This window comes from Bos javanicus, chromosome 20 (assembly GCF_032452875.1).
Source record: "Bos javanicus breed banteng chromosome 20, ARS-OSU_banteng_1.0, whole genome shotgun sequence".
Classification (NCBI taxonomy): Eukaryota; Metazoa; Chordata; class Mammalia; order Artiodactyla; family Bovidae; genus Bos; species Bos javanicus.
The window spans coordinates 28,127,405-28,381,532 of NC_083887.1; the positions used below are offsets into that span (position 1 = coordinate 28,127,405).

Consider the following 254,128-nt stretch of genomic DNA (forward strand, 5'->3'; position numbering starts at 1 on the left):
GGGGCATCTCACAGGCTACTGGTGGAGCCAGATCACCCTTGGTCAGAGGGACCTACCTTTCAGGCCGTCCATGCTATGGACCCCACAGTTACCCCTTTATTTATGGGGACGTGAAACTTCAAGTAAAGACCAGAGGTCACAACGGCAGCCAAGTCCACACATCTGCCATAATGATAATTAAAAGTTTTATTTTGAAAAATCTTTTGTGGAGAGTGGCCCTAACAGCTCATAATTGTAGCTGAAAAAAAGATCTTATAGGCTCATACTTTTTCACATACGGTCACTTCTTCATTTTATAAAAAAGAATTCTTAGATCCAGAGAGGTCAAGTGACTTGTCTAAGAGTACCCAGCTACTCACTGGTGAATCCAAGACTAGAATCTAGGGCTTCTGTTTTTAGTTATGGTTTTGAATAATGGGTCTTGAAAAATTCAGTTTTTTCTGTGAGAAGGTTTGAAAAGCCAGAAATTAATCCAGAATCATTCTTTTTTAAAATGTATTTTTATTGGAGGATAATTGCTTTACAGTATTGTATTGGCTTCTGCTATACCACAACATAAATCAGCCATAAGTATACATATGTCCCCTCCGTCTTGAACTTCCCTCCCATTCCCCCCATCCCACCTCTCTACGTTGTCACAGAGAACTGGGTTAAGCTCCCTGGTTTATACAGCAACTTCCCTTTAGTGATCTGTTTTACATGTGGTAATGTATATGTTTTAATGCTACTCTTTCAGTTTATCCCACCCTCTCCTTCTGGTGGGCTGCCATCTATGGGGTTGCACAGAGTTGGACACGACTGAAGTGCCTTAGCAGCAGCTCCTTCTCCCACTGTGTCCAGTCTGTTCTCTACGTCTTCATTTCTATTCCTGCCCTGCAAATAGGTTCATCAACACCATTTTTCTAAATGGAATCTAGAAAAAATGGTACAGAATCGTTCTTTATTGATATCTTTAATATCCCTCATTCTAATTTCATTGCATGTGGCTGTAAGATCTAATACAAACAAAAAACATTGTCATTTTCAGACTGATTGGTTTGAATCAGTCCTGTAGAAGAGGAGTTAGTTGAATAGAGCAGCAAACAGTAATAGATGGTTGGAAACAATCAACTTGCCTCTGACCTGACCTGACCTTTCTGAGGGTACTCTCAAAAGTCTGTGAGGTCAAATCATGTCATTTTATGTTTCAGTATGACCTTAATGCTGAGATACTTTATCGGAGATACTCAATAAACACACACTGATTGATGGAGGAGGAGAAAATCACTCTGAATAACCCAGTGCTGGAAAATATTTAAATAGAGGAATCCAGCCTGCTCCAAAAGCCAGCTTCCCACGACTACCGGCTGCAAGCTGACAACAGTGGGAGCAAATGCAGAAGGGGTTAACCGTCTCTCCCGATGATCATGGGGCTTGGTGAAGAACCGTGTGAGTAGAGAATGAGGATTCATTATGAGGATGCAAAGCTGGGGCGTCTTCCAAGTTTATTTTGATTCTCTGTAATAGCCTGAGGTGAAGCGGGGTGGTGGCCCTCTGATCATATCATAGGATAGTGTCCAGACATAAAGTTGCTCTCCAAGTTTGCTTGAGAGACAGCATTCATGCACAGGCAAGTTTGAATGGAGCTGGAAGAAGAGGAAGGGTCACTCAAGGGCCACTTCCAAGAGGACAGTTCTGATATACTTCCCGCCCCATGAGAATAGTCAGACCCTAGAAGGGACGGTGACGAGAGGAGGAGTAGAGTAGCAGTGCGCCATTTTCATTGTCTCCTTGTGCTCTGGCTTCATTAGTCAAATCCTAGGTAAGTCAAAGTGCTTTAGACTTAGAGTCATAAAACCTGGGTTTGAAGCCACTGGCCCAGCTTTGACTTTTGGGAAAGGACTTAACTTTTCTGCCCATTGGGTGCTTCATTGGTAAAAGGGGTATAATATCCATCTCAGATGCTAGTTGTAAGGATTACTGAGATAATGGGTAAAGAATGCTTGCTCAGGGAACAGTATAGGAAAACTTAAACATTTATTATCACTGGTTGTCACTGTAACACTTTGAGGATGGGCTCCCCTTGGAGATTAGAAAACTAATGCTCAGAACAACTAGCAAATGCAGTATCTCAGATTCAAACACACGTCTTTCAGACTTCTGCGTCTATGTCTTTAGCTAATATATATTATTGCCTCCTTGACACCTGCTATATTGTTTAATAATCTCCATTCTTCTCCCAAAGGAAGGACATTTAGTCCTCATGATTCTCAGCATTCAACATAGTCTTTCATGGTAAAAAGTAAATCACATTTATGAATTTTGATACATTTTGGAATTCAAAATTTTCCTTCCTACCCCTTCTCTGTTCTTCTCTGTCTCCCTTTCTTTTCTCATCTACTACTTTAATGCACCTGGCTTTTAAACTGTGTCAATATATTTCCACAGAATACAGGGACATCATGGCTCCAGCAAAGAGAGTAGTTCAAAAATATGGAAACATTCTCATACCACGGTAGAGGCGGTGACTTTGCAATTCAAGTCCCATCCACACGTCCAGGTTGGTGCTTTAACTCACACATGCACACACACACACACACACAAAATTGTATCTTGGAAAAGAAGTTTTCTAGTTTTTAGAACAATGAAGATATTTCCTAAACTCTCTGTCTCCTTCAAGATTCTCTTACAGCTAGTCCTAAGCCATCCTATTAATTCCATGTAAGATAACTTTTTATACTATTTCTGATTCACTTTGTTTCTCCAGTGGAAATCTTTTGTTCTGCAGCCTGTGTCTCTACCTTTATTTTTAACTTCCTCTAGCAAGCTAGGATTTATGAGCAGCATAAACTTGCATAGCCTATCAAAGATGTAGGTGTATTTGTGTATTTATCATCCTCTCTCTTCTAATGCTTCTGCCCACCTTTTATTTGTCAGGCCTCAGTGGGGGGACTTCCACCACGGGTAAGAACTTCAGGAAGGTCTCCATTGAAGGGGCTCCTGGAACACTTCAGCAGACACAAATCAGATTTTCAACAACAGCTAAATTACGTCTTTCCAATGTTCAGTCACTGACATATACCAGAGGCAAGTTTATAATAGCTTTTTGGTCCCATACCTCATAGAGGAAAGATTCATTTCAGCACACTATGTCTTTTTTTTTTTTTTAATCCATAGTAAAAAACCTACTGTTTTGAAATCCTGTCTTAAGAAAACTGCCCATTTGTACTTCAGCTTATGAAAGAGATCATTAATAAATGTTGACTTATAATAAAATACATACTGGCAATAAATTTTATGCACAGGAGAAAAACAAAATAAATGAATTAGCTACCACAAAATAATTTTTGTGAATATTTTTCAAGACAGAAGAGAACAAACAGTAAGATATTTACAGCTTCACAGAAATATAAGTTTCCGACTTGGAAACACTGCATCTCATCAAGATGCCTCATTTTACAAGTGAGCAAATGAGGTCCTGAGAAGGTAACAGATATGACCAAAACCACCAAGCCATTGAGTGACACTTCTTATTCAAGTGGACAAGCCCACCCTGGGATGAAAAAGAACCACTGCACTTTATTCTTTGGCTACTATTTTCAAAATGATTGCTCTGGAAATACAGCCCTGCCTCATACTGTTGCAAATTCCCTTACACTAACCAATGCTGGGTGCTAAAGTGGTCATTTTAATGCTATTTACCCAAAGTTCATTGAGTCACTATTCATCTCATGGATGTAAATATTACACTATTATAGTTTGAGATCTCCAGGTGTTGCCTTTAAGTTCATCTATGCCTGTACCATTTCCCTTTTGGTAACTACTGATCTGACCTTCAAAGTCAATTCCAAGTTGCTCACTGTTGCCTCCATTGCTGTCTGTGATAAGGATGGTTCCACTTTAAGTATGCAAATGACTTTCTCCTCTCTGAGTTGCTCTTTGTCATTGAGAACCACTGGAACACAACTTGTTACACCCAGTTTCTGGTATATCTACTTCAGTCTTCAGTTTTTCTGCTTTCTTTTCACAAGGTAGATGATCCTGTGACTGCAGTGATTTATATGATACAGTCCTGTGGACAGACTTCCTGGTCATCCTGGAATTTCAATTCCAGATTTTCAAAAAAGGAAATCAGAATGAACAATCTTGAGTAGAATGTCCACTCCAGGTCCAATCAGCCATGGCTGGGATTATACAGTACAAGTACAGCTACAGGGCATCAGTCTCTAGGGAAAGGGAGTAAATCTGAAAGAAGGGGAAATGCAAGTGGAGTGAACAGATAGCCAGTGGGTCCATTATGGGACCCCCTATCTGAGTCATATACCATGATGCCCATCCTTATTCCTCTCCTCTTTTTCTACACAAATAATTTCCCCCATCTGAGTCAAAGAATGTGAGTGAATGTATGTGTGCTGCCTATTATGCCAAGTTAGCTGACATTCATCAACATTTCTGAATCCCAGGAGTGAGATGAACCTGGGCTCAAGATTATATAGATTAGCATCCTAATATTTAAAATAGTAGCTGAATAATTCACCCAGGAATTCTCATCCAGTATAGTAACTTAGGTATAGGACTAACTTGAACTGTTTAACTTTCTTGCTTGTCAGAAAATATCTAAAGCCACTACAGATTGTATGTTAGGTAATAAAAATTATCATCTAGCCATAGCTTCCACACTCTACAAAATCTACCCTTAGTCTTTGAACCATTCATTTGAGTCACAGCCTCTCCTCATATCCAAATACTTCAAAAATTCAAGTATAATTTTAAACACCAGAGTGTGATTATCTCCAAATTAATTATCCTGTTTGTTTATTGGGAGAACATAATAACTTGTTTTCATAGTGCGAGAGGAGAGGAAATCTTTTATCTCAAAATTGAGACGTCCATAATTACAGCATATTTCACTTTTTTTTTATTTGAGGCAGACGTTTTCCAGTCTACCCAACCTAGAGAATGTGTATGGGGCTCTGTAACTCTGCAACAACAATGTTTTTGCTACGTTTCTGGATTCTGGCTTTCAGTGTGGACTTTGCAGGCCAAGCTGCCTCTCCAAGAGAAGAACAATTTGGAGAGAAATTCATCTCATTTATTGTAAAACATGAAAATGCAATTATGTAATTTGCAATTAAAATGAGGCTTTCAGTCTTTAAATTTAAATTGCTGAATCACTTAGCTTGGTGCTTACATATTGCCTTATATATTTTGTATTTCCTGTGATTATGTCTCCTCTTCCCAGAGATGGCAGAAACCCCGCATTAAACTTTTCAAATCTTCCACAGCTATTTCTGTGGTACCTTATGCAGAGTAACGGCTATTGCCTATTGACTTAAACTGGGCACAAAGCACTTACATTTTAATTGCATTTTTTAGATTAAATTGAATCTTCCAACCGAACACTGAAGACATAAACACAATGCTATTTATCATTCTTTATTTTGCAACAGTCTATTTTGAATGATCTTTATAAAACGCTAAACTTCCAGCTTCCTACTACATTTAAAATATTTTAAGTAAAAAGGAAGACAAAATTATGCCATGCCTCCAAGTAAAAGTTGCAGTCAGCAATCTCAGGTTCTGTCGCCAGCTTCATCTGAACTTATCCTCTCCTCTGAAACCATTTTTCCTAATCGGAACAATCTTCTAAGAGGATAAGTGGAATCTCCTGCTGAGAGATACTGATCAGGATTCTTCTGGTAAATGTTATTAAGGTAAGCACTTGGTAGAGACTGTGTCACTGAAACTCTCATTATCTGCTCAGGGACATTCTCGTCTTGGGTCTTTAATCATCACAGAGCAAACTAGACCAGGCCACAGTCCAAGGTAAGAGTCAGCAGAATGAGGGAAGGGAAGAATGAGTCTTTCCTCTACAGCATCGTTCACATTCTTGGAAAATATTAAGCATGCACCTATCTACTCAACTTCTTCCCATTTTTTTCCTGAGCAGTAGAATGAGAGTTAGAGAGCCCAGTGTTCTTTTGCTAAGCAGAGGTGGAAAAGATGAGAAGGCCATGGCTACACGGTATAGTTTGCACTGAATTCACCCCTGATTCTTGAGTGAATGTCAGCACAAGTAACTGCTCATTATTAGGTCATCCTCCAGCCTAGGTCACTTGACAGAGACCTCTGAAATTTGCTGCCTCTCTTTATCTATTACTAATTTTTTTCCCATGACAGCTATTTCTTTGTCCATTCCTTCTTTATGGAATATTTTTAAAAATATGTTCATAAAGAAATCTCCCCTTCATGCACCAGTAAGCATTCATCTTTTCCACGGCATTTTTGTTAGCTATAAGATTTGAAAGAAATATGGAAATAAACTAAATGTCAATTGACAGGTAGATAAATGGATTTTCTTAAACATGATATTTGTGTACAATGGAAAATTATTTAGTAAAAAAGAACCACCTGAATGAATCTGGAGGAAATTTAGTTCAGTTCAGTTGCTCAGTCGTGTCTAACTCTTTGCGACCCCATGAACGGCAGCACGCCAGGCCTTCCTGTCCATCACCAACTCCCAGAGTCTACCCAAACCCATGTCCATCAAGTCTGTGATGCCATCCAGCCATCTCATCCTCTGTCATCCCCTTCTCCTCCTGCCCTCAATCTTTCCCAGCATCAGGCTTTTCAAATGAGTCAGCTCTTTGCATCAGAAGGCCAGAGTATTGGAGTTTCAGCTACAACATCAGTCCTTCCAGTGAACACTCAGGACTGATCTCCTTTAAGATGGACTGGTTGGATCTCCTTGCAGTCCAAGGGACTCTCAAGAGTCTTCTCCAATACCACAGTTCAAAAGCATCAATTCTTCAGCACTCAGCTTTCTTTATAGTCCAACTCTCACATCCATATATGACCACAGGAAAAACCATAGCCTTGACTAGATGGACCTTTGTTGGCAAAGTAATGTCTCTGCTTTTGAATATGCTATCTAGGTTGGTCATAACTTTCCTTCCAAGGAGTAAGTGTCTTTTAATTTCATGGCTGCAATCACCATCTGCAGTGATTTTGGAGCCCAGAAAAATAAAGTCAGCCATTGTTTCCACTCTTTCCCATCTATTTCCCATAAAGTGATGGGACCGGATGCCATGATCTTTGTTTTCTGAATGTTGAGCTTTAAGTCAACTTTTTCACTCTCCTCTTTCACTTTCATCAAGAGGCTCTTTAGTTCTTCTTCACTTTCTGCCATAAGGGTGGTATCATCTGCATATCTGAGGTTATTGATATTTCCAGCCTGTGCTTCCTCCAGCCCAGCGTTTCTCATGATGTACTCTGCATATAAATTAAATAAGCAGGGTGACAATATGCAGCCTTGACGTACTCCTTTTCCTACTTAGAACCAGTCTGTTGTTCCATGTCCAGTTCTAACTGTTGCTTCCTGACAATTATGCCACATGAAATAAGCCAGACACAGAAAGACGAAGGCTGTATGATCTCACTTACATATAGAATCTAAAAAAAATGAACTCAAGGAAACAGAGAGTAGAATGGTGGTTTCCGGGGGTTGGTGAGGGTGGGAGTGAAGGAAATGGGAAGATGTAGGTCAGATGGTGCAAACTTTCAGATGTAATGTGAATAAGTTTCAGGGATCTAGTGTACAGTAGGTGACTATAGTTAGTAATCCTTGCAATTTGCTAAGAGAGTAGATCTTAGGTGTTCTCATCTCACACACACACACAAAGGTAACTATGTGAGGGGGTGAGTGTGTTAGTTAGCTTGATTTTGTTAATCACTTTACAATGTATATTCATATCAAAGCATCATTTTGTACACCTTAAATATACACGTTTTATTTGTCAATTAGGGTTTACTCTAGAGCTTTCTTGGTAGTTCAAACAGTAAAGGATCCACCCATAATGCAGGATACCAGGGTTTGATCCCTGGGTCAGGAAGATCCTCTGGAGAAGGAAATGGCAATCCAGTCCAGTATTCTTATCTGGAGAGTCCCATAGTCAGAGAAGCCTGGTGGGCTACAGTCCATGGGGTCGCAAAGAGTTGGATGCAACTGAGCAACTAATGCTAACTAATTAACTAGAGCATTTTCCTATAATTAGGGAATAAATATTTACATACTCATAAAATTTTGAGTTAATAAAGATACACACACATGGGCTTTACTAAGACTAAAAAAATGAAATTAATAAAACACATTAATGCATAAAATGCAAATACATGTTCTCTCAAAATCCCTTTTTTATGAAAACATTGCATCTTTGCACTTATTTCCATCATTTTCAGGAAACAAATACAAATTTTTTCCCCTAGGGTGTCAGAACATTTTAAGTAAAGTAGAAAGTCAGAGATAAGATTTATTTTCAAAAAGCAGAAATATTGCTTTGCAACAAGCAGACATCCCAAGAAATCTTGCTGCTGTGTTGTTCATATGAGCAACATTACTGTGCCTTCTATAAAAAGAAAAGCCAGTATAGAACTTTTAGCACAAAAAAATAGTTGCTCAAGAAATCTCTTACATATGGTAATTACTCAAATATTTTCAGAAGTATTAAAATAGCCATGTTCTTAGCAGGAAAAAGAGTGATTCAGGAAAAACAATCTGGAATCTTTATTTGTACTTGCTAAGTCAGGGAATTTAGAATCATTCATGGGAAAGGGGGGGACTCTGCTTCCTTGTTTGTATCTGTAAATTTGTCTTCAGCTTGCATACTGTTGAGTCACTGTAAATTCCATCTACAGGTGAGGCAAGGGCCAAGGGCAAGGAAACCAGCCTTGATGAAATGGCCAGCATAGTAGGACAGATCAAGCAGACCACTTCATATCCAACCCACACCTCTGGTAGAGTGGAAGACAGACACCCTGCCATTCCTTCATGCAGTCACTCATTCTTTGATTCCCAATTATCACTGAGGACCCAACCAGAGACACTGCTGGGTACTAGGTCTACACTGTACCTACAAACACCACCCGCTACCCTAGTAGAGCTTCTAGTTTAGTGAGGCCAGTCAGGCAAAAAAAAAAAAAAAAAAAAATCAATGGACAGCTGTACATAATAACCATAATCAGTTCAGGCCATGAGAAGGATTCTACTTATAAGATTATGGAGAGGGGTTTAACTTAGGATAGTGTGGTCAGAGAACATTTTGTTGAGAAAGTCACAGTTATTACTGAAAACAAAAGGAGTTAGTAGTATTGATGGTGATAGTTGGGAGTGTTCCAGGCAAAGAGAGGCATGAAAGCCTTGGAGAAGAGGTTAGCGTCCAGGAAACTGAAATAAGTCAATGTTCTAGGGCATGAGGTCTGAGGCCCTGATGCAGGGATGAGGGCAGAGAGGCAGAGGAGAGATAAATGATGCAGGGCTTATTTAAGACATGTAAGGAGCTTTGATATATTCTTTTCACAAAGTGAAATGAGAAGTTACTAAAGGTTTTAAGTAAAGGAGAATCATGATCCCACTTTTATTTTCAAAAGAATATTGAGGCTGTTTTGCTGAGAACTGAGAGAAGAGTGAAGACTTCTTCACTCAGAAGATATTGAGAGCTGTTGCCATAATCAAGGTGTATAGGGGAAAGTGGGGAGGTCTGACAAAGGAGTGGCAGTGAGGCCAGAGAGAAATGCATGCACAGGAGCTGTGTATCTAAGGCAGAGACAAGACTCACAGTGACAGAGCCACTGGAGAGGATAAAAGAGAGGAAAGAATAAAGGACGCTGCTTAGGTTTCCGATTTGATGGTGCCCCCATTTTTGCCAAGGTGGGGAGAACTAGGTGAGGAATGAGCTGGAGCTCTTTTTTTTTGAGATGAGATGAAACATCACTAATGCTTTTTTAAAAAATTTATTTTATATTGTGCCAGGAGCCGGCATATTGCATATTGAGTGCATATTGCGTATTGCATATTGAGTGCAGCACTTTTCAGGATCTGGAATAGCTCAACTGGAATTCTATCACTGCTGGGAGCCAGTGAGAAACTCCACCCATGACAAAGGTCATGAGGAAGGAGGCTCGGCGTACGCAAAGGCGGGATCGAGGCTCAGGAGTCCCCCTGGAAATTCTCGAGCATATACCTCCAAAACCAGAGTCTGCCTACTTTCTGCTTTGTGCTTTCACCTACACCTCTGACTTTACGGGGGGCTGTCCCCCACTACCTCTCTCTGAAAAAAAGAGTTAGCTTACAGCTCCAGTTAATAATTCCTGGGTGTGACAGTGTTTCAACCTACAAACTCCCTTGGAAGTCCTCTAGCCTGCCTGAATAGGTTTTTCCGGCCACATGTGATTGTTCAGAGCCTCCCAACTGTGAGAGGCAGGAGATGTTCTAAACTGTCTAAACACAGATTCTTTTGAGTAGTTGAAAGATTGATTAGAAATTGTATTGGTGAAGGGATTTTCACTTGTTGGGCCAATGTTTGCTGCTAAGTTTCCATATCCCTTACCTGCTGTGTCCCTGGCAGTGTATTGATTAATATAATTGGTGTAAGTAGTAGCTTTAATGTTTGTAACCTGGGACCCTTAAGTTAATTCTTTTTCTTGTTATAGCCCACCACATCTTTGCGCTGTAGGAATGCAACTTTATCTAATGCTTTTGGAGGGTGGCTCCTGACCAATCACCTTTAGAGAAAAGTAAGTTTTCTGAAGAAAAGGTCTTAAAATGTTAACAGGCCTCCGGGCCGGAAGATGATGCAAATCACCTAAGCTTTTGCATATGATAAATTTGCAGGAAGAAAGCCTGGCTTGCTGCCTGACTCTACCCCTTCCCCCATTATCCTCTATGCATAACTTAAGGTATAAAAACTACTTTGGAAAATAAAGTGCGGGCCTTGTTCACCGAAACTTGGTCTCACCATGTCGTTCTTTCTCTTATCTTCTGGCTGAATTATTCAGCCTCTTTTCTCCACTGAATTTCTTCACTGAGCTATCCTCATTCTATTAGTCTTTATATCCTTAATTTACATTTAATTAAGCAATTGTTTCCTGATCTTCGCCTACGCCGTCTCTCCTTCGAATACCCTGGATCAGCCGGGGCTGGTCCCCGGCAATATTGAAGAATACTTGACTGACCTTGCTGTGTTGGTTTTAGGTGGACAGCAACATGATTCGGTTATACATGTACACATAGTCATTCTTCTTCAGATTCTTTTCCCGTGTAGGTTCTTGGAGAATATTGAGTAGAGTGCCCTGTGCTATACAGTAGGTCTTTGTTGATTATCTATTTTATAATAGTCTTCTTAAAAACAGAAAAGCCTAATACAACCAAAATTCAAGTAAAAGCCTCTCTCTCCCACGCATTTTCTTTCTTTCACACACAATCACCTGTGAAAAACTATAGATTTAGAATATTTCGAAATCCATGCTTCAGTTGGTAGCAGTACCAAATGCAGCCATAATTCCCAGCACAAAGACTTGTAAACTTTCTCAGTTCCTGGTGCTCTTGGTGTAATTTTTTTTCATGGCAGCTGCAAGACCTGAAGAATCCCCTAATAGTTTTTAAAGTAGTTTAGTTCAAACAAATTAATTAATAAGTATTTTTGTTCCAGCAACTTAGTAGGCGTTTAAATACACACACACATATATACATACAAACATATACACATAAACTGGAAGAAAGATTGTATTGCACCCTTAAATGATCACAATTATATACTAATATGTTGGATGTCCCACAGTGCCTGTGGGACACTGTACTGCTTCTCAAACCTTAGAATCAGATTGGACACTGGCACCTTTATTTTCTCTTTTATATTGATTTCTGCACACTACTTGCTTTTTATCACAGCAGCTTCAGAAAACTCAGCTTCTCGGATATGACATCATTAAAAGGAATGTAGTATGATTTAATGTGGAAACTGTGAATGCCCCTACGTTAATAATTTGCCTGTGTCTGACAGATATTAAACATTGCTGTGTTTTCCTTGAAAATTTAAAATATCCTGCTGTGACCCTGTGAATTCCCTGAGGTACCCCAGGGCTCTCTAGCAAAGAGTGTGGAAAATGTGGCTTTCATGGGTTGCAAGAAATTTTATGTAAACCTTAACCCATGTTCTCAGATCAGGGCAGGCATTAGCACAGTCCAGATCTTTCCACAGATAAAAGTCATGTAAATAAATGCATTATTTATTTACTAATCAATTTGATTATTTACATAATCAATATTCTCAGATTCTGTAAATGAAGGTTTTCAAGACTGACTTACCATGTGTACACTGAAACTTATTAAATAAAAGAAAGTAAACCAGTCTATTTGGACGCTTTCTAAAATATTCCTCTAAAGTGTTTCTAAAATACTTTCTAAATACTTCTCTAAAACACTCCTCTGCTCTCTTAAAGAGAGGCTAACAAATACGAATGAAATTAGTTTAACTCAGTGTTAGCAACAGACACCCTTTCCATCTCTGTCTTGTCTGTCATGGTTTCTGCCTTGAACTCTCTTCCCTTAAGTCACAGGGATAATGCTTATAAACTGCCTGGTATATGACTTCTCCTTGCAATGAGTCTATCTACAAACATATATGATGGCCTGAGAAGGCACGTAGATGGGCTTAATGAAGAGCAGAATAATAAGTTAGCACAAAGGCCGCCACATACAATGGCTGAAATAATAAAGCACTAGCTATAGGTGCAGGGATTTGATTTGGGATAGCTGTCTCAAGTTATCAGAGAGAATCTTAGCTTTTCTCACACTTAGAAGTGTATTCTGAAGATAGATGATCCACTTACGAACTATGGAGAAACAAGGTTTTTCCTTACATTTACAACAGCATGTTAAATCAGCACAGGTGGGGGCCAGTTGTGAAGAACCCACTTGCACCCACACACTGTTGTTGCTCCATTTCGTTGTTTATTAGTTTATGCTCCCAAATTTCATTTGAAGAAAGGGATTCAAGAAGGTCCTACCTCCAAAATGTGAATCACTTCCATAAAATGACATTGGGATGGAATCTTGTCTTCAGTGATATATAATGGATTCAAAAAGCCAAACTAGTGTCAAGAGGCCATGTGGTATGGCTCTGTGCCTGCAAGAAGGCAGCTATTCACAATACATAGCCCATCTCTGGGTCTCCTTCTTTCATGTGTTACGTAGCTGGTGCACATGGAAGAGGTCATTATAACACTGACCATTCCCACGTTGACAGGGCCATCTGGCAGGTTAGGTAACATCATACCTTCATTGGATGCCTAAGAGAGGTTAACTTATAGCAAGAACATAAGCCATATTCTTGGACACACTGTCACAATGAGTTGTCAACATTGTGTTGTAAGATTCACCTGTGATGGTTAATTTTATGGGTCAACTTGGTTAGCTTATGGTACACAGCTATTTGGTCAAATACCAGTTTAGATGTGGCTGCAAAGGTATTTTTGATGAGATTAACATTTAAATCAGTAGGCTTTGAGTAAGGCAGATTACCCTCCATAACATGGATGGTGGTGGTGGTTTAGTCTCTTAAGTCATGACTGACTCTTGTGACCCATGGACTATATAGTCTTCCAGGCTTCTCTGTCCATGGCCTTTCCCAGGTAAGAATACTGGAGTAGGTTGTCATTTCCTTCTCCAGGGGATCTTCCCCACCCAGGATTCAAATCTGAGTCTCCTACTTTGCAGGCAGATTTTTTACCACTGAACCACCAGGGATTCCTGTAACATGGACACTGTTATTCAATCTTGTCCAACTCTTTGAAACCCCATGGACTGCAGCATGCCAGGATTCCTTGTCCCTCACTGTCTCCTAGAGTTTGCTCAGATTCATGCTCACCGAGTGAGCCACCCAACCGTCTCATCCCCTGTCATCCCCTTCTCCTCCTACCTTCAACCTTTCCCAGCATCAGGGTCTTTTCCAAAGAGTCAGCTCTTTGCATCAGGTGGCCAAAATATTGGAGCTTCAGCTTTAGCATCAGTCCTTCTGATGAATATTTAGGGTTGATTTCCTTTAAGACTTGATATCCTTGCTGTCCAAGGGATTCTCAAGGGTCTTCAGCACCACAATTTGAAAGCATCAATTCTTTGGCACTCAGCTTTCCTTATGGTCTAACATCCATATATGACTACTGGAAAAACCATAGCTTTGACTAGATGGACACTTGTCAGCTAAGTGATGTCTCTGCTCTTTAATAAGCTATCTAGATTTTCCACAGCTTTTCTTCCAAGGAGCAAGCATTTTTTAATTTCATGGCTGCAGTGATTTTGGAGCCCAAGAAAATAAAGTTTGTCACTCTTTCCATTGTTTCCCCATCCATTTCCCATGAAGTGATGGGACTGGATGCCATGACCTTCATTTTTTGAATGTTGAGTTTTAAGCCAACTTTTTCACTCTCCTCTTTTACCCTCCTTAAGGGGCTCTTTAGTTCCTCTTTGCTTTCTGCCATTAGAGTGGTATCATCTGCATATCTGAGGTTGTTGGTATTTCTCCCAGAATCTTGATTCTAGCTTGTGATTCAGCCAGCCTGGTATTTTGCATGATGTACTCATATAGAATTTAAATAAGCAGGCTGACAATATACAGACTTGATGTACTCCTTTCCCAATTTTGAACTAGTCCATTATTTCATGTCTGGTTCTAACTGTAACATGGATGGGCCTCATCCAATGAGTTGAAGGTCTTAAGTGCAAACACTGAAGTCTTTGGAAGAGAAAGTAGTTCTGTCTCAGACTGCCTTGGAATGTAATATTGCAACATCACCTCTTTTCTGGGTCACCAGCTGCCAGCCTACCATGACGACTTTGGACTTGCTAACTTCTCACACCCCAATCATATAAGCTAATACTTTAAAATGGATAGATAATAGATACATGGCTGGCAGATAGATAGATAGAGATAGAAGTACATTTCCTCTTGGTTCTATTTCTCTGGAGGGCCCTAACCAATATACCACCCACCTACTGATAGCTACTTCTAATCTAGAGATCCTCTGGTTAAGTGTGGATTTCCCTTTTCAAATATAGAGCAACCACTAGTTTTCCTATATAGCTAGACAACAAGTCTTTAAAACGGGACCTTTAACAGTCCTCCCTTCTGGGTTAATGCCCTTCCAAAATAACAGAATTTATTTAAACAAACAAAGAAAAAAAAATCAGAACAGTAACATTGCATCTGCAGTAGCCAGAGGTGCTCATGGTAAAGAATTCACCTGCCAAAGCAGAAGACGTAGTGATGTGGGTTTGATCCCTGGGAGGGGAAATGGCAACCCACTCCAGTTTTCTTGCCTGGAGAATCCCATGGACAGAGAAGCCTGGTGGGCTATAGTCCATGGGGTTGCAATAAGTTGGACATGACTGAAGCAATTTAGCATGCAAACAGGATACATAAAGATATTAATCCATCCTAAGACAAAAAGAAAAGCGTTTCCAATTTCCAATAATAATGCCTCTCATCACATCTCAGATATGAGAAGGCTAAAGGACATTTTCATGTTTATATGAACAGGAAACTAGACTATGTGAGGACAGGTATGTTCTGTGGCTACCTGAGGAGGATTCTATCAAAAAACAGGTGTTGGGGACAGAACTGTGTTCCCTGAAAATTTATGTATTGAAGTCATAACCCCCATTATTTATGGGTGTGACTGTACTTGGAGATAGGGCCTTTAAAGAAATTATTAATTTAAAAGAAGGACATTAGAATGGTCCCTAATCCCAAATGACTGGTATCCTTATAAGAAGAGGAAATTTGGACACACAGAGAAACATTAAGTGTGCACACACCCAGAGGTGAGCCTATGCATGAACACTATGATAAGGAGCCATCTGCAAACCAAGGAGAGAGGCTTCAAAACCAAAAAACTCCCAACACCTTGAGCTCAGACTTCTAATCTCTAGAACAATAAGAAAACAAATTTCTATTTTTAGGCTACCTGGTCTGCGGTGTTTTGTTATACAGCCCAAGCAAACTAATACAACAGAAAACCAGAAGTCCCATTCAAAACTCTACTTCTATAGAGCAAGAACTTTTTATCTTGCTTTTTTATTTTTCCACAGAGTTATGATGCTTTTCTGACAGAGTCCTGACAGTCTTTCCAGATGGTAGGCTACGGAGTCAGGTAAGCCTGGCCTTTTCATTCTTTGATTACATTTCTTCAGAATGTAATCTGAAGAGCAACATGGAAAGAAGGCAATAATGTCCAGTTCCAAAAAGTTTTGAGGTCACCACAGAAATTTAGTACATGACATGTAGCAGCAGATTGACCAAAGAGAGATGAGGATTATGTGAGTGAATAGAGAAAATAAAAGTAGGAAATTAAGATAAGCATGGAACAGAGAAGCAAAAACTCATCACTATTCTAAATCTAGATGTCTAAAAGCATTTGAAAACCTTGAAGTAATTTTGTTTAGTTTTGTGTCAGACCAGCAGTTGAGGTTATATTTTTTTCTTCCCAAAATATAACCATCAGTTTTGTTATGATCTTCAAACCATGAGAGTAAATGGTTGGGTGAATTCCACTTAATCATGTAAGAATTTGGGCTGAAATTGACTTCAGGCAGAAAAGTTAGAAGCACAAGGAATATGTCAAATTCTCCAGTGACTTATGATAAATTCTTAGAGTGTGAAACTACTCCTCTCTGTGTGTAGATAAGGGCTGTTCAAAGGCATCTGTGCGTTTGAGAAATAAAGTGAATGGAAAATTTCTCTAAGTAGGGCATATTTCTGATGACTAAGATTAGTACATTATGTCTACTCCAAACTAATTCAATAATGGATTGTCCCCAGATAAGCACACAAAAATGGGTCATACGTAACTTAGAGCTGAAATAGCAGGCATAAATTTACTAATTTAGCTCCCTATAGAACTGGTCCGAAGAAACCAAAAAAACTCCCCAAAGACCCCCCAAATAACTGAGTAGGATAGCAGGACTTTGGTTACTTCATCACATTAAGGTCATTAATAATTGCAGGAAATGACTAACCCATTCATACTTTTTGTGAAACATGAAACATTGTAGTATATAAATTGCAGCATGTCGTTTATCTTTCAAATTTTTTTTTCATGATCCAAGTGAAAAGTTGAGTACTCATTACATGAGAGGAAAATCAAGTTAGAGAATGCCATAAATGTATAGAGAGCTATATTGGAAAACACATCTTGAAAGTGACGTAGCTATGATTGATGAGAAAAATCTCTTACGTTTTTCATTGAAGATTTTAAACCTTATGATTTTGTTTAAACAAAAGTGATACTGTTTTTTAAAAATTGTTAGAGAAGTTTGAACAACAATTTCCAAATTCCAGAGAAACTGAATTCAAGCATTAATTTATTTGGAATTGAAATGAGCATATTTTGTCTCCTTCCAAGGAAAACCTAAGACAGTAGGGACATGCATTTCTGTATGTTTTAAGCTATAAATATTTTAAAATACTAGAGCTTTACAAAGTATAGGGCAAACTGTAAGACAGAAGTTAAAAATCACAGCCTCCCTCATGTGAAAATGATAATTATATTTTACTCGAAACTCTTTCCCTCAGAATTAAACAAAAGGGTGGGGTGGGCTAGATTCTTTGAGTGGAAAGTAGACTAGAAGTGAAAACAGAAGTACTCTCTCCTTCCAAGACAATTGTTCTTTCGGGGAAGATTTTGTGTTGTAAATATTCCTAAGGCACTTCCTAGTATCGTTATAGTTAGTTATGAAAAAGAAGCCCATTTTCTGAAATGTGAAACCAAGAATTCAGGTGATGAATCAAAATCCTTGCCTTGAAGCTTAGTCTCTTCTTTTGTACTTTTTTGTTAGTAAACTCACACAGGTTGTTTCACACATCTATGCTTCAATATTTCCCTTGTCAATGTAGAAAGTCTCTTGCCTAAATATTTATTAAGCTGAGGAAAAGAGAATAGGACATATAAGACAGATCTCTTAAAGTAAAAAAAAAACAAAAACTGCTACTTCGTTGAAATAGTTTATTGCTCTGCTTCAGCTATAAAATGTCCTCCACTTTGATAATTTGATTTGGATCTCTCAGTTCTTCTTCTTCTTTTTTTTCCCCCTCTAATCTCAATAACAAGGCAAATGTTCCATAAACTCCAGTGGAGTAAAGAAACTTCTCTGACAGGTTCCTGGATTTTTCTACTCAATCATGTTATATCAGATCAAAGTAAAATAGCTTCTGTGAAGCTAGCAGTCTCATGAAAGACTGTATAACCAAGTGCTGGTTGAAAGGTTGTGTTCATAAGTCAAAGCCACAAGGATCACCAGGAGAACACAGAAAATTCTCTCCACAACCTCTTCACTTGGGATCTGTGCACAGTTTCCATCTCAAATTCATTTGAGATAATCTCCTCAACTCATAAAGTTTAGAATAAAAGTCAAAATTACATTTTTTTTAGTCAAAGTAGACATATTTTCCCATCTGGATCCCCTTTCATCTGTCAAGTTAGGGCTGGAAAGGGCTTTACAAATTATCTAGTCCAGTGGTTTCCAGACTTCTTCATGCAAAAGCTCTTTTATCAAATGAAGTCTTATCCCAAGCTCTGATCTCTAAGATGATTTGGAAGTGACTCTGTCTTTGTTGAGAGAGGGACCTAGAAAGTTTCTCCACCCTGTCTCTCATTCCCACCTGGAACCATCATCCCATCTTCAGAACCATAAAGCTGTGTAGAATGTATTTTGAAAACAACTGATCTCCTGTTTTATTTTACAGACAAGGAACATTAATTTGCTACCCTGGTGAGAAAGAACCCACATCTATTGAACACATCTATTAAACACCTGTGCTGTTTTTATTACACGATCCCTTATAATTTTCTCCCCATTTTATTCTGGTTTCTTATTTCCAACAGTGTAATTGAGTTGGTTGCCTCTGTGGGTCTGGGGACCACAGAGGTCCCTATGCCTGGAGAACCTGGGCAAGGGGAAGGGCTACGGTTTACGGACAAAGTAGTAGAGAGAAATGTCAAGTGTAGCTCATATATATGCTTTAGCCACCCAAAGGTAAATTATAGACAGAGGAGACTAAATTAGGGCAAAAGAAACTCAGAACAGCAATTCTCAAACTTTTGGTTTCACTTCAATGTGTTGAAAGTCATTAAGGACTTCAAAAACCTTTAGTTCATGCGATTAAACATCAAAAAGATGTTTATAATAAATAAAACTGGGAAATTAGATAAATATCGTTTCAAGTAAATAAACACAAACTAGACAAGGAGATAGGACTTACTGCCACCACTCTACCTGCAAAATACAAAAGAAGGTCATTATTACATGAAAGAAAACCAGCAGAAAGATTTCACAGTCTTTGCACAGCTTATTTCCCCGGAACAAGTGAAGTCTCCATGATTCCAATGTATAATTGCTGTGAATAAATACAACATAGTAAGAAATTTATTTTACTTAGGGAGAAACTAAGGTCTTTAAAGGCTTTTGCAATTTGTTGTAGACTGTTATTATTTGGGGGTTTGAGGTAGTTCCACCATAAACATCTTTGCCATAGATGTCTTTGCTGGGATCATTTTCACTGCATAACTACTTGCCATAAGGCAATTTTACTGTAAAAGATAAAATAACTCTTTGATAGTTTGGTTTCCTTTCTCTATTGACACAGTATTCCCATTCTTTTATTTCATATACTGAGTCCTCATAATGATCTCTACGTGTGTGCATGCTCAGCTGCTCAGTCACGTCTGACTCTGCGACCCTGTGGACTTCAGCCCACAAGGCTCCTTTGTCCATGGGATTCTCCAGGCAAGAATTCTAGAGTGGGTTGGCATTTCTTCCTCCAGGGGATCTTCCAGACCCAGGCATCAACTGGTGTCTCCTGAGTCTCCAGCATTGCAGTCAGATTCTTTATGTCTGAGCCATCAAGGAAGCCCTTAATGATCTCTTTGTTTACAAGTAAACATGCCAGTCTTAAAATAGTAGATAACAGCCACATATATCAACTTGATAGGAAACAAGGTGATAAAACTTACTGGAAGTGTGAAATAAGACAGTGTAAAGCCAGTTTAGGGCTTCCCTGGTAGCTCAGCCTCCTGATGCAAAGGTGGTACTTTGGCCACCTGCAGTGAAGAGCTGACTCACTGGAAAAGACCCTGATGCTGGGAAAGATTGAAGGCAGGAGGAGAAGGGGACAACACAGGATGAGATGGTTGGATGGACATGAATTTGAGCAAACTCTGGGAGATGGTGAAGGACAGGAAAGCCTGGTGTGCTGCAGTCCATGGGATTGCAAAGAGTTGGACATGACCAAGAGACTGAACAACAACAACAAAGTCAGATTGCATACCTTACAAGAAAATGATAACATATCGGTTTGCAAATCCTTCAGTTGGATTAAAGGTGCAGAGCTGAACCCACATTTCCTGTATGACTTTGGAACATCCATCAATGGACACATGATAACGTATCAAGAACAAACAGTAGTGTAGAGGCTCTCAAAATACAACCCAAAACTCAGTTACAAATATGCATCCTGGTTTTTGGAAACTGATACCTCTCTTAATGAAGGAAGAACTTTTAGCAACAACAACAAAAAAACTGTGATGCTGAACAAGGAGATGAATTAACAAGCATAGAAAAAGTAGAAAATACTATGAATGAACAAAGAAGACAAGTGCTCAGGAACCAAAAACAAAATAAAATCAATTATTTGCATAGTATTAGCATGAATCAAATGTATTCAAATATTTTGTATTTCACAGTAAAGTATTTTTAACTTTGTTATTCATTTTTCATGTTGCAGTATGTCCTTTTTAATGATGCTCTTTTATTTTTTTTGTTTTATCTTTTACAGCAAAAATATCTACATATTTCAAAAATATCAGATTGAATCATTCTTACGTGCTCCACGCTAGGCATGTTAAATTCCATAGTCATCTTCAGAGTGACTTAAAAATCTATCCAGTGTAGTCTCTCAATGCCAACACTTCTACCACTCTTTCCTTTCAAAAATAAGTTGCATGCTGAGCTGATTCACTTGTCACCATTCTCCTAATGCTTCCTTTGTGTGGTCTCCACAGCCTACTCTCAAAGCTGTACAAAGACATGCCTACACAACAACTCAGGGAGGTCTCTACTGGGGCACAGGGATGAACGACTCGGCCCAGGAATCCTGGACCCATCCCTACACACCCTCCTACCTCCAAACTTCCCTCCCCACACACATACTCACACACACACATCTTAGCCTCACGACATTTTTGTTCATGAAAAAGATGCTTTGCAAAGTCTCTGTTCAGGAGAATAATTGTAATGCATTTTAAAATATGAAATGTAGCCTTATTTTTTTTCTGAACTAATGGCTAAGAAAATGATAAATATAAGGAATGACACTGTATTAGAAATTCAACTCATGCAACCGTAAGTAAGAAAAAAATCAATCTCCTGAAACCATACACATTTTTCAACTTTTCCTTTTCAATGCACTGCAAAGAATACATTTTCAATATATTACAAATAATACCTTGTTAGGGGAAATAAAAAGAGAGTGAGAAGAAAGAAATAAAAGTAGGAGTGGGAGAAGCTGTATAGATAAAAACTTAAAAAAAAAATACAATCATTTCTCTTGCGTCTACCCTCTCTGTAAAACTCAATCAGCCAATAAAAAAGTGAATGCTTTTAAGGTTGATAGAAGGTTATAAGAGAAGTATTGTTAGGAGAAACACACTGATTGAAACTGCCCACCCTGGCGAGGCACCATAGTAACCATTTGCATGAGTTGTTTTATGGCAGGAGACCCTGATAAGGAATACGGAACTAATAACCCACCACCAACCGGAAGAGTTCGGGAAAGGTCGAAAGGAGATACCGTGTGTCCGTCCACGTCCCAGAATCCCTCTCGCCAGCATGCGTCTTGGCTGAGCCATGCGTGCGCCACCAGGAAAGACTGAATTAGAATGATTGGCCAAAGACCACCCGGAAACTAACCCCGTCACCATAAAACCCGAGACTGCGAGCCACGCAGCAGAGCGGTTCTCCTGTGTTCCCTTACCCTACTGCTCTCCACTCGGGGCCCCTTTCCCAATAAAATCTCTTGTTTTGTCAACACATGTGTCTCCTCCGACGATTCATTTCTGAGTGTTAGACAAGAGCCCAGTTTCGGGCCCTGGAAGGGGTCCGCCTTCCTGCAACATTATCTCTATGATTATAATACTTTTGAAGTTTCCAACCACCAATACTTACATCTGCGATTTGAATGTTACTGTGAAAGACACAACATTAACATTTGCGGAATCTGATCGAGATACCAACAGGGAAATAACACAAGTACATGCGAATAGAATATCCCCACCAGAGGAAAGCATCAGGTGAATAGTGACATATACCAGAATACTGCTGGCATTTAGGGCTTAGTGTAATATGGAAAAATAGTGAGGCAAACAGGGGAAAAAAAATAAGTAAATGTGTCCTAGAGAAATGCTAGTCTGGAAAATTTACATTCTCCTTTTCATTTTTCTCAACTAAAAGTACATGGTGGGGTTTGACTGGAAAAATAGGAGGTTCTGTAAATGACCCATTGGGGAACATGGAAGAAAAGACAAGCTATGGCATTAAAATGACCTCAGTGGAGGCTGACACAACAAAGAGGTGAGAATTCACTGTGTTCTGGCATTGGTGCCACTGAGCTCTATCAGAGCCCATGCCCCTTCCTGGTTCATGCCTGCAGCAGTGGGCCCTGAATGGTCTTCCTGGGGAGGTATTTAAGCAACTGAGAAAACATAAGTATAAATACACTTAAACCTGACTGGAGGGCAAAGAATTTGTGTGTTAATTGCAGGCTGAGTCGTTTTTTTAGCCCTGTGGCCTTGGGCAAGTTTGTAAACCTCCTCATTTTATCTGAGATTATAGTCATATACCCAGGAACTCTGAGATAAGGCACAGGAGGTAAGGTCTTTCTTTCTGAGATGCCAGTCTTCTAACTTCCTTTTCTTCTCTAAGGGCTATCTAGTGTTCTCAAGGCATTAATTCAGTTTCATGTTTGTTTGTACACCAATATTCACACAGTTCGGTAGAATTTTATTAGGATCCTTAACCAAAACTTAAGGATACTTGGAAGAAAAACTGTGACAAACCTACACAGTGTATTAAAAAGCAGAGACATCACTTTGCTGACCAAGGTCTGCATAGTCAAAGCTATGGTTTTTCAGTAGCCATGTACAGATGAGAGATTTGGACCTTAAAGAAGGCTGAGCACCAAAGAAGTGATGCTTTAGAACTGTGGTGCTGAAGAAGACTTGAGAGTCCCTTGGTCTGCAAGAAGATCAAACTAATCAGTCCCAAAGAAACAATCCTGTATATTCACTCATTGTTGAAGCTGAAGCTCCAATACTTTTCCCACCTGATGCAAAGAGCTGACTCATTGGAAAAAACGTTGATGTTGAGAAAGATTGGCAAGAGGAGAAGAGGAGACAGATGAAATAGATGGATGGCATCACTGACTCAGTGGATATGAGTTTGAGCAAAGATAGTAGAGGATAAGGAAGGCTGGCATGCTGCAGTTCATGGGGTCACAAAGAGTCAGACACAACTGAACAACAACAACAATCATAACTTATAACAAATAAAAAGATCTGCTTGATAAATATAACACTAAAAAGAGCCCTCATATTTAAGATTCTCTCCCACATTTTCAATGGCTACTAGAAAAGTTTAAGTAGTCTAGTTGTTTTCAGAGAAGATTGATCAATCTCCATGCACAGTCATAGTGACATGACTGGGACCTACCATGGACCTAATTTCTCTTTATTTCCCATTCTGTTTTCTTTTTAGATAGCTTTCCCCTCTTTGGCTCCAGAGGACTTTTCTTTTCTTTACCAAATACTTTTAACAGCATCCAGCCCTTGAGGGCTATGTTTGTGTGTGTTTGGCCCAGCTTCTCTATTTTTTTTATTTTTTGCAGTATTGCTTGTGAAATTTCCATTTATTATTTTGTAACTCTGTTTGTGAATTTCTGTTCTCAGCTTGCAAATAATTCCTGGATTTGGTTTGCCTTTCCTAATATGAGGCATGAAACTCACTTGCCCTGGAGTTGCATACACAGTCATAGATCTGCCTCAATCTGCACCAAAACCCACCCTCTGGAGAGTGGAATGCTTCTGGGGTTTTCTTTCCAGGTAATTCTTGGCAGGGCTGAAGACTCTAGTAGCCCCTAAAGAAATTTTGTTGTCTGGGCTTCCTGAAAAAGGGCCTCCATGAAATCACAACCTTAAGGAAACAGACCTGCTCTGCTGGAACTTTCTGGTTTCATGGGTTTCAAACTTGCCTCTCACAGCTCAGAGACAGGAGCAACAGGGCTACTTTGGGAAGGAGCAGCAGCTCTTTTTATCACATACTCTCATCTATCTGGACATCATTTATAAAATAACACTGACATTTATAAAATGCTGTAAGATTTGAGTTCTTTTTAATCTACCACTGGGTTGTGTAACAATAAAAATACAGGCCGTCATGGAGCAACGTTCAATAAAACAACATTTTATTGCTATAGAACTAGCTTATTGGAGCCTTACTCTAGGAAAGTCTGTAACTCGAGGAAACCAACAACAAATTACAACAAGGAAACTCCTCTTTTTACATAATTTATCTTCCTTAATTAAAATTATATTTTTTAAGCTAGCTCATAAATATGCAAATTACCTAAGATTGAGAAGGTGGGGGAAAGAACTCTTGGAAGCTACTACTACCATCATTTGTGAAAAGTGAAAGTCACTCAGTCGTGTCGAAACCTTTGTGACCCCATGGATTGTAGTGTACCAGGCTCCCCTGTCCATGGGATTCTCCAGGCAAGAATACTGGAGTGGGTAGCCATTCCCTTCTCCAGGGGGTCTTCTTGACCCAGGGATTGAACCTGGAGAAATAGTGTACTATTTCTCATCTTACTTTTCTTTTCACTTAATTTATTCCCATGTTTCTATGAAGTCTTTATAATTACCATTTTTAATAGTAACACAACTGTTTTTTCTCACTTCTGCTTTGTGATTCTGAGTTACCCCAGTTAATATAGAATTATGCGTTCTCTCTGATGTATTAAGCAGAGAAGAATTATTCTTTTATTCAATCTGTGGCATTGCTGATGACTTAGAAGCACAGACCAAAAAAACAAACAAGTAACTATGGAACAATGCAGAGAGCTCTAAAGGATTTATCTTAGCAGTATGCCCATCACCACAGAATCCCTTCCTGGTGTTCAAAGATGGCAACATCATCATTTGAGAGATGATTGCAGAGTCCCCTGGCCTCCAAAACAGTAGCAAAAAAAATGACCCCAGTAGAGCTCTAGAGTGCCTAACAAAGACTAACACTTGTGAGGGAAACGAGGAGTCACAGTGTACACTTGCTTGTTGTTTAAAACTTCACCTAAATTGAATCAAGTTGCTTGAAGTATTAACTTCAATAATAATTTGGTAAAGTTAATTTCTGTTGCTAAGCTTGCCCTGTTGTATTAAATGATAGCAAACCTGGTAAGATGGTTCAACCAATATCCTCTGACAGCCCAGTCAAGGAATTCTTCATGCCCCACATAGGGTTTACAGCATGGCCATTTTCCTGGGCATGACAGTACAGGTGAAGTTCCCTTCCCACCATCCTCAAAATGCAGACAACTTGTCAGGAAGGCCTGATACCAGTAATCCATGGAGTAAGTAAATGATACAGCCATTTTTGAAGCAAGATTTTGTACTAGAATTGAGAATATCTGGAAGCATTTTCAAGTTTTCAACACAATCAAGAATTCCTTTTCTAAAAACACAGTTCAGGATGGGGAGCACATGTATACCTGTGATGGATTCATTTGATATTTGGCAAAACTAATACAATTATGTAAAGTTTAAAAATAAAATTAAAAAAAAAAACAGTTCAAAGAATTTCTTCTCTAAATCTATAGAAAAATATTAAATTTAAAGATTAATATCTAAAATATGACACCAACAAACTAATCAATGAAATAGAAGCAGACTCACAAACATACAGAACAGGCTTGTGATTGCCACTGGGGTGGGGTGAGGATTAAGGATGGCGTGAATGGGAGTTTGAGGCTCGCAGACACAAACTAGTACATATAGAATGAATGAACAAGGTCCTACTGTTTAGCTTCCCTGGTGGCTCAGAGGGTAAAGCGTCTGCCTGCAATGTGAGAGGCCTGGGTTTGATCCCTGGGTCGGGAAGATCCGCTGGAGAAGGAAATGGCAACCCACTCCAGTATTCTTGCCTGGAAAATCCCATGGACAGAGGAGCCTGGTGGGCTACAGTTCATAGGGTCACAAAGAATCCAACATAACTGAGCGAGTTTGCTTTCATTTTCACTGTCTAGCACAGGTAATTAGATTCAATGTCCTTGATAAAATAGTATGGAAAAGAATATCAAAAAGAATATATGTATAACTGAATCAACTTGGCTGTATAGCAGGAATTAACACAACATTGTAAATCAACTATATGTCAGTTAAATATTAATTGGGATGGATAAAAGAGTCAAAAGCAAAATTACAGTCATTTAAAAAATCTAAAAGGAATTATGTACAAATGTTTACTTGATATTTTGATACAGATAGATTGTTCATGTTCTATGTGAGGGAAAAATCATATGGAAAACAATCAATGTGTTTAATTCTATAAATATTAAACTTTTATATCTCAAGATTATAGACAACATTAAAAGCCTGTCAAAAAGCTGGTAAAATATTTGTAACCAAATAACACTGTTAATAATCTTAAACTATAAGTAGGTAATTAAATAAAGATAGCAAGGATAATTCAATAATTGAATATGTAAAAACCATAAACAGAAAATTTATGAAAAAATCTTAACAAAAAATGAGGATCAAGTCAACTTTTATTTTCCAGAAGATGGAGTCAATATATTTTCCCCATTCCTCGACCAAGAACAACTGAAAACCCTAAACATTTTATATAAAGCAAATGTAAGACATCTATAGAAGGTGAACAGAAGAAAGCAGACTCAACAAAGACCTGAGGGATAAAAGGGACAAGACAGCGGTGAGTTATCTGTGGTTCTCTGGGGTGTTTTGGGTTTTTTTCCCTTGTATATTCCAGATTTAGAGCTGAAGAAGCTAGCAACTCAAAAATGTCAACAGATACAGACAAATGGGGCCCCCACAAAAGCTTTCTCTCTCTAGCCAAAGGATCAAAAAAGAGGCAGCCTAGCAAAAAAGAGAAGTATTAGACAATAAAGCTATGACAAACCTAGACAGTGTAATAAAAAGCAGAGACATCTCACCAACAGAGGTCTGTATAGTCAAAGCTCTGGTTTTTCCAGTCATCATATGCAGTTGTGAGAGTTGGACCATAAATAAGGCTGAGTGCCAAAGAATTTATTCCTTTGAATTGTGGTGCTGAAGACTATTGAGAGTCCCTTGGACAGCAAGGATATCAAACCAGTCAATCCTAAAGGAAATCAGCTCTGAATATTTATTGGAAGGACTGCTGCTGAGGCTGAAGCTCTAATACTTTGGCCACCTGATACAAAGAGCCAACTCATTGGAAAATACCCTGATGCTGGGAAAGATTGAAGGCAGGAGGAGAAGGGGACTATAGAGGATGAGATGGCTGGATGGCATCACTGACTCAATGGACATGAGTTTGAGCAGTCTCTGGGAGATGGTGAAAGACAGGAAAGCCTGGTGTGCTGCAGTCCATGGGATTGCAAAGAGTCAGACACAGCTTAGCAACTAAACAACAATAAGACAATAATCATTCTATTCTAAGCATCACAGAAAACACACACACACACAAAACCAAAAAAAAAAAAAAAATCTGGCTCACCCCTGCCCACACCAGCAAAGGCCTAGTCTAGACTTCCATTCCCACCTGGCAGTCATGAAGTGTCCCTTCCATTCCCCAGGTATAGCGTGATGTCAGAGACACCTAGTCGTGAGGACTTTCATCATTGCCAGAGGCGTGAGGACAACCTCTCTATAGTGTTTCAGTAGCAGCCTTGTAAGGTGCAGTTACAAGGTACTCTTACTTTTGTCAGCCAGGGAAGCATCCACAGAGACCCACTGTGGAGCCAGAATGCTCAATCTGCAAGAAGAGGTCCACTTACTCAGGTGTCTATGAAGCTGAGTAGGGAACCTGGACTTCCTACCCCCACCTGGCTGTAATGAAATGACACTCCAACATTTTCATTCCATTCTCAAGAACCTAGGACCTGAGGATGTTTAAGCCATAGCAATATCCTGAGTGATAAAATTGCTTATAACCCCTTTTGCTGACTTAACCTCTTTATGAAGTTTCTTCGTTGTTGGAGTTAAGATGAGACTTGTTGGATAAGCTAAAATAAAGAAGTAATCATTTCAAAAGATGTATATTTTATTATTTAAATTCCCTGTTGGGTATCCTGGTGAGGGAACTGATATATGGTGGCTGGGTAACTAATGAAGAGCCCGTGAGAAAACCCAAAGACAGAGAGGCTGGAAGGATGGAAGAACTCGCTAATGTTGACATAGGGATCATTTGCATTGCAATGTGGTACCTGCCTCAATGCAAGTGGGGAAAATGAGAAAGCGGCTGAGTTTCATGTCTGAGTATAACCATGTAGGACACAGAAACAGTGCATGTTGGGATCCAGGAGGTGAAGGTGACTTGTTTACCTGAGCAGTCCGCAAGTATCTTGAGTCCAGCTTTGGATTTCCACAGGGTGTTTGCCTAGGCATTTAAGCCAATCATATCTAAAGGTCAAAGAATGAGGGTGGGGCCATAGAATCTTTGTACTTCACAGATCCAATTGTTAGGGGAAGCACACTGAATGAAACCACCCACCTTGGCCAGGCACCATAGTATCCATTTGCATGAGCTGTTTTACAGACAGGAGGTCCTGGTAAGGAACACGGAACTAATAAGCCACCACCAACCAGAAGGGTTCGGGAAAGGTCAAAAGGAGACACCACATGTCCGACCACCTTCCAGAATCCTCGCTGGCATCCATCTTGGCTGAACAAGGCATGCACCACCAGGAAGGATGATTGGCTAAAGACAATCTGGAAACTAATTCCATCTGGAAACTAAAACCTGAGACTGTGAGCCATGTGGCAGAGCAGTTCTCCTGGGTTCCCTTACCTTACTGCTCTCCACCTGGGTGCCCTTTCCCAGTAAAATCTCTTGCTTTGTCAGCACATGTGTCTCCTTGGACAATTCATTTCTGAGTGTTAGACAAAAGCCCAGTTTCAAGCCCTGGAAGGGATCCCTCTTCCTGCAACACAATCATCATAATTTGTTTTTATTCTTTGAGATGCACAAGTGAAAAGGCACAGATGTTTATTCCAGCAGTTGGGGCTACAAGAATCAGTATAGTTAAGCAAAGGTTCCAGATTAACATAATGGCAAAACCACTGCTTCCTGATAGTCTGAGGTTTCTTTTCCAACCTCTACATAATTCTAGTCTGTACATGACATTTTGTGTGCGTGGAGTTTTAGGCAATTGGCACATTGCAGCCATCTGGCAGGCGGTGGAGAAGCACACCTCTGACATTATAAGATGATGCATCAGTGGTTAAAAACAAAACAAGAGGTGGTGATGTTTATTGTGATGGAGCTGCACAGACCCTGAGGGGCTCAACCGATCAGTATTCACAAAGGTGTTTTTAGACTGGAGCATTACTGCCACTGAAAATCATTTTTAAACTAGATAAAATATTTTAGCAACAGTTGCTTTTTGCAACAAAAACAAACAACAAAGAAGGTAGAAACTAAGCAATCATTAAATGCTCCCTTTGGTTTTAGAAAGGGTATATCAAGGGTAACAAATTTGTGTGTCTGTTTATATAATTTTCTCTTTTTCAATTTTTCAATGATTCTTCATGATAAAGGCAAATTCCTTAGTCTGCATGTGAGGCTCTTTGTAATTTAGATCTGATCATCTTTTAATTAAACTTCCATAATTCTCAGACAGCAATTTTATGTCCAACCCTTGAAAAACATACAAAATAGGTCCCTAAATACTCATACCTTTCTTTCTTATCTTCTTGTCTTTATTCACGTGGTTTCTGATTCTTGGAAAGCACATTCCTTACTATTGAGCTGAAAATTTCTCCTTTAAAATTCAATTTCCCTAAACTCTCAAACACACCAAGAAATTTTTTCTTTTGTATTCCTGTAGTGCATATCCATTTTATCATCTTTAATGTATATACTATAATATATAATATAAAGTGTATATATACAGTACAATGTGTATTCCCTATGGACTGTAGCCCGCCAGTCTCCTCTGTCTATAGTATCCTCCAGGCAAGAATATTGGAGTGGGTTGCCATGCCCTCCTCCAGGGCATCTTCCCAACCAGAGATAGACTTTGTGTCTCGTAATGTCTCCTGCATTGGCAGGCAGGTTCTTTACCAGTAGCACCACCTGAGAAGCCCATACATAATATATATATATAATATCAGTTCAGTTCAGTCACTAAGTTGTGTCCAACTCTTTGCGACACCATGAATCACAGCACACCAGGCCTCCCTGTCCATCACCATCTCCTGGAGTTCACTCAAACTCATGTCCATAGAGTCGGTGATGCCATCCAGCCATCTCATCCTCTGATGTCCCCTTCTCCTCCTGCCCCCAGTCTCTCCCAGCATCAGAGTCTTTTCCAATGAGTCAACTCTTCGCATGAGGTGGCCAAAGTACTGGAGTTTCAGCTTTAGCATCATTCCTTCCAAAGAACACCCAGGGCTGATCTCCTTCAGAATGGACTGGTTGGATCTCCTTGCAGTCCAAGGGATTCTCAAGAGGCTTCTCTAACACCACAGTTCAAAAGCATCAATTCTTTGGCACTCAGATTTCTTCACAGTCCAACTCTCACATCCATACATGACCATTGGAAAAACCATAGCCTTGACTAAACGGACCTTTGTTGGCAAGGTAATGTCTCTGCTTTTCAATATGCTATCTAGGTTGGTCATAACTTTTATATAATATAATATATAATATAATAAATCTGTAAGTAATGTAACGTATAATATATACATTTTAATGTATATATTATAATAATCCATAATGTATTTATCTTCCCTCATTAATTCATTTATTCTTTTAACAAATATTGAGCAATAAATATGTGTGAGGCTCATTCTATTCACAGCAAATACAGCATTTGTATTAGTCAGGGTCTGGGATAGAAAATGCTTTGAGTATTTACAACAGGGAGTATTTAATGCAGGGTATTAGTTACTCCAGTGATGAAGGAGATTAGAATCCAAACAAGGCCTGAGGAAGCGGTCCAGAGATTAATAATAACAGTTAGCCTGCACTGCAGGAGCCAGTTGGAGCCCTGAAGGAGAAAATTCTGCTGGAGAGGCCACCAGAGAACAAATGGAGGGAGACAGACCCTGTCTTCTCCCTTCTTCTATTCCCCAATCTCTTGTTTTGATTTTCTTTATCCAAGTCCATCTGGAAGGTGGCTATGCAGGAGCATGAGAAATGCAGTCGGTTCAGCTCCTCTTGCAATGCAGAGCAGTGGAAGAGTGCAGAGTGGATCTCAAGGCCAAGATGCCCAGGACTGGCCCAGAGGTAAAAAACAAAAACAAAAACAAAAATAAAAAAACTGCATTTCACTGTCCTCATGAATATATGAGACATTCATTGTATTGAGTTTTTAAAAAAATTTGGGTTTTTCCATAGATGTTATGGAAAAACCCAAATGAACTTTTTGGCCAACCCAATGCTACACCACTGTATTTGTAACTCCTCACGTAGTAACTGCACATATTAGGTGGCCAGTTTACATTTTGAATGCCTTAATTGATGAATGAAAAAATAATTTGGAATAAATCATCTTTATGATCCCATGGTTTCCTCCATAACCGACCAACAACTTCATGAGAAAATACTTTGGGTGGCAGCTTTCTCTCTTAATACCAGATTTACTTCCCACGTGGGAATCTATGATTCCTATTATAGACTGTGTTTTCTCTGGTATTTGCTGTGGACCTCATAAATCTGATACCATTTGAAGGCTTTAGAGTCCTGAGGATTATCAAGATCACTCTATTCCAGGAGATATGAATTGTGAACATTTCTGGGTTTTGTTCCATTTTTAAAAAATCTTTCTTGCAGTAGAGTTGATTAGCAATGTTGTGTTAGTTTCAGGTATATAGCAAAGTGATTCAGTTATACATATACATGTATCTATTCTTTTTCAAATTGTTTCCCCATTTAGATGATTACAGAATATTGAGCAGAGTTCCCAGGGCTACACCTTGTTCTATTGTATCTGCAGGACACAGCCTGTCCTGGGAGCTCTTCTGGCAGATGCCACACTCAACGTTCTGTAAGCAGAGCAGTTAGATTTACTGTTGGCAGCTTGGGCAAGGGAGAGGGCACTGGAACTGACCTCAAGCTCTTCTGGAGCAGACTTTGCCAGGATTCTGCTGAACTTGTTGGCAAAATTCTCAAAGTGTTGTGCAAAGCATTTATATCAGCAGCTGTTCTTCTCACTTCTATAAGGATCCTCTCAATGGTGAAGGTCTTTTCCTGGGCCATTATAAATGCCAACAACATTAGTTCAAAGTGCATAGATTTCGTAAACACTGTATAGGAAGTGATTTAGTTTAGCAAACATTTTGGCATATTGATCCTGTGCTTGGAATTGTGCTGATCAGCGGGTAAGAGAGACAAAATCACAGAGCAGTTAAGCATCTGAGTTAGAGTTGGATGGCCTTGGTTCTGTCAATTCACTGAAATGTGACCTTGGCCAAATTCCTGTGTCTTTCTGCTTCAGTGTTCCAATCGTAAAATGGGCATAATAATGGGATCAACCTCAAATGTTATGGTGAGAACTAAATGAAGTGAGAACAATGCCTTGTATGTAGTATAGGTAAGCATCATCATCACTCATTAATACATACCTGCAGGGCAAGGATTGAGGCATCTTCCCCTTTTTATCCACAAAGTGCCCAGTGAAGAACCTGAGCACAGTAACTACTTAAGTTTTTTAGAGATATTAAAATACAGTGGAATGTCTCAAGTTGCTTACACTATTCCCTCAGTAAATGCCCTAATTTCAGCCCAGATTCATTCAATCAGGGAAAATGTGTACTGTATCTCAGCCTCTAGGATGTCTCTTGTCTTTCTCACTGCCTGTCCATCCTCAGTTTGCATTTTAGGAATACTGGGAGTTCAAAAGGGAGAGTGGAGAAGATAAGAGAATACAGAGATGAGAAGGAGAAATTTAAAGTGGATGGAGAGTGCCAAAGCAAGACACAAATGAAGACCTCTAAAGAGAACAAAATTAACAGGAAACTATACTCTTCTCATGCTTACACACTGTTTCTACTCTCATGGGAGACCTCATGTGAGTCCCCTTGGTTAGTAGAACTCTGTCTCCTCCTTCCTCCAGGCACTCAAATCTAACTATCCTTGCTGGTCCAAGGATGTGTTCCTCCTAAGGCCCACAGGATAATTTTTAACACAAAACATAATTCCCTGAGAAGCTCGAGTAGGTACTGCTTAGAGGCTCTTGCTGTTTTCACTCATTAATTCACTCTGCACCAAGTAACTTGCTCATTAACAAAGGTATATTGAGCATCTACTCTGTAGCAGACCATGGACTCAGATACACAAGACAGATGAATAATTCTAGGGCCTTTGCCTCAGAAGATACAGAGACATCAGTGTAAATTAATAACTACATTAATGAGATAACTCTAAACAAAAGTATATATGGATGCCTTCCTCAAACCCTAACCTTTTCATTCTCTTCTCTTCATGTTCAGTTAACTGGGCAATTCAGTTTGCCTATTCAATAATTTTTTAATTTAGCACTTGCTATATGCTTTTGAACTGTGGTGTTGGAGAAGACTCTTGAGAGTCCCTTGGACTGCAAGGAGATCCAACCAGTCCATTCTAAAGGAGATCAGTCCTGGGTGTTCTTTGGAAGGACTGATGCTAAAGCTGAAACTCCAGTACTTTGGCCACCTCATGCGAAGAGTTGACTCATTGGAAAAGACTCTGATGCTGAGAGGGATTGGGGGCAGGAGGAGAAGGGGATGACAGAGGATGAGATGGCATCACCGACTCGATGGACGTGAGTTTGAGTGAACTCCAGGAGTTGGTGATGGACAGGGAGGCCTGGAGTGCTGCGATTCATGGGGTCACAAAGAGTCGGACACGACTGAGTGACTGAACTGAACTGATATGCTAAACATTTTAGAAATTTGAAGAATAAATAATATTTTTTTTCCTCCCTGGATCTTTACAAAGTATTAGGGAGACAAAAAATAACTTAAGAAGCACCTCTTAACACACTCTGGAAAGAGTTCATGGAGAAGGTGGAGCTTAGCTTGGGCCTGCAGAGAGTGGGTTAGAGTTGACTGGTACCTAAGAGTCAGAGGAAGAGAAACTTCTAAGCAAAGGGAGAAATCTGTGGTCCCCAGGTGAGTAGACAGGCTTGTGATGGGCTGGAGGGACATGAGAAAAAAAATAATGGCTAAATTTGGGGCACTGGAAAGTAGGAATAGGGGACATAAGGCTGAATTGATAGAAGTCAAATTATGCAGGACCTTATATAGAAATTATATAGAAATTCCAGGAAAGAAACAGTTTAATTCATTCAGAGTATCCAGTGTATACTTTGCCCAGGACCCCATTTTGCACTTTCTGAGAAAATAGAGTGCTAATAAATGAATTACAGGTTTTCTTTGGTAAATTGAACACACGAGATAGTTCTGTTGTGAAGAGAAGTTGATATCTTATAGATTGGACTTAATATTTAACTTCTTGCCTTGGCCATCTTTGTCAAATGTCAGTGCCTGCCACTGCCTTTAAACCTTTTCACTTTGATGTCTGTTGTGAGGTCTGTTGGTGGTTACATAGAACATCACGGTTACCTGGATTCCTACACTGTGCTCACGTTGCTGCCTTTTGTCTGCAGGTCCTAAGAGGATGACAGCTTGTCAACCATATCACAACCCCACGGGCCAACCTTTCACCTCTCACCTTCCAGACTGAGGTTTTTGAAAATACATCAACAGGTATGATTTGAAATGTGGTTGTGGAGATGAAATGTGGGTAAAAGTGCAGTTTTAGTCACACTGAGGAAAATGTTTATTTCATTGGATAAATAATATGAAAAACAGCAGATGAATGGAAACATATATTGTTTGACTTGAATAGCTAGACGACCTGAAAGAAATAATACCAGCAGAGCTACAGGAAAAAAAAAAAAAAAAACAGGTAAGTTACCAAACATTTAAACCAAAGTTGAATCTTGTTTATAAATCATAGCATAAGAAATGTGTGGGACAGAGTCAGGATTGATATGAGTCCTTTAGCTAGAGGGCTGAGAAACAATTTTCTCTTCTTCTTCTTCTTGGTCCATGGGGTCTATGGGGTTGCAAAGAGTCAGACAAGACTACGCGACTGAACTGAACTGATTCTTCTTGGTTTCAGAACCAAGATTATGCCCAAGACCTCCTAGCTTTCTTACTTTCCCTGTCATTTTGACCTGGGCTCCTTTCCCCTGTTGGCTGTGCAATGAATGCAAGGTGTTATGCTCACCTCCGCACCACATGTCAATTGAAAACAAAACAAAACACAACACAAGGCTAATCTTCCCAGGCTTTCTGAGGGTTTTCCCAATTGTGTAAAAGGACTTTAGCTTATTAAGAACCCCTTCTCAGCAACCACCCCCTTTTTTTCCCCTACAGAAAAAAAAGTAGTTCCATGAATAGAGTGAAGTAACTTCATCTAATGTGTCAAAGGAGACATCTTGTGTGCTCAGGAATATCCTGGGAATTTCATCCCGAGGTTAAAACAGGAAGTTTATGGCTAAGGAGGAGGGGCGCCAACATGGAAACTGGAGTCTACACAGCTCTAAGGGAAAGAGTCTTCATGGTTTACTCTGCTTTTCATTTTCATACTCTGCATTTCTGTAGCCAGCAGCCACACTCATCCTGCCAAGCCTGGCCAGGCTGTGATGTGAGCCCAGGAAATGCCTGTGGTGCTTTTGGGACCTCCCCTGCTGGTGCCTTCTCCCACCCTCACTCTTTCCCTGGCCACCCCACTGGCTGCCAGTCCCTCAAGTCCCCTCCTATCCTCTGGATGGTGCTGCTGAAATTCTCACTCTACTATTGTGTGTGTGCTTAGTCGCTCAGTCGTGTCCGACTCTTTGTGACCCCAAGGACTGTAGCCCTCCAGGCGCCTCTGTCCATGGGGATTCTCCAGGCAAGAATACTGGAGTGGGTTGCCATGCCCTCCTCCAAGGGATCTTCCCAACTCCGGAATTGAAACCAGGTCTCCTGCATTGTAGGCAGATTCTTTACCATCTGAGCCACCAGGGAAGCCCCTCTATTAGATGTGAGAACCAGATTTTAATAAAAACATATCATGGCAACTGCATTTTCAAAACAAATTAGGAAACAGCAAATAATTAGGATCCCAAGATGAGGTTCAATTATTTTCCTTTTTCCCAGAAGGAATTTCCAGTTTCTATTTGACAACCGTCACCATCTTCTTATAGTGAATTTGCAAAACGAGGTTTAGATATATTATTTTCCCTTAGTTTATAGTTTGGTACCCATGGAGTGGGTTCTGAGTTGCTCAGTTGTGTTCAACTCTTTGTGACTCTGTGGGCTGCAGCCCACCAGGCTCCTCTCTGCCCATGGGATTTTCCAATCAGGAGTACTGTAGTGGGTTGTCATTTCCTCCTGCAGGGGATCTTCCTGACCCAGGGATCAAACCTGTGTCTCAGTGTCCTGTGTTGGCAGGTAGATTCTTTACCACTGAGCTACCTGGGAAGCCCCATGAGTAGAATGGCAGAAATCATTGAAGGAAGTGTCTGCTTTGCCTGCAATATCTGTGCATTATATTTCTTGTTTATTCAAAAATATTTGCTGCTCACTTGCTCAGGGTGGTGGAGGATACCAAAAATAAATATAAACATTTTTTTATTTGGAGGTGGTTCCATTCTAGTGGAAGAAATGAGGTAAGTTTGGTGCTGTTACTTGGAGCAGGATGTGATGGAAACCACAAGAAATGTTCAAGTTAGTGGCTATGAAATTGTACACAAGAAAGAGACTGTATCTGAAGAGAGAGGATTTCCTCTGAGAATTTTAAGAAAGGAGAATTAAGGCCAATTGATCTGACAGTAGGGAAGGGTAGAGTGATTTGGATCAAAGAGAAACAGTGTAATCAAAGATGTAAATTTTGTGATATATAAATAAAGATGGGAACTGTTTGGTTTCTTCATGGAGGGCTGATGCTGTGTGAGGATGTGTGACCTGCAAAGTATTGAGAAACCACAGGATCTCTGAGCAGGGGAGTACCCTGACAAAGATGTTTTCAAGGCCCAGTGAGAGGTTTCTTTCCACGTCACTACATCATGCAACATCCCGGGTTGTAACTCCTTCTATATGCACTCTCTTAAAGACTGTAGATTGTAGACAGCAACCACTTCTTGAAGATGAAAGATGAGCGTCTAGAGACCTGTCACAGAGTCTGATACATACCATGGACTTAAAAAAAAAGTGTTTTGAAGAGATAAATGAAGGTAATAGGGTTGACAAGTACTGTAACAGTGCTGCTGCTGCTGCTAAGTCACTTCAGTCGTGTCCGACTCTGCACGACCCCATAGACGGCAGCCCACCAGGCTCCCCCGTCCCTGGGATTCTCCAGGCAAGAACACTGGAGTGGGTTGCCATTTCCTTCTCCAATGCATGAGAGTGAAAAGTGAAAGTGAAGTCACTCAGTCGTGTCTGACCCTCAGCGACCCTGTGGACTGCAGCCCTCCAGGCTCCTCCGTCCATGGGATTTTCCAGGCAAGAGTACTGGAGTGGGGTGCCATTGCCTTCTCTGACTGTAGCAGTACAGAGGAGTATTTTGGAAGGAAATTTGACAGTTTTTGGAGACTGATTTAATGTAATGGAGAAGAAAGATGGTTTTCAACTGAGTGAGTGAGACTGAAGGTAGTCTTGAACAGAAACAAGGTGGTCAGTGAGCCCTCAGCACTGCTATTCTGATGGGAAATATGAGGGTGCACGCTTCCAAACCCTCATCGGTAGAATTATCCAAGCTGAAATAGCATTCCCAATCCCTGTAAACAGATGTCAATCAGACAACATTATGAAACAAATCAGTATGTTTAAGAAAATTCATGTTGGATTACACATACTTTTTAGAACTTTTGTATACTAAAAAGTGAATCACGCACTTGTGTGATGCTTTTCGAATGTCTCTATGCAGCTTAATATTTTGCCTTATGTTTAATGCATGAACAATCCTTTTCACTTTCAATAAATTAAGGAAACTCCCATAAAAAGGATGGAAAGAAAGTTGTGGATCTCTTATTCATTAAATTATTATACTACATATAACAATAATTATTACACTATCTATGGTAATAAATGATGAGTCTGCCCTGTTACTTCCCTCCAAACAGCCTGTTGGGTAGCAGAAGTGGATAAGGTATGAAAGAAATGGACTGTGATCACCTTCAGTCCAAACTGGTTGAATTCACTCTTTTTCAATAATATTAATTAAAATGTAAATAGTATTTAATTACAAGGTTTTAAAAAAATTAAACACTGAAAGTTTAATAGGTAAAGTTTACGAAATTAAGCACATTAGCAAAGAAAGATTATTGATGATAGTAGGTAGAGTATCATGTTTAGGAATGCAATTTTTATACAAAAAGACCCAGAAGCAGTGGTCACTATGTCAGTTCTCCAAAACTATAAAGTACTGCAGGTCTTTGGAGCAGGGAGACATGGTTTATGGCTGGATGATCCAGAAAGTATTCATGTATTTCAAGGTATATGAGCTTAGCCTTGAATTATGGGTAGATTTGCAATAGGCAGAAATGCAAGAAAAAAGATTCCAAATAATAAATAGCAGAAAGCTATACTAATATGGCTGCTGCATATTAGAACTAGAATATTGACTAGGCTGTAAGCCTACAACTATTAAGAATATGTATCCCAGAAGTTAACCAGGAAACACATAAAGAATAGAAATGTTCCCAATTACACAGCTGCAAAAATTAAGTTAGATGTCACAGGGTATTAAGAATGTGTAATAAAATTCAAGTTTGTTGCAATTTATACCATGTAGGAAAAATGCAATTCCTCTGGAAAGAACTTTACTTCCTCATTGACTTATAATTATAGATATACTTAATTCTATCAATAATTTATTTTTATTGGTAATGAATATTAGTACTTTAGCCTAAAGCATTTCTATTCCTTGTATGCCAAGTAGTTAATGACCTGTAAATGAACTCTTAAATATGCTAAGGAAGCTCATTATTTAAGGTAATTATTTAGCAAAGCAATGATCCTTTGGTTATGCAAATTACTGACATTAAAATTATAACTTTGTAGGTATCCAGTTATATGTTTCATTCTGGCCCACAAAATGACCTTTCAATCCAAGTATTGCTTGCTCCAAAGTTAAGATGAATAATGGGAAGATGAAAATTCATAACTCAAGAGTGACAGAGAATATGTTACCCACATCTCAAATGTGTTAATCGTTCAGTTGTGTCCAACTCTTTGTGACCCCATGGACTGTAGCTCACTAGGCTCCTCTGTGCATGGAATTCTCCAGGCAGGGATGCTAGAGTGGGTAGCCATTTCCTTCTCCAGTGGATCTTCCCAACCCAGGAATCAAACTTGGGTCTTCTGCATTGCAGGCAGATTCTTAACCATCTGAGCCAGCAGGGAAGCCCACATCTAGGGATTTCTCCATTTTCTGCAGGTGATGGAGCTGGAGCCCAGGGTGATGACGATGCTAGCTTTGGTTTGTTATAGTCCCTCTGTTGGGTAGTTGTATACATTTATGAATATCATGTGCCAATTATAAGACATTTTTGGTTTTAGTGTCACTTTATTGGAAGACCACCCTCATCAGACGTGTGTGTGTGTGTGTGCGCCAAGTTGCTTCAGTTGTGTCTGACTCTGTGCAACTCTGTGGACTGTAGCCCGGCAGGCTCCTCTGTCCATGGAATTCTCCAGGCAAGAATACTGGAGTGGGTTGCCATGCCCTTCTCCAGGGCATCTTCCTGACCTAGGGATTGAAGCCGCATCTCATGTCTCCTGCATTGGCAGGCAGGCTCTTTACTGCTAGCACCACCTGGGAAGCCCCGCCTTCATCAGATAGACATTTATAATTTACTTTTTTTGTGTGCCTATTAAGTGACACTTAACCCAGTACTGGAAACAGTTTGTGTACCTATTTTTTTTGACTTTAACATCATGTTGTTTGAAGGCCATTTTCATCAGATAGACATTTATGATTTACTTTTTTGTGTGCCTACTAAGTGCCAAACACTTACTAGGTAGTGGAAATAATCTGTGCCTGGTAGCATAGAGGAAGGGTGACCAGGAGAAAGAAGCAAACAAATCAATATACCTTTTCACTGTATGTTGAGTGAGACAACTGAGTGATGGTCAGACACTCTGGGGATATTTAGAAGAAACATCTGGTCCAGACTGGGAGTACAAGAGGAGGTTTTGAAAGAAGTGAAAACAGATTGAGGGCCAAGGAGTAAGAATTGGAGACAGGGAGTCAGGCTGTCTTAGGCAGAGAGAAAAAGCCTGTAACAGGAGATGAGTAGCTTTGGGCTATCCTCTGGACTGCAAATCACTCAGGGTGGCCGAGTGTAAGTATCCCAGGGATGGTGGTGAACAATGAGGCTGGAGAAGGAAGAGGGAAACAGGGAGCCAGAAGTTTTTATTTCTTTAAATGATAAGGGTTTTTAAATTCAGATTTGCATTTTAGGAAGATCACATTCACTTTAGCATTATGTAAGGGTGTCAAGACAGTTGTGATATTAATATATAAGGTTCTACTGCATAGCACAGAGAACTATATCAATGGTGTGGTATGTGGGAAGACACAAGTGTGTCTGTGTGCTCAGTCGTGTCTGATTCTTTGCAGCCTCATGGACTGTAACCCGCCAGGCTCCTCTGTCCATAGAATTCTCCAGGCAAGAAAACTGGCGTGGTAGCCATTCCCTTCTCCAGAGGATCTTCTCTACCCGAAGATCAAACCCACATATCCTGTGTCTCCTGCACTGGCAGGTGGGTTCTTTACCACTGTGCCACCTGGGAAGCCTACTATACTCAATATCCTGTAATAAACTGTAATGGAAAAAATATGAAAAAGAGTATATATATGTGTAATTGGATGACTTTGATGTATAGCAGAAATTAACACATTATAAGTCAACTATACTTCAATAAATTTAAACATATGTATCTAGTAGCCTATTTAGTAGGGACCAAATGTAGGAGAGTCTGTTGTGCACTGAGTTAACCCTTAGTTAATTCCTGCATCTGGGCACGTGAGATTTGAGGCAGTGTCTCTTTACTAACATACATGTCTAACATTCAGAATATTAACAGTCATAGGCTGTGCTCATATTTGCAAGTTCAATGTCTGTTCCAGGGAGAGGGTCTCAGATTCAGTCAAGGAGAATCACAGGAAGATATTGACATAACTCACATAAAAGTTAACAAAAGAAGCCACAGAAGAGACCAAGAAAATTGAATGCACTCAAGACAATCATAAAGGGGAATTAAAATGATCTGGATATTGATTGGTGGGGACTGAGTGACAGGAGGGAATAGTGGACACCCTGCCTCCTGGTTTGAGTCAACAGGTGGATGGTGTTGATTGATTTTTGGAGAGGAGTACAAGAGGAGAGAATGGTGGGGGTGCGGGGTGGGGATACTGGTGAGAGTTTATCTGAGGTATCCTAGGAGCACCGAGGAAGAAGTGTTTGTCTGGCAGTATTTGATTATATGAATTTGAATTCAGGGGAGAGGCAGGAACAAGAGCTGTTTAGAAGTCATCAGACAACAAGTGGGAGCTGAGTCATTCATGGCGGACAGCGTCCCCCAAGCAGAGTGTGAAGAGTAAGAGGCCACCATCCTGAGTGACGAGTCTTCAGTGTTGCCTATGTTACAATGCATTGAACACACACACACACACACACACACACACACACAACTTAACAATTTGATGGACTTGAGCTCAGTCACTCAGTCTTTGCGACCCCGTGAACTGTAGCCTGCCAGGCTCCTCCGTCCATGAGGCAAGAATACTGAGTGAGTTGCCATTTCCTGGGAAATGATAAGTCACATCATAACAGACAAAACTTAACCAAACTCCTGCCACCAGTCTCTTACAGATCTTAGTGTTTAGCAAGCCTGCTTTGACAGGAGGAGGTGAAGTGTATTTGCAAACATGTCCCTTTATGGTCCCTCCCCTACAGTTCCCCTTCACTTGGCTAAATGTGTGTTTTTAGGCTTTGTGTAGAGCACATTGAGAGGCCATTGTCTTCAGGTAGTCCTCTCTTTCCTGAATACTAAAAAGACTTGGAGAATTTTAAATGATCTCCAATACAAAGTTGAGGGGAAAATTGTCCTCAGTTTATATCAAGTTATCTCTAACATACACATTTAGTTGCTTATTTCCTAATTTATTGCTTTTCCCTAAATCCTCTCCATTTCTTCTACCCATTCTTTTTCTCCGTTCCTTATCTACAAGCTTTTGTACCTGTCAGTATTACTAAAACCGACATTCAATGTTTCTTGCTTTCTGCCTTCTCTGAAATCCTTCTGAATACAGCTGCCAGCATGCTTCCAAATCTCCACTTTCATGAGGTCACAAGGGTTGACAATGATTTTTCCATGGCAGTCAAGTGCAGGTTTCTTTCCTTCCAGATTCTCCAGAATAAAACCACACCACCCAGCCTGTGTTATTGTACTGAACAATTCCTTGACAGAACTCTTCAAAGCAACCAGACTTAACTCTTTACTAACTCTTCCTGGGAATCTGCTATGATTCTTACATTTGCTATCCATTTTGCCAAGTGAGGACCTCAACCGTAATAAACATGATTTATTAGAAAGAGCACAAAGATGAAATTAAGAAACGCTTATCCTAGGTTTGGAGCCTAGGGATCCCTTTGGCAAGGTGTTTAAGTTCTCATCTACACAAGATAAACATATCTGCTAACACATTTTACAGTTATGTTGATGAAAAAATGAGATAAGTGCTTTCTAAACTATCAACAGCTACATAAAGCAAAACTTATCTAACTAAAAATTACTCTTATCTGAAACTCCAGAATACATGATTTTAAAACTATGTATACATATTTGGTATCTTTGAAATTTTCAGCCTTTTTAGATACAAGTTACAAATGACTACTATTTGAAATATTTTTAAAAAGGGACCTGGAAGTTGGGAACGGAGATAGAGGCCAACTATTCAGCGAATTCTCAACACTGGCTTTCAAAAAAAGTGGCCTGTATAACTTTTACTTAGTTAACCCGGAATGCAGAACAACACTCTTGCCAGCAACATTCCTATGAGGAGAAATGTCATTCCCTGTCAGAGAGAATGACAGCTTCAGCAGTCAGTAAGACTGAGCCATGAAGTCAAAAAGATAATCATTAAAAATTTGGTTGAGCAATCCGAAACTAAACACTCAAAAGCAGTTAAGTGCTTTTTGATATACATATTATCTACAACAAAGCAAAAGCAGATATAAAAGCAAATCATTGTAACTTTGTTACAGAAAGATTATGAAAAAGTGGTGAATAAGTAAATGGAAATTAGTAGTACACTACTCATCAACACTAATTTAAGGATTAAGTGTCCTATTAACAAAGGATTAAAGGATCAAAATGCCATTTGGATTGCAGTTTTTATTTCAACAAACCAAAGTATTTAGGAGCTTGTGTAGCTTCACTCAAGTCTTTCATCTGTAAGCCTACTTTATGTCTTATACCCGCTTTCCTTCTATCTTTGTTTTAAAGATTTTGTCCTCAGATAGGAGACAGACTATTAATTGTCCTCATGCCCACAGATCTCCCAAGCCATCTCCTCCATTGTTGCCTGTATTGTTGGTGGTTCCCATTCAGCATCACTGACTTTGGGCTATAAATGAATTATTTCCAAAAGTGTGTTTTCATTTTCCAAATAGATTGAAAGCTCCATGAGGTCAACACAAAATCTAATCCTCTCTGTTCCTTATACTGACCATCAAGGTACAAACTCTTAACAAATATTTCTAGAGTGACTGAAATCAAACCTAAAAAACAGAAATCTGTTATCTATGGTTTCACAGCTATAAAGGTAACATAAGTAAAATATTTATTATGAAAATATAAACTTAGCTCTTCACAAATATTTACTACTAAAGTGTTTAGAGAACAGTATTTATTTATGGACTAATATCTTATTCAGTTAATGAAGTGCATTTTATAAAAAGTGGTGCTTTAACAATCAATTTCCAATTACTAATCAAGTCAGAATGCTTAGAGAAGTTGGGACAGTTCATTTGAGATGCTCCAGTTGATACCATGCCAGTGGGTTTATAAATAGAGCATATATATATATACATATATAATGTACAAAAATGTTTTGTTTGAATTCTGTATTTCTTGATGGAACTTGAAATTAAAATGGTATTCACATGACCAAATTAAATCTACCGCAACTATTAATAGTTGGGGGAATATTGGCAAGAAGAGTGTTTTTTTAATTCGCTCTTATTTTAAAAGTATTTTTAAGTAAAAAGGGCAACATCATTTTTAGAGTTTGTTGAAAACTTCAAATATCTAGTCCCCAGAAGCAAGATTCATCATGAGGAATATCTATGGCCTAACCGAGTTTTCAAAATAGTGCCCACATATACCATACTTGTTGAACAAATTCAGATTTATTGAAAGTAAACATTTACATTGGCTACAATGTTAGAACTATTACAAAGCTGAATAAAAGAGGCTTAAGTAGCAATAGAAAGCAAGTGCAGTAAAAAGTGAATAGAGAAAATATTTGGCCTTAGTGATCTTTTGGCAGTATTTACATTATGTACATATTGTTAAATATTTATAGTAACTCTAAGGCACCAAAGGCTAAATAGCAGGTTGCAATACTATTTTGTGCACAAAAGTCAATAAATTTATTGTAAAGAAGGCTGTAGAGTTAAAGAAACATAGGCATGTCTTAATGTTTACATAAAGGAGTGGCTGTATTTTTTAAAATCTCAAATGATACATTAAATATTGGGCAATTGAAGAAATTATTTTCAGGACATTAAATTATGTTGACTATGTAAATAAGCACTATTTTTTACTGACTTGCTGGTAAATGTATAATGTAATCTATTCTTCAACACAGCTTTTTCACACTCATGGATATGTTTTGTCTAAAAACTATTTGAAATTCCTTTGAACTACAAAAACTTATCCTAATACATCAGAGTGTATACAAAATTCCCAAGAAAAATTTACTGGGTAATAATATACATCAAATTTATAATCTGACAAAAATTTAGCAGGCATTCAATGCTAGAATACTTGAATATTCAGTCTGCCATTCTGGTATAGCAGTTGGGTATTTTAATTCTTTAATTGTTAAGAGTGGGCAATTTTTTGCAGCTTCAGGTAAATGGACATAAAATTGACCCATGTAGAAAACCAGTATTAAAGGGAACTAATTATCTTTAAATTTTGCAGATTGAAACCCCTTCACATAACTCACTGGGTGATAACTATGTTATTCATCATTGGTGACTGAAATATCCATATTACCGTACTGTCAAGAGGTACTTGATAACAAAGATCCAGCATGGTCTTGACTGTTTAATTATTTGATCACTTCTGTTTGTAAAATTTTATTTGATCCTTATACTGGAAACCCAATTGATCTTAACAGACATTCTATCATTCGTCCTGAGGTAGTATTATAATGAAGAATTCAGCAGGACAATAGAATAACATATTTTTAAAATGTGCTTCAAGTGCCACCATGAAATCCATATATTTAGATGGCAGACAGTCTAAAGTTGAATGTCCCCTCATGACATACTAAATCGCTATCTGATGAAGTCATTCAAACTTTAACAAGGATGATGAAGTCTTCCTTAGAATTTTCTAAAACACCATGCCCTAAGGCAAATTATGGTATTACAGTATAAAGTACTGTTAAAATTCTTTCAGTGATAATAAAGACTCATAGACTTACATATTAAAAGTTTCCTTTCTTTTAGCTGAGGGGAGAATAATTGAGAGATTTCTTTTCTAAACTCTTAAATTTTTCAATGAGAAATATCACAGCATTAAAATAGCTTGCCTAAGTTTCTTGTATCACATAGTATTTGAGAATGAATTTAAGGAGGTGATACTCTTACCACCTTCAAATCCAATATTTGACTGAGATTTGTTGAGCAACAAAATAAAAATAATTGTAACAGAATACAATTTAAGGCATCAAAGACCTCACCATAATGTATTTTATAGCACTCGGCTATAAGTATATTATTACTGTTTTTCTCTTCTTGAATGTTTGATCATTTTCTTCTCTTCTTAAATACACTGGACAATGACAGAGGATGAATTATTCATAGTGAAATGTTTACAAAATCAGTAACGCAGGAAAAAAAGTAGAACTAATAAATTAAGGCTCTTCTTCCCCTACTTTAAGAATGAAAATAAATGATTGCTTTTGCTCAGTGAGTTAATATTAAGCAGTAATGGCTACATCAATAATGTAACTATTACAAAGCATCAGTGAACAGACTTCAAGTGATTATAGAAGAACAACACAATATCACATATTTGGAATCATCAAATAAGTCAAAAGATAATTTCTTAAAAGAAGTGACTGAATCAAGGCGTGATAATAATGTTTAAACTTCTAAATTTAAAGGACCTGTTTGGATTTTGAAAGCACGATATTCATCTACTAACAGGTATTGAAATTAGATTCTGTAGAAATAAAGATAAGCATCAGTATACTATAGTATTCCCAACATCAAAAGTCCAATTAAAAGACTGGATTTTAGAATACTGATTTAAATATTTACTTTTAGAATATTGGCTTAAAAAGGCTCTGACAGTTTTTCAAAAAAAATTAAAATCTGTCAGTCTGCCTTGCAAAATCATTCAATTGATTATCATTAGAAGACATTATCATTATCTGTAATAATTTAGTAGGCATTAAAGCTATCAATTACTTCCCTTGCTCTGTTAGCTGAATCTACTTTCATGCTTAAGTTGATAGTAGAAGTTTGTATTATGAAGTTTTATCTCCTCTAAATAGTCTCCCTTGAGTCCTCCAAGCTCCCTTTCCAGTTCAACTTCTAACACTACACTCCTTACTGATCACTCAACTGTTAAATAAACCCTTACTGGATTGGTGGTTTTTAAATTATGCTTGGAGGTACTACAGAGAGTTTTTGGAGGTGCCTCAGTGGTCCTAGTGGCCAAACATATGCGGTTTCAGGATTTCAATTTCCAAATCCTGCTATTACAGCTTTATATTTATGTCATATATATGAATGTTCCACAAAATTATTTTGAAAAAGTAATTTTTTTACTTTTGTTACTTTTTAAAACACAGTAAAGGGACTTGGGAGACTATGGGAGTCATGGCAGAAAGCAGCAAGCAGTCCTCTTGTCCCACGTAAAGTCTTCAAATATCTGGTCACAGAAGACTGAATAAGATACTGTACCTTGGCCCTGCCATACCAATATTATCCTTCAGTCTGGCCTTGAGTTCAGAGGCACAAGTCAAAACAGATCAATATTTTAAGTGGATCCTATCACAATGATGAATATCCCAACCACTTCAAGTCTATTTTTGCAGAAATAAGTGGCATATCAATTATTTACAATATAAGAAAACAAATGATTAAGAAATGCTTCCTAGATGGCAACCTTTAACAATGCGGATGACCTTTGTTCTCACCTTTTATACCAAAGGAAAATAAGCACAGAATTTATAATATTACACTTGCAAATGAGTGTACATTTAAAATTTTTTCTTTTTAAATAGAGTCAGATATGAGCCTTGATTCAGGGTTTGAATGGAGTGGCAGACTTGCTAATTAAACTGCTCTCATGAATGGCCTTATTCCAAAAACATCATGCAGGAAAATAAACACTGTCAATTAAAACTTGTAATGAATAAGAACTCAGGATCCAAAGAAACAGAAACAATTTTGATGAGCACATGACTCGAAAAGAGAATGCTGAGAGCTGGTGTTACTGTTCTCTGTAAACGTATTCATATTCTTTTAATATAAAAGAAATTTCAAAGTTTGTCTTCTTTCTCAACATGAAAAACAAACTAAGCACAGATCTTAAATGAAAAAATATAAAAAGGCTGGTGTGGTATAAATAAATGTAAAAAACATTCCATTGTAGGAAATAAAAATATATATACTGTTTGGTTAAATTCAAGGTCTTTCTTTTAAACATATGATCATTCAAATACAGATTTAGTCCACCAGGGGTGTCTACATACCCCAGATTACAACATTATAACATTATAAAGAGTTTAACTGAAGGGAAAATTCTTTAAACAAATAGAAAATTTGTTTGCAAATATTTTCAGTGAATGAATGGTGATGAATTTGGCTCATATCTTGCTTTATGTCCAGAGAGAATATCATTTTCTTACTGAATATTATTTTCTTTCCATTGAATGAGAACAGAACTGTGGAGCTATGCCATCTTTGTTGTTAAAATACATATATGTGTAGATGCACACATATATGCACAATCAGACATTTGATGCATGAATCTATAGATACGTATATTACATACTTTTAGGCAAAGCACTGCATCTAAAGACCTAATTGTTTTCATATAAGGAAAAATAACAGATTAGGAAACATCCTTCCCCAAAACATTCGAACTTTCATACTGCTAATTATATAGCACATCAGAATGGGCAAACATTATACTTTTTGCAAAGTCTCTTATAGATTTAGACGCCATTATAAAATGCTTTCAATTCTCTTTTGGTACCCTAAGATGTCGGTATATAATATTAAATTTCCAATTAGAGAGTTTAATATAAAAATATCAGCACAAAACTGTTTTTTCAATCTGTTTATTGTGTGAGGAACCCAAACTTCAGTTTAAGTGCTGTGTAATTTTATTACTAGATTCCATAACCCTACAATTGATAAATTATATACCATTTTAGGTATTTAATGATATACTTAGAAATACTAAGAAAAAAATCAGTATTCAAAGGATTAATTTTGTTTATAATAACAATAAATTATTTTATCATCTTCTTCAGTTCAAAATCCAGCTTTGAACCCGAGGAAGGCTTTCAAATCATGTGAATTAAATGGTGGTCCTCTAACCAGTAGCAGTTTGATTACCAATTACTCGAAGGATCTCTTTGTGAATGCCTCCTTCTTGCGTGTTAATATTTGCGTCTCCCACTTGGCCATCTTCATAGCTAAAACACAAAAACATCAAACATTCAAAAAGATGAAACATTCAAGAACATTTTGAGAGCACTTAAGACAGCTTAGAAATGATCTCTGATACCTAAAGTACTGTCCAAAGGAATCAACAGAAGGACAATTCTCAGTTATATTTAATAACATGATCACATTACTAAATGCAGAAAAGGTCACATCACTAAACACATGATTATTCCACATCATGCCCTGATTTGCCCCTTCATTTTAAATTTTAACCCCCCATAAAGCATTGCTTGAATGCAGGAAGCATGCCAGTGTCTTTGGCCCTGTGAACACTTCCCTCAGCAGTTGTTATTTGAAGCCTGCTGAGAAAGAACATACTGACTTCAGTTTTATGTTCCTTGGTTTCTTGACTTCTTTGCTCCATTACTACTTCAATTATTTCTTTATTTTCTGATCAGTAACACTCTCAGAAAAATCACCTTACCTTCCACCATTGCTCCTGCAGGATTCTTGCCTTTTAATTACTATTCGGTTGTAATCAGTGCTGTTTTTTTTTTTTTTTTCCCTTATCACTGGTTGCTGTATTTAGTCCAACTAAATTAAAACCCTATTCTTATTTATGCTGGTACTACACATAAGAAAGCAAGTCTGCCAAGTTTAGCTAAGTAATAGAAGTGAAAATACATTAAAAGACTGCGATTACTAAGTCCTTTAGAAAGAAATAATTACATTTTAGATGATAATTCATTTCCTCAAATAAACTTACTTGGGCAATAAGAATTTCCCAGGAATGAATTTTTAAACTTCCATGATAATATTCAGAGTAGAATAAGTAATGAATTAATTTTACTTCATAAAAACGACTTCAAGACAGAAGCTTTAGAGAGGTGGTAATTACTTCAAAATAGATAACCAGGGGTGTAAGCACAGAGTCTCAGAGATTAATGTGTGCCACTGTCTTTTTCCCACCAAACCTAAAATTCTCCTGAAATGGTACAATACAGAAAAACAAAATAAATGACATATAACAATGAGAAGTTAGGTCTTTATATAATCAACTGCTTAAAAACCCAGTGATAACTGCATTTGTATCAAGTTTAAACTCCTAAGGGGGCTTCCTTGGTAGCTTAGATGGTAAAGAATCTGCCTTTAAAGCAGGAGACCCAGGTTTGAGCCCTGGGTTGGGAAGATCCCCTGAAGGAAATGGCTACTCACTCCAGTATTCTTGCCTGGAGAACCCCGTGGACAGAGGAGCCTGGCAGGCTACAGTCCATGGGGTTGCAAAGAGTCAGACACAACTGAGAGATTAGCACTTTTTTAAAAAAACTCCTAAGAAATGGCCCAAGGTTGCCTACTTGGTTAATTCTTACTGTGCAAATACACACATACACATATGTATACATAAGGCATTCAGTGGTGAAACATTATTGTGAAAAAAGAATAGGATATATGGTACAAAGCCCAGTTGTAAATATTTTCTCAGGAGATCAAACAATATTCTATCATGTCCGACTTTTTACGACCCTATGGACCATAGCCCACTAGGTTCCTCTGTCCATGGGATTCTCCAGGCAAGAATACCGGAGTGGGTTGCCATGCCCTCCCCCAGGGGATCTTCCTGACCCAGTGGTTGAACCTGCAACTCTTTATGTCTCCTGCATTGGTAGGTGGGTTCTTTACCAGTAGTGCCACCTGAGAAGCCTCTGTTACAAACTAGAGAATGTGTAAAGCAAAACACTTTAGAATTATCCAGATCTAATCAGGTGTTTTGAAGCAAACTGTATAGAAATATATCTTATTGGACAAGTAAAATATGTTAGCCTTGTTTTTATATAAATTCTGGCTACTCACTGGATCAAGAGTAGGTTGAGCCATCCATAATTCTGAGCAAGGCTGGGGAAGCAACCTGGCTTGCAGGCTCAGCCCAAAGAAGATAATGGTGCTTTACCAAACCAACTGAGCTAGCTCCTCTAGGATACAGATTATGGAAAACTTTTTAAAGAGATTGACAAAAAGAGTATAAAGCAGACACAAAGAAAACCATATTGCTTTGAGAGAAGTGGGAAGAATGGCAGGTCCTAGAATTGTTTTGTTCTTGATGACTTTCCAATTTCAGGTCCCAGTCCACCGTGTAACTCCAGCCTAAATTTCCTCATAGGAGATTATGTCTATGATACTTTGGGTATAGTCAACACACCTACTGTGTCCCCTGTGCTTTGGACACAATGTTGAGTAAAATATTCTCATCTTTATAGATATCCCAGCAGCAGCCTACATCTCTCTTCTTTTTAATTTAAAGTGGATGTTGATTAAAATTTGTCTGTAATACGTCATAATTTCCATTTTCTCCTTAACCCACTGCAATTATTCTTCAGGTCCTACTGCTAAGTTGCTTCAGTCGTGTCCGACTCTATGCGACCCCATAGACGGCAGCCCACCAGGCTCCCCCGTCCCTGGGATTCTCCAGGCAAGAACACTGGAGTGGGTTGCCATTTCCTTCTCCAATGCATGAAAGTGAAAAGTGAAAGGGAAGTCGCTCAGTCCTGTCCGACTCTTCGCGACCCCATGGACTGCAGCCTACCAGGCTCCTCCGTCCATGGGATTTTCCAGGCAAAAGTACTGGAGTGGGGTGCCATTGCCTTCTCCCTCAGGTCCTACTACTATCCCGAAAAATACTGACAACGGTTGCGCATGGCAACCAGAAGACTATATCCACTATGTCCGCAGCATGGGATACAGTTGATGGCTCTTTTTCGTGAAGCTGTATCATCTCTTCCCTCCTTAGTTGGCCCTTTGATAATTAATTCTCAGTCTCCTTCATTGCATTTTCTTCCCTAACCTCCCATTTCAATGCTGGTTTTATTCACAATTCACTCCTCTGTGTTCTTTCTTTTCACGATATGCAAAGAAAGAACATAGTCTTTAGTCTCTCCCACTGTTGTTACTATCAGCCACTTGCCGATTCCTAAAACTGTATCTCCAATCCTTACATCTTGCCCTAACTATACACTTCCTACAGAAATCACAGAGGTGGTGTATTTAAAACTGAAATTTAATTTATTAATTCAAAACCGACTGCTCTTTTCTATTCTGTCAGTCTTTAAACTTGAAGTACTACCATCTATCAGGAATAACAGGAAAACCAGTTATTCTTGGTTATGCCATGTGCCCAAATCTAATAAATCATCTGGTTATCTCACTTCCAGTTTCCTACTTATTCTCACTTGCAACTTCTCTCAATCTGACACCATCAACTTCATTTAGGCTTTCACTGGTAAACAAATCTAATGGTAAATAATTCGATTGCCAGTGCAGGAGATGCAAGAGACTTGGGTTTGATCCCTGGGTTGGGAAGATCCCCTGGGGTAGGAAATGGCAACCCACTCCAGTATTCTGGGCCTGGTAAGTTCCACGGACAGAGGAGCCCAGTGGGCTACGGTCCATGAGGTCACACAGTAGGACACGACTGAGTGTGCACACACACACACACACACACACACATACACACTATTCGTCTAATGAGTGATTTTCAAATTGCACGTTGTATACAGTTAGCAGGCTCTGAAATTAATTTAGACTGTGCAGGCTAGCATTTTTCAATGAAATTAGAATAGAGAAGGGCAGTAAGTACCAACCAAGATTGTTCTTTCCCTGGTCCCAATGTCAAATACATTTCTTTTTGTAGTGAGAAACGCTGATCTAGACGATTCTACTAAACATGGTAACTAGTTTTTCTAGCTCTACACTTATCCGCACCATCCCTCCTACAAGACTATTCTCTGCCCTGCTAAAGTGATGCAAATGGCCATTGCTTTACTTGTAAAACAAGATCCAACGTCACTGCCATTCACTCTAGAGTCCTTCCTAATCCAAACATAAATTTCCTCTCCAGTCATGCCCCATCTCTCTCCCCTCACTCTATTTTCCATTCAGATGGAAGGGTTCTCTGTACCCAAATACACATTCACTGACACTCAAAAAGCCTTTGACGTTACAGAGAGGAGGTGAGACTCACATTCTTTAAATAAACTATAATAATTTAGAGAAAGAACATAAGGGAGAAAAGAACAGAGAGCAAGAATGAGAAATTGAGCTGAAAGTATCAGGAAAAATGCTTATTTTTCCATTGTCTGTGAAGCCCATAGGAAATACAACAGTTGAGGGCTGAAGGATAAAATTGATCAAAGGCATTTGGGTGTCTGAAACTATGAAGCATATATAATAATAAAGGAAAACCCAACTACCATTTGAGTTAGTCAACCAGCAGGGCTTAGATACTTGAATTACTAGTGGCATTACAGCGTTTACTATAATATAGCATATAGACTATTTTGCAGTTATTATTATTACTAAGTTGTTAATGTAAAACTGTTGTTTTACGTTAAACATGTTGCAGTTTACCTACATCTAGAAAGCAACAAAATTTTAAAAAGAAATAGAGCAAGAATGATATCAACAGGGAAGTGATACACTTGAGTGGGGGTTTCTGAAGAAGGAAATATGAAATTATCTGCAAGAAGACAAAAATTACTTATGTTATTAGTGATATAAAAAGTGTGGAAGTGTTGGTTGCTCAAGTGTGGGCAACTCTTGGTGACGCCATGGACTATACCCAGCCAGGCTCCTCTGTGTGTGGGATTCTCCACGCAAGGATACCGGGATGGGTTGCCATTTCCTTCTCCAGATGATCTTCCTGACCCAGAGATCAAATCTGGGTCTCTCACTGCATTGGCAGGATTCTTTACCACTGGCGCCACTTGGGAAGCTCATAGCAGCTTTGGGACAGTTTTAAGACTGGTACACATACATGTGTTTTCTGATTTCCTAAATCTGGAATCCAGAAATGGTAGTACTGCTTTTCATTAGCTGCAGGGAGGAGAAATTCACTGTGAACTGAATGACATTCAGCACGTCTCCAAAGTTCCTGTAAGAAATCTGATGCTGTAAGTGCATTGTCTACTTCACAGCCCATGTAGAAATCTCTTGATTAAGTTAGAACATTCAGTCTTTTGTCACTGCTTTCATTCAATATGTATTAAGTCTTTCTGCACAAGACATGAGATTCCCAAACACAGACAGAATTTGCATTTTACTAGGGGAGATAATAGAGTTATGCAGTTAACTGGAGGACAAGGCAGCCTGGGTGAACAAAGAAAGGGCAAGCAGAAGTCACAGTAAAGACAGATATCCTGTCTGACTGGGACGCCGGGAAAGGCCCCATGGAAAAGACCACATAGTTACGCCTGGAAAGGTTGATTAAAGGCTGAACTGGTGAGAAGGCCAAGCACTAGTACTGACTGAGCAAAGGCATGGTGAATGGGAACAACAGTTGCAAGTTTTTTCAAGAAATGGCTTGGAAAATAATTTTATTCAATGAGTGGTTTATATGGATAATTGAAGTCAAGTCAGATGGGCACCATGTTGCAGAATGCCAATTTTTTTGTTTTGTTTTGTTAATAACTATTAGCCTTCATGAACAAGGAATAATCAAACTCTCCTTTTGGAAAAATAATGTGGTATAAATTGTATGATCTTATTAACTGTTGTTAACTCTAAGGCGGGACTATGATGGGTGACTGTCTCTCTTTCAACTTGCTTTTGATTTCAGTGTCTGTACATTGAACAGGTACCACTAATGTAATAATGTTTTTTATAATCTGGCAGTATAAAAAAATAGGTTAGGAGCAATGAAGAAAGCAGAAGCATGGAAAATAACTAGCAATCTTCTGGTGTACTGCAGGGAGTTTACGATACACATGGAAACTCGTGAAAAGATGTACTTGGGAACCGATGACTAGCAAGCAAGGAAAAAGAAACTGAAAGCTACAGCTCAGGTTCCAAGTCTCCTTGATGTATGACGTGAGCAGAGATGGAGGAAGTTGTGAAAGCAGATAGGGGATTTAGCAATAACAGGCTCCACTTTGTACGTAATGATCTGAAAATTAGTCGACTTTGGAGGGGAGGGAAATATCCAGCAAGCAGTTATAAAATTGGCATTTCATTCATTCCTACTTATCTGCCAAGCACTATACTGGTGACCTATGTAGTGCCCAGTCTCAAGAGGCATACAGAGTAGTAGTGGAGGAGACAATACATAAAAAGAACAATCCAATCATAGAAACACATCCAAGGTGTTATACAGTAACAAAAAGGAGCAGCACAAAGGCATCAAGAGAAGTTTCTGGGAGGAGGGAAGATATACACTAAGATTTAAACGAGCAGTGGGAATTAGACAGGTAATATTGAAGAGATAGGCAATAGAGAAAAGAATGAAAGAAAGGATCCAAGCTTAATGAAGAAAGGAAAGAAGAACAGCATGGAGTGCAGAAATTCCAGCATACAGGTCAGATTGCACAGCGTAACATTCCAGGTATGAGACAGCGGCCAGTGGAAAATGATGGGCCATGCAGCTGGGCATCTCTTCCTCCTTCAACACAGTGGTGTTGAAAAAAAGAACAAAGCATCAAGGAGTCAGTTGGTTCCCTTTGTAAAGGAGACTGGACTTCATCTTATAAGCAGTAAGCAGCTATCAAAGACTTTTAAGTAGGGGAGTGATGTGGCAGTTTCAATCTTGGAAAGAGATCTGGGTTAGAGACAGAGAAATTGGATTTATTACAGACTGGGGATGAAGCAAAGCTCTCAGATCGTATCAGTTTGATGTCACACAGCTTATGTCACTGAGCCATGACTGAATGTCCTGTTGTCTAACTTCATAAATAAGCTGTCTCCTTGCTATGCTCCCATTCAAACACTGTATTTTTTTTGCAAAATCATGGTGCAATGTATCTCTTATTTCTCAAAATAGCCATTCTACAGTTCTTATTTCATAAACTTCTCTTATAGCTACCTTTTTAAGATATATTTCAAACTCTGACCTAAAATAAAAACCATACATATTCTAAAACATTTTCCTTTTTGTGCCCCCTCGCCTTTTTGTTCATTAAAAATTAACTGAAAAGCAGCTGTGTATCATATATCATACAAGCTGATTCAGGGCATGCAGGGCAGTAAAAAACAACAACAACAACAACAACAATAGGAGTTCTGCCCTTTAAGAGTTAACATATAGCCTCATGAAAGAGTCAGACACAACGAATAAACTGGATTTAAATGGAAGTTCTGCACTGAGCTGTAGGAATACCAGGAAGAGAGGTTAATTTTTATTAGGAGCTTCATGGAAGAGGTGGTATTTGAGCTAGACCTTAAAAAGTAGATTTAGATAGGAATTTCTGAAATTTAGCACAGATATCTGCTTCACCCCAGAACCTGAAAATACCCCACATCTCTTTTCTGCAGATGGTCTGTTTTATTTTGTCCTTTCTGCTCTTAAATTTCTGAACATCTTGAAATGTTTTGAAAACATATACCTTATATTGATATGACAAAGAAAATACAGTAACAGTTCATCTGCAAACCTTCCTGCTCTAAACCAAAGAACCATGCTAGAACCTAACCAAACGCTTAGGTGGAAATATCAGATAGAAAGATACAAAAACTGGCAGTTCTTAAAGTGTCCTTGGTCCTGAGTAGCTGAGGGAGAAGATACACTCCCACCTCTGCAAGTTTTCACGATGGCAGTGACGGGGGTAGGATAGCACGGGGTGCCCATGGCTCTAGATGCACCCAATCGATTGCCTTCTCTTGGATTTTATTATTCATTCCCATTTACGGAAAATATCAATATTTTCTGTAAATATAAAATATATTTGATATTTGATCAAATATATTCCAAAAGACCAAAATATCAAGTTTTCCTCTCCAGCTTTAAAATCCCCATTTAGTGTGAAATAAACATTTTTGTTGTATATGACCAGAGCACAAAGTGGTTTTTACATCCCTTGTTTAAGCCCAAATTCTGGCCCTTTAAAAACAGCTGCCTGCTTTCTATATATTGACATTAATGTCTTTGTGCACATGAGTCTCAAGATTAGTAACAAAATCAAGCTTTAGTTTGATCAGTTCCTAGATACTCAAAACTGGCTGGAATCTGTTCTTAAAATCTGAATTACTACATTTTGCCTGAAGCATATATATTTGGTTAAGTTTATTCATTTTTGGAATTTTCCAACAAAATTTTTTTCAAACTTCTTATTCTTCTGTTTTCCCTATCTGATATTGTCCTTTAAATTTTACTTTAAATTTTTTCTGATGCCCTAATCCCTAAAATTTCCCCTGTTTTCCCCTCATTCTCTGGTATTGTTTACTTTTTGGGAAGAATGTGATTAGAATATCACATAGCTGTTTTATTCTCTCCTTCATTCTGGAAATCAGATTAGCATGGAATTTATTATAATTCACTACTTTATATCCTAGTCATCAGGAACAGTTCCTAACTAGAAATCACACAATGTGTAAAATAAATAAATAAAATAAGAACAGAAATTTAGTTTCTGATTACAGAATATTTGTGAAAACTCATTTTTTCTCAATTTATTTTTTTCCTAGATGCTACCGCTCACTGGGGAGTCACAACACTAGTAGAAGTCTGTGATTATATCTTTTATAAAGAAAGAAACTGATGGTTGTAATTAGAATGTACATTCATTAGTGAATTGATTTTCCTTTTGATGTGTTTTGAATCTTATCAATTTTCCTTAATTAGTCTCTTCTCTCCTGAGGGATGAAGGATGAAATCTCATTTGTGTTTATAACGAAATGAAAATCATTACCTTAATAGAATTTTCCCCATTTGTATTATTTGGAAAATATCTGAGGATACTGAAAGTATTTTCTTCTCTTGTCTTCAGATGGTCTTTCATTTTTTTCTTATGAAATACAGAAATCCTTCTCTCCAGTCAATATCCACATATGTGCCCTACTGATTTAGTTTAGATATAATTTGTGTAAAACTGCAAAGAAATAATACTACTTCTGAGCACTTTCATATCTAAAGTTGTTTATTTATCTCAACAAATTTGAATTTTAGCATTAACACTAAATGGGGCTTCCCAGGTGGCGCTAGTGGTAAAGAACCTGTCTGATAATACAGGAGACAGAGTTCAATCTCTGGGTAGAGAAGATCTCCTGGAGAAGGGAATGGCAACCCACTCCAGTATTCTTGCCTGGAGAATCAAGGACAGAGGAGCCTGGCGGGCTACAGTCAATGGGATCGCAGAGTTGGACACGAATGAAGCAACTTAGCACACACAACACTAAAAGGAATAGATTAACTAATTAGGGACAGGCTAAGAAAAGGACTCTGGAGTTACTATTCCATCAAAGTTTCCAGCTCACACTCACTGAACAACTTTGTGATTGGAGGTGTCTTATAGAAATTCAATCTTCTAACAATGAATAAGAAGCAATATGAGCAAGAAAGATGAAAGGAAAAAAATATTCAATGACTGCCTTTCATGAGAGACCTGTGCTGTGCTATAACTTCATCCGAATTATAAACTTAAAAAGCAGATGCTTTCCTGGGAGCCTCCAGAGCCATGGAACGCCCTTCTCTATGTTGCCTTTTAGCCCAGGAGGCTGACTGTATGGACTTGATCAATAATTTCCCTTGCCCTCTAGTTTCCCGTAGAGTTTGGCCAATGGAGTGTCCCAGCAGGGCGCTGGCAGGAGGGCAACATCAAGGTTTTGCTTGGCTCCACCCCACAAGAGCCCCCTGGACTGCCTACGTCTCTGAATTGACAGCCATGACTCCTTTCATGGAGCCACGATGAACTAGAAATGTCTCTCCTAACAGGTTTTCATAACTGCTTTCTCTTCTTGTCTTTAGGGACTGGAGGATGTATAACAGCTCTGGTGCTACAAGATCCAGGTTATTGTCCTAGACCTATGATTTCCCAATAACCACACTTTTGTAAGTAATCTAATGTGTATATCTACCTAGATACATGTAAGATCTGTATGTATGTATATGTACACTTATATACACATGTATACACACATATGGGGCCTTCCCTGGTGGCTTAATGCTAAAGAACCCCCCTGCCAATGCAGGAGATGTGGGTTTGATCCCTGGGTCAGGAAGATCCCCTGGAGTAGGAAATGGCAACCCACTCCAGTATTCTTGTCTGGAAAATTCCATGGACAGAGGAGCCTGGCGGATGACAGTCCATGGGGTCCCAAAAGAGTCAGACGTGACTTAGGGACTAAACAACAACACAGTACATACATACACAGTGGTTAAAGAGACCGTGTTTTTCTTCAAATCTTCTAAGCTATGGCTTTTAAACATCCATGTTTTTCACAGCTTATTAAAATAAAACAAAAACATTAATTTGATGAGAAAATGCTGTGCTGTGCTGTGCTTAGTTGCTCAGTCGTGTCTGGCTCTCTGCAACACCATCTACTTTAAGCCTTCCCGGCTCCTCTGTCTATGGGGATTCTCCAGGCAAGAATACTGGGGTGCCATGCCCACCTCCAGGGGATCTTCTCAACCCAGAGATCTAACCCAGGTCTCCTGCATTGCAGGCGGATTCCTTACTGTCTGAGCCACTAGGGAAGCCATGATGAGAAAGTTAAAGAAAGTGACGTCGCTCAGTCATGTCCAACTCTTTGCTACCCCATGGACTGTAGCCTACCACGCTCCTCGGTCCATGGGATTTTCCAGGCAAGAGTACTGGAATGGGTTGCCATTTCCTTCTCCAGAGGATCTTCCCGACCCAGGGATTAAACCCAGGTCTTCTGCATTGCAGGCAGACGTTTTACTGTCTGAGCTACCCGGGAAGTCCATGAGAAAATATCTGTTATATTTTGGCAGCTTAAGTGACCAAACAATAATATAGTCACTATTACCTCATTTATGGAGAAGACAGTAACGTAGGATTTTAAGCCTTTACACTTACACAAAAAAGAATCTTGTGCAGACATGATCAGTATTTGGGACGACCCATATCTCTCCATGTTTGTGCAGGTCAGGTGAGGTGATCACTGTAAAGGGAAGAAAAAAATTAAAGAACTATTTTATTCTAAATACTATATCCCTTTTCTTAGAAATCCAAAAGCAAAACTGCATGTACAAATTAACATATGAAAAATGTTTCATCTTATTAAACTATCAAAAAATGTAAATAAAAACAGTGAAATGCCAAGTAGCAATTTTATGTTTGGAACACACTTAGCATAACAACAATAGGAAGGAAATCACTTTGTATTTATGATGGCAAACAGGTCCTGACTTGGGAACTAGGTAGAAGGTAAGCTAGCATCCTCTACAACTACCAAATATTGAAAAACCCAAAAGACAGTTAACAGTGGTTACCAAAACTCCCAACAGAAGAAGAAAAAATGAACTTTTAGCCAAAGTCAGATTTTAAAGCAAGAACAAAGGAAAGTATATGATATTGTAAATCACCTATCAATTTTCTATCCCAAGTTCAGAAAAGAAGAATAATTTCAGTGTAGGAACAAGAAAGACTTCCTGGGTTATCTACTCAGTGCTCAGTTCATCTTTCAGATTTTTCATGGTATTATACATTCAGACACCAACATAAAGAGGAAGGGGTATAGATGAACAATAGAGATGAACAATACTTGATCAGAAAGAGATAATTACTCTTCTGAGATAGCTGCCAAGAATAAAATATAGCACTGTTTGAAACCTTGCCAGTTGTGCTCTTTGTTTTAACCTTTATGATCTCTGTTGTATTTTCCATCTATGCTCTTTGAGATGGTCCTAAGGAAGAAAGCTTTCACTAGTCTATTATGAGCATTTTGTAAACACACTTAAATTCTTAAATACTGGTAAAATTGAGAATAAATGCTATGAGGACTATAAAACTTTCAACTTACCTTCACATAAGGCTATGCATTTTAAGTTACGGCTTTGCAGGAACTGGGATTGCTGTCCTTTCTTCTGTGACTAAATTCCAAAAGAATTTAAAAATTAGAGTAAAAATGGAACAGTCACTCAAGTGAAAAGAATCATCATTAAAAAGTAATCATCACTAAGATAGCACCAGAGTTTTAAAAAATGGCCTTTCTCAACTAGCAGTAATATCCTTGAGTTATCTCTTAATGTCAATCTATATTTGTTACATCACTTAATTTCTGTACATAATCATAATTAAATCACTTTCAAAATAAGTGACCTGAAAATACTTAAAAGTAGCCACAACACAGAATCAGAACTCAAATTTTAGTTTTACTGGAAGTCTAGCATCTCTGTTTAGAGGGAAACAAAGCTGCATTATCTTTTCAAACATTACAATCAATTTTTCTAGATCACCTAACTATTCAAAACCAACCCATTTTTATAACACATTAAGCCACAGAGGTTTCAGAAACATCTCATTTAGAAAATCTGGGGGTTTGTTTTTGTTTTCAGATATTAGCTTAGCTACACGTTTTTTAAAAAAAAATCTAAAGTCACATTATTCATCAGATGGATTTTAATTTGTCCAGAATGCCTGTTTTCTCTGAAATAACAAGGGATTTGTGCTTGCTCTTCTCTATGCCTGGAATGTTCTTTCTTCCAGAGAGCACCATGGCTCATGCACTCATCACTTATTTACTCAACCCAATAAGTTGAGTCAAGGTTCTTTACTCAACTAGAACCTTCTCCGAGTATTCTTTCCCCATCATCCCATTTAACATTCATTCAAGTTCCATCTTCAATCGATAGCATTCAGCATCCTCTATCCCTGATTTTTATCCAGATTTACCACCATCTGATATTTTACTAAAATAAATATTTAATTAATTTATTAAAGTTTTCCTGGATGTGGACCATTTTAAAAGTATTTTTTGAATTTGTTACAATATTACTTCTGCTTTATGTTTTGGTTTTTTAGTCTGTAGGTATGTGGGATCTTAGTTCCCTGACTAGGGACTGAACCCTTAACCCCTGCACTGGAAGGTAAATTCCTAACCACTGGACCATCAGGAAGTCCCATATTTAATTTATTTATATCACTTAGTAGAATGCAGGTTTCAAGAGGATTTGTCTATTGTAGATTATCACTATAGCTCAATGACTAGGAGATGTCCAGCATTTTAGTAGAAGCTCAATAAATATTTGCTGCATACTGATTGAATAAAGGCATCTGGATGATTATATTTTAGGGTGAGTTTTGTTTCTGTATGAGTAATGCCTAAAATAATTTTGCAGATTTAAAAAGCCTGAGTATTTATCAAAATCTTGCTGGCTAAGAACGCTAGAGTTCACCCATCAGAGACAGTCACCCAAGTTGCTACAATACCTGTGATGCGTTGCTGTTTTTACTGCTTGAAGCCGGCTCATCCTTGGCTGACACCTTCTGCTTCTTGTTCATCCCTAAAAACATTAGCAAAGTAATAATTTAGGGACAAAGCTGTATGATGCAGCTCAAAATACAATCCATCTACACTGCCAAGTTCCACTTTAGGCAAAGGCTTGACAGCATCAAGCCACAAAGGCTCCTGAAGACAAAGGGCTCCTGAAGGATCAGCCACTATGCCCTGAGCAAGGAGGGTGGAAAGTCAGTGGGTTTGGAAGTTCTGGTCAAGTTACAAAGTGGAAAGTACAGTTTGTTTTTCTTTGTGTTGAAAAGAAGGATAGGCTCACCTCTTGCATAAAGTTGATATAATCAGAAAATTTTTAAAACTTGATTTTAAAAGGCTTTTAGGACCAAACTTTCATTCTTATCATCTGGTGATAAGAAAATAGATAAGGGGTGGGAAATAGGAATGATTTAAAAAAGATATTAATACTGCCTCTTCATGAGTGGCTGATATATGCTCAATACCTATAGAGTTTACTATTCCTCCTAATAAAGGAAAACCAAGTCCTTTTGTCTAAGATACTCACAAATCTTACCAGACTCTGTTAACTCCATGGCTTTTTTACTGTGAAATATTTCAGACAAAATAGAAATAAAATTCCTATCTGTTTAGAATAGGTAGATGTGTAGCTATACTTAAAAAAAAAATGCTCATCTACTATCCTGAAGTTGAGACTCCTGTTTATTGCTGTTTCAATAAAAGGCTTAATGAAAATGGGTAAAGTCTATCGGCCAAATTGCAAATGGTGTGACATAAGCATTTTCCAAAGTAGACATTCCCCCAAAGATACACAAGTAGGTGGAGTCAAGTTGAGAAACAGGCCTAAGGTTTCAGAGACAGTTCTGAAGGAAGTGAAAGTGTAGTAGTCGCTCAGTCATGTTTGATTCTTTGCAACCCCATGGACTGTCGCCCTCCAGGCTCCTCTGTCCATGGGAATCTCCAGGCAAGAATACTGGAGTGGGTAGCCATTCCCTTCTCCAGGGGATCTTCTCAACCTAGGGATCGAACCCAGGTCTCCTGCAATGCAGGCAGATTCTTTACCGTCTGAGTCACCAGGGAAGCCCTATTTGAGGGAAAGGCAGAGGCTATTATATGCACCTCCTATAGCTACAGCCTTCAAAATCAAGTATGGAGGTACTTGAACTTATGGTAGAGGTTCTTACTTTTTCTTTTCAGATCAAGGACACTTAAAGAATTGGATGAAATCTATGGATCCTCTTTCCAGATAGATGCACATTCACACAGACAAATTTCACATTCATTTGTATCCCCCCTTTCCGTGAACCCATCTAAAGAGTCTGTACACCAGGATATGAAGCAGAAAATCACAGCACTTGTGTTTTTCTTATCTATGCTGAGGTTGCATTTAGTTATTAAACCTGGTTTTATATTACTTTTTTATTGTGTTTGGTTTAGGAAGATTTAGAGTCTGACTTAAGCTGATTTGAATCATCTTCTCCACTGAACTATGTTATTTTCTTTCCTATATTATCTTATTCTTCTGATATTTATTTTCCTAGTGTTATTTGGGCATATTGTATTTTCAAAGATCACTGCAACAATATTTCTCAACAATATGCTTTTCAACTATGTGACTTCGCTGCTCTTTCATCAGGAAATGGAGTCTAATTCCCCAGCCCTTGAATCTGGAGGGCCTTGTGACTGCTCTGACCAGTATCTGTATATGGAGAGTGGCACCATATGACTTTTGACGCTGAGTCATAACAGGCATACATGTCCTCTTAGGACATGTACTCTGGAAAAGGTCAGGATAGAACTCTGAGAAACCAGATGCTGTGGCTGAAAGAGTATGAACTTGGACAAAACAATCAGAGAGGTGAGCCTCGTTAATGCTCCCCTAGTTATTAGACCTCTCTAAGTCACCTTTCCTATAACATGACGATCTTGAAACTTACATACAGGCACCACATGAGCAACATCTCCTGAAGCTGTTTAACGGAATCATGTAACCACACACACACACACACACAAGCACATAAGCAAAACCAACTACATATATGCAGGCATACAGAAGGCCAAACATAAAGCATTTAAAAGTCTAAAGGGAAATGCACTCAACACTGAGACTGTAGGAAAGGAGGAAAATTTTTCATCTGTTATTTTATACCATTCTGTGTAGTTTCAATTTCTTTTTTTTTGGAGGCTAATTACTTTACAATATTGTATTGGTTTTTGCCATACATCAACATGAATCCACCACGTGTGTACATGTGTTCCCCATCCTGAACCCCTCATCCAGCTCCCTCCCCATACAATCCCTCTGGGTCGTCCCAGTGTACTAGCCCTGAGCACCCTGTGTCATGCATCGACCCTGGTCTGGAAATTCGTTTCACATATGATATTATACATGTTTCAATGCTATTCTCCCAAATCATCCCACCCTCGCCCTCTCCCACAGAGTCCAAAAGACTGTTCTATACATCTGTGTCTCTTTTGCTGTCTCACATACAGGGTTATTGTTACCATCTTTTCAAACAAAGAACATAACTACTTTATATTTAAACAATACATTTTTGTTTTTAAAAAAAATCTGATCAAAGTGAAATATTCCAAAGAAATATTGCAAAGAAAAAAACACCCCAAATTTTTACTACCTAAAGATTATAGATGCTAACAATTTGGTAATCATTCTTGCCATATTTTGAATTCATGAGGCTCCTCCTTAGCACATGCTTTCAATTTATTCCAAAATTAAAACAATCTCACCAAAATATTAACAACAAATTGTCAACAAGTAGAATGGTTTTGAGGGTGTCTTTCTAAACCTAAGTTTTCCATATCATTTAAAACTTTTTTATGGGATATATAATAATACAACCCAATTCAATGGACATGAATTTGAACAAACTCCAGGAGACAGTGAAAGACAGGGAAGCCTGGCGTGCTGCAGTCCATGGGGTCGCAAAGAACTGGACATGACTGAGTGACTGAACAGCAACATAATGATCCAAAGGTAAGAAGTTGGCATGCTACAGAATTACATTCAATGATAGTGGATTAATCTGTATATAAACTTTGCAGTTATCTCCATAATACTTTGTACATACTATATTATCAATGTTTCGTGTAGATGGAATAAAAATAGAAATGATTGAAAATTAAAAGTAACATTAAAATTTGTCAATTTTTGAAATTAACAAAACATATATTCCATGTTATACACTAGGGGAAATATTATAAATCTTGGCATGTGAGCTTTGTTTTTATTTCTGACACTTATCAAATGACACTTATCAAATTTAATACAAATACATCAAATAAGCTTTGTTCACTTGATAAAAAGGTTGTATAGCTCAGTTGGTAGAGTCTGCCTGCAATGCAAGAGATCTGGGTTTGATTCCTGGGTTAAAGAGAAGGAAATGGAGAAGGAAATGGCAAGCCACTCTAGTATTCTCGCCTGGAGAATCCCATGGACAAGGAACCTGGCAGGCTACAGTCCCTGGGGTTGCAAGAGTCAGAGACAACTTAGTGACGAAACCACCACCACCACCTGGAATATACAACGGTAAAACCCTAATAAATTTGAGGTTAGAAATGGAATACAAGCTTACCTGAGTAACCAAATGATATGCTTGACATTGGACTAAGATAGATTCCACTTCCATACATTGCACCGTGGAGCTAAAATGGAAAGAGGCAGGAGAGGAAGCTGTCAGTTCATGGTTTTAAATGTTAATATTTCACAAGAGAGGACCATCGTCTCATGCTGGAACACTTAGCTCTTAGAAAATGTTTAAGCCTTTATTCCAAGGTCTATTTGGAATTGAAGAAGAGTACTAATATCTTTGTCCTTAAAGTTAAGAATGCATTGATATATGGAAAATGACAGCCAAGGAAAAAACATCCTTAGAAAAGATTTTCCATCCTATCGATGACAGAGAGTCACTTAGTATAATGTACTGGAATAGTATGTTAATGGCTCTAAAACACTGAAAACAGGCTGAAACATCTATGACAGAAGGTTGATTAGGACTCATCTATTTGTGTATCAATAAAATATCCTATTCAGATTTTCATTATACAACACTGTCACCCCATTTTCCTCCTTCAAATTTTTCAAGTTACAGAGTGCTTTATTAACTGAAACTCTGACTAGTGTACTACTCAGAACAATTAAAATTCTCTAATATTACTTCCATGTTTAAGGCCCTCATACCCTTTTACTGTGCACCAAATATTAATTCAATCAATTTGTATTTATGGACATTTATATTTAATTGTAGGGCTTCCCTGGTGGCTCAGAGGTTAAAGTGTCTGCCAGCAATACGGGAGACCCGGGTTGGATCCTGGGTCGGGAAGATCCCCTGGAGAAGGAAATGGCAACCCACTCCAGGATTCTTGCCTGGAGAATCCCATGGACTCGGAAGCCTGGTGGGCTACAGTCCATGGGGTCACAAATGAGCAACTTCACTCACTCACTCACTGAAAATGAGTGGGGTGGAACGCTGGAGATGAAGGGCATAAAGATGAGGACCACACCCACTATACCCTGCTCATGTGCTGCCCTGGGGCTTGAAAGGCAGATAGCCTATGGCTTTTTGGTGTCCAATCTCCACTTCTCCACTTTGTTTATTCTTAGCCCCACCTTTTCTTCTGTTGAAGTATTCACAGTGAGACAGGGCTCAAGAAATGTGTATTGGATTAGTAGAGAGAATTCTTGTAAGGTTTTACCTTTTTGGGGATCATCTTTTTCTTGTCATTGTTGTTTAGTCGCTAAGTTGTGTCTGACTCTTTGCGACCCAATGGCCTGCAGTGTGCTAGGCTTCCGTGTGCTTCACTACCTCCCAAAGTTTGCTCACACTCATGTCCATTGAGTTGGTGATGCTATCCAACCATCTCATCCGCTGTTTCCCCCTTTTCCTCCTGCCCTCAATCTTTCCCAGTATCAGGTTTTGTTTTCTCTAATTAAGTTTAAAGTGATTTTACTATTTCTCATAGGAAAACTCAATTTTATTTTTCTTTTCATCCCTATGTTGTATATAGATCAATTCTGCTTGACTTGGTGAAAATTATGAATGTCCATTAGAAAGTCAATGTGATTTGTTTAAAGCACATGTGCTTCATCCTTTTGCAAGTAAAAACATAACACCAGGACTGCTTACTGAACTCCCATACTAAAGAACTATGAGATCGCATCAAGCCATTCAGAAAATGTACCTGCAGTCGTGTATTAGAAGCAACAACCAGACCATTCCTCAGGATGGAATGCCAGTTTTCAATGTGTGAGCCACTAAAACACAGGGAAAGAGAAGGAAAAGCAAAATCAGAAGTCAACGACATTTTAATGGGGTCGCAATATAACAAGCCATGGTGCCTTCTCATAGCCCTGAGTTTCCTAGTCAAGCATCATGTAGTGACTGTCCTGTGCTACCAACCAACTACTAAAAGAGGTGCTTTCCTCCCCCCGCATTTATGGAAGACTGGGTAGGGAACTCACACCCCTCAACAGTAAGCCATACTCACTGAAATGCAAAGGTGCTTCCGAAGAGTTTTTTAGCAGCTCTAAAATTGGATTCTTTGGCTGGTGGACTGCTGAGAAGAAGGAACTGATGGGGTGTGTGCATGAACTTCAGTTGCTGCCATTGAAAATAAGGGCACAGTAAAACATATCAAATTTAACATATTATATATTTTCAAACTATAATAATTTATATTAACAGGATCATTCATTTAACAAAACCCCTGCATAAGTGATAAATCACATGGAATTGCTGATATGAAGGATAATTCTTTAGGCTAATGGAAAAGGAATAGGAGACAGACGATCCAAAGTCATTTATATTTAGCTTTGGAATATGCTATGTAATCACATTCAAGCAGATCTGCCTTCCTAATTACATTTCTTTTAGAGACTTTTATTATTGAATTCCCTAAGTATCCACAAACTATTTGACTGGGGAAATATCTGAGTTTGCTAAGCAGAAAAGTTAGTTCAAGATTTTAGAATTGCAAAAATTATCATCATTATGCTTTATTTGCATATATTTGTAAAATCAGAAATTGCCAACACTCAAATTATAGTTTTCCCCTTTGTTCTTAAAAAAAAAAGTAAAATAGACTCTCTTGAATTAGCTTCTTGATACACTGCTTGACACAAATTTCTAACTGCTGCTGTTCCACCTAAGATTATATGTACTTATATAGAAATCTAACATACAGGAATCTCACAGTTGAGAGATTCAGAGATGACAGACCTGAGATTTTAGATACTGCTCCTGGGTAACGACCAGAACTAAAATCAGACTGCATGAGCTTTTTTTTTCTTTTTTAATTTTGTAAGCACATTAGGCCCATAAGTAAGATATCTGGAGTCAGTATCTCCTCTGATATAGAAAAGTGAAGCTGTGCCAACATTAAACTGACAATGATAAAAAGTACGCAATCTCTAGATAATGTTCTTTCTATCACATGTGGAATAACTAAATGATTTCATATTGACTCGGTTACTTAAAAGCTCAGGGCAGCAGCCTGAAATTGAATTTGGTTTCTTGGAAAAACCTGGAACTGGAGCACATATGTCATTTCAAAGAATTAGGCTTAGCCTGAGTTTCCTTCAATTTCCTGGAGAGGCTGCCTAAAAAAATCACAACCAATAAGTAGCCCTCCCATTTCTGTATGTATATGTGAATAAATAACTTACCCTGTTAACTGGCAGTTTCACAATATGTGACCTATTACTTGAAATAACCCTGAAATTAATTGAAATAATCCATCAGTCACAAATATACACCACATATATTTAAAGTTTTTTTCCTCAGTTGGTAAGTGATTAAAACTTATTTTTGCTGTGACATGAATTGAGTAATCATTTTATCTAATTACATCATTCTGCTTCACTTCCTCAAACAATTTAAAGAGCTGATGTAATAAAAAAAAGATAATATTTTAATCTGAGAAAACAAAGAAGTAGCTCTTTAAAACTTAAGATATATAACTTTTAATAACCACAATCTAAGATTAGAACTTGAATCACAATCTGCTTTCTCTGCTCTTTTCTACAGTGTCTAACTAAGCATGAGTTTTCATGGAGATTTTTTTCCTTTCTATAAATATTTGAGCATCTTTGCACTGACACATACAGTGGTTTACATACAAAATGTTATTAACTGTATGTAAGACAATGAAGTTGGAAAAAATCAAAACTTTAGGTATTTGAAAGAACTAATTGCTTTATACTTGTCAGCACAGAAAATCATAACTAAACAAATTGTAAAACATGTTGGTAAATTTCCCTCTGCTTGAAAGACGAGTGACTAACAAGTTCAAGGAAATGATCACAAATAATTAAAAGTGAAAAATCAAGCTGACTTTAGGGTTAAAAAGAAAGACTGGATGTTTGAGATGTTTGTCTTCATTCTGAAAATGACTTTGAGAATTTGAAAGATTAAAAAAGAAACAACTATGCATTGTTTTACTCATCAGATTTTTAATAACAGATTGTGAAAGGTACAAAGATGAAAGACTTGTAAAACCTACTTTTTGTCATGATTTTACTAGAATAAATTTAATATGTTTTGTAAGGTTCTGTGTAAGTGAAAGTTAATTATGATCATGAGTAGCCAGAGTCTTTCTCCTTTCCTGATCTTTACATATTTTTTAAAAAACTTCCTGGTGTTAACATAGAATAAGTACTCATTCAGATCAATCTCGTATAGTCTTCACATTTGTTTTATTGCATGATAATCATGATGAATCCCACAGCCTTTACTTGTCAGTGACTTCAGAGAGACGTACCTAAAACCCTCAAAGATACGTTGAGTAGATACTACTGTTTTCCTTTTGCAGATGAGAAATCAGAGGGCAAATTGCTTGAAGTAAGTGTTGTAGAGCAAGATGAGTGCTCAACCCACTTCTTAACTATTCTTAGTCTAACTCTTCTTCTAGGATCCATGCTGAGCTAATGCTGTGGCCCTCAACAGACTTTCTCTGAAAGAGAATGTCCTCTGTAGTCATCAAAAGAAGAGTTTATCAAATTTATACTCTCTTTGTTATGGGAGCAAATTATACAAAACATACATTTAAGAAAGATTTTCAGTAAGTGTTTGAAACAGTTTGATCACTTAGTTAACTAGAAAATTAAATGAGCCAAAATGGCTTCACCATGTAATATAGTCAATTTTTTTAAATCTATAGAGTCAACCACACAGTATATTCGTGTATTGCATATGACAGCATTTTCTTCCCCTTGTGATGTACAAGTTTTAATTAAAGTGGAAGTCATTAAGGACTCGTGGACTGTAAAATCACCAGTCCTCATAGGATTGAGGAACTGTACCATTGCAGGGCTCCACCCCCCTGCATTCAAGCAGGCAACAGAAAATGCTGCTGTTTTCATTAAGAGGAAAACTAAATTTTATACCATTGCAGTAAGGGATGAGCAAGGGGGTCTTGTTTATCCATCTGCTTCTTGATTTCCAGATATGGTGCCTGGAAAAAAAAGTCATTATGCTCCTTGATTTTTCTTAAATTATTTTACTTTTTTTTTGCAAAAGGAAAATCACCGTTAACAGGTATGTCTAATCCAGTTAAATGTGAAGACTTGTGGTTGTGACATGATAACAACGACCATTACCCTAGTTGCTTCTCCCCAAGATGACATGAACTCTGACTTTCCACACTGCACAAAGGACTTGCCAGAACATTTGGATAAGAGTCTTAAATCAAATTTTAACCTGGCTTCCATGCACTGGGCCAACTCCCTGGACTCCTGCTGAATCTTTGCTCAGGAAAACCCAATGCTGCCAAAACACAAAAGGTACCAACCCACACTGCTAATCATTCAGTAATTCTCTACTTACCTCCTGTGAAATTTTCCAGTTCCCCAAAGTCCCTTATTTTCACTTCTCTGTAGCCCCTTTTTGTTCCCTCTTTGTTTTCACCTTAGAAACCTTGGTCACCTTGTTTTCCTCAGAGGTGACCTCAGCTCACACTGCTAATCTCTCTCCTCTACTGCAGTACTTGATGAAATCTGTCTTGCCACCTTTAGAAGTGTATGGTCTCTCTTTGACATTTTTAACTTTTAACTGACATTAAAACAAAACTTGTAATAGCTATAATCGTGCTCATATCTGAAGGTACTGACACTGGGTAGATCATTCCATGAAAAATCTGGACAAGATTTACATAAGAAGACAACTCCTTCTTTTAAAAGTATTGATGGAATTCACCCAGACAATTAACCTTTTCATAGAATGAAAGGCAGTCTGTTTGTGGCAATTTAGGTCTCATCTATAGGGCAGTACATTCTAGAAAATAGGACAGTATAATGTTATGTTTATTTGGAGAGGTTTAAAGCATCTGATGCAATAAACCCTAACAGCGTCCTTATGACATGTATGCTGAAGGAGGATGCAGCATTACTCTTTACCATCTCAGCAGAGAAGATACTGAGGCATCAAGCAATCAAGCAACTTGCCCAAGGTCACAAGCCACGTCACTGATGAGGAAATTATACCAGGTGGGCCGCCAACCTCCCAAGCTGACACTCAGTCATCTCCATTGCCTCCTATTAAAATAGCTTACACATGACCCAGAATAAAGGAGGCAATTCTTGGCACAGAGCTGATCCCAGAGACAGAGTTTGCAGCTATTCTTAAAACCAAGAATGATTTGGATCTATGGTACAGTACAAATACTCTATACCAAAGTCTTTGGTGACTAAAAGTGTATAATCATGGGTAAGGTACAGCAGTAGGTTCTTTCTTCCCCCTCAGTGGAAATGCTTTGATTGTTTTCTTTACCTTATACAAATAATACATATTTGTTTGAAAAGGAATTCAGATAATGTAGAAAGGGCATAGAAAAATAGCTAGAAAGAATGATGGCTTTTAAGCAAATAATATAACTTGTGAATTAAAATATCTCTTATTTACCATTGTCTGACACCTACTATTTGTTGAATGAATGAATATTTGACTTCATAAATAAGTATCACAAGAATTAAGAATCAAATTTGGGAATACAAAAATGTACTTTGTCAGCACATCTGCAAATGGAGTAGATGTTACGGTGGGGGGAGGGGAGCGTGGCACAGAAGCTCTGTGGACCCCAAGACTGGAGAAATCACTATTCCCTCCCCAGAGAAAGGCAATGACTGAGAGTAACACTTATTATAAACCTGCAAGGGCCTCTAGGGCAATGCAAGCCTTGAAAGCACCATATGCAAACTGAACCCACTGTGCGTGTTGCTGTCAATTATAGGTTATTAATTTCTACTTATAATGATGAGCCCTAAACCTTTCTCCAAGTCTTTGGCAGCAGAAAGGCCTCAATAATTCAATAAGATGTGCTTTTCCAAGTGTTGGACTATAGCCCAGTGACATATTAGACTTTCATAATAAACCCAGATCCTTGCTCATCAAACTCTTCCACCAAAGCCTCCCTAATGGTCAAAAATATAAGCTCTCAAGGAGTCTGGTGTCTTTCAGAGTTGTTTTGAGATTTTGTATAAATATTCTAAAATATTTATGTGCAATTTATATTTGGCGGAATATTTGTTTTTATTTTAACATTAAAATGATGCTTTGAAATTACTACCATTAATTAACACTGACAGTCTAGGAAGATAGTACCAGATTTAACTTTTGCCTTAAGATATTCCAACAAATTCTCATCTGAGTTTGAGAGCAGAGAGTTAGGATTATATTTATGCAATTACCCTCCAAAGTCACAGTGGTAGCATGCCAAAACACTGATGTGATTTCATTAAAACATCCTAGTACAAAACAATTTTAAATTTTTTATGATTTTAATTATACTCTCACACACAAAAAAAGTCTTCATTTTACTGCATGGTCAGTACTCTCAGATATTTTAAAAATATCATTTCACTCAAGCAAAACTGAACTGTATATAAGACCACAAGATGATATACTTACTTGTGTCATTTCTCTAATAGAAGTTATGCTATCCAATGCTTTCATTACTCGATCATAGTTCTTCTTCTGTTTGAAGGGGGAAAAACAGTATTCACTACAAGCCTTTGCAAGTCTGCACATCACTAGACAAACATATTATTTCTGTACCTGAATTTTCCATCAGGGTCAATTTGAAAGCAATGAGTGTGTGGTGTACATAAAAGGGAAGACTTTAATAAGATGGCTCAAGGATATAGCATGTATAATTGAGTCAGAGGGAAGGAAAAAGAAAACAATGCCAGTTTTAGTATAAGTATCAGTACATAAAACCATGTTCAGCTTACAGGGGAAAAACTCTAAGTACAAAAAAGCTATTAGGCTCCTGATTTTTGTTTTCACTACTAAAAAGTTAAGCCATGATGACTAAAGTAAGCACAGAATCCTTCTGAAACACGAAAATCCACTTTAAATCTTATAATTTCATCTTGCTTTTATTTTCTTTTGATTAGAAGGTTGTTACCAAAAGAGTATTACTAGTAAATGTGTAAATGACACCATATGCTCAATAGATAATTCATTTGTAAGAATATTGTAAATATGAAAGAAGGAAAGTTTTTCCTAGGAAACTTTATACAGTCATTGTTTCCATAAAATGATTTCAAGATGAGTAATAATAGAAACTGAAGCAATTTTGTCTCTCATGCAACTTGAAAATTGTGTTATTTCAGAAGAATTCTGCCTAACCTCCATGAATATTTACGAAATTGGTGTCTCAAGAAATGACAGCTGATCAACAATAGTAATTAAACTTTTAGTAACCTTCAGATAACTGGGGAGGGAGAGGGGGAAGGCAAGAGAGGGTGAAATAAAAATACGGAAGAAAAGGGAAAATTTGTCCCCTTACCCATGATTCTTAAAATGAGACTACATATGTTATAATCTCAAAAAAAATATGTGATGAAATTAAAAGTCATATTGACCATTATAAACCAATTGATTATAGCTATTTACCTACCTTCTGTGCAGTTGGAATGAGTAAAGATCAGCATGTGAGTCTGATCTTAAATGGGTCTAGTTTCGTGACAGTAAAGTTAGGAAAGTGATTTTAAAGGAGAAAAGGAGAGAAGTAACAGGGTACATGAAAAACAAGGTGGAAGTAAATCAAATTTGTAGAAAAGAATCATATTTGCTAAACAGATATAGAGTTCACGACAGGTTGTAGATTTGATGAGATGGTAATTTAGCTAAGAAAGAAGAAAGCTAGTGAGACTGAAGTCTCCGTTATTGTTACAGGAAACGGGTGCTGTGCAGGATTACTTACCCTGGGGTTGAAGGCCAGCATCTGAGGATCGTTAGGATCTACCACAGAAGGATATGGCTCGAAAATGACAACTTTTCTAGGAGATTCCAATGCAGACCTACACATGGATACTAGTAGATCTACCACCTTGAAATACATACATAAGATAGTTACTACCCTTCAGGTTTTATCAAGAGTTTTGCCATTGTTTCTCCCTCTCATGGTAATTAATTGGAAAGACTCAAGATAGCTATTAATCTCTGAAGTCTTTAATTTGTGGCCTTAGACTAAGTTTGACCAAGCTTGACTATTAAAGTAATTAATACGCGTTGCTTCCAACTATCACATTTTACTATCTCTGTCTCTAGTATGTCTTTGTCATGACTACATACAACGTGCTACAGTGCTGCAGGCTCCACGGCAAGTCAGTGCACGAGACAGGCCTGTGCTCGTGTGGAATTCACATTTCAAGGAGGAAGTGTGTTGAATGAAACAGTTCAACAAATATATGCTTACAGACAGTTCCTGGCAGTGTTAGACGCTATAAAAAATAAAGCAGGCTTTCGAGACCAAGGCAGTAGAGGGGACTGTTTCAGAGTGGCTAGGAAATGTGGTGATGTTTCTACAGAGACATGAACGAAGTGGGAGAGGAAGACGTGTGACTGTCTAGGAAGAAACCATTCTGGGTGAAGGAAACTACAGAGAATGAGTCTGACCTACTCAAGAAAAATAAATATCCTGACATCATCTCACTTCTTCCTACTCTACTCTGACAAAGGCCATTAAAGACCGTTGGCTTGTTAAATAAGATGATTTTATTCCTATGTTCTTCTATGATTCTTCTGCACAATTTTCTAAGAGGCAGTACTATGTAGCAGTTAAGAGCATGGCTCCCTTCCCTGGTTCCCCAAACAATATGCTCTAGCAACCCAATCAAGAAAACCAATACTAAGTAGAGAGAGCTCATCAGAACACATGTATCTACAGTGTGATGACAAGAGACCTCATAAGGAAGCAGCTGACTTAATCTATATAAGGAAAGATAGCACCAGAAAGTTTTGAAACAGGCATTTAAACAATGCACAGTAAGAGCAGGACAATTTTTGATTCTTAAAATGTGGTTCATGAGGAGGCATTGTGACCTAATGACAGTAGGGCTCACTCTGATGTGTGTATACTCACAAAACACATCCACCCAATTACAGCATCCATCCACAATTTCCAGTGACTGAAAACAATCAGCAACACTCAAGCACAGAGTATAGGATCTATAAATAACAGCCCCCAAAGTACACAGACATAGATACCCCTAGGACTTATTCAGAAAATGGTACAACTAAAACAGCTAATATGTCTCTACCACATTATTCCATTTATCTGTGTATGAGCACACAACCTGGATTCTAAGCAACAGGTATAATCATAAAGACATAATACACAAGTCCAAGTTTGATGCATGAAACAGGACACTCAAAGCCGGTGCACTGGGACGACCCTGAAGGATGGGATGGGAGGGAGTGGAGAGGAGGGTTTAGGATGGGGGACACATGCACACCCATGGCTGAGTCATGTCAATGTATGGCAAAAACCACTACAATGCTGCAAAGTAATTAGCCTCCAATTAAAATTAATAAATTAATCCATTTTAAAAAACAATAAAGATATAATAAAACCCTCCTTTTTGTTTTCCTCTCCCATACCCACACCCCTTCTACCCCAGAAAGATGCACCTTAACCCAGATACAAACTGTATTCAGCATGATCTGGCCTGTTAGTAAAGTAAAACCCAAGCAAGAATTCCTAAGAAAGACTCATCAGTAAGATAAAAGAGCCTTTTTGAAATTTTTGGAGTCAAGAATTGGTACAATTTTATAAATGTCTTAAAAAATTACATGGCATAGCATGCATTTGAAGCTTTGTAAAAATACATGCCCTTTATGTATGTGGTCAAATAATCTTTGACAAGGGTGCCAAGCAAGACCACTCAATGGGGAGAAGAAAGTCTTTTCTACAAATGATAATGAAAAAGCTGCATATACACATGCAGGAGAATGAAGCTGGGCCTTTATTTTACACCACATGCAAAAATTAACTAAAGTAGAATAAAAATCTAAACATAAAACCTTAAACTAAAATTTCTATAAGAAAACTCTATGACAGGGGAAAAGCTTCATGACATTGGATCTGACAATAATTTTGTAGATATAAAACCAAAGACGTGGGCAACAAAAACAAAAATTGACAGTACAACTATACCAAACTTAACTTTTATCATCAAAGGATAAAATCGAGAGAGTGAAAAAAGCAACATGGGATGGGAGAAAATATTTGCAAATAATTTATCTGATAAGTGGTCAATATCCAAAGTACATAAAGGACTCCTATAACTCACCAACAAAAGATTATATACCTTCATTTTAAAATGGGCAAAAGAACTAAACAGACATTTCTTTTAAGAAGATATACACATGGCCAAAAAGTGTATGAAACATACTCAACATCATTAGTCATCAGTCAGTCAGTCAGTTCAGTCGCTCAGTTGTGTCTGACTCTCTGCGACCCTATGAATCGCAGCACACCAGGCCTCCCTGTCCATCACCAACTCCCGGAGCTCACTCAGACTCACGTCCATTGAGTCATCAGAGGAATGTAAATCAAAACCACAATGAGATACCACCTCACAACCATCAGGATGACTATTATCAAAAATCAGAAAATACCAAGTGTTGGTGAGCATATGGAGAAATCGGTCCCTTTGTGCAGGGTTGATGGGATTGTAAAATGGTGCAACCACTACAGAAAACAGTCTGGAGGTTCCTCTAAAAAGTTAAAAATAGAAATTCCATAAGGGTCCTGCTGGAAGTGACTATCCCACTTCTGGGTACATATTCAAAAGAATTAAAGTGAAAACACCTTTAAGATATGTTTGTACACCCCTGTACAGCAGCATTATACACAATAGACAAGAGATGAAAGCAACCAAAATATCCATTGATGGATGAATGGATAAACAAAATGCTACAGACACATGTAATGGAATATTATTAAGCCTAAAGAAGGAAAAGTCAGTCACCTCTTACAAAATGGATGAACCTTGAGGACATTACGCTAAGCGAATAAGCCAGTCACAGAAAGTCAGATACTACTGACTATAATCATGAAGCATCTAAAGTAATCAGATTCACAGAAACAGAAAAAAAAGTGGTTACCAGGGATGTGGGTAGGGGAAAAATGGGAGTGTCTGAACAGGTATAGAGTTTCAGTTCTGCAAGATGAAAATGTTACAGAAATCTGTTTCATAACAATGTGAATATTCAGTAGTGTTAAATATAACACTACTGAACTGTGCATTTAAAACTGATTAGTGTGGTAAATTTATGTTATGTCTTTTTTACAACAATAAAAAAGGCAAAAAATGGATACAATAATAACCTGATAAATGTTCCCCTTTCAATCAAATATTTTAATTAAATACCTTGAGCCAAAAGCTTCAAATCAAAACTACCCAAATCACTGCATTGTTTTGCCAATAATTTCAAAGTAAATTATAATGAAAATAAGAGATATAGGGGTAGAGAATTTAACTAATAGAATATTTTTGTTAATATACATCCTAAACTAACTTCAAAGTAACAGTGCAACTACTCTGGCAAAATCCTGTGCTGTCCACCAAAGTTTCATACATTGCTTCCAAGGTATAATAGGGCTGCTGCTTGGAAGCAACTGCTCTGCAAGCAATATTTCTACCCTTTTTGTCTACATCAGACCATATGACTGATCTTAACCCATGGACAGTAAGCAGAAAGGGGCTGAGCTGATGGACAGACAGTGCTCCTTTCCTCTCTTCCCCTCTACTATACACCTCATGTTGAAAACAGCAGACCCACATGGTGGACAGAATCCATTTCCTTCAACGATCAGAGCTACCCAACAAACATTCTAACCAGACAGTTGTGTGAGTTAGAACTAAAAGTATACCATATTAATAGTTTATCTATTACAGTAGTCAGATTTGGAACATTGGCACAAAGAAAGGTTTATACTATAGTTTTTGAATTTGTATTCTATTTGCAGATGATAACTTTTCCATGGAATAAAATGATGTGTTTTTTTTGGAGAAGAGGTGAATTTAAAATTGTAGACCACTGGCTTTCAAGCATTTCAATAGTAATTCTTTTTTTGTTTTTAAAGAAAATTGTATGGAAGAGCCCCAGTACATAAAAGAAATAAAATAAAATGGAGCTGCCTTCTAGTTAAAGCAGTATTTGGAGGCCTGGAATCCCAGCTGTTGACACACTCTCTTCCCAGACCAGTCTCCTGCAGATCCCTCTAAAGAATGTTCATGTAACCTCCAGAGCTCCTCAGAGCCCCATGAAAAATTCAAGAGTCAGCTGATGAAACAAGACCACAGAGATACAGTGCTATTTAGAAAAAGAATCCATTTACACGTAATCTTTAAGATTACAGCCAGAATACTGGGGTATATCTTTGCTGCTGCTAAGTCGCTTCAGTCGTGTCTGACTCTGTGCGACCCCATAGACAGCAGCCCATCAGGCTCCCCTGTCCCTGGGATTCTCCAGGCAAGAACACTGGAGTGGGTTGCCATTTCCTTCTCCAGGGGTATATCTTTAAAGAGGTTAAAAGAATATTCTGCATTGGCATTCAAGTAGAATCACTAAATTCTCTCTCTTTTTTTTTTTTTTTTGGATATTGATTTTTAGAGCTAAATCATTAAATTGATCTAAGTGAAAACTTGGGTTTTGTTACTATTGTTACATAATCCAAACATAATTTCACTTTAAGATCCATTATTTTTAGACATGTATCTATAATTAGAGGGGGAAAAAGCACCTATTATTCTATCAACTTAGCCTACTGTTAAGAGGTTAATTTTCCTTCTAATCAATTGTGCCTTATTTCTACTTTACTTTCTTCTCTGCTTAAACTGTATGAAAGACAATTTACATCCAGTAAAATGCTTAAATGTTAACCATACTACTCAAATAATTATACATATATACATATACATACACACATACATATATACCCATGAGAAAATACATGTATTTGTGTACACATATTCATATACACCTGTGTAAAGTTTATTTTTACATAGCTATACATAGCATAAATTAAAGTATCTTTTCTTTTTTGCACAATATTAGTTTCCAAGGGATGAGAAAACCTTTTACATTAAAAAAAGAAAAGACTCACCACAGTCAGATACATTTGAGAAATCCTCTAAGTAAAGGCTAGTCATTTTCTTCAGTTTTAGAGATTCTTAGAACTTTCAGTATGCAAATTTGCACACACTGGATGCAAAGGTTAATATTAAGCTGGATTTTTAAAGTTTATTTTAGTCATGGAATCATTTTTTCCATATCACAACTGGTCAATGTTCTACTGTTTGCATCATTTTCATTTGTAACTCATTACATCACAAATACTACCCTTAAAATTTCATCAAGTGTTTGCATCTCATTTTAGCTCATCAGTGAAATAATTAGGTTAAGGGAGTGTAAGTCCATGAGGCCTGGGCTGTCTGTGTTAACTGCTTTATCTTAGTCTAGTGTACCACCTGTTACACAGCAGGCATTTGATATTTACTGCAATGATGACCATATGTCTCTTGTATGACCATTCTTCCCACCCATCTTTGTGAGTTTTTAAAAATTCTCTTACATTTAGTTTCCTTTGATTTTTAGTGAAGGTAAATATTTTCTCATGTTTCTTTACTAACTACAGGTTCATATTTGTGAATTGTGCATTCATTTCCTGTATTAATTTGTAATGATATTCATGTTTTTCCTCTCTATTTTTATGAGCTTCCATGTAATTAAGTTAGTAGCAAAATACACTTTTTCATAGTTAGCTCTTAGTGCTCACTATATTTTTCAAGTAAAAGATGTAAAATATGTATGGACTCAGATCTCTTGTTTTTTCTTTATGATTTCTTATATGTGCATAAATGCATGAACCGGATGCCCTACATAAGTGGTACATGCTTAATTTGACTCTTCTCCAGTTGAAATATAATACTTTTAAACACTTGTAAAGTAATACTTAAACTTTTAAAGTCTAAGTCTTTTGGAATTTGATTTTACACACAAGTGTAAAGACCTAAAAGTGTTTCTTCCCCCCATTGCTGCAAGTCAGTTGTTTCCATCACACTAAACCATTTTTATTTTATGACATGATGTGATACCTCCTTTAATATATAAAAAATGTATTTAAAACTTGAACAATTATGGGGATTACCAGACTTTCTAGTCAGTACTTTCCTTGCCAGTACTGTATTTTGTTAGAATACTACAGGATTACATAATATGGCTTTGTGTTTGGTTGGTCTAGCCTCCCTTAATTAACATTCACTATTTTTTGATTTTTGGAATTTTTCTCATCTATTAGTATTTCAGTCATGTTCAATAAATGAACAAATACTAATTGAAATTTTAATGAATTACATGATGTAATACATTTTGGCATCTTTACAATTGTTTTTTTTTTCCTTTCCAGAAACATGGGATGCTGCTCTACTTCCAAGTTTTTTCTTTGTTTTTATATTTTTCTTCCTACGTTATAAACACTGCTATTGTAAAACTGAATGCTCTCTTTTTATTACATGTTCTGCCCATTACCTTTTCACCTAAGTTTTAAAAATAAATTGGCTTCCATTTTATGGCACTGTAACTTTACAAATAAATTTTACATAATGCAAGTGCAAGGGCTTTGGTAGCTCAGTTTCACCATATAAAAAAGAAATGCAATTATTTTTCAAACAATTAAAGTTGGTTTAACTTCTCTTGCCAACTGCAAAATGACAAAACACATTAGATAAAGTTGGCAAACTGCAGTGTCTATCTAAAAATATCAAATGCCGGTTTGCTTTTTCAATGTATCAAGAAACTACCAAAAATTTGCCCAAAAGAAGGGCAGAATAAATAATGTTTTCAAATCAAAATATAAAATAATTAGTATCATGTGTTAGTACCTGAGCTCCAGTTGCGATTTCATCAGCAGCTTCATTCATTACTCCCAGGGTTTGAAAAGCAAATACACACAGCTCTCGTTCACACACCGTAGGCTACAAAAGAAAGGGGAATCAATTCAACAATTTTTTACCATCTTTCAATTCCTAAATTAAATGTATGATATTCTTTATAATAAATAGAAAATGCAAAGTTTTAGAATATTATTAATAAAAAGGAAGAGGGGCTTCCTGGTGGCTCAGTTGTAAAGAATTGGTCTGCCAATGCAGGAGACACAGGTTCTATTTGTGATCCACGAGGACCCCACATGCTGCAGCGCAACTAAGCCCGAGGAGCCACAACTACTGAGCCTGTGCTCCAGAGCCGGGGAGCTGCACCTACTGAAGCCCACCCACCCAGAGCCCATGCTCCACAAGAGAAGCCACCGCAATGGGAAGCCCACACAAGACAACTAGAGTACAGCCTCCACTCGCCACAACTAGAGAGAAGTCTGTGCAGCAACAAAGACCTAGCACACCCCAAAATAAACGAACAAACAAACATTTTTAAAAAGGAAGAAATACTATATAAATATTATTTACACTAGTCTTGGTATGGAAGCAACCTAAGTGCCCATTTATAGATGAATGGATAAAGGAGACGTGGTATATATAAATAAAATGGAATACCACTTAGTCATCAAAAAAGAATAAAATATGGCCATTTGCAGGAACATTACACTCACTGAAATAAATCAGAGAAAGACAAATACTGTATGACTTCACTTATATGTATCTAAAAAAACAAACAAATGAGGAAGAATAACAAAAATATAAGCAGAGTCATAGACACAGAGAACAAACAGGTGGTTGCCAGGAGGGGAGGAGGTGGTAGGATGAGAGAAAACAGATGAGGGAGATTTAGAGGTACAAACTTCCATTTATCAAATGCATGAGTCACAGGGATGAAATGCACAGTGCGGAGAAGACAGTCAATAATAATGTAGCATCTTTTTATGGTGTCAGATAGTAACTAGAGTTACTGTGGTGATCATTTTGTAATATACAGAAATATAAAATCACTACATTGTGCACCAGGAACTATCAAAGTGTTCTATGTAGGTCAATTATACTTCAAAAACAAATAAATTCATAGAAAAAGAGAACAGATTTGTGGTTACCAGAAGTGGAAGGGTAGAGGGAGAGGAAATTGGATGGAGGTGGTCTAAAGGTAGAAACTTCCAAGTACAAGATAAATAACTACTAGGGACATAATGTACAACATAATTAATATAATTAACACTGGTGCATGTTACATATCAGTTCAGTTCAGTTCAGTCACTCAGTTGTGTCCGATTCTTTGCCACCCCATGCACTGCAGCACACCAGGCTTCCCTGTGCATCACTAACTCCCAGAGCTTCCTCAAACTTACGTCCATCGAGTTGGTGATGCCATCCAACCATCTTATCCTTTGTCATTCCCTTCTCCTCCTGCCAGGATCAGGGTCTTTACAAATGAGTAAGTTCTTCGCATCAGGTGGCCAAAGTATTGGAGTTCCAACTTCAGCATCAGTCCTTCCAATGAATATTCAGGACTGATTTCCTTTAGGATGGACTGGTTGGATGTCCTTGCAGTCCAAGGGACTCTCAAGAGTCTTCTCCAACACCACAGTTCAAAAGCATCAATTCTCTGGCGCTCAGCTTTCTTTAGAGTCCAACTCTCACATCCATACTGACCACTGGAAAAACCATAGCTTTGAGTAGATGGACCTTTGTTGACAAAGTAATGTCTCTGTTTTTTAATATGCTGTCTAGGTTCATCATAGCTTTTCTTCCAAGGACCAAGTGTCTTTTAATTTCATGGCTGCAGTCACTATATGAAGTGATTTTGGAGCCCCCCAAAATAAAGTCTTTCACTGTTTCCATTATTTCCCCATCTATTTGCCATGAAGTGATGGGAATGGATGCCATGATCTTAGTTTTCTGAAGGTTGAGTTTTAAGCGAACGTTTTCACTCTCCTCTTTCACTTTCATCAAGAGGCTCTTTAGTTCTTTGCTTTCTGCCATAAGGGTGGTGTCATCTGCATATCTGAGGTTATTGATATTTCTCCTGGCAATCTTGATTCTAGCTTGTGCTTCATCCAGCCCGACAATTCACATGATGTACTCTGCATATAAATTAAACAAGCAGGGTGACAATATACAGCCTTGACATACTCCTTTCCCAATTTAGAACCAGTTTTGTTCCATGTTCAGTTCTAAGTGTTGCTTCTTGACCTGCATACAGATTTCTCAGAAGGCAGGTAAGGGGATCTGGTATTCCCAGCTCTTTAAGAATTTTCCAGTTTGTTGTGAACCACACAGTCAAAGACTTCGATGTAATCAATAAAGCAGAAGTAGATCTTTTTCTGGAACTCTCTTGCTTTTTTGATGATCCAATGGATGTTGGCAAATTGATTGATCTCTGGTTCCTTTGCCTTTTCTAAATCCAGCTTTTATGTTACATATAAAAGAGACTAAAATCCTAAGAGTTCTCATCACAAGGAAAAATTGCTTTTCTCTTTTTTATTTTGTATTAATATGAGATGATGGATATTCTAAATTTAGTGTGATAATAATTTCATGAGGCACGTAAGACAAATCATTATGCTGTATACCTTAAAGTTATACAGTGCTGTATGTCACTTATATCTCAATAAAACTGGAGAGGGGATGTAAAGAACTATCACTTTATTTTAAAAAATTGAATTTCTAAATATAAGTAACAATTAGTAAATAGCCATTTTACTGATATAGTCAAAAATATGATTAAAAATTCAATTCAGTTAGTTTTAGGTACTTGCACTCAGAATGATTTAGCAATATGTGAAAATATCCTTTGGATCTATCCCAGGTGGCTCAGTGGTAAAGAATTCACCTGCCAAACAGAAGATGCAGGTTCAAGCCCTGGATCAGGAAGATCCCCTGGAGGAGGGCATGGCAACCCACTCCAGTATTTTTGCCTGGAGAATCCTATGGACAGAGGAGTCTGGGAGGCTGCAGTCCATGCAGTCGCAGAGTCAGACATGACTGAGCATGCATACACAAAATATATTCTGTAAGTGGAAAGTCCATCTTGCTTGCATAATACACATTTGCACAGAAGATGCATTTAAATTAATACACATTTGCACAGAAGATGCATTTGAAAGCAGATACCTAAGCTGGTGATATACTAAAAAATGAGATTCAATCCCAAAGCTGTGTAAAACAAATCTACAAAGGAGAATTCCATTTCTTCCTAGGTAATTTTCTCCAGAAGAAATAAGCATGACTCTGCTTACTTGCTACCTAACTCTTGAAAGACTGGTTTGTTTTGTTGCAAAGATTTTGACTTCAATAACCTCCTGAAGTCAACAGCACTGAAATATACACTCTGCAATTGCTTTGGAAGAGCTCTCATCTTTCAAATCTAATACAGTGTCATCTGTTTGATTTATCTCATCTCCCGAGTTACATCGCATTAGGTAGCTGATGAAGCCTAACACGATGCAGCCTGTGGTGCCCGGCACAGCAGAGAGACGTATTTGTTAGTGCCACTGCTCCCATGCTCACTGACTTCAGAGGATAACTTCGTCCACTGCTTAACTAGTGGGGAAGGACAGCCCCATACTAAGCACCCTTTATGCTGAGAATGGACCCACGTGGTGGCTTTGTAGACAAAAAGCCAATCACACAAAGATTTCTGGTGTTCTTTGGAAGGAATGATGCTAAAGCTGAAACTCTAGTACTTTGGCCACCTCATGCGAAGAGCTGACTCATTGGAAAAGACTGATGCTGGGAGGGATTGGGGGCAGGAGGAAAGGGGACGACAGAGAATGAGATGGCTGGATGGCATCACTGACTCGATGGATGTGAGTCTGAGTGAACTCCGGGAGTTGGTGATAGACAAGGAGGCCTGGTGTGCTGCGATTCATGGGGTCGCAAAGAGTTGGACATGACTGAGCGACTGAACTGAACTGAACTGAAAGAAAATTTTCCCCCAAATAAGTTGATGTATTTTCTTTGTCAGTCTTAAAAAGACAGTTTCTATTTCAGAAACATCAGGAAAAACTACCTATGGCAGGGAATTAATTGGACAAAGTTCTTCTTCCAGACTCAAGCATACACTGCTGTATGCACTTGGATAAACTTAGAGCAGACTGTTCAATTTCTACTACTTTTACTTTAGCATTTAACTTAATCTTGTCCTATTTTTTCGTGTGTATCTATGTGCATGTACGGCTGCCCCTCAATTTGTCCCACTGACATTGGGTTGTTTCTTTTGTTCACTTTCTGGGAGCATGGTATGTTCTGAAATAATAAGAGCAACCATTTTATTGCACACTTACTATAGCGTCAAACACTATATTGGTGTTTGAGTATAATGAAACTGTAAACAAAAAAGAATCCAGGGGAAGGTAAGCATTGGAAATCATTAAGGGGCCACAGGAATTAATTCATATTCCAGATACCCAAAGTTCACTGAGGAAGTAAACAGAGACACAGAAGGTACTTTGTTTTTAATAATACTGTTGCCAAATAACCATAAGGTTTTTTATGACCAAAAATCCATCAATCCTAAAGCTGAATATCAAGATAAGGCTCATTTAATATATACGAGCAATGATCATTTTTAAAATGCTTTATTTGAACCCTGGAAAATTTTTTTTAGTTTCTTTTAAATTAAAAAGAATTTATTGGAGTATAACTGATTTATAATGTAAATTTCAGGTATACAATAAATGAATCAGTTATACATTTACATATATTTTAGATTATTTTTGCATATAGGCCATTAAGAGTACTCAGTAGAGCTCCCTGTGCTATACAGCAGGTTCTTATTAGTTTTCTATTTTATATATACTCTTGTGTTAATCCCAATTTCTCAATTTATCCCTCCCCCTATTTGCCCTAAGTAACTTTGTCTTCTACATGCACAACTCTACTTTTGCTTTATAAATAAGTGCATTTATAACCTTTTAAAAAAGATTCCACATATAAGCGATATCATATGATATTTGTCTTCCTATGTCTGACTTTTTGAACCTTGGATAGTTAATTATATTTATTTTGTGATCATCCTAATATATATATGTATGTATGTATATTCACACACATATTCAGGGAATAAAGTAGAAACTAATTTTTGGCATTAAATTGTTGCCTTATTAAACAGTATAGAGGAAAATGAAACAAATACTCTGCTAAACTAGACTGGAACATAATTATTTGAAATTTGAATATTCTATCCGCATACTTTGTCCCCAGTCCTAGGAATTCATGGGCCACCCTGACTTCATCTCAAATGTTTTTTTACCAATTTTGCCCAGACCTCCTAGTCTTTATCTTGAGTAACAAACAAGCAACAGTTCAGTCTTTTCTGAATGGTTTTTCCTGCATTGCTGATTCATCCTCCTCCCAGACCTATTTCCATTCCAACCTCTAAATCTCCAAATCACATGGATTTATCAATTGACCCATTATTTTAAATTATAAACGTACAATCTTAATGATAAAGCTGGGTCCATCTAGTCAAGGCTATGGTTTTTCCAGTGGTCATGTATGGATGTGAGAGTTGGACTGTGAAGAAGGCTGAGCACCGAAGAATTGATGCTTTTGAACTGTGGTGTTGGAGAAGACTCTTGAGAGTCCCTTGGACTCCAAGGAGATCCAAGCAATCCATTCTAAAGGAGATCAGTCCTGGGTGTTCTTTGGAAGGAATGATGCTAAAGCTGAAACTCCAGTACTTTGGCCACCTCATGCAAAAAGTTGACACATTGGAAAAGACTCTGATGCTGGGAGGGATTGGGGGCAGGAGGAGAAGGGGACGACAGAGGATGAGATGGCTGGATGGCATCACTGACTCGATGGACATGAGTCTGAGTGAATTCCGGGAGTTGGTGATGGACAGGGAGGCCTGGCGTGCTGTAATTCATGGGGTCGCAAAGAGTCGGATGCAACTGAGCAACTGAACTGAACTGAACTGATGGCTTCATATTTTTATAAATATTCCTTTTCTTGTCCTGCATTTTTTTCATTGAAAAATGGCCTTTCTTCCCATACTCAAATCTGCAAGGCTGATTTCTAAGAATATCCTATTACTGCAACTGTTTGAAGAAGGAAATCAGATACAATAGAAAACTTTGTGGAGGGGGGCAAGAAATGGTATTACCATTCTGAAAAATCTGAAGTAGAACTATACATTATATTCTTATAAAGATAATTTTATCTTTGTTTTTAAAATAGTAATGATAGAGGTAATAATATTGCTATTAATTTATGTACCATAGTAGGGGCTCCCAGGTGGCTCAGTGGTAAAGAATCCACCTGCCAATGCAGGAGACACATTCAATTACTGGGTCAGGAAGATCCCCTGGAGAAAGAAATGGCAAATCCCATGGATAGAGGAGCCTAGTGGGCTACAGTCCATGGGGTCACAGAAAGAGTTAAACACGACTTAGAGACTAACCACCACCACCAGCACACTAAATAAACGCCAGTGAATTTTAAAATAACAATGTTACATCTATCAATCATTTTACTAGAACAGTCAATAGAGTATTCAAGATATAAATAAGCTTAATTTTCAGATAATTATTTGCCAATCTAGTTTTTGTAGATAACTTTATCCACATTTTATATGAGAGGAGTTCAAAATGTCAACACAAGATGGCGTACTAAAAGAAAGTTCTCAAATCACAAGTAATCAAGACTAGATGGCTCACAGAAAGGATGTCCTATTCCAGGAAAGCAAGTGATTCATTCCTCCTTAATAAAATATACAGTTATATTGCAATTAGCATTCTCCCACCTTGAGCATACTGCCAGCCAGTGCCCTGCTCCCAAGAAAATCTGCTATCACTATATTATTTGCATAGAAAACTCCAGTCTCAATTCAAAATAAAACATACCCATGGAATAGCTACTGCTGGATAAGCAAAACTGTATGTTTTATTAAACATGACTTAATAAAGTATACATGCCTAGATATCACCCGAAATGTACATTATTTACTAATTCAAGTTTACAAGAAATCTATTAGCTTCAATTTATAAAATACTACTTATTCTTAATATTATACTATTATATTGCCTTCAAACAATTAGTCCCTATAACTTAAACTGTAAAACCACGGCAAGTCCCTCTTGCCATTACACATAATATACATACTATATCTGCAATATAACATTCACTCTGCACCATTAAAAACATGGGGAACTTTATATGTCCCTAAATTAAGATTTATTTTAGAAATTTTTAAGCTAAAATGAATACATTTTTAATTTTACTTCAATCAAAACAATTTAAATGTGAGCAGTAAAAACATGACTCAAAAAATGATTTTAAGCCCTAAAGAATATTTTAGAACCTAACTGCATTTTAGAAGTCTTGTGTTTTCAATGAATTTAGATTACTTCCTACTGAAAACAGAAATAACACAACTCAGAATCCAGCTATGTATTTATATATAGCACAGTGTAGGTGAGTGGTTTTCAAACCCTTTTTGCTGTGATCATTTTTTTCAAACAAAATATTTCATGTAAGCCCAATATATAAAACAGATGAACATGGATGTTGTTCCAGCTGGAGCTTATGTGCACAGTTCAGTTTTCCTAGCTATAAAACAGACATAAAATCAGATCCAGTTCACCAGGTTGATAAAGGACCAAGAGAGAAGAATCGAGTGAGATAAAGATTATAAAATCTCCTTGAGGTATAGAGAGCTGTTGAAATATTAACACTATTAGGTAAGCTCGATAATGTGCCAAAGTTGCTCAGTTGTGTCCAACTCTTTGTGACCCTATAGACTGTAGCCTTCTAGGCTCCTCTGTCCATGGGCATTCTCCAAGCAAGAATACTGGAGGACTGGAGTGGGTTGCCATGCCCTCCTCCAGGGATCTTCCTGACTCAGAGATTGAACTCACGTCCCTCACATCTCCTGCTTGGCAGGCAGTTCTTTGCCACTAGAGCCAGCTGGGAAACCCTGTCTCTTCTACTTATGTTAACTCAATATTATCAAAATTCTTAATTTGTTTCTAAAGCATTTCTTGCTAAAATAGAAATGAGCAATGTAAATACAACTTCATAATTAAAAAAAAAAAAACTAGTGTTGAAAACACATGAGAATAATTAAGAATATCAACTAGAAACACAAAATCTGCTGCTGCTGCTAAGTCGCTTCAGTTGTGTCTGACTCTGTGCAACCCCATAGGCCTCAGCCCACTAGGCTCCTCTGTCCCTGGGATTCTCCAGGCAAGAACACTGGAGTGGGTTGCCATTTCCTTCTCCAATGCATGAAAGTAAAAAGTGAAAGTGAAGTCGCTCAGTCATGCCCGACTCTTAATATCCCCATGGACTGCAGCCTACCAGGCTCCTCCATCCATGGGATTTTCCAGGCAAGAGTACTGGAGTGGGGTGCCATTGCCTTCTCCGACACAAAACCTACAAGCCCTTAATTTTTTGTATTTCCAGTTTTATAGTCAGTATTTTGGGTTCTTGTCAATGGTTTGGAAGAAAGACACATTTGGAGCAAGGCAAGATTTACTGTCAATTAGGAAAGACAGGAATCCCACAGAGATCAAGATAGATCCATAATGAAATAGGATCAGGCCTGGTTAGGCCTCAATATACATGCTGATCCCTACTGTCTCAAAAAACTAAAGCTGTTGTTTGATTATTAAAACCAATTTCTGCTCAATTTGGATGTAAAAATATTTATGTTTTAACTAAAAGTTTTTTGGCGAAATTATTTAGTTTGACCTGTTATGTCAAAACTTGCAACATTAATTTCTGCAAAATGGATTTGGGGGGAGAAAATTGGCTATGCTTTTTCATTCATTCCCTAAATATTAAGGTATGAAGGTCAGACATAAACATAAGAAGACCTACCTGTTTTCCTCTTAGGTAAAATGGGACATATCTAGGTTTACCCACATACTCAGTTTCTCAAGATTGGTCTTGGGAGTACCTTAAGCTATGACCAAACTATGAGTATTGTTAACTTTACTAACTCTTAAGGTTCTTTGTAACAAGAATCTTAGTTACAAACATTTGTCTAAGGTCCACAGCAAAACTGGGTACAAAAATGATTAGATTCATGGGTTTCTTTGACTTGACTTTAGTGGGATGGAGCATTATTCTCAAGAGGTGACAGGAGAATCTCAGGCCTGATAACACAAAGCAAGTAATGTGGCACATTTCCACAGGGCAGGAGAAGAAAACAAGATCATAATTCTTTTATCACATGCTAATGTGGGAAACAAGAAAGTCTGTTAACCCAGGACACAGGGAACACACACCCAGTGTCACTGACAAAGTTCCAACTTCGTCGGGACACTAAGCCACGCAACCACGTGAGTGGTTTTCTCCAATAGGATTCAGCAGCTCACATACAGGGCTCAGAGAAGACAAACACCTGCATTGATCCAAGAATGGGGCTTAAGGTGAGTATAACAAAAAGACAAGGGCACTAGGAATTTACAGGCTGATAAAAACAGTGGTGATTCTGGCAGTAAATCCTCCTTTTCCTCTTTTGCAAACACACTTGATGAAGTCCAAAATCAACATTCTAAAGCATCACCAAAACAGTCTACTGTATTAACACTCTAGTTGATTCCAAAATCAACTAGGGATTTGGTTTTGGTTTGGTTTTCTGATGGGATTGCAGACCATACTGCCAAACTGAAATTCTGGGACTCTGAACAACCCACCTGATAATGTGAGTTTTATGCAAATTTAAAGTATCACATGTCAGAACCCACCTGAGAGTGATATTTATAACCTTTGTAAACAAAAGAGAAAATCAGAGCCTTGTGGTATTTCTAAATAAGTAGTTTAGTTCCTCATGTTGCAAAAGTGTGACAAGCTTGCCTAGACCTCTGAGGAAAGTGACAGAACAGGAAATTAGTGACTAAAATTTTAGGACATTTGGGAAATAGGAGTAAATGGAGACTTATGTCATTTAAAAAACAATCAGGCTTGAAGAAAAGAGAAAAAAGTGAGAAACAATTTGAATTTTGACAGAGAAATCTAACAAATGTAACAAATGTGAGGCAGAAAATCTATGGAAACAATTCTATCTAACCATTTAATCACCCATGGGGCTATAACGTCTCTTTTTTATAGCTTGGGGATTTACTGCAGTTTTTAATGTGTTACATGGGCTGAGAATAAGTGACCAATGAGTCCATTTATTGATTACTATCCATAGGAAATTACATTTATAAAAATTGTTATATATTATTGAAATGAATCACTATACATTATTCAAATTATAGCAAAATACATTGCAATGGAAATATAAGAAATAAAAAATGAATATGCCTGATTTAAGTGAAATATCTGTTTAATACAACAAGGAGGTATTCTGTTTACTTTTCTTCCTTTGAATATGAGATGTTTCTCTATTTTCATTTCCTGATCTGATTTCATGTGTTACTTATCTTACTATTTAAGAAAGTAAGGTTTCTGATTTCCTTAGATATCAGCCTGAATTACAGCAACATAAAACCTCTTGATAAACTATATTTATTTAAAAATGTTGTCTTCACTTTTATGAAAACATTTCCCTTTCTAGAAATAGACAGCATACTTAACTGGTGCAGAAAGACAGAGATAAAGTAAAAGAGAACTTGGAGGAAGGCACAGAGAATACTAATATCAACCACGATCTTTCTATCACCTATTATTGGAATGAACTGCCAGTAAGTAAACTGAGAAGAGCAAACTCCCAACACCAAGTGTAGTCAATTTCCAGGACGTGAAAGTAGTCAGTTCAAGTATGTAAGTCAAGAGTAGCATTATGATTGAGAACCATGGCCTTGGTGCCATTCTGCCAGGATTCAAATCCTGTCCCTATCAATTACTAGCATTGTGACATTAAAAAAAATTACTGTTTTCCTCCTCTATAAAGCAGGCGTAGTAATACCCATCCTCAGAAGGTTATTATAAGGATTAAATAAGATAAGCCATGCAGTGAAAGTTGCTCAGTCATGTCTGACTCTTTGCAACCCCATGGTCTGTACAGTACATGGAATTCTCCAGGCCAGAACACTGCAGTGGGTAGCCTTTCCCTTCTCCAGGGGATCTTCCCAACCCAGGGATGGAACCCAGGTCTCCTGCATTGCAAGCAGATTCTTTACCAGCTGAGCCACAAGGGAAGCCCAGCTTCCAGGGAAGATCCATGTAAGGCACTTCAAAAATACGATTACAAAAAAAAACACCAAAAAGCTTATGCTATTAATAACATGACTATTATATTCTTCAATGAAAATATTATTGCCATGGATTAAGAAATAAATCAAGGTCCACAGATGCACAATGACAAACAAAAGAAAGATGAGCCTTCTTAGTGGGATAAATGAACATGATAAAATGATTCTTTCTCCTTTCAGCATAACTATACATTTCTGTGTATCGAATAAAAATAACAATCTTGTACAAATCTTTACTAAAATAAATGCTGAGTCAGTTAATTTGGTTTCAGAATAGCAATATATCTCTTTGAGAGGAATAACTGTTAAAAATAGCATATGAGGGGCAAGAAAAACTTTTTTTATATGTTTTCCAAAAACAATAAAATGAAACAAATGTATCATAAAACCTGACAGATAACTGTGCTCATTAATGGCTGTATATACGTTTTTATAACATAAATCTTGAAAGGCAAAAGTGTTCTAATAAAACTACCTGTTTCCAGGCTTTATAATTTATCTTTTCAAACACATAGGATAAATTTCTCTTAAAAAGTGCAACAGACTCTAGCATAGTGCCTTATACGCATAAAGCATTTAATAAATGTTGGTGGTGCAGTTTTGAAATTGGACACAATCAGGTTCAAAGTTCAGCTTCCAGTCACACAGCTGGGGAGGATACTAAAGAAACTGCCTACCCTCTTTGAATCTTAATCTCCTTGGTTGCACCATGGGCATAAAAATACCTAAACCACAGAGTTCTGTGAAAATCAAACAAGGAAGTAATATGCAAAATACCTCGGGCTTCCCAGGTGGCTCAGTGGTAAACAATCTGCCTGCCAACGCAGGAGACGCAGGTTCAACCCCTGGGTCAAGAAGATCCCCTGGAAAAGGGAATGGCAACCCACTCCAGGATTCTTGCCTGGTCAATCCCATGGATAAGGGAGTCTGGTAGGCTACAGTCCTGGAGAAGGCGATGGCATTCCACTCCAGTACTCTTGCCTGGAAAATCCCATGGACGGAGGAGCCTGGTAGGCTGCGGTCCACGGGGTCGCGAAGAGTCGGACACGACTGAGCGACTTCCCTTTCACTTTTCACTTTCATGCATTGGAGAAGGAAATGGCAACCCACTCCAGTGTTCTTGCCTGGAGAATGCCCGGGACGGGGAGGGCCTCGTGGGCTGCCGTCTCTGGGGTCGCACAGAGTCAGACACGACTGAAGCGACTTAGCAGCAGCAGCAGGCTACAGTCCATGGGGTCGGAAAGAGTTGGACGTGACTAAGCGACTGAGCATGCACTCAAGCATGCAAAATATCTACCCAGAGTATCTGGCACATGGTGCGTAAATCATCTGCAAATAGATATCATTTTAGTATTTCCTGTCTAATCTGGATACCTTCTATTATTTCTTTCTTCTTAATTGCCTGGCTAGAACCTCTAGTAAAATGTTGATTAGAAGAGGCACAAAATTCACACTTCAGATTAGAAAACTCACACTTCTTGATTCCAAACTTCCTACAAAGCTACAGTAATTCAGATAGTATAGTACAAGTATAAGAACTGACATACAATCAGTGAACAAAATCAAGAGTCCAAACTCACACATCTATGGTTAAATCATTTTCCACATGGGAGACAATATCATTTAATGAGGCCAGAATAGTCTTTTCAACAAATGGTGCACAGACAACTAGATATCCACATGCAAGAGTAGGAATCTGAACCTCACTTCATACCATAAACAACAATTAACTCAATGTCTTACATGTAAGATACAAACTATAAAACTCTTAGATGTAAGATACAAACTATAAAACTCTTAGAAGGAAATATAGGCATACATCTTTGTTACCTTGGATTAGGCAATACCTCAATTGATAAATTTGGATTCTACTAACATTAAAAGTTTTGTTTGTCACAGGACACCATCAAGAAAAAGAAAACCCACAAAACAGGAGAAAATACCTGCAAATTATATCTCTGATAATGATCTACAATTCAGAATATATAAAGAACTCTTGAGGTGAAGTGAAAGTTGTTCAGTAGTATCTGACTCTGAGCAATTCCATTAACTGATGAATGGATAAACAGAAGTCACATAGCTGTATAATGGAGTATTATTCCACCATTAAAGGAATAAATTATGAGACACACTATATAGAACCTCAAAAACATTTTACTACAAAGTGAAAAAAATGGCCACATAACATATAATTTAATGTCCATTCGTATGAAATTTCTAAAATAGGCAAATTCATAGAGACAGAAAATATATTAGTAGTTGCCAGAGGATGAGGGGAAGGGAAGATTGGGAGTTATTACTAACATTTATGGGGGTTCTTTTTTGGGGTAATAGAATTATAGAAAGTAGTATTCTGGAATTATAGAAAGTAGTCATAATTGCACAAAATTGAGAATATAAGTAAAAAAAAAAACATTGAATTGTACACATTAAAACAATGAATTGTTTATTTATACAAATTTTATCTCAATAAAAAAACTGCAAAAAATTTTTAATTGGATAATTATCCCCCAAAATACCATTTACACATTGATTCTTATTTCCATACTTCCTTAATAATGCCACAAATGTGTGAGTAGACATTTAAAAAAAAATCTTTATTTCTGATTCTACTATATATACCTCTTCTAATTGGAATAAGGACTACTCATTTCCCTCTATGTTAAATATCTTACTCTTTTTCTTCTGTTGTTTTTTTTTTCCAAACTGCATGGCTGGTGGGGCCTTAGTTCCTCGACCAGGGATTGAACCCAGGCCCGTTGCAATAAAAGCATGGAGTCCTAACCACTGAACTGCGAGGGAATACCTCCTACATTAAGTATTGTAGATTGAGTGGTTTTGAAAAAAAAAAACAGTGTTTACAAGTTTACATATATATACATATCAATATGGATGGACACAGAGATATATAAAGACAAACCAACAGCAAGATGATAGGCGCATGTAAGAAATACAGTTAAGAAATATTTTCCTAAATTGAAATTGCTTGTTATCTTTCACAGAGTCCTTCAGAAATAGTGATACATTTGTCAAAACTATACTGTAAATGCAATTATTTACTTGTTTATATCTTAACCTTCTTCATTTCTGTTCTAAACCAACATTCCACCAGTGAGAACTTACCCTAAGCATGGGGCCATTCTGAAACACATGTGGTTCATCACAAACCACACAGTACTCATTCAACACAGGGATCCGCTGTTCAGCAAACTCAATTGTCTGAATAAGACAATAAAGAGAAAGAATTAAGTCAAGTTCAAGAAGGATTTGAAAACCCACTAAAGGCTAAACTATTTCAGGGGCTTGGTTCATACCTGCACTAGGAAGCCACGGTCTCGTATTGGAATGCATTTGGCACCATTTGGCTATAAGAAGCAAAGTAAAAAGAAAATGTTTTTTAATTAGGAAAAATATATAAATTATAGTGTTTTACTTTTGCAAGAATGAATGCAGATGTGATTTTCTAAGGTTACCTGTAAGTGAATCAAATCACTGATTATGACACTAAGATTTTAGAATTTATTATAATGCTCTTTCCACCATTATTATTGCAATCTTTGTTTAAACTAAATGAATTGCATTCTTAATTTCTGATCTTCTAGTAAAAATGACTGGCATCTCTAAATGATCACAAAAACTTGCTGTCTCTGTCCCTGATCACTGAACGTTCCCACTTCCTCATTTAGACTATTCAATCTCATTTTACAACTAGATAGAATTATTCCTTCAAGGATGTGTGAAAGAGGTACAATTCCTCCAAGCTACTGAAAGGGGTAGAATATTAAACTACCATATTATGCTCAACATAATACGGTAGGACGTATTATGGGAGGGCACGAAGACATTTTCTTTCACAGAATATCTGAAATTATCTTTCTTGAATGAAACTAACTATGGGGTTCTTTCTACTATGTAACTCTGACAAAATTAATTTTCTGTATGTCTTTGATAGTTTTGAGAAGATATGGGCTTTTAGGGATGTCCACCTAAAACTATCAACATAGCCAAATATATTTTCTTCACACAAAATTTCACGGTATAGTTTACAACGTAATTTCAGAAATATATCTATACAAGGGCACCACAAACACACACACACACACCAATTTACTAAAAGCAAAGAAAACTTTTGGTCAGTTATTTTATGTAATTATAAATAAGATAGGTCTGCTTCTTTATCTGAAGCTGGCTATAATGCTAATCACTCTAGAGGCAAACTTTGTGTAAATCTGATTCCCAGTAAATACCACCCAAAGTACTTAAGTTTTAAAACAATCTCCCGCCAGCCCCATCTTCACCACAAAACAGCTTCAGGATAAAGCAATTTCAGTTTTATAAAGCAGACACTGAGAGCAGCTTGAAGTAACGCTCTGGGATACAGCGGTTAACTCTTACTTCACTCTACAAGTTCACAGGCAAAGCGCTCTACTTATGCACGACAGCAAGGACACCACTCTGAATCTTTAGACAAACTCCGACTTCCACGACTTATGTGAGTAAACTAGAGATTAGATAAACCTGCTTAATTAAACATTAAAAATGCTATGCTTGCTTTGTGAATTCAATGGACTTCTATTTTTAGGAGCATTCATTCCCATGACAGGAATCTGGACTAGACCTCACATCCACAGGAACGTTTATTTTTCCAGAATCAAAATGAACATTCCAGTACTAGCTACAAATGTCTGGTATGCAAAGGAATATTCAAAAGAAAAAAAAATAGTAAATCTTCAAAACCCAAAACAAAACCGTGCGTCTTTGACCAGACCTTTGCAACACAAACACACTCACAAAACCCTCTCCTGCCCCTTGGCTAACATCTAAGAACTCAAGATGAAAATATGTACGCACAGCAGGCTGGGAAGATGAAGATGACGATGGTGTTAAGATACCAATGAGCCCTGAGGTAAGAGAGAGCCTCCTGCCCTCTGTGTTGGGTTCCTTGAAAAGCTCCGTTTTGGATGACTTGGGGGCACTGGAGTAAGACTTGCTGAGCAACTTGTGATTCTTGAGTCCGTATAATTCTTCCATTCTGAGGTTACTGGAGTAAGACCTGCTTAACAGTTTGTGAGGCTTCAGGCTGGCATTGTGCTCACAGCGCGGGTCTCCGGAACAAGAGCGGGTCAAGAGTTTGTGCGACTTGAGAGCAAGGCAGTCCTCCTGCTTGACGGCTGCAGAGCAGGGACGGTTCAAGAGTTTGTGCGACTTAATGGTTGTCACTGCCTGCTCAGCCCGGGGGTCGCTGGACAGCGAGCGACCGAAGGTCCTGTGTGGCTTCGGGGCGCACACGTCCTCCGTCTTGACGGTGCTGGAACAAGTCCTCCGCAGTAGCTTGTGCGTCTTGGAGATCCCGTCCTGCTCCGATTTCAGTTTAGATTTGCTTTTTCCACAACCAGGGGGAGGATAACTTGGCGACCTTCGAAATCGAACAGTTAAACAGTTAACAGGGCAAATCGTGAGTGTAGCAGACCGTGGAGAACACCTGTTGGGCTCCATCAACTCAACTCTGCTACAAATACCATCTCTTTTAAACCCAGCCTAGCCAGTGAAAACTGAAACCAGAAGTATGTACCGAAAGATCACAGGGACTGAATTCTATGTTACCTGGAAAGCAAAACAAAGGATTGATTGTCCAGTTTTTTTTGTTTTTTTCTTCCCCTCCTACCTATTCTAGAGGCCTATAAAGCTGTGGTCCCTAACCTTTTCGTATCAGGAACAGTTTCGTGGAAGAAACTTTTTTCATGGACCTGGGAGTGTGGGGGTTTCAGGATGGTTCAAGTGAGTTACATTTTTTGTGCAGTTTATTTCTATTTTGTGGCAATCTCAGGATATTCCACCTTGACTTTAAGGTTAAGGATTGAAAACCCTCTGAGAATCTTAATGTCACCAATGATCTGACAGGAGCTCAGGTGGTTATGCTAGTGACGGGGAATGACTGTAAATACATATGAAGCTTCACTTACTAGCCTGCAGCTCAGGGACCATTTGAGGACCCCTGCTATACAAAGGACTAATTTTGGTAGGGAAACTCTATGGAATTAGAAACCAAAAGAAATGTAATTTTAGTAAATTTAACCAATGTAAAAAACACAAACTCAAAACACAGAAATGAGTAGCTATGCTTTTTGATTTGTTCTTTAAAGTCATAAAGAAAATAAACAGATGCCGAGAGTGTAGAAGGAACGCGCTGAACTAAATAACCATGGACGGTGCTGCATTTCAGTAAGACGAGGGGAAGATGTCTATTACCCACCTGCGCAAGGTTGAAAATAAATGCAGGGGAGACTTGACTTTCTTCTCTGACAGCTTCTTATTGTGCAGGCAATTGGATTTTTCTTTGCTCTGCTTCCACTGTTGTGTAACAAATGTCTGCATGATTCTGTCAAACCAAAGATAAGTGTGTTGTCACAGTTCCCAGGTAATTTACTATCAGATTTCTGTATAGATTATGGAGAGAATGCATTTATCAAAGGAAAATAAATGCATGGTGATTACAGAGAATTTAATTTTGAACCATACAAGATGATTTCATGTGTAGGAAAACATCCTATAGAAAATTTCTAGTGATTTTACTGTGTTGCAATTAATAATTAATTACTGTGACATAATTAAAAATACAAGTGATTAAATAATTGTTAAAAGGTAAAAGAATAAGGATATAAAGAGATTTATAAGGACACTCTCTAGGATCAACACCTTTAGCTTTGGTGGCAAAAGAAAAGTCTGAAATATTTTGTTGGTGCCAGCCACATAGGTTTAAAAATGATTTTTGTTAGTAATTATGATGAAGATACAAATAAACTTTTTCTTTTTACTTGATTTGTTTATGTCGTTTTCTTCCTGAAAAGGAAACCAAAATGAAACTACAAAATTCTAAGCAAAAATAAGCTGTGCAAAACTAACTTTATGGAGAATAAGCAGATCAGCAAATTTTATGTTCAGCACAGCCCCATTCACTTGAAAATATGCTGTATTTTTTTTTCTTTTAATGATGAGCCTCTAAGAATTTTCAGTTCCTATCATAAGGCAGGAATTTGGTAACTTCTGACCTCAATATTTTCTAAATCAAGACCATGTCATCGCTGTTTTGCAGTAAAAAATTCTAGAATGTCAACTGCGGATTTAAGACGTGGCCTTATTTTCTGAGATGGGTCCCAGGCTGTGACAGTTTCTCTGGATCCCACCTCTCCAGTGGCCCTGGAGGAGGGTTCCTTAGCTGATATTGAAGTAGAGAAGAAATTTTACAATAAACATTGTGTGCAAGAGATTAAACATTTTCATTTTCTTTTCAAAGTCAATTCAGCACTGCCTGCTTTTCCTGCTGTTTTCAGTTATTTCTAACACAGATTGCTTTTGGACCAGGAAATGGTACCAGGATCTACCACTGACAATAGGCCAGGGTGTAAAGGAGGAACTTTATTTACAAATCTTTTTTCCTCCTTCTACACATTTCATAAGTAAGGTAAGGACGTGAAATTTGTCCAGGTTTAGCTGGATGGTAAGTGGCAGAGCTGTAATACCTATGTAATCCGATACAGATGAATCTATGTTAACATGTTATTCAAAAGGGGCAGGTGTGCCTCTTAATACTAGGCTGATTATTCATTTACCAAATTAACACAGATTGCCAGAAACTACATCACTCAGACTTACTACCCCAACTTTGTAAATTCAGAGGAAATATGGAATTATGGGGGGGGGGTGTTTATAGCTATAGAGGTAGTGAGGAAGAAGGGGGTAAAACTGCAGTCACAATCAATGATGCATGACTTCAAATTTGCAGTATATCCCTCCCAGAGATCAGAACAGAAAACCAAGGTTTTATTTCCCACTTAATTTTTGAAGATATTTTTCTCCTAAGATTTTAGCAAAATTTAAATGCAATAGAACAGCAGGGTCATCGTTTTCCCCTTTTCTTAACCTGAAGTCCCCAGTGACACCACCCTTGGTACCAGGCAGAATTGAATTCTTTTCCTCCTATGAAAAATTGCCATTCCTGTGTACCATTCCCTAAGAAATCTAACACGTGCTTCTCTGATTCTCAACAGACTAACCAGAACAAAACACAAGTCAAAGAGCTAAAATTGTTCTCACTTTCATATAACATTAGCATTCTAAAGTGTGACTTCAACATCTTAAACTAGTAATTCTTAAATTTGGACACCCAAATCCCTACCTATTCTTGGATTTGAAAGGAAGGAGTTAACTATCTCTGTAAGTAATTCAATATGGTGTTTCATTTCAATGGTAATTTGAAATATACAATGTGAGTACATTTAGTATAATGGACACTCCCTTAAAATAGATATTTCAGTGCTCATACTGGTGTTTGAGTTACTGGCACTAAGAAGAGCTATTACAACTGCCATTGGCTGATGATAAAAAGAAGGGAAGAGACTTCAGGGTAAATTATACATTCACATCAAGTGAAGACCAGATGATGTCACAGTCAGCTATTCGAACAAAGATTCCAGGGTAGTTCAGATAGAGAAATGGGAGTATACATGGGCAATGTGATGATTTTCTACATGCTGATTTCAAAAGAAATGTGCACCACTGTAACCAGTACTGCGTTCAAACTGTGGTGGTGAAACAGCTGGAGCGAAATGACATCATCCATCAAGTTAAATTCCTGTATTAATTTGAAATGTGAGTTTTTATTGCAATTTACACATCAGTTATAAATTGAATTTTGGTTTATAAATTTGAACGCAACATATGAATAATTTATACCATGCTTTATTTGTTATGTACTTAAGGCAATGCTGGAGATTCACAATGTACTTTTCCTTTTAAAAACAGCTTAAGCTTGATTAATGCCAATTGAACATAAAGTCATACAGAGTTTAAGAATATTTCCATAGTCTGTGATATGCTTAGCCTTTGACTAATAGATACCCTATTCAAGACTGATCACTATATTACATCTGTTTGGAGTTAGTATTTTTTCCTTCAGGCTCTTTTAATGACTTCACGTTTTCCCCAATATGTATTCAATGCTGAAAATATATTCCAAGCTTTATGAAGGCAAGGAGTATCTGGGACTGTATGAGAGACAGATTAGTGGGTGAATCAAAAATACTGATGTGAAATCAAATCCTTTGTGGAGAAATCTCCACCACTTTCTCAGTGTGTGAGCTTAAGCAAGTTGCTTAAACTGTTGGGGCCTGGGCTTCATCATCTAGGAAACATGAAGAGTAATAGTACCTGCCTGATAGGGTTGTTATGAAGGTCAAGGGTGGTAATATATATCACAATGCTAAGTACTTGACTAAAAAAAGCAGCACTGCATAAGCAAAGGCTGCAGCTCCTGCTGTTGTTGAGATTCTGTCTTACTGCCAGAAACACAAAAGATAAAGAATCACAGAAAAAGTTTAATGAGTATTTCTTATTTCCTGAGCAATAACAAAAGGCCTAGATTCTAAATCTGCCTTCCTAACTTGCTGTATGTTTCTGGAAAATAGCCTCTTTATATTTCAATTTCCTCTTATGACTTATTCTGAGAATGAGATCAGGTTTTGAATTTTATTATATATTATATTAGACTAGAAGATCACAGGAAAACCCAGTTATTTAAAATTAAGGAAAGAAACTAAATTAGACTAAAACTGATCAAGAGTCATGAAAAAAAAAGTTCAAGTTCATATACCAAACTGTCCACATTAACTAAAATCTATACATAAAAGTAAATAACTTTTCTGAAATGCTATTTCCTGGTGGATCAGTTGGTAAAGAATCTGCCTGCCAAGAAGGAGACCACCTGGAATATAGGAGACCTGTGTTTGATCCCTGGTCAGGAAGATCCCCTGGAGCAGGAAATGGTAACCCACTCCAGAAACCCCATGGACAGAGGAGCCTGGCAGGCTCTAGTCTATGGAGTCACAAGAGCTGGACATGACTCAGTGACTAAACATATTCTATAATGTGATTAAACAGTGAAGATAGAATACACATTTCCTTAATTTCTCAGGGTTGGGGATTATACACATCATTACTTCTTCTGAGCCCAAATGATGTACTCAAATGCCAGTACGGGTAGGAAGCTATTTCTACACTTCTGAAATTTTATGTTTCTTGTCTTGTTTGGACTAATGTCATTTCACTCTCCCCAAATATCTCTTAAGTGGCTTACACATGTACATAAAGTAGAACTCTGGACTTTGGGTGATAATCATAGTCAATATAGGTTCACAAGTTGTAACAAATGTGCCACTTGGTAGGAGACGTTGCTAATAGGGAACCTATGTATGTGTGGGGGCAGGAGGCAAGCTCAGTACCTTCCTCTCAATTTTGCTGTGAACCTAAAACCCATCTAAACAAGTAAAGTCATTAAATTAAGAATAAGTTTTAAAACTAAGGAGAAAACTGGTGAAGGAAAAAAAAAATCATAGAGGGGTGGGAAGATGTGGCAAGGTGAGGTGGTACCTAACTTGAATGGCTTAACATAGAAGGCAGGCTCCATGCTTTGCTCCAAGACCTGTAACATACTGGCTTGAAAAACAAAGTCCAGTCAAAAAAACAAAGCCAATTAAGTTGGAAAAACATACCTAATTCAATACAGAAAACTGAGAAAATTTCTCTTCAGAGTCCTTAAAAAGAAAACACCACATAATATAAAGTGCTAAACATATGTTGTAAATTGAATTTCATTTCAAAGATGTAGAATTCTAAACATTAAGAGTTTACTTTCTGATTTTCACATGCCCACCTTCTCAGGTGGAAGGCAGGGTGTTGCAGAAATGAGAAAGGATCCTGGCTGGGGGGTGGGGGTGGGGGGTAGGGGGCGGGGCAGGTGGAATCTGGCCCAGTTCTAAAAGTGAGCTCTGCCAGCTAAATTATTGATGCGCCTCTCAGCATCAGGATGAATTCCTCTCCTGAGGCATTTACTTCAAAGAGCTGTGCTGAATAAAAATGGGGTGGGGGTGGCAATCAAAATGAGAACTCAGTTCTCTTTAACAGAAATTTGCTTTCACTCATTGGAAAACTTACTTTTTCAGCTGATGTCCCAGACCAAATCTCTCTTTTGTGGAAATCTGAAAGACATCAACAGTGGGCACTGCAAAGGAAAAACAAAAAACCAGTCTAAATATTGAGCTGAAACTCAACTATCAGCCAGGAAAACGACTGAAAAGTAATATATATATTACTATGTGTGCGTAATATGTATATACACATACATACACATTTTAAAATAGTCTGCACACAATCCTACACATCGTTGCTTATGTTTTATACAGAGATTTTGGAGATCATTCTAGGTTGCTATTGCTGTTGTTGAGTCACTAAGCTGTGTCTGACTCTTTGCGACCCAATGGAATGCAGCACTCCAGGCTTCCCTGTCTGTCACTAGCTCTCAGAGTTTGCTCCAATTCACGTCCATTGAGTCAGTAATGCTATCTAACCACCTCATCCTCTGCCACTTTTTTGTCTTCTGTCTCCTGTTGCTTTCAGTCTTTTCCATCATCAGGGTCTTTTCCAGTGACTCAGCTCTTTGCATCAGGTGGCCAAAGTATTGGAGCTTCTGCTTTAGCATCAGTCCTTCCAATGAATATTCAGGTTTGATTGCCTTTAGGATTGACTGGTTTGATCTCCTTGCTGTCCAAGAGACTCTCAAGGGTCTATTCCAGCACCACAATTTGAAAGCATCAGTTCTTCAGTGCTCAACCTTCTTTATGAACCAATTCTCACATCTGTACATGACTACTGGAAAAACCATAGCTTTGACTACATGGACCTTTGTGGACAAAATGATGATCTTGCTTTTTAATACACTGTGAGGTTTGTCACAGCTCTCTGTCCATATTATACACTAACGTATAAATATATGTATATGTAAGTGTACAATATGTATAATAGTGATGATTTTCAAAAATATATATTAAGTGTATATAGCAATGTATATTACAGTTTGCACTCTATTCTTCAGGTGTAAGAAAGTACACACATAGATCTTTTTCTAGGAATAAAACAATGGAGAATGACAGTAAGGCATAGGGAGATTCACTTTTCACTGCACAGCATCGTGTGCTTAATGTTTTTATCAGATATGTGCATTTCTGTAAGTTAATAACTATGCTGCTTATGAAGTTGATAACCACCAAAAGAGTCACTCACCATTCATTATTCACTGGTTTAAAGGGTATTTATTATGTTCCCTCTGTGCCAGCCACTATAGATAGAGCTGCAAAATACACAAATACAAATAGCCCTGCCCTTCTAAGCCTTAGGAAACAGGGGGAGACAGATAGAAAACAGATAAGAAAACAGACCAAACGTCACATAGTGATAAAGGCTCTGGATGAAAAGGGGGAGGGGGCTAAAGGTTAGGTGGGCACAAAAAGACTTCAGCATTAGATAATATGGCAGAAAGTAAACGGTCCTGGCCAGAGGAAACACAGGGCAGTGCCCGTAAGAAGAAATGTGCTTCACCATTCTAGGACCACCAAGGGGAGTCGGAGAGGAGTGAACAAGGTATCTCATTAGTAGAGGAGATGAGAGAAGGAGCACAGGCAGCTCCTTGCTTACAGGATCTTCTGTAAAGACCAAAGGTAGAAACCGGAAACTCAGCCCAGAACTTAGAGTACTTAAGGGAAGAGTATGGTAGCTTGGATTAGTGAAGGTGGGGAGCATTCTGGATTCACACTCTCTGGGAGATCTGACAGGTTTTGCTGATGGACTGAATTCAAAGTATCAGAAAAAGAATGGAGTCAAGGATGAATCAAAAGATTTTGGCTTGAGCAACCAGAAGTATAAAACTTACAAATTTCTGGGTAAAAGACTGCAGGAGAATCAGATCAGAGCAGTGGGGAAGATCGGCAATTTCACTCTGGATATTGTAAATTTGGGTGGGGAAGATCCCCTGGAAGAGGAAATGGCAACCCAACTCCAATATTCTTGCCTGGAGAATCGCATGGACAGAGGAGGTTGGCAGGCTATAGTCCATAGAGTCGCAAAGAGTCAGACACAACTCAGCACCCACCCTCACTGTAAATTTGAAATGCTTGTTTGTCACTCAAGTGCAAAAGTTTAAGTAGGCTACTACAGAAATCCAGTATTTACACACTTGGATGAGAGAAACATGCTAAAGACATACATTTGGACGAGTCAGAACATATATGTATTTAAAGGCATGAGGCTGGATGAGAAACTATGAGTGAGTGTAGATGGAAGACGGTGGTTAAGGATTCAGCCTGAGCCATCCAGTATCTAGAGGCTCCATAGAGAAGGTTGAAGAGGAACAGCTAGGAGCATGGAAGATCCAGAATGCTGCTGATATGGACATATGTTCACAAAAGTTTTCCAAGGAAGGGATAAACAATTGTTAGAATATGCTGCTAAGTTAATTAAGATGAAGACTCCAAATTGGTCATCGGGTCATTAAACAATAGTCAAGTCACTGGTGACGCTGACAAGAGCCCTGGTTGTGAAATGATGCATACAAAACACATCTACAGCAGATTCAAGGAGAAAAAGAAGGGGGAAAATGAAGTAAGTTAACAGAGACAAGTCTAATGAGGAAACTCAACAGTCATGGGAAGCAGAGTACTAGGGACTAAATGAAGAGTGATTTAAGGTCTAAAGGTGTCTGTTTTAAAAATGAGAGGACTTTTTTTTTTTACTAATGGGAATCTTTTAGAAGAAAGAGACATACATGAACAGTATAAGAAGGAGAGAGAAGAGTGTGCTAATTTAGATGAAAGAGGATGGAAGCTAGTATGCAAATAAAAGATGACCTTGTACAACAGCAACGGTAGTACCATTCTTACAAACTGTGGCAATAACAGATCATTAGAATGAAGACTGTCTAATTATTATACATCCTCAGACCACACATGCTCCACACAGCAAAGCAGGCTGGTATCCCCAACTGCCTCACTCCCTGTCTTGGCCATTAGTCTGGGATACAAACACTCCACTGATCAAAGAAAACTGGTGCTAATCACCCATCAGTTTCTGTCCAGCAAACATTCTAATCCTTAACAGAGATTACTTAACTTCAATTCCATGCATCCCAAACCCAGTGCCATAGAAAAATGAATTTTAAAAATCCTAACTTGGAAACTCAGGGGAATTATTCTTTAAAGAAAAAGATGACAAAATTAGAACAGAGTGTGTTCTCTCTAAGAAGATTTAAGAAGACACAATCTCTTCTCAGGCAGATGGAAAAAGAAACTGGGAAGATGGAGGCAGAAAAATGAAAGGGGCCTGGCTTTTAAAAATGCAGAAAAAAATTCAAAATGCACTAGAAGAACTGAAATCTTCACTGAAGATAATTGTATAAGACAAAGGGAGAAAGACAGAAGAGGTATAATACACACAACTATTTATCCAAAATATACAAATTACTCCTACAAATTAATAATACAAAGACCAAAACTTATTCATACTATGAATTAGCAGAAACTAAATGTCACAAATATTGACTCAATTAGTAGTATAAAATCTGAATGACCCCAAATTGTGGAATATACTGAAAGAGCTAACAAGATGTTACTTCCAAAAATATTCCAAAATTCAAGTGACAAAATTCATATACTATTAAAATTAATGCAATTAGCTACTGAAATGTATTTAATGTATTCAAATAAGATGTTAGTAATCAGTTAAATTGGATATACATGTATGGGGACTCTATACTAACTCTGCCATTTTTCTGTAAATCTGAAAATGCTTTAATTTTTTTTAATGTATTTAAAAGTAACAGATATTTGCTAGCCAAAATAATCAGCTAGAAAATAAAATGGAATATAAAAGACCCATTAAGCAAATAAACAAATGTGTGTGTGTATGCTCAGCCGTGTCCGACTCTTTGCGACCCCATGGACTGTAGCCCATCAGGCTCCTCTGCTCATGGAATTTTCCAGGCAAGAATATTGGAGTGGGTGTCATTTCCTTCTCCAGGAGTAAACAAATATTAAGGTATAAATTTAGCTAAAAGTAGTCTTTTAAGTAGACTATTAAGAGTAGAATCTACAAATACATAAATATAAAAGTAGAATCTACACGAAAATGACCCTTTACAGGAAAAGTAATAAATATCATAGAAATACTTATTCTCCCTAAATTAAAAGTTTACCTCAACTAAATTCCCCTCAGGGTACATTTCTGGGGACAAAAGAATGAGAAAGATAAACTACTAAAATATTTGTTGTTTTAAAAGGGAAGGTTATTCAGCTTTTCCTTGTTTCTCATAATTTAGGTTGGGAAAGCAATAAGTGAGGGTCATTCAAGGTAGGTGGAAATTATTCCAACTCTGATCATATAAATGTAGTGGTATCAATAATGAGATGATTTGCACAAGAAAACATTTTTAATAATGTTAGTTGTGTGTCACTTTAAACAAAAAGCAGCCGTGTCCTTGAGACCATAAACTAGACTTATACACCAGTAATTTTCAGAAGAATACATAGTACCATAAAAATCATAACAATCTTGTCTTTTTATTTAAAGTATATTTCCCCATGTACAATGAAAATAATCTTTAACTTCAAAGTGGATAAGGAGGTTATTTCTTCTCTTCTTATCATTTCTGTTCACTCACAGATACACTGTCAGATTAGCCCTGGCCAAATGTTATAGTTCAGATAAGTATTACTCATACATTCTCCAAATTGAGGAACAAATGCTCTTCAAAAAGAACTGTTAACTAGGTCAGCCTAAACCTTGGATTTTTGCAAGTCATACATTTTTTGCAAGTTCATTTTACTATAAATGTTGATATTGTCAAAGACATTGCAAAACAATCTTCAAGAAACTCTTTCTCATCTATTTATTTGCTTGCAATGATCCAAGTAAACTAGGATAAACTCTATTTTTTATAGAATAATAAATTATATGTTTCTTTTTAGTATCCTTGTCTCTAGGTTGGCCATCTATTTCATATTATTCCTAATTTTAAATCATATTCTTCCTTAAATTTCTCTGAGGAAGAAAACATAGTCTTTGGGTAAATTTACTAGTTAAGCTGACAAAGTGAGTCAATCGTCCTGAACAAGGCTTATCATAATCGCTGCATTTTAGAAACAGGAGAAACCCAGCAAAAGGACCAGAAACATGGAATAATGCCATCCTCATATGAGAGAACCTTTAAGCAAATTTTGCTACAAATGGAACAGATGGAACTAATCTTGTTGTTCAGTCACTAAGTCATATTCAACTCTCTGTGACTCCACAGACTGCGGCAAACTAGGCTTCCCTGTTCTTCAGTATCTCCTGAAGTTTGCTCAAATTCACGTCCGCTGAGTTGGTGATGACATTGAACAATCTCATCCTTTGCCACCCTCTTCTCCTTTTACCTTCAGTCTTTTCCAGCATCAAGGTCTTTTTCAATGAGTGGGCTCTTTGCATCAGGTGGCTAAAATATTGGAGCTTCAGTTTCAGCATCAGTCCTTTCAATGAATATTCAGGGTTGATATCCTTTAGGATTGACTGGTTTGATCTTTTCACAATCCAAGGAACTCTCAAGAGGCTTCTCCAGCAACACAATTCAAAAATTCTTTGGCCCTCAGCCTTATGATCCAACTCTCACATCTGTACCTGAGTACTGGAAAAAACACAGCTTTAACTATATGGATATTTGCCATCCAAGTGATGTCCTTGCTTTTTAATACACTGTCTAGGTTTGTCATATTTTTCCTTCCAAGGAGTAAGTATCTTTTAATTTCATGGCTGTACTACCACTCCGCAGAGATTTTAGAGCCCAAGGAAAGAAAATCTGTCACTGATTCCACTTTTTCCACTTCTATTTGCCATGCAGTATTGGGACTGAATGCCATAATTTTAGTTTTTGAATGTTGAGTTTTAAGCCAGCTTTTTCACTCTCCTCTTTTACCCTCATCAAAAGGCTCTTTAGTTCCTCTTCACTTTCTGCCATTAGAGTGGCATCATCTGTATATCTGAGGTTGTTATTACTCCCAGCAATCTTGATTCCAGTCTGTGCTTCATTTAGCCCAGCATTTTTCATGATGTGTTCTGGATATAAATTAAATAACCAAGATGACAAAATACAACTTTGTCCTTCTTTCCCAATTCTGAACCAGTCTGTTGTTCCATGTTTGGTTCTAACTGTTGCTTCCTGACCTGCATACAGGTTTCCCAGGAGACAGGTAAGGTGGTCTGGTATTCTCATCTCTTTAAGAATTTCCCACAGTTTGTTGTGATCCATACACTCAAGGTGCTTAGTCAGTGAAGCAGAAATAGATGCTTTTATGGAATTCCCTTGCTTTCTCCATGATCCAGCGAATGTTGCCAATTGGCTCTCTGGCTCCTCTGCCTTTTCTAAACACAGCTTGAACATCTGGAAGTTCTTGATTCATGTACTGCTCAAGCCTAGCTTGAAGGATTTTGAGCATAACCTTACTAGCACATGAAATGAGCACAACTGTGTGGTAGTTTGAACATTGTTTGGCATTATCTTTCTTTGGGATTGGAATGAAAACCTTTTCCAGTTTTGTGGCCACTGCTGAGTTTTCCAAATTTGTTGACATACTGAGTGCAGCACCTTAACAGCATCATCTTTTAGGATTTGAAATAGCTTAACTGGAACTTTATCACCTCCTCTAGCTTTGTTGGTAGTAATGCTTCCTAAGGACCACTTGACTTCACACTCCAGGACGTCTGGCTCTAAGTGACTGATCACACCATTATGGTTATCCTAGTCATTAAGATCTTTTTTGTATAGTTCTTGTGACCCTTCTGAATCTCTTCTGATTCTGTCAGGTCCATACCTTTTCTGTCCTTTATCATGCCCATCCTTGCATGAGATGTTCCCTGGATATCTCCAATTTTCTTGAAGAGACCTCTAGTCTTTCCCATTTTATTGTTTTCCTCTACTTCTTTGCATTGTTCATTTAAGAAAGCCTTCTTATCTCTCCCCGTTATTCCCTGGAACTCTGCATTCAGTTGGGTATATCTTACCCTTCTCTTCCCTTGTTTTCAGCTTCTATTCTTTCCTCAGCTATGAGTAAGGCCTTCTCAGACAACCATTTTGCATTTCTTTATCTTTGGGATGGTTTTGGTCATTGTCTCCTGTACAATGTTGTGAATCCTTTATCCATAGTTCTTGAGGCACTTTGTTTGCCAGATCTAATCCCTTGAATCCATTTGTCACTTCCACTGTATAATCATAAGGGATTTGACTTAGGTTATACCTGAATGGCCTAGTGGTTTTCCCTGCTTTCTTCAATTTCCGTCTGAATTTTGCAAAAAGGAGCTCATGATCTGAGTCACAGTCAGCTCCCAGTTTTGTTTTTGCTGACTGCATAGAGCTTCACCAACTTAGGCTGCAAAGAATATAATCAATCTGATTTCAGTTACTGACCATTTGGTGATATCTGTGTGTAGAGCCATCTCTTTTGTTGTTGGAAGAGGGTGCTTGCTATGGCCAGTGCATTCTCTTGGCAAAACTCTGTTAGCCTTTGTCCTGCTTCATTTTGTACTCCAAGGCCAATCTTGCCTGTTACTCCAAGTATCTCCTGACTTCCAATTTTGCAATCCAATCTCCTATAGTGAAAAGGACATCTTTTTTGAGGTTAGTTCTAGAAAGTCTTTTAGGTCTTCATGGAACCAGTCAGCTGCAGCTTCTTGGCATCAGTGGTTGGGGCCCAGACTTGGATTACTGTGCTGTTGAACGGTTTGCTTAGAAACAAACAGAGATCATTCTGTCATTTTTGAGGTTACACACAAGTACTGCATTTCAGACTCTTCTGTTGACTATGAGGGCTATTCCATTTCTTCTAAGGGCTATTCCATTTCTTCTAAGGGATTCTTGCTCACTGTCAGTTCAGTTCAGTCGCTCAGTCATGTCCGACTCTTTGCGACCCCATTGACTGCAGCACACTAGGCTTCCCTGTCCATCACCAATTGCTGGAGTCTACCCAAACTCATGTCCATCAAGTTGGTAATGCTATCCAACCATCTCATCCTTTGTTGTCCCCTTCTCCTCTTGCCTTCAATCTTTCCCAGCATCAGAGTCTTTGCCAATGAGTCATTTCTTCACATCAGGTGGCCAAAGCATTAGAGTATCAGTTTCAGCATCAGTCCTTCCAAAGAATATTCAGGACTGATTTCCTTTAGGATGGACTGGTTTGATCTCCCTGCAGTCCAAGGGACTCTCAAGAGTCTTCTCCAATGCCACAGTTCAAATGTATCAATTCTTCAGTGCTCAACTTTCTTTATGTTTATAGTCCAACTCTCACGTCCATACATGACTACTGGAGAAAACATAACTTTGACTAGATGGACCTTGCGGGAAAATAATGTCTCTGCTTTTTAATATGTTGTCTAGGTTGGCCATAGCTTTTCTTCAAAGGACCAAGCATCTTTTAATTTCATGGCTGCAGTCACCATTTGCAGTGTTTTTGGAGTCCCCCAAAATAAAGTCTCTGATTATTTCCACTGTTTCCCCATCTATTTGCCATGAAATGATGGGACCAGATGCTATGACCTCAGTTTTCTGAATGTTGAGTTTTAAGAGGACTTTTTCACTCTCCTCTTTCACTTTCATCAAGTTCTTCTCTTTAGTTCTGCTTCACTTTCTGCCATAAGGGTGGTGTCATCTGCGTATCTGAGGCTCTTGTTCTTCTAACTATAGAATCAAGTAAATGTGGAATCCTCTTTACTGTTTTTTCCCTCCATGATGTTTCTGTATTTTCTATTTTCATTACCAAGAGTCTTTACTCTTCTTAAGGCAAGAAATTATACACAAACCACACTAATTTTTGAAAGAAGTGCATTTTAGCACTGCCTGAATTCTGAGGGAAACAAAATTCACATCTACAGGAACAAGATTATGTGTCTTGGATGACTGTTACAACTGTTGATTTTGTTTACAACAAAATTCCAAATGATGCATAAATAAAAGGAAAGTAATTGATATATAAATATGATATCAGTAGAGACTGCAGTCAAATTAAAAACAGAAGGGGAACATTAAATCAAAGACTAAATTATGAAAACATCTGCTTAATGTAGTAGAAGATTAATGGAAAAATAACTTATAAAACCAGAGGTGATGGGCAAAAGATTAAGACAAATGATAAAAAGCATGAAGGATATAGGAATTAGATCCAATCTGCATATACTGTGGAGAACAGATAAAGAAGGAACCAAAAAAATGATTGCATAGAACTTCCTTGAGGTGGAATAAGATCTAAGCATAACAATCAAAGATAAATATATAAATGGTAACAACAAGGAAGGGGCTTCCCAGGTGGCTCAGTGGTAAAGAATCTCCCTGCCAAAATAGGATTCGACCCCAGGGTAGGAAAGATCTCCTGGAGAAGGAAATGGCAACTTCAGTATTTTTGCCTGGGAAATCCCATGGACAGAGGAGCCTGGGAGGCTACAGTCCATGGCTTTGCAAAAGAGTTGGATATGACTTGATGACTAAATAACAACAACAATATCAAGGAAACCGAGGGGGGAAAGCTCAATAAGTACATACAACAAAACACAAACTTAATCAAGACAGATTTCTCCCAAATGAACAGAATTAAAATACTTCATACACAAACTTTGGTGACTGCAGTCATGAAATTAAAAGACACTTACTCCTTGGAAGAAAAGCTATGACCAACCTAGACAGCATATTAAAAAGCAGAGACATTGCTTTGCCAACAAAGGTCTGGTCAAAGCTATGGTTTTTTCAGTAGTCATGTATGGATGTGAGAGTTGGACTATAATAAAGCTGAGTGCGAAAGACTTGATGCTTTTGAACTGTGGTGTTGGAGAAGACTCTTGAGAGTCCTTTGGACTGCAAGGAGATCAAACCAGTCAATCTTAAAGGAAATCAGTCCTGAATATTCACTAGAAGGACTGATGGTGAAGCTGAAACTCCAATACTTTGGCCATCTGATGCGAAGAACTGACTCATTTGAAAAGACCCTGATGCTGGTAAAGATTGAAGGTGGGAGGAGGAGGGGACAACAGAGGATGAGAGTTGGTGATGGACAGGGAGACGTGGTGTGCTGCAGCTCATGGGGTCCCAAAGAGTCGGACACAACTGAGCGACTGAACTGAACTGAACACACAAACTAGCAGAAGTTTTTAAAGCACTTTTGCCTTTTGGGGGGAACTATTATGAGCTCATAAATTTATACCTGGTTAAATTTGTCTTGTTCACAAAAAAAAGAATCATTCTCCAGTATGAAAAATGAAGCATAACCCTCATGTTTCTTTAGCTTTTTTTTTTAAGTCACTCAGCCGTGTCCGACTCTTTGCCACCCCATGGACTGTAGCCTACCAGGCTCCTCTGTCCATGGGAGTTTCCAGGCAATAATACTGGAGTGAATTGCCATTTCCTTCTCAAACTATTAAATATGTAAATCAATTACTGGAGATGAAAAAGTAAGAATTAAATTACGAATGAGTTGCAAAACTGAATAAGTGGTACTGAACAACAAATCCTCTCAACATGAATTAAAACATAATTGTTGAAATATTTATAAAGCCATGCAAATATGATGAGTCTTTAAAAGATACTGTAAAGGAAAACCTCTGCCTAAAATTCAAGATTATATAAACACATGAAACAGTGGTAAAGGTTACATAAAAGTATGCCACATTGTCATCTCGCACAGATGGAACTGAGTGAGTAGAGATGAAATGACCCAAATTTGTTCCTAACCCTGTTAATTAAAAAAAAAAAAAAAGTTTAGACATGAGGGTTTCTTTTGCTTTTAATCACCATCAGAATCAAACAGAATAAGTATATTTCAAATTACTAAAGAGAGAAAAATTTCCCCACAATAAGTGGGGAAACAGCAAAAACACATCTATCTACAGGCTAAATTATTATGCAGATATTACACATCATTCTGCTTTAGGATATTCAACAACTGGAGCAAAGGCTCATAACATTAAGGTGCATAGCTATTAATACAATTCAATGTCAACTTTATGAAAATAAACCACATGTGCACAGAAAACATAAAAAACACCAACTGATTTATTGGTTCCTCAGTATAGAGGGATTATAAGGAATTATTTTCCTTCTTTATTGCATTTCTCTCTATATGTATTTTTGCATTTATAAATATAATTTATTTTTGTACATATAATCAAAATAAAAATATGTCACCTCTATTTGTCTTTGCCTAGCATTAGGTGACATCAGTTACTATATGTTACTGCATGTTGTTAATTAGGTAGAATACACTAGGTAATAATTAAAAAGTGATGACAACAGAAATATTTTCAAAATGGAGACTTTCCTATATATTTAATAAACCTGAAAGGGCAGATAGTTTTCTTATAAGAAAACTAACAACAGATGTAAGCTCTTTGATACACCTAAAGCATAACATGCAGAGACAATGGTAATGTGTGCCCAGAAGATTAAAAATGGCTACAATTCCAAGACACACCATCTATGTCAGTATCCCTTGATTCTGGGTGGGTTCTTTGACTATTTTGATGAATAGAATACAGTGGGAGACTCCGGGAGCCTTTTACCACAGCCCCTTTCTTAGAGCACTTGCTTTTGGATTATAGTCACCATGCTACAAGAAGCTAAACCACACAAAGCAGCCAGATGCAAGGAGACACTTTATAGTCCCAGCTGAGCCCTACGTGGTCCTGAAATGATACCTGCATCAATTGCTAGTCATCTAAAGTCCAACCATTTTGAGCCTCCAACCTAATGGGGCCTTTAAAAACATAAACTTCACCCACCATCTGACTACAGAGGCACGGGAGACTCCAGGCAGGAGATGCCCAGTGGAGCACCAAAGAATGGTGAGAGAGAAGTTGTTTTAAGTCAATTCATTTTGGAGTGGTTTATTCTGCAGCAGTAGATAATTGCAACAATATGAGAGGATACTGGTGTGTGTGTATGTGAGAGAGAAAGAGAGAGAGAAGTACATAAAGTGAAGTGTCTCAGTTGTGTCTGACTCTGAGAGCCCATGGACTGTAGCTTGCCAGGCTCCTCCATCCATGGGATTTTCCAGGCAAGAAAATTAGAGTTGGTTGCCATTTCCTTCTCCAGGGGATCTTCCCGATCCAGGGATCAAACCTGGGTCTCTCATACTGCAGGCAGACTCTTTACTGACTGAGCCACCAGAGATGCCAGACAATACTGGAGTGGGTAGCCATTCCCTTCTCCAGGGGATCTTCCCAACCCAGGAACTGAACCAAGGTCTCCTGCATTGCAGGCGGATTGTTTAGCAGCTGAGCTACCAGAGAAGTCCCATAATACATATAGATTACATTTAAATCCAGTAAGTCTTGGCAAGGTTGATAATAGGGTCCTTTGTTATAAACAACTCTTCCTTCAGATACATCAAAATCATCCCTTCAGGTATTGGAACACAAAAATATTATTAATACTTCATTTTCAAAAAAGAAATATGTTATACTTAGGCTAAATTCATTAGTAATCAAAGATAAATTAAAATTAAATATCAGGTTCAGAAACACAAAAAATTAAACCTAAGGGCAACTCTCAGTATAGTTACTGAGTGTTTTATTATATGCACAATTCTCTTTTAGGTTTCGTTGTTTTTCTTCCACAGCAACGCATCAGCTTCTGAAAACGATAACACGAAATGTATGCTTCTGTTTACATAAGTTATGTTGGTGATACGGCACCTCTGTTAGGATGCAAGTATGTTTAAAAAGCATTATCAAGATAGTCTCAATTATGTTCAGAATTACCCAATGAACCATACTGTACTTCATGCACAATGCACAACTGATGAATATGCAAAACAACAGGAAAACGAAACTCACCTGGGCCATTCAAATACTGTGTAAGAGAACAGTGTAATCGGACAATTATAGGTTCTGTTCGAATCACTTCCCATGCCACAGCAATCTCCTCCTGTGCAAATATTTGCAAGATGAATTAGTAATCTTTTAGAGTTCTTGATTTTTTTCCAAAATAAAAAATATATGTTTCTAAAACTTATTTTGAAGAAGTACTTGTCATTAAGGACTACAAATTATCTCAAAAACTTACAGGTCTGTGAAACTGAAGTCAAAGTACTTTTAATCTTTGCCTTCATTTGAAAATTCAACCGAAAACTTAACAAATAAGGACATACTATACTACTGATACAAACTCATAATTTTCAGAAAATATTAAAAGAACTGATGGAAGAAAACATATGCAACATCTCTGCTTTTTCAACCAGTCGTAGCATTTCTTCATAAATCACTTTAACAAAGTCATTATGTTTCTAATCGTATTATAAGAGAAACTAAAATTAAATTTCTTCCAAAAAAAAAAGTGTTTTTTAAATGCAGCAATCGTATAAGTCGATACTCACATCAAGAAAGCTAACATCAATATGCAGATCAATATCTACATCATCAATGGCTCCATATTCCCTGAAAGCAAAGATTAACATTATTGTTTCATTTTCATTAAAAGACAGTGTGTCCGAGGTTATTTTAAATTAAAATTTAGTCATGAATTCTCATCCCTGATGCCCATAGATAGTTCAGAAATGACTGTTAGTTAATAAATTAACTAACTCAATTTAGTTGGATTGTGGTCTCATGTGACCTCTGTATACCATATATATACTTTTCCATCTTATGTACAGGCAACTATGTACATGAACTCAAGAGTTATTTGGTTCATAGTTTCAAATACCCCCGGTTCTATTTAACAAATTCAGTGATCTTCTCATGTGATCACTTGGTGTTCAAGATTCAGAGCTGCCTCTAAGCGCAAGAAAGGAGTCTCTGACCCGAGGAAGGGGAGGAGGGATCACTGATTGCCACAATAATATGCCATAAATTTTCCTGCCACATTAGAACATCAGTAGTTCTGAAACTTATCCAGGTGTTCTGCTACTTAAATGTCACTGATGTTTCAATAGGCAGTTTTACATGTCTGATGTATCCAAATTAAAACAAGTAACAACAGTATATTCCACACAAACAGGCATATTTTTTAACTAACTAAAGGGCAAAAACAGTAGTTTTTGTATTCTCCACACACACACATCTCTATTTTTGATATTTTTAAAAATTCTCAAGTTACCAATGCTAATTACAGTGACGGAAAAAACTATGATGATAACAGAAATTGTAAAAACTAATGGCCAATATTTATTGAGCACTTACCTGCCAGAAAGCATTCTAAAGATTTTGCATACATGTGATCATAACGCACAATAGGTACTACTTGTTGTTTAGTCACTAAATCATGTCCAACTCTTTTGCGACCCCATGGACTGTAGCCCGCTAGGCTTCTCTGTCCATGGGATTTTCCAGGCAAGAATACTGGAGTGGGTTGCCATCTTCTCCTCCAGAGGGTCTTCCCAACCCAGGGATCAAAATCGTGTCTCCTGCATTGGCAGGTGAGTTCTTTACCACTGAGACACCAGGGTACTATTACCATTTCCAATTTACACACCCATTAACTGAGGCTCAGAGTCATAAAGTAACTGACCCATCATTGCTTTGTAGCAGAGCCAGGATTTGAATGAAGGCTGAGCGCCGAAGAATTGATGCCTTTGAACTGTGGTGTTGGAGAAGACTCTTGAGAGTCCCTTGGACTGCAAGGAGATCCAACCAGTCCATTCTGAAGGAGATCAGCCCTGGGATTTCTTTGGAAGGAATGATGCTAAAGCTGAAACTCCAATACTTTGGCCACCTCTTGCAAAGAGTTGACTCATTGAAAATGACTCTGATGCTGGGAGGGATTGGGGGCCGGAGGAGAAGGGAACGACAGAGGATGAGATGGCTGGATGGCATCACTGACTCGATGAACGTGAGTCTGAGTGAACTCTGGGAGTTGGTGATGGACAGGGAGGCCTGACGTGCTGCGATTCATGGGGTCGCAGAATCGGACACGACTGAGCGACTGATCTGATCTGATTTAAATATTTATGTAGGTGCTTAGCTCTTTATTCAATAAACTATCACTTTGTGTCGGAAACCAGGTCAAACAATGATGGATGATCTCACTAAGTCCTCGTCATAAACTTCTGACAGCAATAATATAATTGTCCTCATTCGCAAATGAGGAAACTGAGGTTCAGGAAAGTGGAACAAGTTGCCAGCGGGCAGAAAAGTTGGTGGAAATTCAGACACAGAATGTACATTCAATCTCAAACTGTCAAGTGCAGTATGTGGCACACGGTAAGTACTCAATGAACAGTTCCATGTATGATATTCATTATGTAGTACAAAACTATGGCACTTTTATAGGGTTCAGAGAATGCACTTTTATAATGATTAAACAGCTTTATGTAATTTGAAGAATAAAGGAATGTAGAGAGTCCTTTTACTTTTTTATATCAATGATCAAAAAATGCAGCATGTTAGAAACTAACAACTCAGCCTCTATGTTTTCTCCATTCTCTCCTTAAAAATATATCAAAACACTGAGTACATTTTCATTATTTATGCGTTTACACTTTCTATTTTTTCATGGTCCTTTCTAAAGGTTACATAAATAAGAAATGGATAAAATTATTCACATAGGAATTAACTTTTTAATTGCACGCTTCAAAATATTGGTGTTATAGAAAATAGATAAAATTATTCACATTAGAATTAATGTGGTGGATTCATTTCGATATTTGGCAAAACTAATACAATATTGTAAAGTTTAAAAATAAAATAAAATTAAAAAAAATAAATTTATATTAAAAAAAATCAGAAGAAAAAGAATTACTTCTTTAATTGCATGCTTCAAAACATCTGTCTTAATCACAAAGGATAAAAATTTTTATAATCTTGTGCAAATTTAGACATGCAAATTTAGATATAAACATATGCCAATTTAGTTACAAAATTATACAGAAACTACGACAAGAATAAGGATCAAGAACAAGAACCATTGCTTTCATGAGTCTAGTTCAGGGTTCAGAAAACTTTTCCTGTAAAGGTCAAAATAGTAAACCTTTTAGTTTTTACAGGCCACATAGTCTCTTTCACATATTTCTCTTTATTTTGGGGCCATTTTTTTTTACAACCCTCTAAGAAAAGCAAACACCATGAACTGTTCAAAACAGATCCCACGGCCCACTGGTCATAATTTGCTGACCCTGGACGTCAGCATACTATTCATAAGTACAAGAAGTCAAATATCTAAAATCAGACATGTCAAAAGGGAACCATTAAATACAATGATGAGGATAGACCACTGCTACTGCTAAGTCGCTTCAGTCGTGTCCGACTCTGTGTGACCCCATAGATGGCAGCCCACCAGGCTCCCCCGTCCCTGGGATTCTCCAGGCAAGAACACTGGAGTGGGTTGCCATTTCCTTCTCCAATGCATCAAAGTGAAAAGTGAAAGTGAAGTCGCTCAGTCATGTCCGACTCTTGGCGACCCCATGGACCGCAGCCTACCAGGCTCCTTTGTCCATGGGATTTTCCAGGCAAGAGTACTGGAGTGGGGTGCCATTGCCTTCTCTGGATAGACCACTAATGATGTTCAAACGACATTTTGGTGAGGGAAAGAAACCTTGACTATAACCATTCCCATAAAATTAGAACAAATATGTACAATGTAGAAATTAGGAAAAAATGAATATTGAATAATAAGGAAATACTTAAACTGTGGCATGATGGTATAATTTTTTTAAATTATCCATTACTAAAAATGTTGATATAAAAATATTTAGTATCATGAGGGAAATGTTCCAAATATATACTGTTCACTGAGCAAGTAGAATACCAAAACATTATGGAGAGTGAAATAATTTTTTTAAAATAAAATAGAAATCGGAACACCAAAAAAATAGGAAGAGGACTTGTATATTACATATAGGCTGTGGGTAACATTTATTTTGTAAAAAAAAACTATTTTCTAAAAAAATCTTTTTCTGATTACAATGGCAATATAGACTCATATAAAATGTGAGAAAGAGAAAAACAGACAATAAATAACTTGTAATAAAATTTAATACCACTCAGACACAATAGTTTTCCTTTATATTCATTCCAGTCTCTTTCATATATTAATATATCATTATAATACACATTACTAAGGATAATAGGTATGTAAAAATTTTTGTCCTGCTCTTCCACTTATTCTATAATGAGTACTTTTTTTTACCTTGTGGAATATTCTTTAAAACCATAAATTTAAATCTATAAATTTGTATGAATAAAATTATATAATACAACATGAGGGTGATCTCAATTTTTTTACACTATTAATATTGATAAATGGCCCTCTGGATAGAAGTCTACATGCAGCTGTCTTCTCAGAGATAAATTCCAGAATTAATAATTGAAAAAATAGCATAACTATATTTGGTAATCCTAATATATACTGTTTAGTTACTATTTTTAAAAAGTTAAAACAACTTATAATCACATCAGCCAGGTTCTCACAGTAGCCATTTCCCACATTCTCATCATCACCAGGCATTTTTTTCTCCCATCTTTGCCAATTTCAGAGGGAAGAATAACTCTGGATTTACTTATGATGGCAAGACTTCGGTATATTTAAAAGCAGAGAAAAGTGCAGCAGAGATAACAAAAGTCAGTACAAACCTTACCCCAGCTGTTTTCTTCATACATAGATTTCTATACCACTTCAGCAGAACAAATCATAGAGTTATGATTAGAATGTGACATATGTTCTTTATAAAACCTTTAATATGTGAATTTTATTCTTTATGTAATTTTTCAACACTTTTTAAAGAGCTTCCTCGGTAGCTCAAATGGTAAAGAATCTACCTAGAATGTGGGAGACCTGGGTTTGATCCCTGTGCTGGGAAGATCCCCCGGAGAAGGGCATGGCAACCCACTCCAGTATTCTTGAGTGGAGAGTCCCATGGACAGAGGAACCTGGCAGGCTAGAGTCCATGGGGTCACAAAGAGTCGGACACAACTAAGTGACTCACTTTCACTTTCTTTCACGTTTTTTAGTTAAAAGTATCTTTAATTTCTAATACTATCAATTTCTTTCAAAAAAAACAAACACAGGAACAAAAGGGTTACAAGTGCTCTTTCACCACAGCAGAGCAGGAGTATAGAATTTTAAGGAAGCAGAGACATTAAAGGTTTGCAATTAACTGGATTCTGCAGCTGTAGATCTGTAAATAGTTATACTGTTTGTTTTTATGCCACACTTCAAAGAACTCACAACAACACTGTGTGTATGCAAACCAATTTCTGTTGTGATGCCCTTTTTATATAATGCCATTCATTTCACGTTTCCCACTGCAAGATTACAAAGTGTGATTACAGTCTGCCCAGATGCAATGACCCAGTCTCAGGATTGCTTCTGTATCTGAATATCTTTCAGTAGCCCCAATCTCATGAATAGCAAATGCAGAATCAAGGCAAATGCTTGAAATATGAATGCAACCTGAAGTGTGAAGCCTGATATCTGATTGAATACTGAATGCTGTGTTGGGTTTATAATAATCCAAAATAATTCCGTGCCCTGCCTGCATTTATTCATTGTGAAAAGATCACATCAAATTGAACTTGAATACTTTTTTAAGAGAAGGGAAGCGACACAAATTATCTGATGCAGTTGCTTCACTTAAGGACTGAGGTCTTGAGAAATGCTCCATAAATTTCTTTCCAGACATCTGAGTGAAGTCTTAGAATAGACAGATCTTGAAATCCAGCCATTGATTTTGAATATTTACATGTGATCTAGTTCATACGTATAAAGAACATATGTATGAAATATTTGCTTTCTATAAACAGGCATTTTTTAGGGCACTATGTATGTGTTAGAACACTTAGCAATTCATTCTCCCATTTTTTAACGGAGCTTATTAAGATAACATCCTCATTAATGACACCACATACAAACTTACAATATATTAAATACTTGACCGTCTATGTTGGTCCTCCTTCTCTATAAAACCACAGCTTGTTTATTATACTGTTATGATGTTTTATAATACTATCTGATCAAAATTAGCAGGGACTGTTCTGGTTATAAAAAATATAGCTTTCTCTTATCCACTGTCGAGCAAATCACATGTATAATACACATACATGAAACTCAACCACAAGTTTTTGAGAAATAAACTTCTATTGCTATTTAGTTACTGCTTTCAATAATTGGACAGTTATATTTTGAGAAGAAATATATTCTGCGAAGAAATATACACCTCCTTCTGACATCTGAAACTCAACAGCTTGCATGTCTGTCTCCGCATGCCTACTCAGTGTGTGTTTCATGCTCAGTGTAGGAGAGATGCCTGTGAATGGGCCAAGATTATTCAAACTCAGTAGTCAGGAAGAAATCTTGGCATTTTTGCAAGACTGTATTCACGGTAGCTATATATTTCTCTAAAGGACAATAGGACTGAGACGAATTTAAAAATTAGATCCGGGTAAGAAAGGAAACCCATCTAAACTAAGAGTGTAGAAGAAGTACAGTGTAAACAGTTGCTGAAACTCTGCCCCCCATTTAAAACTCCTTGGTTTTGCTTGAGGAAAGCACAGATGCTGCAAGCAGAGGTGACTGTTGGGGATCTGACATTCTGAAGCTTGTACCTAGATTTTATGCCAGTGCTTTTGAAAGAGTCTCCCTTTTGTTTGTTTCTGCTGTGTGCCTCCTGCCATCACTTTCCCCTGGTGTTCAGAGTCAGACTGTTTTCACAGTAGCAGGAGAATCAATGTGCTGCAGAGGACATTACAAACATCCAACCCAAGATCTGCTGATGAATGACATGCTTCAGTGTAGAGTAAGTTGTACCATAGCAACCAACATCCTCAAGCACTAACTGGCTTAACATACAGAAAGGATTTATATCTCACTCACACTACCTGCGTACTGTGGCATCAGAAGAGGAGAGAGAACACTATTCACTAGTCGCCAAGGGGCTCAGAGAGTGGTGGCGTCCTGAAGATATGGGAACTTGCACACTAGCACTTTGGCTCATATATCACTGGCCAACACGAGGTTGCATGTCCACTGCTGATGTTATAATAGCTAGGGAAATGCAATCCTGCCATCTTCGAGAAGAGGAGAGCCAGATTTGTTAAGCTATTTTACTAACCCACTACTTATGGAAATCCAGAGACATTTACAGTGGACCACTCTGATTTATGTGGCTTTTCCTTTCATTTTCTTTCTCTCTCTTCCAGGAGATATATGTTTGGGTGGTGGGCCTGCATATAGTAGTATAGCTTCCTCAAACCTTAAAAACATCTTCTGCATGCCCTGTCCTCCAAAACAGCAATACCAAAATTACTCATTCATTTCAAACACACAATCATCCAACCACAAAAAAAATGATCAAAATGCAGAATAGTCACAATCTTGTAATCTTCCAACCTACTTTAAGCATTAGTCACAATCAAAAGGTTAGAATATTACTCAGATGCCTTCAATTTTTTAAATGGATGATGGATGGCTATGAAGCACTGGATATTTTATTTGGGATAAAACTTTCAAAATCATAAGCAAATTATCAGCATCATTTCAGTCCTGAGCAAATGAGAATTTTGTGACTTGTAATTCCGTACTTTCTAAAAATATTAATCTCAAATTGTTTTCAATGACACTGATCAATTTTTTTATGAATGCTGATTATAGGAGTAAATTTATAATGAAAACATAAAAGAACCTCATTCTTTTATTGATTCATGATGAAACACATTCACACTGATTAGAGGGTTGATCGTGTTCCTCCAGAGACCTAACTCATTTCCTTTACAACAGCTTATGAATTAAAATTGTCATCAATGTTTACAAGTATGGTTCAACCCAATCAGAATGCTGTTTTAGAATGATTTGGTCAAGTAGAACTAAAACTACCTACTTAAGTAATAAATTTATCATCAGTCATTTTTGCTAAAGCCTCCTTCACCTACTTTAAGAGGGTTTTGCCTCAATTGAGGTAATCTCTGTTATTTTCATCTCTTACAGAGAACTTAGATGTGGTTAGCTGCCTTTCTCATTAGATGTCACATAAAAAAAAATGATACCAAATAGCCTATTATGCATATTGAGGTACTTTTGCTCTTCAAACTCCATTAAGTTCTTATAAACCTCAATTAAGTAAAAGAACAGCTAATTAGAACAGTCTGTTTTCAATAGACTTAGAACTTTGCAAAGAAGATGACTCCAAGACCTTAGGCCTAACTACTCCTTCTCCCATGTATCCAAGCCACGGTATTTTAGACCAGACAGTAAATTCATTCTTATTTAAGTAAATCAAACTAGTCCTGCTGTGATTCACTTATATCATGGGGCCTCTGGGAGCTTATTTATTCTGGAAACATACTCTGTAATTGGAGAAAATCTAGAGCAGACAAGAACATGACTTGCATTCATTAAGATTTAAATTGGATCAAACTTATAAGTGAAAGAGGCAAGAGGAAAACAATCAAAACCACTTATGACTTTAGACACTTCACTTGAATGAAATTCCGTATAGTAATCTAATTTAAACAGTCCATAAATTATCACTATTTTATTAATAATGGAAAGTACTAATAGAAATAAGTACTTAGTAAATGCTTGCTGAAGAAACTAAAAAATATTCACACATAAATAATGGTATGATTGAGGCCTAGATAGCATGGTGTGTGTGTGATACTCAGTTGCTAAGTCCAACTCTTTGTGACCCCATGAACTGTAGCCAGCCAGACTCTTCTATCCATCCATGGGATTTCCCAGACAAGAATACTGGAGTGGGTTGCCCTTTCCTCCTCCAGGGGATCTTCCCAACCCAGGGATCAAACCTGCATCTCCTACACTGCAGGCAGATCCTTTACCAAAGATAGCCAGAAATATGTGTTTAAAAAAAAAAACAAAACTAATTTTAAAAGCAATCAGAATGTGTGGTAAAGTGATTCTCTAAACAAAGATACATACTTTAGATGAAAAGTAATTAAATTCTATGCTGTGTTGAGTGATCAACTTACCAGGTGGTGCTAGTGGTAAAGAACCCGTGGCTAACCATATACAGACTTCTTTGTATATGGGAGAGAGGGTTAACTTTCTATGATTAAAGTTTTAAGATTTCAAGCAAAGTTCAACTAAAGAGAAAAGAAAAAATCAGTCATTGTTTCAGACTATTTATTTTTTTAGGCAGCTTGTGGGATCTTAGTTCCCTGACCAGGCTTCGAACGCGGGCCCTCAGCAGTGAAAGTGTGGAGTCTTAACCACCAGGGAATCCCTGAACAATTTACGGATAATCTCTATTGCTTTCTTCATAGTCAAAGACTTTGGCATAGTCAATAAAGCAGAAATAGATGTTTTTCTGGAACTCTCATGCTTTTTTGATGATCCAGCGAATGTTACCAACTTGATCTCTGGTTCCTCTGCCTTTTCTAAAACCAGTTTGAACATCAGGAAGTTCACAGTTCACGTATTGCTGAAGCCTGGCTTGGAGAATTTTAAGCATTACTTTACTAGCATGTGAGATGAGTGCAATTGTGAAGTAGTCTGAGCATTCTTTGGCATTGCCTTTCTTTGGCATTGGAATGAACACTGACCTTTTCCAGTCCTGTGGCTACTGCTGAGTTTTCCAAATTTGCTGGAATATTAAGTGCAGCATTTTCACAGCATCATCTTCATCTTTCAGGATGTGAAATAGCTCAACTGGAATTCCATCACCTCCACTAGCTTTGTTCATAGTGATACTTCCTAAGGCCCACTTGACTTCACATTCCAGGATGTCTGGCTCTAGGTGAGTGATCACACCATCGTGATTATCTAGGTCGTAAAGATCTTTTTTTGTATAGTTCTTCTGTGTATTCTTGCCACCTCTTCTTAATATCTTCTGGTTCTGTTAGGTCCATACCATTTCTGTCCTTTAGTGACTGAACTGAACTGAACTGATTGCTTTCTTAATTTATTCACTCTATAATACTTACTGAATTTCCATCTTCCTTATTCTCTAGCCGAGGCATAGATCAACTATGAAATAATCACAGCTTATTTGCTAAAACTTTGAAGATTCCAAGATTAGCTTTTTGCAAGTATAATCCCTATCTCACTCACTCAACTGTAGTCTAATATTCCTCCACGAGTAGGAGAGGGGGTCTGGGTATATGTGCCACGCTGTCACATATACAGCATGTGTCTGATTCTGTGCAACCCTATGGACCATAGCCTGCCAGGCTCCTCTGTCCATAGCGTTCTCCAGGCAAGTATACTGAAGTGGGTTGCCATGCCCTCCTCCAGGGGATCTTCCCAACCCAGGATCAAACCCAAATCATTTAACATCTCCTGCACTGGCAGACGGATTCTGTACCACTAGCGCCACCTGGGAAGCCCCGTCTGGGGTATACAACCCCAGCTTATTTAGGCTGCAGGTGGTTATGAGTTTCTGTTTCTGCAGATAAAATGAAAGTTAGCAATAATAACTTACAGCTGTGTTATACTTCCCAACCACTAAAAGTATTTGTTTGCTTTCTCAAAATCTGGATATGTCCACTGAAAAGAATATAACCAGAGAATATGAACATTTTTAATGCGTGTTCCACTGAAAACAATCAAGAAGCCTTCAGTTTGTATTTCATACATGCCTTGTACTATAAACCAGGATCGAAAACCAAACCAAAACAAAGTACACAAGCAACAAAACCGTGCACAGAATTAAGAGTCTAGAGGGGGAGAAGTAAACCAATAATGACAAGACATGAAGAGAATAATAAATGAGGTAAGAGACAAATGTGATAGGGCAGAATAACCAATCTGCACCGGAGCTTCCAGGAAGGCTCAAAGAGAAGCTGACCTTTGGACTGGGGCTTGAATAAAGACAGCAACAGGGTTTGAGAGGGAGGCACTGATTGGGCAAATGGCCAAAGTCAAGGGGAAACAGCGTATCTGGAGAACGGGAACAATCCTGGTTTGGGTGGATGAGGCTGGAACTGAGGTCAGGCTGTAAGAAGGGCCTGGAGACTTGGAGACCACCCTTTAGGAAAACAAAAATCTAAATAAAAAGATCTGACTGGTGGGAGGATACAAGCATGATGGCAAAAAATAAAAAAAATAAAAAAAACGGTTTTTCTTAAAGAGAGAAAAGAAAGACTAAATAGGGATAGTTGGGTCTTCTGAATGATTAAAGTAATACAAATTGGTTTGGAAATTTATCACCAAATAATTAAGTAACTGCAACATTCAAATACGCACTGCACAAAGTTATGTCTTTTTTTCCTTTCCTTTTTTAGGGACCAGATTACTTATCACAAGGGCTTCCTTAGTGGCTCAGATGGTAAAAAATCTGCCTGCAATGCAGGAGATCCAGGTTCATTTCCTGAGTCGGAAAGACCTGCTGGAGAAGGGAATGGTTACCCACTCCAGTATTCTTGCCGGGAGAATTCTATGGGCAGAGGATCCTGGCGGGCTACGGTCCACGGGATTGCAGAGTCAGACACAACTGAGCACTAACACCTTCACTTTCAACACTTTACTTCTCACAACGTGATGAAACCAGCGGTTATTCATTATTTACTTCTGTTGTTCACACAGATATGTCTTTGATTTACAATAACAGCGTGGGCCCAGCTGACCAAATCTATTACAGGAATTGATAATGATGCCACTTAAGACTGCTATTTTATCAAACTAACTCTACAAAATAACTAATTTCTTTAATGAAATGAATGTAATCTTAAACTACATGTACAATAAAAAATAATCATAGCCATAATGATGCCATTTCGTTTAAGCAGAAACATAACAGACTCTCTCATATACTTTCAAATATAATTGAGCCTGAGGAAATTTCCACCTAAATAATTCCAACAGAAAATTCCAATGACTTTCCAAATAATTTTAAGTTGTAATCATCAAAGGTGTTTATTTACCTCAGAGAAACTGCATGTGGCCCATATATCTCTCTCACTGCCGACAAGTCAGCTTCAAGCTGAGGGTGTTTGTGCAGCTCCCCGTCATAGTTAACCTGATGAAAAGGAATCATTTAGGAGTGACTTACGGTGAAGAGAAACAAAAAAAGCAAAATACAAATAATCTCTTAGACAGGTTACCCTATAGTTCTGCCATGGCCATTTTCTCTGTTGCCTTCATAAAAAATATATATAGATAATTCAGCAGTATATTCACTAAAGTTCTTAGGTTCAGATACATCTGGTATAATTCATTATGCTTAAAAAATTATTATCTGACTACTTTGATACGAAAACAATGCCACTGTTAAGATGAGTGAAGTAAATGGCAGATAATCTGGAAAAACTTCTAGACTAAGAAAAGAGCATTCACTTCCCCTCTGTAAGAATTAGTGGTGTAAACAAAAATCAAAACTAGAAGAATTATTTTAAATACTGTTGAAGTGTTATCTGGTTAAAGAATCTTAGGAAAAATACCCCATTTCTAGTCAGGCATTCCTGGAGAGAAGAATTCTAGTTTTGTTCATGTCCACCGATACCTCTACTGCTTTCCATATGCTTGATAGACCAGATTACTAGTTTTTGATTCCAAATGAATAAATCTATTTGCGTTCTTTACATAATAACAACTTTGGCTTTAAAGCATCTCTTTAACAAATTACCTTTCCATTATTCTATCCAAATTACAAAGCATATTTGATCAAGTTTACAAAAATAAAACAAGATACCTTAGACAGCCATATCCTAAAATCGAATGCTCAGTTTAAAATTTCAACATTATCCTAGAAAAATATAATGAATTATTTCGTATACTGCATGCATATGCAGCGGTGCCATTTCCATGTGTATAATTTATGATGTTTCTTCGTAACAACTGATCAACACTTTACATTCGTATAGAAGGAAAAGGAAGAGAGTAAATACAAATAATGAAGATGCTCGATAATAAGGGCCCATCAATTTTTATAAAGGTTAATCACCTTCCATTGAAAACAATCCATGCTTTTATTAGTGTCACCATTTCAAAACACTGAGTGAGCACAACATGCTTGATAGATGTAACAGTTAAAAGCGTAATAAGATGCTGTCTGCAAAATATCTGTAATGAAGGCAGATGACTTCAATGTAAATAAATGATTACAGTCAAAGAACTGCAAAAGCAACCTTAATTTCTGAAACTATATAGAGAATGAGCGACAGATAAATTATATGAATTTCCTTATTAGTTGCAGAGCGCTGTGGAACCATAGGCCTTTCGGATGACAAGCACAGATTTCTGCTAGAGCTTGTGCGGTTGTCTCTGCCTTGGAGCGGGTGTCAGGAGAGCCTCGTGTGCTCACCTGTCCTCCGTAATAAAATTCTTCCGAATCATTGTCTCCTTCAGAGTCTTCCTCCACTGTGCTATTCTGTCTTGACTCCTTAAAATAATAAAGTAAGAAGACAATTTTAATGGTCAAATTAGCTCTTCCTCCTTCGGAAAAAAAGGTAACGAATGGACCTAAAAGGTAGGTCTTGTGTATACCATGTGAATTTTAAATAAAAGCATTCTTGGTGCAATGCAAACCAAAAATGAAAGATAGTAACAGATAAGTTTTGTGGTGGGTGCATGAAGCTCTATGTCCCTGGTCTTTAGTTTTATAATTTAATATTTGATGTATATAAAAAACTATGTTAATCAATTACAACTTTGGTGTTGTTCTGATAAAACATCTGACAAGCCCATACTGATTCAACTTTTTGTTAAAAAATTCCTCAGCATTATTTATCCCAGATTGTTCTCACTTTCACTGCCAACTCCACATAATGATATGAAAGAAAGGGCACTTTGAATCTAATAATATAAAAATCAAATTATGCATATACATACAAATACATTACAAAGATAACTTTCAGTGTGTAGAAATTATTTGCTTTAAATTTCAATTTTCAAAAGGATATTTACTTAAATATACTTGATGAGTTTCTAATTAACTGAACTGTATCTGTCATGTGTCTAAAGTACAAATGACAAAAATTCATCTAAAGTAACTATTCCTGTCCCCGGGCCCTGTTAAAATAATTAAGAGAAAGGTAGCTGCATTCAGACACAGGAATCTATTAACTTGATGTTTTGTGATCATCCCTAAATTTCTAGACCAAATTTCAAATTATTAAAGAAAACAAAACAAAAAACCTAGAAAAGGGAATGTAGGTTTTATAAAATATAGTTTTTGGTTTTAGCGATGATAATGCTAAATTAGTGATGCTCACTTTGGCTACTGAAGTGCAGAATGAATGGTATAACACTAAAAGGAAAGCAGGGTGGCTTTCAGTGCATAGTTTTTGTTTTATTATAAGATTACTTGATCCTTTTTTTTTTCTTTTTTGATGTGAACCATTTTAAAAATCCTTATTAAATTTGTTACAATATTGCTTCTGCTGTTTTATGTTGTTGTTTTTAATGGCTAAAAGGCATGTCCCCAAAATAGGGAGGCGAAGTCTTAACCAACGGACCACCAGGGAAGTCCCAGTGTATAGTTTTAAAATCAAAGAATTGTTGATCCCACCATCATTTTGTTGGTTTAATGTCCCAGTATTTATTTACAGGTTGAAGTAAATTTCCTAAAGGTTCTATTGTTCTTTTAACACTGGCAAAAAAATAGTAAGATTATACCCAAGCTCTGTGCTCCTTTAACTAGAAAGACCATCTTTTACAGATAAAATTTTAAAGATCTCATCAAAATTCTGTATACCACATACAGTCGTTCTAACTATGCTACGTAAGTGCTCTTCAGTCAACTACGTTATTAAATGAAAATACAGAAAATAAGTTAGGTTTTGTACACACCTTATTTAGATTTAAATCAGATGTTCTACTACTTTAAAGGTAGTTAATTTTAGGATGCTATCTTTCCCGTACATAAATCCCTAAGCCAGCAGCATGAACTTCATTCACTACATGCAGTCTTAATCTAAATAATGATGGTATTAACCACAAATACATGGGAAATTTCAAATACATCTATACTGTTTTGAAGAAATATAATAAAACATAAAATGTAATTTACATACCTCGCCATTTTCCTTCTGTAATTTGGATTTTATGGATAAGCAACAGTTAATGTCATTTGTCTTTCTTAATTCTGAAATATATAATTAAAGGATCATTTTAGTTTTCAGTATACTATTTACCAAACATTTATAAGTTTCAGTATAAAAACATCCAAAGATGATTCTTTTTTTGCAAGAGAATTAAGAAATGTTTTGAAATTATCTTATGTTAGAGAATTATACACAAACTATTCTGATTTTTCATTGCCCATAAAATGTGGTCAAACTAAAGTGGCCACAGTACAAATTCCGTCAGCTCTCACTATATATTTCATGGAATCTATGTTGTGTTATGTTTTTTAAACTTTTAGTTTGTCTAGCAGTATTGTTATGCATGAAAATATTTTCACAAGCAAATATCAACATAATGTGTTTAAACGGGACTTTTTTAAAGTACTAATTTATGCATTTAAAAAACTGTTGAGAGACAAACTAGTGATGTTAAATAGAAAATTTGCATAGAGAACCAGGCTTATAGATTCCAAAGATAAATATCTATTATATGGGTTAAAAGAAACCAAAAGACAAAGCTACCTACAATCAACAAAATATTAACCAGGAACGTAAGAAAACAGTGTATTCCCATTACCTGTTGCTAGTCGATGAAAAATTACTGGAATTGGCTCTGTAGTAACTAATACATCTTCATCATTTTCTGAACTTGACACATATGTATTATCTGCAAAAAAATATAGACAACTAACGGCATAGTAACTTGAAAAAGTACAACCTTTATTAAAAACAATTAAGGAATAGTGCTACATCACTTCCAACACTCATGAGGTACTATTATTCTGATTTAATCTGGAAAAAAAATGAAGGAAATTACAGGTTTACTTGCACATTAATAATGTGCAAATTAATTATAAATGTTTTCTTTAAAAATGCTTGTATCTCCTGGAGAAGTACAGACTTTGGATAGAGACTATTCAAACATATCTCTAACATTTCATGCAGTAATGGATCATTTGAAAGTGACTGGTTGCCTCAACTCATGGAAGAACATCCTTTGAAATATTGGTATAAGTCTGTGGTAATATCTGGGCTTCCCTGGTAGCTCAGCTGGTAAAGAATCTGCCTGCAATGCAGGACACCCCGGTTCCATTTCTGGGTGAGGAAGATCCCCTGGAGAAGAGATAGGATACCCACTCCAGTATTCTTGGAATTCCCTGGTGGCTCAGATGGTAAAGAAAATGCCTGGAATGTGGAAGATCTGGGTTCTATCCTGGGGTTGGGAAGATCTGGAGGAGGGCATGGCAACCCACTCCTGTATTCTTGCCTGGAGAATCCCCATGGAGAGTGGAGCCTGGCAGGCTATAGTCTAGGGGTTTGCAAAGAGTCGGACATGACTGAGCGACTAAGCACAGCACAGCACGTGATAATATCTGGGGCTTCCCAGGTGGCACAGTGGTAAAGAATCTGCCTGCCAGGTAGGAGACATCAGAGTTGCAGGTTCAGTACCTGGGTCGGGAAGATCCCCTAGAGGAAGAAATGGCAAACCACTCCAGTATTCTTTCCTGGAAAATTCCAGGAGGAATCTGGCAGGCTACAGTAAAAGGGGTCACAAAGAGTCAGACAGGACTGAGCATGGCACACGGCACACACATATTGTAACATAATACACAGGTGCTATATTTTTTGCTCACTGATGATTACAGGGCATCTGTGACACAACTATTTAACAAAGAGTTAAATAGACCATTAAATAATGGTCCTAAAATATGCTCATCAATGATGTATAAAAATGTAAACATATATATAAAATGAAAGCATAAAATACATCCAACAAATAATAGAAGGCTGCATCAATTTCTGCTAGGAGAAATGAGTGTTCAGATGACTTATTGAATACATGATAAAAGATCTTGAGCCAAGTTTTCATAATATTGTGTCAGTGCAGTGAGAGCTATCAAGCTAAGTCATTATTTCCAAAGATACATCTGTACTGTTTTTAGGCCTTGAGGAGTGAGTAAGTGAAAAGTGATATGTATTCACAGTGTAGCCACAAAAGACTCTCAAAGTTATACAGCTGTAAGTTATTTAGGAAGGTGAGCGGTGATGGGGGTGGGCTGGACTTGGTTTGCCTCATTACTTTGTTCTCATTGTTCTAATTACAAATTCTTATTTCTTTTTCAACTAGCATCTAGGAGGGTGTGATATTTCTATGTTTATCTAGTGAGACCCCAGATTAAGAAACAGATTTTATATAAGTTTTAATTACTGTCTTGTTATATTAGGTGAAACTTTGCTTATCTGAAGTCTCTTCTGTTAGTAAGCTCACACGTTCAATTGAGGATCAAAAGCTGCTCTTAAACCCAGTTTTTAAATTTCTTAACCCTCATTCAGAGCCTCACGGACTCAAAGTTATTTATATGGAATCAATTTAGTTGGGCTTTCCCCATGCACAATGGATTCCTTGAAGCAAACCTGTGAAGAAAAAGAGGATTAAAACAACAGAAGCAACAGCTAACCACCAACCAGAAGGGAAGATACAGAAAAATCTGTAAAGTGGACACAGTATCATGGAATATTTGGTGTCATGGAATGAGGAGGTTTTTGCTAAAGCATCAAGAGGCAAATGAATTAGAATTTTCTGTTTAAGAAAACAAGGAAGTGAATAATTCAATTTAGAGGATCAAATGGCTTACTGGAAGTGAGGTGTGAGTCAAGAGAAAATAATTTGGTAAATAAATGTTGCATAATACTAAAAGACAGGATTATGCATTCAACATAACATTTTTAAAGAGATTTTCTATTGGTTTGTATTTTGATTAGTATTTAAGCATCAGAACACTTCCCATTTCTGCTTTTGGCTTAATTTACCCAAACCAAAATGTTTTCAGTTTCAATGGATAACAGTATCCATTAAATCACCATTACAATACAACAGGCCAGATCACAGAGGAATATCCAGGTCAAGAAGAGAAATGCAGGAGCAGACAAAGCACTTCAAATCTAGACTCTGCTACCAATTAGCTGTTGATCTCTTTAAATCTAAGCCACGTTCTGCTCAGTTATAAAATGAAGAGGTTTGCTGATGGGGTAGCTTTGAGGAGCATCCCAGCTGTCTGAATGAATTCTGTGTTTTCTTTTGCTGTTGTTGTTTAACTAACTATTTTTAAATCTTCCTCAAACTATTTTGACACCTGTAATAATACTCATCTTTGTTTAGACATAGGAAAATAGTACACAAAAAGGGTAAACAATGCATTTAAGGTAACAGAATGAGTCAGTGACAGACAGAATGCTTTCAAGCTCAAATTCCTTCTCTGCAAGTCTCCTACTTGAGTTTAGGGCTGACAATTTCTTTTCTTTCTAAAAGCTTCTGCCTCAGATGGTAAAGTGCCTGTCTGCAATGCAGGACACCTGGGTTTGATCCCTGGGTTGGGAAGATCCCCTGGAGAAGGAAATGGCAGCCCACTCCAGTAGTCTTGGCTGGAAAATCCGATGGACGGAGTAGCCTGGTAGGCTACAGTCCATGAGGTCGGAGAGTCAGACATGACTCCACTTTCTTTTCTAAAAGCTTCTGGGGACAATTAGGTTCTTTAACGTGTACATTTTGTAGAGAACCTATGGAGATCCTTGTTAAAGGCTGTTACCAATATGAATATTTCCTTTTCCCTTCCCTGCCAGACTATGCAAGCATCACTGGAAATTCTGTGGACCGAGGACAGATGAGTAGAGAGCTATGAAAACATGTGTTTTAAACCACTGCTTTTATTCTATTTCATTCTATTTCTAATTTAAGCCATCATTCTATTATTCATTACTACGTAACTTCATAGAAATAATTACAGATAATAACTGTATTGATTTTATAACATAATCTGTACAGTTCCCCCCATATATGATATTCATATAAACCATCCAACCCAGTCAATTATCAATGTCATCCTTATTTTAAAGATGAGGAAACAAAGAATCAGAGAAATTAATTCACCCAAATTATTTAAGTAATTAAAGTTTACACATAGTGTAGTAAGTGGTGAAATTGAATCCAAACATCAATGCTTTGCTATTTTTTTAATATCAAAAAAATAGAGAAATGAGAGAATTCATACCCTCCAGTAGGCAAGCGTCCTAATTAAAGGTGGTAACCCAAGAGGAAGAATTCTGCTGGTCTGTCACAACAGAGTCACAACCTATGATTTGTAATACACACGCATGTGTGCTAAGTTGCTTCAGTTGTGTCTGACTCTTTGCGACCCGTGGTCTGTAGCCCGCCAAGCTCCTCTGTCCATAGAATTCTCCAGGCAAGAATACTGGAGTGGGTTGCCATGCCCTCTCCAAGGGATCTTTCCGGCCCAGGGATCAAACCCAAGCATCCTGCTTGACAGGCGGTTTCTTTACCACTAGTGCCACCTGGGAAGCCTGATTTGTAATAAAATTAACTTTAAAAAACAGCAAATTGTCTACAGTATAAACTCCATGAAGAAGTACAGATAACCAGAAGGCTGCTCTATTTCTTCACTATTTTGAAAAGCCAATATATATATTTAATTTATATACATGTCATTTTGTACACCTAAATCTAAAAGACCCTCTAAATTTTCATTTTAACAAAAACAAACTATGAAATGAATTTCAATAGATGGCACAGGTAACTTAAAAGGTTAAATTATAAAATAGCAAATCTGCTCCTAAGGAAATAAATAAGATGGCATAGTCTTGAATTGGGAAGATTATGTTGATACACGTTCATAGGATAAAAAAAAAAATTCCGTACTGTATTTTCAAACTTAAATGATAAGATAATCATTAAGCCATAAATTCAGAAAAAGTTGGGGCAGGGGGAAAGCCTGAGGAACATTATCAGAAGGAATTAAGAAAAGTACTATCAAGATTACTGAATTTAGAAATTAGAAGTGACATAAAAGAGCTATTTGTTTGGAATAATTTTTAAAATAGACAAACATCTTAGAAGAAAAACAAAGGGGGGAAAGACAAAAACAAATATAAAATAACATATATAAGGAAGGGGAAATAATCACAGAGATGCAGATTTTTAGATTTAAGATTGAACACTATTAAAAAAACTTTTTGCTAAAAGAAATTTGGACATTTCTCCAACATAGTGAACTTTCAGGAAGAACACGTGTTAAAAAATGGCTAAAGAAATAGAAAAAAAAAGAACAGATCACTAATCATGGCAGAAAAATATAACTGCCCTAGAACAATCTCTAAAAACATACCAGGCTCAGACAGATTTGCTAGCAAGTTTTATCAAATGCCAAAGAACAGTTTAATCTCTTCAGCAATTTGAAGTCTTTAAAAACAGAATATATGACAAAACACACATAACTCTTATAGAGCAACATTAAAATATCTGCTAAAATAACTTGTCACCTTTTGTTCAAAGGAGAAATCATATATGATACTGCATTTGATGCCAAACAAGAATTGGATAAATTGTAAATATTCATTCTTTAAAAAAAAAAAAGCTTGGTAAATGAGAAAAGAAATGATACCTGCTTTTCTGAAAGCGACTAGAAGCAAGCTCACTAATTTTGAGAAAAGGAGGGAAGCTGCCAACTTTCATATCTATTATTAAAAATCACTCTGGAAGTTCTGGCTAGTGCAAGAGGAGAAAAAATACAGGTATGAATACTGGGAAGGAAAAGTAAGCATATAATTTTTATATAATATTTTATATATATATATATATATTTATATGAAAAACCAAGTGTAGTAACTGAACTCCTAGTACAAATAACTAGAATTAAATTTAATAATGGGGGAAATATCATAGTAATATTCACTTTGAAGAAAGCTCCATAAAAATACTGCTACTACTTCTTCTCCAGAAGTATCTTCAGAAGTGACAGGAATCAGAACTGAATTAGAGTCTTGGTTACCAGCAAAACTACACAGCCTTGGGGGATATTTAGCCTCTCTCAGCACACTTCTTCACGTATAAAATGTCATGATAACACTTGTTCTGTCTATACATAGACTATATTTAGAATAAATTCAATCATGTATATAAAAATACTTGGTTCTATCCCCAAATTCGCTGATCCTCTCTCTCCATCTTCACGTTTTTATTTATATTCCTTTTTAATAAACTAAATTATATTGGAAATTCACTACTAACTTGCTTCATGAATAAAATTCAATTTTAAAAAAGCACCAATGATAACCAATACTTTATTTTCAATTTTAATTTCTGTATACCGTAGTTCCAAGTGGGGCTCTTGTATGGTGAGGAAAACCAGAGTAATACCGCGTGGCCACAAGAGGGAGCTAAATATTTGGTTCACTTAATTAAAGGCACCATCATATTTCCTACCCTACAAAATAATTCTCTTACTGTCTTCAACTGGGCTTTGATTTGTGGCATTATTTCTATCACCTTGACTTAAAAGTCCTGCATCACACATGGCTGACATCTCTAGAAGCTACCTCAGATGAAACACATAATAATTATATTTACAATAAAAACTTGAAGGCAGGAGGAGAAGGGGACAACAGAGGATGAGATGGTTGAATGGCATCACTAACTCGATGGACATGAGTTTGAGCAAGCTCTGGGAGTTGGTCATGGACAGGGAAGGCTGGTGTGCTACAGTCCATGGGGTCGCAAAGAGTCGGACACGACTGAGCAACTGAACTGAACTGAACAATAAAAAAGTAGGGCTTTTATTTTCCTAACTTTAAGCAAACATTCAGCATCAAAAGCATACTATATCATAAGGGAGAGGGCTGATTGCAAAATCATACAAAAACTTTTTTTCTTTATATAGTTCATGTCTTGGTTCTTCCAGTAGTATCTGCCTAGAATACTTTTGATACTACTATTAAAAATAGGTATATATTTAATAATGAATAACTCTCCTTAAAAATTGCATAATAGTTTTATAGAATGCTACACTTTCTATATATATGGAGAAATATATGGAGATCATAGCAAAGTAACAGTAAAGGAATTTGTGATTTATGAAAATTATTTTAAAATATTAAATTTGATTTTACAAAAAGGTTAAATGCAGAATGTAAATTGCTACAGGAAATACTTAGGTTAAAAGATAAAGAAATAAATTTTACAATATTCTGACACCACATTATTAACTAATTATTTTTTTAATATTCAAAATACATATAATCAAAATTATAGCAATCTACTCATTTTATATAGAAATTATGATCTCAATAATGCATAGTAAATGAACAAAATAGTTAGATTTAAATAGGAATTAGAATTATGACTTTAACTTGTAACACACATAGGTCAGTTTGGTAACCATCAGATTTTATTAGGAATGAATATGGAGTAAAAAGTATATATATGAAGTATAAGCAGATAAAATTTGCTAATCTTTCCTACAGTGTATGATAAACAATAGATTCCTGCATTATACTTTTTGGGGTAAACTGTATGCTTAGTTGTGTCTGATTCTTTGCAACCACGTGGACTGTGGTCCACCAGGCTCCTCTGTCTACGGGGATTCTCCAGACAAGAATACTGGAGTGGGTTGCCATGCCCCACTACAGGAGATGTTCCCAACCCAGGGACCGAACCCATGTTTTCCGCATTGAAGGATTCTTTAGCATCTGAGCCACCAAGGAAGCCCAAGAATACTGGAGTGGGTAGCCTATCCCTTCTTCAGGGAACCTTCCTGACCCAGGAATCAAACCAGGGTCTCCTGCATTGCAGGAGGAATCTCTACTAGCCGAGCTACCCGGGAAGGCCTAATCAAGACGGTTTCAATCTTCTCTAAGTCTACAGTCTCATGCTCTTACTCAAGATAAAGTTATACATATCATTTGTGAGAAAAGAACTACAGATAAACAAATCTTGTTCATATCTTGAAATTATCATGACAAATGTTGGCAAACACATCCTGGGCTCTGGTGAGACTACAGTGAGTCCAGAAAGTAAGACTGAACATGGCCTTGAAGACAGACACTGGTTTGATGCATAAAAAAATGAATCTATTGTGATCTTACATTCTGCTTTTTATGCACAAGTGTTTGTGGACCTAGTAATCGATTTCAGGACACACAGGGAGGACGGCTGTGCATATGTAAGAAGCCTAGTGCAGTCTAGCGGTGCGTCCCCGGGCTCTGGACTATTGGGTTCTAATTACAGCTCTTCTCCTTAATGGCACTGTCATCATTCATCTGTAAAATGGGGACATTACGGTAACTATCTCAGAGGGCGGCTGCAAGAATTGTTTAATTATATATACACTTAGAGAAGGGCTTCCCTGGTGGCTCAGATAGTAAAGACTCTGCCTGCAATGTGGGAGACCCAGGATTGATCCCTGTGTCAGGAAGATCCCCTAGAAAAGGGAATGACTATCCTCTCCAGTATTCTTGCCTGGAGAATTCCGTGGACAGAGGAGCCTGGAGGGCCACAGTCCGTGGAGTTGCAAAGACTAGGACACAACTGAGCGTGTTATCACATATACATACACTTAGAGAAATTGAGAATGGCCTGTCATTTTCAATTATTACTATTACTTTTAGCTATTGTTTTAGCTGTTGCTCCTACCTATTATTTTTAGGTTATGAAAAACCAAATGATTTCCCCAAACCAACAACTAAACCAGTTTAGAGAACCTTTATTTTAACCATAATGAGGTAAGTACATAGGCTGACACTATCATATGGGCTTAAAGAAAGAATAGTTTTCACAGGGAAACTATTTTGATTCTGGACTGCATCTCAGGGTAAGACATGTACCTAGCAGGCAATCAACAGAATTATATCTTTAAGTCTTCCCCTGCCAGTGATTCACCCCTGGATATATTTAAATACATTTCACATCTCCAGAAGAAAAAATATTCAAAGGAATCATGGCATAAATATTTGTAATAAAAAGAAGAAAAACATACCTGGGTAATCTTCAGATACATGTACTGAATAGGATACACTGTTAAAACAAGGCAGGGCGGGAGAGAAAAGACAGGCTCAAGTTACTACTAAGGTAGACATGCTTTTACACAGTAAAAACCAACCTCAGGTTACTCATTAATTTATACAGATACAAGTATAAACAGAAATCAAGATGGATTAGAAAACATCTTTGATAGTTGACACAGGAATCTTACAGATTTTTTAAATACATGACATAGTAATATAAATCTTTTGTGATACTTTTTTTAGTATAGCTAGGTCTTTTTATCTCAGCAGTGTCTAACATTCAGTTCTTTATAAACATGTGCATTGTTTGTGTGCTGCTGCTGCTGCTGCTAAGTCGCTTCAGTCGTGGCCGACTCTGTGTGACCCCATAGACGGCAGCCCACCAGGCTCCGCCGTTCCTGGGATTCTCCAGGCAAGAGTACTGGAGTGGGGTGCCACTGCCTTCTCCGAATTTTGTGTAGGTTTTATCAAATCATCTTTTCTTACCAAAAAATGAAGTATTCTCCCATGTAGTATGGCACTTAAGGATCTAAACATTTATTTTTAATATTGCCTTTTCATAATATGTTGTGCTTTTTGAAACAGGTCCTTTACTTTAAAGAATTAACAAAATGGTGACAGTGTAACTAATAGGTATTCACAAACCAATCTCTCATCATCACCGTATATAGTAAATAAACTACCTCCTGTACTCAGAAGGATTGGGTTGTTTTAAAAATCACTTTTAACAACTCCATTCTTGGTAACCCCACTGTTTCTATGTATTTATCTCATGACACATGGGGATTTGTCATACTTTGTTTATTCTCCTTTATCAACTAGATTGCAAGTCACTTGAAATTAAGGTCCATTGATACTTGTATTTTCAGCACAGTTATCTAGGCTAGACACACATGCATGATATTCAGCACATATTCAGTATTAGCTTTTTGGATGGATCAGTGGGGCTGCCACTTGTCACAGAAAAGTCAAAACTGAGTTCAAGTTCAGCCAAAATAACTACCTGTTCAGACCAAAAATTATCAATTGTCTTTGAAGAAACTTACAGAATACAGAGCCTATATAAAGTATCATTCACCAAGTCAATACAGTCCAAATTACTCGACACATTAACAAATAAAAAAAACTTGAGCCTACTTCAAGAAAAAAATTTGACTCGTCTATGAGATTAGCCCTCAATAATGTTAAAACAGTAAGTATGGTCCGGGAGTTGGTGATGGACAGGGAGGCCTGGCGTGCTGCGATTCATGGGGTCGCAAAGAGTCGGACACGACTGAGCGACTGAACTGAACTGAACTGAAGGATGGGAAGGAAAATCTAATCTCAAGAAGAAATAAATACAAAGAGACGATCAGGGTCTTGTGGGACGCTAGCAAAATAGCAAATATTTTATATAATCGGAGCTTTAGAAGATGAAAAGAGAGAATAATGCAGAAAAATAAAGCTGAAAATCTCCAAATTTGGGTGAAAGACATAGGTGTGTTAATTGAAGAAGCTCAGAATACTCCAAACAGGATAAGGGCAAAGACATCTACTTCCAGGCACACATAATCAAACTGCTGAGAAACAAATACAAAGAGAAATTTTCACAGAAGAGAAACAAAAGACACATTATATACAGGGAAATAAGAATCAGTGTTAAGTTTTTGTAAGGAACTACAGAGGACACAGGACAGGAGAAAAGCAGAGTAGGGGCGGCGGTGGGAGGAGGGGACGGGGAAGTAACAGCTATGAACCAAGAATTCTGTATCCAGGCCATAAATCTGTCCAAAGTGAAGGCCAATAAAGAATCTTTCAGATAAAGGAAAATTGTGGAAATATGTCTCAGCAGACTTAAAGTATAAGAAATCCCAAACAAAGTTCCCAGGCTAACTGATAATTAGAATTTCAAATACCCAGAAGGAATGAAGAGCACCAGAAACTGTCATGCTTTGTTTGACAAAATATAAAAGACTGTATTTATCATAATGTTTTAAAAATACACATGGGTATTTAAAGTAAAAATGCAGCACTGTGTGATTTATAACATGTAAATGTAGTACCCATGGCAGGTACAGAATAATGTGCGGGAAGGGTTAAATGGTCATATACAGCTTCAAGGTCCTTAATCTTATGGGAAATGGTATAATATTAACCCTAAATAATACCTCTAAGAAACTGTAAGAATATACATTGTAATTCCTAGAGCAAGCCCAAAACAAGATTAAATACAATAATAAATTGCATGGAATTCTAAAATCATTCTGGAACCTTTAATCCCAAAGAAAGCAGGAACAGAAGAACAAAACACAAGGAACAAATAGAAATCAAACAAATACTAAATAATATGAATCCTACCATAGCAAGAATTGCCTTAAATGCCGATGGAGTAAACATACTGAATAAAAGGCAAAGATGGATAGATAGATTTAAAAAAGCCGGATCCATTTCCATGCTGTCTTTAAGAGATCCACATTAAATAAAAACACAGGTAGATTGAAATTTTTTAAATGGAAAAGATATACCATGCAATGGTAAGCATAAGAAGACTGAAGTGTTTAATAACAAAGAACTCAAGACAGACACGAAGATATCATTCATAATGATATCATTCATTAATCCAAAGGATTAATCCATCAGGATGCAGGCACAATAATCACAGATGTGTATGTACCTAATAACAGAGCTTCAAAACACGTGAGACAAACCTGACAGTATTAAAAGGAAAAACAGACAATTCAACATAGTATGAGAAACTGACAGAACCACTCCCCTCCAAGAAAGAGATCATTAAAGACGCAGATGATTTGAAATACATTTTCATAGAAAATTACAACCACAAAAGATATTCAAAAGACTATCTTTTTCTCTTTAGATACACATGGGTAAAGTCACATACTGGGCTATAAAACTGCTGCTGCTGCTGCTAAGTCGCTTCAGTCGTGTCCGACTCTGTGCGACCCCATAGACGGCAGCCCACCAGGCTCCCCCGTCCCCTGGATTCTCCAGGCAAGAACACTGGAGTGGGTTGCCATTTCCTTCTCCAATGCATGAAAGTGAAAAGTGAAAGTGAAGTCGCTTAGTCGTGTCCGACCCTCAGCGATCCCATGGACTGCAGCCGTCCAGGCTCCTCTGTCCATGGGGTTTTCCAGGCAAGAGTACTGGAGTGGGGTGCCACTGCCTTCTCCGGGGCTATAAAACTAGTCCTAATAAATGTGAACGCATAGTTGTTCAGGGTTCACTAGTTTATATCCTGGTCTCCCCGGCTCATCTTGTCCTTAAAACACTAAATCTTAAGTCCTCGAAAAGCCACTGCCTTTTAGAATTCGTGACTGGACTCTGTTACCTTCGCCACAGGCAATGCAACTCTCCCAGTCAAGCCCAAGTCTCCAGGACTCCATCAGTCAAATCCCTGGCATGTTTTTCTAGTCCTTGGAAAGTAATCAGTCAGGGACAAGAAAGACTAAATAAAGAGGACAGTAGGAAAGAAAGATGGTTAATATGAGACCAAGCACTGATATGCTGGTTCTTTCATAAAGCATATTTAATTGTTCAATTAATTCAAGAAGCATTTCTTGGTAACTGCTAAAAGTCAAACACTGTGTTAATCCCAAATAAGATTCAGGTAGAAAAAAAACTGAAACATGACTAAACTATTAATTCAGAGGTAAATAAAGAATATGAAATATAATGAATATGACAGACCAAGAAATCGGAATATTTTAAAGCACATCAGACGCTTTTTTTTTGCTTTTTATTTTTAAATAATTATAGAGTCACGTGAAGTTACACAGATCGTGAGGAGAAGTCTCATGTTTCTCCACTGACTACATCTTATGCACTGATAGTGCAACATCAAAAGGAGGAAACTGACACCAGTGTGTATGTCATTTGTTCACATTTGCATCATGTACCCACTATTGCAAATCAGGACACAGAACGATTTGATCACTCAACATCTCCCTCTTTAGAGTCATACTTATCTGCCTTTATACCTATATCCCTAAACTCAGGCAGCCACTAATCAGTTCTCCTTCTCTGTAATTCTGTCAGTTCAAGATTATTATTATGTAAGTGAAATCAGAGTATGAAGCGTAGCAGTATTTTAGGTAAAATTAGTACTTCGAAAAAATTACTATGATTGGAAACATTTAGGATAGACTGAAGAGGAGAGGGATCGAATTAAGTAATAAAATATGAGCAAACATCAGTGGGGAGGTATGTAATGGGAAGGAGAAGCAGGAACAAATGGCAGATGCTGGACCCCTGCCAAGAGCCCAGCTTTGGGCCCTGAATCAAATGCCAAAAATTAGAAGATAAAATAACCATGCCTCAAACAAGCTGGAGGAAATATATACTATGACCCCATGTGAATTCATCTTCCCACAATTTGTTTCCTTACAATGGAATGATACTATATGTAGAAAGGAAATTATGGATGATCAGGGCAAGCCTTTATCTGGCAGTACTATGTGACAAAAGCCTGGGAATTTGCCAAAGATTATGCTCAGTACTGAGCTGAATTGATTCCCAACAGCTTACCATCTCAACCTACGGAACTTGGATTCATTTTTCATCCGAATCAATGTTTAGAACCAAAAGGAAGCCTTAGTACAGTCCCATGTCTATCTTCAATTAGGGAGACTGCTGTGGTTAGGCCAAGCAAACTGGATCAAATTCCAACTTTGAGCTGGGTGGCAGAAGAAAAGTAATTTCTATACACTCAGCTCCCATCTCTTTTCAGTAAAATGGAGGAATCCAGATCTACCCTACCAGCCCGCTGTGATGATTTAATGGCTTAACAGGTGTAAAGCCCCCAGGACAATGCCAGACACTAGCAGCAGGTGCAGAGTAATTATAGCTTCCAGTACAAGCAGTGAAAATTTACAGAAGTGAAATTTTACACGAATGAATGTTCTCTGGGGAACTCAGTTTGTTCAAAATCACAATACAATGCATTTTTTTTCAGAGACCAAAGCTAACATGGGTGATTTTATTTTATGGTTGTATTATCCTCATGATATTAGGAGACATTCCCATGTTCATGAGCATGCTTAATTTTTCAAATACAAAATAGAAAACAAGAGCCCTACAAAATGATTCATCAACTCCTGTGATGTATAGCATCTTCAGGGTTGTACACCAGAAGGAAAATCACTAGGGCTGTAAAATCTGAATCAGTTTCACTTACAGAGTCCTTAGGGAAACAAACTAATAGAAACAGACATGGATGATTAAAGCTAAAGGACCTAATAGGTAGGGCTAAAAAAAGAACAAAGAACCAAGCTTAAATAGATATGAGAGTAAGTGTAGCACACGCAGTACATAATAAATGTTAAAGCACGCAAAAAAAAAAAAAAAAAGATAGAAGTGAAAGTGAAAGACAGTGAGCATGAGAAGGAAGAAAAACTTGGAGCAAGCTCTGAAATCTCATTTTTAAAAATGCCTTCAGATATTTGGAATTTGCTAAATTACAAATACACTGAGGTGCTTTGACAGAGAAATTCAAGTCCATCGATAGGTATTTGGCATATACTGAATGCACCGTACTAGGTTCTTAATATTACAAGTTTAAAACCACAATCTATAAGTTATTTGTATGATCTCAATAATTTTTTTTGATAAAATGGTTGCTTCTGCCTCTTACTGCTCTGACAGCATCTATCCCAAAGATACCTTCCAATAGCCAAGAGCCTCTGGAGCAGTTCCTGGAAGAGCCCTCTCGGATGTTGAGTATGTACCTAATCTACCTAATCTTGTACTTTGTTTATGTATTTGTTTACTCCTATAATTAAATTGCCAACATCTGCTGGATCATTGAAAAAGCAATAGAGTTCCAGAAAAACATCTATTTCTGTTTTATTGACTATGCCAAAGCCTTTGACTGTGGGATCACAATAAACTGTGGAAAATTCTGAAAGAGATGGGAATACCAGACCACCTGACCTGCCTCTTGAGAAATCTATATTCAGGTCAGGAAGCAACAGTTAGAACTGGACATGAAACAACAGACTGGTTCCAAATAGGAAAAGGAATATGTCAAGGCTGTACATTGTCACCCTGCTTATTTAACTTCTATGCAGAGTACATCATGAGAAACGCTGAACTGGAGGAAGCACAAGCTGGAATCAAGATTGCTGGGAGAAATATCAGTAACCTCAGATATGCAGATGACACCATGCTTATGGCAGAAAGTGAAGAAGAACTATAGGGCCTCTTGATGAAAGTGAAAGAGGAGAGTGAAACGGTTGGCTTAAAGCTCAAAATTCAGAAAATGAAGATCATGGCATCTGGTCCCATCACTTCATGGGAAATAGATGGGGAAACAGTGGAAACAGTGTCAGACTTTATTTTGGGGGGCTCCAAAATCACTGCAGATGGTGATCGGAGCTATGAAATTAAAAGACACTTACTCCTTGGAAGAAAAGTTATGACCAACCTAGACAGCATATTAAAAAGCAGAGATATCACTTAGTCAACAAAGGTCAGTCTAGTCAAGGCTATTGTTTTTCCAGTGGTCATGTATGGATGTGAGAGCTGGACTATAAAGAAAGCTGAGCGCTGAAGAATTGATGCCTTTGAACTGTGGTGTTGGAGAAGACTCTCAAGAGTCCCTTGGACTGCAAGGAGATCCGACCAGTCCATTCTGAAGGAGATCAGTCCTGGGTGTTCATTGGAAGGACTGATGTTGAAGCTGAAACTCCAATACTTTGGCCACCTGATGCAAAGAGCTGACTCATTGGAAAAGACCCTGATGCTAGGAAAGATTGAAGGTGGGAGGAGAAGGGGACGACAGAGGATGAGATGGTTGGATGGCATCACCGACTCGATGGACATGAGTTTGGGTAAATTTCAGGGTTTGGTGATGGACAGGGGGGCCTGGTGTGCTGCAGTCCATGGGGTCGCAGAGTCGGACATGACTGAGCGACTGAGCTGAACTGAACTGCTTTCTCTACACACCACCTTTCCCTCCTCTGCCGTGCGCTCCCAGCTTCCCATGCAGGTCACCTGCCTGCCTCCATCGCCAGGTTAACGCATGCCGGCCATTCTCCACTCCTAGCCCTGGGCTCTGAGTGCTGCTCAAAGGACAGAGGAGCTAAATCTAGTGGCATGCCATGTGGTATGTGACGCCAGCTGTGCACAACTAGCTCAGTGGCCCCCAGAGCCCACCTCTCACACGCTCCTTTGCTGCTGCTTCTCAGTAGTCTTTTCAACCCCCAACATCTTTCCAACACCTTATAACTATTAATACCTGCCCTTTCACAATGCACATTAAGATACAATAGACGATCATATGGTTACTCCCTCAAGGCATTCCCTCAACTGATTCTCCACCAACCACCTACAGGCTCATACTTCTCTTCTGGCATCCAGAAAAAAGGAAATCTTCCTTTTATCTAAGACTAACACATCTACATGATTTATAGATCCCATAAGCTCACAGTCCATTTGGTACCTTTCTCGATTAATTTAATCTAACAATGACATCATTTTAAATTAATCAAAATTTGTAATTATCCAAGTGTGAAGAGATCTGCCCACAAAGATATTAATGGTAGTACCATTTAAAAAGAAAAAGTGCCCCCCAAACCATAAGTGCCAATAATAGGATTATACCAACTATTACATACACACAATGTGATGCCTGGCAACTATGAAAAAATAATGGTGTAAAATAATATGTAATGAATGAGATAAGTGCTTCTGATATATTAAGGTACATACAAAAAAATCAGACTGCTGTAAACATATTTTCGTTAAAAATGTATACATGCATGTCTACACAGATAGAAACGTGGCTTGAAAAATAATGACAAACTTGAACAGTTGTTATCTCTTGGTAATTGGATGAAAGGAAACTCTACTGTTTATATTGTTTTGATACTTACAATAAATGTATATGTGTAAAAAGGAAAAACCTAGTAATGTTTAAGCTCTCCTCTTACCTTGTAGCCTTTTTTCATCACTCTACTTTTTCTCTGAAAGTTGAGTTTTTATAAAGAATAATCTAACCAGTCTTCACTAGCTATCAACTCTACAGGCACCTTAAAATCTGGCTTACACGCCTACTACTCTACCAAAATTCTATTTCTCCAGGTCACCGTCGGCCTTTTTTATTTCTAGTTATTTTCTACATGAATTCTCAGATGCAGTTAATAAAAACAAAGATATCAAAGAAACCCTCCTTCCTTGGGTTTTGAACTCCACTTCTCCCTGGGTCCCTGGCTTGCTTTTGATGTCTCCTTAATCTCTTTTGATATTTCACATTTCATATTGTTTTTGTATTTCAATGCTTTCTGCTCTAGTTTTTCAAATGAGTCATCTCAACTACATCCATGAGAATCTCCTACCAGCCAGAAGCAGAAGATTCAAATATTCCCAATCTCTAAATCAAGCAGGCAGCTTCTTTTTTCTTCCCCTCTCACATTTTCAATAGGATACTCTGCTAGCAAATTAAACCCAACACCTAAAAACAGAACTCAAAGGCTTCTTCACATGAATTTTCAACTCAGCAGATTAAATAGCAAGAAATCAGTGCAAATAAGAGCAGCAGCTGCTGTTAGGGAACTAGGGACCAATTTACTACTTGACCATATCAGGGCACAAGCCCCTTGGCCACTTTCTGGAGCAGGAAAATTCTGATTCAGTAGATCTGAAGTGGAACCTGGGAGTGTGCATCTATACAAAGCACCCAGAGTGATTCCGATGAAAGTAAGCTCTGGATCTTGTTTTCAAAAACATACAAATACAGGTCCTACAGAGTAAAATTCTAACTCCTTAGCATGTCTTCCAAGGCTCGTCATTATCTGACTGACCCATAAGTTCCTAACTAGCCAAAACCCTCACAAATACCCACAGACCTTAACATCCAACCACGTCAGGTTCTACCATTCCCCAAAGAGGTCATCTTTTTCACACAAACGAAACTGGTTCCAGACTGCTGGGCTCTACCATTATTAACTGTGTGACAGACAGCTAGATAACTAACTGTTTTCTGCCTCAGTTACCTCGTCTGTAGTACCTGTCTCTTAGGGCTGTTGTGAGGAGTAAACAAGTAAACACATGTAAAGCACTGAGAAGAAAAAAAATGACACCAAAGTATTCTATAAATATAAGTTGCTTCATTAATAATATTATTTCAATGATTATTACTTCTATAAATAGACTTATTTTCTGAGAAAACACCCCCTCTCCCCTCAATATTCAAATCTCTAAAGCAACTGCCTATGAAACTTCACATAGAAGGCAATGGCACCCCACTCCAGTACTCTTGCCTGGAAAATCCCATGGACAGAGGAGCCTGGTAGGCTGCAGTCCATGGGGTCACATAGAGTCAGACACGACTGAGCGACTTCCCTTTATTTTTTCACTTTCATGCATTGGAGAAGGAAATGGCAACCCACTCCAGTGTTCTTGCCTGGAGAATCCCAGGGACGGCGGAGCCTGGTGGGCTGCCGTCTATGGGGTCGCACAGAGTCAGACACGACTAAAGCACCTTAGCAGCATGAAACTTCAAAAACTCGGGCAGACTTGGGTGTTTTTTCCCCCGTGTCCCATTTTACCTTGACCTTAACTGTCCTTAGACTAAACGTACAGACCAAACATTGTCATCTCCAAACCCCCACAGCTCTGCCACAGTAACTCAACAATTAAATAAATTCTGAATAAATGAACAGATCATATCTTTTTCCAAAATTACTTAAAAATAGACCATGCCATTCCTAGACAGAATACCTACCATGTAGTAAGCAGTACTCAAATATTTGATAAAAATCAGATCAGCAAATGTGGTAACCAGTAGTTCTCCCTGTGGGTACATACCACTGTACATGCGTCAGTCCCTTTCATCACATTCTTTTCACACGCTTTTTGTGATGTATAGAAGCAGAACCGGTTCTGAACACCCAGGTCATGGGTATTCTCTTTTCATTTTCGAATCTACACAGTGAGAGTGTGATACTTAAAATTATTACCAGACCTGATCGCATGAGCTGAAATTCAGTAACACAGTATAGGAGATCTCTGAGATGCTCTGAGAAATGGAAGCAACAGTTAGGTTCACAAAAGAGCAGGCGTGTTAGCTTTTCAAACTGATCAGTAGTTTAACTATTTTACCTGCCATGAGAATGCTACACATGAAAAGTCTTTATTTAACTTACTCCTATCTTGAAAGTATGGAAGAAGGAATGTCCGTTCGCCTAGAAAAAAAGAGGCAGGGGTATAGAAAATGTTTCATGAAAGGAATAAGCACGCTTTATCCAAGGCCTTCAGTGGAAACCCTGTGAGTGTATATGACCTTCCTTCTTCCATTCCACTCAACGTGAAGACACAAATAGGTTGCTCTCACTCCGGAACAGAAGGCTCATCTTTCCCACCAAGGAAATACATTGTTGATACGAGGCAATTTACACCACACTTTGTTTGTGTGTTTGTGCGAAGTGAATTCAGTAATGTCTGACTCTTTACGACGCTATATACTGTAGCTCCTCTGTCCATGGGATTCTCCAGAATACTGGAGTGGGTTGCCATTTTCTCCTCCAGAGGATCTTCTCGACCCAGGGATGGAACCCGATCTCTTAAATCTCCTGCATTGGCAGGCGGGTTCTTTACCACTAGCGCCACTTGGGAAGCCCCCTTTACAAAGGTTCAAGGGTGAAGATGCATGCCCAATAAACACTGAGTTTCTCAATAATATGCATGTTCCCATTTTCAAAGCTTATTTTGATCATCTTTAAAGTTATACTTTTAGCAAGATCAAAAGTGATGATGCTTTTTGCTTGACTTTAGGAAAGTGGCTGAGTCAGCAATTTTCTATGCTTAAATATTACACTATTGGTTGAAGGCAGGAGGAGAAAGGGACAAAAGAGGATGAGATGGTTGGAAGGCATCATCGACTAAATGGGCATGAGTCTGAGCAAGCTCCAGGAGTTGGTGATGGACAGGGAACCTGTTTGCTCCATGGGTCGCAAAGAGTCGGACACGACTGAGAGACTGAACTGAACTGATAGGTTGAATGTTTAGACTTGTAAGTAAACCATCTTTTCAACAAGGATGAACTTGAAAGACTTAAATCCAATTTTGATTAGTAACCTAGATGCATCCTTTATTTATAGCATTAACAAACTATACAGTAAGAGCAAAATCATTCTTTTATACTGCCTTAGTTAAAAACAAGTCAATAGCTTATTTAAATAAAGTTCTACTTCTCTCTTTAATCGTAACCAAAAATAAGAGGAGATTACAAGTACAATTCCAACAAGACATGAATATTGGACAGAGAATGCCAGGTCATCACTATTAAGTTTTTGTTGTTCAGTCTCTATAGTCATGTTCGACTCTGCAACTCCATGGATTGCAGCCAGGCTCCTCTTTCTTCCACTATCTCCCAAAGTGCCCTCAGATTCACGTCCATTGAGTCAGTGATGCTATCTAACGATCTCATCCTCTGCCACCCCCTTCTCCTTTTGCCTTCAATCTTTTCCAGGATCAATCTTCTCCAACGAGTTGGCTCTTCGCATCATGTTAAGTTAATTATATACAACTACCACCCGACACCTTCACTAGATTATGTATATAATTTCCATATTTCTTCCCTCAAAGTCTAATGTTTAAAGTTTTCTCTTCTGCAAAGTTTCCAGCTATAACTAATTCAATACTGTTTTGATAAATATTCACTAAAAAGGAGACGGGCTTCCAAGGTGGCACCAGTGGTAAAGAATCTACCTAGCAATGCAGGAGACACAAGACACAAGGATTCAATCCTTGGGTCAGGAAGATCCCCTGGAGTAGGAAATGGCAACCCACTCCAGTATTCTTGCCTGGGGAATCTCATGGACAGAGGAGCCTGGTGGGCTGCAGTCCATGAGGTCGCAGAGTCAGACACGACTGAGGATACATACAAAAACCTTTATCTTCACCATTTTAGATCTAAGCTCAAGTTATAAATGGTTTTAAAGTTTAAAGGTGCTACAAATTATTTGCATAGCATGACAAGGCTGAAAAGTTGAGCATGATGAAATAATTCTGTAACTGAAGCAAGGCTTTGCAGTGATAGGAAAACATGTTTTAAGAAAACATTATAAATACTCAGAGAAATACCTGCAATAAATATTAAGATATTGCCTCACCAACTTTCTCCAGTAGTTGAGGTACACAAAATCAGTTCTCTCCAAGACACCTGCTTGTGGGATATCAAGCACAATTCTTAATACCATCTGAAGACCCTTCAGGATCCAGCCTATCTCCTCTCATCCTTTTGTTTCTTCACTCTCTCTGTGCCTGACAAAAAAAGAGAAAAAAAAAAACAAACAAAAAACCCCTCTCTCAGTTCTTCCCCCTTCCCTCTGTCTGGAATTGTCTTCCTCCTCCTGTTCCTTTTTGCCCAACTCATCCTCACCCTTCAGATCTTAACTCAAATGTCACCTCCTAGGAATAAGCGTTCTGATCAAGCTTACCAGACCTGGACAGACCATTCAGAACACAGCAGTTGCCCAGTTTGTAATTATGCCCTTACTTATGTGATGTGAACATTTGCTTCCCCCATGAAATCTGTGAGATTAGAAGGCATCTGCCTTCCTCATCGTAATTTCTCAGTACCTACCACACACCTAGCACCTAGTGGGAACACTGTCAGTATTTGTGGAATGAATGTTTACTTCAAATGTATACATCTTTTTATCTTCCAACTCAGAATAAACTTCCTCACATTACTTAGCAAATATGACTTGGTTTACAACCTGAAGAGCGCAGGAGAAAGAGCATGGATTTGAGAATATGCCTTTACCAAGCCACATGAACCTGAGAAGATGAAACTGGCTAACTTTCTCCTGCTTCTTTGTTAGGCGAGGTAATATCTATTTTCTAGTCAGTCTTGTCAATGACAGTTACATGGAAGATGTGATGTGGAAAAAAGAAGCTTGTGGCATGGAAGGAGATGATCCAAAAAAATTGATTTTTCAACTTCCTCCCCTTCCCCAAAATTCAAGCATGAGAAAAGGTTTTTTAATAAGTCTGTAATGGATATCCACAAGGCCTCCTAGCTCATTGCAAGAAGAAGTCCTTGAACTTGTAGAAGGAGAATCCCTTCTCTCAGGCTGATCAGAATTGCCGATCCCTCTTTGAAAGTAGAAAAGAGAAGTCACTAGCCTATACCTTGGCATCAGTGGTTGGTTCAGAGTGATTTGTTCAGAGTAAAGCCTGGAACTTTTATTTAATGGTTTGGGAAGTGACACTTGCTCCTCCTGTTTGTGGATAAGGAAGCATATAGCCATAGTTTCTGTTGGTAGACTCCTAAAACCCATGGTGAACAGAGAAAGGCAGAGCTTAGAAAATTTCAGAGACAGAGACAGAGGCAAGACTCTGATCAAAACAATCTTAAGTCTCATTATCAATAAACTTCATGGCAGGGACAAACTTTTACAGTTAAAGTTAGCATAAAATAGTTTTGTTTCTTTTGACCAAAATCATCTTAATTTGGACATGGATCTATTAAACTGCTTGAGTTACTTTAATGTAAACATGTACAAGCTATTTAAATTAAAAACTAATAGACATTTGGGTTCTTCCAGGTAGCTCAAACGGTAAAGAATCTACCTGCAATGCAGGAAACCTAGGCTCGAACCATGGGTAGGGAAGATTCCCTGGAGAAGGGCATGGCAATCCACTCCAGTATTCTTGCCTGGAGAATTCCATGGACAAAGGGGCCTGGTGGGCTACAGTCCATGGAGTCATAAAGAGAAACGACTGAGTGACTAACACACACACAGCAAATATACAAGTGATTTATTTAGGGTTTTAAGTTATATCTATAATTTTAATAGAACATATGACCTGAAAGCAACTGTAATACATTAGATATTGTACACTGAAAGCTGCAAGCAATTTATTTTTTTCTGTTTGTCAAAGATTTCTTTCAAGTATAACATTTTTTTCTTTGTGGTAAAATGATTTTTTTTTTTTTAGCCTTTCATGGGCATTTGATTTCTTATTTTATTTGAATACTACATGTATGTAAAATTGGATTTGGAAAGCTGTAGTCCTATCCATTGCTCTTGGGAAGTCAGCAGTGAAACAGGAGACTTTCAAACTGTAGAACAGTATTTCCTAATGCTTGCTAAAATCAATTAGCCTTTCACTCTTCATTAAGCTTTTGAAAAATGATTTGTTCTCACAAGATTAATGTGGAAAGTATAATTATTTGAAAACAAGGGTAATGTACTTAAATCTGACATATTTTGACCACCAAGTTAATTGATTACTAGATATTCAATTAGCAAATGCAATTCATTCTTAAGCCAGTGAATATGTAACTAAAAGACAGCCTCAAAGTAACAAAAATTTAACACAAAGAGCACCATGTGGATGGTTTAACCAAGGAAAAGTGGCGAGTTTAACAAACCAGTTACAATCAGAATACCTGTTTTGAATATATGTCTAAATACAACATGTGGATTTTTCTTGGAAGCAGAAGGCCAAGGCAGATTCTACTGACCACAGATCCAATGAAACAAGAATGACATCCAATTGAGTCAAGTGATCAGGAATATTTAATCATAGCTATCTGTTGAGATACTGTTGTTCCTGTTTTAATATTCTATTTTCTATCAAATAGATAAGAGTTTCATCTTTCTTCTTTCTTTTTGAGCTGTCTCCAGCTTTCAGTTTTGTAGACACTGTTTTTAGAAACTAAAACGAAACATTTAGAAAAAGCATCTAGCTCTCACTGATCCTTCCAGAATTCAAAAACTCCTAATGAGTCCCCTTATGTTTCATGACCATAGTTATTTTTACAGCTTCAATAAGAATCTGCCTCTCTTTTTTACCAGGATATTACTGGACAAAGCCATTGTGTAACCAAAGCTATCCTGAGAATATCATATTTCAAAATGATTTTCATTTAATCAGAAATGACAAGCAACTACTGAGGGACAAGAATTGACTTTTATATGGAACTAATGCTTACAAATTTCTGCCAGGAAAATTGCTTGGCTGGTAGATTCGCAGAGTTACAGCAGGTGAGAAAGGTCATTTTCTGGCAGGACCCAACTAAACAGCTACTCATCCAATTACATAGGTACTGAAAATGAAATCTGTTGTAACGTGTGTCTTGGTTTTGTTTTTCCAGCCTCAGAGAAGCAAATAATAGAGGCTTTACAACTCTAATCTAAGATTTCTTATGAAAAATTCTGGAGGGAAGTTAAATTCTATCACCTTACACATGTATACCTGTGGCGGATTCATTTTGATATTTGGCAAAACTAATACAATTATGTAAAGTTTAAAAATAAAATAAAATTTAAAAAAAATAAAATAAAAAAATAAAAAGTAAAAAAAAAAAAATTCTATCACCTTAATAAAACATGATTCTAGATCTACAAGCTCAAGGAGGCCTCTATGGCCAATTAATACTCTTGTTGATGCTTTTTGTGATGAAGAATTACCTTTGGGAATTACCTATGATCAGAGGAGGAATACTATAGGAAAAGGTGTCAAAAACATGAAAATGGGCCAAAAGAATTCTGAGTGTTTTACACTGGAACAATGGGCATTGTTCAGTGGGCCCTGCAAATGAGTATCTGATTCCTAACGGATTTTTAATCACCTCAGATATTTTTCTACTCTACAGGGATAAAAGTTTAGCTGTAAAAAAAAAAAAAAAAAAACCTGATCATAATGCAAATAATTTATCTGTAGCATTACAAATGAGATTTTTCTGATAAAGAACATGTATATCAGTAAATCAAATATCTGTACCTCCAATTCTCATTTGAATCATGTGAACATAAACAAAGAAGCTTAGGCATTTATAAATGAAGGTCTCTTTATTTCATATTTAGGTGTTAAAATAATAAAGTCAACTTCATAAGTACTGCGGAGAAGGCAATGGCACCCCACTCCAGTACTCTTGCCTGGAAAATCCCATGGACAGAGGAGCCTGGTAGGCTGCAGTCCATGGGGTCGCTAGGAGTCAGACACGACTGAGCAACTTCACTTTCACTTTTCACTTTCATGCACTGGAGAAGGACATGGCAACCCACTCCAGTATTCTTGCCTGGAGAATCCCAGGGACAGGGGAGCCTGGTGGGCTGCCGTCTATGGGGCCGCACAGAGTCGGACACGACTGAAGTGACTTAGCAGCTTAGCAGCATAAATACTGTACACTTTATCTAAAGTACTTTTGGGTCATTGCAAAGTTAGAAGGAACTAAAATGTTCATGAACAGGGAATGGTTAAACAAATAATGGTGTATCTCACTCACAGGTGTGTCCCATGTATGCATGCTAAGTTGCTTCGGTCATGTCCAACTCTTTGTGACCCCAAGGACTATAGCCCACCAGGCTTCTCTGTCCATGGACTTTTCCAGGCAAGAATACGGGAGTGGGTTGCCATTTTCTCCTCCAGGGGATCTTCCTGGCCCAGGGATAAAATCCCTGTCTGTTAAGACTCCTTCATTGGCAGGAGGGTTCTTTACCACTGTTGCCACCTGGGAAGTCAAGGTCCCAGAAGCTCAAATTACGCATAGTATCTTAAGATGTGGGCTTCTCACATGGCTCTAGTGGTAAAGAACCCACCCGCCAATGCAGGAGACGTAAGAGATGCAGGTTCGAGCCCTGGGTCAGGAAGATCCCCTGGAGAAGGAAATGGCAATCCACTCCAGTATTCTTGCCTGGTGAATCCCATGGACAGAGGAGCCTGGCAGGGTGTGGTCCATACCGTTGCAAAGAGTCAGACACGACCAAAGCAACATAGAATGCATGCATACATCCTAAGATATGTTCAAAATTTATGTACAGCTTCCCTGCCATGGATACATACTGAATCACTCTTAAAATCACAGAATAAGTATTTTATGTCTTATCAAAGATAAACCATCTAAATCCAATTAACTTAAGTCTGTTTATAAGTCTGATTTTAGGTGACATGAATAACAGTGTCTCTCACTCATGGAACAGACTTTTTTTTAAATATATGAAATAGATTAAGAGAAATAACTTGGCCTATAATGTGTCTGCATGAAACTAATCATTGTTGTGGAATTTTATTGTATTATATGATGTTCTAAATGAGAGAACACAGGAGTCACATTGCCTGTGTTTATTATATATACATGCAAAGGGTTCAAGTACCTTCATCTATAATTCAACATGCTCAAAATTATGAAAATATTACACTTGATATTTGCAATGTTGATTATAATATCTGAACAAACAACAAAAGGCACTTGAAGATCTTGAAATTTCAATATTTACAAGCCATGCAAACATGTTTAAATAAATTACAGAAACTATCCTGCTTAGCTAGCTCCCCATGAGCCACACAAATGTACACTGGAATCCTATTACAACACTATCAACTGAGAGGAGCGACCATCAATCTGACTTACAAAAATATTCTTCCAATCACTACAAATCCTTCATGATGAATTTCCATTGCAGTAATACATTACAGTGATACTAATGATATTGAGACTCTAGAATACAGTTTGTCTAACACATGGGTCTGCATAGATAATCTTTTGAGGATTTCAATTTAGGATGGGCAGAAAGATCTCACTCTCTTAGCTTCCCCTTCTAGGCAATGCCTGGCTAAAGAATGAACCTGTGTTTGGGCATCCTTGATTTGGGTGCTGTGAATTCACTGAAGAAAATGGGAAAACTCCAGCACCAATGGAAAGTCACTTCTCTATTTCTAAAAAGTGAGAACACTCTTCATCCCAGGTAAGTCAATGAAAAAGTTTCTCAGGGCAAAGAATGCAGAGAAAAGCAAAGCAGAGAGGGAGAGACAGAAAATGAGAAAGAGCATTAGCTGTCTTTGTTCAGTCAATCTGCGATATTATAGAAAATGTACACTAACTGTCCTGGGAACATTGCAATTTGGCTGAGAATTACACAGTTCTAAGGACAGAAATAGGAAAGGAGAATCAATTTTATACAACAGTAAATACGTTAGTGACATATTGACTTGTTTGAAATGACTGTGATTATTTCTGCACATAATTCACTTATATGCCTCCTTCTGTTATCATGTAGGACTATGTATAATTATGATTACTATGATTAATGTACTCATCCAGGGATAGCCTAAGGCAAATGAAGAACTCGATTCTCTGCTTCTGCACCATCACGAAGGTCTTTTCTTTTCTTTCTTCCCTTTCCTTTTCTTAAGAAGGCCAGTGAAAAGGAAAATGAAATTTCCTTTATGAGATTTCCCAACCCCCAACTTTAGTCAAGAGATCCTTCATAAACTATTACCATGTTCACATATACCAACTGAAAAGAAGGTAAATGTCCATATGGGATCTGAAATAAAACATCCATAAAAAAGACAGATAAAGTTCAAAGGTAAAAATTTTTGTACAACTCTTTCTATATTTTTGCATTTAACATCATTAGTTCATAAGCTGCCACAAGATTTTCCAACATTATTTTCCATAGCAAATTTTGTCACTTAAGTTCATTTTCAACAGTGAAGTTCTCAGTTACTGTCCAGAGTGTGCATGAAGTGAGGAAGTGCTCTCCATGGTACAAGGCGACTTAAAGAAGGCTTTTGGAGGTAGAGGTCACACTTGAGAATACACCAGAAGCTGATGAGTACTACAGATTTAAGGAAAAGATGAACAAGTGTGAGGACCAGATATGTAGGGAATTGTAGAGAATCTGACTTGGTAAGAAAATAAGTAATCACACTGAATGTGAAAATGAAACCTCACAAGGTAAGAGATTGGAACAGATAACAAAGCCACAGATTCTACCATAAACACTGACAAAAGCCCTTTTTTATGTACAACAAACTGTGAGGCGTATGATTGATACGCCATTTCCTAAATTATTTAACAACTACCTTTTCTGACCCTGAGTATCGTTAAATTGAAATCTAAGCAAACATTTATACAGGCTTCCCAGGTGGCTCAGTGGTAAAGAATCCACCTGCCAATGCAAGAGACATGGGTTCAATGCCTGGGTCCAGAAGATCCCCTGGAAGAGGAAATGGCAACCCACTCCAGTGTTCTTGACTGGAGAAATCCATGGACAGAGGAGCCTGGCAGGCTACAGTCCCTAGGGTCGCAAAGAGGCGGACACGACCGAAGGGTCATAGCTTTCACGCACGCAAACATAAAGAATACTGGAGTGGGTTGCCATTTCCTTCTCCAAGGTTTCCTTACAGACCCAGGGATCGAATCCAGCTCTCCTGCATTGTAATCAGATTCTTTACCATCTGAGCCACCAGGGAAGCCCATAACAGCTGTTACAGCTTAATATAATTATTCAAAAAATGTCTTACAAGAATATTAAGTTAAAGTCAATAAGGCAAACATTTTAAAGTTTTAGAAAAACTATTTCAAAAAGAATTTTAAAATATAAAGCTTTCTAAGCAATGTAAAATTTTCAAAAAGTATTGGTATCACAACAAACTAGTGAACATAACAAAAAAGAAGCAGACGTAAATACAGAGAACAAACCAGTGGCTACCAGTAGGGAGAGAGGAGCGGGGGCAACACAGAGGCAGCGGATTAAAAAGCATAAACTGTCAGGTATAAAATAAATGATAAGGATATACTGTACAACATGGGGAATATAGCCAATATTTTATAATAACTATAACTGGAATATAACCTTTAAAATTGTGAATCACCGTACTGCATACCTGCAAGTTATATAATATTGTACATCAACTATAATTTTAAAAACAGTGACAGTACTAGCAACTGAATTTTTAGTTTATTTTAAAAGTCAAGTTGCCCACCAGACAGCCCAATACACACCATCTGTTATGTCAGGAGCAAGCTTTTCATCAACTTTGAATGTCATCTATGAGCACAGATCGGAAATTTAAAAGCACTTTTATTTGAGAATTAGTCACAATCTCATTCCTATCAGTTTGGTCGCTCAGTCGTGTCCGGCTCTTTGCAAGCCTATGGATTTCAGCACACCAGGCTTCCCTGTCCATCACCAACTCCTGGAGCCTACTCAAACTCATGTTCATTCATATAGTTACTAAAATATATATATATAATCTGCTGAATCAAAACTATTGTATATCATTTGCATTTGTCATTAAAACACAATTTTTACCACTTTGTTTTCAAAGCCAAATTACTCAACAAAATATTGAATGTTTCCAGAGTAGTCCATTAATTCGCATTTATGCAAATATCAGTCTGCCTATCAACTATTTCTATTCCGAATTTCTTTTAATCATGTGTAGCAAGTCTGTACAAAACACTCTCAGAGGGAGTCCCTTGGACAGCAAGATCAAACCAGTCAATCTTAAGGGAAAGCAACCCTGAATACTCAATGCAAGGACTGATGCTAATGCTGAAGCTCCAGTATTTGGTCACCTGATGAGAACGGCCAACTCATTGAAAAAGTCCCTGATGGTGGGAGGGACTGAGGACAGAAGGAGAAGAGGGCATCAGAGGATGAGATGGCTGGACAGCATCATCAGTGCAATGGACATGAACTTGGGCAAACTTCGGGAAATGGTGAGGGACAGGGAGACCTGGTGTGCTGCCGTCCATGAGGTCACAGAGTCGGTCACGACTGTGTGATTGAACAACAACAACAAAACACTACTGGCATTTAGAGCAAACAACACTGGCTTTAAAACTCACGGGTACCATGCACTCATTCCGATAAATAAGTACTTTATATGCTTTGTGTTTGTTAAGATCCTCTCCCATATTGTGTGTATTTTATTTTTCCAGATTTGAATTCCAATGTTTCTTAGGGGCAAGCACTAAATTATTGTCTAAATTATTGCATTGTATTTCCATTACCAGCAAAAATGAGTAAGAAACCAAACATTGTTCACATGTTAATCCTTTGGGAAAATTAATAATAATAAAGATCTCTGTCTCTTATCTGAATCCCCAGTAGCCAGATGTATCTTGAAATTCAGAGTTTTTCACATTATAGAACAGTAAGAGAGTGCATATTTTACCTTACCATCAAAACCAGTAATACATACAGAGGAAGATGCATAAATGTTCCCACTATAAATAACTTCATGTCAGTTCAGATTAGTTTGTCACTAAACATGGGCCAGATTTGCAAAGTAATTCTGCTTCAATTTTCAGAGTATTTTAGATTTAGCAATTCTGAGTATTGAATTTGTATAACTGGAATGTATCAACTTTTAATATTTTAAAAGCATGACTCATGAGGCCACATTCTGTAGTTAAGCAGTCACATAACTAATTATAATAAGAAATCTACACACAAATACCTAAGCATTGAGTCCTATACTTTATGCTTTCCCAATAACTATATACAAAAAAAGAGAAAAATATCTAAAGGAGATAATGGACATTTCCCACCATCATAAGATCAAGATGAATATGTCTTCACAATGGAAAGGACAAAAAGCTGTCTGGTGGTCCTTTATTCAAGGTTCAACAAGCACATCTTTCTTCTTTAGATACAGATAAACCTGAGATATCTGCCAGATTTACATGGGCCAGACCTGTACAGACAAATGCACAATGCTATGAGTTTTCTGTTTTACGTGTTCATTTGACTCAAATCCAAGAGATGAAGGTGCTCATTCTTTTGGACAAAGAGCAAAAATAATTAAACAAAGAAATTCAAAATGGAGAGAGTCTGTTTTGATTTCACTCTCTGAAGGCCAACCAAAGGATTTTAAAAAAAAGCTTTGGAAATGAAAAAAAAAAAAGGTATTCATAATATGATCTGTACTTCACAGAGTGTTCAAGTGGAACAGAAATTAGTAATCACCTCATGTACACCCTCATTTTACAGATTAAAAAAAAGTGAAGTCGCTCAGTCATGTCTGACTGACTCTTTGCGACCCCATAGACTGCAGCCTGCTAGGCTGCAGTTGTCACCACCAGCCTCATTGCCTGGGATGGGAGACTGCTAGGGACCAACCCCAGGTATGCCTAGCTTCTGCTGACAACAGGCATTAATGGAGCACCTTCTGGGAGCTGACTTTTACCCTCCCAGTTGCCCCTTACCCGGGATGCTGAAGGGGTGGGGCTGGGCTGACTGCATCTATCCAACCTCCCCTGCCTTCCTGATCGAACTCTGCCTATCTTGGCATGTCTGTCTGCAGTCCCCTTGCTGCAGAATCTCCTACTAACCACAGGCCACCTGGGACATGGCGGAGAAGAGGGTGGTAGGGATAGGGAGGTGTGGCTGCAATGGGATTGATAAATGGGCAACCAAAGAAGGGTCAGACTGGGCTTTGAATTTGGGTTTGTGCAACAAGTTACAGGAATTGGGAGCAGCAAGCATACACCTTCTGTGTGCAGCCTGATGCTAGGTGCGGTGCAAGAGAAGAAATCCAAGAAAAACTATCTGTGTGTGTGTGTGGAAGGGTTGTGATCATGCCTCTAGACCAAAGCAGCTGGTCTCATCTTCACAAGGTCAAAGAGACAAGGACTAGAGCCAAGTCTTCCAGGCTGAGAACACCCACCAACTCAACCCAGCCTCACTCACCACCCTGCCCCACCCGCCCCAGCCAACCCAGCACCCTAAGCCTCAGTCCCTTGAGTTTCAGCCACTGGCCTTGGGCCTCTATGTGGAGCCAATCCCCAGTGTCCAGCTCAGGCTTCACAAGAGTTTCTATGAGCATTGTTCAGGCCCTGTCCATGGGATTCTCCAGGCAAGAATTCTGGAGTGGGTTGCCATTTTCTTCTACAGACTAAGAAACACAAATATACAGGGATTTGTTCAATTCCAGGCGGAACCAGAAGCATAGCTAGGATTTCTGACATCCTCCTTTAAGTCTTTTGGAATTTTAGGATTTTGCACACTGAGCTTCATTATGGCAAGAAACTTCTAATTATTTTGAAACAAGATCTAAACTCCTTCCTTAAAGTACTCCTGAACATAGAAGACAACAGAATAAAGTCACAGTCCCAAAGTTAGCCCCCCTTCCCCAGGTATCCTTTCCCTCACAGGTTACATCTTGGCTTCCAAGTTTACGCAGTTGCTTCTTCATCTGTTGTATTTCACCTTTGATCTTCATAACAAAAGAACACTTTCATATTCTAAAAGTATAACTTATTTTCAAAGGAAATTATTTAAAATATAACAAAAACATCTCAACAATTTTTGTCAATGAATAAATATTTCATCTGCTAAAGTACTGGTTAATAAATCAAACATAACTCAGTTCTGTCATAGAAGTAGGTTTGAGATTTACAGAATTACAGAAACTAACAAAGAAAAAAATTGATAAAACTAAGACAAAATCCAGTTAAAATCCATCTACAATCCATGCTGATGACTTGAAGTTTTGTTTTTCAATCTCAAAAGAGGAAATATAGCCAGGTGCTTGCCCTAATCAATAAGAGACAAGCTAAAACACTCCATCATACCTCAGTTAATACATTTCCACATGTATTCACTTTAAGAAAGTATCGGAAATGTTTATTTGTCTATAAATGGATTCTCAAATGAATCTAGCTCCTTTCTTCTCCCATTTTACATTCTGAAATAAATTCTGTTCAAGTAACAAATATTTTTTAAAAGCAAAGAAATATTTCAAGGCTAAGCTTCACAGTACTAATGCATACTTTTTTTTTTCCCTTTTAAAACCAATGAGGATTTTTATGTTTAAAGTCTGCAAGGTGACAAGAAGGATACTGAAGTTGTCATCAGTGTCAAGACAGAGTCCAAATTTACCGGTAAGAAAAGGAAGGAAAAACATTCAAGACAGCTAATCTGGAAATATGGATGGAAAATGCCTGCAGGAGATATTCATACCTAACCAAAAAGAAATAATTCAAAAAGAGTTAACTTTCTGAACTGCAAAGAGAGATAAAATTTACTCTCATAACACTCAGAATTATAGGCATAAAAATGGACCATCTTTCCGGGCCTCTCATTTAATAAATGAGGGAATTAAGATCCAGAGAGGTCTATCAATGAGCCCTTAGTTACACAGCATTTGGTCCAGAACTTTGCTCTTCTTTGGTCCTGATGTCTTTCATTACATTTTATCATTTTCCACAATTATTAAATTGAATCTGTACAGCATATTTATTAACATTTATATGTAGCACAACACCAGCTCTTGCTCCAAGTCAGACGTCATTCAATTTAAACAAATTATAAAATGTATTTAATAGCCAAATGTGAAAAAAAACATTATTGTTCCTTTGTACATTGTTTCCTTAGCAAAGCAACCTTTGTGAATGGAGATAATGTGCAATTCTATTTGGCATCAATTTTGCAAATCTATATTAGTTATCAAAGCAAAGATTCTATAATGGTGAGGTGACTATGGAAAACTTTTACTTGGTTCAGAGTTGTGAAAGCAGTAAAAGCAAAAATTTATGGATTTTTTTAAATGAATGAGATTTTCACTTTAGAAGAGGGGTAATTTTCAACGACTGCACATTTATATGTACACCACAAGACAGAAGCAAAAAATTATTACTATCACATAACTAAGTACGCATATGAGAAAAAAGTTTAAATCTTCAGTCACTTTGAATAGAAAATGAGCTATTGGTTACTTTTCTCTACATCAGTGAAGAACTTTTGTCTCATCCCAGTAAATAGTTTTCAAAGTAACATCTAGGTGTCCCTGATATGAAAAGGATATGGAAAAACTCTAAAATATTTCATATAAAATTTCATCTTGAGTGCTATCAAAATCATATCCTATAAATTTCCACAGTGTTTTAAACTTTGCTGGAGAAGCTATCAATTCAAAAATATTGCATTCCTTGATATTAAATTATTAAAAACATTAAAATGGTAGTTTTACTTCTCTTTTACAACTATTTCTCTATCAGGCACTCTCGGGAAAGAAAAGGCAACTAATTAGCAGAAGGGTGTAACCAAAAGTCCCATATGGGTGTCAAAAAGAAAAAGAAAAAACAAATCTGTGTAGTTCTTTAAGAACTGAGGAAACCATATTACCTTAACTCTGAAAGTGTGATTCCTAAGAAAACAAGGGCCTGACAGGAAATAAGACAGTGTGACAAACAGCAAAAGAGGGAAGCTGAGATAATCACCAATTAAACTGCACTCAGAATGGTAGAGAGAAAAGAGTAGAAGAATGGGGTCAATTTTAAAAGACTGTAAGAGAATATCAAAAGGACAAAAGTCGATCAGAACTCAAAATGTTAAGATCAGCAGAATCACTTTTACCATTTTAAATGACCTGGTTCCTAGACACTTTAAAATTCACATCATTCTTATGCCTCAGCCTAATTCAATGTATCCATTCATCACTCACACCCACTCCGTTTTCTAAAATTGCAAATATCACTGAAGTGTCTTCACTGGACATTGTGATTTAACAAAGGAAACAAGATATTGGCATAGAAATATTCATTAAAATGTAAAGGAAAATAGTTAAGCCTTAACTTACTTCCACCTACAAAAATGGCAGAGAACTAATGAATGCGGGAGTTGGTCCTGTCTACTCCAAGCGTTATTTCTCAAATACCCACTCACTTAAACAAAGCACTCAAATATTTTAAACCACTCTACCAATCACAAACATGACTCTGAGAAAGCAATTCTAAGTGATTATCCCATGATAACTAAAAAATACTACAAAATAAAACTTTTAAAAGCATGGAAGAGAGGCTTTGTAAACACAGCAAATATTAATAAACCCTTGAGAGAAATGACATTCACATTCAGAGTGAAAAGAAAGAACAAGAAACTGAATTCAACAATTAGTTCTCACCACTCATTCATAGAGTTCAGTATTCATTTAACCAAATATGGACTAAATGATTATTGAGCACCTACTCTGTGCCAACACAGCTGAATTAAATAGATAGGAACCCTGAATTCAGGAACTTTCTAGCTCATTGAAGGAAAACACAAAGAAAATATCACCCAAATTAAAAAAAAATTAGTTATTACAAATGCTCTGAAGGAAAGATTCACCATAAACTGGAGCATAAAACAAGGGCATGTGATTTGCCCCATGGTGTGGGGGAAGGCAAGTTTCCCAGACAAAGTGAATTGGGCAGAAATGTGTAGGTGAACTAAGGTAAAGGATTGGAGTTTCAATGCACTACTCTCTTCAAGATTTTCATTTTCTAGCCTTTAGCTTCCAAACTAAGTGTAGAACCCAGACCTCTTCTTGGGCAGAAACTGCATTTTCTTCATCGATATATCTGCAGTTACCTATAGCCCATGGCACAGCAGAAGGTGCAAATCATAATATACCTAAAAACATTTTATTGAAAAGAACTGACTATAAGCTACAAGTAATGTAGATTACCTCACGTGTTTTACTTTTTAGAAATATTGTCCACATCTGCCATTGCAATAAGTTTGATCAAAGCACCCGACATAGTATCTACACACACATGCACACACATGAAAAGAGGGATATAGCTTAAGTGGATCAGTTCAGTTCAGTTCAGTTGCTCAGTCATGTCCGACTCTTTGAGACCCCATGAATCACAGCACACCAGGCCTCCCTGTCCATCACCAACTCCTGGAGTTTACCCAAACTCATGTCCATCGAGTTGGTGATGCCATCCAGCCATCTCATCCTCTGTCGTCCCCTTCTCATCCTGCCCCGAATCCCTCCCAGCATCAGGGTCTTTTCCAGTGAGTCAACTCTTTGCATGAGGTGGCCAAAGTATTGGAGCTTCAGCTTTAGCATCAGTCCTTCCAATGAACACCCAGGACTGATCTCTTTTAGGATGGATTCGTTGGGTCTCCTTGCAGTCCAAGGGACTCTCAAGAGCCTTCTCCAACACCACAGTTCAAAAGCATCAATTCTTCAGCGCTCAACTTTCTTCACAGTCCAACGTTCACATCCATACATGACCACTGGAGAAACCATAGCCTTGACTAGACGGTCCTTTGCTGGCAAAGTAATATCTCTGCTTTTTAATATGCTATCTAGGTTGGTTATAACTATCCTTCCAAGGAGTAAGCGTCTTTTAATTTCATGGCTGCAATCACCATCTGCAGTGATTTTGGAGCCCAAAAAAACAAAGTCTGACACTGTTTCCCCATCTATTTGCCATGAAGTGATGGGACCAGATGCCATGATCTTAGTTTTGTGAATGTTGAGCTTTAAGTCAACTTTTTCACTCTCCTCTTGCACTTTCATCAAGAGGCTTTTTAGTTCCTCTTCACTTTCTGCCAGTAGGGTGGTGTCATCTCCATATCTGAGGTTATTGATATTTCCCCTGACAATCTTGATTCCAGCTTGTGCTTCTTCCAGCCCAGCGTTTCTCATGATATACTCTGCATAGAAGTTAAATAAGCAGGGTGACAATATACAGGCTTGATGTACTTCTTTTCCTATTTGGAACCAGTCTGTTGTTCCATGTCCGGTTCTAACTGTTGCTTCCTGACCTGCATATAGGTTTCTCAAGAGAATCAGTGTCCATCTTTTGCAGAGAAAGCCAAGGCCAAAGGGAAGTAGAAGTGAGTGCAGGGACTGGGCAAACAGAAGGGAGTATGTGGCACATGACAGCCAGGGCTGATTCACCTAGCTTCCAAATGGGTCTACAGCTCTTTGTACAAGGAAGAAGCTCAAATGCTCTTTACAAAAGGGGTAAGTGGTCACAGTAATTCTAGAGCCCTGCTGATAGGGAGCTGAGGATAAAATGATTACCATAAACCATTAACAGAGCAATGCTCTGTCATTCACAAAATTACTCCTACATAGTAAGTACCTGTTTATCCTACAAACTTCAAAGTCCCTGAGAAACCTGAGATGGTTTTTATTTATGGTTATAAATGTCACCATAGCATGGGATTACCTCATAATTTTTTGTGGCTTCCTGGTACCTCAAATGGTCAAGAATCCGCCTGCAAAGCAGAAGACCTGGGTTCGATCCCAGGTCTCCCGGGAAGATATCCTGGAGGAATGCATGGCAACCCACTCCAGTATTCTTGACTGGAGAATCCTATGGAACCAGAGGAACCTGGCAGGCCTACAGTCCATGGGATCACAAAGAGTTGGACAAGACTGAGTGACGAACACTTTTTTTCCCTATATATACATATGTCCATTCTTTTTTCAGATTCTTTTCAAAACATAGGTTATTACAGAATATTGAATAGAGTTCCCTGTGCTATAAAAGGGTCCTTGTTGATTACCAACTTTACACACAGTAGTGTATATATGTTAATCCTAAACTCTTAACTGATCTTCCCCACACCCCCACTTTTCCCCTTTAGGTATTACCTCATCCTTAAACTACCAAAGGGAAAGTAGTTTCCATGGCACACTCTTCTGTGGTTGTTTCCACAGAAAGAAATAAAGGAAGCTGGGAAGTATTATTCTAAGATGTGAATTTCCTCAAGGGGCACCTCAACCCTTCACCTCCAAAGAAAGGAGTCTTGCCTTTTGCATTCAGAGTGTCCTGGCTTCTGCCCTTTGGGTGAGCCTCCCCTCTCTGATACTGAAATCAAATCTGAGGTACTCATATCAGGAAACACCTATTTATAAAAGGGGAAAAGAAATAAAGGCAACTAATTAAAGTTTATGCATACTTCTTTCATTCAATATGTTTCACTGAACTTCTTTTATGTACCAAGCACTTCACTAGGTCATTTAATAAAATACCCTGAATTCACTATTACTGTACAGTTTAGACTCCAAAGTTTAAAAACACTCCCAAACTCACATCCTAACAAGGGAAAAAGTGAACCTTCAAACCCAGATCTTTTTGACACACAGCTAAGCAAGAGAATTTTTTTTAAGCTAAGAGGTAAACAACTGGAAACAAAATGGCATAGCTCTGGAATTGTTGCTGTTGCTTAGCAGCTAAGTCATATCCAACTCTTTTGGGCAAATTTAATTCAGGTGACCATTGTATCTACTACTGTGGAAAGAATCCCTTAGAAGAAATGGAGCAGCCCTCATAGTCAACAAAAGAGACCGAAATGCAGTACTTGGGGGCAATCCCCAAAACAACAGGATGATCTCTGTTTGGTTCCAAGGCAAACCATTCAATATTACAGTAATCCAAGTCTATGCCCCAACCACTAAAGCCGAAGAAGCTGAAACTGAATGATTCTATGAAGACGTATCTTCAACAAAAAAAGAACTAACACCAAAAAAATGTTTCCTTTTCATCATAGGGGACTGGAATGCAAAAGTAGGAAGTCAAGAGATATCTGGAGTAACAGGCCAGTTTGACCTTGGAGCACAGAATGAATCAGGACAAAGGCTAACAGAGGTTTGTCAAGAGAACGCACTGGTTATTGTAAACACCCTCTTCCAATAACACAGGAGACACCTCTACACATGGATATCACCAAATGGTTAATACCGAAATCAAACTGATTATATTCTTTGCAGCTGAAGATGGAGAAGCTCTATACAGTCAGCAAAAAAATAAACCAGGAGCTGACTGTGGCTCAGATCATGAACTCCTTATTGCAAAATTCAGACTTAAATTGAGGAAAGTACAGAAAACCACTAATCCATTCAGGTGTGACCTAAATCAAATCCCCTACGATTATACAGTAGAAGTAACAAATAGATTCAAGGGATTAGATCTGATAGAGTGCCTGAAGAACTACGGATGGAGGTTCGTGACATTGTACAGGAGGCAGTGATCCCCTGTACAATCCCCAAGAAAAATAAATGCAAAAAGGCAAAATGGTTGTCTGAGGAGGCCTTACAAATACTGAGAAAAGAAGAGAAGTTAAAGGCAAAGGAGAAAAGGAAAGATATACCCACCTGAAAGCAGAGTTCGAAAAAAATAGCAAAGAGAGATAAGAAAGCTTTCCTCAGTAATCCATGCAAAGAAATACAGGGAACAATAGAATGGGAAGGACTAGAGTTCTCTTCTGGAGAAGGCAATGGCACCCCACTCCAGTACTCTTGCCTGGAAAATCCCATGAACAGAGGAGCCTGGTAGGCTGCAGTCCATGGGGTCGCTAAGAGTCGGACACGACTGAGCGACTTCACTTTCACTTTTCACTTTGATCCATTGGAGAAGGAAATGGCAACCCACTCCAGTGTTCTTGCCTGGTGAACCCAGGGATGGCAGAGCCTGGTGGGCTGCCATCTATGGGGTCGCACAGAGTCTGACATGACTGAAGTGACTTAGCAGTAGCACCAGAGATCTCTTCAAGAAAATTAGAGATACCAAGGAAACACTTCATGCAAAATAAAGGACACAAAAATAAAATAAAATAAAGGACACAAAATAAAGGGCACAATAAAGGACAGAAATGGTATAGACCTAACAGAGGTAGAAGATATTAGTAAGAGGTGGCAAGAATACACAGGAGAACTATACAAAAAAGATTTTAATGACTCAGATAATCACGATGGTGTGATCACTCACCTAGAGCCAGACATCCTAGAATGCAAAGTCAAGTGGGCCTTAGGATGCATCACTACCAACAGAGCTAGTGGAGGTAATGGAATTCCAGATGAGCTATTTCAAATCCTAAATGATGATGCTGTGAAAGTGCTGCACTCAATATGCCAGCAAATGTGAAAAACACAGCAGTGGCCACAGGACTGGAAAAGGCCAGTTTTTATTCCAATCCCAAAGAAAAGCAATGCCAAAGAGTGTTCAAACTACCGCACAATTGTATTCATTTCACATGCTAGCAAAGTAATGCTCAAAATTCTCCAAGCCAAGCTTCAACAGTATGTGAACCGAGAACTTCCAGATATGAGCTGGATTTAGAAAAGGCAGAGGAACCAGAGATCAAATTACCAACATCTGTTGAATCAAAGAAAAACCAAGAGAATTCCAGAAAAACATCTGCTTCACTGACTATGCTAAATCTTTTGACTGTGTGGATCACAAGACACTATGGAAAATTCTTAAAGAGATGAGAATATCAGACCACCTTACCTGCCTCCTGTGAAACTTGTATGCAGGTTAAGAAACAACAGTTAGAACCGGACATGGAAAAACCGACTGGTTTCAAATTGGGAAAGGAGTATGTCAAGGTTGTATGTATACTGTCACCCTGCTTATTTAACTTATATGCAAAGTACATCATGCGAAATGTCAGGCTGGATGAAACACAAGCTGGAATCAAGACTGCCAGGAGAAATATGAATAACCTCAGATATGCAGATGACACCAGCCTTATGGCAGAAAGCAAAGAGGAACTTTTGACGAAGAGCCTCTTGATGAAGGTGAAAGAGGAGAGTGAAAAAGCTGGCTTAAAACTCAACATTCATAAAACTGAGATCATGGCATCTGGTACCATCACTTCATGGCAAACAGATGGGGAAACAATGCAAACAGTGACAGACTTCAATTTCTTGGGCTCCAAAATCACTGCAGATGGCGACTGCAGCCATGAAATTAAAAGATGCTTGCTCCTTTGAAGAAAAGCTATAACAAACCTAGACAGCGTATTAAAAAGCAGACACTACTTTGCCAACAAAGGTCCGTCTAGTCAAAGCTATGGTTTTTCCAGTAGTCACATATGTATGTGAGAGTTGGACCATAAAGAAGACTGAATACCAAAGAATTGATGCTTCTGGACTGTGGTGCTGGAGAAGACTCTTGAGAGTCCCTTGGACACAAAGGAGAACAAACCAGTCAATCCTGAGGGAAATCAGCCCTGAATATTCATTGAAAGGACTGATGCTGAATCTGAAGCTGCAATACTCTGGCCACCTGATGTGAAGAGCAACTCATTAGAAAAGATCCTGATGCTGGGAGAGATTGAAGGCAGGAGAAGGGGATGACAGAGGATGAGATGGTTGGATGGTATCACTGGCTCAATGGATATGAGTTTCAGCAAGCTCCAGGAGATGATGAAGGACAGGGAAGCCTTGTGTGTTGCAGTCCACAGGGTCGCAAAGAGTCAGGACACGACTGAAGTTTCTGTAACTGAATTGCATCCCACCAGACTCCTCTGTCCTTGGGATTTCCCAGGCAAGAACACTGGAGTCGGCTGTCATTTCACACTCCAGGGAATCTTCCCAGCTCAGGGACTGAACCAGCATCTTTTGCATTGAGAGGCAGATTCTTTATCATTGAGCCACCAGGGAAGCCCAATTGTGGAATAACCGCATATAAAGCATCAAAATTGTCTCCTATCTAAAAAAGATGAATGGAAACAAATACCAGAGGAGTAGGTGGCATTGCTAGAAACAGTTCAGTCTCTAAGGGAGGCTTCGACAGTCTGATTTAAGGGGAATCTCGCTTATATGCACAGAATTAGAAAAACTAAGCAGAACTGCTTACAAACTGATAAGGCCAACATTAGCACTGCCATATTGAAATACAAACACCGACAGAAAAGAACATACTGATTATATTTTAGAAAGACTGGCTGAGAACCTAACAGATCTTCTACTGCTATGGCAACATAACTAAAGTGTAAATACTTGTTTTAGCACCAGTGTGGCATAATGCATAAACAATTTAAAATGTGTGCAATGGAGAAAAACAATTAGTAAACTGATGCATTACCCTTTAATTTACATTGTTTAGCCCACTCATTTTGCTTTGGTTAAGAGCCATTATTAGCAGTAAACTCATGAAATTATGTTTGAATTTCTGAGACATGCTCTGATTGAACATGTACTTATGTTAGGAAGCAACAGTAAGCCAATACTTTCTCAGATTAACAGTGATGATAAGCAGTAAAATCAATTACAAGATTTTTATTTTAACCTAGATATAAATATTTTATTAAAAGTATAATAGTTAAATAATTCACTAATTGCTTTTTTTACTTTAGACATTAGTCAACATTCACTTCCAGTTAATACACATACACAGACATTATGTAAAATGCTTTATGAAAAACAACTAAATTCATTTAACTGGTATTAAACTACAACCAATCAAAAAAAGTTTCAACATTTTAACTCCAATTATAAAAATAAAAAAAAGAATATCACATACAGCCAAAATTACAGTATGTATTTCTTTCACACAAAAAATTAAAACAAATAACATAATTACATTATTCTCCACTAATAAATTGTGGACAGATGGGGAGAAGAGGACAGAATTATCTAATATTTCACCATATATTCAAGAGCAATCATCTCTTTTGGACACAACTGTGATTCCTACTCATCTACACATCAATTCATAAATATCAATTCATGTAGCTGCAAATTCATTTTTTGAACCAATCAACTTCCATCTGCAATAAAGGATAACCAAACTGATTTCTACTTTTGCTGTGCTGGCACACAACTGTGTCATTTAAAAGGAAACAAAGCGACACATTTGATTAGTTATAATTTATTTTATTTTATTTTTTAATTTTTTTTATTTTTAGCTATAATTTATTTTAAATGCATCTACTGAAAAGTAAGCAATTTGCATGCTTTATAAGGTAGGTAAGAGTAAACAATTTCCTCACATACAATATAATTTCACTGAGCTATATATTTGTCTGTCCAATCCAAAAGCAGAAAGGAAAGGCATGTAATCTAAACAGACAACTATATTTTTAAGAATTTCTACGGTTGGTCCTGAAGAATAATTATAAGAATATCACTGCACAGATGTACGTGGACCCAAAGAGAGTAATTTCTCCCGGAGGATTTCAAATACTCTACTGAAACTTTTAAGTGAAACTAAATTTCTCATAAATAAATCTTAGAAAATTTTGATGTTTCTAGAACTTAATATTTCAAGAATTATTTTAAACTCTCCCAATTTCCTGAAGGGGCTTCTCAGGTGGCTCAGTGGTAAAGAAACCACCTGCTAATGCAGGAGATACGGGTTCGATCCTTGGTCTGGGAAGATCCCCCATGCCACGGAGCAACTGAGTCCGAGTGCCACAACTATTGAGCCTGTGCTCTAGAGCCCAGGCAAGAGCCACAGCTGTTGAAACCCACATGCCCTAGGGCCTGTGCTCTGAAACAGAAGCCACTGCAATGAGAAGCCTGTGCAAGGCAACAAAAGAGCAGCCCCCATTCGCCGCAACCAGAGAAAAGCCTGCACGGCAACGAAGACCCATCACAGCCAAAAATAAACAATTACAATAAAATTATATTTTAAAAGAGAACTTATTCTCACCTCTAGAATAACAGTCACCAAGGATAAAGGTACTACCTCCCATGCAAAAATTATAAATTCAATGGATCACAGAGCTTTTATAAAGGGCTTCCTAACTTTTCCTGTTATAGGTATGAATGAATGAGAAAGGAGGGCAGTTAAGAGATTTATTTGATATTACTTAGCAAGAAAGTGATAGAATTAGGCCCAGAATCTAGTATTCAAGCAAGCCCAAACCACCAAATTACATATAAACCAAAAGCCAAACAACCAGTTCTTTTAGAAAAGACAGGCCCCTGGCCTTTGATATCCAAACACTTAATCACATTAACATTATCACCAAAGTCTTAAGAAGGCAACTGTTTTATCTGGGAACTGAGAAAGAACAGTCTCTTCCTGGTAGAAAATGTTCTAATTAAACACTTGGGCAAGAGTGTAAGAACAAGAAATTTAATGTCCTTCCATTGCTTCCTAAAACAGCAAAGACAGAGCTTTACTTCAGGCAAAATGAGTTTTTAAAACAAATCTAACTCTAAAACAAGCTTCTAAGAACCGAATGATAACATTTTTTAAAAGCATCATCCATCGAAGGCATTTGAAAGTTGATTCTTGAGGGAAAGGAATTTTTAGTTTATAACAATTATTTGCATGCCAAGGAAAAGCTATTACCATATTTAAGAGGCAAAAATCCACTTTAACATTCACTGAGTAGAAAAGCTGAGCACAAATTAATAACTTATCTCTAATCAGAAAATTATTTCAAATGGCTTCTGATAGCTGTTGACAGTTGCCAGCCTGCATTACAGATCATTCCAGTAAGCTGGCTATGAAACAGTGCAATTACCAACGTTAATGATCAGCTGCAGAAATATTCATGGTTCAGAGTGAACTGAAATGCTGGAACTGAAATGAATCTATGCCGGACTTTCCAAACATTCCTAGTGAGTATACAACTCACATCACTTTGCAGGGTTAGAAGACATCTGGGATAATGTAAGATACACAGAATTTTCATTTTAAGCACACAAAATATCTACGCCTGAAAACGTGGGCAAGTTAACTCTGGCAGAGACAGTGTCTTGTCTTCACTAAATCCTATTTCCTCCAGAGCACACAGCTTGATTCTAAGGTCCCAAGAGCTGAGAAGCATACATTTGTTGGTATGATTCTTACATGAGTTTTCAGCAGTTTAAGCCTGCACTGACTTCTCATCCACATCACAGTAATTCTGTTCTACAGAGTCACTGAGGGCTCCAGGCTTCCGGTCTGTTGTGTCCAGCAGTCAGCTAAGGCTTCACCCTCCCCAGCATCAATCACACGCTCATGAAACAACACGGAGGCCATGGAGAGGAGTTTCACAGGCAAAGTCTTGGAATGACATGCCATCTCCATCCACACTCCATTCTCTGGAACTCAAAGGCATGATCATGCTAAACGGGCAGGGAGGTTGGAAGATGTAGTCCAGCTGTGAGAGCTGTTAACACACGGAAGTTTCCCACAGCATGTGTTACCACTATTAATACATTTGGCTTACGGTCAAATTTCATGACTTTGAAAAGCTTTAGTTAACCACAGAACTTCAGTTTTCCAGTGCCCTTAGTTAGAAATTAAGGGTGAGAGAAAAACAAATATAGGTAATTTTAAAGCATATTTCACTAATTCCCTAAACTTTCACAGAGAACAACTATTTTGGTCCAGCTGTCCCTCATCCTTCTCATAATACACTGAAACACTCACTATGAAAACTGTAACATATTTTAATTGGACACATTGAAAAGGGAAACAGCTTGGGCGTGAAAAATAAAATCTGATTCATCTACTCAGTCACATTCTTAACACTATTACAAAGCTACACTTTTACAGCATGATATAAATTCACAGAAAACACATAAAAAAGTCTATATCACAGAAACTATCTGAAAAAAAAATCAGAATACAGCTTTAGTAGTTTCTTTAAATCACGTGTTGCAAACAAAGGCATGATTTCTCACCAAACAACAACTTTTGTTTTTCATTAAGGAGAAATAATTCTATGAATTCACTCACACTTTCATGCTAAATAAGCCTCCCGTGTAAAACAGTTACAGAAGATAGTTTCAAACTCATTTCCAAATTAGTACTATTTCAGTTATACTCCACTCACGTGAACTAATCAACTACAGTCAATGGAAAGCATAGAACAATACAACTGGTTGTTTAAGAAGTCTCAAGTACTTGGTTTGGAATTCAGAGAAAATGGGAGAAGAGATTCAATGAGTTGAACATTCTCTCTCAAGGTTGGCTTGATACCCTGAGATAAATTATCAAATTTGTGGACTACAACTCAAGCAAAATTAGCTTCATGTTTCTTAAACATCTGGCCAATTCTCATCTTTCCAGTAAATCATATATCAGGGTATGACTCCATTACAAAAGTTAATGCTATCCCTAGAAAACAAACAAGAAATTTAGTCTCCTGTACCCACTGGAGTTTAAGTGGTATGCTTTAAGTGGTATGCTGAGACAGGCATCCACAGCTGTAACCTCCAAACAAAACTACACTGAGAAAGACTTCTCTTCAGAATAGGGTCAGACTGCTATTGGAAAGTTTTGCATATAGAGATACTAAAGAACTGGAAGGGGTTTATTCCATTTCAAAAATATTTCATACATAACCCCTGTGGAAGGTAAAAAAATATATATATATATCACCTAAATTAGATAATTTGATTGCTCTCCTTCCCACAGGTAGCAGAGGACACAGAAGAGATCTCAGAGCAAGGAAACAGGGCTGCCATGTACAGTGTCACGAAGTGTGCACTGCACAAGGGCTCTGGGCCAAGAGCTCCCAAGAGAATGCTATCCAGCCTGCACTTTGCTTGGGAATACTTGAACCCTAGCACAGTTTGGCTAGAAGGAAGAGATGCCATTTTCTTACTCTCAAAGATCCATGTAAAACAGATGTGAAAGGCAAGAAGAAAGATGATCAAGAGCATGTATATATCAAGGAAATGCAGACCTCTGTGATGTCAGGAGTTGGATGTAATGGCAGAACTCCTTAACCCAATATTTATTTCATGCCTTTTTCTATGGAAACTGAATGCTGACCTTGGAGCATGGATGCCCCAAATCAAGACTGTATTCCCTGGCTTCCCTTATACCCAGGAATTATAATATGGTCTCCTTCTGGGAACACGGTTCACACAAAACTATCCTGCAGCAGCTTCTGGGTTCCTCCTCTAAGAGGCAGCTGGTAAATGCTTGCCTTCTTCCTCCTCCATTCTTCCTTCTTTTGGGGAATATGCATATCACTCTGGCCCACCAAGAAGGGATGAGCTGGAAAGAGACCAGACCCTCCCTGAAAAACCAATGTAAATAGGAAAAAAAACTCAAGTTATTATGTTTTTTTGTTAATTGCAGCCAAATTATTATGAGAAGACACTAGAGCTTAGAATACACAAGAGGGGAGAACGGCCCGAGATACACACCTCTTCCCTTGTCTAGATCCCCACTGAATGCAAACTGCTGCCTGAGGCAGACCTTGACAATGAAGTAGTAGTAAACATCTCTTACAATATAAGCATTGCAAAGTACGCATTGGGAGCAATAATCGGAAGATTTCTAAAACATTGCTTTTGAAAGGTTCTCCATTAATGATTATATACAACTATTGATGGGATCCATAACAAGACAGAAGTAAGTCCATTATTCTCAAATAATTTGCCTTAAGGATTATATGGCTTATAACAGGTATACCTAACAAGACACTGCAGATTCTGTTAAGTCTCTCAGAGTTCAATTACTGGCATGAAACTGAACTAGAGTCGACTTTGATTTTTCACGATGATCATTTCTGAAAATGTACTGCATGTTTTGTTTCCAAGGGGCGCTCTTTCTCTGGGAACTCTGTGAAAATACTTCTTTTAATAATTCCCCTCTTAATCTTTTAAACTACTTAACTTCTGAGAAGGAAGAAGGTCACAAATTTTAATATGATTCTTCTTAAAACCTACAACAAAGGACCAAAATACTGACAGTATTCTCTGGCCAAATTCCTGTTGGCACACCTTCAGAGATAAGATACACATATGCTTTCTCCATGGTTTTGAAAGCATTTCCTATTTACTCAATAATATGTTTGCAATTTTTATCAGGAAGACACAAGATTTCTTCAAGAGAGAAAATAGTTGTTAAGATCAATTTTTCCATGTATCACTTTCAAAATTTGGTGTAAAAAGATTCATTATGTTTCATCAAACTTCTTACCTATGGTCAAATTCCCAGATTTTAATATGAATTTCAACTGGTCGTAACTGTATAATTCCTTGATGCTTAGACTCTCAACTTCTTAACAACTTCAAGTGTAAAATTAGCCTGTTTGTCATCATCAAATTCTCCTTATCTCTTTCCATCAGCATCCAAACATATAGGTATATTCTACTATACCTAGAATAATTTTTCTGGGATCCCACCTTATTTCTCTGTTCTACTTCATATGAACATTTCTTGAAAGAACTGCCCATACTCACTATTTCTTCTATTTTCCTAGCTAGTGTTTTTCCTTTAACCTTTTAAAATTGGGCTTCTTATTAATATAATCAACAACTTCCTTGTCCCCATATCTGATGATCAGTTCTTTCTCCCTATCATAGCTGAACTCTCATTAGCTATGGACAATTAACCATGTTCTCTTTCTTGCAACACTTCCTTTTCTTAGCTTCCGTGACACTATCCTCTCCCTGAGTTTCTTAGCTATGTCCCTCGTTAGTTTCAACTGCTGAACCCATGCTCTTTTTTTTTTTTTAACCCATGTTCTTGCATGACCACTAAATCATGGAATGTTCCAGGGCTCAGTCCGACAATTCTTTCTCTCTCCTCTATCTGCATATACATCATATCATCTATGCCTGGGCTTTAAATGTCACCTTTATTTCAGTGAGCCCCAAAGCCATCCTTCCTGCCTTGATCCCCCGCTTAAAACTCCAGACTAGAAATCTAACCTCCTATTTGACTATTTCCTACTTCACCCCCAAATCTGTTCTTCCCCAGACTTCTGTATCTTGACCATCTAAATACCTACTCAGGCCCAAAACTATGGCATCATGATTAATTCCTTTCCTTTCCTCAACCACCCTTTCAAATCTGTCTACTGTACCATAAGTCTTGCCAACACCACCTTCTGAAATGTTCACTTTTCTATATCTCCTCTTCTCTAACTCCAAGGCAAGCCACCATCATTCTCCCCCTGAATAACTTTAATGCCTCCATCCAGTCTTCCAGCTTCCTCTTTGTTTCTCCAAATAATCCATGATGTGCAGAGAAGCCACAATGATGTACTTATAAATCATGCAACTTACATATTTACAAATTATGTAATTTTCCCACTTAAAATCCTTCAACAGTTAGTTAAAATAAAATTCAAATTTTTTTAAATGCCCCACCTGGGGATCGGGGTTCAGAAGGGGGGTATACATGTATACCCACGGCTGATTTATGTCAATGTATGGCAGAGGCTACTGCAATACTGTAAAGTAATTAGCCTCCAATTAAAATAAATTAATTAATTTTAAAAAATGCACCACCTGGTCTTCTCATGTTGACTCTGCTTTTGTTTACTGTTGTTAACAAAACACCAAGAACAGTAGCTGATACACAGTAGAAATAATGCATGGAATCAATATTAAGACCACGCAGGAGAGGCAAGTTCTATCCTTGGGTCAGGAAGACCCCTTGGAGAAGGAAATAGCAAGCCACTCTAGTATTCTTGCCTGGGAAATCCCATGCACAGATGAGCCAGAGCCTGGCAGGGTACAGTCCATGGAGTTACAGTCCATGTGTAAAAGAGTTCAACACAACTCAGCGACTAAACAACAACAACAAAACATACAGTATGTTTATTCAAACACAATTTACATTCACTAGTAGCAAGAAAATTTTACCACATTTCTTTACTCTGAGAATCTTAATGTTATCCAGGCATTATGCTCATTTAACATCAAACCATTTGATGAGCAAGTAAAAACAATGATATTCACTACACTGACATAACTATTAAATCAGAACTATCCTACATTATACAATTATTCTCACTGGTAAAATTCTGTGCCATATCATCTAGTCATCTTCCTTTGTAATTTAACAGAATTCTAGTGGAGTAACAGAATCTTCCTTTCTTCACAGAAGGCTCCAACTTGGCAATTCTCAGCCTCCACGTGAAAGCACAAGAATTTTAGATGATCATTTTGAAGCACAGAAAAATTTTGAAAAGAATTACTCATTTTGACAAAGCGTAATAAGTATGAGATTTCTTGTTACATCGTCAGTTTCATCCATTCACACCCGAGAATTCAAGGAGAACAGAATTAGAGTTAGAAACCTGGGAACTCAACACTCAAAAAAAAAGAGATCTATTACAATGTTCATCTTTAAAGAACAAGTGAAAAACTCAATTATTCTTGCACACCTCCAGAGAATGAGAAATTAGCTCTACATATCTATTCTGTAAAGACCTAATAGTTACAATTTTCAATTATAAAGAGACATGAGACACTTATATTAGCAAATATAAGTTATAAGGTAAACATACCATGTTGTTGCTGTTCAGTTGCTAAGCTGTGTCCACTCTTTGTGAACCAGCACACCAGGCTTCCCTGTCCTTCACTATCTTGCTGAGTTTGCTCAAACTTACGTACATTGAGTTGATGACGCCATCCAACCATCTCATCTTCTGTCACCCCCTTCTTCTCCTGCCCTCAATCTTTCCCAGCATCATATGTATTACAATGCAAACACTAGGGTTTTTATATTCTTTTAATTAATATTTACTTATTCCTCATATTAATATCACCCTTGATAAGGTTGCCGCTGTTGTTATTCAGTCACTAAGTCATGTCTGACTCTTTGCGACCCTATAAATGCAGCACACCAGGCTTCTCTGTCCATCACTATGCCCCTGAGTTTGCTCAAACTCATGTCCTTTGAGTCAGTGAAGCCATCCAACCATCTCATCCTCTGTCACCCCCTTCTCCTCTTGCCCTCAATTTTTCCAGCATCAGGGTCTTTTCCAATGACTCAGCTCTTTGCATAAGGTGGCCAAAGCTCTTTGGAATTCCCTTGCTTTTTCTGTGATCCAGCAAATGCTGGCAATTTGATCTCTGGTTCCTCTGCCTTTTCTAAATCCAGCTGGAACATCTGGAAGTTCTCCGTTAACACATTGCTGAAGCCTAGCTTGCATGATTTTGAGCATTATCTTGTTAGCATGTGAAATGAGTGCAATTGCACGGTGATTTGAACAGTTTTTGGCATTGCCTTTCTTTCGGATTGGAATGAAAACTGACCTTTCCACTCCATGGCCTCTGCTGAGTTTTCCAAATTTGCTGGCATAATGAGTGCAGGACTTTAACAGCATCATCCTTTAAGATTTGAAACAGGTCAGCTGGAATTCTATCACCTCTACTAGCTTTGTTCATAGTGATGCTTCCTAAGGCCCATTTGACTTCACACTCCAGGATGTCTGGCTCTAGGTGAGTGACCACATCATTGTGGTTAAATGGGTCATTAAGAGGTTTTTTAATACAATTTTCCTATATTCTTGCCACCTCTTCTTAATCTCTTCTGCTTCTGCTAGGTCCTTGCCATTTTTGTTCTTTATTGTGCCCATCATTGAATGAAATGCCCCTTTGGTATCTCTAATTTTCTTCAAGAGATCTCTAGTCTTTCCCATTCTATTGTTTTCCTCTATTTCTTTGCATTGGTCACTTAAGAAGGCTTTCTTATCTCTCCTCGCTATTCTCTGGAACTCTGCATTCAGTTGGGCATATCGTTGTCTTTCTCCTTTGCCTTTGGTTTCTCTTCTTTTCTCAGCTATTTGTAAGGCCCCTTCAAACAACCACTTTGCCTTCTTGCATTTCTTTCTCTTGGGGGTGGTTTTGATCACCACCTCCTGCAGGAACAGTAGCTGATACGTCCATAGTTCTTCCAGAACTCTGTCTACCAGATCTAGTCCCTTGAGTCTACTCGTCATCTCCACTGTATAATCCAGGTCTTGTTTTTGCTGACTGTATAGAGCTTCTCCATCTACAGCTACAAAGAATATAATCAATCTGATTCAGGTTCCCTGGTAGCTCAGCTGGTAAAGAATCCACCTGTAATGCAGGAGACCCTGGTTCAATTCCTGGGTTGGGAAGATCTGCTGGAGAAGGGATAGGCTACCCACTCCAGGATTCTAGGGCTTCCCTGGTGGCTTATCTGCTAAAGAATCCGCCTGCAGTGCAAGAGACCTGGGTTCGATCCCTGGGTTGGGAAGATCCCCTGGAGAAGGGAAAGGCTACCACTCCAGTATTCTGGCCTGGAGAATTCCACTGACTATTCTGTGGGGTCCCAAAGAGTTGGACACAACTGAGCGACTTTCACTTTTCATCTGGTGATGTCCATGTGTAGAGGCGTCTCTTGTGTTGTTGGAAGACGGTGTTTGCAATGACCAGTGTATTCTCTTGGCAAAACTCTGTTAGCCTATGTCCTGTTTCATTTTGTACAGCAAGGTCAAACTTGCCTGTTATTCCAGGTATCTCTTGACTTCCTACTTTTGCATTCTAGTCCCCTGTGATGAAAAGGACATCTTTTTGTGTGTGTGTTAGTTCTAGATGGTCTTGTAGGTCTTCATAGCATCGTTCAACTTCAGCTTCTTTGGCGTTACAGGTTGGGGCATAGACTTGGATTACTGTGATACTGAATGGTTTGCCTTGGAAATGAAGAGACATCATTCTGCCGTTTTTGAGACTGCAACCAAGTACTGCATTTCAGACTCCTGTTGACTATGAGGGCTACATTTCTTTTAAGGGATTCTTGCCCACAGTAGTAGACATAATGGTCATCTGAATTAAATTTGCCCATTCCCGTCTATCTCAGTTCACTGATTCCTAAAATGTGGATTTTCTCTCTTGCCATCTCCTGTTTGAGTACATCCAATTGACCTTGATTCATGGACTTAACATTCCAAGTTCCTATGCAACACTGTTCTTTACAGCATCGGACTTATCTTTCACCAGCAGATACAACCACAACTAGGCATCATTTCCACTTTGGCTCAGCTTCTTCATTCTTTCTGGAGCTATTTCTCTGCTTTACCCCAGTAGAATATTGGTCACCTACCAACCTGGGAGGTTCATCTTTCCGTATCCTATCTTTTTTACTTTTCATACTGTTCATGGGGTTCTCAAGGCAAGAATGCTGAAGTGGTTTGCCATTCCCTCCTGTAGTGGACCACGTTTTGTCAGGCCCTAACTAGCAGGGACATGCCCTTCAGCTGCTCCATGTAGCTGGATGACATGCCTAGTGGTGGTCTGAATATTTGTTTAAAAATGAACATTTAAATTTTTGATTAATCATGTTATCTTTTCTGTACTAAATGCCAATTCTGGTCATCTCTTGGGCAGTATTTTATTTTTATAAAAGGTCTTTACGAATACCAGGACACTGTGACCCACACACACCCAAAAATGTATGCACTGTAATTCCCTTTTCTCCCCCAATACGGGGAAGGAGCTCATGAAAGTATGAGTAAACTTCCAGAAAATTTGTAAAAAAATATAAGTGAATTCATAGAAATCTGTCCCGAAATATGAAATGCATCCATTATGACTATTTTGGCAGGCTGTGAAAAAGCACTGCCTCCTACCTGCTGCCCTACCACTAAGATTGTATGGAAAGATTATTAAAGAATACAAAACCCGTGGGTGCTTTCATGATGACCACGTGAGACATTTTCCTTCTGGTCATCTGGCTGAATTTATGCAATTGTTTGCAATCTTTCCAGGGTACTGAAGTGACAGGAGGCATTGCCATGGGTCAAAAATTAATATGCTGCTTGGGGTGAGCACGGCTGGGTTGATAGCAGATTTTTGTTCCTTGATGAGCTCTTACTAAAATGAGCATAAGGACAGGGAAAAGATGGCATACATTCGCCAGGACAGGAAGCAATGAGAGAGCCACCAGGGGAAAAGAGATGTCTAACACTTTTGGAAAAAGAGAAGGGGCCAGAAAAGTGTTCAGTGATTTAACAGAATAGAAAAGCCAGTGGTGGGGCTACCTGCAAGAATATATCTCAGGGAGAAGAGAGGCAATTGGCCACCTTAAGAGCCAGGGAGTTCAGGACTTCAGGAGGGCCTGACTGCAGGCCCCGGGCGCCCGGTTACTATTCACTCACAAGGCCTAGCTGCCTGCGACCCCTGCTCACTCATGCCTCAGAGCTTCCGGTAACCTTGCCAGTGATTTAACTTCCCAGAGTGCATTTCCTCATTTGAGAAAAGGAAATGTTTATTTGTTTTCTATTGCAGCTCTAACCAATTACCACAAACTCCATGGCTTAAATTGATACAAATTATCTTGCAGCTTGGAGGTCACAATTCCAAAACTGGTTTGACCAGGACCAAATCAAGTTGCAGGGCCATGTCCCACACCCCAAGTTGTCATTGTTCAGTTGCTAACTCGTGTCCAGCTCTTTGCAACCTCATAGGAGCACAACAGGCTTCACAGTCCCTCACCACCTCCCGGAGTTTGCTCAATCTCATGTCCATTGAGTCAATGGTGCCATCCAACCATCTCATCCTCTGTCACCCTCTTTTCCTGTCTTCAGTCTTTCCCAGCATCAGGGTCTTTTCCAGTGACTTGGTTCTTTGTATCAGGTGGCCAAATATTGGGAGCTTCAGCTTCAGCATCAGTCCTTCCAATGAATATTCAGGGTTGATTTCCTTTAGGATTGACTGGTTTGATCTCCATGCTGTCCAAGGGACTCTCAGGCGTCTTCTCCAGGATCACAGTTCAAAAGCATCAGTTCTTTCGCACTCAGCCTTCTTTATGGTCCAACCCCCAAGGAATGAGCGGAAAATCCATTTCAGGCATTTCCAGCTTCAAGCACCTACCTACAACACTCATCAGCTCCTGTTGCTTTCTTCCCTCCATCTTCTCAGCCAACAGCACAGAGTCTTCAATCTATGACTACAACCCTCTGCTGTTCACATTACATTTCCCACTCTGACTCTCCCACTTCTAAGGATCCCTGTAATTACACTGGGCTCGCTATGATAATCCAGGATGATCTCTTCATAGTGAAATCCTAACTTAATCCCAACTGCAAATTCCTCCGTGCCAGGCAACAGAACATGTTCACAGGTTCTGGGATTAGAATGCGAACACTGTGGTGCCATTATTCTGTCTCCCACATCAGCTTGTCATACTATTAAAAAGACGGTGTGCTACTGCTAAGTCACTACAGTTGTGTCCGACTCTGTGCAACCCCATAGACGGCAGCCCACCAGGCTCCCCCGTCCCTGGGATTCTCCAGGCAAGAACACTGGAGTGGGTTGCCATTTCCTTCTCCAATGCATAAAAGTGAAAAGTGAAAGTGAACTCTCTCAGTTGTGTCTGACTCTTAGCGACCCCATGGACTGCAGCCTACAAGGCTCCTCCATCCATGGGATTTTCCAGGCAAGAGTACTGGAGTGGGGTGCCATTGCCTTCTCCAAAAAGATGGTATGGTATTATGTAAATAATAATAATAGCTGCAGTTTATTGATCACTCTGTACATGGCAAGCCCTCTTCTAAATCCCTTAAAGATTTAACTCACTGAAACCTCATAGCAGCCCTATGACATACACACTATTATCCCCACTTTACAGAAGGAAAATACACCACACTTCCTATGCCTAAATTCACACAGCAAGTATCTGACAGAAGGGGATTAAAAATCCCACCTTCACTCTTTAACCATCACCCAGTAAACTTTAGTTATTAAATTTTAGTTATTATTATTCTATCTCTGCATCGAGTTTCTTATATAAATCTCATGCTGTGAAAGTAAAAACATGATCAAGTTCAATATTAGCATTTAGAACTTTTTAAAATTAAAGACACTTTAAGTGTCTCCCACTTTCCTATTTTAAATATTCCTTATACCAAAATACCTTTCTTCTCCTCTCTATATATCTGTATTTGGTTCTCATCTTATTTGTTCCCACAGTTCCCTGTAGTCATCTGTACTGTCACTTACGATATTAGAATGAATGGTAATGTCTGACTCTTTATCTGTCCCCCGACCTTTGAGGACAGGGATTTTTCTATACTCAGGGTGGCCTGTAGAGCCCGGTCTTCAGTGCTTACTGAATGAATGAGTGCAGTAGGAATAAACTGAGGTAATTTAAAAACCTGAATCAGTTGTTTTGCCAAGAATTGTTACCAACTGCTACTATTTTGTACATTTCTTAGAATAAAATATCACTTCTATTAACATAAAATCAATATGAAGTTGAATCAACTAATAAAATATTACTGTTTCTTTTGTTGCTGCAGTCAACAAGACAGTAATTAAAGCATGAAAAACATGGTCATTCTGTGGCTTTATAGGTGCTTTACAAAAAACAGTATATATTCATTATGGAGAAATATGAAACCTTTTCCAAAAGCTTTTTTTTTTCCTTAAATAAAATGCCATATATCTATTTAGAAATATACAGCTCTGCGAGTTTGGGACTGGTGTGTACACACTTTTACATTTAAAACAGATAACTGACAAAGACCCACTTATAGCACAGGAACTCTTCTCAATATTCTATAATAACCTAAATGAGAAAAGAATTTGAAAAAGAATAGATGCATGTATCAATATATGTATAACTGAATCACTCTGCTCTACACCTGAAACTAGCAAAACATTGTTAACCAACTATACTCCAATATAAAATACAATTTTAAAATTTAGAAAATTTTAAAAATAATAATAAGTAAATAAATACACAGCTCTGTGGTAAGTATACAAAATGGTAACCAGTGACCAGAAGTCAGTAAATTCTGTTTTTTCTCATTATTTTGGACATAATAAGAGCCAGTCCACTTTGTAATCTATCTCAAACCATCTTGAATAAAGCAAAGATTAATAAAACTTTAAATTGGTAAAAAAAAAAAAAAAAAAAAAACATATTGCAGAGGGGAGGGGGATGTGGGCAAGAGGGCTAAGGCACATGACTGGATTAAACTAACTCCCTCTTACACCTGACCTGGACAGAAGATCGCTCATTTTCACTAAGGGTGATTTCTTGAATAAAATTGGTTTTCTCTTTGCCTAGAAAAAGGTAGGAATTGATGTCTGATAGACAATAAAGTTTGAAACTTGGGAAATGAACAGTGTCATAAAGTTAACTCTACAATAGGCCAGATTACCAAGCTCTGAGGAGGCAGGATGAAGGAGGAAGATTTTGTTTACCAGAAGAGGAATCAAATACCATTTTACAGATGACCAGTAACAATAAATCATTCAATTTCTAAAACCATTCACTTTCTAAAAAGTAGTTAAACATACTACTATATGCTGAGGCTAGGAGAGCATTCAAATATACTTGCGTACATACACACACATATGTATGTATACATACACACCTTTCATACTTTCTTAATCTATCAATTAAAATGAGGATCAAGATATTTTAGACATGCCCATCTCTCTGTGTGTGAATACACAACATACAGACAGAAACAGAGATAGAGACAGAGATAAATACACAAAGGCTGGGTTAAGTCATTCAACCTCATTGATCCAGAAGTTTCAGATGCAATCATTTTTAATCAGATATGGACCTTGCAGACATGGAAACAAAATCATGTTCTTTTTCAAAAGTCAACAGCAGAGTTACATTGCTAAATCTGTTCCACTTAAATATTGACACTTTAAAAAGGGCAAATAGAATTCAAGAAAATCCATACCATGAAGGAGCAGACACACATACACACACATGAACACACACACATTGTCCTGCATCTTTCTCTAAAAGGTTGCTATCAGAAAGAGGATATAGAAATGAGAGTTAGTAGGACTCAGTGAGACAGGTACCACTGAGTGTTAAATTCACTCTAATCTATGATTCTTCCAAATAGAAGCATTTCCTCTATAAAAGGATATAGGTAAGAAGTGAGTACTTCTCTATTACTATTGCTGATAAAGTTTTAAGGCAAGTCCAACCACTGCCTCATAAATGAGCCCAAGATAAAGATAAAAATCAGTAGAAGACAAAATCTAAGCAAAGATCCACAAAATTACCAGAAAAACTCAATTTATATCTCAGGTTGAATGAGACAGGCAAATCAATCTGAAGTGTGCATATAAGTATAATAAGCTGATGGAAGGTATTCACTTTATCACCTTTAGATAATCAAGAAAGGACTACTTCAGGAGTAATAGTGTAATAAAATTAAAACATAGTAGTTAACCCCAGAAAACTATTAACGTGAATTTTCTCTTGTCATTTTTTTTTCCTGGCCAAAGTTAACACAAAGCTTCTCTCTCCTGAAGGGTCATTAAATTTACTTCAAAAACACCTCTGAACATATATTCTTATTATCATTTATTCTCTCTTCTTTCTCCCTTTCTCCTTCCTCTTGCATTCATACTTACCAATCCATCAACCCATCTTTGATTCTTAAGACTCTGAACTCTCTCTCTCTCTCTTTCTGGCTCTAGGTCTTTCCCTCTGTCTTATTTTTCCTTTCATTTTATGTTTTGCAACAGCAGCAGGTTTTAATGACACGGGGTATTTCTGGCGGGAGGGAGAAGTAAATTTCTGGATGAAACTTAAAATCAAACAGTCCTCTGAACAGTGTGGCTACTGCACTCCAGAGTTCCATTGATTACTGTCCCTTATGTTTACATATGTCATTACTACATTTCACCCAGTGCCTTTGCAGTGAACAATCACTAGACATTTGAGAAAAACCTCCAACATGAATGTAGGAGACCAAAACAGACAGAAAAGCAACCTTGGAGAAAAGAGAAATGATGAAGGAAGTAGAATAAAACTAAACTGCTACAGAGAGACACAGCCAGAAGATATTAAGTACATAAAATAAAACAAAACGTTTTAAGAAAGTATTTTCAAAAGGAAAAAATTAGGAAAAATTAAGAATTACAAAAGAGCCTTGAAAATAAATATATATATAGTCAATTAAAAATTCAACAAAAAGAGTTCAAAGATAAAATTGAATAAATCTTGAAAAAGCAGAATAAAGAGATAGAGACATGGAAAATATGAAAATAAAGATAAGAAACAGAGGATCATTTTAGGAAGTTCAACAGCAGACTCAAAAAAAAAAAAAGAGGTAAAGAAATATTATCAAATATATAGTGCAAGAAAATTTCATAGGACAGGAGTTTCTATACCAGAAGACCTTCCTGTGAATGCCAAGTCTAACAGACTTTCTTAGAAAGTCTACTCTAAACCACATTATTGTGAAATTTCAAAACTTGAAAGTTCTAAAATCAGGCTTCCAACGAGATACAAAGACAGGTTAAGTAGATATGAGTCAGCAAGGTGCTGGATTACTCAATAGCACTGCATACTGGAAGACAGTAGGGCAACGTCTTCAAAATTATGCGGGACAATGAGCTCTAACCCAGATTTTCATACTTTCTCAAGTTGTCAGTAAAAGGATCAGATCAAAATATTTTAGACGTTCTTAGAATTTTTGAAAAAAGGCTTCCAACACAACTTTTCTTTGGCAGCTAAAAGAGTATGTTTTCCAACAAAAAAGGAAAAGCGTGGCATCCAGTAAACAAGGATACAACACAATGCTATGCTGAAGGATAATACATGTGCATTAGACCTACAGACAAAATGGGGCACAGTCGAGAAAACAAAAACAAAAACTCAGGGAAGGTTGCCAGGACTGCAGAGAGATGAGTCATTGATCATTTATTTGATGTGTTTGACCATTTGAGAAAATTATTGAGGGCCATGACAAATGTTCTGAAATAATTGAGAAAAAATAGATACATAGTCAAATAAAAGCTAATGAAAAAATTCACAGGCAATTTTTAACCCTAGGGAAAATAAAAAGTTGTATAAGAAAAAATATAGTTATAACACAGTGATATAGTCAATGTAAATGTAATGCTGATTTAGTGATGCAGCCAAAAATGCATCAATGCAAGAGAGGATAAATACTAATATAACAGGCATTCGACAGAAACTGTCTAAAATTGGCAAACTAGTAAAGAGCAGTTAAAGCATTCGAAAGTACAGTGAGTACTACAGTTGATATATTTTTGTACTTAGGTATGTGTTGGGAAGATCCCCTGGAGAAGGGAAAGGTTACCCATCACTCCAGTATTCAGGCCTGGAGAATTCCATGGGCTGTATAGTCTATGGGGTGGCAAAGAGTTGGACACTTATGAGCGACTTTCACTTTCACTTTCACATGTCAATGAATATACACTTTTTTTTTAACCTTCCATTAACAACAAGAGATCACAGCAAGTAGAAGCAGGACAATACCAGCATGCATTCAAATTCAAAAGAAGCAGTCAATATAATCAGCTTTACAATCTTGGCAAGTAGTATGGTCTCTACATTTGACTACTGTTCTCTGAAAAGTAGCAAAACATGTCCCCTAATGAGCGAATGAGTGAATGAATCTCTCTCCCTCTCTCTGGAGGGTCTTTCCTGGTGGCTGGGGCAGTTAAGTATCTGCCTGCGATGCAAGAGACTACGGTTTGATTCCTGGGTAGGGAAGATCCCCTGGAGAAAGGGATGGCAACCCACTCCAGTATTCTTGCCTGGAGAATCCCATGGACAGAGCAGCCTGGGGGGATACAGTCCATAGGGTCACAAAGAATCAGACACAACTAAGCGACTAAGCACACACCATCTGGAGTATCCCTTTGTAGTATTTTCCAAAGATTAAGCCTTAAAATCAAACACTGTATTCAAATATTAAAAGGTTAGTTTTAATGACTTGGATTTTAATCAAATCTTTAGAATTTTCCATATTGTTTTTACAAAAAAGATTATTCATTCTATACCTGTCAACTCTACTTAATTTTTACTATGAAATGAGTTTTTTAAAAAAGCTAAATTTAAAACATCTGCAAAACACAAAAACACCACAGGAAAATTATCAAATTAGAAACAATTGTAACTTCTATGTATCAAAGAGGAGGTAAATACTGACTGATCATGTATTTATGTTAATTGAATGATGAATTATGTACTCTGTCTAAAGAACTATGCTCACACTATATATAAAAAACAATTTACACTGATACATGGTTGGCAACTGTATGATTTATTAAATCAATAAATGTTCTTATGACTGTGTATAAAAAGATTTTATATCAGTTTACAAAGAACATATTGATTTAATGAACTACATAAATATATGCAAATCTAAGATTCAGACAAGACTACCCAATAAAAAAGTAGCTATACAGATTTTTGTGTAAATTATGAAGCCCTTGAGTAGTGATTTCATAAACAAGATATATGTCTACAGTATATAAAAATTACAGAATCAATCTACGCTTCTAGCATCACAACGGACTATTAAAATAGGAATTAGGAAATTCCCAGATAACCATGTATTACTTAAGTAAAGGCACCCTGAAAGCAAAAGCTATTTGATGAAATGAACATTGTTGGGGCTATTCTTTTTCCTATTATTAATAATAAAGATTTAGTACTTCCATTTATTGTGGGTATGGTTTCGAGCTCTGAGTTAAGTATTTGTGTGTGTGTGTGTTTACTGTAGTAAGTTATTATTCCTATGTACAAATTAGAGAGATGAAGTAACTACCCATTATCATGAAGAGCCTGGATTCAAACAGAAAGTCCTGGATTCAAAACCCTAATCTTAACTACTAAAATCACTGTTAAAGTAGGCTTGTTTCTTACATTAACCATCACAGGAAGTTTATAATCAAAAGGCTCCAGATATAGTCAAATGGGACAGGAAGAGTATTATATGATTTTTCAGATAAAAGAAAATTGGTACCAGATATTAAAAGTTCTGCATCCCATAAGCCAACTCTTCAGAATAAAGAATTCATAAAAGTAACTGAGGAAAGTATTTAAGACCCAATAAAATAGATGCAAAAGAATATGAAACTTCACAGAAACAAAGTTCCAAATTTTCAATACTCAAAATACCCCAACTCACTAATAATCAGTAGATGCAAATTAAAGATGGGACATGATTTAACACCCTAATATTGATACAAATTGTAAAATGTAACATCAATTACTGGCAAGAATAAGGAGAAATGATGACTTTCAAACATTTCTGCCTGACTGTATAAATTGGTACAATGAATTTAGAAAGCAATTTTTGACTACGAGCCTATCTTAATCCAACTATTCCACTTTTAAAATATACTCAAGAGAGAACCTAGCTCAAGTAAATAAAGAGACATACAGTGATGTTCGGCAAAATTAGTACCTATGCTACCTTGAAACAATCACAAAATAGTGGAACATGATAATTCCATTACAATGAAACTGATATAAGGTAATACCCTAGCTCTTTTTGTTGAATATGAACAAAGCAGCAAGAAAAGTGCTGATTGCTAATGCAGCCATCTTGGAAACAGGAGGAAAACCAGCCTCGGGATGAAGCCTATATAGCCAGTTCCGTAAGGACATCACTCAGTCCCTGATGTATGCCCTGACTGTTAATTCCCGATGTGCTGCTCGCAGTGTTGCAACTGCAAAATACCAACAAAAGACTTGCTTACCCCCAAGAACTGGGAAATAAGACCACGGACATCCTACTCCTGATACAGAAACTGTTAGTCCCCACCCACCACTATCAGAAAGCACTTTGAAAATCTCAATACTATGCTGTTCAGGACTAGCTAGAACTGTATATTATACCAATACCAATGAATTTACAGTGCACATTCATTTTAGTTATTGCTGAGATAATTCACATGTCATGAAAATTTGCACCAATATACTCTAACATCTTAAAGAGTTCTCACACTTAAATATACTTAAGATTCCACTGGGGGTATATATACATACATGGACTATTACTTAGCCATAAAGAAAAAAATACTGCTATTTGCATTCATCTGGATTGAACTGGATAATATTATACTTAGTGAAATAACATAGGAAAAGACAAATACTGTATGATATCACCTCTTTGTGGAAACTAAAAAATAATACAAATGAATGTATATCTATATGCAAAACCAAAACATACCCACAAATATAGAAAACAAATTTATCTTTACCAAATAGGAGTTTCCAAAGTACAGCTTAGTACTTCTGTACTATAGGTGGGTGGGACAAATTAAGGGTATGGGATTAACAGATACAAACTACTATATACAAAAAAACAAGCAACAAGAATATACAGTCCAGCACAGGAAATACTCATCATCTTGTAATAACCTCTAATGGAGTATAATCTGCAAAAACAGTGGATCACAATGCTGTACTTCTGAAACTAACATAATTCTGCAAACCAAACATACTTTAATTTTAAAAAATTTAAAATATTCCACTGAGATTCAAGTTAAAATACAGATTTCCAGGCATCACACCTAGAAAAACAGAATTTTTCTGAGACTTAGGAATCTAAATTTTACATGCACTCCAGTAATTCTAATGCAGAATTTCTGAACCACATTTTAAGAAACAGCTCTTGAGACTAAATTAAAAGTATATGTTAAGAAAATGTATACAAGTGGCAACAAATTAAATAGTACATGAAGCTAGCTTATTATGAAAATCAATCCTAGTCCTAACCCACCAACTCCTTTTTAATGTATGAATTTTAAACTACTTGATATAAGATTATCTCCATATTATTTGTATCTTATGTTACCTCCTTTACAATATTCACATTGTAGCTATAAGGACTCTGTTATTATATTTAGCTTTTCAACTGGACCTTGGTAATGTGGAATAATACACCTAAGTCATCATTTCTTATTTCATCAATTTTTGTCAGCAACCTGACTCTCCTCTACCCTTCATAATTAAGCAGATACTACAGAAAATAGTCCCTAGATATCTGATCAAAAGGCATCATCAATGTTCTTTTCATCTTTTACTTCTAAAATCATACAGTCTCCTGAGCCATGCTGTCTGAGATAATGCAATTGCTGGAATTGCATTATCCAGCTATTTTTGAAAGTAATAAAAGTATGTGGTTTAAAAACTTCACTTTCAATAATTTATTTCATACAAGTAATTATGTTTCCAATTTGTATATGCTACACTGCAGACTTCTGATTTTAAAAAGAAAATGAGCCCAGTTAACTAAAAACAAGTCAGACATCTTTATCAAATTAGTATTTTTCTTTCCTAACTTGTGTGACACATTAGGAAGTGGCAATTAAAAAAGAAGCAAGTTAATGAGCTACTGTGGTTGTTCTCCTATAATCAAGTGAGACGCATAATACTCACATGAAGAAAACCCCTTGATTTACTTTAGTGTCTGGAAACATTAAAGCATAACACAAACCCAAAGTAAATCTCTGACTAGTACTGACTATAGAACTAGTCAGGTCAATAATTTCAATTTTAAAATAAAACATTTTAAAAATTTAAAACAAAAAATTTCCACCAAAACATTTTTCCTTGTGTATATTAATCTCAATTTATATTGATAAGATAATCAAGATGGAAACAAAGACACTGCTCTGGCAGCTTGCAGTTTGGCCATCTGTAAATGTCATGTCCATCCCACACACAACATTAAAACCCTCACTTGCTTTATTATTGATCACGAAGTAGTTCTAAATTTAAAAATTACACTGCTGTAGAGTGATCTTGCATCTCTGCAAATAGATTAACAAATCCAGCCTTCCAAAACCGTTTTGAAACATTCTCTATGCATTCCTATTTTAAAGCACACTGTCTAATAAAAGAAATACACTGAAAGCCACGGGTGCAGTTTTAAATCGTCACATTGAAAAGGTAAAAAGATGATGAGACAAACAAGGGCTTAATCTCCAAAATATACAAACAGCTCATACAACTCAACAACAACAACAAAACCAAACAACCCCCTGAAAAATGGACAAAAGACCTTAACAGACATTTATCCACTGCTAAGTCACTTCAGTCGTATCCGACTCTTTGTGACCCCAGAGACGGCAGCCCACCAGGCTTCCCCGTCCCTGGGATCCTGCAGGCAAGAACACTGGAGTGGGTTGCCATACATGGCCAGCAAGCACATGAAAAGATGCTCAACATCATTAATTATTGCTGCTGCTGCTGCTGCTAAGTCGCTTCAGTCGTGTCCGACTCTGTGCGACCCCATAGACAGCAGCCCACCAGGCTCTGCCATCCCTGGGATTCTCCAGGCAAGAACACTGGAGTGGGTTGCCATTTCCTTCTCCATTGCCTGAAAGTGAAAAGTGAAAGTGAAGTCGCTCGGTCGCGACAGACTCGTGGCAACCCCATGGACTGTAGCCCACCAGGCTCCTCCATCCATGGGATTTTCTAGGCGAGAGTACTGGAGTGGCTTGCCATTGACTCATTAATGAAAGATGCAAATCAAAACTACAATGAGGTACCACTGTACCTCATCACTGTCCATCTCAATTCAGCTACGTTTCAAGTACTCACCATCCACTTTTGGCTAGGTGCTACCATGCTGGGGAAGGACAGATTTGAAGAAATAATTTTCAGAAATATTGATATTACTACTGCAAGTCCTTAGAGGTGAGCACTAAGGGAGTAAAGACTCATAAGATAAATCACCATGTGCTTACCCAGGTAATTACACATTGGTTGGGGTAGTTTTTCAAAGATGGTAGAAAAGTAAGCAATATTTTCTGATGATGACTTGAAAGAAGACAGTTACATGGCCTTTCTGAGGGGTACGTGGTGATCAGGATCTAAATACATCAAGGAGAATTATCAGGCTATCCAAAATGACAAGGACCTTGTGGCACCTCAAGTCTCAGAGGTTAGAAGTGAGCCAGACTCTCCAGCTGAGGTTGAATGGCACCAGATTCTGTACTGAATGCACACAAGATGACTTCTAACACAGGAAAAGATTTCAGCAAGGGCAAGACAAACACAATGTTAAATTCAGCTCAAAAACAATAGTAAAATCAATCATTTCAGTATATTACCAATTAGATCTTAAATTTTGCTTTATGCAGCAGGTACCTTCCCCTGTAATTCACATCTAAATATGGAAAATTAATGTTCAAAGAATGAATGTTCATACATACAAAATTGACAGGCCTGGAGGACCCAAAAAAAAGTTGTTCAAAGTGAAGTCGCTCAGTTGTGTCTGACTGTTTGAGACCCCGTGGGCTGTAGCCTGCCAAGCTCCACCATCCAAGAATACTGGAGTGGGTTACCATTTCCTGCTCCAGGGGATCTTCCCGATCAAAGCCAGGTCTCCCTCATCACAGGCAGATTCTTTACCCTCTGAACCACCAGGGAAGTACCTAGGAAGACCCTTAAGTATCTAATGGGAATAACAACCCATTCCAGTATTCTTGCCTGGAGAATTCCATGAACAGAGGAGCCTGCCAGGCTAGAGTCCATGGGTTGCAACAAGTCGGATATAATTGAGCAAGTAACACTCACAAAACCTTTTATGTAAGAAAAGCTTAAGTTGTGAGATATTGAGGCGTTAACCCATGGACATCAACAAACACACAGCAAAGTTGTTATTTATTGCTAATGTACTCTTATTTCTCACAGAGCTACATCCCTTTCATTGAGTCAGGGACTGGAAAACTTAAAGTGTGTTCACCATGCCCACTTCCAAGTATACATCATCATAGCAAGCACTTTAAATGTACCTGGAAATATCCATCCAACCAACAGGCCAAGTACCTAGAAGTAAACATACCCACTGCTGGAGAACATTGCACTTGTGACCCTTTTAATCTGAGTACCAGTGGATATTATAACTTCCTTCCTTTACTTCAGTACTCTCATTTTACTCAAAACTAAACTAATTCATAGGGTAGACCTAGATTTTTCTCAAATATTAGTATTTTAATAGGTCTGAGTAAGATATGGAGAGAAATGTAAGAACTGTAGTAAAACTTCTAATAAAAAAAAATGGGGAGTATGTACGCAGGCAGAATTAAGACAATGCCATGGACAAGGTCAGATTCTCTAAATAGACAACTGATGCTGAAAAACACAGAATTTCAAAGATTATGTCAAAGGTAACAGCATGTGTGACTGGGAAGGCCGTGGAAAAGAAGTTATAAATATAAGCTTGGGCAGTTCACAGGCTTTGAACTTCAAGATAAGATCGGAGGAAGCTATAACCAAGCACAGTATTAACTGGGAAGAAAATTTCAGTGCTGAAATGCAAGCCAAATAACCTTTTCCTTATGTTACTTGATGAGTGATCCATTGCCACTTATTGGTAATTAATTAATGGTAATTAAGCAAAGTCTAAGCCCTCTGTGGGGGCTTCCCAGGTGGCTCAGTGGTAAAGAACCTGCCTGCCAATGCAGGAGATGCAGGAGACCTAGGTTTAATCCCTGGGTTGGGAAGATCCCCTGGCAAAGGAAATGGCACACCATTCCAGTATTCTTGCCTGGAGAATCCCATGAACAGAGGAGCCTGGTGGGCTACAGTCTTTGGGCTACAGTCGCAAAGAGTTAGACAAGACTGAGCACACTCACACACACACACAAGCCCTCTGTGTTATCTTGCCACAGTTATAGTTTGGTCTTCATTAAGTCCACCAATATGACTATGATTTTAGTTAACTCCCATTTTTTAATGGTTTCCAAAACGAGAGATTGTGAGACCTAAATCTGTGTATTTAGAACTGCTTTTTACAATAAGCAAACTATCTGGTTTCTAAACTTGAAAGAAGGGAGGGAATAATTCATTTCTTAGGTTTGTTTCCTCCACCAAAAACAGTCCTATGTTGTGGAAGAAGTTCTGAAGTGAGAAAGGAGGTGTGGCTATCAGGCCTCTCTGCGTCCACTGTGGCTGTGAGGTGCCTCACCATCTGACACAGAAGACTGCACCAGTTAAACGCTGAATCATTGAGATTTCTGCGTTCTCCTTAAGAACAAACACTGAAATGTAAATTCAACAAATGCCTCACTTCCTTAGCCTTGCAAACTTTCAAGGAGAAACAAAAAAAGTTGAAGCAGCACTTGAAACAATTAACAATTGAGGGGCTAATTGTGAAAAGTCAATGATCTTAAAATAACTACCAAAAGTTTTTTTTTTTAAGTTTATTCTTTTGAAGTCATTTTCTCTTTACTGCTATTAAATTGGAATGCCCTTACATTACATTAACTACATAAGTATATCCTACAACAGGGCTTTGTTATATTTACATCATGTATTTTCCTACGATCTCATTTTCATTATATTTCTGATGTAACAGATGATAAGATAAAGGAAGAAAATACCCCCGACAAAGTTTTTAGTACTTAAATAATAATAATTTATTTAAAGCAGTTAAAGCTCAAAAACAGAAACTGTCAGCTCCAAGTAAATGACAGATTGTGTGCATGTATGTGTGTAAAACTGGAGCATGTAAGTGCCCAATAAGTGTGAACTAATTTTAATGTCACTGTTATCTTCCTGGGGTGTCACATGTAGCTCAGCTGGTAAAGAATCCGCCTGCAAGGCAGAAGACCTCAGTTCTACTCCTGGGTTGAGAAGTTCCTCTGGAGAAGGGATAGGCTGCCCACTCCAGTATTCATGGGCTTTCCTGGTGACTCAGATGGTAAAGAATCCGCCTGCAATGCAGGAGACCTGGGTTTGATCCCTAGGTTGGGAAGATCTCCTGGACGAGGGCATGGCAATCCATTCCAGTATTCTTGCCTGGAGAATCCCCATGGACAGAGGAGCCTGGCGGGCTACAGTCCTGTAGAGCCTGTACAGCTTGTACAGTCCTGTACAGCCTGGCGGGTCACAAAGATTCAGACAAAGAAGCTTTCTAGATACTTTTCTGAATTACATTTACATTTACGAACCCAGTGCCTCACCCAAGGCAATGCAGTTTCTCCTTTCTTTTGAATTATAACCATATATGTAGTCAGTATCATATGACATTCATCTTTAATAAAATTTCTTCACTAAATTAAATTTTATGAACTCTGCCCCATTACAGTTTTCTTGAAAACAGGGATCTTGCTGAACAATTATCACATCACATTTTCTACAAGAGTACTGGAAATATTTCATTAAGTACTTTTTGCCTGATTGCATAATGAAATCAAGCACATTCACCATGCTTGTCGTCATATTCCCAGCTGCCAGCAAAGTGCCTGTCACATAGTCGATACTAATAAAAACTTATAGAATCAATAATACATGCAGTACATTATTCTTTTCTAGCAAGCTCCCCAAAATGACATTTTTCTTACCTAAAAAGTAAATTTAAAATAAACCTCAGTCTCTACATTTTAAGAATATTTTGAAAGTTCAAGTTCTTAAGATTAAACATAAATAACAGCACATTTTAAAACAATGAAAAAGTCTCAAGGCAAATATAAATTATTAAGCAAATGTAGAAACAAGAAATTTATTACTGGCCTCCTGTATTTGACATAAAATCTTCAAAACAACACTTCACAAGGTCTCCAGATGAGTCTCTCCTTAATGAGACAGTATTCCACTAGCTGAAGAAGGCTCTATTGTTCAAACCCTAGTTTCTGACACACAGATAAAGGCCCTCAAAGTCAGTAATACATATGCGGCTAGATCAGTGGTCTGAACACACAGGTTGTCAGTCATTAATATTCACCAGCATCTCACCTGTGAAGAGCAGTGCGAAAGGTTCTAGGCAAAGAACTATGAGTAAAAGGAAAGAGGTAAGACAAGCATGACTAATTGCAAAATCTAACCCCGATTTTATCTCTGCTTCACTTTCCCAAGCCTAATGGAGGGTACGAACAAAAAACCAAGTTCTCTGGTACATCTTCCCCTTGAAGCTTTCTTCTGAGAAGAAAGAGACCTCCAGACAGTTTGTTCTCAAGGTGGGCTTTATTAAAGTCTCAGAGAACAAATGGCACGTTCTCTGAGATCAGGGGATTTAAATTTTGCTCTCCACAAACAGAAGAGGGCCTAAAATATCTTTATTTTTATTTCTGTATTTGTTAGTCACTCAGTCGTATCCGACTCTTTGCAACCCCAGGGACTATAGCCCTCCAGGCCCCCCTCTGTGCATGGGATTTTCCAGGCAAGAATACTGGAGCAGATTGCCACTGGGCTGCCCAAAAAGTTCATTCAGGTTTTTCTATATGAAAAACCAGAGCAAACACTTTTTGACCAACTCAGTACAACAGACACTCAATCAGTACTGCTGGCCTGATGAATAAACAGTGGCAGTAATAATATCATGACTCCTTCAAAGGCCAAAACAAAACCCCTAGTAAACCTCCTAAGAAATGAATTGACCTGGTTGGACAGTTCAAGTATCACACCTTGTCTCTATATGGAGTATTGTTAGTCGTTCAGTCGTGTCCAACTCTTTGCTATCCCATGGACTGTAGCCTGGCAGGCTCCTCTGTCCATGGGATTCTCCAGGCAAGAATACTGGAGTGGACTGCCATTCCCTTCTCCAGAGGACCTTCCTGACCCAGGGATTGAACCTGGGTCTCCTGCAATGCGGGAAGATTCTTTAGCGTTTGAGCTACAGGGAAGACCCTCTATTCTATACTCTATAACCCTACACTCTACATAGAGTAAATAATGAAAAAAAAAGAAACCATTTCCTTAATCAGAAATAGCATTTCTCAGGGATTATCTCATCATCCACTCAATTAGTTTCGAAAAACTTCCTACCATCTGCAATTATCGGGTTTATTTATATGACCATGTGTCTGTCTGCCCTACGAGGTCAGGGTCCCAGTCAAGTCATCACTACTATATCCACTGTGCCTAGCACAGAGAAAGGAAGCACGTGAACAATGACACGGACAAAAGGCATATATTTTCCTTATTGTTTCCTCTTCTGGGTAATGGATGGATTCACCTAATCCTTGTTTTTGCACTTAGCATTACTGGATCCTCAATTACTTCGACAGGAGGATTAAAGACATACATTAATAAAAACAACCAACTCCCACTATTTTCATTGAATAGAGTGGAGAGAGGAATTGGGTGGAGGAAAAGGGCTGTAGCAGTGGGATTTGAAATTTTATATGTTTTTAAAATAGAGATAAGAGTGAGAAGTCAAAAGCAAGGGTGTCATCTACTAGATTCTTAGTTCAGGATGAACTAGGGCTTTTTTTTTTTTTTAACTTAGAATGAATTTAAAATACTTTGCAGAAAATAAAAAATGTGTTAGGAAATCATATAACATTGACAAGCCTTGAAAATTATCATTTCAGAATGCTTTCACTTTGACAGGAAGGTATGAATTTTTAAGTTGGTATTGTTCTAGAGGCCACCAATAAAGTATAAATTGGTTTATCTACTTAAAAGATAAAATTTTACTTTCATGCTTTATCAGTGATCATAGGTCAAGTTATTTATGATCAGAAAGACTAGGTCTAATTATGGCAATTGTATGATTAAGGATAGTTTAATATCTACCTTTAAAAAAACAATATTCTTATTTAGGGAAATTAAGTAAGATTTAATTAGAAGTTTAAATAAGATCCTTCTTTTATTTCTAAAAGGACCAGACTTAAGAACACTTATGTAAATTGTACAATTGAAAATGAATCTTTTTTCAGGTTTCAAATCATATACTCTGCAAATTAGTCTGCAAAAGCAGGAAAACCAGATGCTGTTTTATTTAAAAGGTCAGTTGTCAAAACAAGAAAAAAGTATTCATTTATATTTACAAGATACAACAGTCACAACACCACAATTACACCCATTATTTTCATGAGTCAGAGCTGGAGGAACAAGGTCAAATTCTTGAATTTTTTTAAAATAAAATTATGACATAAAAGATTCCAAGTCTCTAAATAATAAAGGAAGAAGTTCTAAATGCTATGTATCACCGTGTTGCTGAACAAAAACCAAAACAAATTTCTCAAAGCCTACCCTCTCTGTAGCCCCTTGAGCAAGACAAGCTCTTCCCTGGATGTGGTTAGTATCAAAGCAAAAGAGTAAATGATTTATTTTGGAATCATGAATCAATACCTACTTTAAACGGTCTTCTCAAGCAAACTTTAACTCTTTAACAACTTAAACATTTTCCAGATCTCAAAAGACCTGATCTTGTTAACCAAAATTACTTCAAACATGATTACTCAAACTGGAAATCTAATTACTTAATTTGAATGTCATATGTATTATAAAATTACGGGCAAGAGAGCAAATTGATATTTACAAAAAGGATTCAGGTAAAAAAGAGTTAAATAAAGGCTTTATACTCAGTAAACCAAATTCACTATGCTGCAATCGATGGGGTCGCAAAGAGTCGGACGTGACTGAGGGACTGAACTGAACTGAGACTTTGTTTTAATGAAGTCCCCAAATTCCCATCCCATATATGAAATCAATACAGCTTACCCTACACATCCAAATCAACACCAAATCCTGCCACTTAACATAAATTCATCCACTTATGCTCAGCCTTATGGCCACTACTACAACAGTCTCCTCCTTTTAAAGATTATATAAAACCCTTTTGTTTTATCACTCTACTAAGAAAAAATGCGGAGAAGGCAATGGCACCACTCCAGTACTCTTGCCTGGAAAATCCCATGGTTGGAGGAGCCTGGTGGGCTGCAGTCCATGGGGTCGCTAAGAGTCGGACAAGACTCAGCGACTTCACTTTCACTTTTCACTTTCCTGCACTGGAGAAGGCAATGGAAGCCCACTCCAGTGTTCTTGCCTGGAGAGTCCCAGGGACGGGGGAGCCTCGTGGGCTGCCGTCTATGGGGTCCAACGGAGTCGGACACGACTGAAGCAACTTAGCAGCAGCAGCAGCAAGAAAAAATGAGTGAGAAGGGGAACAATGACTTAGGCTGTGGTCTTTTAATCTGTATTAGGTTAACTGAACTCCCAAAATTAAAATCTGTATTGATTTAATTCATTGACTTAATTGATTGAATTCATGTCAGTCATTAAACATAAACACATCTAAAATCAGAATTCAAATAATGTAAGATTTAAATATAAATTCTAATACAAAAAATTCTCCATAGTATAACCTGGGGAATTTCCACTGTCTCAGAGACTTGGAGGACTATCTAGTAATTATTTCAAGTATGAGAGTGAATATTACTAAGTACAACGATCATCTTGAGAGAAAGCATTTGCCGGGTTAAAAAAAAAAGACACGGAAGTTTATGGAATAGTAGCTGAATTAGCATGACCACATTACCACATTAATATAATACTGCATTTGTGGGAGGAAAATACAATTTTGAAAAATGATGCCTGACACAATATTCACTTATTAAGTATAAGCAATAGTCAAGAGACTAAAATAATTCTAAAGAGACCAAAAGAAAGCAGTTAAAATCAAACATATATTCCAATTCTTACTAATTTAAATATTTGCCTTAAAGCATTGTTTAGTAAATTTGGATCACATTATGTTTAGCTTTTCGTAGTTGATCAAATTAAGTTTCAATTTCACTGCATTACAGAAAAGCAAAACAAAAATTTGTTTGCAAACCATAGGCTACTTAAGGAAAGAAGTTTTTATGTGCAAACTTATTATCTTGTCTCCCAACTGTGAATGAAGATATCTACAGAATAATCAATAGTGAGCTGCGATTTGGTTTTCTCTGCAGAGTTGTATGCTGTCAGAGAATTTTAAAGAGAAAAAATCATAAAAAGATATGTTCTTTTTTCAGCATAGTGACAACAGATTAAAAACACCAGCTCTTTTCACCCCTAAACTAGTGCAGTTCTTTTTTTTAGAAGTTGATTCTGGCACATCTGGCCCTTGGGATAGCAGGAAGAGGACAAATGTTGATTACTGAAGATTTAAGTCTAATATTTTCTTGATCTTAAACTAATATTACCATCTGAAAGCCTCCTTTTTCTCACCAGAATGCCTACAGTTGGACTTTTAGAAATGGATATGTATTTAATCTGGCTTAATTCACTAATTTTCAGTGAAGACAGGTTCCATAAGTCATGTTGTCTGTCCTTCTATGTTTTAATGGGACAAAGGGTGACATAATCCTATCAAATATGGATCAGCCAGAGAAAAACAATGGGAGAGCTTAGCTGCACCCAAAGACTTTCTAATGTCCTAGCAACTTGCTACTACTTGCAGTATGGCTCACAGTCCAGCAGCATCAACTCACATAGAAGCTTATTAGAAACATCGCAACTTGGCCCATCTCAGACCTACTGAATCTGAACCTGTGTTTCAGTAGATGTTCGAGTGATCCCTATGACATTCAAGGCTGATATTCAGCACACTTGCTTTATCATCATATTGAATAACAGAGATGGTACTATAAATAAGTTGGCTGATTCACAACAGTCTCTCCAGGAACATTTTGAGAGGAATTCTAAGCAGGTGATACTGGCTTATTGAACCTAGCTGATCTGACTACCTCTACCCAGTGCTATGCTCTCAAGATGACTGGGAAACTGAAGCCGTTCTGAAAATGAGATCACATGGAAATGTATGCACAAGCATTCTGTAAATGGAGAGGTCTTAAATAACTTGGTACTGTGAGTTTTTCCTAAAGAGCCCAATTCTGTGAAAGATCCATGTTCTTTGGGTTGTGAACTTGGCAAGGGAGGAATTTAAAGAATCAAGAAACCCAGCAACTCTTCCCATGTTCCAGTATGGAAGGCCCTCCGCAATCTTTCATTCACTTGGCCAGTCATTTATCACACACTTACTCAACACTACCTGTGTCCCACAACGTGAAGGATAAGAATTACAGTCACTGGGAGAGTAAAACAGACACGACTCTATCTGTATGGGACCAATGCTATCATGGGTCTAGGACAGGTTATCACACTCTTCCAGCCAGACGCACAAGATCCAACGACACCGCAGTGGACTCATTGCCTGAGCACAGAGATGTGTGGAAAGCTCTTGTTCCGCTACAGTTCCAAGGAAGCAAAGTTGGAAATTTTTCCAAAGAAGTTTTTTTCCTGTGAAACTAAGTAAAATCCTGTTCTAAGTCTTCCCAGCGGGGGATGACATGTCTTGAATAGATTCACTTGGTACATTTTTAACTTACCAGTTAGAAGCTACAGATCATCTTGGCCAGCACATCTTACATAACACCCAGTCTTCTAATCCTTTTCCTTCCCTGAACCCTTTCCAAGGAACCCCTGGCCCCAGAGTTTCTTTTCAGACTTTTGTTTGTTTTCCATTTATTTCTTCCAATGGTTTCTCCTTCCATTCAGAGAGAGGGTAAAGCAAAAATCTCATCAGGATAAAGTAAAAGTAAAGTCGCTCAGTCATGTCCGACTCTTTGTGACCCCATCAACTGTAGCCTACCACGCTCCTCTGTCCATGGGATTTTCCAAGCAAGAGTACTGGAGTGGGCTGCCATTTCCTTCTCCAGGGGATCTTCCCGACCCCAGGATCGAACCCAGGGCTCCAGCATTACAGACAGACACTTTACGGACTGATTATTCTTTGACTGACTAATGGTCTCTGGCCTTCCTTCTGCTCTTCAGGGTGCTGTGGAAGGGGAAGGGCAGGGGGAATCTCATTTCCATTGAGATTCTGCTGCACATTAAACTCTTAGGTATAATTTCAAGCTTCATATAAGGAAAAGGGTCATTTGACAAAGTGATAAGAAGTGAAAAGATGCTAAGGAATGAGAGGGGGATAAGAAGAACATGCTTCAAAAGAAGGTAATTCATTTGAGAGTATTTCAGTTACAACATTCACTGATGTTCTAGGATTTCAGGAAACTCTGGAAATAGAGGAAGCTTTAGATTAACATGAACACCTACAGTGCAAGGGGTCACACTGAATTCATCTTTGTCTCCCTAGAGCCTATGGCTGCTGGAATGATGGATGAGTAGACCAGTTAGTAAACATCTCACAAAACAAATTCTGTTTTCAGAGGTTTTCTTATCTTTAACTTTATACTCATTCATTTATTAGGCACTCAACTGAGAAACAGTCATTGAGCACCTACTGTGTACCAGGCATTGTGCTGGGCCCAAGGCAACAGAACACCAAAAGCCCTTGCAAAGTTCACAGTCCAGAGAAATAAAGTAAACTCTGATCGAGTAATCATTTACAAATGTGTAAAAGTTCAGTTGCAATGCTAGGAGAAATTTCCAGTGAATTTGACAATTCTTTTTTTTTTTTGCTTCCCCCTTTTTTTTTTTAATTTATTTATTTTAACCCAGTGAAAGAGGGGAGGCTTTCCTATGACACTTCATCAGTGAAAGCTGCAAAGAAGGTAAAAAAGGAAAGAGGTGTTACTGACCCAACACACTGATTATTTTCATTACTAGTTATAGTAAACAAGAGTTTATAAGCCACATGTTAAATTTTATCATGGGAGACAAATGAGAATATGATTTACTTAAAAGATACAGCTTTGTCAACATCTATCACCACCAATACATTTATCAAAAAAAATGATGCAGATAATTGTTTTTTATTTTTTCTAGAATTGATGTCTTTTTAATTTATGTCTTGATTGAAGTACTGATTTTCTTCTTTCAAACACTGTTGGCCAAGATTTCAAACAAAAGAAACAGGATTTCCAGAAAAGATTCTGGCAGCCTGTTTAATAACTTTCCAAAACCCTAGTTTTGGACTCGGCAGGATATGAGAATGTTTTCAGACCCATTCTTTTTAATGTCCTGAGTAACAGATGTGGCGGCAAGCCTGGCCTCACTACCCTAAGTGAGAATAAGAACACCCAAGGCAAGAGCAGTAAGTCCAAGAGTGCAGAGAGAGATAAGAAGGTTGAGTCCCCAGGGCCTGACAGCCACAACTAAATTTGCAAAAGCATAAGAAATTCCAAAAGCTACAGCATCAATTAAGAAAGGCGCAAGGAGATTAAGGGGGCAAGCAAGCAGACAAAGTAGAAATGTGGAAATGTCAAAGTGTCAAAGCCTGAGAAGCGATCAGAGAAAGGGAAACAAACAAAACTAGGTGAGATGTTAGTAAAGTCAAAAGGAAAAAGACTTTGCAGAAAGAAGACACAAAGTAGAAGGTGACCAATTAGAATGGCAAGGTCAGAGGGCAGACACCGGGTAATGAGTAAATGGAAAATAAAGAGTACAGACTACTACTGCAGCAGGAAAGAGAAAGAGAAAGAGCTGATGGGAAAACAGGATAGATACTTTGTTTTTAGGTAATAAAATCCTGTCTGCCTTACAGTTTTTATCCTTTCATATTGAAGATTATAGGTTAATCATTCAAGAAATTTAACAGAGGGACCAGAAATTTAATGGCAGTCCAGAGCGGCTTCACTTTCACTCTTCACTTTCATGCATTGGAGAAGGAAATGGCAACCCACTCCAGTGTTCTTGCCTGGAGAATCCCAGAGACAGGGGAGCCTGATGGGCTGCCATCTATGGGGTCACACAGAGTTGGACACGACTGATGTGACTCAGCAGCAGCAGCAGCAGCAGTGGTAAATATTTCACACTTCCACTGAAGGGGATGCAGGTTCGATCCCTGCTCGGGGAGTTAAGATTCCACGTGTCGTGTGGCGTGGCCAAAGGGAAAAAATTTAGTGAACATTTTCTACATACAAATATGGTACTTTGGATGTCCAAATTTAATTTAAAATTTGGGACAATTTTAAAACTTTTAGCGTTCATCCAGGTAAAGTTTTTAAAACCTCTAATTACAAAAAATTATTTCTGTACAGTAGCCTAATTGAAAGTGAAAAGTGAAAGTGAAGTCGCTCAGTCATGTCCAACTCTTTGCAACCCCATGGACTTTAGCCTATCAGGCTCCTCCATCCATAGGATTTTCCAGGCAAGAGTGCTGGAGTGGATTGCCATTTCCTTCTCCAGGGGATCCAATCCAGGAATCAAACCCAGGTCTCCCGCATTACAAGCAGACGCTTTACCTTCTGAGCCACCAGGGAAGCCCCCTCAGTAGCCAAACTAGTTGAAACAAATTCAACCACAGGAGGAGTCAAGGTATAGTCTGATTCTCCTCAATCCTTCGCTATAATGTCTATTCAAAATTACGGGCTTCCCTGGTGGCTCACTGGTAAAAAATCCGCACTCAATGCAGGAGATGAGGGTTCAATCCCGAGGTCAGGAAGATCCCCTGAGAAACAAATGGCAACCCACAATAGTATTTTTGGGTCAGAAATTCCATGGACAGAGGACCCTGCTGAGCTACACTCCATGGGGTCACAAAAGAGTTGGACACAACTTAGCAATTAAACAACCAAGCAACCAACCTATTTGAAATTAATCTGAAGTAATTATTTTTCTTTTCCTCATTTAAAACAAAATCTTTTATCTCTCCTGTAGAAGCATTAAATTATGCCCTCTAGGAACTTCCCTGATGATCCAGAGGTTAAGACTTCAGGCTTTCAATGCAGGGGGGCTTGGGTTCCATCTCTGGTCAGGGAAGTAAGATCCCACACATGTGGCCAAAATATATAAAGAAAAAAAATGATGTCCTCTAAGTACTGATGTACAGATTTAATTTATAAGATTTACATAATTCATAACAATAAAGGACAAGTCTTTCTTTCATCTAAATCATGCTTTTTCCCAAAAATAAACAGTAATTTAAACTGAAACATATCAAGATGCCATAGTGAGGGATAATTTTTAATTCACTGAGGCGAAAATTTTTGAAACATAAATCCCAGAGCAACTCTAAATCACAAAAATATTGTTCAAGTACACTAAAGCTTAAATTTTGCACATTCAAAAGTATATCAACTTGTAGTGCTTCTGGAAGTAGCAATTCCTTATCTACTGAGTTATTTTTAAATCAAAATAATGTACTGTTGGGGGAAAAATTTAGAAATAATCCACTACTGTACTATATACTGAAGGAGAGATTTCAATTAAAAAGAAGCAAACTGAACAATAACTCATAAAAGTGATTCACATTTATTTTTTTAAAGCCATTAAAGAAAGATTAATTAAATATTTTGCTCTTTTATTGACAATAATGATCATTAATTAGTACACATTATTAATACAGATTACAGAACCTGGCCATTGGCTTTTATGAAGTATGTCTAATAAATATTCAGTGGGCAAAACTGGTCAGACTCCAACAATCATTAGCAACCTAGTTCACTGCTGGGTGACTAAGCAGGAACCAGGATTAGGTTGTTACTTTTTTCATTTTCTTTTTTTTTTTTTTCCAACTACAATTTTATTTTATTTTTAAACTTTACAAAATTGTATTAGTTTTGCCAAATATCAAAATGAATCCGCCACAGGTATACATGTGTTCCCCATCCTAAACCCTCCTCCCTCCTCCCTCCCCATACCATCCCTCCAGGTCCTCCTAGTGCACTAGCCCCAAGCATCCAGTATCATGCATTGAACCTGGGGTGTTGCATGAAGTCAGGATCCCACCTAGAGCTCACTGCTACCTGAGCACCAACAATTCAGAGTGACTGCTAAGGCACCTGTCACACATATTATTCTCTCTCCACTTCCATACTTGAGAACCGATTATTCCATAGAGAACACACAGCCAGGTACACACAGCCCCATGGAGAAGCTGTACCGACAGGCTCATAGTTAAAACCAAGGTTCTTGAAGCCACCCTAAAAAATGCCTTGAGGACACTAAATTTATGTAAGCAGAGATGAAACCTGCTCTGCAGGTATCAAGATCCTCTAAGGGGATTTTGACCAAATCTAGTAGAATAAACTAAACATGAAGCATATTCAAACTGACTACCAATTAAATAAATGCAAATTAAAACTATAATGAGATCCTACTTTGTGTGCATGGACTTGGCAAAAATTTTAAAGAATTTTAACACCCTGCTCGAGCTAAGTCATAAGAGTGTTGGCAGGGGTGTAAATTGGTGTCACTTTCCTAAGGGCAATTTCGCAACATGTGTCAAGAGACTCAGAATTTTCATTCTAGGAATATATTATGAGTTAATAGACAAGTACAAAAAAACATAAGGACAAGGATCCTTGTTCACTGCAGGACACTAAAAGCAACAAAAATATTCACAAGTAGTTGCTTCAAGCATAAAGTGTCATACAGAAAGGGGTTGTAGACATTTATCGTTATTGTTATGTGGAAAGAAAAGGCTATTTACAAAACACCATTTAGAAATTTAGCATACTCTTTCTTTATACATAACATAAAAATATGAGGGAGAGAGAAAACATGCAAATATGTGTGTGTATTTGGACAGAAGAATACACTGAAGATATCAGACTGTTAATCCATTAATTTTGGGTGCTGAAATTATACGCAATTTTCTTTTCTCTGCACTGTCAGGAATATAAGAACAATTATGCACAACTCTAAAGTTACAGGCAATGTAAATGTGAATATAACCAAAAAAGCTTAGAATTCTATTACCCTAGACTCTGAACATGTTCTTCTATGAATGCAGTTAAGTTCTATCCTGAAGTAGGTTCTGACCTCCTAAGAAAATCAACACAATCAGCAACACCTGGACAGGCTTAATTTTCTAATGGCTGCAGAGCATGGCTCAGATTCAAAATGCTGGCTAAATGTAATTCATCCTATGCCCAAGGATGCTTTCAACCCTAGTCTCGAATGAATGAATAAAGAGTAAGAAAACACCAGGCCATAATAGCTACTTCCCATGCTTATTCAAGTTTTATTTGAGACAAACCATTTAAAAATCAGTGGGGGAAAAGCTATGGTCAGTTGTAACAATTATTGAACAGTAAAGGAAAGCAGTATTTAAAATATTCCTTTCATTTACTGTCAACTGATAATTTTGCTTAAAATCTACCAATGGCATTTGAGCTTGATAATCCTGTGGAGAACTCCTGTTTTACTTATATGAAGAATTGCTAAGGGCAGTCCCCAACATTCTTATATTGAAAATTTTAAGAGCTCCTCATTTCCTGGGTCAATCATCTAGAGACACAGTTAAGAACAGTATATATTCTTGCTTTGAATAATTTAAAGTCAAGAAGTAAATACAGGCAAGAAAGCCAATGATTATAAATCGTTTTAAGCACTATAACAAATAAGCATGAGGTGCCATAGAGGTGCAAATTAAGTGCCTCTAAGACAAGGTAATGACTGACCAAGTGTGACTACTTAAATTGAATCTTAGATATTGATGCTAAGATTTAGTCAAAGGGATTAGAGAAATAAAGGGTTTTAATTCTTACCATCTTATGGAAGTAAGAAAAAGCAACCATGGGAACAGCGAATTTCTCATTAATAGGCCTGCCTAATTAGGTCCCGACAGCATTCACTCCTTCATTCAAAAGTTCTGATTCTCTGCTTTAACTTGGGTACTGTGCTAATCGAAAAAGAAATGGATTTTTGCTTTGAGGGAATATAAAACACAGAGTCATAAACAGGGAGTTTTAATCATGAAGTCACTATACATACAGCTAAGTATTAGGGGCCACAGTTTCATGGAAAACTTAGAAGAAATGACATTTAAACTGGAAGCATAACACACAGGAGTAAAGTGAAATGCAAAATAAAAATAAAATATCAAAAGAAGACAAAATGGCAAAGATCAATGATTAGGCAGGAAGATCAAGAGATGCCTGATCACAAGGCAGCTTTTGAATGACATCATGAAGATTTTTAGATTCATTCTGTGGTCAGTGGATAAACTAGATGGGGTTTTAAGAGGAGGAAGTAATCTGATCAGATTTAAGATGATTTTGCTAGGGTAGAATGGAATGGAATGAAGCAAGACAGGAAGAAGAGAGACTAATCTGGAAAATTAGAACAATCAAAGAAAGAAACGGTGGTGGTGGTGGTCAGAAGAAAGACAGAGGAAGTTGGGATGGAAAGTAACTGCTGCCATTCAGTATCAGTCATTTGACTGATATCAAGGAGTCAGACTTTATTTTTGGGGCTCCAAAATCACTGCAGATGGTGACTGCAGCCATGAAATTAAAAGACGCTTACTCCTTGGAAGGAAAGTTATGACCAACCTAGAGAGCATGTTCAAAAGCAGAGACATTACTTTGCCAACAAAGGTCCATCTAGTCAAGGCTATGGTTTTTCCTGTGATCATGTATGGATGTGAGAGTTGGACTGTGAAGAAGGCTGAGCACCGAAGAATTGATGCTTTTGAACTGTGGTGTTGGAGAAGACTCTTGAGAGTCCCTTGGACTGCAAGGAGATCCAACCAGTCCATCTTAAAGGAGATCAGTCCTGAGTGTTCACTGGAAGGACTGATGTTGTAGCTGAAACTCCAGTACTTTGGCCACCTCATGCGAAGAGTTGACTCATTGGAAAAGACTCTGATGCTGGGAGGGATTGGAGGCAGGAGGAGAAGGGGACGACAGAGGATGAGATGGCTGGATGGCATCACTGACTCGATGGACGTGAGTCTGAGTGAACTCCAGGAGTTGGTGATGGACAGGGAGGCCTGGCGTGCTGCGATTCATGGGTCGCAAAGAGTCGGACACAACTGAGCGACTGAACTGAACTGAAGGAGTTAAAATATAAACAGCAATGTGATGATCAATTTTAAGTAGGGAGTGTAGGAAACTAAGTCATCCTGGATATCAGCCAAGTCTGTCACATGTATAAATGTGTGTGAACAGTGGAATCATTCAATGGCACAGGAACTTGGAAGGGGGCAGAAGATAAGTTTCATTTTTTACATATTTAGTTTGAATATTCTTAAAACGTCCAAGTTGTCATGCCTAGTAGACCAGGAGATATAAAGAACATTGATATGGGCTAAAAACACAAAGCATCAGGAATTGGAGAGACCTAAGACATGATCTGATGCTGGGAGGGACTGGGGGCAGGAGGAGAAAGGGACAACAGAGGATGCCATGGCTGGATGGCATCACCGACTCAATGGACATGAGTTTGAGCAGACTCCGGAAGTTGGTGATGGACAGGGAGGCCTGGCGTGCGGTGATTCATGAGGTCGCAAACAGTCGGACACGACTAAGCGACTGAACTGAACTGAACTGAAGATGGGAGTTGATGGAGATTTCCCCGGATATTTGGAGAATTCCATGGACAAAGGAGTCTGGCAGGCTACAGTCGATGGGGTTGCAAAGAGTCAAATACGACTGAGTGATTAACGCTTTCACTCTCACTTTGGTGTAGGTAAAGATCAGGGAAGAGAAGGGAATGTTAAGTTACCCTGACATTTGCTAGATTGGAATAGGGAATGGAGGCCATAAAAGGATGTGGGAGTCTAAGATGTGGGGCAGAACCAGGAGCCCATCATGGAGGCCAAGGGAGAAGAGCATTTCCAAAGGGAGGACTGATTAACCCTGTCAAAGGCTACATTCAAGCAAGTCAAGCAAAGTAAGAGCTGTGTCAATGGAGCGCGAGAGCCAACTATTAGCATTGCTGTTCAGCTGAAAGAAAGGCTGAGGATGTAAAGAAAACAACACAAACACTTCTGTCAGAGAATCTGCCTTTGGAGGGAAGGAAAGCAGGAACAAGAGAAGAATGAGGATACAAGGGAGTTTTTATTTGTAAGCTTGTTTGCTTTTTTTGAGACAAAGAAACTAGCAAGAAGAAGGTATGTGAAAGGGGAATATATTGGGGAATAGATGTGTTCACATTAGCCATGGGCTCCTTTCCAATGCGACTGAATGATGGAAGCAAAGATGATGGAGGAAAACAAGGCTGTAGGTACCTGGCAAAGAGGGGAAAGAGTTGCTACCTTTTGGTTACTGATTTTAACAACAATTTTGATGGAATGTCATTCAGAAGAAGGTGGAGGAATACGAGGTCTTAGGAGGTAGAGAGAGAAATTACTACAGAAAACAGAGAGCAAGCTGAACAGGGAAGCAGACAGCGTTGGTGTGTCTCACTCTTCAGTGTCCTTTCAACAACTGCTGCAGTAACTGATACGTGAGGGACCAGTCGAGGTTGGAGATCACACATTTAAGAACATTAATGGTCACTCCCGAGTTTCTGCCTGCAGAAATGTGAGTCAGTCTAGGACAGTCACTAGGTAGACAAATCTTAGATGCAGTTTAGCTAGATGGACGCAACAGATAGCTAAGAGGACAAAGAAGTTGAGAGGATATTTCCAAACAGGTCTTTCAAATGGTGGAACGGGCTACAAGGGGAAGGAATAAAATTAGAAGTTAATAAAGAAAGTAAATGGGCAAGAAGATCAAAGGTCTCATTGAAATGTAGCAACAACGTGAGAGCTGGAAAGACGGCAAGCTGACGATATCAGAGAGTAAGATGTGTGGGCTAAATACACCAGAAGTTAAGCAGTTCCAGGAGATGCTAAGTTCCAGAGAGTGGCTATGACATGGGTGGCTAAAATGGCTAGAATGGGAAAATACTTGTGTTGCGATATCCAAAGAATGAAAGGCCTTTGTATATTAAGCAGAGCATCAGTGTGGATCCTGAAGTCACTGGTGTGTTGCCTGGATTTAGGGTTGATTGGAAAATTGACTGGAAAACTGCAAATCGGGTGTCAAAGTCCTCAATCGTGAGGGAGAATGGTGCAGACAAAAGATTAAAAGTAATAAAAGAACAAAAATAAATGTTCAAATTAATGATAATCTATCCTAATATGAAATTTATAGACACTAAAAATCACGTTTTAAAGATATTTATTGATATAAGAAAATATTCATCATACGCTGACACATACAATAAAAAACCAATTTTATTTGAAAAACAGTAGCTGTATTTGCGTGTCTGTATATTTGTATATAGGCTTCCCTGGTGGCTCAATAGTAAGGAATCCACGTGTCAAGGCAGGAAATACAGGTTTAATCACTGAGTTAGAAAGATCCCCCGGAGAAGGATATTGCAACCCACTCCAGTATTCTTGCTTGGCAAATCCCATGGTGTATCCATGGAGCCTGGAGGGATACAGGAGCCTGGAGGGCTACAGTCCATGGGGTTGAAAAAGATTGCCACATGACTGAGCAACCAAACAACAGCAGCAGCAGCAAGACGGAAGGGAAGGAGGTACAGTAAAAACATGGGCTTTACAACAGCAGAGGGTTTTGCAGAGTATGGCAAAGAATGCACTGAGGATCTCTCCTCCCCACTTCACATCTCTTCACAGTGACCATTCCAACTTCCTTAATCCCTCCATTCCTCTACCTTCCTTAAAAAAGAAATGGAAATCATCAAGTGGGAATCTTTGTTATCTTACTGCCATCTCACATAACTCACAGGTCCTATCTCCTAATTGTAAAGCAAAACGGTCTAAGCCTAAGAGCAGCTTTCTTGAGAGGGTTGCAGGGAGATGACCTCAGGGAAGGCTCAACCTCCAGCTAAGGATAGAAACTGACAAGCCTCACTGTGTTAGCAGCCAGAATGGTAGACAGTGTTTCCAAAACGAGTTTCCAAGAGATCCAAAACGAGTTCCAAGAGAAAATACCTGCAATAATCCAGGTACATGGTGAGACATATGCCTCATTTAGGAATTATCAAGATCTATGAATTTCAAGAGACCACTGTACCAAGTAAGGTAGGTAGGGGAATGACTTAATCTCTAGGAACCTCACCAAATGTTCAGAAATTGTAAACTTTCCCAGGACAGAGAAATACAGCAGGCTTAATACTGCTGACATTCTTCTTGCCCCCTCTCACTATAACCCTTATAGCTGGGCAGGTCTACATGACTGATGTGAGCCTGTGATACAGCAGACGAAGTGCTGTGTGTCACGCCTGGTCTAGGGCAACGAGAGGTCCATGTAGAATTCTCCAGCTTCTTTCTTTCCCTGAAATAGAAACTGAGCAAGGTGTGTTTCCAGATAATACACAGGCAAGATAGAGGCTCTTCAATCCTATTCCTTGAGTGACTGTATGGAGCTCCTACCATCTAAAGGTGGAGGTAGACAGTAAGACCAGAATAAACCTTAGCAGAATGAAGTGGTTCAAATTTCAGTTATTTGGTTACACCAGCATAGCTAGCCTAAACTTACTGACCGTGCTCATGCTGGCCAAGAAAACCAAAAGCTGTGATAGATGGTAAGAGTGAATGGGGTGGAAAAAAGGACAGAGTAGCCAATTTAAAGGTTCAGGTCCCCCAGCTCCCTAGAAAAATCACAACTCTGCTAACTGGTGGACTAGTCTCTTCCTCAGAAGGCCAGAGGGTCAAACAGCAGCTTAACAATCCCCAGGAAAAAATGGAGCACCCCCTGAAAAACTCAGCAGGAAACAGTCTTCATATGTAAACATCTTGCCACATCGCACCCCATTCCTTCGGCACAAACAAGGAAGTCATTCTGAATGATGAAATTTGTCCAAGATCACCAAAGCAATCATTTTCTTGTTTGAGTGCCTTGAGCCACAGCTCAACCAATAATATATCAAGACATTCTTAATTTTCTGAACTGACAAAGCTATATAATAAAAGGAATAAAATAACCTAACAACTCATCATACATAAGTGGTTTTCTTTCAGTAAAGAATTTAAATGCTACTTGAAGAGTCAAGCTAGAATTAACTTCTAGGCATTATATAAATATTAATTCAGGACTTTCATAATTACAATTTAATAAGAGATGAGAATTGAGTTTTAATTTCCATCATTATTAGTTTTAAAGTATTAATAAATATTTAAGCCATACATGTGAGTTTGAAATCACATCAATAATATAAAATCAACTGAACTGTAGAATATTATCTAAAAGAATAAAATATTTACCAATCATCATTGCCACCCTCTGCACTGGAAAGCCCTGGTTCGTTATGACATACTCTGACCTGTTTCCCAATGAGTGTTTCCTGTGAAGTCTCTTCTTCTGCAATGCCTGCTCACCAGGGATCTTTGAGGTTTGTTGCAAAACTACAGTTAGTGACTCCAGAAGCCTGCCCCAAGCACACTCAAACCAAGCAGAGTCTTTTGTTTGTAAGAGTTGTGTGTGAGAATGAACTACTCTCACATAGCATAGTACATCTATTTGTGGAAGATAAATCCAATTGTTCTGTAGCTTTTCCAAGGCCAAACAGGAAAATACATCACAAAATGAAAAAACTCTCTCTGGTGAACTTTGTGGTTGTCACACCAACAACATCTATTTGTTTTCTTTTTTTTCCAGAAATGTTCCTACTGTCCATGACTGTATTGTATCTTTCTCAGGGTAGCTAATTTGAGGACAGCTAATTTGATACCCAACTCTAGCACTGAGACATGGAATGCAGGCCCCAAATAATCAGCGTCTGAAAGCATCTCCCCTGTTTGATACAGGAAAGGAAAAACCACTGGAGTGGTCTGCAGCTGTCTTGCAATCCCTGAAGAAAGAGACACATACCAGCTGACATGGAAGACAAGAGTCAATTTTGGGAAAAAACCCAAGTAGTTGAAGACATTGATCAACTCTGATAAATCAACCCATAAACTCAATTTTTCACTGATTCCAGAGTGAAATAACGAAGAAAAATCTTTTATTTCAGCCAACTGAGTTGAATATTCCATTATTAGCAAATGAAGGCATCTTGACAGATACAAATGTCAAGACACACAGCTTGTGTGTGTTCCATGCTCTGAGAATGATCTGCACATTCCAGAAATCCTGGCGTGCTTATCCCTATTCTCTAATCAAATAACACTTTATGTGCAAAAAAAAGAAATGTCATAAAATCTGAATTTTCTGTAAAGGAGCCTATAGTCTAGGTTTATCTTATAGGTTATAAGCGGGACAGCAGAAGCCACAGAGATGTTGAATGATTTGATCTTCATGGGAATGGAGCTGCAGCAGAACCACAGGACCCCTGAGTGCCCTGCAAGCACACCACCCACAGAGAGACTTCACCCACCTCCTGCTTCTGGGAAAGGAACAGGAGGCAGAAATAGAAAAATATGTCATTTGTTACATTTACTAAACTCCTTGCTTTCAAAGTAGCCAAAGTGAAAAAACCATTTTTAAAAACCCAAGCTATAAATATGGAAGTCAAGTGAGTCCTGGAAATCACTCCTGACACTGGCTCCAAATAACATTAGGTTAGCCCCAAAATATCCTTATAAGGTTTCTGATAGGCTCATGTAATTGAAGCAGAAGTTGGATGCTGGTGCTCTGTCAAGACTACATTTAGGCATTTTATCATTTTTATAACATTACGTAAGATGAAGAGAAATAGAATATATGAATATATATAAAACTTTAGTTGTCACTTATCGTTATTCTTCATCCAGTATTTTTTCATCCCAGCCCAGGACATCGTCACAGCTCCGTTATTTGGCAGTGACAAAGGCTACTGATTCCAGCACTATTTTCCTTCTCCAAAAACACAAACCTAAATTGAGAAATAATCAAGGAGAGAAATTCCCTTCTCTTCTCTACTCATTCAGGAAGAAGAGTCTTTATTTCTTTTCAAACCCAAAGGAGAGAACCAGGCACATATTACAAATTTATCTACTTTCTCTTGCTCAGACTGAAATGAACAACTAACACTTTCAGGCTGGTAGTCAAAATTGTTCACTCATTATTCAGTGAACTTCAAGAACCAATTAGCTATAAAAGTCATCTAAGCTAGGAAACCTTCACCAGCCGTTTTGGAAAATAGTGTGCATTCTTCTACTAAAATAAACTACAAATGTTTATTGGAAATGTCTAAATTTTTGTCTTCAATAATTAGCATATAATTTTAATTCAAACTGTAGATTAATTTATGCTTCTTTAATGCTAATTAAAGAACATGAATATTAGAGACTTTCTTTTTTTAAATTCTACTTAGCAATATTTTCACAAATACGAATATGTGGTTAACATTCTTCTCCATGTGCCATCTAAATATGACCTATATATTTTAACGGAAAAGGTATTATATGAGGGGTCTATTTTGATTTACTATTATAATTTGTGTTTTTCTGTAAGAAAAAGGCAACCATAGAGCAATGATTATAATATACAAAAATGTGTATGTTGTGCCTCTCTTACAGTAGAAGGTAGAGCAGTTCTAAATTCAGAAAAGTGAATTTACAAAGTAAAAATATGTATCAGTGAAGTTAGTCAAAGATTAATTATTGCTGAGACTGGCAATGTTATGTCCCTGCACAATTACTCATATTAGAATGGAAATGTTTAAAATAAACTATGAACACAATACGTACGTAATGAGGGCAGAAGCAACCCTCATCATTCATCTTTATATTCCTAGTTAGAGCACCTTGCTATAGTGTCTTCATTGTAATTGATATTCAACAAATATTTGCAAAATGAATGAATAAGGAATGAATGATGAGAAAAATAATACATAGCTCCTCTGCCTCCTGGGGTTCAATACACTACTTTCTTTTAAATTTAATTAATCCTCAATGTCCTTGTAAAATAGCCAAAGGGGAAGTGTACTTGCATTACATCTGAAATTGATGAAATCTATGAGGAGGGTTAAACCTCTTCCTCAAAGTAAATAAAGCATTCACACTCTGTATAGCACCAGGGTATTTAAATCATTTCCTAGGTAGAAGGCTTTCAATTTGATTCCCTGCAGCATAAACCACAGGAATTCTCCTCAATCTCTTCAAAATAAACCCCTGGGATCCCTGAGCTCTGCTGCTAATCCATCCTCTCTACTATTCATTCTCTTGCTTTTAAAGTTCCTTTTCACTCCCTCCCCCTCCAAATCCATAAAATTTCCAGGTCAACCCTAATTTGAAGCATTTCATCCTGCCGTCACCAAATGTACTCTCACTTACGTTTCGACATTCAGAAAGAAAAAAAAGTCATCATACTCATATGAGATCAAGAAAAATAGTTTACCAACATTTGAAAGTAATATTACTGCTCTCTGTTCACCTCTGCTGATCCACAGCTAAGCAAGTAGTAGGATATAAATATAACTTATCTTCACTATTCATGAGGATACTACTCATGAATTAAAAGTCTGACACAACATTTACGTGACCTCATTTTGAAAATTTAAAATAGCATAAGGCCTCTAGGCTTAATTTTATCACAGAAAGATTAAAGACACACAAGCAAGCAGAGATTGTCTGCTGTGGGACACTGGCAAGTTCTCTTAACTTAAAACATCTGATATTAAAAATGCCAAACTTCTACGTGTCTGCAGTAATAAGGTGATTATCACACTGAATACCATTTTTAACACATGGACTGAAAATGTTAAGTGACTACAAATAAGCCCAAATGATTTTATCAAAATTTACCTTCGCAAAATGTTACTTTCAAATTCTTGGTAGAAAAACGTCTTATTCACATTAAAATACAATGAACAAATTATAAGGAAAGGAAGTAGCCATCAAATGTTATTCCCTATACCACCTCCCCTTGTTATGCATTCAATTATGCTTAGTTCAGACCTGGATTTCTCCATTCAGGAGAAGTACAGAATATACTGTTACTTGGGAAAACAAATTTCTAATGGCACAGTCTAACTCAAACAACAAAATTCCAACCATCTATCCCTACACTGCCATCTGTCAACATGACAATGATAATAGGTGCAACATTTACACTGCTTTGTATTGTTGTTGCGCAGTCACTAAGTCGTGTCCAACTCTTTGAGACCCCATGGACTGCAGCACGCCAGGCTCCTCTGTCCTCCACTACCACCCGGAGTTTGCTCAAATTCATGTCCACTGAGTCGGTGATGCTATCTAACCAACTCATCCTCTGCTTTGTAGCAAAAGCTGTAAGTGTGAGCAACGAAACAGTGGTAACCATGAAATTCAACACAGAAGAAAACAAAACATACAAAACCATTTTAAACTATCAAAAAATATGTCATAAAATTTGTCCTTATGTTCCCTCTGGTCCCTGAACGAAGTCTGTGCCATTTTAGACGGGATTCTAACAAGCGTGGTTATTTGGTTTCCAATCACATCATATTCAAAAAGAAGAAACTGAAAAAGAAGAATGGGGTGTGGGAAGACAGAACACAGAAAGTGGGAGATTCAGGATTTGAATGTTCCTCAACCAGGTCACAGTATCTACAGGAATAGCTCCCCCTTAATAATCACACTGTATCATTTACTTTTTTACTTATTAGTCCTTGAACTCACAGACTTTCAACTTCAGGTTGAAAGAAACTCTCTTGTGATTCTTGAGTCTCCTCCATAACTTCAAAATGAGGACTTTAATTCTATTTTCAATAAACTGCTTCACAAGTAGCTGAAACTGAAATTAAATTTCATAATATGAGGCTCTTAGACAATTTGAGCTGTAAGAATAATGAATCTGTAAATTTGCTGCTCTAGATATCAAAAAGGAATATTCACCCTCCTTTTCAGCCACCCAATGCTAATCCCTGTGATTTTAAGTAAACAGGATCTAGCAGATGCTTATAAGTGACTACCCACATCCAGGATGGTAACATGACTTTTGCCTCATGGATCAGCAACCCAACAGCTCTTCAAGAATGAATAACTGGATTCAAAGCTAAACTCACTTAATTTTTAGCTGAAAAAAAAAATTAAGATATTGAAAGAACAAATCTCAATGCTTAATTGTATTTTACTGAAGCTATTTTTTTAAATGAACCAAAAGAACACTTAGCTATGTCATTAAATTCTTGTCATTTAAAATGTCAAGAGAAAGTAGCATTTTCTAACAGGACAGGACACATTTGATTCTTATTGTCTCTGGTAATATACATTCTTTGAAGTTGGAACAAAAACTCACTCATACCCTATTATTAGGGAAACTACCTATGTAAATTAATTTTTAAGAAAAACTAGGATTGGGCTTCCCTGGTGTCTCAGTGGTAAAGAATACGCCTACCAATGTAAGAGACACTGATCCAGGACGATCCTGGATCACTGAGGATCCGAGATATTGATCCTTGATTCCTGATTCAGGACGATCCCACGTACCACAAGTGTGGAGTCTGTGCTCTAAAGCCCAGGAGCCTCAACTACGGAGCCCGTGTGCCACAGCTACGGAAGTCCATGCACCTGAGACCCTGTGCTCTGAAACAAAAGAAGCCCCTGCAATGAGAAGCATGCGCAGCGCAACTAGAGAACAGCCTGTGCAGCAATAAAGACCAAGCACAGCCAAAAATAAATAAATAATTTAAAAAAGAAAACTAGGGTCTATCTTTTGAATTCACAAAAAAGATAAAACTCAGCATTTCATAAAATTTCAACCATCTGCAAAATTTCTAATACAATTAAGTAATCCATGTGTTTTTCAGTAGGGTATCAAAAATAATTTTTGCTTGCTTCTTTAAATGGCGACGCATGGCTTTTATGAAAATCAGGCATGCCCTCAGGTCCTAACAAAGGACATGGGACAGATGGATTTGTACCAAATATATCAAGATTTTATTTTTATTTATATCTGATTTTGCAATTCTGCCCTCTTACCACATACATGGCTTTCAACATCACTTAGGAAATAACCCTTAGAAAGAGGAAGCTTGAGTTAGGGGAATATGGAGCGCATATGAAAGTGAAACATATTTTATGAGACAGCGATGTTTTTCTTCAGAGTGTATTTGATCAATACACTTAAGTAAGTTTCAAGGGGGGAAAAAATCAACTAATTTTATTTGCCAATTGGTATTTCCCTTAAGAAAATCAATTTCCCCAGGTTTTAACTGTGATAACAGTTGCTCTTAAAAAACTGTAGATTTCTGCATGTAAAATGTATATTGAAATAGACATGCACACAGAGAGAAGCGGACAGAGTGAATGGAGGAGCAGCAAGAATACAGATGGTTTACTAATGACCTCTATGATTATTCACCCTTCCCATTTCCCACTTTGCCTGGCGTATCAGCTCCCAGAGTCTCGAGTGCATGCATGTATACTCAGTCATTCAGTTGTGTTCAATGTTTTGCAACATTTTGGACTGGAGCCCGCCAAGCTCCTCTGTCCATGGGATTTTCCAGGCAAGAATTCAGGTGTGGGTTGCCATTTCCTCCTGCGGGGGATCTTCCCGGCCCAGGGATCACACCTGCGTCTCCTGCACTGCTGGTGGATTCTTTATGGCTGAGCCATCCAGGAAGCCCTAACAGCCTAGAGAGTCATTGTCCAAAAATAAAATTAAAAAGCAGCGCATAGCGTGTGGGAAGCAGGCGGGAGGGTGCTGTGAAAAATAAGAACAAGGGGCAATGATGCAGGGTAATGGAGGAGACAGAGGCAGTCAGCCTAGTGATGAATATTTGGTCCCTGAATTAGCCTCTCTACAAAATCTGAAAAATCCCTTCATTACATTGCTTCAAATTAATTTAAATTATCAAACAGATACTTCAATTAAGCATGTTAATGTCTAGGCTATCAGAATGCATAAAGTTATTCCAGTCACCTGTTTCTTCAAACAGCTTCTCCAGCATGTAAAGGACATGATATGAATGAGAAATCTGCTTGGGACCAAAATGTAAGAGGCAATTCAGAAGCAGAAATTAGGAATTATTTGCCTATCTCAAATTACTGGCTCAGTAAGTCTTTGTTTTTTTTATTGGATTTCCCTGATTATAAGATTCATGTTTCTAACTTATTATCACTAATATATCAAAGGATAAACTTCTTAACTACTATGTAGGAAGTAGTTGTGACATTTACCTGCCAATGTTAGCAAGAGAGAACTCAGACCTCAACAGAACATTTCACCTCATTTGATTGTCACCCCTGGGTCACTTGTGTTAGAATCACCATGTGCCTGTTGCATAAAGCTATGACACAGCCTTAAAATAATTTTTTCCCCCTATGGAGACAGTCACACTACGGGTCAGACACTGCCAGAAAAGTCAGGGGAAAGTGCCAAATGTATCAGAATATATGAAGACATTCTACGGATGGGGGAGGCTAGGACAGTAGGAGGGACCTGCCAAGAGGAGGGCTCTGGTAGTGACTCTAAAACATACTTTAACTAATTTTCCAGAGTTGTGTAATTTTCACAATTACACGACTCGATGAGAGAAAGGGAAAAAATACAAGGTAAAGCAAATAAGAAACGTAGACAAAAACCTGTCATTTTTCAAATTAAAAGAAAAGGAGGCCTAACTATTCTAAAGTTATAGGTGAAGATGAGGAACCCAGAACTTGGGGAAGGCAAGTCAATATCACTGGAATACTGCAGTGACATGACAACAGCCAGTGATTCCAGAGAATCTTCAGACTCTAAAAATGACAAAGGTCTACACTTTAACTTTGAGACACTGGAAAAAAAAAAAAGAATAGCATGCAGTTATATAAGTGAACGTATGCTGTGGCTATCTTTTTAACTTTGGTGTATACTTAACACAGTTTTCATTAGAAGTTGTTATTCAATGATAGTATACCTTGCAAATTAATGCCTTTCTAAACTGAGAAAATTTTGTATTTCCAAATCAATCAGGGCAACTGTCCTACCCCAAATAGGGCATTTCTCCCCTTATTCTGCCTGCTCCTGGGGTCTAGACTCCAGGAATTAGCATCGGGTTTGTTGCTGTTCTTGTTTCAGTCACTAAGTCATGTCTGACTCTTTACAACCCCACAGACTATATAGCCTGCCAGGTTCCTCGGTCCATGGAATTCTTCAGGCAAGAATACTGGAGTGGGAGTGGGTTGCCATTTCCTTCTCCAGGAGATCTTTCTGACCCAGGGATCGAACGATTGTCTCCTGCACTGTCAGGCAAAGAATTCTGTACCACTGAGCCACTAGGGAAGCAGAATCAGGGCTAGTGCTATGAATAATTACAAGTATTGCCTTCTCTTTCAAGTCTTGTGTTGGACACAGCAGGAAAGGGTTAACTCGGGCCCTGGCCGTTCAAACCCTGCACATTCCCAGGAAAAGTCTGTCTTTAGGACTGGCCCTTGGCCAGTTCCTAGGAAATGAGCTTGGAGCCCTTGGAATGAATCTTCTACCTGACAAAGATGTTCCTGTAGGCCTGTGGTCTTGGATTTGCTCAGACAGTTATGCCAACAAATGTTTTTTTGCTTTGTGGCTGGAATTTAAATAGCTGAGGTCAGTCACAAAGGGGCATCATGCCTGTGTGCTTAGTTGCTTAGTCGTGTCCAACTCTTTTGAGACCCCAGGCTCCTCTGTCCGTGGCAAAAATACTGGAGTGGGTTGCCATGACTTCCCCATCATGCCTGTGACTGACCCCTAATAAAAGCTCTGGACACCAGACTCAGGGGAATTTCACTGGTTGGCAATACCCTGCATGTGTTATCACACATCATGGTGGGGAAGAGCAAACGTGTCCATGTGACGCTACTGACCAGACACTTGGGAACTTGTGCTGGTTTCTCTTGGACTTTGCCCAGAGAGCCTGGGCCCTTTGTTGATTTTAATCTGTATCCTTTTGTTAGAATAAAATATAACAGTGAGTTTAACAGCTTTTGAGTCCTATTATTCCTTCTAGGAAACCACAAAGCCGAAGAACAGTCTTCAGGTCTCCCTATCAAACTTACTGGGCTTCCCTGCTGGTTCAGATGGTAAAGAATCTGCCTGCCAATGCCGCAGACCCAAGTTTGGAGCCCCAGGTCATGAAAACCCCCTGGAAAAGGAAATGGTAACCCACTCCAGTATTCTCGCCCGCGATATCCCATGGACAGAGGAGCCTGGCAAGCTACAGTCCAAGGGGTCGGGGTCGCAAAAAATCAGACACGACTGAACAACTAACAACACACTTTTCCAAACCTATTATGTAGTTCAGTCCTCCAAACCCTGCAGTATAACTACTGCCATTTCATAGATGATAAAATCCAGACTTTGAGAAGTTAGTTCATTTAACTGGTTGATTAAAATAATCCAAATTAATGGTGCTATACCATGCTGTAATGTTACAGGTTATAAAGAATTGTGAAATAACTATCAGTTAACCTACATTTGCAGTATTTTCTTCAAAAAACATAAAATACAATTTCATACTCTCTGAATATTTAGACTAAAATTAATTTGTAAACACAGTAAAACTTATAATCATTAAGAACTTTATGTATGTTTGTGGTGGTTCTAAAAGCTATAATGTGGTACCAAAACTTTTAAAGATTATATGAGACTCCTTGCTTACCTATCCCTCCCCACTAAAAAAAATTTTTCAAAGTAATTCAATTCTCTGTGCCTCCAATCTTTGAGAACCATATGCGGACGTGTGTATGTGAGAGAATGAAATAGGCAGCTTATTTTCTTAATGTCTGCAAATGTACTTCAGAATGTTATCTTTGTATGTTGAGGGGGAAAGCTTAAAATGCACTGTCATTTCAGGGTTTTGCAGGTTTGTGCATATGTGCATGTGTGTGCAAGAGAGAAATGTTTCAAACATATGTTATGTTTAAGTTCAGTATTCAGCCACAGAAATACCTGATAGCACCAAGTTCTACTTGGTTTTGAGAAATGCGCTGGCATTATCAATATTGGATTTCTATGGTGACTAAGGGCTTTTCTGGAGGCTCTGATGGTAAAGAATCCGCCTCCAATGAGGGAGACCTAGGTTCAATCCCTAGGGTGGAAGATCCCCTGAAAGAGGGCATGGCAACCCACTCCAATAATTCTTGCCCGGAGAATCCCCATGGACACAGGAGCCTGGCGGGCTACATACAGTCCATAGTGTCGCAAAGAGTCGGACACGACTGAGCGACTAAACACAATACAGCACATGGTGACTAAAATTCTGGAGGCAAAGAAAATCTGTAATAGTTACTGATATCTCCTGGAATACAAAATACTTATTATTTAATATAGTTTTATAATTTCTATTTGAATAAAACTGATTTCTAATTTAAAACTGATTTCCTTTTACAAAATTAGCTAAATGCTAAAACCATAACACAGGTTACCCATTTCAGTTTTGTGCCAAGACACTTTTATTTAGTAAAACTAAATAGCTAATTTTATACTTTCCTGATTTAAATTTATATACCTGTATAATACAAAAAGAAATCCTTAAACTTTCTATAGATCTGAATCATAAGTTGGAAAAGTTTTGGCAAGTACCTGCTTTTTTTACCCCTGGCAATTTTTTTAAACAGACTTTTTGTTTTAGAGCAGTTTTAGATTCACAGCAAAACTGAGCAGAATATAGAGATTCCTCATGAAAAGTGTGTGAAAGTGTTAGTCACTCAGTCACTGCCTGACTCTTTGCAACCCCATAGACTGTAGCCCACCAGGCTCCTCTGTCTATGGGATTCTCCAGGCAAGAATACTGGAGTGGGTAGCCATCCCCTTCTCCAGAGGATCTTTCTGACCGGAGAATCAAACCTGAGTCTCCTGCATCGCAGATGGATTCTTTACCATGTGAGCCACCAGGGAAGTCCAAACACCCTTGACACTCGACACAAGCACTGCCTCTCCCATCACCAACATTCCCCACCAGAGCAGTATATTTATCACTAACGAGGAACGTATACTACACATCAATATTATCCAGAATCTACAGTTTATTTTTAGGGTTCACTCTGCATGTTGTACATTTTATGGATTTACAAAAATGCACAGTGACATATATGCACTCATACAGTATCACATGGAACAGTTTCAATATCCTAAAAATTCTCTGTTCTACGTATTTCGCCATTCCTTCTCCTTTAACTCCCGGCAACCACTGATCCTTTTACTATCTCCATGCTTTTGTCTCTTCCAGAACGTCATGTAGTTGGAACCACATAGTACACAGCCCTTCAGATCGGCTTTTTTACTTAGCAGAATGCACTTAAGTTTCCTCCACGTCTTTTTGTTTTGGATCTCTCTGGTGGTTCAGACGGTAAAGCAACTGCCTATAATGCAGGAGACCTGGGTTCAGTCCCCAGGTCGGAAAGATCTCCTGGAGAAGGAAATGGCAACCCACTCCAGTATTCTCGCCTGGAAAATCCCATAGACGGAGGAGCCTGGTAGGCTACAGTCTATGGGGTCACAAAGAGTCGGACATGACTGAGCAACTTCACTTCGTGTCTTTTTATGGCCTGATAGCTCGTTTCTTTTTAGCACTAAAAAACAATCCATGTCTGGATATACCACTGTTTACTTATCCATCCACCATCTGAAGGACATGTTGGTTATATCCAGGATTTGACCCTTTTGAGTAAAATTGCTGCAAACATCATGTGCAGATTTTCATGTGGACATTCATTTTTCAAATCTTTTGGGTAACTACCAACGAGTGTGACTGCTGAATCACAGGTCAGAGTAGGTTTAGTTTTACAAGCAACTATCTATGTAAGCAGTCTTCCAAAGTGGTTGGACATACACTTGGCTTTCCCACCAGCAGTTCCTATCGCTCCATATCTCCAACAGCATTTGTGCTTTCAGTGATCTGGATATTGGCCGTTCTAATAGCTGTGAAGTATTAAGCACCTGAATTCTGATTTCAAAGTACATTTGAAATGTAACATTTCCCAGAATAATCCAAAGACTGAAAAATGTCAACATTTCTTTTAAAAAACTTTTTTATGAAACTATTGCCCTAAGTAGATTTTTCCCTATCAATTACTTACAGCTAGAAAGAATTTTTTATATATTGGACATCGAGAATTGATACTGGAAATTTTAAATTAATGACATAGGAAGTCAACACAGAAAGCGCAAATGAAATCAAACTAGTATGATTTCAAAAAATTAAGTTCAAAAGCTTTCTTGGCCAAAGTTTCATCAGTGGGGGGATAAACTCAGTGAAGAATATGCAATTCTGATTGAAATCATTTAATTGAAACTCACTGAATTTACTGTTCTAGGCTAGTTTTCCCAGAAGGATCGGCTGATCCAAGAAGAATCAAGAAAGAATGTGGCTCGCAGTGAACTATTCAAACATCTTTCTTCGTTAGCTAAAAATGAAATGGCAACCCACTCCAGTATTCCTGCCTAGGAAATCCCACGGATAGAGGAGCCTGGCGGGCTATAGTCCATGGGGTAGCAAGCGTCAGACAGGACAAAGCAACTAAACCACCACCACCAATCACTATAGACATCATATCAAATTCTGTAGTAATAATAAAGCGATGACTGCTTTTCAGCTGGAGGGCCTGTATTTTTCCTGCTGCATATCTAGCTGTGGTGCATTTTAATGAGAAAGGATGACTGCACCAGCTTTTATCCAGGAAGCAGATTTTAGCCTTCTGCTTAGGTCTCCCACATGCTAATATGGATGACTTTGTTCCGAAGAAGATCACTGATACAAATACATGTAGGTGAATAAATGTATTGTCACAGTTACAAATTCAATGTTAACATTTTACACACTAACTTCCAAGTGAGAAACCTAGAACTAGATTCTCAGTATGTGTGAGGTTCCACTGAATCACAACAGTAGTTAGTACAGAAAAAAACATCTAATGTTAACATGAATCACTCTGAATACAGAACACTCTGAATACTCTGACCCTCTGTCCCCAGGAGTGCACTTTAAAGCAGACAATTCATTCTCCACACATATGTTAGCACAAGTAACATGTGTGCATGCTAAGTCATTTCAATTGTGTCCAAGTCTTCACGACCCTATGGACTGTAGCTTGCCAGGCTCCTGTATCCATGGGATTCTATAAGCAAGAATACTGGAGTGGGCTGCCATGCCCTCCTCCAGGAGATTGTCCTGACCCAGGGATTGAATCCTTGTCTCCGGCATCTCCTAAATTGGCAGGTGGATTCTTTACCACAAGCGCCACCTGGGAAGCCCAAAGTAATGTGTGGCTGCCTGAAGTTTAACGACTAATGCTCTTTAAAGAAGAGAGAGTTTATTTCCAGGCTAGTGTTGAAAAAATTCTGAGAAATGTTTGAAAACTCCTTCAAGTAATTTTCTCATATAGTCACTGGGAGGAAAATGATTTTACAAAATAGATACCTTCATTGATTTATTAAATGTAATTTGTCAAAGAAATGAAACATTTAGATAAATTCTAGTCTTCTCTCACCACCAACTTCTCCCAAAATATATATTCCATCAAAGATGGCTCACTAAGAAGCTCTACTGCAGTCAGAGTGGCAGAATCTAAGAGGACATAACGAGTCCTTCTGCTGCACAGGATCATTATCTACCTCTAACGCGTCCTTAAAAGGCTGACTTTTAATCATGTGCCAGAGAGGGCCCTGCTAACTTCAGTGCTTTCATAAAGAAGAATAGATGAGAGCTCTCATTATAAATGACTTCAATACAACCAAGGAGAGAGTGAGCAGCCCAGAAAAAGAAGTCCTCATGTAGAAATGTTGGTGGCATGAAATGCCAAGTGCCTTTAACTAAGACTTTCCCTGTCATAAAGCAAATTCTGTAAAAATGACTGCAAATAAATTCTTTGGGGCTCAGTGTGAATCGGCAATTTCCATTTATATTATACTGTTGTTTACTCAAAAACTTTTTAATGAATAGGACTCAGAGTTTGCCAAAGTGTTTTCCACAAAACAGCTCTCTTGAGATGTTCCAGATCTGTAATCAAATAAGTCTGAAAAACCCTGAATAGTTAATTCACCTCTTGGGTATGCATAATGCACACTAATATATAAAAGCCTCTAAGAAGACAACCATTAAAATTTTTTAATATTGTTTAACTAAGCATTTCCCAGACATATTTGGCTACATATCTAACAGCTAATTAAACAGTTTGGGAAATGCTACCACATAGGAAAAATATTATTATCATTTAAGAAATATTAGGAAATACTATACTCTGGGCACTATGCTAAAACGAGTTCTAGTTCTTAAAGTACTGATTTTATTTGTGTGACTTATTTTATTCAACTTATTATTATTTCTTTTATACAGCTCTATCCTTAATAGTATTTTGGTCTGTTGTTTTCCAATTTTGCCTGATTTTTTTTTCTGCATAGATATGAAAGTCTAGCAAATGTAAACTAGTTATATTAGTCTCTGGCTCAATTCTCTACTTCAAACACAGGAAATATTTTACAACTAAATCTTGGCTAATAACAACCTGTATTTGTTTTTTAAACAAAACAGTGATGAAAATGCAAATAACTACAGCACTTCAGAGTTGGTTAACAAATCCTAAGAATACTTTCAGGCCATTGGGAAGGTCTTTCCAACCTACATTTCAAAATGTTCAGAAAGAAGCTATCTTGGTTGCTAATTTCAGTATAAGGAAAAATGATCTGACTGCTCAAAGGCTTATGTGAATGTCTTCCTTTTAAATTTAACACTGAATCATTTGCATCCTCCATTTAATACCAAGAAGGTGTCAGCCACAAACCGGATGTCACCAAGATGCAAATAAACTACAAATGAGACCAGCTGTTGTTATTCAGTATAGGGACTGATCTATTTATTTTCTCATCCCACCCACCCTCCTCAGGTTTCATTTTTGTCTTCTCAATCTCAACTTGTTCCACTCGGGGTCTCCCTCTATCCTCTTCTGTGTGAACACATTACATATTTTCACAGACATGCCACTTGTGGTCAAAGGAAAGATGAAATCAATCAGTCTTTGTGATAATAAAAACCATGATCTTGATAGCCAAACCAAGAATATTATGCAACACAGATGTTATCTATCAATAAACCTTGAAGAGCCATATATGCTTAATGCACTGAGTTCATACAAACTGTTGCTAATTAGAGAGATGAGGTCAATAAATAAACAGCAGTGAGTTAGCATTTGGAAGGCTGAGAAACATATATGAATGGATGGGAAAGGTCACTTTTGAGAGTCAAGAATGGGAATTAAATTTAATCTGGAGAAAATCTTGGTTGCATTTGAAAGCTTCTGAGCAGGTAAGTGCTTTGATTAAATACATAGTTAAAGAGTTCAGGTATAAATGAACTGGATGGGTGAGTAGCTGTTAATCGAGTATTTTAAGTCACTTGGTTCAAAGTGACTGACCTAAGTCAGGGTTATCAGGACCCAGACCAAGTGTAGACATGGGGAGCGATGAAGGTGCCAACAATGATTTCAAAGTAAGAGCTGGTGGAGCTTAGAAGGTGAAGAAGGTGGGATACATGAAACCTGAGACCGAGGTTCCCCACACCAGGCTCAAATGATGTCAAGCTGACCAGGGGAAAGGCTGGGAAGAGAAGCTTCTTCAAAGGAGGAAATGTTTCCATGTGTTGGGTTGAACTGCCCAGCAATGAAGTGAGATAACTGAACAGAAAACCTGAAGTATGATCACAATAAGACAAGAATGACAAGTTTTATTAATAAAAACATATTTTGATTAGTCTTTCCTGGGGGCACATGGGAGACAGGATTGCAGAAATTTAGAGAATGAAAAAAAGAAAGATTACGTATCAATAACTTGATTAAAATTCCATACTAAGTCAGTGACAGCTGTCCTAGAGCAATACTTATCTATTACAGCACAACCCATCCAAAAGCAAATGTGTGCAGAGAATTACAAAATATTTTTCAGACTGATGAAATTTCACTTTTATGCCTTTTTTTTTTCTTTTTTCCCCAATGCTGCAGAAAGAGATGATGGGGAATTTAAATTAGATGGGCCCAATATTTGCACAAGAATTCCACAGTCTATGTAGATAAGTTTCCTACCATTACTGCTTAGCGTTGGGCTCGGGCACTTGCCCTGTCAAGCAATAGATTTTCAGTACTGCCCCTGGCAGACATTCTACCAGCAAAAGCAATCCCTGCCCAGGCCCAAACATTCCCAGCTATTCTAGTCAGGCCAGTTCAACCCATGCCCCTTAAAACCTCACAAAAACACTGACTTATACTGCAGTATATCCCTACTCAGCTTCTTACTAACCATAAACTATTTAAACTACCCAACAGTTTCTTTAGCTATAAAATGTACAACAGCTGACAAAATACCTATTGGTCTTCTTTGTTGCAAATACAGGATGTAAGGTAGGTGAGACCATGCCCAATAAATATCATTAGCAGTATTATTTTAATCCATGAAATAAATGGAGTTTAATTTTTTTTAATATATAAGGTACAATAAACTTGTGTTAAATTGGTGGTTACTTTAGGTCAATGGTTTTAAAACTCATTTACCAATGAAACATTTTTCAAAGAAAATGTTATACCGGAACAGAAAAAGCTAGATAGAGCAGCTGTAATTTACAAAGGGATGTGAAAGCCTGGCTCTCACTCATTCAGCTTCCTTCACACTCCCTTCCACCAGTCACCCCAAACCTCCAAGGCAGGTTCCCAGGGCTCCAGCAAACACACTTTTAAAAAAAATATCATTTTGGGTAATAATTGATATAATCAAAAATTATGGAAAACAGGTCCCCATTGGTAAGAGAAGCATTCTAATTTTTTTTATTTTTTTTAAAAATGATCATTCTTTTCATTCTGACACCTTCAGGAGCTCTTGAAGGTTTCAAAATAATTACATATTCCAAAATTTTAGTGTACTTTTTGCATAGTGAAAATTGATGAGTCTTTTTTGAGATGCTGGAATTACTTCTCCACCCTCCCAGTTCCCCAACTCCTGCACACATGTACACACCTCCTTTCTAGGAAACTCAAAAGAAAACAAATGCACTTTAGCAATCAACTGGATTGCCTCTTTCCATAGCATCCCATCAGTAAAGGACTGTGCAATGGGAGCCCCAGCAGATTAGGATCCCCAGAAGATGTGGTTGACCACCAGAGTGGTGTTGATTTTTGTAACTGAAATAAATACTCTGAAAAAAACAAACTCTCCAGTGTACCACAGCCCCCATAACTCTCTATTATCCTAAAAAACTGCATTATCTGTCTTCTGGAAACATTTGAACAAGTCAGATAATAGGGCTTATAACTTGAGTAAGCAACTTCTGGATTCATAAGAAATTCCATTCCTCAGTGATATCACCAGATTGGGGGCTTTTTGAACTATCTGAGTATCCCTATACCTGGTTATTTGGGTTAGGAAATTGCTTTCCACCAGCCAGAAGACCTGTCAATCTGGGACTTACTTCCCTGATGGGGCAGTGGATAAGAATCCACCTGCCAATGAAGCGGTCACCCGTGTGATCCCTGGCCCAGGAAGTTCCCACATGCTGCAGAGCAACTAACCCCAGTGCACTCTAGAGCCCAGGAGCCCCAACTCCTGAGGCTGCACGCTGCAACTACTGAAGTCTGTGCACCTAGAGCCTGTTCAGGACAAGACAAGCCACGCAGTGAGAAACCTGTGCACCTCAAGGACGCGTGGCCCCACGCTCACTGCAACTAGACAAAGTCTAGGCAAAGGAATGTACACCCGGCACAGCCAAAAATAAAATTACTTACTTCAAAAAAGTAAAGCTGCGGACACACAATAAAGGGTGTAAACTCACAGGCAACTCTGAACATTCCACCAAACATTAAATTTCTAATTTATTAATAATTTGTAAAATAAATATTAGATTTCTTATCATGCACACTCCTTGACTGGAAAATTCCTAATTCAATTAAGTATTTCTTTACTCTCATATCCTTTCTAAAAGAAAGACATTAATGTTATATTCTTGGGTGAAAAACAGTGAGGTCTCGAGAGGATAACAACAGTCTTTGGATGTGTACATTTTATATGCAGACAGACACAGAAAAATTCTGAGAGAATAAATGCTAATGTTAATAGAAGACGGAGAAATCATGTGGTTTTTAATTTAATTTTATTTTTGACATCTCTTTTTCCATTTTCTTTTCTTAAACAATCAACATTTAAAACCTCAGGTATATCTTCACAATACCTTCCTTGCTAAAAGCTCAGTCAGGGAATCCTACCAGGGTCCATGACCAGGCTCCTTCAGGGCTCCCCCTACTCTCTATCTTTAACCTCTGGCCCCAAGTACTCAGCCTGCTTCCCCAGCCTCTCAGCAGCTGTCCCCACTCATTTGGCCCCTTCTGTTTCTTCTACCACTGACTGTACAACTAACTGCAAGTGAGGTGAAGGACAAGAGCCCCAAATCTCTGGTCTTAAGTTTACTACCAACCATAAGGGAGAAAGAAAAAAGTAAACAAACAGCATGACAAAGTATAGGGAAGGAGTGAATTTGCATCAGCTTACAAACTGTATACAATTGAGGCTCCTGGTTTATAGTTTTTAGCACACCCGTGAAATTGCGAGGCAGCATTCGGGAGGAGCCCACAGCAGGCCCAGGACTACCAACGACTGTGGAGTTCTTCCCAGGAGGCCAGGAATCAGAAGCATTGTAAGGATCAGTGCTACAATGAATTAACCTTGCCCAATATATATATACCCCAAGTTTTCAAGCATATGTAGATTGCATTAATAATCAATTCTTAACATTTAACACTTCTTTTCTCATTGTTTCTCAATCAAATGATGCAAAAACTACAACTCTCAGGTAAACGGCTGCATCATTTTTTTGATGTTCAAGAGTCTCAAGAGATTGTTCAAAGAGGCTGGGAACACTAGTGTATAGAAAAGAGGCCAGGTCTCAGAAGTGTGACAGAACTGGCTTTACGTGGAAGCTCCGTCATTAACTGAGGAAATCTGAGCCGGTTCTCTAAACTCTCTGAGCCTCAAGTTTCCAAATACAAAGCTGGGGATAATAATAATTCCATGAATTTTCCCACGAGGGAAAAGCAAGTGAACAAAGTCTTCTAGCTGACTATCTGCTCCCCTTCAAACCTCACCTGAAGTCCACACAGATAGAAGGGCAAATGTAAAAGGCACTCTGCCCCTCTCACAACCTCTAAATGAAAGGCCAACCTACTAGGCCGATGGCCAGCCCTGACACGCTGGCCTCTTGGCATGTCCTCTTATCCACAGAAACACACACACACACAAAATTATATGAAAAAAATTTTCAGTATTATTTCTTTTTTGAAGAGTAACATATAAAATCAACTTCTGCCTCAGAACAAAGTGTAACTATTCTTGGACAGTGTCAGAGAGGAAACAGTAGATTAAGTTTTATATATAACCTGAAACTGAAAATTATTTTTGAAATCATTTCTTGAACATAAATGTTTTCAATGGTTTAGATGAAATGATAGCACAGTATAATTCAAGATAAACATGGACTATCTCTCCAGAAGATCTCCACCTTCCTTTAATCAGGAAAATAAGTCTAGTTTACAGGAAATGACTGAGCACCAAGGAACTGATGCTTTCACATTGTGGTGCTGGAAAAGACTCTTCAGAGTCTCTTGGACAGCAAGGAGATCAAACCCAGTCAGTCCAAAGGGAATCAACTCTGAATACTCATTGGAAGGATTTATGCTGAAGTTGGAGCTCTAATACTCTGGCCACCTAATGTGAAGAGCCAACTCATTGGAAAAAAACCTTGATGCGGGGAAATAGTGAAGGCAGGAGGAGACAGGGGTGACAGAGGATGAGATGGCTGGATGGCATCACCAACTTAACCAACATGAGTCTGATAGTGAAGGACAGGGAAGCCTGGCAAGCTGCAATCCATGGGGTCGAAAAGAATTGGACACGACTTGGGAACTGAACAACAACAATCCAAAATGACACTATCAACTGAATATAGTAAGTCGATAAGCATTTTAAATCAAAGCAAAGGATTATTTCATTTTTAAATACCTGATGACACACAGCAATGAGAAATACTAACAAGTATCAAATTCTAATATAGACAATGTAGTTCATGCAAACAATTTTTTTTCTTTCAGAAAATTTATTTTCTGCCATTAGCTACAAACCCATAAAGGGGTAATATTAAAGGTATTATTATTACAGTACTAAAACAATCTTTTATACGTTGGTTTATAGAGCAAGCTTTTGGAAGGACAAAGCAATCACAGCAACAATTCACAACAGTCTTTAAAAAGCAGACTATTCCACATTACAAATGCAAGTGAACTGTTATTTAAATCAGGAAGCAAGGAAAAAACTATCCTTTAGGAGGATAACATAGATGAGGAAACATCTCTTACTTTACGAGCAGCCATGGTGTTTTCTTACTTTACGAGCAGCCATGGTGTTTGTTCCTACACTGAAAACTGATGTTATCGCAATTATCCATCCCAATCTCCAGGCCTTGCTCCTGGAGGCAGTTATAACTTCTCCACCTCTTACTGTGTTAACACTAGTTCAGTAGTTTCCTGATAAAGAATCTTACTGCAAACAGATCTTAGTGATTAACTGTAAGGTTCATCCCCTTCTTGTACAGATAAGTAAACTGAGGCCAAAACAAGTATCTTACTGTTAATAATAAAGCTAATTAGTTGAAAAGCCTACCCAGGGCTTTCCCAGTCCACACCTCTCATGAGAACCACAATTGTGAAACAGACAACTCAAGCAGGTATCAACCCAGAAGCATAGGAAATGTTTTCAGTGGGCTGCATAGCATAATTTTAACTATTAAAACAATTCAAGCGATTATTAGTCATACACCAGCATCCTTCAGATAGTAAGTGTAGGAACAGTGCTAATTTGCCTGAATCTCTTCTAATATATTCTTTTTATTCAAAAGCAACAATACAATGGAAAATTTAGAAATATTGTCATTTTAATAAAGTCCATACTACATATGCTATATTTTCAACTAGTAAATCAAATCAATATACCAATCCTGACAGTTAGGTACATTGTGCCTATGGGAAATGTGATAACTATTTCAATGCAAGCTTTTTTGAAATGTACACTGCAACACAAATCCTAAGCATTTTTAAGATTCACATTAATTCCAAGCTTTTTAAAAATGTATTTACAGAAGAAAGCTTCTTTTGCAATTTATATGTTCCTAAATGTTTCCATTAGCTAAAAGATATTTTGGAATATGATCAAACAGTATTGAATATCAGGTTCTAACAGCAAAGCTACATCTCTGACAGTTCTCAGATGTGGCCACTGCTTTAAACCACTGTGTCCCCAAAGGTCTATCAGGGTAAAAATTCTACCTTAACAAGTGAAGACAGCATGGCATATTTAATGGTTTAATTTCATCTCTAAGTGGTAAACACAAAATTGGATTTGGGCTTACTTCACACTGCTAACAACTTAGTATTAACATATGCATCTCTCATTCTTCCTCCTCCAGAAAGAAGTTTACACATTCCAGCTACATATAACTTCCAAATTCTTTCTATGAAAACCAAAATAGGACTCCTTTTATAAAAAAAAAAAAAGATGGAGAATTGGCAGACTACATGTTTATGGTAACCTACAAAAAAACATAGAAATGTGCAGCCCCAGCTCACCAGAAAAATCACATGTGACCAAACTATTCTGTGACATCTTATGTCTTTTATGCCCAATATTCTGGTTTTGCATTCGCCTATGTCAAACCCTAAAGGCTCAAGAGCTAGGTACTACTGTAGAACATCTTTAGCACGAAGAGTGTGAGAGCTCTGTTGTTGGCCCGTGGCGTGATCTTAGAAACACATGAATCAAACCTATTTATTTCCCCTCTGCTATTTAAAATCGAGAGACCTCAGGCTTGGGACGTGGCTAAACGACAACAAAAAGAGAAGAAGAAAAAAACACCCGAACACGGAACACGCTAAGAACAAAGGAAACACCAGCTTGTGAACAGGAAATGAAGCAACTCTATACACATAAATACCTTTTGGGGCCGCCAACGTAGGTGAAAGTAAAGGTGGAGTCTGAGTATCTGAAATCTGAAACGAAAAGTCTTGTTAAAAGCTACCCCCTGGAATGGATTTTTAACCCTCGTCCTGACTCGGACCCCTTATTTATTTGATAGAGCCAAGGGGAGGCCTGGCTGGGCGGGAGGCGAGAGCTGGAGAACCCCGAGTTCCCCTCTCCGAGCGGTGCCGGAGGGGATGCTGCGCACCCCGAGCCGGGTGCCGCGCGTGGCCGCCCCCCGCAACAAGTGCCGGGTGCCATGGCAACGGCGGGAATTTCCCGGTCCGGGCTGCCGGAAGCGGCCCCCGCTGAGCTGTCGGCTCGGGGAGCAAAATCCTGTCCCCCTCCAGGGGGAGCAAAATGGACGAAAGACGACCCCCAAGCAGAGGCTCGGGGCGCCTTAGGGACCTAGGGCATCTCTCCTTTTTCCGGGGCATGACATTGCCAGTCGAAGGTACTAGAGGGAGCCGAAGCGACCGGAGATCGGCCCAACGCTGCCCACCGTGGGGGGGCCTCGGCGCCCGGCGCAGCCAGCCAGCGCCGCGCAGCGCAGCGGGCTCCTTTCCTGGCTGCCGCCGCTCAGCCCATTGCGCAAACCCGGCGGGTCCTATCAGCCGCCTGGGTTGCTGCTGCTGAAACCCCGGAGGCGGGATCGGACGCTCCAGGCGTCCACAGGGGACTAAAAATACCATGCACGGCTCCTTGCCTAGACCCCTGCTCGGGGCCACCAGGGTTCTGTCCCCAAAGCTGGTGACCGCCCCAGACCGGGGGGAGGGGAGAAGGAGAGAGGCTGTTGCCCCCTCCCCCTTTTGGCTCCCGCTCCCGCTGCAGCAGCTGTTGCCAAATGAACCCCAGAATGGGGATGTGCAACCCACCCCCCATCCCCAGCCACACACATCGCGGCCAGAAAACTGGGCAGGGGGGTGACGGGCGGACAGAGGAAGCTGGCGCTGGGTCCGAGGCTCTGGAAAGGCGAGAACTCACCTGCAAACAGGCAGTCCTTCTCGGCTCTGGACTTCTGGATCACGACGTCGATATCCTTCCGAATTCGCTCTTGCCTTGAACACATCCCCATTAAATAAATCCCTGGAAAAGAAGCAGCCGCTATTTTCCACCCCACCCCACCCCCTCGCACGCTTCCAGCTTTCGTAAATATTCAGTTAAAAATGAAACCTCTGGCCGAGGCAGGGGCTGAAGGCGAAGTGGTTTCGGAAGTGATCCCGGGTGAGAGAGGAGGCGGTGGTGGCGGAGGAGGAGGCGGGGGAGGTCGGCTTTGCATTCCCAGATGTGACCGCCCAGCTGCTGCTCGCCGCTGCTGGATTCCAATTTCTTCCCCTCCTGACAATGGATGGTGATGACACCGACTCTCACTTTCTCCCTCCCCCCGCCAAGACCAACGGCCGTGGGGGGGCCGAGGGTGCTGGAGACGGCCGGAGAGCGATCACCGGCCGGGCGGCGGGCGCCGGCGAGGGGCGAGCCCCGCTCCGCCTCACGCGCGCACACCCCTCGCGGCCCGCACGCCGGCCTTCCACACCCGCGTACACTCGCGCCCGCGGGCGGCGGCGGCCGTGCCGAAGCTGCTGCAGCGCCGCCGGCCGCCGACCCTCCCGCGCCCGCCGCCCAGTCACCCGGTCCCGGCCGCCCGGGCTTCGCTAGTATCCCCGCCGGCAGAGCGCAGGCTGGATTCCCCAGGCCAGCCGCCGCTCGCGCCGGGGGCTGAGTGGGAATGTCGGTAGTGAAGACTCCCTGGGGCTCCTAGCCCGTCCCCCGCCCCCCTCTTCGCGCTTCCACCACTTTTATGAATTCGACTCCACTTTCGGAAGGAATTATGAGTCATATGGAAAACCCAAACCCGAGTGGCTGGAAGGGGGGAAGAGGGGCAAAGCGAAATCGTTCAAAATGGGAAATAAATAAATAAAACGAACAAACCCTTCCTTGTTGTCACATCAGGCAAGATGGAAAAAGCCTTGAAATGACTCCAGACGTACACCCTCCCGTGCCTACACTGCCAGAGTGTTTTCTCCCGGATAAAAGTAGTACAGCCCTTCTGGAGCGCCCTTTAGGAAACACAACCCCTTTTGAGAGACTTCTTCCACTTGCAGAGACTCACCCGTTCTGCTCTGCTCGGTCTTTCCGTCCATGAAAAATTGGCAGAATCAACTGGCACGTGCCAGGGTCTCCGTCAAGGATGGATATCTGTTTGGCTTGTTGTTTAATGCCACCCTTTTGCCAGTCAGTCAAGAGAAAGCTGCTACAATCCTGTTGTCTTGCCTAGAACTGAGATAGTGCTCTGAGCCTCACTTTCTGTTCTGCCTGAGGACAACTTGGGCCGAGGTAGCTGCCCTGCCTCTGTACTGCCATGTGCCCTAGGACGGGCTTGTTAATCTTTTCTCCGCTGGGACGGCTTCCCTGAGCAGTGCATGTCTCGCCTGGTTCTGCATCCCCAGTGCCTGGTGCAGTGCCTGGAATATAACGGGGAGGCGAAAATGCTTGCTGTCTGAATGCATGAATGAGTTCAGCCTCTTTATAGATAGTCCAGCTTCAATGTGCTTCCTTATCACTATGAGTACCCAAGAGTTGTCAAACTGGCTCAGACCCTTAATCAGTTCAGTTCTGATGCTGACAGTGACTATGTGCTCTTTAGGAGAATTAGGAATGGCTGTGATCCCTTATGGAGTCTTTAGATTCTAGAGAGAAAAGCATCCAGAGATCATATGCCCCAACTCCTCTGTCTTGCAGAAAGAAAACACAAAATGATTTGTTGTACAGCCTGGAATACATCACATTCATTGTGAATTATAAGAGGAAACGTTCATCTGCATTACTTGGACCACTGCAGTCTTCGAGTAGAGGCTCATCTGCTGCTCACCCTTCCTGAAATGCTTCTTGACTAGGGCAGGACAGGTTCAAGTCTTTCCTGGTCATGTTGCTTTGTACAGGCCCCTTGGCTGCCAAAAGCACTTTCTTCTCTTTCTCCTAACACTGGGTATCATGAACACTTCCTCCTGCCGTCCTGTGCTCTAAATTCCCGAAAAACTTAAAATCTATGAGCTCACAAGAGATAATTTTATAGTTGTCTATCCATCAAGCTTGTGTTCCCAAAGTAGTACTCTTTCCACAAATAAATTTGAAATCGTTTTAAAGGCATGGAATGTTTTGCCCTGGATCACCTCCTGGTTTACTACTCACTCCATAAAATAGGCCTTCTTGTGATTTGCCCTACATTTTTTTTTTTTTTTCAGGCTTTACAGGCTGCCGTGTTTTGGTTAAACAAAGCTAACCTCACTCTGTTCATGCCCTGAAAGTGCAGTATATTTAAATATTTTTAAATTTTAAGGGATAAGGAAAAAAAAACTTTTCTATCTGCATTTCTACAAGATAAGTTTCTCTAATAAAAACTTCCAAGCCATCAATATTGCTAAGCTAGATCTTTATGACATGGTGCTTTCAAACTCAGCTCACAAGCCAGTGTCCTGCTTACCCCACCTCATCTCAGACTCTTATTTAAACATTTAGATTATTTGTGGTCTTATTAAAAACTATATTCACCTTTGAGATGAGGAGGTTATATCCCTACCTTAAACACTGTACGCGCGCGCGCGCGCACACACACACACACACACATGCCTTCAGGAACATAGTAAATAGCAGACCCTCAATCACTATGCTTTAAAAAGGAATCATTTTTTCACAATGAGAGACAATTTCTGTGACATGCTATAGTAATTGGACGTAATAATCTATGTGTTAGATGATAGAGTCTAGCCAAAAATGTTCCACTGGTTTATAAAAATGATCCCAAGCCAACCAATAGAATTTACTAGAAAAAAAAATGTAAATTCCTCACCTATGCTAAAATCTTCAACTGCAGAAGTGTAACATAATGGAAATGTGGCAGCAAGTTCAACGGTGTGATGTAGCTATTTATAACTCGCACTTATTCAGAACTTAGTAGCCCAGCCTGATACTGCTCTAAAAGTTTTACTTATGTTAACATTTAATTCACAATAACCCTCTAGGGACGCTATACTGTTATTCTTCATATTTGAGAAAAGAGGAGACTGAGGCACAAAAGGGTTCATTAGCTAAGGTGGGACCTGATGGGCAATGAACCTTTTCCTCTATCCAAATCTTTCAGCAGTTGAACTGAACTTTAAGGAAAATAAACGTTCAGAAGTCTCACTGCTGAGTAAACTGGCCCCACTAATGGCATCAGGCCAGGAGTTAGGCCAACAAGAAGTCCTATAATGGATTCTGAGGGCAGCCTGGAGCCTATGGCTTCTCAAAATAGCCTCTTCTAGTGGCAGTTATATTTCTCTTTCCTGCAGTGAACTTCCTTTCTCAAATGAATCCCAGCCCTCAGTAAAGTCTAAAGTAAAAGCGTGAGCTCTGCTATTCCATGGGGATTAAGAAAAGAGGTTGAGGGCAGGATTGTCAAAGACAACAGTACCCTTTCCCAAATGGTGTTATCAGTAGCAAATGCCCATGGGAATGCCCAGCAGACTTGGTCAACCATGGAAACAGCAGTGTGATAACTTGCCTTTGTGGTAGAATCAGAGTCAAAAAGGCAGAGGTTGAGTCTGAGGGGTTGCTATGGGAAGGGGTAACCAAGAACCTTAAGCTAGAGTGAGGAGGTGAGATTTTATCTGAGAGAAATGGGAAGCTACTGGAAGGAAGGCAACCTCAAAGCTCTTGCCAATTTTTAGGTTTATATAGGTTCTTCTTGCAATTGTTCTATAATGGAAACAAATCCATACAATTCAAATTCCTGCTAGCTAGCCCCAACTGGCCTGTTCTAAAATGAGGGGATTTGGACACTTCTTTATAAAGCAGCTGGTAGTTTTGCTTTGAGAGAAACTAATCATGCTATCTTAACTTCATCTTATTGATCTAACAACCAAAGTAGGGGCAAACCAAATTTGACCTTGAAAATGGAGAATTTTAGGTGGTATGATATGAAATTCACCTGAATTTGATCCTTACCACATTCCCTAAGTGAAGTGAAGTTGCTCAGTCATGTCTGACTCTTTGCGACCCCATGGACTGTAGCCTACCAGGGTCCTCCGTCCATGGGATTCTCCAGGCAAGAATACTGGAGTGGGTTGCCATTTCCTTCTCCAGGGGTTCTTCCCGACCCAGGGATTGAAGCTGGGTCTCCCACATTGCAGGCAGACGCTTTAACCTCTGAGCCACCACACTCCCTAACCTAAGGTCAAATAGAGCAGCACAGTGGTCATGTGGAGGTTTTATGGTCCTTCCTCAAAATCCTAGTGAATTTAACAAATACTGAGACTATAGCATGAAACCTGCACTGCTCTTTCTAGTTCCAAGGGTCTCTTTAACTTAGTCCCAATTGTCTTTCATTAAACTTTAATTCCTGTTTCTACTATAGATGCATCCACAGCCCTAGTTAGATTAGATTCATCACCATCCCATGCAAACTCATCCTTCTCAGCTTCCACTCAATCTTTATCTTAATTCTTTGATGTTGTTTGGTAGCTAAGTTATGTCCTACTTTTTCGTGACCCCATAGACTATATTCCACCAACTCCTCTGTCCATGGGATTTCCTAGGCAAGAATACTGGAGTGGGTTGCCATTTCCTTCTCCAGGGGTATCTTCCTGGCCCAGGGATCAAACCTGTGTCTCCTGCATTGGCAGGCAGATTTTTTACAGCCGAGCCACCAGGTACGCCCCGTCTTAATTCTACTTTCTTTAAATGCCTCTTCTTTGTTTATTTTTTAGACTGCATAAATACTGCATGAACATATTCTCAGTGCAAACCATTTAAGACATATTAAGTCTGAAAATTCCTATCTATCATAACCTGTAAGTCTACTCCTCATTCCAAAGGTAACTGGCATTAATAGTTGTAAAATAATCCTCCCATTCTTGTATTCATCTAGCCACACACAAATGTACATCTATTCATCGATTTATACATGTATATTCTAATTTAAAAGGAACCACACAATCCACATTGTTTTGCAGCTTGATTCTTCCGCTGGCTTGGAGAACTTAGTCAGTGCAAAGAGATCTAGCGCATTTTTTTTAGCTACTGCAGAGAATTTTATCGAATGGATGCACTGTCTTATATTTTAACCATGCCTCTGCAGTCATGATGGTCTTTTCAAAATGTTCTGTGATTAAAATAATTTGCAATAAATGCACATCTTTATGCAAATTTTCCACGATCTCTTTGGGATAGATTGTTAGAAGTGGATTGATTGAATCATAGGGAACTGGTGTTTTATTTGGTAGGTACAAGCAAATTGCTCTTAAACTATCTTGTTTTATACTCTGCCAACTCTTTTTGCAAATACCTAATTCTCTGCAACGTTTCCAACAATAGGCACTATCAATCTTTAAATCTTCTTCTAATTGGTTGGATGAAAAATATTCACCTTGTTTTTATTTGTATTTCCTTGATTATTAGTGAGGTTGGGCATTTTTTCAAATGCTTATTGGCAATTTATAGTCTTTTGAGTATATAAGTATAATTGAGTATGACTGCCTGTTGTAGTCTTTCTCTATTTTCCTATTGGTTTTTCTGGATTTTTATTCCTTTTTTCCTAAGAGTTTTTATGTCTTGTGGACAGCAACACCTTTTCTTTTATAGGCACTGTTTAGTTAGTAATTTTAGGTCTTTATTTATTAAAAATAATACAGATTTAAGCTAACTCCTTCAGACCACATACTCTTTTCTTCAAAAACGTCTGTTCTGATTTCTCCAACTCACTAATATTTCCTCTGCTCTAACTCCGCATTTCTAGATTGTAAGTTCCTTGAAGGCAGAAACTAGTTTTACTCAATTCAGTAACCACTGCAGAGCTTACAAAAGAGACTGTTTAAACTTAATGCACAGTAACTCAATGGATAATTATTGGATTGACTTGAAGCTTTAATTATTGTCTTTTATTGCTTTGCTTTAAGCTCTTTGAAATTTAGATTGCCCCTGTTACTTACGCTGTTTCTGTTGCTCATAAATAGCTCCTGGCACAGTGCTGAATGTATTGAAGCTGCTCAGTACAGATGTATTGATTAACTGATTTCACTTTGTTATGACCTTCAACATTTCATGCTTTCTTCTGAAAAAGAGAAGCATTTCCTCAAAAGCATCCCATGGGATATTAACTTTATATTATATAATGAGATTTCCCCCCAAGATGGCTCCAGATTCCAGTAAATTTGAGGGAAAGTGGATTACATAAAGTTAATTAGGTTTTTCTCTAATTAATGTTGAGTCTGTAATACACCTAACTAAGAGGAATACATGGCATTTCCAAGTAGTTTTAGATGACTGAACATTTGGGGTTTGTGTTTGTTTGTTGGCAGTGAACTGGGTTCTGTGTAATTACAATATTTTCTTAATTCAACTAAAAACTTCCCTTATACGTTCTTTCTCTTCTTTGTGATATCAACTGTGGAACAACTTTAACACTCATCCCACTGGACTTTAGAGTAAAACAGGATCAAATCCTGGCTCTCTAACTTACTAGAATTGGAAACTTGGGCAATATATGCAATCTCAATTAGTTTTCTTATCTGAAAGATGGGGACAACAATGGCCCATAGCCATTAACAGTTGAAGGCGTTTAAATGAGATAAGCCCATGTAAAGAGAAATATTGTGCTGTGCTCAGTTATGTCCTACTTTCTGCGACCCTATGGACCGTAACCCGCCAGTCTCCTCTGTCCATGGAATTCTCCAGGCAATAATACTGGAGTGGGTTTCCATTCCCTTCTCCAGGGAATCTTCCTGACCCAGGGATCAAATCAGCATCTCTTGCATTAGCAGGTGGATTTTTTTACCATTGCGCCACCTGGGAAACACAGAGAGAAATATAGGAGTAGCTTAGTAAAAATTAACTATTATTAAAGAGCTGCTTTTAAAACTTCTATTCCTCACCCCTATCTACAGTTGACTAGTTTCTTGTTGGCTTCCCCAATTTACCTGGTAGTTGTCTGTCATATTGTCTGGATGTATTTGTTGTAAGTGGTAAGTCCCTGCATAGGGACTTCCTCTTCTTCATGTTTGTAGGCCTTGTCCGTGTGCTCTATGCCATCTGGAAGCCCACATAGACTCTAGGTAGTGGAAGGAACTGGAGGAACATGAAACGAGTGCCTCAATGAAGGTGCAGCTTTTATAAGCCAGTCTTAACCTCCTCCAGCTCACATCCATGGTTACTATATTTGTTGGGAAACGTTTGGTTGTATCACAGAACTCTCACTCACACCAGCAAAAGCAAGACTTGATATGCTGGCTCAGACAACGGAGAAATACATTTGGGTGGTATAGTGGACCAAAGCAAGAGCTGGCAGACCTGGCAGCTCAGGGAATTGAACTGGAGCTTCATTCAACCCATTTTCTCTCCCTTCTCATTTCCATTTCTGCGTGGCATTTTCATGTTTCCAAATAGGGAAAATGGCCCTCTGGTAATCTCAGTCCTATAACATTCCAGCTTATTAAGCCTGGGTAGAGGTGAAAGATGGCTTCTTTTCCCCAAAACTCTACATGAATCCCAGGTTAAAGGTAATATAGTTAACCGCTTTGGGTCAAAGGTCTATCTTTTAGATAATCGCTGCTGTCAAGTAGATGAAGTATTCTGATTTGTTAAACCCAGGTCTGTTACTTATTCCACATTTAGGGGCAGATGTGGGAAAGAACGAAGACAGTATCTCTTACTGGTCTCATTTACTATACCAGTTTACTGCATTTCTCTAGACTAGGTCTGAGATGTTCAATAATATTTTGGGAGGTGAAATATCTCAAAAATGTAGTATTTTATTCCTCCCAGTTTGGGTTTCTTCTCATCTTATTCTTACCGTGAAATACTGAAAATGCTTGCAGACTGTGCTCCACGCTGGTGCTGCTCCATTGCACTTACCACACATATTGTTTGTCTTTCTTTCTTACAAGGCTAAGCAAATGTGCCCTGATTCTGAGTAATCTGCTCTGTTCAACAGAATTTCTCTTATGCCTAAGCTAATGTGTGAAACAAAGAAAACACTCAATAAATACCCATTAAAAGAAAAAAGAGAACCCTTGCACAGTGCGAAATAGAAACACAGACATCAGGCGTATAACTCAGATGAGCTGGGGGTTGGGGGACAGGTATCAGTGATGCTGAGTGTGGAAGGCAGAGTAGAAGTAAAGAAAGTAAAGAACATTCTAGGCTGTGGGAAGGTCTGGAGTCAGTGGTGTGCCTGAGCTGGCTCCTGTAAGCTTGCAAGATCAATTGTATGCACCTCCTCCTCACTTTACGTTCAGTGATTTCACACTGGTAGCTTAAAATCAGCTGGAATAGGGATATTTACCACAGAACTCAGAGTCACTGCAAAGCAGGCACTCAACGTTCTTCTCCAGAGAGCTGACAGTGAAACATTTACTATGCCACTGCATGAAGCATGAGGAGGACAGAATATTACTACAGACGAAGCTAGCAAGCTACTCACAAGTCAAATTATGAAGATACTTATGTGCGAAGCATAGGCATCTGAATTTCTTAGCCACTGAAAGATTTGGAAAGGGGAAACACATGACATGACTTGCTCAATATCTGCTGGCTGGAGCTCTTCAACAACAGCTTTGTATGGCAAACTTGGCAGAAGGTGACGTAAATAGTCACACTATATTAAATGCTTGCAGTTCTAGGGAAGTTATTGCCTGTCCCGGCAAATCAATCTTAACCAACAGCTTAGCCTAGAGCTATGCCAGGCTCAACCTAAGCTTGATTTCATCAAGACCAAGCATAGCCACAATAGCAGCACTGCTTCAAGTCAGTGCCAGGAGCTCATGCATCCCATATAATACAAGTCTATTTCCTCCTGCCACCTGGCATACCAGCCTCCTGAAATGTTGACATTAGCAAACTTCCAACTGAAGTTTTGCCAACTCTTGCCATATTTTTTTTTCTTTTCTGTCTAGGTTATTTTAGGTGTGGTTCAGTCTAATAACAGAGGTATAACCTTAAATGGGCTTTCACATTGTTTCAAATTTATGAATATATATAGAAAAAAAGCTTATTTAAGAGAGGAAGAGATTGAGAGAGAGAGGAAGGGAAGAAAGGAGAGGAGGGAGGGAGGAAGGAAAGATGGCAGGAAGAAAGGAAGAAAAAGTAATAGATTCTTTCCAGGACTGTTGAGATGAAAACACATAGCGAAAGCAATGTGATTTGAAACAAGCAGCTACCTTGGAGCACTCTTTTCAGGGTCACTTTGTTGGTTTTTATTTAGTGTTTTGCTTTTATGAAGGCAAGAGGACAGGTTCTTGAAAACTCAGTGGACCAGTTCTTGAAAATTTCTTACTTGACTTCATAGCAGTCCAAGAGCCTTCTTCCCTTTCCCTTAGTTTCCGATCCCTAAAAGCAGTTTCAGGGTCTTAGTTCCTGAATCTGACCTTTTCTTTTCTTGGGGTCTCTGGCCTTTCCACTGCCCTGTTTAGGGAATATTTTGTGTGTAAAATGATTGTTCTACCTGTGTAAACTTCTTATAGTTTACAAGAGAAATTTAATATAGAATCAGGAGTTAGAATTAATATTGCTGTCACTAGTTACTGTCATAGAAAAGTGGTTACAGAAGACCCTAGTGAGGACCAATTCAGTAAAAATGTGTACTTCTTCTATCTTATGAAAGTGGGTCATCCATGAAAAGTTGTCATAGGGAAAATCTTTATAAATCAAAAATGTAAGTACCATTGACCGTAACAGAACAGAATCACTTCAAGAATTGACAAAGCAAACTTACGATATCCAATGTTTGTACTGAAATTTAATGCAATAGATTCTATTACTACTCAGTAATTCTCCTGCCCTCCAATCTGCACGAGCAAAGTCTACTTCTAACTGTTGCTGGAAATGTGATTCTTCTTGGTCTCCTGTCAGGTATAGTGCACATTGCTGCCTTCGGCTTTGAACTGGTCCATCAACTTGTCAAGGCTAATAGGCTGTTCACAGGTGTGAAGCAAGCAGAAGCTTGAAATGTGCAAGTGTGGTTGGACTTGCTCTCTTGCACCTGTGCCATCACCAGAGGGAGAACATAACTCAAAGAATCTGTTGGTTCCCAGACAAACATGTAGGGCAGATCTGGATTCAACTTGCAACTTGGAGCCAAGTCCTGTCTACTCCAACCTAAATGACGAACAGACACATAAATAAGAATGAACGATTGCTATTTTAAGCCACGAAGTTTGGAGTGGATTTATTACTCAGCATTGTTGTAGTAATTGTTGACTGACATAAAGAGTAAAAACAAAATAAATCAATAAAAACAATGTAAACAGTCTACCAGACCATTGCTGGTATGCACTAGAAAACTATGAGTTTCTTGCAAAGAAAATTTAATATAGAAGTAACCAACTTTTTACCTACAAAGACACCTTCGTGCCCTCATGGTGGTTCCCATTTTTTTCCACTTTAAAAAAAAAATAATGGAAGGATAATTGGTTAACAAAATTGTGTTGGTTTCCGCTGTACAGCAGGTGGCTCCGTATTGTCATGTTCAACACGTGCCTTCTAGGACGAAAAGACAGTATGGAATTAAACTTTTACAAAGTAAACGTCTTTACATCTGAATGGTCATCTCTCACAATGTGCTTGAAAATCACATTAAAATGTTAAAAGTATTTGTCTCTGAATATTGGTATTATGAATGCTTTAATTTTTATCCTTATTTAAAAATTTTTAATGGTTATTCAGATTATTGGCATGATTTTCAAATGTTTTCACTTATTTTAAACAAATTTACCTTGATTTTCAAATTATAGATTTAGTTAATTCAGAACTAACAATAACAAAAAGATAGAAAATGAACACTGTGGCTCTTCCATAACTGAGGTGTTTATTTTACTTTTACTCTATTTTTCTCAACTCTAAATAAAAGAGAGGACTTCTTTTTAAAATGAATGTCTTCAGTAAAATCTTACTTCTAGGCGCCATTTAGATATTGCTTATCTGACATTGGTGGTAGGCTCTGTAGTAGGGATATGTCTTACTGAACTGAGCAGGACCCTTTGCGGCCTTAACAGGGACCAACTCCCCCCATATCCCCCACCTATCATTTATAGAAATGTTTTAGCCTCCTAAGCCTTCCCTGAGTTCTATAGAGCAGGCTTAATTAGAAAAGTGAGAAAATGCCAAAATAAAGGAAAGCAGTCAAACAAGACAAAATAATAATAGTTCAGTCATAAACCAAAGTCAAGAATCTTTAGTTCCTCCTCAGGGGCAATAAATAAAATCCTGAACCATATCTTTACATTGTTTTGCAGATACAAAAGCCCGCATTAGGTGGAAGAAGTCAACTGCTGACCTCCAGTATGTAGACTCCAGACTGGTTGGAACCGGAAAGTTGATGTTGATTCCCAAAATACCACCTGGCTACCTCACCACCAACCAATCAGAAGAATGTCTACAGGTTGATCAGGTACCGGGCCACCCTCTTCCTCTTTTTTCCTTTCCTGAAACCCTTCTCTGAAATTCATCAGGGAGTTCTGGTCTTTTGAGCAAGAGTTGCCCGTTCTCCCTGCTTGGGCCTACAATAAACACTGTACTTTCCTTCACCATAACCTAGCATCAATAAATTGGCTTTGCTGTGAGTCAGGTGATGAGACCTGTATTTGGCTTGGTAATATTACCAGGTCTCAGGAACAAGGATTTTCTCATCCATATAAAATGCATCCATCCCCTTTCATCCAATGGCATTTTAGGGATGTCATTTTCACCCCCGTGGACACTAATAGGGGTCACTTGTGATCCTCCAGCACGATGTTCCAGAGAAAGAATCTGCAAAAGGTCAGAGAGGGGAAGTTCAGCTAGCATTACCCCTGTGGTGAGGCAGCACATTCTGCTTACACAAGTGCAGGCTGCTCAGCTCGCTCAGGTCCAGCTCCTTGGACCCTCAACGACACCTGTGGCTGCAGGTCCTCGTTGCTTGTTGCGACTTTCCTCCTTCCTGTTAGGGTGACCCTAAGGGTGCCCTCTCTCCAGGTCTTACTTCTTCCCAAGTTCATTATCCTCCCTTCTCTCTCTTCTAATTTGAACCTGAAGTATTTTTAATTTTTTTTCATTTTGGTTTAAGGAGAAGGTGGGAAAAAATTCTTCTCTGCCTCTAAATACCTTGGTAAGTCTAGAACCCTCTGTATTTCCTTAAGGCTTAGAACCTTAGAAACCAAAGCCTGAAAAACATTTTCCTTTGCTTTGCCTTTTCACATCCCTCTCTAGAGTCAGTGGGCACACAGAGGTCTGAAAAGTAAGTGAAATAGAGAGAAAAGAAGTAAAAGTAATAGGGCAAGAGAGAGGGAGATAGAGCTATCGCTCTGTACTTAATAAATTAATGGGCCTGTGACACCACCCTTATGGCAGAAAGTGAAGAGGAACTAAAAAGCCTCTTGGTGAAAGTGAAAGAGGAGAGTGAAAAAGTTGGCTTAAAGCTCAACATTCAGCAAACTAAGATCATGGCATCTGGTCCCATCACTTCATGGGAAATAGATGAGGAAACAGTGGAAACAGTGTCAGACTTTATATTTTTGGGCTCCAAAATCACTGCAGATGGTGACTGCAGCCATGAAATTAAAAGATGCTTACTCCTTGGAAGGAAAGTTATGACCAACCTAGATAGCATATTCAAAAGCAGAGACATTACTTTGCCAACAAAGGTCCGTCTAGTCAAGGCTATGGTTTTTCCAGTAGTCATGTATGGATGTGAGAGTTGGACTGGGAAGAAAGCTGAGCACCAAAGAATTGATGCTTTTGAACTGAGGTGTTGGAGAAGACTCTTGAGAGTCCCTTGGACTGCAAGGAGATCCAACCAGTCCATTCTAAAGGAGATCTGCCCTGGGATTTCTTTGGAAGGAATGATGCTAAAGCTGAAACTCCAGTACTTTGGCCACTTCATGTGAAGAGTTGACTCATTGGAAAAGACTCTGATGCTGGGAGGGATTGGGGGCAGGAGGAGAAGGGGACGACAGAGGGTGAGATGGCTGGATGGCATCACTGACTCAATGGACGTGAGTCTTAGTGAACTCCGGGAGTTGGTGATGGACAGGGAGGCCTGGCGTGCTGCGATTCATGGGGTCGCAAAGAGTTGGACACGACTGAGCAACTGATCTGATCTGATCTGATCCTCTCATAATTATTATTTTTCTGTACTAGTTTTTAAAAGACAGCATATTGCTTTCTTCTTCTAGAAAAATCTAAATTGATTTTTTTTTTGGCTTTTTAACTATTTTAATTGGAGGATAATTATAATATTGTGATGGGTTTTGCCATACATCAATATGAATCAGCCATAGGTATACATGTGTTCCCTCCATCCTAAATCCCTCCTTCCATCTCCCTCCCCACCCAGGTTTTCCCAGAACATCAGCTTTGGGTGCCCTGCTTCATACCTCAAACTCACACATAATAAATTTTTGCAACTGTGTCAGACACTCTGCAAGAAAGAATATGACATATTCTTATGACATCCTAGCCATTATCCAATCAGAAATTCTTAGCAGATAGGTTTTAATATAAGATGCAACTATGTTCAAACTTTTCTTACATACTTACATACCTTTTCTTACATACTTCCTCACACTTCATACATTTCCCTTTCTTCAGCACCAATTTTTAAGAAGTAATCATTTTCCCCCTGAATATTATTTGCCTTTCGCTACTTCATATACCATTTCAAAGCATGATCAAAACATCTATATTTTGAATACTTTTATTTGGGCTTGTTTGTTTGCTGAAGAGAAATTAACAGTACATCTCCAAGAGTCCAATAACTACGACAGAAAATATTCTCCTAGTTGAGTTTATATGGAGTTCTCCATCTAAGCATAAAATATTTTATAAAGAAATGTGCAAACCAAATACAAGCCATGCAGTCAATGCAGTTAACCAGGATCACTTAGTACAGCTCTTCTGTTTATGGTTGAGGTGAATAGAAAGAATTTTGAAAGAGACAGTGTCTAGAATTAAACAACCAAAAGAGAAGGACTTGTGTCACACAAACATGTGTACACATGAGCAGGGACTAGAGACCAAGAATCAAAGTGAAAGAGAGATTCTTACACTTGAGGTGGTGAAGTTGCAGCAGTTTCTTTGTAGTGGAAGCACCTTCCACAGCAAGTGCAAAACTCCGTGTGTTCAGTGGGGACACATGATGGAAGCTTTGAACTCTTCATTAATTCCCAGTAAGCTTATCAGATATCCATTTACCACTATCTTATCAAGCAAACTTACAGTGACATCTGTGAGGTAAATCTCTCTTATATACATCTGGTAACATCTGTAATCCCAGTCCATGGAATGATGGTTTATTTGGTTATAGAATTCTAGTTTGATGACTCAAATTGGAATATATTATTTCTCTATTGCCTGTTCTCATTGCAGATGAAGAAAAGTCTGCAATAACCTACCTGTCTCTCATTGCAGGTTATCTGCTTTCACCCCTATTACATTCCAGAGAATCTTTCAGTTCAGTTCAGTTCAGTTCAGTCGCTCAGTCGTGTCTGACTCTTTGCGACCCCATGAATCGCAGCACGCCAGGCCTCTCTGTTCATCACCAACTCCCGGAGTTCACTCAGACTCACGTCCATCAAGTCAGTGATGCCATCCAGCCATCTCATCCTCTGTCGTCCTCTTCTCCTCTTGCCACCAATCCCTTGCAATTTCACTGTGATATATGTTCAGTCGCTCAGTCATGTCCAACTCTTTGCAACCCCATGGACTGCAGCACACCAGGCTTCCCTGTCCATCACCAACTCCCAGAGCCTACTCAAACTCATGTCCATCACGTCACTGATGCATCCAACCATCTCATCCTCTGTCGTCCCCTTCTCCTCCCGGCTTCAATCTTTCCCAGCATCAGGGTCTTTTCTAATGAGTTGGTTCTTTGCATC

General features: G+C 38.2%; 1 protein-coding gene across 3 annotated transcripts; it reads right to left on the reverse strand.

Moving 5' to 3' along the window:
- Window positions 1-44,502: 44,502 nt before the first annotated feature.
- On the reverse strand, window positions 44,503-240,543 carry PARP8 (poly(ADP-ribose) polymerase family member 8). Of its 3 annotated transcripts, none has more exons than XM_061393566.1 (27): window positions 240,358-240,543; window positions 239,232-239,333; window positions 238,225-238,279; window positions 140,291-140,328; window positions 132,043-132,132; window positions 131,415-131,485; window positions 129,704-129,781; window positions 128,325-128,419; window positions 116,891-116,951; window positions 116,352-116,442; window positions 103,614-103,680; window positions 98,878-99,003; window positions 97,476-98,040; window positions 95,939-95,989; window positions 95,748-95,843; window positions 81,415-81,507; window positions 74,445-74,570; window positions 73,145-73,210; window positions 70,627-70,694; window positions 68,908-68,956; window positions 67,731-67,843; window positions 67,425-67,497; window positions 65,819-65,888; window positions 62,186-62,259; window positions 60,777-60,846; window positions 59,831-59,915; window positions 44,503-49,063 (listed from the first exon to the last, which is right to left on the reverse strand). In XM_061393566.1, exons 1-27 carry the CDS (start codon window positions 240,386-240,388, stop codon window positions 48,961-48,963), a joined length of 2,607 nt encoding a protein of 868 aa, XP_061249550.1. In that variant the 5' UTR covers window positions 240,389-240,543; the 3' UTR covers window positions 44,503-48,960. The 3 variants fall into 3 exon arrangements, with proteins under 3 accessions (XP_061249550.1, XP_061249549.1, XP_061249551.1); XM_061393565.1 differs by lacking the exon at window positions 240,358-240,543 and adding an exon at window positions 239,421-239,828; XM_061393567.1 differs by lacking the exons at window positions 238,225-238,279; window positions 239,232-239,333; window positions 240,358-240,543 and adding an exon at window positions 220,937-238,218.
- Window positions 240,544-254,128: the final 13,585 nt, after the last annotated feature.

Excerpts from the sequence above, each read along its gene's own strand:
- PARP8 (XM_061393565.1), bottom strand. The coding sequence starts at position 239,526 with ATGCAAAGCCGACCTCCCCCGCCTCCTCCTCCGCCACCACCGCCTCCT. Across the intron at positions 116,443-116,890 it reads TTGATGTTAGCTTTCTTGAT|GAGGAGATTGCTGTGGCATG; the intron begins GTGAGTATCGAC and ends ATATTTGCACAG. Across the intron at positions 95,844-95,938 it reads ACCGTGGCTTCCTAGTGCAG|ACAATTGAGTTTGCTGAACA; the intron begins GTATGAACCAAG and ends TGTCTTATTCAG.